General features: G+C 43.1%; 3 protein-coding genes across 3 annotated transcripts; 1 reads left to right on the top strand and 2 right to left on the bottom strand.

Moving 5' to 3' along the window:
- Positions 1–14,943: 14,943 nt before the first annotated feature.
- On the bottom strand, positions 14,944–54,063 carry sult2st3 (sulfotransferase family 2, cytosolic sulfotransferase 3). The gene is made up of 6 exons (XM_084336126.1): positions 53,833–54,063; positions 40,518–40,726; positions 23,083–23,209; positions 20,780–20,874; positions 16,459–16,639; positions 14,944–16,106 (listed from the first exon to the last, which is right to left on the bottom strand). Exons 1-6 carry the CDS (start codon positions 53,969–53,971, stop codon positions 15,991–15,993), a joined length of 867 nt encoding a protein of 288 aa, XP_084192252.1. The 5' UTR covers positions 53,972–54,063; the 3' UTR covers positions 14,944–15,990.
- Positions 54,064–72,718: 18,655 nt separating this feature from the next.
- Positions 72,719–98,891, bottom strand: tmem147 (transmembrane protein 147). Its single transcript, XM_084335668.1, has 8 exons — positions 98,821–98,891; positions 97,141–97,252; positions 95,906–95,975; positions 93,485–93,550; positions 84,303–84,439; positions 83,391–83,475; positions 75,576–75,697; positions 72,719–74,586 (listed from the first exon to the last, which is right to left on the bottom strand). Exons 2-8 carry the CDS (start codon positions 97,215–97,217, stop codon positions 74,466–74,468), a joined length of 678 nt encoding a protein of 225 aa, XP_084191794.1. The 5' UTR covers positions 97,218–97,252; positions 98,821–98,891; the 3' UTR covers positions 72,719–74,465.
- Positions 98,892–116,259: 17,368 nt separating this feature from the next.
- Positions 116,260–190,161, top strand: LOC311246438 (EF-hand domain-containing protein 1-like; the record flags this gene model as incomplete). The annotated part of the gene is made up of 11 exons (XM_084336593.1): positions 116,260–116,265; positions 136,194–136,415; positions 136,679–136,966; positions 138,827–138,979; positions 139,610–139,802; positions 148,438–148,667; positions 155,684–155,821; positions 167,963–168,176; positions 172,070–172,237; positions 189,635–189,803; positions 189,996–190,161. The coding sequence occupies 11 exons, from the start codon at positions 116,260–116,262 to the stop codon at positions 190,159–190,161; spliced, it is 1,947 nt and encodes a 648-aa protein (XP_084192719.1).
- Positions 190,162–224,214: the final 34,053 nt, after the last annotated feature.

The following is a 224,214-nucleotide window of genomic DNA, read 5'->3' as shown; positions in this document are numbered from 1 at the left end:
ATCTGACTCTGACTGTTTTAATGTAATTATAGACTCATGATTATCTGACTCAGATTGTTTTAATGTAACTACAGACTCGTGATTATCTGACTCAGACTGTTTTAATGTAACTACAGACTCGAGATTATCTGACTCATATTGGTTTGACAGACAGACAGACATACAGACAGACAGATCGACAGACAGACAGACAGACAGACAGACAGACAGACAGACAGACAGACAGACAGACAGACAGACAGACAGACAGACAGACAGACAGACAGACAGACAGACAGACAGACAGACAGACAGACAGACAGACAGACAGACAGATCAGGGTTTAATCAAAGGAAGACTCATTTGATGACAAGACTGATTGAAGCCTGAGAAAACGTCACAGCAAGAAATCTCAGTTGTTAAATGTGTGTGTGTGTGTGTGTGTGTGTGTGTGTGTGTGTGTGTGTGTGTGTGTGTGTGTGTGTGTGTGTGTGTGTGTGTGTGTGGAAAGGAGGGCATCAAAGGCGACTCGCATCCTGTGGGCATCCCAGCGAAGGGCCAGCGGGCACACGGCGGCGAAGTGGGTGTCCTAGGGTGGGCACCACACACACCCACACATGCACACACCCTCCTTCGGGCACAAAAGGTCAGCGTGTAATTGGTGTGGAGACTCAGGGGAGAGGGTTCTAGAAGGTGGGTTTTCCTGTGCTATTGAGCTTTAAAAGAACACTCACATTTTGGGAAATACACTTATCTGTCATCTCCCCCAAGAGTCAGACTAAAAGATTGATATCAGTTTCATTTATGAGCCCCAGAGAGACAGGTCCAGGTGCACACTAAAGGCCCTCCCATAGTCGAGCGGACCATACACGGAGCAGACTCCCGCGGGCTCAAAGCGGACTCAAAGGGAGTCAAAGCAGACCCACAGCAGAGTGCAAGTGCGAAGCTCCTATTTTCTGACGCGTGGACGTCCGCGGCGCCCACTTGGTGTCACACAAACTGGCGCAAGGTGTAAACTGGCGCGAGACATGTAGGAAATTGGTCCGTGGAGGTACGCTCGACTATGAAAGCTCAAAGAGTCCAGCAGACCTCCGCTGAGTCCAGTCCGCGTACAGTCCGCTCGACTATGGGAGCACCATAACATAGCTTATACAACCATAACATAACCTGTTACAACCCCTAATATCACGGGGTCAAGGTCAAAAACCCAACCCCGTGGCAAGGCCGTAGCAGCGGAGCGTGAAGGAGGACCCAGCCCCAGGAAGGGACTGGACCCCCCAGAAAAAGGGGGCCTGGTGAGGCCAACGACGCCACAGCATCGAGACCCCACCCCCCACATCGCCAGCGTATCGGACAGGGCCCATCCAAGAGCAGGCCCTTCCCCCCTACAGCACGCCGCCCTGAAGCACTCAAGAGGCTACACCCCCACAGCGGGACCAGGCAGCGCACCGGGGAGACAACCCCCACAGAGGTTGATCCCTCAATCCAGGCAACAGGTCCAAAAAGACTCGACCGAGCCTGGAGCACTGCGGACTAGACAGGCGCCAAAGGGGTCTGCTGTAAACAGCACCCCGGCGGAAGGGGCGTACGGTATGCTGTGCACCATGTCGCAGCCTCCACAAAAAAAACACCCTCTAGAGGGGCCGAGGCAGAGAAGGCTGACACGATTGGCAGACGTCATGAAAGGTGCGGGGCACACTCGCAGGCAGACGGGGTCAAGCCCGGCCTAACCCAAGAGTCGACTCCGCTACCAACACACCTGGAAACCAATCAAGACCTAACAGGAGGCGGTTGTTCCTATAACCCACCCAAGAAAAAACTCCAAAACATAACTGCGGGTATACACTGGCTATACAGCAGTACAAGTGTTTCAGTTCTCAAGAAGGGGTTAACCCAGGCCAACAGGTCGACGAGAACGAGTCCGGACCTGGGCCCGGCGGACCGGGATGTACACAGGGATGCCAGAGGGGTACAAGAACCACCTCGACAGCCCCCTCCCAGCCCCGCCAAGCAGGAGAAGAGAGGGGCAAAAGAAAAAAAGGACCAGGCTCCTTTAGCACAGCGCAAGGTACAACACAATATGGACCAAGCAATAGTGAAGGATAACACGCAGTGACATAACCACGAACACCTCCATAACATCAAACCCTGCAACGCCCGGGCCAACCCGGCATTTCCGCCCCGAAAAAGCACAAGTCCTTCAGGGTACCAGAATAGCAGATCTGGGTTAACTGACCCGGTCCGGCGAAACCAGAACCAGTCCCGTGTCCTAATCACGCCACCATCCCCAGTCCTAAGAGGGGGGTAGGTACGCGCGTCGATCCAAAACATCACAGAGGGCGCCACCAAGACGGTCAGAACATATAGCACCGCACCCGGTGGCCAACCCAAAAGCGTGAGACCCCTCCGGCAATGCTTTGATCTATTCCGTTATCTCCCCCCAGAGATGAACGAGAATTCATCGAGACTAACCTAGTACACTGGCGCTCGGAAGAGACAAAACTCCATCCTACTGTAGTTGCCCCATAAAAACGCAGTTTCAATGATGAGCAACCAAGGTGCGCAAGCCCATGCGCGGTTCCACACAGAAGCACCCAGGGCCAGCACTATGTACACGTCGAGACCCAAAACATATCAATGGTAAGAACCCAGATAACGTTCCCTCCAAGCCGCCTGGGAGAGCGGCAGGAAGCTGGCCAAGACACAGATATGGGTCCCATATGACGCGTCCGAGGGAAAACACCCCTGTCAACCCTGCCCTGTATAAAAGAGAGGAGACAGGGAACCCCCAGAGAGACTTCCCACATGAGTAATAATTGAAAAGATATATGTAACATTGAGCTACGTGACCAAGCTCAAGACATATGCAACAGAGCGCAGAGCAGAACTTCTTTTTAAGTTCTCACGCACCGCATAACTCATCTTGACAATAACAGAGGTCCACAACATGGAGCTTGAAAAGAACTCACGGAAGTCTCACAACCAATAGAAACGCGCCCAGTGACGTACTCTATGGCGGGGGGAATTCCGTGACCCACCTGCCCAAATATGGCGTGGGACCAGGGAACTCCCCCCCCCCCCCATCCTCCCTACCCTGTGACGCGCTGACCCAGCACCGTGACAGGAAGCCTGAAGGACTGGAGGTCCAACCCCCTGACCAATCAGAAAAAAAGGGGAGGGAGGGTTTATCAGTTCACCCCCTCATGACCCCTCACCCCTGATACGATGCAATGACAAAGCAGAGCCATGACACCAGTCATAGCGTGCTACATGAAGCGCATGTATACCTGTCAAGGTAACAGCTTCACATAGGCTCATGTGCGAACCTGCCACCTGAATTTTTACACCTTTACCCTAAAGGAAGAAAAAACACAGACCAAGAGAAGGGCCAAGTGCCCTGGTACAAGAACTTACACAATGTAACTTCTGTAGGCCAACACCTAACCCAGTTGTGGATCTTAAATGTGAAAACGACACACACAACCCTCCATCACAACAAAAAAGGGCAAAAGTACACTCTCACTACTGTAAGAGGAACGCCGTTTTTCATGATGAGAGAAGACACAAGTCCTTGATTAAGTACTGGTCACAGGCCTTGCTAAGTCCACATGACAGCGACCAAACAATTTTCAGAAAAAAATTGCCTCTCTAAGCAAGAGCACAACCCCAGCAGAAGCATAGTGAAACAACACACATCTTGTAAACAAAATCATGTTTGAGGGGAGGGGGGGGGGGCCCAGGGGAAAACCGGGGAAACCCACCCCTCACCACCTTACCCCTGATACGACGCCAATGTGTAGAGTAAGCTTTACATCATGCACGCCAGCACAGCCGAAGACCTTGTTTGAACAGGCACAGCCCTGCTCATGTGTGAAAAAAACTTGCCACTTGTTATTGTCATCACAAGCTGAGAGAGGGACTCATCCCTCGATCACATGCCACTATGCACAGCATTGTAGGGTAACCCAGCCAGTTGCGTGCTCAGCCACGTTGTCTAACGTTACATGAACACACATAACTTCACATCATACAAAAAACCCAGTTCATTTTTACTCACGTAAAAACAACGCTGTTTCTAGGTAGAGAGAAAAGCACAAGCTTTGGCCAACGCTACCCAAGCTATACAAGCGACCAAGACAATTCACACACAGCACATGTCGTATCTCCAAATGTAGTGAAGTAACATATGTTTTGCCTGGAAAAAAACATCGTTATTAACAAAACATTCGGGAGGGGAAGGAAGGAAGAGTGGGGCAATGTCCAATGGAACGCAGGGCGAAAGGCTGCAACACAGGCTGATCTCCACGTTGACGAAAGGCCTCTTGCTGGCGGGGCAAAAATAAGCTATGGCCGGAGCCTTGCTCCGGCGAGACGCCCCCCTCCTGCAGCCGGTCATGGTGCAGGCCCGACTACATCTTCTGTCAAAGATGATGTCGTAGTCAGAGTGCCAGGGCCTGCTATTCTCATGGCTAATGTCAATGGTTGTAGCACAAGCTAACAGCTAACTCTAGGCTAACTGATAGCATCAAGCTAACGTTCCCAGCTGAGCGAAAACAAGCAGCTAACGTCGTAGCTAAACAGCTAACTGGCTAACAGTTAGCTCAACCCGGCTAAGAAGCAAGCTAACCACTGAAAAACTGTACAACGTGAGAAAAGCAATACAGGCCAACACTTCAGACAGCTTTCTTTCCCTCTTCTCATCTGAAGAGAGAAGGGAAAAAGAAGGCAATACACGTCCCACTACAGAACGGTGTTTACCATAGCGGTGCCGGCAACAAGTCCCTCGCGGACTATAGCCGACTTGAGCATGGAGATATTCTCATAATGAAACACCAAGCTCACCTCCCTCGCACCGGGTGCTTTTCATTCTTTTGAAAAAACGGGGCCAGCGCGGCGACAGTGGGTATCCGTTTGTCCAGAGACCCTTGGAATTGAACCGCAGATTCGGAATCACGGTCCCAGGAAAACAAAGCTCTCGATGAGGAGCTCATGTTAACGTGGGCATCAAACCAGAACCCCCTCCACGCCGCTAAGTGGCAGCGAAAAAGGATACCAGCCTGGAGCCGGACCTACGTAAACCAACACACCTGGCGCCCGCATTGCAAAAACATCGCCCGCCCCAGAGAGGCCGCCAGCCCTCACACGGCAGAGCGCCGCCCAAGCAAAGTGTCCAACTGCAGAGCCGGAGGTAATGCCGGCGGGGATTGCTCAGCGATGCGAGCCCCTGATACGAAGCTCCGGTGGAGGACAGAATGATCATCATCTTATAGACACTCCGGTGACGAAGACATTATCGCTGTATTGCCTCAAAAAATTGTGAGAGAGAAAACAAAGATATAATGTCAACGCAGCTCCTTCTCTTCAACGCAGCTCCTTATGTATACAGACACTTGCCGGTGGTGAAAATAAGGAAGGAGCTGTAAGTATGGCCACACCCCTGCTTATGTAGAGGAGCGGATGGGGGTGTGGCCAGGCGGATGGGTGTGTATATGTACATGTGGAAAAAATTATTCAGTAGTTAGACTGATATAGGATGTGTTCCACTAAGCAGCGCAGAGCGTAAGCTATGACGTAATATAACTGGAAGTGGTAGGGAGCAGCTATAGCCTATCTTAGGACAAGGACTGAAAGCAGTAGGGGGCAGTTAGCCTAGCTTAGCACAATAACTGGAAGTGGTAGGGAGAAGCTAGCCTATCTTAGGACAAGGACTGAAAGCAGTAGGGGGCAGCTAGCTTAGCTTAGCACAAGGACTGGAAGCAGTAGGGAGCAGCTACATTACCCTAATATTGATTATATTTGTGCTCAATACATTGTAACCCTGTACAAAGTGACTGTTTCTGACTGAGACTTTCTATGTCAGTAATGCATATGTAGCACGGTTTTTGTGTCTGGATGAGTATCTATTCTTGAAAGTGTTTTTGCAACTTGTGAGATTATGTTTAGGTGTGGCAGAGCCTGTGTGATAACTAGTGGTTGCTAAGGGGATAATTGGTGATTACTACTGGTTGCTACATGGTTAGTTGGTGATTAACACAATTCTTAATGAACCAAAATCTCTCCTCCCCTCCCCTCCCCTCCCCTCCGACACTGTACTGTACTGTCTGTAATCTTTTATTTTTTTATATTTTATTTTTTTATTATTTTTTAAACATACACATAAGAGAGAGAATTAAGATACACATTATGTCAGACCATATATGGAAAGTTTGATTGATTGTAGCCACGCCCCCTTTTGAGGTGATTTGTGGCCCTAAGTCCCGCCCCCTTTAATGATTGGTTGAGGATTCAAGGAGGCGGGTGAGAGAAAACGGGGTTTATTCAATGTATGTGATGTATAGATTGGGGGGAGATGACCACAGCTAAAACGGTGCCGGGTCAGAGAGATCAAAATGTGCATGGTTTGCCTATGAAGAGGGTGATAGAACAGTGGTCCAGTAGCCAGCAGAATGTTTAGCAGCCAGCCGAATGTTGACATTCCTTGTAAGAACACTGATAGCGAGTGTACTGTAGGCCCAGAGCAGGAGGGAGAGAGGTTCATCTTAATGAAACGTGAAATGTGTGTAAAGGTTAAACACGGTTGTCATGACAGCGCGGCACATGACAACCAGAAAGGGGTGGGCCGTCGTTGCTACGACGAAGATCTATAAGTCGAACGGTGTTTCCGGGTGTAGGGCAGACTAGAATCTGACTGAGACTAAGAGGGGAGAAACCAGAAGAGACTCTCTCTCCTCTCACCACGGAGGGGGGGGGGGAGGAAGAATGCCACATCATCATTAGCTTCGGCTAACGCGAGGAGGGTTAGGCTAAAGACCAGGCCTGACCACCAGTGGACTGAATAGAAGCAAAAGGACAATAGACTGAACACACCGAAAGATCATTAGAATAGACTCTTCAAGGACAATACAATCTGTTAACATCTGAGCTGAGGTTTCTGTCTATCAAATAAACCAAGGTATTTCACGTTGTCGAAGTGTCGATTTCTTACGGAGGTGGAGAATTATTATGGTTTGCGGATTGTACTAACGGGGAGAGATAAGGATCTTATCAGCCAGTGTCAGAGACGTCAGGACCATTAAAATGACACAACGCAGAGGAATTGGATGGAGAGCCAAACAGACGAAGACGTGATACTGGCCAGTTTGATCAGGATCTAACAGTTGTTGCCGATGACAGCCGGATTTGCAAGAGATAAAAACAACGGGAACAGTTGATGCCGTTTGGACCCGGATTATTGCTTGCTTTGAAGTTGCTTGAAAGGAAGAGACTGTGTGCAGTGCCGAGGCGTGAAGGGGTAGCCATGGAAGCGAGCAAGGCCAGCGCCATGGACCCAGCGAGCGAGCCGAGCAAGGCCGGAGAGATAAACAGCGCCATGGACCAGAACAACTGACGGTGAAAAGATAAAGTGAGTCTCAACAACTTCACAAGCCAATAAGAAAACGAACAATAGTATATCCGTAAACGTAATTAGTTTGACACAGAGAGAATGCCAGCTCCATAGTGTGTTTTGGGACAGAGCAGAGCGGCACAGTTTTGTTTTGAAAATCGAAGGTGTTATCTGAAAGGGAACCAAAACAGTCATAGATGACGAAAGAAAGCAAAATAGGGCAGAAGGAGCCATAATGAGAGAGATGAGGAGAGGGGGGGTGCTGAACCAGACTGAAATCTGTTATGGCGGGATTGTTATGACAAGACTGTCGCCTGAGACGGCCCACCTTAAACTGGTCGCTGTGGTCTCAAGACGGCCGGAATTTGTTTTGACGGGAGGAAAGTCGGTCGGGAATTTACCTTAAACTGTGTATTATGTCCGATAAGCAAGAGTTTAGTCCGGGAGAAGCGTCCCCTGATAGGAAAGAGAGGAAAACAGCAGTGTTTTTAGGCCTTGGAAGGAAGGGCAGCGTTCGTTTGTTTGAGAGAGTAGCCATTATGAGTGAGACAAGATGGCCGCAGAGCCAACAACAGATAAGAACCAGGAAGTGACACGTCAACTAAAACACCATAGAGGAGGAGTAGGTCGCCACCTAGTGGCGGAGGGGGGGTAGTGCTGGGGAGTTTTCATTACCCATAGGGGAATATTTAGATATAGGTCTGTACTACCATCTAGTGGCGGAAGGGGGGAATGATTAAATAAGAATTGCACAGAGAGAGATGAGATGCGGTTAATTAAATAAGTTTAATTATGAAATAAGAGGGAGTTCGATCTCCAGTGGGGCCTTCTCACACCTAATAAATAGGCAGAGTCTTGAAGACATGTCACCAGAAGAACTGGCGCGCGCTGGGGGTCAACCTGGGATGAACAGATAGAGCGCGGAGTGGGTATCGTTTAGCTGCGGGTGTCACGCCGGAAGACAACAAACAGGGAACCGCCCTGTAAGATGGATAATAGGTGTGGAGAAGGTGGTAGACTAATAGCAAAACAAGGGAAGTCGAATGTACAGACAACTGCCGGTGTTGTGTTTCTGCTTTCAGCGGGGGGAGACACCGACAGCGGTGGAGACGACCAGGAGACAGACTGGAGGAGGAGGAAGCAGCAGGGGCCAGGCACCGCAGCCTGGTACACAGATCATCCACGACGAGAGAGAGGAGACGGCGGCGGTGGAGGAGCAGATGTGGAGAGGACAGCCAGAGACACTGAGCAGTAGCAGACCAGGGGAGACATTTTTGCCTAGGGTACCGCGCCCTGGGAGGGGGACCAGCTCAGGAAAGGAGCCATCACTGAAAGGGGCCCTTGCCCTAGGAGACGGGACCGGCCCAAGATGGGAGGTGTACTGTAAGAGGGAAGGGAGCGCTCTGATTTGGACGTGGGGTGTACCTAACAGGGGGGGCCGAAGGGTTCAGGTGTGTTGTCTGAAAAGTTGCAATCTGTGTTTTTCTCTGTCTCTCTCTCTCTCTCTCCTCCCTGACCGTTGTTTATCCTTTCTGGTTTGGGTGTGATGCGGGTAATGGAAAACAATAAGGCAAACAGCAGACGGCGGGGCCCTCATTGTTATGAGTCTATTTTTGGGTATAATTAATTGAAAAACCAAGTAGTCTGTTGATTCTGAAGGTTGATTAAGAATCAAAGGGGGGAATGAGAGAAAACGGGGTTTATTCAATGTATGTGATAGAGATTGGGGGAGATGACCACAGCTAAAACGGTGCCGGGTCAGAGAGATCAAAATGTGCATGGTTTGCCTATGAAGAGGGTGTTAGAACAGTGGTCCAGTAGCCAGCAGAATGTTTAGCAGCCAGCCGAATGTTGACATTCCTTGTAAGAACACTGATAGCGAGTGTACTGTAGGCCCAGAGCAGGAGGGAGAGAGGTTCATCTTAATGAAACGTGAAATGTGTGTAAAGGTTAAGCGCGGTTGTCATGACAGTGCGGCACATGACAACCAGAAAGGGGTGGGCCGCCGTTGCTACGACGAAGATCTATAAGTCGAACGGTGTTTCCGGGTGTAGGGCAGACTAGAATCTGACTGAGACTAAGAGGGGAGAAACCAGAAGAGACTCTCTCTCCTCTCACCACGGAGGGGGGGGGGGGAGGAAGAATGCCACATCATCATTAGCTTCGGCTAACGCGAGGAGGGTTAGGCTAAAGACCAGGCCTGACCACCAGTGGACTGAATAGAAGCAAAAGGACAATAGACTGAACACACCGAAAGATCATTAGAATAGACTCTTCAAGGACAATACAATCTGTTAACATCTGAGCTGAGGTTTCTGTCTATCAAATAAACCACGCTTTTCCTTGTAAGGTATTTCACGTTGTCGAAGTGTCGAATTCTTACGGAGGTGGAGAATTATTATGGTTTGCGGATTGTACTAACGGGGAGAGATAAGGATCTTATCAGCCAGTGTCAGAGACATCAGGACCATTAAAATGACACAACGCAGAGGAATTGGATGGAGAGCCAAACAGACGAAGACGTGATACTGGCCAGTTTGATCAGGATCTAACAGTGGGACTTCCGGTTTCGGAGGGGAGGGACATCCGGTTTAGGAAGGGGAGGAGTTATAGGGGGAGGGACATCCGGTTTCAGATATTTTTTCAAAATAAAAGTTTTTTATTTTTTGTAAATAAAAGTTTCAGAATAAAGTTTCAGAATAAATGTATGAGGACATAAATGTGTGTGTGTGTGTATGTGTGTGTGTGTGTGTAGGGGAATTAAGAAAAATACAATGTGTCTGTGTTCTATATTTTTGATTCTTGGAGAATGGTTTCTTCCATCCCCAAGTGGCATGCATCTCCCCTCTGAAGGCTGTCAAACTGCAGCTTCTCAGTAGACTGAATATCTCTCTGTCAAACTGACAGTCCTCCAACGCTATGACAGTCCCCTTCGCTATCACAGAACGAGGCGGGAGAAATGACGTAGCTCATCGAATTAGGCAGCTTCTGTCAGATTCTTGGTGAGTATTGATTTACGAGTTTGTATGACTTTCCCCTTTTCAGGGGTATGCAGTTTCTGTCAAGCGGGGTTATAGATTTATGACTTTAGAAGACATCCCCCTTTTCTGGGGTATACAGTTTCTGTCAAGTGACGTTATAGATTTATGACTCTGTATGACTTCCTCTTTTTTTTCAGGGATGCAGTTTCTGTCACTGGTAATAGATTTATGACCATGTCCAACTACCCCTTTCTGCAGAAAAACTCACGACCCTTAAGCTGTGTGTGTGTGTGTGTGTGTATATATGTATGTTTGTGTTTGTGTGTGTGTGTGATTACCAGCCCTGATTCCAAACTCTAACCTTAACCAACTTCGAAAGAGAGCGACTTCGAAAGAGTCGCCAAGCTTAACCAAATTAGCAATCAATCAATCAATCAATTCAATAATCTATGCTCACTTAAAACAGCGCACCTCCCAGCTACTTCTATAGAAAGTAGGTTAAAAAATTAAATAAAGAATCCCTCCTATAGGGCAAATAAAACTTAATTTTTTTTGTTTTACCTACTTCCTATAGAAGCATCTAAGAATGAAGTTCTATAGAAAGTAGGTAAAAAAAAGTTGGATGTGTTAGTTTGTTGGATGTCTTAGTTGAAAGACAGTTGGATGTGTTAGTTTGTTGGATGTCTTAGTTGAAAGACAGTTGGATATGTTAGTTTGTTGGATGTCTTAGTTGAAAGACAGTTGGATGTGTTAGTTTGTTGGATGTCTTAGTTGAGAGACAGTTGGATGTGTTAGTTTGTTGGATGTCTTACTGAGAACAGTTGGATGCACTTCTGAGCTGCTTCCACATGGAGGCAACTTCTTTTCTTTTTGGGAACAACTTTTTCTGCGGATGGTTTTTTCAATAAATCTTCAATTAATGTGTGTTTATTGTATAGCAATAAGGTTGGATGACATCGGCCATTGTACAAAAGCTGTGCCGTATAGTGTGCCGGGTAGCCATTGTTACTACACCCACCAACAACACTGTATTCATGTGTGTTATACAACGGCATGCACATTTCTCGATTCTGATTGGCTGAAACAGTCAATTTACACGTATTTATTTTTCATAATGCCACGCTCTTGGTCCCAGGACCCGCCCACAACCGAATTACTATCACTCCGCCGTGCGACTCTGTAGAAAAAAACAAGATGGCGGACAATAATCTTTACAAATGGATATGTTGATAGCATCATAACGACTAAATGGAAAACGATTCTGTCACGGCGAATGTCTTAGTTGCTTAAACAATGTTGGATGATGTAATTGATGGGTCATGAGTCATTGTGGAACAAAATGAAAATCGCGCGAATTGATTGATTAATTGCAAAAAAAAAATGTTTTACCTACTTTCAATAGAAGCAGCTGGGAGGTGCACTGTTTTAAGTGAGCATGGCCTATTGAATTGATTGATTGCTAATTTTATTACTGTCCGCCTGGTTTCCAATTGGTTAAGTTTAGGCCCTCTTTCGAAGTTGGTTAAGGTTACATTTACATTTACATTTAGTCATTTAGCTGACGCTTTTATCCAAAGCGACTTACAAGTTCTGTACGACAAGCCATCAGGAAGGGCACAACTCTATCAGCTGAGCAACAATGTTCATCAAAGTGTTGAGTGCTACAGTGTAGGTTAGTTTATTAGGACAAGTGCATGACAGTACGGTTAGTTAGGGTTAGATTTTTTTTTTTTTTTTTTTTTTTTTTTTTTTTAATTCAGATAATGGTTGAAGAAGTGCGTCTTTAGTCGACGGCGAAAGATTGGACGTGATTCGGCTGTCCTAACTGGGGTGGGTAGTTTGTCTTTAGAGCAGGGCGATAGACCACCAGCGCTGGTTCCAAACTCTAACCTTAACCAACTTCGAAAGAGGGCCTAAACTTAACCAGTTGGAAACAAGGCAGACAGTAATAAAATTAGCAATCAATCAATTCAATAACCCACGCTCACTTAAAACAGCACACCTCCCAGCTGCTTCTATAGAAAGTAGGTTTAAAAAAAATAATAATAAAAAATGGTGCGAAGAAAACTTTTTTTCCCCTATAGGGCAATCTATCTAGGTCGTCCTCGGACGGGCCCTCCATCGGTGCTTCCAGTCATCCCGATCCTCCATGCATCTGGCTAGCTCGCCGGTGTATTCTGTTCCTGCATCTCTCCTGAGTACGTCCACGTAGGTTAATGTGGGACGTCCTCGTGATCGATGCCCGTGTGTTGGTTCCCACAGCACAAGTTTGCTGGTTGGCATCTCATGGTGTCTCTGGCAGTGACCTGCCAGCCTCATTCTCCTGACTGCCACTTTCTCGCTCACCCTTAGCACCCCCCATACAAGTTTGCATTGGTGACATGCTCATCCCTGTTGATGTTGAGCACCACACGCATCATTCTGGTGTAGCACCCATCCAAGGACTTCTGCAGGGTGGGCTTCAAGGTCCAGCATTCACTGCCATACAAAAGGACAGACTCAACTGTTGCATGAAAGAAGTTGAGCTTGATTTGACGGGGGAGGTTGGATTTCCACACACTGGTCATGCCGTTCAGAGCCCTCCACGCAAGCGCCTTCCTCACTTTAAGGTCTTGCTCGGACGAGTTGACCCACGAGCCCAGGTATTTGAAATCACCGACTTCCTTTAGAGCAGAGCCTCCTGTTGTCCTTAGAGGTGGATGATCCGGGAGGATGTTGTACATTATGTATGTATAGGGCAAAGAAAACTTTTTTTAATTTGTTTTACCTACTTTCTATAGAAGCATCTAAGAATGAAGTTCTATAGAAAGTAGGTTAAAAACTAAAGAAAAGTTGGATGTGTTAGTTTGTTGGATGTCTTAGTTGAAAGACAGTTGGATGTGTTAGTTTGTTGGATGTCTTAGTTGAAAGACAGTTGGATGTGTTAGTTTGTTGGATGTCTTAGTTGAGAGACAGTTGGATGTGTTAGTTTGTTGGATGCACTTCCGAGCTGCTTCCACATGGAGGCAACTTCTCTTTTTTGGGAACTACTTTTTCTGGCGGATGGTTTTTTCAATAAATCTTCAATTAATGTGTGTTTATTGTATAGCAATAAGGTTGGGTGAATGTGCCAGTTGTATAAAAGCATTACACCACTTGTAGTCATGGATTGTGAAAATTAGACCATGCCTAGGGGGGTCTAACGACCCTCGGCTGCGCCTCGGGCCTAACAACCACCCCTAGGCATGGTCTAATTCTCATAACCCACTCCTGCTCGTGATGTAATGCTTTATTACTACACCCACCAACAACACTGTATTCATGTGTGTTACTACACCCACCAACAACACTGTATTCATGTGTTACTACACCCACCAACAACACTGTATTTAAGCATTACATCACGCGCAGGAGTGGTTTGTGAACAATAAACCATGCCTAGGGGTGGTCGTTAGACCCCCCTAGGCATGGTTTATTGTTCACAAATCACGACTGCAAGTGGTGTAAAGCTTTTATACAACTGCCACATTCATCCAACCTTATTTCTATACAATAAACACACATTAATCGAAGATTTATTGAAAAAACCATCCGCCAGAAAAAGTAGTTCCCACAACTACAAAAAAGACAATTTGCCTCCATGTGGAAGCAGATCGGAAGTGCATCCAACCAACTAACACATCCAACTGTGTATTATTGGAATGATTGATTGAAAATTGTATTACCAGATGCAGAATGGGTACAATACAGTACGGCTCAATACACACAATTGTTAAGGGAATGCAGACCTACTTTCCATAGAACTTCATTCTTAGATGCTTCTATAGAAAGTAGGTAAAACAAATTAAAAAGTTTTCTTTGCCCTATAGGAAAAAAACGTTTTCTTCGCCCTATTTTTTAATTAATTTTTTTAAACCTACTGTAGAGGGCCTAAACTTAACCAGTTGGAAACCAAGCGTACAGTAATAAAATTAGCAATCAATCAATCAATCAACTCAATAGGCCATGCTCACTTAGAACAGCGCAGCACCCAGCTCTCTCTCAGTCTGACCCGCGTTGCAGACAGGAGTGTGTGTGTGTGTGTGGCGGTGGGTGGAGACTAGAGCTAGCGCTGACAGTCAGAGAGAAGGAAAAAGAAATTAAAAAAAAAATACAAATTAATCAATCAATCAAATCACGATTTTTCTTTTGTTCTAGAATGACTCAAGACCCATCAATTACATCATCCAACATTGTTTAAAGGACTAACACATTCGCAGTGACAGAATCGCTTCATATTTAGTCGTTATGGCGCTATCAACATATCCATTTGTTGTCCGCAATCTTGTTTTCTCCCGGAGTGAGCCGGCGGAGTGATATGTGATTCGGTTGTGGGCGGGTCCTGAGCCCAGGACCGTGGATTGTTGCCAATAAAGACGTGTAAATGGACTGTTTCAGCCAATCAGAATCGAGAAATTTGCATGCCGTTGTATAATCATGTGTTACTACACCCACCAACAACACTGTATTCATGTGTTACTACACCCACCAACAACACTGTATTCATGTGTTACTACACCCACCAACAACACTGTATTCATGTGTTACTACACCCACCAACAACACTGTATTCATGTGTGTTACTACACCCACCAACAACACTGTATTCATGTGTGTTACTACACCCACCAACAACACTGTATTCATGTGTTACTACACCCACCAACAACACTGTATTCAAGGGAAGATACATTTTTATTCATTTCAAATAAGACTAGTGTCTTTGGAAACAACTGAACAAATATGTTCCACAGAGTCAAGGAAGTTTTATAAAATTGTTGAAAGAATACATAATATGTCCCCTTTATTCTTAGAACCGGCAAGCAAACAGGGTCACAACACCAACATGTTTTTATCCACAACATGCAGGCAAAAGGGTTTTACACATCTCCAACACAAAACCAGTCCTCCAGCATTTCAGATTCTGCAATCACTTGGCACTATTTTGTTTCTTGAAAAAGTCCAGTGTATTACTACGTGCTGGAGGCGGTGCACAGGAAACGTGGCCTATCCGCTGTTTCAAAATGCTGCAGGACCCTGGTTTTGTGTTGGAAATGGGAAAACTTTTGCCTGTATGTTGTGGATTAAAAGGTTTCTTCTCTCATGACTCGAACCTGTCTGTCTGAAGCTTCCCAGTTCACTCAGAACCCCTTACATACACTACACTACTGGCAAGTATTATATAAACGTAATGTCCAAAAATACAAACTATCTCTTGTCTGCATGTCACTTTTTTACTATATATAAATATAAAACTATATATATATCATAAAAACATGTTAATGTTAGATAATGTCTATAGCACTGTGTGTGTATTTTACTATAAAACTATATATATATATGTATATCATAAAGACATGTTAATGTTACATCATGTCCATATCACTGTGGTTGTAGAATATAAAAATGAATTAAAAAAATCATTTGAAATTAAACCGTTTGAATTTAATTGTCTTCATGGACTGTTAGCTGGAACCAGTGATCATTAGATTATTAGAAGAGCTTTTCATTCAACATCAACAATATAATTGACTAGTTACAGTAATTAACATTTGACATTTAACTGATGCTTTTATCCAAAGTGTCTTACAAATTGTGAACAACAAGTCAGCAGGAGGGGTACATCGCTTATTCTTCGTCCCAGGGGAATGATAGATTCTCTCCTTCCATTTCTTGCTGGATGACCTTGGAGAACCGTTCTTCCTGCTCTGCACTCAAGTGATTCCTCCAGTCGCCTGTTACCCCTGATCCACACACATATATAAACACACACACACACACACACACACACACACACACACACACACACACACACACACACACACACACATACATAAACACGCACACATATATACACACACACATATATATACACGTACACACACACACAGACAAACAATGACACAAAGTCAATGAATGCAGATAGAAAGATAGATATATACCCTGCCTCTTATAAATGATATATTATAAAATAATACAATTATATGATACACCAGGCCTGCAATAGTAATATCAAATATTAAAATGGATCAAATTCACAATAACATTATATTCTGGACAGGTGATATTATCACAGTGATGGGTGATTCCTCAGACCTTTCCTGAGGAAGGGAGACTTGTTGGCGTCCATGATGTCTGAGGGGACCAGCGAGTAGTTGGACATCATGTTTGTCTTCATGTTATTGAAGCAGCAGTGAGCTGTGATGCTCTGAATCACCTCCTCACTCAGAGACCTGCCCAGGAACACTGAGAACCGCCTCAGACAGCCTGGCAAGTCCTGAAACACAGAGAGAGAGAGCGACAGACATGCATATAGATAGATAAATAGATATGATAAATATGAAGTGATATATTTTCCTTGGCATGAAACAGGAAATAGTCATCAAACCATTAGGGACCTGCATGACACTTCTGTCTCTATTAATTCATATCTACAAGTTTTACCCAGAGGGATGATTTACAATAAAGTGCGGTGTGATTGTTGTTGTTGTTGTTGTTACTACTGGCATGATGCTCAATGAAAGTGACATTGCGTGTCTCCTATCCATCATGCAACGCATTCAGGCTCATGCGATAAGTTGAGAGGAAGACAGCCGGGGGCAGTGAGCTGTTTCACAATCTAATGTTCATTTTACATTTTAATGTATGTTTTTTTTTTATAACAAATATTTTACAAGTCGATTATTAATTTGTATATAGAATATTCGTTGACAGCCCTACTTAATTAACAGTAACTGCACACTATGTCACCCCCGAGTTGTTTACCGTCACACCCCTAATATATATATACAGGTCAATCAGGACCATGGAGAGATCCCTGCAGTCTGCCACCAGGTACGGATGTCGTCTGGTAATGTTACATAGATTTATATTGTTGTGTTGAGAGAGAGAGAGACAGAATTAGAATGTGAAATGGGCAGATTGTGCACACGGCAGACCACTTGGAACCACGTTAAGTTAAAAAACAAACAACCAGCTCATGACAGAGGATAGCTGGCTCTCAAAATGCACTTCCCTAGTGCTAATCACTTGAAAAGCATTTCTCGCATCATGGTTGGGCAAACGCGTAACTGGTTTATCTGTACTGATGCTTACTCAATATGAACCAAACTAACAGTAATTTATCTGTACTGATGCTCAGTCAATATGAACCAAACTAACAGTGACTTGTGTCTTTTCATGTCACCATCTACATACAATTAAACTGACCCCACATGGCCGGAGGCACCATGTCCAGTGCCTAGTTAATCTCAAACCTCTGAATCTTCTGTCATTGTGGGCTGCCTGACTTTGCTCGGTCATTCTTCAGGATCCATGACAAAGCATCTCAAAGTTCCAACGGCCTCAATCAAATATCATAATCCTTTTCAGCAAAGCAGCATGCTCGTACGGTGGTTGTACGGTGGTCATATGGTGGTCGTATGGCGTATGGTGGTTGTATGGTGGTCGTATGGCGGTCGTATGTTGGTCGTATGGCGGTCGTATGGTGTTCGTATGGTGTTCATATGGCGGTCGTATGGCGTTCGTATGGTGGTCCTATAGCCCAGGGGTTCCCAAACTTTTCAGGCCGCGACCCCCAAATAACGGTGTCAGAGAGCCGCGACCCCCACTATTATAGGAGATAATTTAAAATTTATTTTTTAAATATATATATATATATATATATATATATATATATATATATATATATATATATATATATATATATATATATATATATATATATATATATATATATATATATATATTTTTTTTTTTTATAAATGGAAATATATGGTTGAAACATGCAAACGTTCAAACGCACACACACTAATAAGCATTGGAGGCTTTTAACCAGGGCCGGACTGGGGAAATCATTCAGGCCAGGAAATATAGTCCCAGTCAGGCCACTTTTTAGGCAGGGGGTCTGGGGGTCCCCCACCAGGATTTTTTTTGTTACAAAGACTTCATTTCCTGCATTCTGGTGCAGGAATTTTTTTATTTGTACCCTTTAAATGCCAGTGTTTGTGATGGCATCACAAATTATTGTTAAAAAACAGGCTAGCATGTGTATGATTAGCAACAACACAGATTTTTATGGATTTTCAGTTTTTTTGTAATTGATCAAAAATACAATCTTTTATTCAACTTCAGCCCTGATCATAACACCACATATTCATTTTATAATTCTAACCCTTTAAATGCCAGTGTGTGTGATGGCATATATTTGCAATATATCAAATGCAAAGTAGATTTTTCTGGGGGGGATTATTACAGGCTAGCATGTGTCAATGATTAGCAGTTTTTTGTAAGGGTCCCGCCTCCACCAATCACATGCGGCTCCCTTTGTGTGTGTGAGAGAGCAAGAGAGAGAGAGAGAGAGAGATAGTTCTCCAACTTGTGTTGCAGTGATCTCCTGGTTGTTCCCCACCTAGGTTATCTAACTATTGCGCTGGTGCAACTAGAAACACTGGCCTAGCCTGCTTCTAAGTTCAGTGGCCTGACTGCATAAGAATTTTTATTTTATTTTTTGACATTATTTTTTTTATCATCTGGCGACCCCCCCCCCCCCCCCCCCCCCCCCGCGGCCCAGACTTTGGGAACCCCTGCTATAGCCTATCACACCAGTCTGTATGTGTAAACTAGTCTATCACACCAGTCTGCATGTGTCAACTAGTCTATCACACCAATCTGCACACACTATGTCATCTAAGGGTCTTGGCATACTTGCGTACCAGTACAAGTTCAAGTTCAAGTTCTTTAATAGTTGTCATACAGAAGTACAGAATACTTTCATACAAAATGCTTCTTACTGTTACGCTCCAGAGACTGTGCTAGACAAGATAGTATCAAATAACATAATAACATAATATAGCATGAATTTAGAAGAAGAAAATGAGGTCACAGTGTTCGGTATAGACATATGTACAATGTTCTGAGTTACCATATAATATACAATACACAATACTATGCAGTGTACTAATGTACAGTACTATCTAGTGCAAAGCAGAAATGGGATGAGGTACAATTTTAGGTACAATTTACAGTAAGGTGTACGAGTTGTAGTGCAATCCTTCATCCATAAATATAAAGTGTGGGGAGTGGGTGCTACAGTGTGTTTGTTTAAAGTGGGTGTGTGCTATAAGTGTGTGGAGTGGGTGCTACAGTGTGTTTGTTTAAAGTGAGTGTGTGCGTGTGGATGTGTGTGCTATGTGCGTTTGGTGGTTGTTGTTGTGTAGTGTTCATTCATTGTTCGTTTAGCAGCCTGATGGCCTGGGGATAGAAGCTTCTTCTGAGTCTTTCTGTGCTCGCCTTGAGACTCCTGTATCGCTTGCCTGACCGCAGCAGTTCAAAGAGGCAGTTGTTCGGGTGACTGGAGTCTTTAATGATTCTCTTAGCCTTGCCCTTGCAACGCTTGTAGTAAATGTTCTGTAGGGTGGGGAGCCCCCCTCCAATTGTGCGTTCGGCTGAACGTGTCACTCTTTGTAGTCTGCTTTGGTCTTGTGCAGTGCTATTCCCAAACCAGGAGGTGATGTTGCCGGTCAAGATGCTCTCCATTGTACATGAGTAGAAGTTCTTAAGGATCTTCTGGCTGACTTGGAACTTCCTTAGGCGCCTGAGGAAGTAGAGGCGTTGTCGTGCCTTCTTCACAACACTGTTAATGTGTGTGGTCCATGTCAAGTCCTCGGATATGTAGGCTCCGAGGTACTTAAAGCTGTTGACTCTCTCAACCGGTGCCCCGTCGATGCTGAGGGGGCTGTAGTCCTTGACCCCCGACCTCCTGAAGTCCACAAGTACACAAGTGGCTGCGTTATGAACAGCATTGTTCACATACTATGCTTGCGTATTTTGGGTATACCTGGAGGAGTGAAAGGTCTATTCACTAGGGGGCAGATCAGGGTCGAATCATCTCTGGTCGACGCATAGAATTATATAGAAGAAGAACATCTTCCCTGTGAACTACCCACTATCCAAATTTGCAACGTAACATAAAACATGGCACTCTAGAAGGTTATGTTGTGATCACGGCAGGAAAAGGTCTCAGACCTGTTTCCATGTAACTTTCCATGTCTAGTTTTAGTGTTTAGCCTGTCACATCCACACTGCCCCCACTGTTGACACGCTTCATTGCATCTTGTAGACGTGTAGTGTTAATTTCTGAGGATGTGTGAACGCATGTTTAAAAGCAAGTATACTGAGACCCTAACAGATGTTTTATTTAAACTACAAGCTCCATGTCTCAATCTCTGCTGCTCTGTTTACCTGCTGCCTCCACACTCCTGTGGGCTTTGCATCTCTGTGATCCAAGAAGAACTTGCAGAGAGTGATTTAGAAACATTAGGACTGAATTGACCTCCTTGATCTTCTTGCTGCATTTCTCCACATCATTTGAAAGGAGAGTTGAGTAAATAAATGAGTCAATAAGTTGAATGAGTACCTGGACCATCTCTTCATATGTGATAAACAGCAGTCTGTCTCCCAGGTCAGTGTGTCTCCAGCTTTTCACATGATCTGTCCATTTCCCAAACAACACTGGAATAACAGAGACAAACAACACTGGAATAACAGAGACAAACAACACTGGAATAACAGAGACAAACAACACTGGAATAACAGAGACAATGGAATAACAGAGACAAACAACACTGGAATAACAGAGACAAACAACACTGGAATAACAGAGACAATGGAATAACAGAGACAAACAACACTGGAATAACAGAGACAATGGACAAACAACACTGGAATAACAGAGACAATGGAATAACAGAGACAAACAACACTGGAATAACAGAGACAATGGAATAACAGAGACAAACAACACTGGAATAACAGAGACAAACAACACTGGAATAACAGAGACAATGGAATAACAGAGACAAACAACACTGGAATAACAGAGACAATGGAATAACAGAGACAAACAACACTGGAATAACAGAGACAAACAACACTGGAACAACAGAGACAAACAACACTGGAATAACAGAGACAATGGAATAACAGAGACAAACAACACTGGAATAACAGAGACAAACAACACTGGAATAACAGAGACAATGGAATAACAGAGACAAACAACACTGGATTAACAGAGACAAACAACACTGGAATAACAGAGACAAACAACACTGGAATAACAGAGACAAACAAACAGAGACACTGTGCCTGGAATCAGTCCTGAAAACATGAAAACAGCTGAAGGCCCTTTATACAAAAGACATATACAGTATATACACTTAGACATGTATATATACACACTTAAGACACTTATATACACATATAGACACATATATATACACTTAGACACATATATATATATATTAGTGCTGTCAATAGATTACATTTTTTTACTAATTAATCTCAAAATGTTCTGTAATTAATCTAGATTAATCTAGATTTTTCTACGACCGAAGCTTGTAACAGATATTTATTTAGTAAAATCATGGAATTAATGTAAAATTAACACAAAGAAAGTATATTTAGATTCAAAGACTAATAGTACAAATGTTCAACAAAACCATCAACATTGACTCAGCTAGACCGCTTTCTTATATTATATTGAACAATTTTCACTCCATAATTTTTTTTTAATGCTTAAAAGTATTTAAATTAATCTCCAGAGTTAAAGCATTAATTTTGACAGCCCTAATATGTATATGTAATATGTATTTTTTGTCCACCTCCTCCGCTAATCCACGGTAATCATTGGTGCGCACGAGAGGCGAGCTGGCCAGAGCCGCGCGCACCGGAGTCGGGAGTTGACGCAGGAAAAGCTGCACAAAAATAAAAGTAGCGTCACCTGAACCAAGCAGTACTAGCATGTTCTCCATCACTTGAGGGACAATAGGCGTTCTGCGCGCTCTCTATCTGACAGCTGGAACAACCGGAGTATCGAGTCTCTGAGCTTTACTTCCAAACAAATCCAACAGAACCAAGGTACAGCCACACCCTTAAGTCAACTCCTCCTTACCACCCAATCAGTGTCCATTCTGAGGTGAGACACCTCCATCTAGTGTCCACCACAATATACAATTTATACAACAGATGTGTATTCTCCAATTATAGACGTTCCCAGTGCTCAAAATGATTTATTCAAAGACTTGATACATTTCTAGTGAAACATAATTTATTTAGAGATCATCAGTCGGTCTTTAGAGCTAATGGTTCCAACTCACTGGCCTTCATGGACTTAGTGGAGGACATGTCAACCCAGCAGGACATGACTAGTGACTGTCCTCCAGCATGTTCACAAGTCAAGTCTCAAGTCTGAGCTAGAATCAAAGTCAAGTCTCAAGTCTTTGTTTACGATTCCAAGTAAAGTATCATGTCTCTTTTTGGAATAATAACTGTTTAATCCACTGTACTGAACATGGTTATTATAGGGAATGCTCTTTGTTTTGCACATTGCTTGATCTATTACCATTTCAGAAATCTGATGAATACAATTATTTTCCATTTTATATATATTTTTTTTAATGAGGGTATCAATGTGGTATAGTAATATAATACTGCACTGCAATATGGGAAAAGATAGCTTTGCTGTTAAAGGTTATTATCTCTTTCTTTACTCCAAGAAAAGAAGTACAGTAGTGACCACACACACACACACACACACACACACACACACACACACACACACACACACACACACACACACACACACACACACGTCCCGGAGGGGGGGGCAAAAGGGCCCCCTAACTTTTAAATAATCTGCGGGGTAGTGCAACCTCTGACCTTTGCCCTGCAGGAACTTGTCTATGAACTCCTGGAGGGTTCCGGGGTCATCAAGGAAACTGGCCATCTGATGAAAGTGGAAGGATGACACCAGGACATCTCTGGGGTTCCTTGTGACGTAGATGACCTGAGGTTCAGACAGACTGGTTATGATTATAACACTCTCCTGTAATCCTCATTTGATACACCCTGGAAACATCACAACTCACTGGCTCAGTCCTGGATAGAATCGTCTCTTATAAAGACCCGGGTATCTGGTTACATAATGCACTTTCTTTTTCTCAGCATGTGTTACATCTTCTATCAAAAGTAAAAGCAAGACTTGGCTCCCTTGTCCAAATGTCCATTCTCCCATTGTTTGTGACTATGGCGATGTCATTTACATGCATACAAGCAAGAGTGTCCTTGATCGCCTTCATTTTTTGCATCACTCAGCAATTGGGTTTGCTACAAATGCACCCTTTTTGTCTATACATTGGCCATTGTTACACTCTATACAAGAAATTAATGGGATTACTGTTGTGAGGACTGCACCTGAGCAGGTCCCTGCGCCTAACAGCTCCCCCCAGAGGTTGCGTGGCACTGTCACTCAGCCCCGACGCGCAGGTCTTCCTAGACGTTCTCGTCCCACAGCTGATTCGAGTCTACAATCAGAGGCTGCTGTCTCTTCCGCGGTAACAGATGGGACTATAAACGTTTGACCAGCCCAGTGGACTACGCAAGTTCGTTCTTTGTTGACCTCTCAAAAGCCTTCGACACGGTCGATCACCACCTGCTTTTAAAAAAGCTGTCCGATATCGGATATGGGTGCTTCTGCATGGTTTCGTGACTACCTATCTCTCCGACGTCAATGTATAAAATCATCACATGGCAATTCGGAATTCTTAACTGTTACAAAAGGTGTCCCACAGGGTTCGGTGTTGGGGCCTGTACTTTTTACGGTCTACATTAATGAGCTAGTCTCTTCACTAACCAGTTGCCAAGCCCATTTGTATGCAGATGACACTATTCTTTACTGTATTGCGGATAGCCCGCAGGCTGCTACCGTCAACTTGCAGCTCGCTTTTAATTCATTGCAGGACACCCTTTCTCAGCTCAGGCTTGTCCTTAACTCGATGAAAACTAAATTTATGATATTCTCAAGAGCTAGAAATGTGGACTTTACTTAACTTCTCATATCTACTATTGATGGCTCTACTATAGAGAGTTACCGATTACAAATATCTTGGGCTATGGCTTGATGAGAAGCTCTCATTCAAAACTCATATTGACAGCCTCGCCTCCAAGCTTCGGCAGAAGGTTGGCTTTCTATTCCGAAACCGGTCTAGCTTCCCTTCGCTCAGTAGGAAGAGAGTTGTAGATGCGGTATTCTTGTCAGTATTGGACTATGGTGATGTTATCTATAGGCATGCAGCTGCATCTACGTTGAAGCAATTGGACTCTGTATATCATTCCGCTATTAGATTTATCACTGGTGACAGTTATGATACTCACCACTGCATTCGTTATGAAAAGGTGGGCTGGCCCTCTCTTTCTCAGAGGCGCAATTACCACTGGTACTTGTTCATCTTCAAAGCCATTAGTGGTAAACACCCTCCATATATATCATCCTTGCTGGATTGGAGTCTTGGTGCTTATCAGACCAGATCCAACAGCTGGCTTACTCTTAGGGTTCCACAAGCGCGTTCGGATCTGGGCTAGACAGCATTTTTTATTGATGCCCCCAACACATGGAACGCTCTTCAACAAACCCTAAAGTTAGAGGTCCTCCCATCTGCTTCTGCTTTTAAACATCTGGTGTTAAATTTGTTTGTCAAATTGCAATTGTTTTTAGTTTCTTCTATTGTTTTTTATATTTTCATTGTGTTGCTCATGTGTGTGTTAACTCGTAGTCATTGTAAATTAGGGAAACCTCAATGTCCTTCGAGTTAAAATAAAGGTTACAAACAAAACCTATGGAACCCGTTCTAGTGACTGGCTGGTCCTTAAGGTCCCCTGAGTTTGCTCTGAACAGGGTACATCTGCATTTTGTTATTATGATGCCCCTCTAGCTCAGGGGTTCCCAAACTTTTCAGGCCGGGGCCCAGAAAATAAGGCGTCAGAGAGCCGCGGCCCAATGCACATCGTCTGGCTTTTTTTTTCTTTTTTTTTTGCCAGGCGACCGATTTTTTAAGCCAAATATCACTTCAATCCTATTAAGTTAGTTCAAGTTAGTTATTCATTTATATGTGCTATTTATGAGAGGGCTAACTTGTTGCAAAATAATAATGATAATAATAATAGCCTCATTAAAATACTATTGTTGCTTCGGTTGTTTTCAGCGTTTTATGTGCATAATCTGTTATTTAGTTTGAAATGTTCGTTGAAATAAGTAGATTTTTACGTTTTTGTTTATTTATTAAGTTAATATAAAACCATATAGTCACATTTTAGAATACAATAGAAAATAATTTTAGAATACAACTAGAAACACTGTCCTGGCCTGCTTCTAAGTTCAGTGGCCTGACAAAAAAAAAAAAAAAAAAAAAAAAAAATGTAAATCATCTCGCGGCCCATCCGTGGCTGCTCGCGGCCCACCTTTGGGTCGCGACCCCGACTTTGGGAACCACTGCTCTAGCTCATGGAATGAACTAAGACAGTCCTTGGAGCTGGGATTCTCCCCTATGTTGCAAAGTTTGGAGCCTTCGTCTCCAACCTTTGTCAATCAAGTTGTAGCTACGTGTTTTAATTGATTTGTTATCCTTGTTTTTTTGCCTCATCTTGTTGTCTCTTTGTTGTGATTTTATATGCTTTTTTTTTGCTCATTTCTGTATGTACACTCGACCAGTGGCGTCGCGTGGGTAAAATAACAGGGGAAGCCAAAAAAAATGATTAAAAAAAAATGATTAAATATTTTTATTAATATTATTATTATTATTATTTTTTTTTTTTTTAAGTCAAGTAGTCACCATGTACACTACAGTATGGCTCGGCGGCCAGTCAAACTTTCTTAACAGATTGCAGAATGGGTACAATACAGTACGGCTCAATACACACAATTGTATAAGGGGATGCAGACCAGAGAAAGACGTTTGTCTTGTTTACATCAGGGTCCCCCATTTTCAATTCATAGTGACATTTATGACATACAAGACATCATGACATCAAATATACAGTACTGTTACCCCTAGATCCTGACAGAGTATATACATATGATGGGGAGGGGACTGTACATTAGGAGGGGGTGGGTGGGTGGGAGAGAAATATACATACGGCCGGTGTTGTTTTCGAGGAGGGAGTAGGATTCCGCAGAACACCGGGAGAGAATATGACTATTAGACAAACGTGACAAGACAAACGTATTTCTCTGGTCTGCATCCCCTTAACAATTGTGTGTATTGAGCCGTACTGTATTGTACCCATTCTGCAATCTGTTAAATAAAGTTTTCATTCATTCATTCATTCATTCATTCACGTGTCTGTTGCGCCACGCGCCCAGCCATCAGAGCGCTCCTACTGTAAAATGCGGAAGCAGTCATTTCAGCCTCAGTTTTACTCGTTTATAAAAATGATTTAAAATGTTTATTAGCAACGCCGAGCTTTCAAACCCCGCCGCATCTGTGTGTGAAACCCTAATGGAACGCTGGGTACCTTTGACATTTATATCCGATATATTTTGGACCCACCGCTAGCTTTTAAGCAGTGCTTGATGGTGCACATTAACCTGGCTACTACGGAGGAATAAGTTACTGCGTATACCAGCCCCTGGCTTGCATTGCAGTCATGAAAGGGTATACAAGCTTGCCTGATAACGTTAGTTAGTCCTTAGTCAGGCTGCTCAGTTCTTACCTGGTCAATAATGTGGTCCTCCTCTTGCCAGATAGATTTGTTAAATCATAATATCCACAGTGGTGTGCTCTGCTGGTCCTCAGTACTACTGGGATGTCACGTTAGGTAGTCAGGTGGAAACGTGAACTTCTGAGTGCCCCGCCTCCAGGGGGAAAATATGCTGAGCGTTTTCCTCCCAGCTCCGTTTTAAACTTTTAGGGTGTGGCACAGTGGCAGTCAGCTCGAATCTGATTGGCTAGGATCGGATTTGGAGTTTGGACTCACTCTATAATGCTGGAAGCCTGGAGAAAGAGACCTACCCACTGCCTCTCTCCTATACTAGCTGCAGTAGTGAGCACAGTCTGACAGTGTGTTAGAGGGAGTGAGAAGGAGAAGAGGGAGACATTAAAAAAAAAAAAAAAAAAAAAACACAGATGCACAGATGAAAAAGAATGTAAACTATATTAAAAAAAATTATATTTTTTTTTTTTTTTTTTTTTTTTCATATTTCATCATTTGATATGAATTTATAGGGAGGCATGGCTTCCGTTGGCTTCCACAAGGATTCGCCACTGCACTCGACATGACCTCAGTTGCCTTTCGAGTTAAAATAAAGGTTTGAAAATAAATGAAAAGTTGGAACAGTAGGTGTTTTGTGTCTTAATATCCCTCTTGACTATTTTGTCTTTCCTGAGTGTTGGAATTGCATTTCAATAATCTGAGTAATTTGACCGTCGTTGTTGATGCACATGTTATCTCCTATTGTTAATCCTAACCTCGTTCTCTCCCTTCTAGCTTGGGTAGATGTTTGCTGGTTTACTAATCTTGTGTTCTTTTTCTCTTGTGTCTAGTTGTGGGAAGACGTCGCCCTCGCAGCCGCACCGCGCACAAACCTGTTCACTCGTTTCTCTCCTGTGTTTCTTTCTCCCCCACCTCGCCAATCCCTTGCGTGTTATTCCCTCGGGGTATACCCAATATCATTTTCCTGGCGTTGCTAAGGCAACCTTGATCCACAAAATTTTTCAACACGGTAAGACTCCATTCTACATATTAAATACACACACATCGTCATCTGCTACACAACACATTTGGGAGTAACCACACATTTCATTAACCCAGGCCTCCCGACCTGCTCGCACTACGCCACCACCTTGTTTTGTTTGTATTACTCTGTTTGTCTGTATGATTATTCTTCTGTGAATAAATACACGCTTATTTAGCGTTTCCCTGTTGAACCGGTTTCATTCTCTTATTTACGGGTCCTATTCCTCTGTTCCCATAACAATTAGATTAATTTACAAAACCCTCCTTAGTCTGACCCCTCGTTATTTTAATTTTTTTTATCCACTTTTTCTATTTTTCTCCAATCCCAATTTCGTATATCCAATTCTTCCCTCCCCTGTCTTGAACGTTGCTAGACTATGCCTCCCACAGGTTGGTTGTAGTGAGGACAGAAGCCTTGCATCACGTGTCCCCTCCGGTACACGAGGAGGCAGCCTGTCGCATCTTTTCAACGCATAATGAATGATATTATCTCATGTTTGAGTGGATGTCAAGTTCATATTTATGCGGATGATACTATTGTCTATTGTATTGCTGACTCTGTACAACTAGCCATTGAGAACCTGCAACTCTCAAGTAATGCTCTGCAAGACTTAGGGCTAGATCCACAAAGAATGGATTGCACGGTGCAATTCTACCCATTCTACAATCTGTTAATAAAAGTTTCAATCAATCACATTTTATTAACAGATTGCAGAATGGGTACAATACAGTAAGGCTCAATACACACAATTGTTAACTCTCTGAAGTCGACAGGGCTTTTTGAACCCGTCGGCGGAGGACAATAGGATTTAGAATGTCTCACAAATGCTCAGGAAGTCACGCTTTTCAGAAATCTGTAAAAATAGAACAATGACGATTTCGAGTGCTTTGACATGTAATCTATATGTCTCCTTACTTGCTAAACGTAATACGACTTGTAAATATGTTTAATTCTTGCAAAATTGTATAGTTCTAAATTATCCCTGTATTCCCCGAACTACAACGCGTCACGTACATGCACGCGCGCACTGTGGTATAATATGTCCTCATGTAAATATGTTCCCCTTACCTGTGCCCCCCCCCCCTCTCTGTGGAATAAGACACCCCCCTCCCCTGTGTCCCCCAAACCTGTACCCCCTCCCCCCATCTGACCTATCAAATGGGACCACACCCCCCCCCCTGTTACCTATATAGATCTCCTCTTGAGATCTATCCAGGTCTTCTTACCTGGTTAAATTCAGCTGATCACCTGGGGGGAAGCCCTCAGCCATTCTCTCTATGTATTCTATCTGTTTGGTTAATAAACCTTTGTTATTATCCAATCCTCGGTTGACTGAGAACATTCTTCTTCAGGATATCCACAAATATCCCACAATTGGCGTCTACGAACTTGTGACGGACTCTTGCGTCCTACCGGCGTGCTGTATTGTTTTCAGCTATACAGAGAAAAGTGAGTATAATAGGATGGTCGACCAAAAAATGTATGGCAAGGAATTAAAACCTTCCCGCTTTTCTCTGTGCCAGGTGAATATTACAGAATGTTGTCAAATATTGAGATCATGGCTGAGTAAGAATAATGTGCATTAATATATCTGATCTGTATTGAGAATCGTACCGGGGAAACGCGTGTACCTGGGTCCTTATCTGGACAGATGTTCTGAGAGGATGGGTTGTCTGTGCTATTCCCGGATTTGAGCTGTTGCCAAACCGAAAGTTAGGGCACAAAATAAGGTTGTTGGTTTGCTAACCCAAGTCTAGCTGATGCAGGCTAAAATATAGGCAACAAAAGGAGATACGTGAGCTTATTAGAGTGATATCATTGGAAAACGCTACTCTCTTAGAAACTATTCTATGATTCTTTTGGCAAAGAGGCGGGAAGTTAGGACCGAGAAGCTGTTATAATCTAATTAGATTTAACAGAGTAACGATATATATTCATAGATGCAACCTTAAACTAAGCTCACAATCTCTTCCATTCCTGAAAACGATGTATTTGGATTGAATTAACCAATTGATTAATACAGAAAGCGGGAAGGTGACCGGCGATGTCCCGGTAGTACGTGAATGTACAATTAACGGGACATTAGTCGCGGGTTCAAGAGACCGTGAGTATGATTAAAAGGTATATATAATCTAATATATCGCTGGTAAATTTCGAAGTCAGGTTCGGTCGTTATGACTTTAATAACGATGTATAGTTAGATCAAGGGATAAATGCCTTGTCGCAGCAGATGCTGGCCGACTAAACGTACAGCGATCCAATACAGTCAGATATACACACACGTTATCTTATATGTATTAATGTTTGTTTGTCTGTTTAAAGTCTCGTTTGTATGTGCACAGTATAGAACCCGCCGCAGTGCTGTATTGAGTAAAGAAACCGACGGATAGCGCGACGAGCATAGGGAGACGAGTTACCGTTATACAGAGAATAACATTGAAGTGCAGTTCACGCGACAAACTAGGATAGTAATTTCCGGAATCAACAAAACCGGCCCACGGGAATGACCATTTGGGGAAGTATAGTTTTATCGTTTCAGTTTGTTTACGTTTTCACATATGCACAGGCGCGTTCATTCGGTAACAAAACGCTGGTTTAGGAATTCCAGGCTATTGAGAGCTCGTGGGAAAAATACTGTATGAATTGCAAAGCGTTATTTCCGAGGCGAATGAGAACGCACGAACGTCGCATGGAGCGATGACGTCACGCTATGCGCGCCGTGAAGTTATGATTTTATATTAAACTATCCATAGGCGAACGTAAAGTTTAATGTGCCCAAGGCCGAAGGTGCGTGAAATCCACTTGTAGTATATGTTTTATTTGTATATGTATGTGCGCGCTGCTATTGGAAAATGTTGAGTTGCGGTGGCGAGATGCGGGTTGCATTATCCCAGACCACCGGAGAAACGAGCCGAACATTGCATTGACGACACGTAACGTGCTACAGCCTCTGGAACCACTATTCGACTATAATATACGACGTCAACACAACAGCCTTCCCCGGTGAGTATGAAAATCATAAATATAGATGCTTTGATTGATTGATTGAAAACTTTATTAACAGATTGCAGAATGGGTACAATACAGTACAGCTCAATACACACAAATTGCTAAGGGGATGCAGACCAGAGAAAGACCCTTGTCTTGTTTACATCAGGGTCCCCCATTTTCAATTTATCAGGACATATTATGACATACATGACATACAGATAGTCAATACTGCTACATCTATACATTTATGACATACCAGATTTGCAAATTCAGTACTGTTTGTGATACAAAAGGAGTCAAGAAAAGGGAGTCATTTGACGTAGAAACTGTACATACACAACTATCATCTCAGTTACAGCAAATTACAACTATCTCAGATCACTTGAGTGTTTATGTTGCTTTAATTTACACATTATAAGTCACATAAAGCTAATTACAATGTCTGTTTCAGAATTATAATACATCTGTGGGCATACCGGCCATACTGACCAATACGGAGAGTTAAACAAACACTCCCGGTTTCCAGTATATGGCAGTACAGGAATTGTAGTCCACATAAACAGCGTTAGATTAGGCTTTATAAGCTTTTAATGTTGAAAACTTGGGCACAAACAACATAGATCATGTTTAAAAGTAAGATGTTTAGGTTATATTCACTTGAGTTAATGTGTTTATCTAAAGAACCAATGAAAGATAACTAGCCCTTTCCATTGTAAGACATTTTTAAACATGATTAAAAAATGTGTGGTTCCACATTCATATGATGCTTGTGTACATATGCGATATGATTGATAAATGATAACACTATCATTACATCCTAGGACGGGATGGATGAGAAATAGCTGATGTTTTGTTAAGCTCACAGACAATCAACAAAGAACCCACTCAAATGGTCTTAGGAGTGGAAAATTAACATGTGTTTTTATTTTCAGTCAGGCTCTGAGGCGAGATGCAGAGACCTACACCCAAAATTGTATCACAAAAGACTGAAGCTCCAACAATTTGCATGTCAACCGAGAGACAGTGCAGAGCTGAGAGACAATCGATTGACCATTTGGAACAAATCTGCATCCAAATACCCACATGTAAATTTCTTCAGAGTGGGCACTTGGGAGACAAAGCAATGCAAATGCCTGCACTCGTGACCACAGACTTGGTGGACTCACCTGGCGGTGGATGGCAACAGAGAACCACTTAATTAACATGAATTAGACACAGGTGATGAATTTGCAGTTATGAAAGGCTACCATATTTCCCATACTAACAGAATAACTAACCAGTTGTTTTCATCTCTCTCTTTTCAAGAAGGCACACAAATTAGAGATATGATGTCTGAATAACACCAAACAAAGTAGAAGTGCCTGAGATGAAAGATCAATGATGAAAACAACTTAACATACTATCCCCTCCTTCTATTCTCTGCTTAACCACTAACTCCTTGCAATTTCAAGTACTTTCCATGACTGCAAATGATCAACCACCAAAATTGAAACACAAATTATCTAAAATGTACAAGATATCAACAACATTGATCATTTAGCTGACACTTTTATCCAAAGCGACTCACCGGTTCTGTACGACAGGACATCAGGCAGGGCACACCTCTATCAGCTGAGTAACAATGGTCATCAAAGTGTTGAGTGCTACAGTGTAGGTTAGTTTATTAGGACAAATGCATGACAGTAAGGTTAGTTAGGGTTAGATGACAAAACGAATGATTGTTTTTCATGCAAAATTAACTGGCTGCCTAGATTTTATGTTTTTTCCCCATGCTAAATTATGACGAGCCACACTGAGACATGAAGAACGCCAGAGAAGGCGTGGCGAGGTAAGTATCCTGAGGTACACCCAACGCATCCTGAGGTAAGATCAAATTAAAATTGACATCACAGACTATGAAGAAAAAGAGCTATTTTATCCGATTCAAGACTTTGGCCATTCATTTACATTTACATTTAGTCATTTAGCTGACGCTTTTATCCAAAGCAACTTACAAGTTCTGTACGACAAGCCATCAGGAAGAGCACAACTCTATCAGCTGAGTAACAATGTTCATCAAAGTGTTGAGTGCTACAGTGTAGGTTAGTTTATTAGGACAAGTGCATGACAGTATGGTTAGTTAGGGTTAGTTTTTTTTTTTTTTTTTTTTTTTTTACATTTACATTTACATTTACATTTTACATTTTTTACATTTACAATTTTATTTAAAGCCTAATGCTGTAAGATCTAGTTAGATACAAGATCTGATAAGATTGTAGTGAATGTGACCTTCTTAACATAAGGAATCACTGCTAATGCAATTGGCTTGCATTTCCTATTTTCAATTAAATGATTTTATTTGCAATGAATTGAATTAATCCCAAAATGATTTTCCACTTTAGCAGAAAGGCGTTGAATAATTTATGTGAAGAGGTTTTCTAAGGTAAATTTGATCATCCTCAGACCAGAGAGGACAGGACGAGTGAGACGACGCGTGACCTGAACCACGAACGACGGTGCGACCAGGCAAGGAGGAACACAACCCAGCGACCTGAGCGACCCACGACAGCATACTACCACCAGGGACGCCGCCAAGGAGCTGCGGACACAACCAGAACGACGACAGCAACCGTGGGAGAACCGCCATCCAACCCAGCCCACAGACATCCCCAAGAAAGTGGAGCAGGGGACCACGAAGGAGACTGACCAAGGAGACACTGACGAAGAGGAGATCAACCTTTGACGGCCTCCACTCCGGCACTGCAGACCACGGCAGACCAAACCCATCACCTGCAGATGGGAACCAAAGCCCCGACCATCAAGGTGGATTCCCATGACAAGATTGTCATCCGTGTGAGAGAGAGCGTCCTACAGACAGGCCAATACACCAGCAAACCCTCGCCCCTCTGGTACCGCGATGACGGGGAGCGGGGGACCAACCACCACACAGCACGTTCAAGACCACCCTACCGCCATGCCTCAAGGCCTGATAAAGGTCAAGCGTGAGCACAGTGGCGGATGTGTGGTGGTGATGGAGAACAACGCAGGCTCCAGGAAAAGAGTCTGCAAGACCACTATAGTTGACTGCTACAGGTGACCCTTGACAGAGAATGAACGGCGACCAGTGAATATTCCCGACTGCATCGTCAAGAAGAGACACATCAGAGACCTGTGGACCAAGAGACTTCTGAACGCCACATTGTCCACATTATTATGTATTTATTTAAATTTTACTGTGTTACTGTATTACATCACATTTGAATTACTTAGGTTACAAAATTGTATTGTCAGACAAGAAAGAATCAGTTGTTTTATTCTCTCATAGAAGAGGACATGTAACGTTGTTTTGCACCTGTATGGTGAACCATTGATAGTATATGCACTAGAATTACATACAGAAGTGATGCATAAGACGTTTTATCTCCTCATTTATAGAGAAGAAATGGAGAAAATTGCCTGATTCTAAGTAAAGACCAACAAAACTGAGGCAATCACAGATGAAAGTGACACTCAAACTCAGGTTAAATACAACTGGATCCTAAGTAATTTCATCAAGAATCATCATAAAATGTGCAAATATATATATATATATATATATTTTTGAACAGTTTCCCATAATCAATCATGTTAGTTTTATTAACCACCAGGTTAACGGTTGTTAAAATGTTTTTGTACACATTAGCCTTATGTGTAAATCCTATTCCTAATAATTATGCACACGATTTTGTGTTTTCACCCTGTGCACTCTGACCACACAGAGACAGTGCATGTATTTAATTGGTTTATTACGATGCCTGTATGCACAACCATCACATTAGCTCCCCTGAGTCACGACATGAACGACTGAAGGTATGCCAAGATATTTGCACAGCTATAGCTTCTAATGATTATGTTAATTGTTGTTTGATATCAGAGTTGAGGACCACTCATTGATATAGGTATTTTGAGCGATTAATAAAAGAAAAGGGTGATATCTATTCCCACATCTCTGATATCAAAATAACACAGACCGCAGTCCAGTCGATCATGTCATGAATCATGTATATAAATAATACTAGTTTAAACTATTAGGCCAACCAACAGAACACATTGGCCAACATTTTCATTATTCCAGTCGATCATGTCATGAATCATGTATATAAATAATACTAGTTTAAACTATTAGGCCAACCAACAGAACACATTGGCCAACATTTTCATTATTTTAATTATTTTCTATTTTATTCATTATCTGATAACCGATGGATTACATCGGTCCCCACTTTTACCTGTTCCAAACAATCCTGGTATATTATACATTAATCTCACCCACATTATAAGAAAGAAAAGTGAGTATTGTGGTATAATATGTCCTCATGTAAATATGTTCCCCTTACCTGTGCCCCCCCCCCCTCTCTGTGGAATAAGACACCCCCCTCCCCTGTGTCCCCCAAACCTGTACCCCCTCCCCCCCATCTGACCTATCAAATGGGACCACACCCCCCCCCTGTTACCTATATAGATCTCCTCTTGAGATCTATCCAGGTCTTCTTACCTGGTTAAATTCAGCTGATCACCTGGGGGGAAGCCCTCAGCCATTCTCTCTATGTATTCTATCTGTTTGGTTAATAAACCTTTGTTATTATCCAATCCTCGGTTGACTGAGAACATTCTTCTTCAGGATATCCACAAATATCCCACAGCACACACAAACAGCGCATAGGTGTTAAAGCACTGAGTGATCTAATATGCATATTCTTCAGAGCGAGAGGGGGAGGGATTGTGTTTCTCACATTGTCGCTGTCTGTCATTGATAATATAATCTGAAGAGGTCCTGCATTATTATTATCATTTTCGAGAATACTCTATAGCTATACTGAGGTACCCTCCCCCCTTAAATACTCTCATTCAAAGACTGTAGAGGGTCGCTAGATTAAAATAAGTGAGAAAATGATTGGTCTATTTGGTAGGCTAGCCTTTCTGACACAGGTGGAGAGGGAAGAAGAGGAGAGGGGAGGAGACAATAGGGGAGGATATAATATGGGAGGAGAAGAGAGTATAGGAGACGAGAGGAAAGAATAGGTGAGGAGAAGAGAGGAGAGGGGCGTTTCGGGTGAAAGGTACAGCTGAACTAGAGATTACCAGCTCACCAGATAACCTCTCTGGAATTCCAATTAATCAGAATAACTAAATAAATAAATAATCTCTCTCTCTCTCTCTCTCTCTCTCTCTCTCTCTCTCTCTCTCTCTCTCTCTCTCTCTGAAGCAGTACATGAAAGGCAAGCCAACGAAGTGGGGTTTCAAACTTTTTGTTTTGGCTGACAGTAGCAATGGCTACACTTTGGACTTTTCTGTTTACGCCGGGATGTCAAAGTTCAAATCAGGCATTGGACTGGCGTATGACTCTGTCATGTCCCTGATAAAGCCAGCACACATCAAGCAAGTACCCATGGGCAAAGGGATATCATTTGTATGTCGATAACTTTTATACAAGTCCAAAGTCTCTGTTTGCTCCACAATCCACAAGTCATTCTCTGGAAAAACTGTGCTGAGGAGAATACAAAATAAGCGCCGTGAGACCTGGTCCATTGAGAACATTGCATGCTCAACAAGTAAATGGGAGTACAACAAGTAAATGGGAGGCGTTGATCTGTCTGACCAACTCATCCAGTACTACTCTGCACACCACAAGACCATGCGCTGGTACCGGACTTTGCTCTACCACTATCTGGACATTGCCGCCACTAACTCCTACCTTCTTCACAAGGAGCTCTGCAGGGAGCAGCAGGTGCAGCCGATGACCGACCTGGTCTTCCAGCAGGAGCTGGTAGCTGAGCTGTGTGGCGTCACAGTTGTACAGGTGCCAGTGGACAATCTACCCACGGCACCAGTGGACCGTCTACCCACGGCACCAGTGGACAATCTACCCACGGCACCAGTGGACCGCCTACCAAGGAACCATTCACCTGTTGCGATCACGCAACAGGCAGATAAATCCCAGAAGGCCACGGCTGGCCGCCTGTTTTGTGTCCATTGTAAGATGAAGACCCCCTGGAAGTGCTGTGAATGTGGTGTGGCACTCTGTCTCATTCCAGACAGGAACTGCTTTTTCACATATCACTTAGTGTGATACAGAACAGGCAGATACAACCATGAGGAGACACCTATTATTTTTTTTAGACATGTGCATAATTTTATTTTTAGCTTTTTTTGTACATGTAGATTTTGCCTAAATTCATCGTGGTCGCTCTCTGCCAAATATCATATGAGGCACCTTGTATTATTATTGTATTGTATTATTCTCTATGTTTTTTTAATAAAATTGTGTGATATTCTATTCCAGTTGTGTTTTTTTCATTTTTTTTATATAGTGATACACACAATGACCGGTCTGAGAATACTTCTGTGTGTGTGTGTAACCAAATGCATACCTACATGTTAGGGATGCCCCGATCACGTTTTTTGCCACCGATATGATCACTGATCATCTTGAGCCATATCGGCCGATACCGATCCGATATCGAAAATTATTTTATATAAATATTTTATTTTTATTTTTATAAAATATATATATTATATAATTATACTTGTAGTTGTATTATCTGCGAGACATCGCCACCACGCAACAAGTCAAAATGCTCGCTATCTCCACTGTCTGTGTGTATACTCTGCTTTGATCAAATCACATTCAGCATGCCCTCAGCAGGGTATATCTGCGGCTCTGCAGATATACCCTAGGCTCTGCAGATATACCCTACTCCCTCAGCTAGCCCTGTTTGTGACTGCGATGCAAGCCGGGACTCGAATACGCATCGAATCACTGTTATAAGACATTGATATCAGGAGCTATCTGTAGCTACTGCTAGCCGACTATATAACGTTAAGACAACGCCTCAGTGAACTATTTAGTTTAATGGGACGTTTCGTTTTGAACAGTGAGCTAACGTGCGCTAACGTGAGCTAACGTGAGCTATCATGCACGTCTACTAGACTATTGCTGGAGCATTTGTTGATATCAGGAGCTATCAGTAGCTAGCCGGCTAGATACCGTTAACAATGCCTCATGTATTAAACTAAAAGTGAATAGTTGACTGGGTCATTCTGTTTAAACAGTAACGGTAGTTAACGTTAGCTCACGGAGCTCGCATGCACTAGGTTAGACTAAGCAGACTATTGCCCGAGCTTGTTTACACGGGGAAGGGAGGAGGAGGAGGAGGAGGAGGAGGAGGAGGAGGAGGAGGAGGAGGAGGAGCGTCTGAGACAGAACTCAGCGAGTGAGATCTCATTTTTCGATCGGTTTTGACGATCGGCGAAAATAAAGCATTATCACCAATCACCGATCGCATATTTATACTGATTATCGGCCGATAACGATCGGTGGCCGATCGATCGGGGCATCCCTACTACATGTATGACCTATATCTATCTAATACTTTTGGATATGAGCATTTTAACAATAATGAGAATGAGAATGTTGACCTAAAAAAAATGTATATTGTAAATATCATTACAACACACGTTTTTGCAGCATAATGAGCAGGCTAGTGCTATAGGTCTCTACACTGATACAACAGTCTCTCTCGCTCTCTCTCTCTAATACTGTTTTTGCCCGTTGCGTGAACACGTTTGGCAAAACCTCGCTCATTGTGTCAAAACTTTACACAAGAAAGAAAATCAGTACATTACAGAAGGAATTTCTTGTACAGTCTTCTTGTACAGTGGGTGACAATATTGTCACAAGGAAAGATGAAATTACATACCTAGGTTTCATCCTAGAAACAAATCTTTCCTGTGACAAAATACTGTACTTTACTGTATATACTGTACCATCCACTGTACTGAAACATCTCAATATAAGTAATCATGGTATGCTGCAAAAGGGGCATTAGCACCCTGCAATACAGTACATGGTAATGTGATATGGTACAGTAGAGAGGTGAAGACATACCTGTTTCCCAGTTGGAATGTTCTTATTATGGATGCCACTGTGAAGCAGCTTAGATTAGACTCTCTGCCCAGCATCCCTCATAGTCAGGCCATGGTTGACGACATGTTCCACCAATGTTGCTCTTATATCACACGCTAAACATCGCGCATTTCCAAGATAATCTTTTTTCATAGATCACGAGATAAAACGCATTATGTGCAATAAGCCAAAACCGTTCTGGCTGATCCCATGAAACCCCAAATCAAAAGGTATATGACATGTATATATGTACCATCACAAAATCATCAATGGGGGGGGGGGGGGAGCAGGGGGACACCTGACTCATTTACCAGGCGAGCTGCTGAGGGGAAGAAGCTTAGACTAATTGGTCAATGAGCAACTCAAAGCATTTACTTCAAATCACTCTGTATTAAGTCCACACCAATCTGGTTTCAGAGCAAATCATAGCATGATCTCAGCCACTACTTTGGAGCAAATCATAGCATGATCTCAGCCACTACTTTAGTTGTGAATGATATAGTATCAGCTCTAGTTCAAAGAAAACATTGTGCTGCTCTATTTGTAGATCTGTGAAAAGCATTTGATACAGTTGACCATTCTCTTCTTGGTCAAATATGCTTATGCAACGGAATTTCGAGGCGAGCAATGTGAATTTTTGTTCCAGCAGGAGGAGGGGGCACTAACCAAGGAGAAATGAAAGTGAGGCTGACTATCAACCCCAAGCCATTGCAGTTCAGACACGGACGATACTGCCACCTGGTGATAGTCGATCAGCATTGCAGTTCTAATGTGTGGGGATGTGCCAAAATGATGCAGATCGCTCCCGGCAAGTCTGTAGAGCGGGGATCAAAGTAAAAAGATCAAACGATCCAAAAACGTAATATCTCGTTTTTGGCACTCAACGCTTGTCGAGCAAAAACGATATACCTCTTTTTTGGCAGTCAATGTGTTAAGCCCGACGGGGTCGGTATCAGTCCCAAAATTACATCACGTCATAAATCAATCTGTCTAGACTGTAGGGCTGTCCCCGACTAAGGATTTGGATAGTCGACTATGATTGGCCAAAATTTGCCGTTAGTCGACTATTAGTCGGAGGAGGAGATTTGGCCCGATCCATAGATGTGCGAGTTGGCTATAATAAGGTCATTTATAGGCCTCATATTCTATATTCTATAATAATATTTCAAATTGCATGGGTCCGGATGGCAGAATTCAGTACTGTATCTACAAAACCTTCTGTTTAATCATCTTCCCTTTATTAATTTCCTTAGATTTGTTGTACATGTGATCGATCTCAAGAAGGTACTGAATGAGCTCAGTGGCAGTTTTTCATGTCTGGTCATATTTAGCATGGTGTTATTCACTGTCAAAGATGCAAAGAAAAATCATAATTCATATTCTCCTTTGTTTCATCACAATTTAAGCAAGCCTAGTAATATACACAATATTTCTGACACTGGGAATACATTCCATGAGATCCATAGATGTCCCTAGATACCAAGAATATGCTATTGACCAGTTATATATATTACATTTAAATATATAAAATATATTATATCCTTACAATATGGATACACTTGTAGCCACACCCACAAAGCAGATTATATATTTTCATGCAATGATTGGACACGCTCCCCCCCCCCCCCCCCACCCCCCAGGGTAATGACATAACTGACAACCACCCACCTTGGCCTTGGAGTTGTAGAAGGATGTGGGCATGAGGTCAAAGGGCAGGTGGGTGACCAGTGCCCGTGGCTCCAGCAGTTGATCCAGGACCAGCTGTACTCTGGTCTCCTCCAGCCAGGGAACCCTGTCCCAGTTAGGAATGGTCTGGACCGGTGTCAGATCTCCTCCATTCAGAACTAATGGTATGATCTCCTGCATCCATGTCGTACCTGGAGGAGAGAAGAGAAGGAGAGGAGGAGAGGAGAGGAGGAGAAGAGGAAAAGAGAGGAGGAGAAGAGGAAAAGAGAGGAGAGGAGAGAGGAGGAGACTTTTTAGATCGACGCACAGACCAAGCCAGAGAGTTTCCAAGGATGTGCAATACCGGCCGCAAAGTGGCAGGCGGCGGTATTGGACGTTTGCGATCTCAGACTCATTCCCAATGATAACACAGGCTCCCTCGATGGATTATGAATGGAAATATCGAATAAAAGAAATAACGATAGAAAACCCGACTTTTCTCGGGTTTGGCGCTCAACCGTCGGCGAGTTAACCCGACTTTATCCGTGAGTGGCGTCCAATGAATTAATGAACAGTTCTTTAGTTTCGGTGGAGAAAGTTATTGTCGCACCATGTGCTAAACTGGGACATGGTGATAAGTAGGGGTGGGAATCACCAGTTTCATCACGATACGATACAATATCGATTCTTTGGACAACGATACGATATTTGCCGATATCACAAAGTCTGCCACTATACGATATGATACGATTCGATTCAGGTGCCTGCAATCGATATGAGGCAATATTATGTGCCCATTTAACACAATCAGTCACATTTAGATCAACTAAAAAAAGGCTACGGAAATATCAATTGACGTTTTTATTTTTGAGCTCTTCCAGACATTTAAATGAAAAACAATCTATTGTTTTTAATACAAATAGACCTGTTTGATTGTAAAGTGCCAAATTTTTATATATTGAGCTGTACATTTTAAGTAAAATGTTTTGGAACTCACAACACGCAAGCTAAAACCCCTCCCTCTCCCAAACTGTTCCTACAATTGTTTTATGTTGCATGATGATCATGAATACATTTATTATGTATTCATGTTTAAATATCAACACACACACACACACACACACACACACACACACACACACACACACACACACACACACACACACACACACACACACACACACACACACACACACACACACACACACACACACACACACACACACACACACACACACACACACACACACACACACACACACACACACACACACACACACACACACACACACACACACACACAGAGAATGCCCCTCCCCCAGTCCCCACACACAGAATGCCCCCGCCCCTCCTCCTTCCCCTCTCCTCTCTCCTGTTCTCTCTCATGGTTAGTTGCTTAGCTTAGTTAGCTTAAGCAGCCAACGTAACGTTAATTTAGATCTGCCCACGCAACGTGGGCATAAAGGAATGGCGACGATGCAAAGCATGTTAGATGCATTTGACCCGTTGCGGGGGGAAAACTGCACAGACTTATATCGGGTCGCAAAATAGACACTCTGTAGCTGTAATGTCTACACGGAGTTTCACACTACTGGGCGCGGGCGGATATGACTAGCCAGATTTTCAAAATAAGAGTATCGCAATATGAATCGATCTTTTTACGTTGCATCGATCCTATTTGATTATTGATAATAGATCGATATATCGATCTGGATCGATGTATCGCCCCACCCCTAGTGATAAGCAGCGAGAGAGTCATTGTTGTTATTGAGCAGTACGAGGATGGTATCATCTGCGTATTTGAAGTAGAGGGTAGTGGTGGATATTTGAAGTAGAGGGTAGTGGTGGATATTTGAAGTAGAGGGTAGTGGTGGATATTTGAAGTAGAGGGTAGTGGTGGATATTTGAAGTAGAGGGTAGTGGTGGATATTTGAAGTAGAGGGTAGTGGTGGATATTTGAAGTAGAGGGGTAGTGGTGGATATTTGAAGTAGATGGTAGTGATGGATATTTGAAGTAGAGGGTAGTGGTAGATATTGTAGTTATTGTAGGTTACTGTAGGTTACTGTAGAGTTACTGTAGGTTACTGTAGAGTTATTGTAGGTTACTGTAGACTTACTGTAGAGTTATTGTAGGTTACTGTCGAGTTATTGTACGTTACTGTAGGTTACTGTATAGTTACTGTAGATTACTGTAGGTTACTGTATAGTTACTGCAGGTTACTATAGTTATTGTAGGTTACTGTAGGTTACTGTAGTTCCTATAGGTTACTGTAGGTTACTGTAGAGTTACTATAGGTTAGTGTAGAGTTATTGTAGGTTACTGTAGGTTACTGTAGAGTTACTATAGGTTACTGTAGGTTACTGTAGAGTTACTGTAGAGTTATTGTACGTTACTGTAGGTTACTGTAGGTTCCTTTAGAGTTACTGTAGGTTACTGTAGAGTTATTGTAGATTACTGTAGAGTTACTGTATAGTTATTGTAGATTACTGTAGAGTTACTGTAGAGTTATTGTAGGTTACTGTAGATTACTGTAGTTATTGTAGATTACTGTATGTTACTGTAGAGTTATTGTAGGTTACTGTAGATTACTGTAGAGTTACTGTAGGTTACGGTTAGTGATGCACCGATGTGAAAATTGTGGCCGATACCGATAACCGATATTAATATTGCTGTTCTTTTCTTTTCTTTTTTTTTTTTCCCTCCATTTTCCTCCGATTTTCTCCCATCCCAATGTTAGTCGTATGCCAATTCCCAGTCCCTTCCTGGTCGCTGCGCACTTACCCCCCACAGTCAGATCATCTGGGAGAGTGGAGGCTACCACGTGCTTCCTCCGACACACGTCCAGCCAATCACCGCTTCTTTTCACCTGGCAGCGCGGATTCTCATCGAGAGGGCGTAGCGTGTGGGAGGACCACACTATCCCCCTCGAGTCCTATCCACGCTTAGCAGGCGCCCCGACCGAACTGTAGGAGTCGCTGTTTACAACGACCCGGACCCACCCCGCCAGCTTCTCCCACCCTCTAATACAGCCAATTGTATTAGTGCAGACGGCCAGCCAAGCTGGTGACAACCCCGGAGCTGTGAGCTGGATTCGAACAGGCGAATCCAGCCCACAGCTCCGGGGCTGGTGACGAATGCAATCTCCGCTCGGCCACCTAACCGCATTAATATTGCTGTTCTGGCCGATACCGATATTTACCGATGTCGATATCTCTGTATAAAACACTTTTTTATGATAATCAAATAAAGAGCTATTTTCCAAAACGCAGAATTTTTTTACTTTTGTAACTTATTTTCAGAAATGACTGATATTTTGAAACTATTTAAGGCCAAAACATGTAAAAAGAAAAAAAAACGTTAATTTTTTTTTTTAATAATAATAATCGGCCCCATCTTGATACCGATGTGTAAAAAAACGGCCATATCAGCCGATATTATATCGGCGGCCGATATATCGTGCATCACGTTATTGTAGGTTACTGTAGGTTCAGGGGAGGAAATTAGGCCAATTTACTCGCCAAATGAGAGTATTTTTTTACGTTTGGCGAGTGATTCATGAAGACCACTCGCCAGTCTGGCGAGTGTAGTAAACAAAACAAACATTCTGCAATCACTGCACTGGCAAATGGTGCGCGTCTTCTGAGTGCTCACTTTAGTTGACAGTGCCACGAGAGCACTGCACAAGACCCGCGGACATATAATGTTTAATAAAAGTTCCCGCAGTACTGGCCAACCCGCGGACATATATAATGTTTAATAAAAGTTTGCGCAGTCTATTGGAACTGTATACAGTGGTTAGCTTCTAGTTAGCGTTTTAGCTATAGAGCTGCTTGTTAGCTAACGTTAGCCCCGTGTGCGCGTGTGCTCAAAGCAGCCAGCCCCATGTTATCTAGGTGTATCTGTTATGATATAATGTTTCCAAAAAAGCACCGGACTACGACGTAAGGTTAGACATTTTATTTCATGCTCAAAAGCCCCTGGCTTGCACATCGCAGTCACGAAAGCTCAACCAGTGCACAACAGCACACCAACCGAACTGACGTTACCACAACACTTGACGGAACTTGACAGCACTGTTGTAAGGCCACCGTGCTGTCTTAAAGACACAGTGAACACCGATGTGATGCCACCCAGATGCATACACAACATTGACGCGGCTTGACAACCGAGGTTCAAAGTTAACTTGATTGATTGATTGAAAACTTTATTAACAGATTGCAGAATGGGTACAATACAGTATGGCTCAATACACACAATTGTTAAGGGGATGCAGACCAGAGAAAAACTTTCGTCTTGTTTACATCAGGGTCCCCCATTTTCAATTCATCATAACATATGACATACATGACATACAGATAGACAGTAAGTGCTACATCTATACATTTCACATCTATCTATACACTTCACAACATACTTCGGTTTTTTCTTTCACTGCCCAACCCAGTCCAACCCAGCATCTTTCACTGCCCAGTTCAGCCCAACCCAGTCCAGAATAGATCCCTCTTTCATGTTAATATGTTTTATGCTAATATTGTGAAGAGTAGAGACACTGTTATTAATGTTTTATGCTAATACATATTTTAAAGAGTAGAGACACGATGTGTTTATTACTATGATTGAAAATCAATTTAGACGAAGACATACAAAGAAGTAATTATCACAATTAGCGATTTTATTTTGGCTGGTAAAAAATCTGTTTGGCTTGTAAAAGAAATCAGATACTCGCCAGTTGGCTGGTAAGCTAAAAAGTTAGTTTCCTCCCCTGTGTAGGTTACTGTAGAGTTACTGTAGAGTTACTGTAGGTTACTGTAGAGTTATTGTATAGTTACTGTAGAGTTATTGTAGATTACTGTAGAGTTACTGTAGGTTACTTTAGAGTTACTGTACAGTTATTGTAGGTTACTGTAGAGTTACTGTAGATTACTTTAGAGTTACTGTAGGTTACTGTATAGTTATTGTATAGTTACTGTCAGAGTTACTGTAGCTACACACGATATATTGCAAAAATAATGTTATTGCTGTCATATTGGCCATGTCTCCATTTTCTTCTTTATTTTTTTTTTATGGCTCAAATCACCTGTCTATATGGCTCAAACCATCTGTCTATATGGCTCAAACCATCTGTCTATTTGGCTCAAACCATGTGTCTATATGCAGGGAACAAACTTAACTTTTTGACTTACCAGCCATTTGGCTGGTAGATTTTAAAAACTACCAGCCAGGCAGAATTTTTACCAGCCAAAAATTATAAATAGCTTTTTAGTATATCGCCATGTGTTATTATTACTATAATACTCTCATATGCTATTTTCAATTAATATCATAAACAACATAAGGAATATTAGCACAATTTTGAGTGGAGTCAGTGTTAATAGTTTTAAATGCAAATAATTTATTGAAACATAGAAGTGGGGTCGGGACACATCATATTATGTTATGATGAATTGAAAATGGGGGACCCTGATGTAAACAAGACAAGTCTTTCTCTGGTCTGCATCCCCTTAACAATTGTATGTATTGAGCTGTACTGTACTGTACCCATTCTGCAATCTGTTAATAAACTTTTCAATCAATCAATCAATCAATCACTGTTTCAACTCACCACCCCCGCATCATATTGTAGTCTAGTCTGTCTTCAAACTTCCACTCCTCTCGAAACCTTTTTATATTTGAATATCAACATTATCTGTCCATCCTCAGTAATCCTCAGTTTACTATAATATACTCCTGACTGACTTCATCGTCTTTCCAAACGCACGCACCCTCCCCCCCATTTCCCTTTCCTCAGTCCACACTGTTCTCTATGGCTCTGCTCTGCTTCTGATAACGTAACGTTCATTTCGGGCGATGTGGGCATAAAGGAATGGCGACGGTGCAAAGCATGTTAGATGCACTTGACCCGTTGTGAGAAAAAAGTTGAAGTCTGTTGAAGTCCGAACATTTAAATCTCTCCGGTCATAATGTCCGGTGAAAATAATTCCCTCTAAGCACAATTTGATTATTTGAATTGTATTAAAATAGGCTAAAATTAAATAGCCTATGCGATGAACAAAACAATCATTACATTCGTTTCATCGTTGCTTCACCAAGCAGGAATGACAACGATGTTGTCAGCGGGAGTTTGGTGCTGGATTTTGCGAGAAGCATCCAGCTGCAGAGCCACAGAACCCACCAGCGGTGCCCGCACGGTGCAGTACTCCAATTCAGCCATTGGCAATTCAGCTGTTGGGTGGGGGGCGCTGCTGAGCGGTCCCCAGACCGGAGCTGAAAACACTGCTGCTCTGTGGCTCTGCAGCTGCATGCTTCTCGCAAAATCCAGCACCAAGCTCCCGCTGATGCAGTGGATTTTGTTAGCCGCCAGGTGGCGGGCAGATCTTAATTTCTAGTCGCCAAACATTAAATCTACAAGCCATTGGCGAATGGCGTGTGCTTATTTTGTTCCCTGCTATATGGCTCAAACCACCTATCTATATGGCTCAAACCATCTGTGTATATGGCTCAAACCACCTATCTATATGGCTCAAACCATCTGTGTATATGTCTTATGTAGACTATTCTGTTTTGTGTTTTTGCGTTTAAATGTGATGTAAACGCAATGTATGTGTATAGGGCTGGGCGATTCTTGCTAAAATGTGAATCACGATTTTTCTCTTGAAGAATTGAGATCACGATTCTCTCACGATTCTTATTTTTTCAATAAAATCATTTAAAAAGTAAAGTAAAAATTTTAAAAAATGTAAAAGATTTAAAAGAAATTTAATAAAAATAAGATTTAATAAAAATAAAATCATCATAAATGAGATTGCATTGGTCTATGAATCGAGATCGCAATTTTTTTTCGATTAATTGCCCAGCCCTACATGCACTTTTATTATATTCTTGTGTGATGTACCGCACATTTGATTGCTGTCTGATATATTGCAAATGTTATTGCTGTCATATTGGCCAGGTCTCCCTTGCAAAAGAGATCTTGTATCTCAATGGGACTTCCTGGTAAAATAAAGGTTAAATAATATATATATATATTTTGTAATGTGGTTCAAATCACCTGTCTATATGGCTCAAACCATCTGTGTATATGGTTCAAACCATCTGTCTATATGGCTCAAACCATCTGTCTATTTGGCTCAAACCATCTGTCTACAGTATATGGCTCAAACCATCTGCCTATATGGCCCTGGTCTGTCTATATGGCTCAAACCATCTGTCTATATTAGGGCTGTCAAAATGTATGCTTTAACTCTGGAGATTAATTTAAATTTATTAAAGTGTTGTGGCTGATGGTTGTTTAACACAGCAGGAGACGATATTTCCAATTTTAACAAGTAGGTAATTTATTTAGGAAAAGAAGTTTTTAACAGCAAAAGCTATGGCTCAGTAGACGGTCACCACAGTTGAAGGAAAAACACTCTAACTCTCAATCCCCCTGCTTGTCCCCTAAATCCCCTCTCAGTCCTGCCCCCACATGACAGATATGATGACGTGTCATATCATGTCAGATATGACATGACGTACATTAAGATGACACGTAGATTTAACATCGGAGAGAGATAAAAACATTAAGAACATCGAAGAGAGATAAAGACATTAAGAAGAACATAGATTTAGATAAAAACATTAAGAACATCGAAGAGAGATAAACAAGATATGATGTACACACACGATATGATGTAAAACATTAAGAACATCGAAGAGAGATAAAGATTTAGTGAGATGTGTGTGTGTGTGTGTGTGTTTGTGTGTGTGTGTGTGTGTATGTGTATGTGTGTATTGTGTGTGTGTGTCTGTGTGTGTGTGCGTCTGTGTACAGACGTGTGTGTATTGTATGTGTGTATTGTGACACAGGGAATGTGTGTGTGTGTGTGTGTGTCGGTGTGTATGTCTGTGCGACTGTGTGTGTCTGTGTGTGTGTGTGTGTGTGTCTGTGTGACTGTGTGTGTCTGTGTGTCTGTGTGTGTGTGCTGTGTCTGTGTGTGTGTGCTGTGTATGTGTGTGTCTGTGTGTCTGTGTGTGTGTGCTGTGTCTGTGTGTGTGTGCTGTGTATGTGTGTGTCTGTGTGTCTGTGTGTGTGTGCTGTGTATGTATGAAAGAGAGAAAAGACACAAGATTAGAGCACACGATATGATGTACTGAAATGTCCATCTGCCTATCTTGAGGTTGTTTTAAGAACATCAGCCAGACTGTCGCCCTAGTGTCTTTGAGCCCTGCTAGTTGACCTATATTAAACTAGTCAAGACTAACCCCTTTCCTACCTCCACCCCCGTATACACATTTTCCACAACAAAAGCATTAAAATTTATTAATCTAGATTAATCTATGGAGTGAAAAATCTTCAATCTTAGCGCCGCGGATATAAGAAAGAGCTCTAGCTGAGTCAATGTTGATGGTTTTGTTGAACATTTGTATTTCACAGGAGAGAAACTGTATTCAAAGAAAGCTATTAAAATAGTCTTTGAATCTAATATCAAATATACTTTCTTTGTGTTGATTTTACATTAATTCCATGATTTTACTCAAGTAAATATCTGTTGCAAGCTTCGGTCTTAACTCTTAAGTAGAAAAATGCTATTTTTAATCTAGATTAATTACAGAAAATTGTGAGATTAATTAGTTAATTTTTTTTAATCTATTGACAGCACTATTCTATATGGCTCAAACCATCTGTCTACAGTATATGGCTCAAACCATCTGCCTATATGGCTCTGGTCTGTCTATATGGCTCAAACCATCCGTCTATATGGCTCAAACTGCTGCGGTCAGGCAAGCGATACCGGAGTCTCAAGGCGAGCACAGAAAGACTCAGAAGAAGCTTCTATCCCCAGGCCATCAGGCTGCTCAACGAACAATAAACACTATGCAACAACCATCAAATGCACACAGCACACACATCCACACGCACACACTCACTTTAAACAAACAACACACTGCAGCACCCACTCTCCACACTTTAGATCACCTAAACACACTTTATATTTATTGGTAAAGGATTTGCACTACAACTCATACACCTTACTGTAAATTGTACCTAAATTGTACCTCATCCCATTTCTGCTTTGCACTATATAGTATTGTATATTAGTACATTGCATAGTATATTGTATGGTAACTCAGTTACTTCTATTCTGCATCGAACATTGTACATATGTCTATACTGAACACTGTGACCTCTATTTTTACTTCTATTTTACATGCTATACTATTTTATTTCATACTTATCTTGTCTAGCACAGTCTCTGGAGCGTAACAGTAAGAAGCATTTTGTATAAAAGTATTCTGTACTTCTGTATGACAACTATTAAAGAAACTTGAAACTTGTCTATTTAATTTCAAACCTTTATTTATACTCGTGAAAGCACTGAGGTTTCCCTCATTTACAGTGATGACGAGTTAACAAAGAACACAAATATCATAATAACAGTTATTAATTACAATGAATTACAATTACAATTATTACAATGATGGATTAAAAACAATTACATGATTCAGTACATACGTAGGTCAAGTGCAATGCCTTTAAACTCCATGACTGACGGGAATGCTCCAAGCTTTAGAGTCTGTTGCAGGTTATTCGATGTGTATGGAGCATCGTAGGAGAAGGCAGACTTTCCAAGCTCAGACCGCACTCGAGGCACCCTAAGCACAAGCCGATCATTCGAACAAGTTTCGTAGGTGACCAACAAAGATGTAATATAAGGTGGAAGTTTGCCAATAATTGCTTTGTAGATAAAAAAGATACCCATGATAACTACGTCGCAACGAGAGAGATGGCCAGCCTACCTTCTCATACAAAAGACAATGGTGAATATCATATTTGTCACCTGTAATAAATCTTAGGGCAGAGTGGTAGGCAGAATCCAAAGGCCTTAATGTAGACGCAGACACATGCCTGTAAATGACATCACTGTAGTCCAATATTGACAAAAAAACAGCCTGTACAATTATTTTCCTACAGAACATAGGGAAACTACTAGCGCGGTTACGGTACAAGAAACCAATCTTTTGCCGTAATATAGTAGCTAGGTTATCTATATGGAATTTTAAAGAAAGTTTATCATCCAACCATATACCAAGATATTTATACTCACTAACTCTTTCAATATACAAACCATTTGCCGTTGTTAGGTGTAGCATGTCATAATCTATAACCCTGGCTCTAGAGAACACCATAGACTTGGTTTTACTAGCATTAAGCACTAACTTGAGCTTAGCTAGAGCATTTTGGAGAGTGTCAAACGCAAGCTGCAGGTTCACAATAGCTTCCTGAACAGTATCCGCAATGCAGTAGACAACTGTATCATCCGCATAAAGATGAGCCTGACAACCTGCTGGGGCAGCGGACTGAGAGCAGGCTGGATAAGCTGGTCAGGAAGGCCAGTAGCGTGGTTGGGGTGGAGTTGGACTCCCTAGCGAGGGTGGCGACTGCTGCCAGACATTGACCTAGGTCTAATAGGAACCCAAGGAGGACAATAACACTACCTTAGGCATACTGCACCTTATGTGGATACTGTGATACTGTGAATAATGTATATTTCAGTTAGTTAGATAGTAAATTATAACACTACCTGATGCATACTGCACCTTATGTGACACTGTGAATACTGTGAATATATATTTCAGTTAGTTAGATAGTAAATTATATTGACCTATTTGTTTACATTGCTTGTGTTGTTTTTACTACCTGTACCCCCCCCCTTCCCCCATGCTGCTATGATGCCTCTCAGTATATTTTTACTGTATATTTTATTCCATTTTTATTCTATTTTACTCTACTCTTATCCTAGGCAACTTGATTTGATTTGTTTTCTTATTCTAATTTGTGACCTGTTCTGTCTAAATGTTTAAATGTTGAGCGATTTGCAGTGTCAAATTTCCCACGGGATAATAAAAGTATTTCTATTCTATTAATATAGATTGTAAAGAGGACCGGCCCCAATACCGAACCCTGTGGTACACCCTTAGACAATGGCAGGAAATCAGATTGAAGGTTACCTGAATTCACAGATTGACACCTTGAAGATAAATAGTCCTGAAACCAAGCACAAGCGGCTCTATCCAGGCCAAAAGCAAGTGATGGTCTACTCTGTATCAAACGCTTTTGAGAGGTCTACAAAGAGAACTGCACAATGCTTCCCATTGTCCAGGGCTGAAATAATGTCATTAGTGACCAAAGTAACAGCTGTAATAGTACTATGATTTGCTCTGAAACCTGATTGGTGAGTGCTTAGCACTGAGCAACTTGAGAAAAATGTTTTTAATTGGTTGTTTACCAAGGTCTCCAGTGCTCGAACCATCTGTCTATATGGCCCTGGTGTGTCTATATGGCCCTGGTCTGTCTATATGGCCCAAACCATTGTCTATATGGCTCTGGTCTGTCTATATGGCTCAAACCATCTCTGGTCTGTCTCTATATGGCTCGAAAAAACCATCTACCATCTGTCTATATGGCTCTGGTCTGTCTATATGGCTCAAACCATCTGTCTAGCTCAAACCGCCTGTCTATATGGCTCAAACTGTCTGTCTATATAGCTTAAACCATCTGTCTATATAGCTCAAACGTCTGTCTATATGGCTCAAACTGTCTGTCTATATGGCTCAAACCATCCATCTATATGGTTCAAACTGTCTGTCTATATGGCTCTGGTCTGTCTATATGGCCCAAACGACTGTCTATATAGCTCTGCTCTGAAGCGTCTATATGGCTCTGGTCTGTCTATATGGCTCTGATCGGTCTATATGGTTCAAACTGTCTAATTTCAATCATATTTAATTGACTAAAAGTTTAGCCCAATGAGAGAATGTGACAGAATGATCTTCTGTTCATATGTGATCTGCCCTCCTACAGTATAGAAGGAAATAACTACATCTTCTCAGACGGGGGTCGGCAGATTGATCAATTTGGTGGTCCTTGACAGCAAACAGGTTGAGAACCGCTGCTCTATATGGCTCTGGTCTGTCAACTTACAATTTAGGCCTCACATTCACACACCGATGGCAGAGGCAACCAGGCAAGGTGCCAACCTGCTCATCGGGAGAAGTTAGGGGTTAAGTGTCTTACTCAAGGACACTTCGACACGCTGCCGGGAGGAGCTGGAATCGAACCTGGGAACCTTCTGATTACCAGACAACTGCTCTACCTCCTGAGACACTGTCACCTCTGTTGTTCCCCCCACAAAGATGTTCCACACAGATGGCCTTTTCCTGCAGATAGTTAAATGTTATGGGGTTGTGGATAAAACGTCATGTGTTAATCTTCATTCCCAGACACAAGGCATTTGTCTCATCAATATTTGAGCCCTATTTTGGGAGAAAGTAGCTCATGTTCACAAATATTGATGGAACATATTATTATTATATATTTTTTTACTTGAGTGTTGTTCCCCTTTAAAGTTTAGTTGTAGCATTTTCATTATTGATTATGTACAGTAAGCCTATAGCAAACAGCACTGTGAGAGAGAAGTACTTCAGTGAATGAATACATGTTTCAAAATGACTGTTGCTGTTTGCAGCCCTGGGCGGACATAAAGGAGCCAGGGCTCTTTATCACTGATTCTACTACCTTGCAGTTGCACCCACTGTGACTATTGTGTAAATGAAACATACATTTCTCAAGTATCAACAACTACCAGACATTTAGTAAGGGGTAATGTATAGCTACGCCTACGAGGTCATTGTCGCAAAATAATTGACCGACACAGAGTTTAAAATACCGAGCAGCCTCGGCGAGGTGTTTTAAACGTCAGTGAAGGTCAATTATGGTCAACACTGGTTCTGACTCCGCTCGTCGCTCAGCCCCCTGTCATCGCCGGCAGCTTCCCCGGCAGCAGAACACCGGCAGTGTCTAATTGCACTGAAACAGTGTTTGTCAGTGGGCTTGATAGCGAACAGCTGCGCACAGCGGTCATTATTGTCCCACAGCGGTCATTATTGTCTGATAACTGACCTCTGACGCGCGCTATTGACCAATCACAAGCAAGCATTTCGGCGAATGTGAAAACGCCATGTAATAATAGTGTTTAACTGGTCCATCATCATGTTCTGACTGAGAAAACAGTCTATTCCATTTTATCAGCTAAACTATTTTGTAAAGTAGTACTAATAATACGTTTCACAACATGTACTGTCTGAGAGTATTGGTATCGATAAACAGTATCAATAGTGGTATTGATAAAATCCTCATTCTAATACTACTTTTTAACACATGTAATCATCATAAACACCGGTCATCGGGATTAAATCTGCACCAACCGCTGGTTTAAATCAAATGCACATTACTTACAGCACCGGCGATAACACAATATTGTGCAACGCTCCACTTGCCTGACTTGGGATAAGTTACAACCAACACGTCCTCGTCCTGGAATGGAAACTCCTGAGCGAATTTTAAACTCTCGGGAGAGTGCGTTTCTGTCGGCAGCTGAAGTCCGTGATACAGCAGGTACTTATCTGAGGCGGTCATTATAGAGATACCATAAAGTAGGGATCTACTGTAAGTCTTAAACGTAGTTTCCTCTCGTTACTTCCCTTAGTTACAGAAGGTATGCTGGATGGAATCTGTGCCCAGGGGGGCGGCGCTTGGAGCGCAGAGAGGTTTTAACACTTCTAGTTCCTCAGGGCGTGTAGGAAACAGAGGCTTGATAGGGAATATTACATTAAATGAATCAATCAATCAATTCAGTGATATGGGAAGTGCAGCATGCAGAATAAAGTAGAACTCGCATGAAAACACATGCAATCGTATGGGAGCTCTTCCAGTTTCTTCCCTCTCGAATGTATATATTTTCTTTTAGGATCTCTGGTCAACAGTACTGTATATCTGTCTTGTATGTCATACATGTAACAGTAGGCCTACTGTATATCTGTATGTCGTGTATGTCATAAATGTCATGATATATCTGTATGTCATTATGAATTGAAAATGGGGGACCCTGATGTAAACAAGACGAAAGTCTTTCTCCCCTTAACAATTGTGTGTATTGAGCCGTACTGTGTATTGTACCCATTCTGCAATCTGTTAATACAAATTGCAATCAATCGCGGCTGGGTGGCGTAGCGGAGATTGCGCTCGTCACCAATGCAAGAGACTCCGGTCTCGAATCCCGGTGTCAGCATTGCCTGCGACCGCAGTCGTCATACTATCTCAATTGACAGAGGTAGCGGGTGGAAGTCGATGGGTGGGGATTGGACGTTGTGGACAGCGACTCCTACAGGTCGGTTGGGTGATGCCTGTACAGCAGAGTCAGGAAGTATCGGGGGCAGCGTGAGCCTCCCACGCGTTACTCCTCGCCACTGAGCGTTCAAGCTGCTGTCTGGTGAAAAGATGCGACAGGCTGCCTCCTCGTGTACCGGAGGGGACACGTGATGCAAGGCTTCTATCCTCACTACAGCCGACCAGTGGGAGGCATAGTCTATAGCAACGTTCAAGACAGGGGAGGGGAGAATTGGCAATACGAAATTGGGATGGGCTATTTGATAAATCAATTTAAAAAAAAGTGAAGCACTGTGCTGACGGTTATCAAGCACTTAACATAATTGTTAGTGATGTAACCATGTGTCCCGTTATAAACTCTGCTGGTAGTAAACTGTTATGAGCATCGCGTCACTATGATCAGAATAAGAGAATAACAGGTCAGGCAACACCTGCCCGTCCTACCGGATTTGGGGTAAGTGACCACGAACACGTCGCTGTCCTGCACCGGGAGGTTGCGGGCGAAGCTCAGGCTGGTCTCGGTGTGCGCCACGGTGGGAAGCAGCAGGCCATGGTGCAGCAGGTACCGGGAGGAGGAGGACATGGCTGTGTGATGAATAGAAGTGTTTCTCACCTGAAGGCTGAAGCTATACTGAGGTACCCTCCCCCCTTAAATACTCTCATTCAAAGACTGTAGAGGGTCGCTAGATTAAAATAAGTGAGAAAATTATTGGTCTATTTGGTAGGCTAGCCTTTCTCACACAGGTGGAGAGGGAAGAAGAGGAGAGGGGAGGAGAGAATAGGGGAGGATAGAATATGGGAGGAGAAGAGAGTATAGGAGACGAGAGGAAAGAATAGGTGAGGAGAAGAGAGGAGAGGGGCGTTTCGGGTGAAAGGTACATCTGAACTAGAGATTACCAGCTCACCAGATAACCCCTCTGGAATTCCAATTAATCAGAATAACCCCCTCCCTAAATCTCTCTCTCTCTCTCTCTCTCTCTCTCTCTCTCTCTCTCTCTCGCTCTCTCTCTCTTGTCCTCCACTCTCTCTTGTCATCCTCTCTCTATTCAGTTTTTCAATTCAAAGAGTTTCTTCATGATAAGATTCTCATGCATGCTTCTTTCCACCAGGTGTAACCGTAGAAGCCTAGAGGGAGGATCTGTGTGTGTGTGTGTGTGTGTGTGCGTGCGTGCGTGTGTTTGTGTGCGTGCGTGCGTGCGTGCGTGCGTGTGTGTGTGTGTGTGTGTGTGTGTGTGTGTGTGTGTGTGTGTGTGTGTGTGTGTGTGTGTGTGTGTGTGTGTGTGTGTGTGTGTGTGTGTGTGTGTGTGTGTGTGTGTGTGTGTGTGTGTGTGTGTGTGTGTGTGTGTGTGTGTGTGTGTGTGGTAAGTAACAGGCTGACCAGGCCCCATTGTGTTGAGTTCATAATGAGAGCTTTGTAATCAGAGGCCCCAAAGGAAAGAGACAAAGAGAGGGAGAGAGGGAGAGAGATAGAGAGAAGGAGAGAGCGAGGGAGAAGAGTGAGAAAGAAAGAGAGGGGGAGAGAGATAGAGGGGGAGAAGAGAGAGAGGGAGAAAAGAGAGAGAGATGGAGAAGAGAGGGAAGGAGAAGAGAGATAAAGAGAGAGAGAAAGGGAGAAAGAGAGGTTCCTGTATAGAGGCATAGCTCCATTACTATTATATAGTATAGCACCATTACTATAGTAATAGCTCCCTGTCTGGTGAAAACCGCCCAACGCATCATCGGTACATCACTCCCTGCAATTGAGTTGATCCATCACAAACGGTGTCTGAGGCAGGCACGCAGAATTGTCAATCATTGTCTAATCCCAATCATGGATTGTTTGCCCTCCTCCCCTCCAGGAGACTCAGGTTCTATTACCCATACTGTATGACTTTGAACTCTGTTTATAATTTCAATTTATAATTGCCTACTGCTTTCACTGTCTACAACTGCCCTACACTGAAATCATAATACTTTTAACTACCTACCTTAACTACCTACCTCTATACTATAGTAACTCTGTATGATAGCATGTACAATAGTGCCATATATAAAATTATATTTACCGCATATATATATATATCTGTCTGAATATACCTGCATATAATCCTTCTATATGCCTGCTTCTACACCTGTATATAACCCATATAAATCGGTATGATAGCATGTACAATAATGCTGTATACCATATATGTATTCTTACTGTATATATATCTAATCTACCCATATCTGTCTGTACATACCTGCACACAATCCCTTTACAAATCTAGATATTAGATACTAGGGGAGAACGAGGATGGTTGTCATACGGGTAGGTTGTCACATTCATTATTATTTCGCTACCAAAAGGCGCTTTCTCCCATATTTTGGTATGGAAATGTCCAGAATTGGGATCAGAGCTCACCTACATAGTCTTCTTTGGAGTAAGACAGCTGCACTTTAGGTGAGAGGACTTGCTGTGTTTTTCATGTGGAATTGTAAATATTCAGCTCCTCAGTATTTTTCTTCTAGGCTTTTACACAATTGGTTTATAATGAAACAATTGTTACCCTTAAAAAGTGTGAAGGGAAAGCTATAGTTTAGATTGTTGTTGGCTAACTAACACATTTTTAGATGGTTGTTAGTCTTGATACTAGCAAGACATTCCAGTTGGGGTTGGTCGTCACATTTTCTTTGGGGTTGGTTGTCACATGTGACAAGCACATGACAGTGCTTTAATGAGCACAACATGGACCATTTCTTCACCAACTTGGAGCTGATGGATGTGCTGAGGACAGACCGAGCAGAGCCCAATGCACCCCAGCCCACCTACCAAGCCTAGTACATCCCAGCCTAGACTACCTACCAAGCCTAGTACATTGATTGATTGATTGATTGATTGATTGAAAACTTTATTAACAGATTGCAGAATGGGTACAATACAGTACAGCTCAATACACACAATTGTTAAGGGGATGCAGACCAGAGAAAGACTTTCGTCTTGTTTACATCAGGGTCCCCCATTTTCAATTCATCATAACATATATGACATACACAACATACAGATAGACAGTACTGCTACATCAATACATTTATGACATACCAGATTTACAAATACAGTACTGTTTGTGATACAAAAGAGTCTAAAAAAGAGAGTATATACATTTGACGTAGAAACTGTACATTTGAGGAGGTGGGGTGGGGGGGGGGGACTGTACATTGGAGGTGGGGGGGGGGGGGGGGGGGGGGGGGGGTTGGTAGGCAGGGTGGGGGAAACTGTACATTGGAATATCAACAAAACCTTACTTGGTCCCAAGAAGAGGGTCTTGTGTATTATTGGGTTAGGACATTTACTGTACATTTACAGCGGCCAGTTTCGAATTGCAGTCTCCCGTAGGTGCTCTTTGAGAGTGGTTTTGAAGTGGGTAGTGATTCACATTCCTTTACAGCTTTGGGTAGGGCGTTCCACATTGACATTAATTGCGAAACGTGTTTAGTCCCTTGTTTGAGCCGAATTTGGGTTTAACATGATTTGTGGAGCTCCCTCTGGTGTTGTGGTCGTGGTATTCACTGACCTTTGGGAAGTATTTTGACATGTACATGGGTACCTTAGTCGTATAGTGTACATTTAGTCATTTAGCTGACGCTTTTATCCAAAGCGACTTACAAGTTCTGTACGACAAGCCATCAGGAAGGGCACAACTCTATCAGCTGAGCAACAATGTTCATCAAAGTGTTGAGTGCTACAGTGTAGGTTAGTTTATTAGGACAAGTGCATGACAGTACGGTTAGTTAGGGTTAGATTTTTTTTTTTTTTTAATTCCGATAATGGTTGAAGAAGTGCGTCTTTAGTCGACGGCGAAAGATTGGACGTGATTCGGCTGTCCTAACTGGGGTGGGTAGTTCATTCCACCATTGTGGGGCAAGGACTGAGAATAGGCGACTTCTCTTTGATGACCCTCCCGGAGCTTGGATAGGAGTAGGTCTGAGGCGGCCAGAAGATGCAGAGCGTAGGGGTCTTGAGGGTGTGTAGTTAGAGACCATTGACCGGAGGTAGGCGGGAGCGGTTCCCTTTGCCGCACGGTATGCTAGGTCGAGGGCCTTGAAGCGGATTCGTGCAGCAATGGGGAGCCAGTGCAGGTCCCTAAGAAGTGGGGTGACATGGGCCGACTTCGGTAGGTTTGAGATCAGGCGGGCCGCTGCGTTCTGAATGAGTTGAAGAGGCTTAGTGGCAGTGGCCGGGAGGCCAGCGAGCAGTGCATTGCAGTAGTCGAGGCGGGAGATGACTGTTGATTGGACGAGGAGTTGGGTGGCTTCTTTTGTCAGGAAGGGGCGGATCCTTCTGACGTTGCTCAGGAGGAATCGGCAGGTTCTGGTCGTCGCTGCGATGTGAGCAGAGAAGTTCAACTGGTCGTTGAGGACAACACCAAGGTTCTTGGCGGTCGGGGACGCAGTCACAGCTGCATTCTCGACTGTGATTGAAAGGTCGGTTAGGGTTTAGACCAGGCCCATTGCAAGCTGCTAATCTTGTTTTTAGCGCTTTTGAGGTGCTTTGGTACCATGAGGTGCAAGCATAGTCGTAGTACCCTTGAATGAGTGCTCCTGCCAGAGTCTTCAGGGTATTCTTGTTTACCAGAGAGGAGATCCGGTACAAGAATCTAGTTAGTTGGTTGACTTTTTTTTATTACATTGGATGCCATTTTGTCACAGGAAAGATTCGCCTCTAGGATGGAACCTAGGTATGTAATTTCATCTTTCCTTGTGACAATATTGTCACCCACTGTAACTGAGAAGCCGTCGGTCTTGCTGAGTTTGTTATTTGATCCGAAGAGAATGGACTTTTACCCAGGTGTAATGATAGTTTGTTATCAGCGAGCCAGGTGCAGATTCTGCCGAGTTCTGAGCTGAGGGTTTTTTCAACCTGTAACTTGTTCTTGTCAGAGACCAGCAGGGCTGAGTCGTCCGCGAACAAGAACAAGTTGCAGTCACAAGCTGACGACATGTCATTTGCATAAATTAGGAACAGTAGCGGTCCTAGTATGCTTCCTTGTGGAACACCACAGCTCACTGTGAGGGCGGGGGGGGGGGGATAGGGTACCGTTTACCTCCACCATCTGTTCTCTCCCCTCAAGGTAGGATTGCATCCAGCTCACTGATAGACTATGGCCAGACCAGACATCCCAGCCTAGACCATCTGCCAAGCCTAGTACATCCCAGCCTAGACCACCTGGCAAGCCTAGTACATCCCAGCCTAGACCACCTGCAAAGCCTAGTACATCTGCAGTGTACTCCACCTCAGCTGGAAAAGGCAGCCATCAAGAAGAAGAAACAGAAAAGAAAGAGACAGGAGGAGTCTTCTTCACAGATATAGTCTCAGCCATGAAACCAACCACCTCCCCCCTTGACACACTTCTTCTCAAAGAAGTATTTCACACAACTGGCCCCAGCATCCTCTCTATCATTAACACCTCCCTACTCACTGACCGTTCCAACCTGCTTCAAACATGCAGTGGTCCAGCCCCTTCTGAAAAAACCCATTGAACCTGCACTTCAAGTGGGTACCTGCACTTGAACAATATCCTGGACACATTTCAGTCAGGTTTCAGAGCCAACCACAGCACAGAATCGGCCCTGCTTAAGGTCACAAATGACCTGCTCCTCACTACCGACAACCGTGACTGTGCTGTCCTTATGCTTTTAGACCTCAGTAGTGCAGCTTTCGACACAATAGACCATGTTATCCTCATTGACCGTCTCCACCAGGCAGTGGGTGTCAGTGGCACAGCCCTATCATGGTTCACCTCCTACCTCAGTGATAGAAGCTTCTCCGTTAATATCGGAAACTGCTCCTCCCCCTCTGCCTCTCTCTCTTGTGGGGTTCCACAATGCTCCATCCTTGGCCATATCCTATTCTCCCTATATATGCTGCCCCTTGGTCTGATCATCAAAAAACACAATATCTCTTTCCATTTTTATGCCAATGACACTCAGGTCTATCTCCCCATGAAACCTAACAATATAACCAATCTCGACAGTCTCCGATCCTGCCTAGACGACATCAAATGCTCGATGGCACACAATTTCCTACAGCTCAATCAGTCAAAATGTGAAATCCTCCTTTTCGGCCCCCCAAACCAAACCAGTGTCATCGCCAGCAGCCTGGGTAACCTGTCTCCCCTAGTCAAGCCCTTCGTAAAAAACCTGGGCGTGCTCTTTGACCCAGAGTTTTCTTTCAATAGGCAGGTAAACTCGGTGGTGAAGGGGTGTTTTTTCCAGCTCCGGTCCATAGCCAGGATCAAGGCCATTCTCTCCCCCTCAGACCTTGAAAGAGTAATTCACGCCTTCATATCCTCACGCTTAGACTAGTGTAACTCCCTGCACCTGGGGCTTAATAAATCATCCATAGCCCGCCTACAACTACCCCAAAACGCTGCCGCTAGACTGCTCACAGGTACCCAGAAGAGAGCTCACATCACCCCTGTACTTGCCTCCCTCCATTGGCTCCCGGTGCGCTTTAGAATAGATTTCAAGGTTCTCCTATTGGTCTACAAAGCCCTTAATGGTAAGGCCCCTGCTTACCTAGCAGACCTCCTCACCCCCTATACCAATGTCAGGGCCCTCAGATCGGCTGACAAGGGTCTCTTAACTACCCGTAGGTCCAACTTCAAGTCTAGGGGGGGGCGTGCTTTTGCTGTCGCAGCCCCTGACCTCTGGAACAGCATCCCCATGTCCATAAGATCTGCCCCCTCCATCGAGTCCTTTTAATCGAAACTCAAAACCCACCTATACTGCCTGGCCTTCCCTGACTCACTCTGACTCTTGCCTTGCTTGTTGACTTGTTCTTTTGTTTCCTTGTCTATCCGTTGGTTGTTTTTATTTTCTGTTTATTCTATACTTTAGCACTTTTCTTTGTTTTTTGCTATGTGAAGCACTTTGGTTGACAAGTGTCATGTCTAAATGTGCTATATAAATACATTTGATTGATTCAGTCTTCATCAGATGAAGATGATTGTTTTTGTTTGGTTTGTATGGAAACTAGAGGTGGGCATAGATTAATTTTTTTAATCTAGATTAATCTATCTGCAATCCTGGATTTAATCTAGATTAATCTAGATTAAAATGGCTCAAAAAACAAACAAAAAAACCTGCCGAAGGCATTCAAAATATGTGTGTTCTACCCAAATAATGACCAGAAGTAAGTCCTTACTTTTTCTTTCCTCCTTATGTTTCTCAGGCCAGGTGGCCCATTACACCATGAGCCCATCTCCCGTTTCCAAAATGCATTACAGACTGTTTGAAAAAGCTGTTTGCTATGATAATTGGTAATGAAATATCAAAATAATGTTCAATAAGATGTACTTGTGTTTAATAAGTTGTTTTATTCAGAAGTTAACACAAATACATAATATTACCACTACAGTACAGTATCTAGCACACTCTCAGGAGCAAAACAGAAAGAATCATTTCAAACTTGAACTATGTGACATGGCTTGAATCAACTGCTCCAGTGGAGTTGCTCAGTGGCCAATGGTGTCAACTGTGGTTGTACTGGGCAGCTCCCAGGTGTGAATGGAAAAGAACATCTGTGCTCAGCGAACCTACCCTGGGTAAATAAAAGTAGAAAAAAAAATGTAAAAAAAAAAAAAAAAAAAAAATCTTTTTTTATAGATTAATGCGTTAATTATATTATCGCGCGATACTAGTATAGCGTTAACGCAGCACGTTAACGCCGTTAACGGCCCAGCTCTAATGGAAACATTCTCCAACACCCGTTCAGGGGAGGTATGGGAGAAGTGTTGGATGTGCAACCAGTTGGCACACAAGCTCTGCTTAGTTGGAGTGCCCAGAGTGTCAGTGTAGCCTATTATTGTTAGGCCTATTTATTTTGTTCTTATTTTGTTATTATAGGATGGCCTAAAGATGTCTTTCCTGTGTTAGATCCTGATCAATCTGGCCAGTATCACGTCTTCGTCTGTTTGGCTCTCCATCCAATTCCTCTGCGTTGTGTCATTTTAATGGTCCTGACGTCTCCTATACTGTCTGATAAAATCCTTATCTCTCCCGTTAGATACGATCCGCAAACCATAATAATTCTCCACCTCTGTAAGAATTCGACACTTCGACACAGCGTAATACCTTATGAGGAAAAGCGTTGTTTATTGCTATAAACCTCAGCTCAGATGTTAACAGATTGTATTGTCCTTGAAAAGTCTATTCTTTTTTAAAACTTTGACCAGTCAGCTGGTTCTTTTAGCGTTTATCGCTTTTTCTGGTCAAGCATGACCGACAGAAACAGGTTAATGGGGTATAGATCGGGGGAAAGACACTCTGAGAAAATACGGCGAGTCCGGGAGTCGAACTCGTGTACCCCAGATCCGTGACGCGCACGGTTGTCCCCGACGCCGAAATAGCGTTCGAGGTACGCGGTGAGCTACTGGAGCTCCCCCGAAAAGTCTATTCTAATGATCTTTCGGTGTGTTCAGTCTATTGTCCCTCTGCTATTCAGTCCGATAGTGGTCAGGCCTGGTCGTCAGCCAAGACCATCCTCGTGGTAGCCGAAGCTAATGATGATGTGGCATCCTTCCTCCCCCCCCCGTGATGAGAGGAGAGAGAGTCTCTTCTGGTTTCTTCCCTCTTAGTCTCAGTCAGATTTTTGTCTGCCCTACCCGGAACCACTGTCAGCTTTATAGGATCTTCGTCATGGCAATGATAGCCCCCGCCCCTCTCCTGGTTGTCAGGCGACGCGCTGTCATGACAACCGCGTTTAACCTTTACACACATCAAAATGCAGTTTTCTACTGTTTTCATTAAGGATGTCACCCCCCTCCCTTGCTCTATGGGCCCACACTAGCTCTTATCAATGTGTTCTTACAAGGAATTCAAAACATTCTCTCGCTGGCAGTGTGCTGCTCCCAATCACCCTGCTTGCTCTGAACCAGGGCGCGGTCCCCTAGGCAAAAATTTCTCCCCTGGTCTGCTACTGCTCAGTGTCTCTGGCTGTCCTCTCCACATCTGCTCTCCCACCGCCGCCGTCTCCTCTCTCTTGTCGTGGATGATCTGTGTACCAGGCTGAGGTGCCTGGCCCCTGCTGCTTCCTCCTCCTCCAGTCTGTCTCCTGGTCGTCTCCACCGCTGTCGGTGTCTCCCCCCGCTGAAAGCAGAAACACAACACCAGCAGTCGTCTGTACATTCGACTTCCCTTGTTTTGCTATTAGTCTACCACCTTCTCCACACCCATATCTGTCCTACAGGGCTGTTCCCTGTTTGTTGTCTTCCGGCGTGACACCAGCAGCTAACCGATACCCACTCCGCGCAACTCTATCTCTTCGTCCCACGGGTGACCCCCAGCGCACGCCAGTTCTTTCTGGTGACGTGTCTTCTGAAGACCCTGCCTATCTATCAGGTGTGAGAAGGCCCCACTGGAGATCAAACTCCCTCTTTATTCCATAATTAACCCATTCAAATAACTGCACCTCCTCTCTGTGCAATTCTTATTTAATCCATTGTATAATTAAACTCTATTTAATTAACCTGTATATCTAATATTATTATTATAATAATCCACTCTCTGTGCTCATTAGATTCTCTAACTTGAATCACTCCCCCAATCCGCCACTAGATGGTAGTACAGACCTATATCTAAATATTCCCCTATGGGTAATGAAAACTCCCCAGCACTACCCCCCCCTCCGCCACTAGGTGGCGACCTACTCCTCCTCTATGGTGTTTTAGTTGACGTGTCACTTCCTGATTCTTATCTGTTGTTATCTCCTCGTGGCTCTGCGGCCATCTTGTCTACATCCTCCTCGTGGCCCTTTGCGGCCATCTTGTCTCGGTGCAAATGGCTACTCTCTCAAACAAACGGCCGCTGCCTTTCCTTCCAAGGCCTAACAACAAAACAACTGTCTCTTAGAGTCTCGTCTGCCAAACAGGTCATAATGATGTCTGCAGGTCACATGACAATAGATGATCTACTAAACATGCAAGTACTGAACAGGTCAAAAATAAACTGAATGCCAAATGACGGTAGGTCTGAAAAACGTAGGTAGATTCTCCCAACTCACAGTCCCACGTTCCCGCCTCCTTGCGAGGAAAACAACCCTTATATTACAGACCAACAAAAATGGAATTAACCCCTTAGAACACTGCCTTCCTTCACCGGCCCGTTTGTTTTTCATTCCCTGTAGATAAAACCCATCTTGGTTTTTTCAAAACACCATGGCTCTCTGCTCATATTATTACAGCTGGCTTCTCTGTCGCTACTTATTTACGGATGCACTATCTGTTCGTTTTTATTTGGCTTAAAAGATCAAAACAACCGTGTGTGCACAGTGAACTCACATCTTTCTCCTAATCGCTGTTTCTCCTCCAGCGCTGGTTCGCCTCATGACCGCTCGACTCGGCGCTCTCTCCCAGGGCTGGCCGGCCTTGCTCGATCATGATTCTCCCACACACGATGACTGTTGTCCACTGTCGCCCCATTATTGAAAAAGTCAGTATCCGTTGTTCTTATCTCTTGCAAATCCGGCTGTCATTGGCAACCAACTGTTCCCGTTGTTTTTATCTCTTGCAAATCCGGCTGTCATCGGCAACCAACTGTTAGATCCTGATCAATCTGGCCAGTATCACGTCTTCGTCTGTTTGGCTCTCCATCCAATTCCTCTGCGTTGTGTCATTTTAATGGTCCTGACGTCTCCTATACTGGCTGATAAAATCCTTATCTCTCCCCGTTAGATACGATCCGCAAACCATAATAATTCTCCACCTCTGTAAGAATTCGACACTTCGACACAGCGTAATACCTTATGAGGAAAAGCGTTGTTTATTGCTATAAACAGAAACCTCAGCTCAGATGTTAACAGATTGTATTGTCCTTGAAAAGTCTATTCTAATGATCTTTCGGTGTGTTCAGTCTATTGTCCCTCTGCTATTCAGTCCGATAGTGGTCAGGCCTGGTCGTCAGCCAAGACCATCCTCGTGGTAGCCGAAGCTAATGATGATGTGGCATCCTTCCCCCCCGCCCCCCCCCCCCCCCCCCCCGTGATGAGAGGAGAGAGAGTCTCTTCTGGTTTCTTCCCTCTTAGTCTCAGTCAGATTTTTGTCTGCCCTACCCGGAACCACTGTCAGCTTTATAGGATCTTCGTCATGGCAACGATAGCCCCCGCCCCTCTCCTGGTTGTCAGGCGACGCACTGTCATGACAACCTTTAACCTTTACACACATCAAAATGCAGTTTTCTACTGTTTTCATTAAGGATGTCACCCCCCTCCCTCGCTCTATGGGCCCACACTAGCTCTTATCAATGTGTTCTTACAAGGAATTCAAAACATTCTCTCGCTGGCAGTGTGCTGCTCCCAATCACCCTGCTTGCTCTGAACCACTGTTCTATCACCCTCTTCTAAGGCAAACCATGCACATTTCGATCTCTCTGACCCGGCACCGTTTTAGCTGTGGTCATCTCCCCACAATCTATACATCACATACATTGAATAAACCCCGTTTTCTCTCACCTGTTTATGTTCATGTTAAGATGCATTAAGTTATGTATTTGTCAACTTGTTAATGCAATTCAACTTTCAAATTGAGTTCTTCCTTCTTGCCTTCTTTTTAAGATTTTTCCCATTAAAACACAGTGACAACCAACCCCATAGTGTGTGCCAACCATCCCTGTGATGGGGTTGGTTGTTACAATGTGTCAGAGTGTCTTTGATAGGTAATTTCCTCTTTGTTACAATATGTTGGGAAATGAGAGGGATACACATTTCAAGCCAACATCTTAAGCTTCAATTTAATGTAGGAATGACTATTGAAAGATGTTTTGATGATGAACAATTCACACTAGAGTAAAAAGTGAGACAACCATCCCCGTTCTCCCCTACTGTATATCTATATCTGTATATATCCCTTACCTACTGTTAATAGTTACGCTGTTGGCCAGTATGACTATACTATATTGTCTTTATCCCTGTATTACTGTACATTAATATTACAACTCTGTACATACATCAGATTAGCACTACACTCAGTAGTACTAATTTATATATTTTATACCCAGTTTAATCACCTGTACATTGTATATTACTATTGCACATTACTGTTACATTTGCACTCTGGTTGGATGCCAAACTTATTTTCATTGTACTGTACTTGTATTGTATGATGACAATATATTTGAATCTAATCTAATCTACTATATACTGTAGTATAGCCTTCCGGCCAACGTTTGGACACCCGTGCAGCTAAAAACAATAGATACAAATTCTCATTTATACCTACCTCCATTCGTGCCATCAGGTGCCTTAAGTCCTGTGCCAACCAGCTTGCCCCGGTGTTCACCGCCATATTTAATCAATCCCTGGCGGAGTCAGTGGTCCCTGCCTGCTTCAAGATGTCTACCATCATCCCTGTACCGAAGAAACCCTCCCCAACATGTCAAAATGACTACAGACCGGTAGCACTCACCTCTGTGGTCATGAAATGTTTCGAGAGGCTGGTCAATGACCACATTTGTGCCTCCCTCCCCAGTGATATGGACCCTATGCAATTTGCATACAGGACAAACAGGTCCACTGACGACGCGGTCTCCCAGGTACTGCACAGCACTCTCTCCGACCTTGACCGTCAGAAGGGGGGCTATGTGAGACTGTTGTTCATTGACTACAGCTCAGCGTTCAACACCATAGTCCCCACCAGACTGGTGGACAAGCTGATCGAGCTGGGTCTGAGCTCCGCCCTGAGCGCCTGGGTACTGGACTTTCTGAGTGAAAGACCCCAGGCGGTAAGGGTGGGGGGTCAGACCTCCAACACCATCACCCTGAGCATCGGGTCCCCCCAGGGCTGTGTTCTAAGCCCCCTGCTGTACTCACTCTACACACATGATTGTGTGGCCAAGTTCAGCTCCAACTCCATAGTGAAGTTCGCAGACGACACGGTGGTGGTGGGGCTGATCTCGGACAACGACGAGAAGGCCTACCGGGAGGAGGTTGAGGTACTGGAACGCTGGTGCCAGGACAACAGCCTGCTCCTGAACATTGGTAAAACCAAGGAGCTGATCGTGGATTATAGGAGAGGACAGCAGGAGACACACACACCACTGATGATTAACGGGGCTACCGTGGACAGGGTGAGCAGCTTTAAGTACCTGGGGGTCCACATCTCAGAGGATCTGACATGGTCAACACACATAGACACAGTAGTAAAGAAAGCGAAGCAGCGCCTCTACCACCTGAGACAGTTAAGGAAGTTCAGAGTATCGGGGAAGATACTCCAGTCCTTCTACTCAGGAGCTGTAGAGAGCATCTTGACCGGAAACATCACTGCCTGGTATGGAAACAGCACGGCACAGGACAAGAAGGCCCTACAGCAGGGCTATTCAACTAAATTGTTCAGGGGGCCACATTGTCAGAAACCCAAGGGGCCAGGGGCCGGACTGCCACGGCGCCTCCCCGTGCTATGAATATATGTACACTTGACACAACACGCAACCACATTTTCACAACTTTTATTTAACTACATTGCAAAAGTAGTATACTTTTCAAAAAAAGTGCTTCATTTATGTGCCACATCTGCAACATCTCCTGCAAAAAGTGCTTCATTTATGACTGTGCAACAACTGCAACATCTCCTCTTCAACATTTCAATATAAAAATAAAATAAAAAACAAACAAGTGCATGATGTGCATCTGAACATTCTAACATCAACACTTGAACAAAAAAACACATTTATGGTGCAGCTGAGCTTATGAAAAAGTGCTTCATGTCTGTGCAACAACAGAAAATCACAGCATCTTATCAGCACTTATTGTCCACTCTTAACTCTCAAACATCAGGGGGTGGGGGGCAGACAGGCCTAGCCTACATACACACATCTAATGAGAGCGATTGCACTTCTTTGACTGGGCAATGGCAGAGAAAGAGGGTTCATAGGAAGTGAGGGCTACCCGCAAACAGTGATGCAAATGCTCATTTGTCAAGGAGGCACGGTTGCTTGTTTTAATGGCATTCATGTGAGAGAAACTGGATTCACACGTGTATGTTGAGCCAAACATTGTTAGCACAGATATTGCCAGCGTTTTTATTTTGGGGAATGTCTTGACATGAATACACTTTATCCAAAATGTTGTGGTGGATTCATTCTCAAGTGCCTGCTTCAGAGCAGATGATGCTTGCATGTCAATTATTTCAAGTTGCAGGAGACCTTCATCAATGTGAAGTGATGCAAGGAACTCTTGTCCTTTTGTGTTAATAGCAGCTACATTGGCAAATGGGTTGCTCACAAAATGCATCAATTCTCTGGACATGTCAAATTCATCAAATCGACTTGAAAAGTTTTCCCTCAATTTATCAATGAAATCTGTCATTAATTGAGTGACTTTTGGCTCAATTGTGCGTGTTAACGTTGACATGAAAATAAAAAAGTAAACAAAATAAAAAATAAAAATATAAAAAAAAATAAAAAATTTAATTTTGTATTTTTATTTTTTATTATCATGTAATCTTTGGCGGGCCGGTCAGAATCATCCCGCGGGCCGGATCTGGCCCGCGGGCCGCCAGTTGAATAGCCCTGCCCTACAGAGAGTGGTGCGCTCAGCCGAGCGTACCACGGGTATTGCGCTACCTCCCCTGCAGGCTCTATACAACAAGAGGTGCAAATCCAGAGCCTGCAGGATAATGAAAGACCCCCACCACCCCAATAACAGCCTGTTCCAGCTGCTGAGGTCAGGCAGACGCCTGCGAACCCCAGCTACTAGGACGGAGAGGCTTAGGCTCAGCTTCTTCCCCCAGGCCATCAGAGCCTTGAACAATGAACATTGAGTGCCACAGAACACTGAACTATCCACACACAAGCACACATGAGCACACACACGACACGCACGCTGTGCACGCTCACACACTAGCAGCCACTTTAACAAGAGCGGGCACACACTCATGCCGCACACACGCACACTTATGGCCAAGAGGAAAGGCCACTTTAAATTAGTATAACAACAGGAACAGTGTATTGCACTACTAAAGCTATCTAGCATGTCCTATATGCTCTGTAAATAACTATGTACAGATACCGAGATGTCACACCATGTTACCTGTTACCTGTTTATTGCACAATGTTGTTTTTTTATTGGATTCTATTATATGTTGTACCACTGTATTGCACATCGTCGCGGGCAAGACCACCCGCATTTCATTGTATACTTGTATGCCGTGACAAATAAAACTCTTGACTTGACTTGACTATCAATGGAGGAGGCAGGAGAGGGTGGCTTTGAGGTGGGTGGGTGGGGGCATGATTGTGGTTGCTTGTTTGACTGTTGTCATCATCTGATCCTGCGACCATGTACTGTACATGTCTGTCTGTGTTCTTCTTGTTATGTATGTTAGCATATTAGCTCCTCCTACACCTTAACTGTACAGTATATAGCTCCTCCTACACCTTAACTGTATAGTATATAGCTCCTCCTACATCTTAACTGTATAGTATATAGCTCCTCCTACATCTTAACTGTACAGCATATAGCTCCTCCTACATCTTAACTGTATAGTATATAGCTCCTCCTACATCTTAACTGTACAGTATATAGCTCCTCCTACATCTTAACTGTATAGTATATACAGTAGCTCCTCCTACGTCTTAAATGTACAGCATATAGCCCCTCCTACATATTAACTGTATAGTATATAGCTCCTCCAATCAGGGCCATACATATTTGGACATCAACACAATGTCCATAATTGTAGCTCTGTACACCACCACAATAGATTTGAAATGAAGCAATCAAGTTGTACTGTGCAGACTTTCAGCTCTAATCTCTTTTTTTGACAGTTGCAGTAGAGGCCTGGCAGAGCATCACCAGGGACAAAACCCAGTGTCTGGTGATGTCTATGGGTTCCAGACAGCTGTCATTGACTGCAAATGATTTGACACCAAGTATTAAAAGTGACAATTTGATTAATGATTGTTAAGTTTGTCCAATTACTTTTGGTCCCTTAAGGGGTGGGGGGGGGGGCTGTTGTAATTCCTACACTGTTCATCTGATTTGGATGTAAATACCCTCAAAATAAAGCTGAAAGTCTGCACTTAAATCACACCTTTATTGTTTAATTCAATCAAGTCCATTGTGGTGGTGTACAGAGCCAACATTGTGTCAATGTCCATATATTTATGGACCTACAGTATATAGCTCTATATCTCCTACATATAACTGTATATTCTCTGATGTGGTGCCTTGGAATAGATGATCTCGGTACTCTGTAAAGGAGACGTCTAGGTGCATGATGAGAATTTAGAGATTGTGCTCCCATATCATGATGGCCCTCCTTCAATGGATATGCAAATTTAGGAACGGTGAGTAGCAAGGTCCAAAATCACCTCCACACAGCATCGCTCAGAGCCATGGCCGAGGAAACTGTGCAGGAAGTACAACATCTGGATCCAGAGTGGTTGTCTGTCATCCAATAGCCTGGGTCCAGAGTGGCTGTCAGCCATGCCCACTTCCCAAGAAAATAGATTATACAAAATAGAAAATGCGGGTGCACCTGACAGTATACAAGGACAATTATACTGTATACCTGGTTTATTTCTTAAACTGATATAGTTCTTAAACTCTGAAGAACTCGCATGTTATGTGCCTGGTTTATTTCTTAAACTGAAACCCTTTAGAACTCACAATATGTTATATACCTGGTTTATTTCTTCTATGATGCACTCTTCCACTAATTAATCTTCCTCATCTATATTACTACCTACTATACTAATATGTCTCTACTGCTATGCACTCAACACTGCAGCTCCCAAGTTTCAACACTGTTTGATGAACATTGTTACTCAGCTGAAAGTTGTACCCTTCCTGCTGACTTGTCGTACAAAACTCGCTTTGGATAAAAAAGCGTCAGCTAAATTACTAAATGTAAATGTCAGAACTCACAACATGTTATAAACCTGGTTTATTTCTTAAACTGATAATAGTTCTTAAACTTGATTGAAACCTTTATTTATACTGAGGTGAGGACACCTCATTTACAGACCTGCTGAGTGTACAACAAGATAAAACAACAAAACAATGTGCAGTGCAATCAGTTAAAAACTGAAACCCTTTAGAACTCACATGTTATATACCTGGTTTATTTCTTAAACTCTGAATAACTCACGTTATATACCTGGTCTATTTGTATTGTACAATTGGCCATTGAGAACTTACAACTTTCCTTTATTACCCTCCAGGAAGCTCTTATTAAACTTAAATTGGTTCTTAATGCTAATAAAACTAAATGTATGCTGTTTTCTAGAGCCAGACTTGGACTCTGTATATCACTCTGCCCTCAGATTCCTCACTAATGATAGATACAACACTCATCACTGTGTCCTTTAGGAGAAGGTTGGTTAGTCATCGCTGATGGAGAGGCGCAACCAACACTGGTATTTGTTCATTTTTAAGGCCCTTATTGCCTTATTGGTCCACTTTTTCTCCCATTTTCTATATTTTCTCCCATCCCAATTTCGTATCATCCAATTCAACCCTCCCCTGTCACGGACGCTGTTTCTTGCCTCCCACAAGCCGGCTGCAATGTGGACTAAGTCATACATAGCACAAGTCCCCTCCGGTACTTGAGGTAACAGCAGTCGCATCTTTTCACCTGCGCAGCTCGATCTCTCAGTGGCGAGGAGTAACGTGTGGGAGGCTCACGCTGCCCCCGACACTTCCTGATTCTACTGCGCAGGCGCACCAACCGACCTGTAGGAGTCGCTGTCCACAACGCCCGATCCCCACCCATCAGTTTCCCACCCCCTAATACGGCCAATGTGTATTAGTACGGACGACCAGCTAAACTGAAAGCAAATGTGGAGCGCTGGGCTCGAACTGACGAGCCCAGAGTCTCCAGCATTTCGTGGCGAGCGCCTTGCCCACTACGCCACGTAGCCGCCTGGTAAGCTACCTCCTTATACTATATCATTATTGGAATGGAATTTTGGTACCTATGGAACCCCTTCTAGTGACTGGCTGGTCCCTCGAGTTTGCTCGGTGCAGGAGTAAATCTGCATTTTGCTATGATTCCCCTCGAGCTCATGGAATGAACTCCAACAGTCCTTGAGATTCTTCCCTGTTGCAGTTTAAAACCTTGATCTCCAACCATACCTCTGTCAATCAAGTTGTACATGTTTTAATTGATTGTTATCCTTACTTGTCCAATTGTTGATTGTATGCGGTGTGATTTTATATGCCTTTTTTGGCTTAACACTGTATGTACACTCGACATGTCTGAATGAGGGAAACCTCATTTGCCTTTCGAGTATAAATAAAACTTTGAAATGAAATTAAAATTACATTTCTTAAACTGAAACTCACATGTTATATACCTGGTTTATTTCTTAAACTGAAACCATTTAGAAATCACAACATGTTCTGTATCTGGTTTATTTTTTAAACTGAAACCCAATAAAGACATCTATTCTCGGTTATAAACTCAGCACTGCTAGATACAGTTTACACTACTAATAACACACACACTGGTTCATTCAAAAACACAGAAACATAGAAATATATTATAAGTTATAAAAGACAATTTATAATCACTCTGCTCCACCTGTGAGCGATACAAAATCCATCTTTACAAAAAGAACACTGATGTCATGCACTGTCAGAACAAACCAATCAGAATACAGATACCTCCTGTCAATCATACTGCAGACATATTCTCTTTGAACCAATCATATTAGAGAATTCTTCTCTTTGAACCAATCATGTTAGAGAATTCTCCTCTTTGAACCAATCATGTTAGAGAATTCTCCTGTGTAACACAACCATGTTGTGTTTTTTTGATTGACTGACTGAACCAAAGAGACATGTTTTTTGACATGGTTCATACTTGGTCCAGGTCGGACCTAGAGCTCTACCGTGGTTCTACAGACCAAATCAGACTGTTGGTAAACAGAGGCCTCTGAGATACATCAGGATTGAGAACTCCGGAATCGAACTGTGGTAACCCAGTGGCAAACAGAGAAACTTAAAGCACAGCACACTAGCTCTAAGCTAGCCAACTAAAGACACAGAAATGTCCAAAACATGTACAGTTTGGGGTTGCAATGCCTCATGTATTGAATTGGTTTCATTTCAAGAAATTACCAGTTAGGCCACATCTGTATTCATGTTATACTTGAAAAGTATGAAAATCTACTGAATGAAACTGAAATTGAACCTGTGGTCAAGATTTTTGCTTTTATGATACACTGAACCTTTGAATCACAATCAAATGGAATTGTTGTTTATTCAAATGTTAGTCAGGTTTTGGTGTGGAGTGTCACATCAGAACTGTAGCAGCAGCTCAGTCTTTACAAGGTGTTCAGTGTTCATGTATATTCCGAGACTACAGCTGCTTTGCCAGCATATAGCTGAGTTAATGTTAGCAACATAAGGTTAATATTAGCAAACTAGCTAAGTTAATGTTAGCAACCTAGCTAAGTTAATGTTAGCAACCTAGCTACGTTGATGTTAGCAACATAAGGTTAATATTAACAACCTAGCTAAGTTAATGTTAGCAACCCAGCAAAGTTAATATTAGCAACCTAGCCAAGTCAATATTAGCAGTCTCAGTATGTTGCTAGGCTACACTGTCTTGGTATGTTGCTAGGCTACAGCATTTCAGTATGTTACTAGACTACAGAATAGACTATGTTAGAACACTGAACAGCTGTTAATGATGTAGTTGGTAAAATCTTGACCACAGTGTTGTTTTGACAGTGACAGTGCCAGCTCTAGACCAGACCAGACTAGGCCCGGACAGCGTTTCAGTCTTTAGTTGCTGTGGACCAACGTGACAAAGAGAAAGAGAGAGCAGAGGGAGACGGCTCCAGTCAGGACTGCTTTCACCAGCAACGCTGTCCAACTGCCGAGGACAAACACATGGACAAACAACCTGATACAGAGACAGAGAGAGAGAGAGAGAAAGAGACAGAGAGAAAGAGAGAGAGGGGGGGGGGGGTGATGAGAGAGAAGCAGATATTCCTTACATCAATACGTCTCTCTCTAGGTTGTAAATTAGGAATCTAACATGCTGTTCTCCTGTCTGTCTTGTTTTGTATCAGTGATGGTCTTATCAGGAGAACGTATTTTCAAAAAATATGTTTTACTTTCAAACAGATGCTTTCTGAAATATAATGCAATGGTTGCCGTTTCCTTTTCATCTGTTGTGGGATAGTAAAGTAAAACTGAATGCAAACAATAAGGGTTACATAATGTATAAAGCATTTCATCTAAATATAAGCATTTACATGAATTAACACATTTATTAAAAGCACAGTAGGCTAACTTGGTAGAATAGGCCAAATGGCTGAGCAGCAGAAACACTGCAGAACAGAAATGATGTCTTCATGGTTGTTACTGAGACAGACATCTCAGCACGTGGAGACAGATTCTAATGCCAGGTGTGAACACATGTACTTGGAGTTGTCCACTTGTGATTGGATCTTAATGCCGTAACTATATCTGTGTGTGTGTGTGTGTGTATATTAGGGGTGTAAAGGTACACGTATCCGTACCGAACCGTTTCAGTGTGTACCGTACCGAACGAATACAACGGTATGTTAACCACTAACGACCGCCCACCGGGGGCTGTTTTTTTCACAATCTAATATAATTATTATATATATATATATATATTTTTTTTTACAAGTCAATTATTAATTTCAATATAGAATATTCATTGACAGCCCTACATGTACAATTAGTTACTGCACACTACATCACCCCTGAGTGGAACATGGAAAGCCAAACTTTCCCCCACTGTACCGAAAACCCGTACCGAACCTAGACTTCAAAACAGAGGTACGTACCGTACCATGGTTTTTGTGTACCGTTACACCCATAGTGTATATGTGTATGTGTGTGAGTGTGTGCGTCTCTTACTCCATCAGGAATGCCTTGTAGACACACAGGCCCAGCAGCACGGTGACAGGAAGTCTGAAGCTCTTAGGAAGATCATAACGAGTGAACATCCAGACCACCGCTGCCATGGAGATGTAATGAACCTGGAGAGAGAGTTCACAATCAAACACTAGATACTTCTGCCATAATCAGAAGGAGAAGCGCTCAATGAGGAAACACACTTCCATTGCCAAAACAAAGTCTAACATGCCAAATAAGTACTTATACTATGGAATTACACTACAAATGTATTAGGTGGCCCATAATGGTCCCCAAACAGCATGTGAGCTTCAGGTATTGACAATGCTGATGCTACATACCCTACCACATAGCCCCTAATGACACCACAACACAACATGTAGATAGATAGATGCTATCCTACCGCATGGTCCTCGAATGGTCACCACAACCCACTGTGTAGATAGATTCTATATATCCTACCACATGGCCTCTAATGGCACCACAACCCACTGTGTAGACAGACAGGCAGCGAGAGCCAACATATGATTAATATACAAAGCTTAGTGTCATGGTATCTTGTCATATACAGTTAGGTCCATAAACACTTGGATATTGATACAATTTTCACAATTTTGGCTCTTGGACTTGATAATCAAGGTGTACTTTAAGTGCAGACTTTCAGCTTTAATTTGAGGGTATTTACAGCCAAACCGGGCAGACAGTGCAGGAATTGTGCATTGTAAACAGTGCAGGAACAGTTTCTACATGTGCCCCCCCCCCCCTTTTTAAAAGGGACCAAAAGTAATTGGACAAACTAACAATCCATACATAAAATGGTCACATTTAATACTTGGTGACTGGAACCCATAGACATGACCAGACGCTGGGTTTGATCCCTGGTGATGCTCTGCGAGGCCTCTACTGCCTCCTCTTCCTGCTTGTTCTTGGGGCATTTTCCCTTCAGTTTTGTCTTCAGCAACTGAATGCATGCTCAATTGGATTCAGGTCAGGTGATTGACTTTGCCATTGCATAACATTCCATTTTGTTTGCCTTTTAACTCAATCAGCGCCACGGGCCTAGCCCATCTTTGTTCCGACGCCTGCGCCACCGCAAGAGATAAGGATGCGTGCCGGTGTTTGCAGGGCTATATCTATATTCTATATTATAGCTATGGATACAATACTATGGCTCATTTGACATCAACTACCCATCGTTCAATATGTGAAAAAGATAAAAAATGTTCATGTATATGTTCGTGTGTTATACCGTGGTGAATATATATAGTTTCAGAGTGATCCTGGCTAATTCCAGAAAACGGCGCTATGTAAACGTATGTATACGTGAATTTTACTAAAAGCGTTGGCGTTGCTTGCCTGGACACGCTATAATTTCCACATCAAATGTATATAATAGGTATTATGTTTCATCATGAATGCATGAAAGGGGGGGGGGGGGGGGGGGTCGTTTTTTGATGCTTTGATCGTAATCAATGGCATACGTTGTGGAGTATGTTACACATGGTCGTTGCGATCGATGTGAAATCATGGTTGGATCAAAGCAGGATTGATGTCATATAGTCCTTACCTTCACTAGGAGGTACCCCAAAAAGAATATTCCAATTGTCTGATCGTGATTTCCAGTATTGGTGTCCATCGTGTCGCCAACATAATCCACCACAACACATGCATTGGGCGCGTTTCAATGTGATCGAGGGAACCGCTAGACTCGCCTGACCCAGAAAACTGCGCCCGGAGTGAATTAAATGTAACACCGGGTGTGAAAAAAAAGGTTTAGAAGGGTGGGCGATACTGCCACCTAGCAGGATGCGGCCGGTATTGCAGTCTAGCAATCTCAGAGTGATTCCCTATGGTAACCCCGAGGTCCGTGTGAGAGAAATGAATAAAAATATCGAATAAAAGAAATAACGATGAAAACCCAACTATACTCGGTTGGCGAGTTAACCCGACTATCCTCGGTCCGGCGCTGATTGAGTTCAAATGTTTTTTGGCAAACTCTAATCTGGTCTTCCAGTTTTTGAAGCTCACCAATGGTTTACATCTTGTGGTGAACCCTCTGTATTCACTCTGATGAAATATCCCCTTTGACACAGATACACCTACCTGCTGGAGAGTGTTCTTGAGATGGCCAACTGTTGTGAAGGGTTTTTTCTTCACCAAGGAAAGAATACTTCTCTCATCCACCAGTTATTTTCAGTGGTCTTCCAGATCTTTTGGTGTTGCCGAGCTCACCAGTGTATTCTTTCTTTTTAAGAATGTACCAAATGCCTCTTTTCCATTGCATAGTACCTACTCGACTCTACCCTACTCTACTCGCTTTAGGTACCTGGTACTTCGTTCCTTTTCCACTGCAGGTAGTACTCCGTTTGTCTCCGTGTTGATTTGGCACTTCATATTGAGACCAATTACTTTTGCTTAAAGGGGAACTATTTTACTATTTCTTTCACTATTTGGGCACTTTTACACAATTCCTGTGAGTCTATGGAACACCTCTGTTTTTTTTTTTTTTTTTAATTCATTGTTTTGTATTTCTAATCAAGTACTCAAAAACAGCATTTTTCTACCTCAAGATCTCGAGCCGTTTTGAGGCTGGGCTCCAACCACTGTGTGGCCTGGTGCCTGAGTTGCCACATTATTATGCAGCTGAGACATCTCTGACATCACAGATCAGCACATTTTCAGATGACTCAGTTCAGTGAGGGTGAATATTGTGAGAGGAGAATTGGAAGAATGCGCCAATATGAGAATTAGAGACATAGATCCTATTAATATAAGTCCATATAACTAGGAAACAATGCTAAACACTGAAAAAGGCCATTTATAAGATAGTTCCCCTTTAAAAAGGAGGAGGCACATATAGAAATCCCTACACTGTTCATCTGATTTGGATGTAAATACCCTCAAATTAGAGCTGAAAGTCTGCACATCTTGACTATTTCATTTTTTTAATTATTATTATTATTATTATTATTATTATTATTATTATTATTATTATTATTATTATTATTATTATTATTATTATTATTATTATTATTATTATTATTATTATCATCATTTAGACGGGACAATGCAAAATTAATGAACACTGTCGAGTGTAAAAATTGCCGGATTTAGCACGAGGCTAATTTCCATCCGTTGTCCCCAAAGATAAAAACAGGACTCATAGAAACAGTAAAAATTTTACAAATACATAAAAACAGGACACATAAAAACAATAAAGAGAAGAGATATGTTTCATGTGTTCACATGACTGGCTTGTCTTCAGCCATTTAAAATCCATTGTGGTGCTGGACAGAGCCAAAAGGATGGAAATTGTGTTGAGGCAAAATATTTATGAACCTGACTATGTCTAGGGCTGACCTTCGATATTTTTTTTTGGAATTCGAAGCTTCGAGATAAAAAAAATAAAAAAATAATAATTTTTATTTTATTTTTTTATTATGTTGTGGGACCTGTACAGCACTTTGTTCAACTTTGTCAGTGCTGTAAAGTTTAAACCTTTTTAAATCTTAGACAAACAAAACACTTTGCTTTCATGAAATATTGTAAGCCGTCATTTGAGGCTTTATAAAAGCAGAACACAAATCTGTCAGTGCCGAGTCCGACCTCATCTTAAATAACAAACAGCATTGCTTGTTGTAGTTAACACATTGGACACCAAAAACGAGTATACTTGTTATTGCCCGCCATGCGTTGTGCGCCAGAAACGAGTTACCGTAATTCCTCTAATAGTAACCCCGGCTTGTATTTGTTTCAACTGTAGCGGGTACCAGGCTTGTATTAGGAGGAGGCCTGTATAAGAGGGAGGCCTATATTTCAAATTTTCAAACGGATCATAATGAATAAATCAACATTTTCTGTCAGTTTGAACCCAGTAAAATGTACTGGGTTCATTTATTGAAACCAAGTACTGTATGAAATAGTAAACAGTGCAATTACAGGTGGTCACTGGTCATTTCAACGTTTTCAAAGTGAAATCAAGTAACTAGCTCAGTATGCAGCTCAGTATATTAGTAACCCGGCTTGTATTAGGAGGCCGGCTTATAATTGCTTAGCTCAAGAGCACACCCGGCCATTAATAGAGACCCGGCTTGTATTTGAGACCCGGTTACTATTAGAGGAATTACGGTAACTCGTTTTTGGGATCAATATTTCATTTTTTCGCCATGGCATTCATAATTCATCCAGCCTCCCTCCGGGACTGCAGCTGGACCCTGTCTGATATTGCAACGCCTCAATACCGCCGCCTGGTGGATGTCGGGCGAGTTACACTCCAAGCCAAACCGGAAGTGGCGCTCGGTGCATCGAGGAAATTCCTCCAGCAGTAATATCTTGTAACGTGGGTCCAGATACACACTCGAGTGCATGGGATCGCTTTCGAAACGCAATAATCAATATGATTTCTGCGTTTATTGCGTCATACAAACGGGAAATGGATCTAGCAGATCGACGTCAAATAATTGGAATATTTTTCCTCCAGTCTCATCGGCGAACGGTAAGAGGAATATAACGTTATTTTCAGCCCGATTGTTTATTCATTTCACGGCAATCCATCTGATCAACATATCAACCCATACTAAATAAAGCCGTTACTGACGATCAAGGAATTATAAACGACCCCCCCCCCCCTTTCCTTCACGCATGATGAAGCATAATGTATACCGATCATATACATTTGAATTTTTTAATATAGCGTGTATAGGAAAGAAACGCCAATCGATAATCTATCATATGCGTCAGGGCCTATAACTCACGTTTTAGGAATTACTGCAGAAAACCTTAAAAACATACTTATATTCTCGACAGTAATAACACAACAATGTATGAATAAAAATATATAACGTTCCCACATCCGGAACGATAAGATACCCGATGTTGAATGGGCCATAGTAATGTCGATAGCTATAATATTTAAAAAGTTATAGCCCTGCAAAGAAGGTAAACATCGCCATAGGGTTACAGCACTGGCAGACTGGGCATAAGGATGGGCATACTGCCTGGCAATCAAAGTGTTAACAAAGAGAGGCAGAGTTGATTTTGCACACACAAAAAAGTTAATTTTTTTTTTTTTTTATTATAATCAAATTTTATTTTCATATTCGAATCCCATGCCCATCGAACGCAGCTTCGAAGCTTCGAAGTACTTAAGACAGCCCAATATACCTGTGCTTTCTGAATTCACTTTGTGGGAAATAAACGTTTTTAAAAATCTATGCTGAAGGGTCTCAGAAATCCAGCCTTGAGCCGAAATGACTCATCTCCTCCTGCACAGCTTGCATCAGCCTGACCCAGCATGTACCAGACACCATTCAAACATGGCTCTCTTCCAATCAAACATGCCCAAACGCCTGTAGCTGTTCCGCAACCGTTCCTACTTCCGGGGTAGGCCTGATTGGCCCCGACAGGCACGTGACCCGCGGCAGCCACGCCCCGCGGCAGCCCCAGGAGCAAGCGCGCTACTGCTGGAGTTCGCTTCGCCTTTCACATCGCTGCCGTTGGCGAAAGCAGACAAATGAATGACTAATTCGGTCAGAAATAACGTAACTAATAACGTTAGTAAGCACTGCTTATATGCTTATTATGTCTGCGGGGTACAGTAAACGTTTCTCCCGGTACATTCTGAAGAGCACACCGCTGTATGTTGGAGAACCAGCGGTACATTCTGAAGAGCACACCGCTGTATGTTGGAGAACCAGCGGTCTTCCTCACTCGAGTGAGACTAAAGCCGTGCACAGCTCAGCCCTGTGAGACGCTTATGTCTGTAGGGTACAGTAAACGTTTCTCCCGGTACATTCTGAAGAGCACACCGCTGTATGTTGGAGAACCAGCGGTCTTCCTCACTCGAGTGAGACTAAAGCCGTGCACTGCACAGTCTCTAACAGTGTAACAGTAAGAAGCATTTTATATAAAAGTATTCTGTACTTCTGTATGACAACAATGTATGCCTTTCAAATGTTAAATGATTAAATGATACACAGCGAAATCTACGCTCTCGCCTCTCATGATCCTGCTTTTGCCAACGGCAGCGATGTGAAAGGCGAAGCGAACTCCAGCAGTAGCGCGCTTGCTCCTGGGGCTGCCGCGGGGCGTGGCCGCGGCGGGTCACGTGCCTGTCGGGGCCAATCAGGCCTACCCCGGAAGTAGGAACGGTTGCGGAACAGCTACAGGCTGCCCAAACACGCCCAGACTCGCCCAGTGTGACACCGTTGTTTTCAAGACTATGATTGGTCTTCCAGGAAGGGAGGAGCCACCCTGGGTATTAGAGTGGAAGTTAGTTAGTACCGGGACTGAACTGATGTATTGGCTGTTTAACTCTGTCAAGCACAAATAAACTCTTTCACATCAGATTCTGTCCCAAGTGTCTTATTCCAAAAACATTAAGACTCACAAGTCCCAAGAGGCTAAGGCTATGTTCACACTGCAGGCAAAAGTGGCCCCAATCAGATTTCTTTGCTCATTATTAGGGATGGGTACCTTTCACATTTGAACCGATACCGGTACCGGTACCTGTGAATCGATACCGGTACCCAACGGTACCTTTTTTTCTCGGTACTTTAGTCTCAAGAAATTTAATTTACCTACCTCAGTCGTAAAATAAAAATCCAAACTTCAAATAACTACAATTTCGACAGTTTTCGGCTTGTCATTGCTCCGACTGCTTTGTTGTTGAATCAAGTCAAATCCTAGGTAAGCATATATTGTGCGTGTGAACGTTGACATGAAAAGAAAAAAGCAAAAAAAATAAAAATAAAAAGTACATCACTCGAGGGACAGTTATGTGTTTACCTTACAAGTATTTGGGGTGATACGTCTGTACAAGCAAAACATGAGGGGACGTATCATAACCGTTCTGTGTTTGAAAACATATTGAAAGAAGAAATGTCTCTTTCACCTCCTCTTTGCACTCATTATCATCTGCTCACAAATGAAATTAGCACATAAACCTATAAATTATACCATAAACTGTGACTTCAGGGTCCTCCATGTTTACTTTCATCTTCCTTATTGTTCATTTGTGCATACAGGTCAGTTCAGTAGCGTGACCAGTTCACACTGGAATCTGATATTGGACACATTAAAAATGTGAACAGCCAAACGAATACAAATCTGATCTGAGCAACAAGTCAAAATTGAGCACTAAGGCTTGCAGTGTGAACGTAGCCTAAGTGTTTTTAGAGATCCAGACTTTTTGTCACACCAAGTTTGCAAACAGTTGAAACAGTTTTTCTCACCACAGAAGCAAGTTGAAACAGAGACATAAGCAGGCAGGAAGAAAGACTAGTGCGGCCTCTGATCCCACCACGGATGTCTTCTGCATTTGACCTCTCAGGACAGGCCAGGAGGAAACATTTCTGAATGTCCAGATTGTGTGCAGGCTAGTGAACAGTCACTGCACTTCTCATCACCTTTCCTATGCTTCCTAACATCCTCTCTATGCTTCATAACATCCTTTCTATGCTTCATATCACCCTTCCTGTGCTTCCTATCACCCTTCCTATGCTTCCTAACATGCTTCCTCCCTATGGATTTTAAGACAAAAGAGAGGAGATAAGACAAGAGGAGGGGGGAGGAGAGAGGAAATGAGAGAGGAAAAGAGAGGGGAGAGGAAATGAGAAAGGAGAGGAGGGGAGAGGAAAGGATAGGAGGGTAGAGGAAAGTAGAGAGGAGAGGAGGGGAGAGGGACAGAGAGAGGAGAGGAGAGGGACAGAGAGAGGAGAGGATAGAATAAAAAAGGAGAGGAGAAGATGATGAGAGAAGAGAAGAGAATAGGGGAAAAGAGGAGAAGAGAAAATAGAAGAGAGATTTTAGTATTCTTACCAGACTGATGTTGGAGTCAAAGCTCATCTGAATGTATTTCCAGTCAAACTCAATTCCTCTGGCTCCTACCCAGAGAGGCAGACACCTACACACACACACACACGCACGCACACGCACACACACACACACACACACACACACACACACACACACACACACACACACACACACACACACACACACACACACACACACACACACGATTTGAAGGGAGATGATTTATATTTTCTTTGGAATGTAAAGACAGAGATTAAAACTATTTAAAATTCAATTAAAATGCTTCAGACAGATAGTCAGACAATTAGTCAGATCGATAGTCAGACAGACCGTAGGCGTTTGGCAATATTGAAATTCCCCTACTGACGATATTACTTTAAGAAAAACAATGATGAATTATATTATCATCAAAAATAAGCTGAGAAGACACCCGTTGCACCTTTTATTTAAAGAAATGCTGAGTGGAAGTCTTATTGTTGTCGCTAGGTTGACACAGACCTTTGCTACAAAGTTAACGTATCAATCTCAGGGAAGATTCAAGCATTTTAATTCCAGCTTCCAAACAGAATTGATAAAGTGAGTGTAGATGGACATATGGGCTGTAAATTAACACTTGACCACATGGTCTGTGATCAGTGCATAGAACTATCCTACATGTCTGTGGTCAGTGCATAGAACTATCCTACATGTCTGTGGTCAGTGCATAGAACTATCCTACATGTCTGTGGTCAGTGCATAGAACTATCCTACATGTCTGTGGTCAGTGCATAGAACTATCCTACATGTCTGTGGTCAGTGCATAGAACTATCCTACATGTCTGTGGTCAGTACATATAGAACTATCTGACTTTTTCACATCAGACAGATACATTGACATAACCAGTTCAGCAGTAGACGAGACAGACAGATATATACCTTGACATAACCAGTTCAGCAGTAGACCAACCCATCGCTGCCACCATGATCTTATATTCTCCCTTCCCAGCATTGCGTGACATCACAAGATGAAGCCCCAGCAAGTCTGCTAGGTCTACGGTCGCCTTCATGAACTCCTAACACACACACACACACACACACACACACACACACACACACACACACACACACACACACACACACACACACACACACACACACACACACACACACACACACACACACACACACACACACACACACACACACACACACACACACACACACACACACACACACACACACACACACACACACACACACACACAACATTGTTGTAAGAATATAAGTATGTTTTAAGGTTTTCTGCAATAATTCCTAAAATGCGAGTTATAGGCCCTGACGCATATGATAAATTATCGATTGGCGTTTCTTTCCTATACACACTATATTAAAAAAATTCAAATGTATATGATCGGTATACATTATGCTTCATCATGCGTGAAGGAAAGGGGGGGGGTCGTTTATAATTCCTTGATCGTCAGTAACGGCTTTATTTAGTATGGGTTGATATGTTGATGAGATGGATTGCCATGAAATGAATAAACAATCGGGCTGAAAATAACGTTATATTCCTCTTACCGTTCGCCGATGAGACTGGAGGAAAAATATTCCAATTATTTGACGTCGATCTGCTAGATCCATTTCCTGTTTGTATGACGCAATAAACGCCGAAATCATATTGATTATTGCGTTTCGAAAGCGATCCCATGCACTCGAGTGTTTGTCTGGATCCACGTAACAAGATATTACTGCCGGAGGGATTTCCTCGATGCACCGAGCGCCACTTCCGGTTTGGCTTGGAGTGTAACTCGCCGGACATCCACCAGGTGGCGGTATTGAGGCGTTGCAATATCAGACAGGGTCCAGCTGCAGTCCCGGAGGCCTGATTGCTTTTACCAACGCGTTCGTGTTTCCGCGTCTCTGATTGGCCAGGTCATGTGACATGTACGCCCAATCGTGGGACCGCATGATTCTACACTGGTTAAGCTTAGGCGCTCTTTCGAAGTTGGTTAAGGTTAGAGTTTGTCTTAGAGCATGGCGATAGAACGCCTGCCCTGATTCCAAACTCTAACCTTAACCAACTGCGAAAGAGTCGCCTAAGCTTAACCAGTGATAAACTAGGCGTTAGGTAGTTTGCAGGCTGTTCAACCCGGAAATAGGCACAGAACTTGCAGTCCCACGATTGGCGCACATGTCACATGACCTGGCCAATCAGAGCGCAAAACGGGAACCCGGAAACACGAACGCGGTGGTAAAAGCATAGACGCGTCCCGGAGGGAGGCTGGATGAATTATGAATGCCATGGCGAAAATTTTTTATATTGATCCCAAAAACGAGTTAACTCGTTTCTGGCGCAGGGTTTCCGTTAGCCGGTAATTACCGGTATTTGACCGGCAAAATCTGTTGAAGTCCGACATATTTAATCTCTCCGGTCATAATGTCCGGTGAAAAAAATTCCCTCTAAGCACAATTTGATTATTTGAATTGTATTAAAATAGGTTAAAATTAAATAGCCTATGCGATGAACGAAACAATCATTACATTTGTTTCATCGTTGCTTCACCAAGCAGGTCTAATAATGACAAAGATGTTGTCAGCGAGAGCTTAGTGCTGGGTTTGCGAGAAGCATGCAGCTGCAGAGCCACAGAACCCACCAGCCTTGCCGGCACAGTGCAGTACTCCAATTCAGCCATTGGCAATTCAGCTGTTGGGTGGGGGGCGCTGCTGAGCGGTCCCCAGACCGGACCTGAAAACACTGCTGCTCTGCGGGTCTGCAGCTGCATGCTTCTCGCAAATCTAGCAGCAAGCTCCTGCTGACAACATTATTAGACCTGCTTGGTGAAGCAACGATGAAACAAATGGAATGATTGTTTCGTTCATCGCATAGGCTATTTAATTTTAGCCTATTTTAATACAATTCAAATAATCAAATTGTGCTTAGAGGGAATTATTTTCACCGGACATTATGACCAGCACCAAGTCGTTGGGAGGTGGAGATATACATCATGCAAACCCACGATAATGTTGCCGTCTCTCTCTGCCAAATTTCTCAGTTCTTCGCTTGATATAATTAATACAAATGTCCAATATAAGGGAATTCGTTAGCTCATAAAAATGTGATTATAACAGACTGCTGTTTATTAATGTCGGGCAGACTGCCCACCGACACCTCAAGTCGGCAGCAGCACGAAGTCTCGAGGGACTTATTTTATTTGGAATATATTAATGACTGTATATACACAAAAGTAGCCTAGTTTTAAGTTAAAATATTATAAATGCCTTGAGGATGTCATTCTTTATATAGGCCTATCAATTGTTTTTAAGCTCAATAAACTCTGACCGGAATTGATCCCATTTGTCCGGTAGATTGAAATCTACCGGACACTCAGACCTGCAAAAAAAAATTCTAACGGAAACCCTGTTCTGGCGTCCAATGTGTTAACACTTTGAGTGCCAGCCACGAGAAATCTCGTTAGTTCATGCCATGCGTTGAGTGCCAAGGACGAGAAATCTCGTTATTTAATCGCTATTTCTTTTATTAGCGATTTCCATAAATTTTTCAGCAATCTAGCCTCATGTTACCATTGGGACTGGCTCTGAGCTCGAACAGGGAAAATACCGCCCCCTATCGTCTCCCGGATGGTAATGCACGCATTGGATTGGACTGAATGAAAATGCATGAAAAAAGAAATCCGGAATCCACATTTTACTTATCAGGCATGTAACCCGAGCCAATTGCAGTCATCGCCGATCCTCAGAACAGCGTGGAATATGTGTTTCGAGTACCCAGCGTTGGATCAATAAATGCAATCAATATTTGGAATGGCGATCAGGAATTGGAATAATCTTTTTACAGAAAATCTGATGTGAGGTAAGGAATCTATTTTACCAGTAATCAGAGTTTTTTCACATATATCTCAACGTGTCCCCTATCTGTGTATGTGTGTGTCTGTGCTGAGTACAGGAAATAGATAATCGATTTTTCAGCCCGCTTCTCTAGCGTGCATAAGTACACATAATACTATCAATAATCTAGCGTTCATTTGAAAACTATTCATAAATAGGTCGAAAAATGACAACGTGTTTTGTGTATTCCACTAAAGGGCGTTTATCACAGAATCTTTTTTATTTTCTGGAAATTTCCAAAAACAAGCGTTTTTCAAAATGGTATAAAACGGAAATGTAACGATGAAAAAACTATCCGTTTCGTACATGTTGACTGCAAGCAAGTCATTGATAAGCGACGGGCATATTAGACACATAGCCATAATATATAATATAGAAATAGCTCAGTGAAAATCATGAAATATCGGAAAATCTGTCTAAAAAGGCTGGCATTCAAGCGATAAATCGTGTGCCCCCTGCTGGCACTCAAAGTGTTAATGTCAGTCAAACTAAATTCATGTTGTTTTCCAAAGCCAAAAACATTGTTTATAGTGACTTGCATAGATCTACTCTGAACGTTTCTGATATCGAGTTTCAGAATACAAATACCTTGGTATTTGGATTGATGAAGGACTTATCATGTGGGCGTTCTCGCCAGTAAATTACGGAAAAAGATTGGCTTTTTGTATAGAAATAGAGCCACCTATGATTAGCAGACAGAGAGATGTGATTTATAGACATTTATAGATGTGATTTATAGACATGCAGCGGCTTCCACTCTTAAGCCCTTCTTAGGCCATGTCCACACTAAAACGATTGATCTTTTTCGTTTCAATTTAAAAAAAGGTTTCCGTAAAAACGAAAACGTCTCAAGATAATAAGTGAGTGCCACAAATTTACAAAATAAATGTATTTCCTGTTTTTCGCTCTTTTATTTTGAAAACCGACCGGCAGTGTTGTCGATCTTTGTTTGCGATAACTTGTGTCCGGTTCTGTGCTTTTGAGCCAACGCTAGTTTTCAACGGATAGGAGAGACACACACACACCACGGCACGAGTGCATCTTCACAGGCATGGATTTTAATCGGCAGGAGAGAGCTCAAAGCCGTATATAATATAATAGCCCGGTGGTGCGGTCGGAGGCAGCTCAAACTATTACTGTTGTAATAAATTAATTGATTGATGTTTAACTTGTCCGTGTGTGTGTCCAGTCATTTCGACTAGCAAACGTTGTCTGTATTTACCGTTACCTCAGGATACCACTGTCTTATTGTATTTAGTTGGTTAGCTATTAGCTAATGTTGTTAGCATTGAATAGCATCAACGCTAGCTGGCTGGCTACAGCTCACCAGCCATGGGAATACTATTTACTAAATTATGGAGGCTTTTTAAATCGTCAAGGTAAGAGAGGATTTGTCATGATCAACTGAAGGCATATGCAATGGAACAATATGTGCTTGGGTTTTCAGAAAAAGGCCAGCTATGTGACGCTAATCTCTAGTTAGTATCGTGTATAGCATCACAGTAGCCTCCCGATTAGCTCAATATAGCTTCTGTAACACGAATGCAACTACTCTGATGCCATTGTTGCTTAACACTTTCACTGCCACTCACGAGATATCTCGGAATTATTAATATCTCGTTGAAAGCCACTCACGGATTTTTTTTTTTAGCGATCTGAAATCATATTGCATCACGCGAGCCTACCCTAGTATACCCGAGTGCCGCCGGGCGCCGGCGATCAGATGTGGAAAAAAGCGCCCCCTATCGTCTCCCAGATGACATAAGGGATTTAGGAATGGACTCAATGAAAATGGACGGGGGAAAAAATCCTGTACTCCACATTTTCCAGTCCACCCATGCAGCCGGAGTACCAGGGTTCATTCAGGGGGCTCTGAGCCCCGCGGAATCATGTACTGCACTGTACACACGTTGGATCCATACACTTATCGATTTTTTCGAATGGTGATCAGGAATTGGAATATACCAGTTGGATACCATCTTATGTCAGGTAAGGAATCTATGTTATCAGTGTTAGGATAATCAGACTTATTTTGATGAAGATATAGGCTGTTTTGTGAAATGGGCTCTTTTTCGGTTTCACTGAAAAAATTCAAGAGGAAATGAACACGCCGATTATCCGTGCGGGGCTCTAATGGGCGTGCGTGTATGTATAATATTGATCATCTAGCATTTATTTGAAAACGATTCATAAATAGGCCGACAAATATCAACGTTCTGGAATATTCCAGTAAAAGACGTTTATCATAGAATGCCCCAGAATGGACTGTTTTTTACATCAAAACGGGTGCTTTTCAAAATGCTCTCAAATGGAAATGAAGCGATAAAAAACCAATCTGCCTTGACAGCACTGACTGGAAAAGGATTATTTGATAAGCGACGGGCAGATTAGACACATAGCCATAATTTAATTTAAAACATAGATTAGGCGATATTAACGATAACATTAAAGTGGATGGTGGCATTGAAGCGCTATCTCTGGCGCCACCTCGTGGCATAGGTCATATAAGACATATGTATCATGTTTCTTTTTTTTGTCTGCACCACGAACGCAACTACTCTGTAAGATGCCATTGTTGTTGTGATGTTGGCTGAGAGTTTGCACATGCGGGGTAAGGGAGAGGTGGGCCAACGCGTCATCGGTTCAGGAGAAGCCGCGTATCGTTTGTAAATATGGTGACGCAACGGGGGGCGTCTCCAGGCGTCTTCAGAATTGCACACTCTGGAGGCTGGTATCAAAAAGTACCGTCTTCAGGCTGCCAGAACGCAGTTCCGTGTGGCAGAACGATGCAAACGATCAAATACTTTGCCTAAAACGACCAAAATCGTTTTAGTGTGGACATGGCCTCTGTTTACCATTCAGCCATTAGATTTATCACCGGTGATAGTTATGGTACTCACCATTGTATCCTATATAATAAGGTCCGTGGGCCTCTCTGGCAGAGAGACATAAGTTGCATTGCAATCTTTTTATTTATAAAGCCATAATTAGAGATTGTCCAAATTATATTAGTTCTTTATTGGAATGGACCACTGGACCCTGTCGTACACGATCCAGTTTTTGGCTTACACTTAGAGTCAGGCCTGTACACTGCGATGATATGATCGCAAATTGCCCCCTAATTTGGTCCGTGCGAGTTTAAAATAATATCTGGGGGCAAGCTTGCGAGTGGTAATTTCAACCCTTCATTCGCATTTCACTCCTAAATTAATCCATACAAATTGTAGTAAAACATTAGCCTACAACCAGGGCTGTACAGTGCAATATAATGTTGCGGTTGTAATTTCATTAGGATTATGCTAAGCTAACTAGCGATCTCTGCTAACCCTGGAAAACGGTCAAAGCGGACTCCACAAGACTAGTTCCATTCGTGAGGAAAGGGGGTGGGTTATATTATATATATATATACAACGCTTGACAACAGAAGTTTAAACATAACTTCATATTTATTAGTTATTCATTTCTGTATATCATTGAATTGCCATCTCCGTGTGTCTCCATCTCTTCCTGTTTACATTCGAGAGTGACGTCATCACCTACGGCAGCTTAGACTATCAAAACGCGAAGGGTCTCTCTCTCTCTCTCTCCCTCTCTCTCTCTCCCTCTCTCTCTCTCCCTCTCTCTCCCTCTCTCTCCCTCCCTCCCTCTCCCTCCCTCTCTCCCTCTCTCTCCCTCTCTCTCTCTCTCTCTCTCTCTCTACATTCAATAATTTAAAGTAGCCAAATGTTACACACAGTATAAATACTAACTGGATAGTTGATGATATAAACATTTAATTTCATTATCTGAAATATTCTAAAATCATTAAGTCTGTGTGATTATTATTTTCTCACAGTAGTGTGTGTGTTACTGTATATATATATATGTGTGTGTGTGTGTGTTTGGCTAAAGTGGATAGAAAACACAGTACTGTGTAAAAGGCACCCAAGAGTTTTTATATAAATTGTCTTAGATGTAAATAATTATTTTTATTAGTGTGTCAGTAGACTACTCTTAGTACATTTTCATTAAATTATTTTTTAAAGCATCTTCATGGTTTAATAATGCAAACATATGTTGCAGGGACTTATTATAATCATCATATTGGCATGACTGTATGCATCAAAGGGTTAAATCAAGCATTTTTAAGTGCTTTAGAGGAAATGTCAAAATATTGCGATATCATTTAGAGGCCATATCGCCCAGCCCTACTATAATGGTAAAATAGTTATTTAAAAATTTGCCCCTAAAAAATATTGTTTGCCCCTAAATTTCTCATTTAGGGGCAAGTGTGCCCCTAGTGAAAAAGCTTAGCGTACAGCCCTGAGAGTGCCTAGAGTTTGTACTGAACTTGGTAGATCTGCTTTTGTCTTTTTTGCCCCAACATCATGGAATACCCTGCAGGAAAACACTGAAACTAGACACTCTAGTGTCTATGGGTCGGTTTAGAACCTTAAGACCAATCAGGTCACCACAATATGTAATTGTTTTTAAATTATTACCTCCGTTTACATTTTTTGCTATTTTATTCTTTAACATTTTTCTTTTTCTTTTTTAAATGTATTTAAAAATGTGCTCTTAATTATTCTGATTGTCTGATGTCTTATATTTATGAACACTAAACGGTTCACAAAATGGACGGTTCGGTTCGTATCACGGTTTTGGGGTCACGGTTTTCGGTTCGGTATACGTTGTTTTTTATTAAAAAGAAATGTAACACTCAAATCTAAACATGCTTCTCATTTATAAAAAATTAAAAAAAAATTACAGTGTTACAGTGTTTACAGCCTTAAATAATGTTTGGCACACAGACCGAACCGACTGAAAAATATAGGCTACATTTGTCAAAGTATTAACTTAGTGCAAACAAACAATATGCTCAGCCAGCACTAGACTTTCCTTTCTTTAATAAACACAAAAAAACAATGTCAACAATGTTTAAATTCCCTGATTGTCAGTTCTTAATGGAAAGATTAGTTTTCTGCTTGAAATTAAAGTGCAGTATTTGAAATACAATGAAAGGAATATGGCTGGATTTCTTATCAAAGGGAAAAGTGTCACTGTTATTTAAAATAAATAAATTAACAAATTAGAAGGCCATCAATATAAATTGCAGCATACATCAAACTAACACACACACACTGTACTGTTTCAAAACAACACTGCTCTGTTCATTCTATTTTTAAAATACGTACATTATCTGTCTACATTTATTTAGACTAACTAATGTGATTCTGATCATAATTTCATATTTTCGCCATGGTATTCATATTTCACTCACTGAGCCTTGTCAGATGCTGCGGGACTCAGAACAACTCTGCAACGCTTCAATACTGCCACCTGGTGGCTGATCGGCGAGTTGCCAAACCGGAAATGCCCGTTGCAGCTCGGTCCGTCCCCTAATTCCGTCCGGCCACTCGTTTATCGTCGCAGGACTCAATACACACACCATGGATATGGATCTTTGCCATAACTCAATAATCTACATGATTTGGGCGTGTATTAGTAATATACAAACCGGAAATGGATCGCCTAGATCCACACCACATAACTGGGATCTGTTTGCTCCACTCTCATCGCCCAACGGTACGAGGAGACTGACGTGAGTTTCAGCGTTTGTTTATCATTTTCGATACAAACTGCTCTGATCAATATATCACCCATACTACATGAAGCATCTAACGACTATCACGGAATTATAAACGACCCCCCCCCCCCCTCCGTTCACCCGCGCATGATCAGTCATAACCCTTAGGACCATGTACAGTTGACATATAGCGTAGATCGGTATCAAACTGCATTTGATGATCTAATATATGCATTTGTGCCTATATCTCACGTTCTGGGAAATACTGCAGAAAACGATAAAAACATATTTATACTCTAGACGGTATTTTCGTATGAATGTGTGAATGAAAAAGTAAAACGTTCCTACATCCTGAACAATAGGTAATCGATGTTGAATGGGCCATAGTAATGTCAATTTAGCAATACAATTTAAAAAGTTATAGTCCTGCAAAGAAGGTGAACATCTCCATAGACTTACAGTACTGGCAGAGATCAAACAGCGATGGATATAAGCGTGGCAGAGAATGGGTTAATGTTGACTTGAATACCTGAGTTATAATGGAAGCTGTGTAATACCACCTTCATTATTTCTGTACTATCCCACACCCTCTTCCTCTCCATCCATCCATCCATCCCTCCATCTATCTATCCATCCATCCTCTCACCCCTACAAAGTCGTAGACTCCGGCCCCTCCCTCCCAGGTAGGGAAGAATGTGGCGAGAAACAGCATCTGGAGAAGAGCATAAGAAGGAGAAGAAGAAGTTGGAGGAGAAGAATAAGTAGGAGAAGAATAATAAGTAGGAGACAAAGAAGTAGAAGAAGGAGGGGGAGAAGAAGTAGGAGAAGAAGAAGTAGATGGAGGAGCAGAAGTAGGAGAAGAAGAAAAATAATGAGAAGAATAAGCAGGAAAAGGAGAAGTAGGAGAAGAAGAAGAATAAGAATAGGTAGAAGAATAAAGAATAAGTTTACTATGCAGATATAGTTGTATCTACAGTATGTATGGATATGAAATAAGTCCATCAGGTTGTGTCAGGTTACTTTAGTAACTTTAGAATCAGGCGGTTCCTGGTACATTTACATCCATCCAGGGTCCATGCATCATGTAGTCACATCTCTAGTGTTACAACCAGGTCCATGTATCATGTAGTCACATCTCTAATGTTACAACCAGGGTCCATGTATCATGTAGTCACATCTCTAATGTTACAACCAGGGTCCATGTATCATGTAGTCACATCTCTAATGTTACAACCAGGGTCCATGTATCATGTAGTCACATCTCTAATGTTACAACCAGGGTCCATGTATCATGTAGTCACATCTCTAATGTTACAACCAGGGTCCATGTATCATGTAGTCACATCTCTAATGTTACAACCAGGGTCCATGTATCATGTAGTCACATCTCTAATGTTACAACCAGGGTCCATGTATCATGTAGTCACATCTCTAATGTTACACCCAGGTCCATGTATCATGTAGTCACATCTCTAATGTTACAACCAGGGTCCATGTATCATGTAGTTTTGGGATGGAATTCTCCGTGCAGACGAGGCTGTAACGACTCCAGACGACTGAGCCCCGCTGTCACACGATTGCCGCATGTCACATGACATGCTGTGAAGACCCGCCCTACTCTGCCTCTGATTCGCAGACTGTGGGTGGGGAATGTGATTGGACCAAAGCAGAGTCACTCACAGACAGTGGGTCCAGTCACGCCGCGGGACAGATTCTTGTGTATTTAAAAGTACTGCCAATGTAGCCTTCAGGTGATCGCCATGGATAGAATCAGACATGCTTTGTTTACGCTTCTTGGCTACAGGCGCATGCCTGTGATGTAAGCAGTACACGCGATGAGAGCCTTGGCCCTTGACAACCCTTTCGTCATCGTTTTATGCGGTTTGACAGTTTAGATGAGAGCGCAAAGGTTTATCGTTTCTAGGAATTCCACCCTGGAAGGTAGTCTCACTTTTTTGCGGTTTCACCCCGTAAAAACGCCGCTTCCGTATAAACGAAAGGCACATCCGAAAAAATATTTTTGCGGATTCACCTGCTAGCGTTTCTGTCTAAACGGGGCCTTATTGCACTTTTTGATAAGTGGAGCCAGGCCAAGGTTGCAAATTATGATATACTCTGAGCTGATTCTGCTGGAGGAAATTCACAATTTGCCTGTCAGAGAGGGCTGTCTTTTATCTAAATTAGCAGAAAGTTGCGACTCTAAAATTAGCGACTGCAGTACTGGCCGATGAGTACGCCCTAACGCACACAAGTGTTTTTGGACCTCCGGTTTGGAGAGATTGGATTCCTAGTGAGCAAAGGGTTAACCCCCCAAAAGTTTCCGTCGTAGCTCCACTGTTGTGCCATTAGATCGAGAATGCTATTGTCATGAACAAGGCCACCTCATAGCTGCTTGCCCCACTCTTAAAGAAAGCATAAAGAGCCATAGAGACATAGAGAGCATGTCAAAAATGCCAAGAGTCCAGCTTCGATAAGTCTAATACAAACTGGATCCGACATTGCTCAATCTGTGAATTTGGCGGAGATGGGGAGAGACAAAATAAAAATTGTGGCAGTTTATTTTTCTATTGGGTGGGGAGAAAAAAATCCTGATCAATCCTGCCCTTCTCAAATGATTCATACTGTGGCTCAGATATCCTGGTGTGGGGATTAACAGAGTATAGTGCGTGCGCCTTTGCATTATGTTCAGTTGTCAAATTCCATGACACAGACTAGTCGGTTCCCCACACGTGCCGTGAACTCCGCCATTTTCTCAGGATGGCTGGTTATTATTGTGCGTTTTGTAAAAACGTTGCCTCCATCACAGCTCGATTAAGGAGCTTAATAACATCTCAAATAATGTTACATCCAGGGTCCATGCATCATGTAGTCACATCTCTAATGTTACAACCAGGGTCCATGTATCATGTAGTCACATCTCTAATGTTACAACCAGTTGACAGTTTGTATCAGTGAATCTTTCCACCCTAACGAGCAGATATCTATGTTGGTGGGACATGGTTCATGTTAGGAATGGTGGTATTAGTAACATGGTGGTATAGTAAAATGGTGGACTGAAGCTACATACTTTACATAACTGCACAAACAAATAGGTGGCTCCAGCCTGGACACATCTCCAGAACGCATTATACTCTGACCTGAGAGAGAGAGAAAGAGAGACAGATATACAGAGAGCAAGAGAGAGACATACAGTGAGAGAGAGACAGACAGAGAAAGAGAACAATGGTCATCAGGGTGTATAGATTGGTTGGTTTGGTCTTAAAGGGATGAAGTATTGTAATTGATGCAGAGCCATTAGCCGACTCTTGTATTCTCTTATAAATGGTTAAATACATGAGGACTGTTGTATTCTGTTATAAATGGTTAAATACATGAGGACTGTTGTATTCTGTTATAAATGGTTAAATACATGAGGAGTCGGACTGTTGTATTCTGTTATGGATTGTTTCTGGACCCTGTGTGCTGCCTGTCTGAAGCTGACCAGTTCACTCAGAACTTTGACAACGGGACTCGTAAGTCAGCTAATGATGTTTCCTGGACGGACAGACGGACGGACACACACTTAACTAAGAGGATTATCTCCTTCCAGGCTGCTGATAATCATTAAGTAGATTAGGAAGGACCATGCTGCAGTCGAGAACTGTTTTACATGTATATGTACGTTTACATATGTAGACCTGTACAAAGTCAGAGCTAAATAAATAATGAAATAAACAAGCAAATCATAATCCGTTGTCGCGTATTACTGTTAACTAATAAATGGTGATTGTAGAACTGTACAAAAGAAATATCACAGTAGAGGTCATGGAGCATCTCTACACCTTTGTCCTCATTGAAAATGCCAGGATGTATGAACGCCCCCTGATCGTCGTCGTGCCCACCATCTTGTTACACCCAAACACTTCACCAGAAATTTGTTTCAACTAAGAAATCGACAGCAAACTATTGTTTTCAATTTCATGCATAAATCACTAGATGCATCAACTTATAATACACGTTTCACGTTTGCATTTCCTGGATGACAGTGTGGCCAGCTGGGTCATAGCGACCATGATAGGTTTGCAGGCTCAGTTGCGTCACACAGGTGGCTCCGACTTTTATTTGGAACCGTTCAAAATATTTATAAAAAAAAAAAAATATATGGGATGGTGAGAACAGTTCGTTTGGAGCTCTGCTTCCTACTGATGTTGAACTGCGTCAAAGAGAAGCAGGCTCTTCTTGTTGTACAGAACTTGTAAGTCGCTTTGGATAAAAGAATCAGCTAAATGACTAAATGTATGTCATGTTTAGTAGAAGACTTACAGTCCGCTGCACTTGTATGTGATGAAGTAGGGGAAGTAGGCCAAGGCCAAGCAGTTCCCAAAGTGAAACAAGGTCATGGTGTCTGGTAACCAATGGCAAAACCTCTCTCACCCTGATGAAGATAAGACACAGTTACACACTGAAGAAAAACATGACCGACAGGGATGTGGATCCCTCATATATCCCATCTTCCAGACTGTAATTAGGAATGCATCTTTTGGCATCTCCCTCTGAGAGATACATAGGACTACACGTTACACGTAGACAATAATATATCTCTGAGACATAGGCCTACATACATGTAGACATATCCCTCTCTAAGACACACATACAGACATTAATATCTCCCTCTGAGACACACATACAGTAGGCTACATGTAGACATTAATATCTCTCTCTGAGACACATACATGTAGACATTAATATATCTCTCTGAGACGCACATACATGTAGACATTACTATCAAATCAAAATCAAATCAAATTTAATTTATTTGTAAGGCCCGACAACACATGTTAATGTCCCCATGGGCCGGACACGTCTTCTTTAAACAAGTCAAGAAGAAACATCACAATAAATCAAGAACAAAACAAAAACACCATAAAGTCCAATTTTTTTTTAATAAATGCAACACTCCCAGACATACCCCACGCGAAGGTAAGGAAAAACTCACTAAAACCTAGCAATAGCAATCTCTCTCTAAGACACACATATGTAGACATTAATATCTCATTGAGACACACATACATGTAGACATTAATATCTCTCTCTGAGACACACATACATGTATACATTAATATCTCTCTGAGACACACATACATGTAGACATTAATATCTCTCTCTGAGACACATACATGTACTACATTAATATCCCTCTCTGAGACACACATACATGTACTACATTAATATCCCTCTCTGAGACACACATACATGTAGACATTAATATCTCTCTGAGACACACATACATGTAGACATTAATATCTCTCTGAGACACACATAGATGTAGACATTAATATCTCTCTGAGACACACATACATGTAGACATTCATATCTCTCTCTGAGACACACACATACATGTAGACATTAATATATATCTCTGAGACACACACATGTAGACATTAATATCTCTCTCTGAGACACACATATGTAGACATTAATATCTCTCTCTGAGACACACATACGTGACAGGGTTGAGGGTCTGAATTAGGGGTTCAGTCCTTGCTTTGCTCAAGGGCTAGCTGCTCTTGAAGTCACCTTCACCTTCTCTCATAAATCATTATCTATGGAACATCTTTACTCTTTAGGAAACATCAGTGTCAAGTCTCAGTTACTCTGTCTTTGGAAGTGAAGTAATGGACTGGACTATCCATCCATCTTTATCAGTATGACAGCGACCAGGTGGTAACACAACCTCTACTCGAATAAAAGAATAATACGTACCAGAAAACAATGTAATTTAATGTAAAAATATAAATATTTTGTCTTTTCATGACATCTTGTCGCGCCGATGGTCGGAAGTTTCACTATTCGCTGGATCGTTTGTAAAGTGCAGTGTTTATAATCCCAGCATTGTTTATATAATATGTCCTTTCCTCAAAACGAGCAAAGCAATCCGACGTTATGATACAGCAGAATACAGATAATAGAGCAGAAGAGTATCCATAGAGTATCCATACTTACAGAAAGAGGAACCACCGAAGAGGTTAAAAGCTAAAATGCTGCCGTTGAATGAGAAACGGAAGTGGATTCCGTGCCACCTTGAACTTGCTCCGACTATCGACGTTAGTGCTAGGAACAATTTAGACTGGATGACTTCGTTCCAGTTTTCAGCCGCTCGGATAATCTGTTTGTCAGATAAACAAACATACCTCCACGATATAAACAAACACATAACATCCTACTCACACATCTCAAAAACACAAGAGTTACGTACAAAGATCAAATAATTTGATCTTTGTACGTAACTCTTGTGTTTTTGACTTTTGAGATGTGTGAGTTCCAAGTCAGTCATGCCTTGACACAAAAATCAAGTCGCCCTTTTTCATATTTTTACTGTAAAACATTTGGTAGTTAATTTCTCCACTGTTATATTGAATGAATGAATTAATGAAAACTTTATTTAACAGATTGCAGAATGGGTATAATACAGTACGGCTCGGAAGTCAGAGGTAAGCGACAGCTGTGATTGGAGGATCAAGAAAAGGGGCAGGGTTTGAGACAGGTCCATTGTTAAGGGGATGCAGACCAGAGAAAGACGTTTGTCTTGTTTACATCAGGGTCCCCCATTTTCATTTCATATTGACATTTATGACATAGCCTACTCAACATACATCATTTATGGCATAGGGACATATAGGTATTTAGTACATACATTTGTGAGGAAGTCAGAGGTAAGCGACAGCTGTGATTGGAGGATCAAGAAAAGAGGGCAGGGTTTTGAGACAGGTCCATTGTTAAGGGGATGCAGACCAGAGAAAGACGTTTGTCTTGTTTACATCAGGGTCCCCCATTTTCATTTCATATTGACATTTATGACATAGCCTACTCAACATACATCATTTATGGCATAGGGACATATAGGTATTTAGTACATACATTTGTGACATATAGGTATTCAAATATACAGTACTGTTACTCATAGATCCTGACAGAGTATATATATATGATGGGGAGGGGACTGTACATTAGGAGGGGGCGGGTGGGTGCGAGAGAAATATACATATACGGCGGGGAGAGAATATACATGCGGTGGGGAGGAGACTGTCTATTAGGAGGGGGTGGGGGGTTTGGACATTTACGGTGGCCAGTTTCGAATTGCAGCCTCCTGTAGCCGGTGCTCTTTAAAAGAGTGGTTTTGAATGTGGGTAGGGATTCACATTCCTTTACAGCTTTGGGTAGGGCGTTCCACATTGATGTGGCATAATTGTGAAACGTGTTTAGTCCCTTGTTTGAGCCGAATCTGGGTTTAACATGATTTGTTGAGCTTCCTCTGGTGTTGTGGTTGTGGTATTCACTGACCTTTGGGAAGTATTTTGACATGTACATGGGTACCTTAGTCGTATAGTGTATCTTGTAGACCAGGCCCATTGCAAGTTGCTGTACTCTGTCATCTACTCGTCTCTAAGCCATCCTAGGTTGTCAAAGTGTGCAGGGGTGAGGTGGGTTCTAGGGGTAAGGTCAAGTAGTAGTCTAAGTCTGACTAGTTTGTTTTGTGATGTTTGTAATCTTGTTTATAGCGCCTTTGAGGTGCTTTGGTACCATGAGGTGCAAGCATAGTCGTAGTACCCTTGAATGAGTGCTCCTGCCAGAGTCTTCAGGGTATTCTTGTTTACCAGAGAGGAGATCCGGTACAAGAATCTAGTTCGTTGGTTGACTTTTTTTTATTACATTGGATGCCATTTTGTCACAGGAATGATTTGCCTCTAGGATGGAACCCACGTAATTTCATCTTTCCTTGTGACAACATTGTCACCCACTGTAACTGAGAAGCCGTCGGTCTTGCTGAGTTTGTTATTTGAACCGAAGAGAATGGACTCTGTTTTGCCCATAGTTTGTTATCAGCGAGCCATATGCAGATTTTGCCTAGTTCCGAGCTGAGGGTTTTTTCAACCTGCAACTTGTTCTTGTCAGAGACCAGCAGGGCTGAGTCGTCCGCAAACAGGAATAAGTTGCAGTCACAAGCTGACGACATGACATTTCCATAAATTAGGAACAGTAGCGGTCCTAGTATGCTTCCTTGTGGAACACCACAGCTCACTGTGATGGGGGGGGATAGAGTACCGTTTACCTCCACCATCTGTTCTCTCCCCTCCAGGTAGGATTGCATCCAGCTCACTGATAAACTATCAAAACCAATTGCTTTTAGCTTGTCAATCAGAATGGAGTGATTGACAGTGTCGAAGGCCTTTTATAGGTATTTGTCCGCGTCCACTTCTTGTTTGATGTGGTCGTTCAAATAGAGAAGGCATGTGTCAGTGGAGTGGGATGTTCTGAAGCCAGATTGGAATTCGTAGATTAGATTTTTTCCGCCAGGTACTTTTCGACCTGTTCGTAGACTATTTTCTCCATGACCTTCGAGATGGAGGTTGTTGAAGTCAGAGGTTCTGTGTAGGATTGTTAGTAACTGTCTAACTGCATATATAACTGTTTCCTCTAGTAACTGTCTAACTGCATATATAACTGTTTCCACAGGCGGAGCCACTCAGGAACACCACCAGGTGGTGAGTATAAATAGAGATGTCTCCTCCCATTCTTTCTCTTTCCCCCAGCCTCTCAGTGAGAGGAGAACTGTAGAACTGCTGCTCTGCCATGTGAATAAATAAACCACACCAGTTAAGGCTCAAGATAGAAACCATGCATCTTGACCACATTATTGTCGCCCTATAGCCGGATTCTGTCAACAGAGGTAAGAATAGAAACAGGGCAGTAGTTGCCTGGGTCTAATTTGCTGCCCTTTTTGTGCAGAGGGGTCACTCTTGCAATTTTGTAATATACAGTTTCTTCCCCCTCAAATGTATATACTCTCTTTTAGAAACTCTGTCTCTTAAACAGTACTGTATATCTGTATGTCATGTATGTCATAAATGTTACGATGAATTGAAAATGGGGGACCCTGATGTAAACAAGACAAAAGGCTTTATCTGGTCTGCATGCCCTTAACAATTGTGTGTATTGAGCCGTACTTTAGTGTACCCATTCTGCAACATTTTCAATCAATCAATGAATCAAGTTCCCTAAACACATTCAATAAAACTAGCCCCCATTTGGCAAAACCCTAAACACATATTTCATGGTAGCTGTCTTACTTTGCCCATAGTTTCAAGTTCAAGTTCAAGTTTCTTTATTAGTTGTCATACAAAAATACAGAATACTTTTATATGAAATGCTTTTTTCTGTTATGCTCCTGAGAGTGTGCTAGATAAAAATAGATAAAGTATAAAATAGAAAGTCAAAAGTACATAAACAAAGTGTAAACAAAAATGTTCAGTCAATATACATATATACAATACAGAGTAGAACAAATTTGTAACTGAGTTAGAATACAATACAGTATACAGTACAATTCAGAAATGGGATGAGGTACAACTTAGGGTAAGGTGCAATGAGGTATGAATTGTAGTGCAAATCTCTTTACCAATAAATATAAAGTGTGTTAAAGTGTCTAAAGTGAGTAAAGTGGGTGCTACAGTGAGTTGTTTATTTAAAGTGAGTGTGTACGTATGGATGTGTGTGCTGTGACAGGCTCGGCTCACTCGTCTTATTTCATAATACAACGTTTCCGAATGGACGTTTGGATTAAACGAAGTGTATGCAGTGATGCTGATGCTTTCCCAGTGGAACACAAGTTACTTAACGTTACACAGGTATGTTATGCACTAGGGCTGCACAATTAATCGGAAACAAATCACAATCTCGATTCATGCGATCTCATTTGTAAATTATGACGATTTTTTACTTTTTTACTTAACTTTTTTAAATGATGACGAAAAATAAGAATCGTGTGAGAGAATCGTGATCTCAATTTGTGGAGAGAAAAGTAGTCTTACCCCAAAAATGCGATCGTTACTAAAAGCTTGGTTTAGGTCCGGTAAGATACAACACTGTGATCGTTACAGAAACATGTTTTATGTTCGGTAAAATAGACATAGAATATACCTTACCTTAGCCAGAAGGTACTCCAAAAATAATAATTCCAATGATCCCATCCGCGATCGCGATTACTTGTTTATATGTAATTACTCGTATATGGGAAACTATAGGTTTTGAGGCGAGGAGATCTGCAAGAGCTCCTCCCCCTCAGAGCGAGTCAGGAAAGAAAGGGAGCAGGACAGAGACAGTTTAGTTCAGACAATCAGAGTTCAAAAGGTAGGCGATACTGCCACCTGGTGAAATTTGATCATCATTGCAATTCCAACGTAGGCAGATGAATCAAAGACGCCTAGAGGGCTCCGGCTCACCATGTAGAACGGGGATCAAAGGAAAAGAAGTGTATTGTATTGTATTTTTTTATTTTTATTTTTTATCTTTTTCCCCCTCCATTTTCCTCCGATTTTCTCCCATCCCAATGTTAGTCGTTATGCCAATTCCCAATCCCCTTCCTGGTCGCTGCGCACTTACCCCCCACAGTCGGTCTGGGAGAGTGGATGCTATCACGTGCTTCCTCCGACACACGTCCAGCCAATCAACCGCTTCTTTTCACCTGGCAGCGCGGATTCTCATTGAGAGGGCGTAGCGTGTGGAAGGATCACACTATCCCACTCAAGTCCTATCCACGCTTAGCAGGCGCCCCGACCGAACTGTAGGAGTCGCTGTTTACAACGACCCGGACCCACCCCGCCAGCTTCTCCCACCCTCTAATACTGCCAATTGTATTAGTGTGAACGGCCAGCCAAGCTGGTGACAACCCCCGGAGCTGTGAGCTGGATTCGAACAGGCGAATCTAGCCGCTCCGGGGTTTGGTGACGAACGCAATCTCCGTTATGCCACCTGACCGCCCTATAAGTGTATTGTATTGAATTAACCCTCACTTTTCCTCGGCTCCTACAGGTCACAGTGACATGGTGATATTCAGTGAATGGCAGCTTTGGAGCAGAAGAGGGACGGGGAGCTATCGATGACTGGCCAACACACTGGTTGTCGTCATGAAAAAAACCTTTGTTGACGAACATCTTTCGTCATCATTTTAGTTGTCAAAATTAACACTGGTACACAGAGAACATGAAAATATACAATACATTCACCAAACACTACACAAGACAACCAATGATGCAGACTGATATTTGCTGAGCTTACAGTGTTATGCACACTGTAGTAGCATGAACAGACATGTTTTGTTGTGATTCTCCATGTTGAAATGTTGACTGATTTGGTTATATGGAGAGAAAATCTTTATTTTCATCAGTCTGCATCATTGATTTGGGTATATGGAGAGAAAATGTTTTTTTTTCATCAGTCTGCATCATTGATTTGGGTATATGGAGATTAATAAATTACATTTTTTATCAGTCTACACAGCATTGGTCTTAGTGTTTGGTGAATTTATTGTATATTTGCACATTCTCTGTGTACTTCACTTACAGTACTCTAATCACTGAGAAGTAGAATTGCTAAATGTGTTTTAGGTTAAGCACAGCAGTGTGTAACTGGTTCAAACCAGTAGCGGCTGGTGCCGCTGGTGCCTTGTGGGTCGCAGTTCACGTTTGGAGGTCGAGTTGAAAATGTAATGCTCTGAGATGCTCTGGAGCAATCTCTCTCTCTGTCTCTCGGATCAATCAAATCAAATAATTAACACATGTATGTTGTCATTTTAAACAACTCACCATTCATTCATTATGCATCAGCAGCAGCTAAATTAATGTTATAGTTCACAACACAGCAGCGCGTTTTGAATCGCTAGCCTATTATCGTCTCAGCAAGCACAGTCAATACTTTTTTCCGTAGCCGCATTTCGCGGAGACAGCTGTGTATAGCGAGAGAGAGAGAGCGAGAGAGAGAGAGAGAGAGAGAGAGAGAGACTCACTGTTTAGTTGAAACGTCCAGGGCAGGAGGGCTTGATAAAGTGTATAATCCACTGTTGATGTATTCCAGACCACTGTCCACTGTGTCCAGACTGCATCCGCCATATAGCTTGTTAGCCAAGTGTTAGCTTGTTAGCAGTTAGCACCACACAACACAAGTACATTTCTTTGTCCATTTCCGCGTCGAACAGACTGCAAACTACCTGGCGTTCTATCGCCATGCTCTAAGACAAACTCTAACCATAACCAACTTTGAAAGAGTGCCTAAGCTTAACCGTCTAAAGAACTTGCAGTCACGCTCTAAGACAAACAGCTGCATCTCACAACAACACAACTATCTCTCTACCACCAACCTAGGAATAAGCTAGAATTGGAACATTAGAAATTGGATTCGGCCAATCAGAGATCGTCTCCGCGAAATTCTGCTACGGAAAAAAAATACTGGCGTCGGCCAATCAGAGAGTGTCTCCGCGAAATGCGGCTACAGAAATTCTTGACGCTGCTGCCTAGACCGCTTCAAATCGCGCCCGGATTCCAACATAATAGTCATATTTCAACGCACAACACGTTACGCACTGATTGGCTGCGACGGATACAGCGATCAAACCGTGACGCGCACTCAGAGCGATATCGCGTCTAGCCCGGGCCGAGAAATACAAAAAAAAAAAAAAAAAGTGAGTCACTTCCTGTTCAAGAAAACGAGTATTTTTTATTTTATATAATAACGTTATATTGTGCATTGGAAACACAAACATACTTAAAATGAGTAAATATTATTAATTTTAAACATGTTTATATTATTTATAGGGCTATAAAACAAAAAACTAAAAAATAATTTTTCTTGTTCTCTCATATAACCAGGGCAGGGCCTGAGGGGGGGGGGGGGGGGGGGGCGCCCAGTGGCGAGCCGCCACTGGTTCAAACAGAATTAAGTCATATGAAACGTGTTTCATATGGTAACAAAATGTAGTTTTTATAAATTAGTCTATCATTTGTGTTTAATTTAGCAAAGGATCTGAGGTGTTCTGATAATTGAGTGCAGTGGCGGACTGGCCATCGGGACGTTCGGGACGAATCCCGATGGGCCGGAACCAAAGTGGGCTGGTCCAAAAAAAAAAAAAAAAAAAAAAACTTTTTTTTTTTACTTTTTTTTTTTTACTTTTTTTTTTTTTTTTTTTTACTTTTTTTTTTGCCAGTGTGTGGGCCAGTGTGTGGGCCACTAATGTGGGCCGGTGTGTGGGCCAGTGTGTGGGCCAGTGTGTGGGCCAGTGTGTGAGTCGGTGTGTGGGCCACTAATGTGGGCCAGTGTGTGAGTCGGTGTGTGGGCCGGTGTGTGGGCCAGTATGTGGGCCGGTGTGTGTGCCGGTGTGTGGGCCGGTGTGTGGGCCAGTATGTGGGCCGGTGTGTGTGCCGGTGTGTGGGCCAGTGTGTGAGTCGGTGTGTGGGCCGGTGTGTGGGCCAGTATGTGGGCCAGTCTGTGGGCCGGTGTGTGGGCCACTAATGTGGGCCAGTGTGTGTGCCGGTGTGTGGGCCAGTGTGTGGGCCAGTATGTGGGCCGGTGTGTGGGCCAGTATGTGGGCCGGTGTGTGGGCCAGTATGTGGGCCAGTCTGTGGGCCGGTGTGTGGGCCAGTATGTGGGCCGGTGTGTGGGCCAGTATGTGGGCCAGTCTGTGGGCCAGTGTGTGGGCCGGTGTGTGAGTCGGTGTGTGGGCCACTAATGTGGGCCAGTGTGTGTGCCGGTGTGTGGGCCAGTGTGTGGGCCAGTATGTGGGCCGGTGTGTGAGCCGGTGTGTGGGCCAGTGTGTGGGCCGGTGTGTGGGCCAGTGTGTGGGCCGGTGTGTGGGCCAGTGTGTGGGCCAGTGTGTGGGCCGGTGTAGTGTGTGGGCCGGTGTAGTGTGTGGGCCAGTGTGTGGGCCGGTGTGTGGGCCATTATGTGGGCCGGTGTGTGGGCCAGTGTGTGGGCCGGCAATAAAACAATAAACAAGTTGCATAAACTAAATCAGATTAAAAATGATCACAGTTCTGGTTTGCCTTAAGATGCAGTTTAAGATGGGTCTTGAACATGGAGTATGTAGGGCACTCTCTAATCACAACTGGTAGGCTATTCCAGTAGTTACCACTTTTAACAGAGAACACAGTTTTTGCAATGGTAGTATACCGAAAAGGCACCTTACAGTCCCCTCTACTGATGGCCCTGGTGGTAATGCCAGTGTCTCCTTTCTGTTGGATGAACTCATTCAATGGGGGAGGGGCAAGTCCATGCAGAACCTTGTACATGAAGCAAGTATATTTGAAAACTTGGAAATTCTCGAAACTTAGCATGTTATGTTTTTCTAAAACATTACAGTGATGAAATGAAATTGGTTTCCTATCAAATACTTTTATGGCTTTTTTGTAGAGTAATTCTATTGGTGTAAGAGTAGTGACATATGAAAGAGACCAGTTGATAAAACAGTACTCGATGTGTGATAAAATCATTGAATGCAGAAACATCCTTGCAGCATTAACTGGCAGGCAGGGCCTGATCTGCCTGAAGTTTTCGATGTTAAACTTGACTGTGTTTGTCACTTTCTTCACATTACTTTTTGAAGGTCAATGTAGAGTCCAATGTGACCCCAAGATACTTGAATTAATGTACAATGTCCAGCTCCGCCTCTCCCAGAAACACATTAGAGTGAGTGACCTCTACTGGTGACTTTGTGAACATCATACACACTGTTTTATTGGTGTTAAGTGAAAGACATGCTTTTGTTAGCCAGTCTTGAATGAGACATGAGACATCAGTGAATGAGATTTACGTTTCCTCCCAACCGCGAGTAGGCCTAGAAGCGCAGAAATGGAGAATGCAAAAAAAGAAAGGGTGGAGCTGAAAAAGCTAGAATTGCTAGTAAAAGACGCAGAACAATGTTCTAAAATTACAGACATGTTTAGTAGAGGAAGGGCTGGCGTTAGAGTAGCTGCTGCTGCTAATGATGATGAAGTTCAAGTGGAAGGAACCAACAGTAACATGACAGGTGCGTGCAGTAGCCTAGTGCATATTCTACTGTTGGTGTGTGCCGGTTCATGAGGGCTAGCTAGCCTATACTAGTTCTTGCAGTGATTTCAGTCATTCTATTACAAGACAATGTGCTTTCCGTATTCCTGATTCCTTACAGCACGTGGACGTAAATAGTCGTGACTCGTGAAGTTTTTTCTCTGACTAAAAGTTTAGTTAGCAATGTTAGGACTAGTGCCCACCACAGCATCAGAAGCTAAAGTGCGAACCTAGAGAGCCAATCAGAACCTAGGACGGGCTGCAAATTAATTGGCTACTAATATTATAATAGTAAATACTCAAATAAAATACTATTATGTTCCCTTTCAAATTTTCATGTTGATATAATATTGGTAATCTAATTGATTGAATTGATTAGTTGCCATTTTACATGCTTAAATAAGATGTACCTTAGAATTCCCAACAGTTAGCCATGTTCTCGATTAGTCTCATCTACATGTTTGTAGATAACCACAGCTAACTAGCTTAAGCTAACAACTAGGTCAACTACTACCCCGTAGTTAAACAAATGTGATTGCATATAACAGCTAACTGCTACAGCTAAGTTGGTAGTTAGCCTATTCCATTAATGTTGAATGTATTTATGAAGGTTGTTGATGGTGGTTGGCGCTGAATAGCAGACATGATTCCGTCAGTCTGCCACAGGGAAGCTGTGTTTGCTGATGCTGCTCACGACCACCAGTAGCGTATGACTGTGTGAGTGTGAATGCTTGATGGTTTCTGTGAAGCGCTTTGTGGAACAATGCTGATATACAGTTAAGAATGAGTCATTCGCTTTTGGTTTTTAAGAAAATGGTTTGTAAAGCTATTTTTGAAAACTACAAGGGTGAATAATACTGTTTTTTTTTGCTATTTTCTTTTATAATACTGTTTTGGAGTCTTAATTTTTTTTTAATTTTTGTTTAGAATATAGGACAGGCATAGGCTATATAAGCATTGCTTCAGTCTGTACCTTCTCAGTCACTGTAAAATCAAATATTGTTAAATGATGGTGTATATTGTATTGTGTGAGATGATGACTGAATAAACTACTACTACTACTACTATTACTACTACTACTACTACTACTACTACTACTACTACTACTACTACTACTACTACTACTACTACTACTTGGGTGTTTTCAAAAGGCTGAAAAACGCTGTATGAATTCAAGCCATTATTATTAATTGCTGATGTTCTTCTTATGCAGTTGACTCTGAGGAAAGAGAGAGCGCCCAGTCCAGCACAGCTGACCCTGAGGGGAGAGAGAGCGCCCAGTCCAGCACAGCTGACCCTGAGGGGAGAGAGAGAGCCCAGTCCAGCACAGCTGACCCTGAGGGGAGAGAGAGAGCCCAGTCCAGCACAGCTGACCCTGAGGGGAGAGAGAGAGCCCAGTCCAGCACAGCTGACCCTGAGGGGAGAGAGAGCGCCCAGTCCAGCACAGCTGACCCTGAGGGGAGAGAGAGAGCCCAGTCCAGCACAGCTGACCCTGAGGGAAGAGAGAGAGCCCAGTCCAGCACAGCTGACCCTGAGGGGAGAGAGAGTGCCCAGTCCAGCACAGCTGACCCTGAGGGGAGAGAGAGAGCCCAGTCCAGACAGACAGACAGACACACAGAGAGAGAAAGAGAGAGAGAGAGACACAGAGAGAGACACAGAGAGAGACACACAGAGAGAGGGAGAGACACAGAGAGAGACACACACACACACACACACACACACAGAGAGACACAGAGTGAGAGAGAGAGAGAGAGAGAGAGAGAGAGAGAGAGAGAGAGAGAGAGAGAGAGAGAGAGAGAGAGAGAGAGAGAGAGAGAGAGAGAGAGAGAGAGAGAGAGAGAGAGAGAGAGAGAGAGAGAGAGAGAGAGAGAGAGAAACAAGCTCTTGGAATGGGTGTCTGGGAGGAAGTGGGGGGTCTTTCGATGTTGATTAAACGGCAAGCAACTAATGACATGAGTGCCAAATTAAAGGACAATAAATCCAATCTAACTGAAATTGTGTAGCACAGACCTTTTCTATGGATCAAAACCTCAATATTATTATGGTGTAGTTAATACTTCATGTATCCTTAATCCCTAGGCTAATGAGGCACTAAGATGTTAGTAAAAAAAAAACATATGCCAATGACAGGAAGTAACGGTATATGTATGTGTGTGTCTCTGTGTGTGTGTGTGTGTGTGTGTGCACTGTGCATGAGTGCACATCTAGGGGCGGTGTGTAGATTTGGTCTCCCTGATGTTGACTCCTTAGCCACAGCCTTGGGTTGTTTAATACTGGACAAGTGTTTCATAACGGCCGTTGTGTGGGCCGGTTTCGGGGCCGGTGCGTGGGCCGGTGTGTGGGCTGGTGCGTCTGAATGTCCCGGGCTGAATTTGTGTCCCAGTCCGCCACTGATTGAGTGTGTGGTTGTGCTAATTGTGTGTAGTGTTTTGAAACACCGGGCCCTGTTTTCAAAATCGTGCTTAACGGTCCTGATTCTGTCTTTCTTGATTTTTTTTGTGTGTGAGCACAGCGGTGTCTGTGTTGATTATTATTTCATGAAATTAGGACCATATCTTCATTTTACATATATTTTCATTATGTCAAAAGATTATGATTTGAAACCCTCGGAAAAAAAATGTTATTAATATAGAGTACTTACAGAGGTCCTGGTGTCCAGTTTCATCCCACCCACTTCCATGTTAAAACGCATTTTTTAATCTGCACTCATTCATTCAATTCTAGATAGAATTATCAAATGCATTCTTTTTTCACAATGTGATGGATCAAGCTTTAGTGCTCTGATGCTGTTAACGAATTTCAACACACGGTGGCGCAATTGTTCTATGGCTCACTTTGCCGGCTAGTAAGCCAGCAGGAGGCGGATATTATGCTGGTATGTGGCTGCAGAGCTCACCAGACTGCTCCGGTGGGGGGGGGGGGGGGTGAGATAGAGCGATCACCACGCAGCAACCACTCCTCCTCCGCTCCTCTCCTCTCTATCGCGTGTCACACAGCTGAATCACGAGCCCTCTGATGGGTGGTGCAGCCCCCCCCCCCCCCCGGCTCTACGCTGAGTCTCTGTAATGCGGAAGAGCGCTGGTGGTCAGCTGACAGCGCGCTGTCTTCAGAATCTACCGGGAGATCGAGTAGTGGTCGCACGCGGAGATAATAATCAATAATCAGTGCTTACTAACGTTAGCGTCTCAGCTATTTCTGACCGAATTAGTCAACTTTTTTTTTTATAAGGGCAGTTTCTTATTCACAGGGACTTTGTGCAGATTTCACACGCTGGAATATGGGGTCTAAAACATATAGAGATATGATAAATATGCCCCTTTCAGCTTTTTTCCCCCATAAAAACCGACTTACTATCAAACAAACACGAATATAAGTGGTTAAAATTCGGAACTATTTGTAATCTGTCATCGATATAGTGAGGTTAGGCTCTTAATGTTAATCATGGGAAAAAAACTTTTTTTAAATATTAAAAATTATATGATTTTGAACTTGATCCATACTTTCATCCTCTAAGCCTAATGAGCTCCACCAGCGCCAGGGATGCACAAGGGTTGTTAAGCAATCGAAAAAATAACTGTATTGTGTGTTTCATTATATACAAAATATTAGATTTTGGGGTATTTTCCCTTTGGTTCGCTTTGCATTCACATCTCAAATGAACCGCAGCAGGGTTCACTTGCAAGAGTGAATGAGCTTTCACACCACCCCAAACCAACCGGACTATCAGAGGAAATGAACCAGGGTTCGATTAAAGCTTATTATAGTTTTTTAAGCTTTTTTAGTATGTCTTTGTCAGTGGACACTGGACATGGGTATGGATGGCTCCAGGTGCTGCTGCGTTAAAGTGCACATCTTCAATACCTATCTGTACTATTTAAAAGCACAGTGCAGAACACACTCAAAGGTTATCGCACCTCAGAGATGGCAGTGGACATGTATGACAGGACAAAGGCCATATGTAATGGCCTTGGGATTGAGGAACATACTACCAGCCAAAGGAGGAAGCAGAAAAGGATGGACGAGTATGTAGTTGAGTCATCTTGTGGCACAAGCTCAGACCTCAGCTCAGGAGATTAGCTGAGACAGAGACTGTTCTATCCAGTCCTCGGCAGAATGCTGCAAGAGCAGGTTCTCATGAGTTGGAGAACATGTTATGAGAGGCATACAGGCATGTTATGCAGCCTCAGACCAGTTTCTCACAGTGGAATTGCTGCAACCCCTCGCCACACATTACAATATCCAACTACTGCCAGAGGAGATCACAGTTGCAAAGTGTTTCCTGGCCAGGACAGGCAGAGATGCAGTCCCTACTATCCAAAGTGTGTTTTCCCTCCTGGATGATAATAATAATGCATTTTATTTATAATGCGCCTTTCAGGACACTAAAAAAAAAGTCCACAAATCGGTGAATGAAAAAAGTATAGGATCAAATGAAAACTACTACTTACTAAAAATGGATGTTTAAAAGTACTAAAAACCAAAAAAAAATACCAAACACTAACAAACATCCAGCACAGACAATGGGGATGTTGCCATCTAAAAAAAAAGAAAAAAAAGAATAAACAATATATATATATATTTTTTTAAGATCCGGGGCTAGGAGAAAAACCTCCAGGGCTAAAGCCCCGGAAGCCCAGGGCTAACAACGCCACTGCTGGGGCTTCTCCCTGGGCTGGGTCTGGGGCTGGAAAGTTGATTTAATAAAAGAAAAAATACTCATTTAATCAGATTAATCACTTTATTCAAATTGAGGATTTAGTTTGAGGATTAAAAAACGAAGGTTCGAACGTCCGTTCGAAAAACCCTGACGAAGTTCGAATCCCAAAAACAGGCTTTGGGGACAGCCTTACCAAACATATTATTTATATTATTCAAATGGCCTCAAACATGTTCCGTTGTGATGTCACAGTATGATGTCATAATAGAACATTCTAGAACATTTGTGTATCTATTCAACAATTCTCTCAGAAGATACCACTAGCCTAACTCTTGGTCAAAAACGCCACTCCCTGAGTTTTAAGCTTCCATTGAATTGCAGCCGGATATCTATCTATCTTGACTGACTGCAGAAGATGGTAAATGCATTTCCCATAATGTTGGTGTGTTCCTTGTACACCTACAGTTCTCTGTTGTTAAACACACAATATCTGTTTCTCCCAACCTCCCAAGTTTTGGCTAATCTCAATAGTGACTGTTCAAGTCAAATCAAATTTGTAAAGCCCGCAATCACACGTAATGTCCCGAGCTGGACAAGTCTTCTTTAAACAAGTCAAGAAGAAACATCACAATAAATCAAGAACAAAAAAAAACATCATAAAATCCAAAACAACACTCCCAGACATAGCCCAGCGAAGGTAAGGAAAAACTCACTAAACACCTAGCAATAGGAAAAAAGCACCACAGGCAATGTGGAGGAGAGAAACCTTAGAAGGGCCGTTGAAGTGAACTGTCACACTCTTATCCCTCCATGCCTCAACCAGTCCTGGTAGGTCCAAGGAGTACGAGTCGCATTCAACATCACTTCCCATGTTCTAACGTGAATTGGCCTATTCTTTTTAATGGGGCTGTTCACAAAAATTTAATTTTTATAAAATAATTTTATTTTATAATTTTATTTCAGATAATGGTTGAAGAAGTGCGTCTTTAGTCGACGGCGAAAGATTGGACGGGATTCGGCTGTCTTAACTGGGGTGGGTAGTTCATTCCACCATTGTGGGGCAAGGACTGAGAATAGGCGGCTTCTCTTTGATGACCCTCCCAGAGCTTGGATAGGAGTAGGTCTAAGGTGGCCAGAAGATGCAGAGCGTAGCGGTCTTGAGGGTGTGTAGTTAGAGACCATTGACCGGAGGTAGGCGGGAGCGGTTCCCTTTGCCGCACGGTATGCTAGGTCGAGGGCCTTGAAGCGGATACGTGCAGCAAGGGGGAGCCAGTGCAGGTCCCTAAGAAGTGGGGTGACATGGGCCGACTTCGGTAGGTTTGAGATCAGGCGGGCCGCTGCGTTCTGAATGAGTTGAAGAGGCTTGGTGGCAGTGGCCGGGAGGCCAGCTAGCAGTGCGTTGCAGTAGTCGACTAAAGACGCACTTCTTCAACCATTATCTGAATAAAAAAAAAAAAAAAAATTATCTAACCCTAACTAACCATACTGTCATGCACTTGTCCTAATAAACTAACCTACACTGTAGCACTCAACACTTTGACGAACATTGTTACTCAGCTGATAGAGTTGTGCCCTTCCTGATGGCTTGTCGTACAGAACTTGTAAGTCGCTTTGGATAAAAGCGTCAGCTAAATGACTAAATGTAAATGTAGTCGAGGCGGGAGATGACTGTTGATTGGACGAGGAGTTGGGTGGCTTCTTTTGTCAGGAAGGGGCGGATCCTTCTGACGTTGCTCACGAGGAATCGGCAGGTTCTGGTTGTCGCTGCGATGTGAGCAGAGAAGTTCAACTGGTCGTCGAGGACAACACCAAGGTTCTTGGCGGTCGGAGACGCGGTCACAGCTGCATTCTCGACTGTGATGGAGAGGTCGGTCAGGGGGGAGGATTTGGCCGGCAGGTGGAGCAATTCTGTTTTGCTTAGGTTCAGTTTGAGGTGGTTGGTTGTCATCCAGGCGGAGATGTCGGACAGACAGGCCGAGATCCGCTCAGAGACGTGGATATCTGAGGGAGGGAAGGAGAGGAAGAGTTGAGTATCATCGGCATAACAATGATATGAGAAGCCATGAGACGTGATAATGTTACCCAGTGATTTAGTGTAGAGGGAGGAGAGAAGGGGTCCTAGGACCGAGCCCTGGGGGACACCCGTCCGCAGTTGGGCTGGGGCTTCTCCCTGGGCTGGGTCTGGGGCTGGAAAGTTGATTTAATAAAAGAAAAAAAACTAATTTAATCAGATTAATCACTTTATTCAAATTGAGGATTTAGTTTGAGGATAAAACAATTATATTATTAAAAAAAAGATTTTCATTTATTTTTTTTATTAAAAACGAAGGTTCGAACGCTGACGAAGTTCGAATCCCCAAAACAGGCTTCGGGGACAGCCTTACCAAACATATTATTTATATTATTCAAATGGACTCAAACATGTTCCGTTGTGACGTCACAGTATGATGTCATAATCAAACATTCTAGAACATTTGTGATGTCACAGTATGATGTCATAATAGACCATTATAGACCATTTGTGTATCTATTCAACATTTCTCTTACCACTAGCCTAGCTCTTGGTCAAAAACGCCACTCCCTGAGTTTTAAGCTTCCATTTAATTGCTTCTAAGCTATAGGCTAGCTTGCAGCCGGATATCTATCCATCTTGACTGACTGCAGAAGATGGTAAGTGCATTTCCCATAATGTTGGTGTGTTCCTTGTACACCTACAGTTCTCTGTTAAACACAATATCTGTTTCTCCCAACCTCCCAAGTTTTGGCTAATCTCAATAGTGACTGTTCAAGTCAAATCAAGTTTATTTGTAAAGCCCGCAATCACACGTAATGTCCCCAGCTGGACAAGTCTTGTTTAAACAAGTCAAGAAGAAACATCACAATAAATCAAGCACAAAAAAAACCATCATAAAATCAAGAACAACACTCCCAGACATAGCCCAGCGAAGGTAAGGAAAAACTCACTAAAAACCTAGCAATAGGAAAAAAGCACCACATGCAATATGGAGGCTAGAAACCTTAGAAGTGCCGTTGAAGTGAACTGTCACACTCTTATCCCTCCATGCCTCAACCAGTCCTGGTAGGTCCAAGGAGTACGCGACTGCATTCAACATCACTTCCCATGTTCTAACGTGAATTGGCCTATTCTTTTTAATGGGGCTGTTCACAAAAAAAAACAATGCTGATTTATTTTGCACATAATCTCACACACATCCAAAAACTCTAAATAGTTTTGCACACATTAATTTAGTTTGACAGTTATTGAATTTTTTATGAAATATTTTTTTTATTTTATTTTTATTTTTAAATATTTTTTTCTATTCATTCTGTTTAAACCAATGGGTTTTTTCTTCACAGTTGCAGATAAAGATTAGGCTACACTAATATTATAGTATTAAAATAAACTGATGAGTTATATTCATTAGAAAGTTGATTTAAGTTGTGGTGGAATTCTCTGTTCAAAACTGTCCAATTATTATGGAAATCTGCTATGTTAAAGTGTTGGGCAGATTCACCATTAGGATAATCTCTGGTCAGGGCCGATACTGGGGGGGTCTGTCTTTCTGGGGAACCACAGGTGGGCAAACAGGAAACCTTTTAGATTTAAATATAGGCTTAAAATGACCAAACTTCCCCCTTGCCGGTAAACATTCGAACAAAAGGCTTTTTGGAGCCCCCAGCCAGATGGTTGGAAGTAGCTGGGGGAGGATGAGGCAAGCATCCGAGATTCTATTTCAACCATTGATAAAATCTCCCTTGAATAGATTTACATACAGTTGTCACAATACAGTGGGGGCAATAGGCTGTTTGGTCATTCAAGACATCTAGCAAAAGCTCATTCTCTAAACAGACTTCCCGGCCTGGTGCCAACACCCAGTTTTTGTCTATATTCAAAAACCGGTTTTCCCAACATGGAGGTGACTAGCCGGCCCTATAATCCCAGAGAAAACTCCTCTGGTTCACAAAGAACATGGAGGAAAATACATTTGGACAAAAACAGAGTTAAAGTAATATTAGACATTTATACTGTACCAGACAATAACATAATAATATAGATCGGTTTAAACCTGTCAGTTTAAGATTAAGTAGAAAGTTTATGGCCAGTTGGACACTGAATTAGATAACAAGGTGGGTTAGAATAAGGGCAGACTAACTTCAAAAATATGCAGTAACTAACTATAGGATCAGTAATAACTGTAAAACCATAACATAGAATATAGATTCTCTGGTAGTTGGTTAAAGAGGAAATATGTTTGTGCTTCAGAATGAGATGAAACAATGTGGTCTCTAGGTTAAAGAGTCTTGGTAAATCATGGGGGAACATATTATTAATGAAAGCTAAATATAAACTGTTTGTAGCTATTTAATGTAAGCCAGAAAGACTGTTTTGAAGACTTAAATCCCCAGTATATTAAGACTATTTTTACCTAGTTTTAAAACATTCAAACAAGAACTGTTGGGCTTAAAGGGCCACCTCCTTTTCAAATGCTCTGTGAATGCTCGCGATTGGGTGGAAATCCTATGCGTGAGGTCACTTGGTGACGTCACGCCCAGGGTTTCTGGCTCAGGGATAAAATGGGGTGTTGTGACTGTGGGGACAGACTGAAAACGGAACAACACAGGACCACACTCACCTTCACACAGCGGAGCGGCAGCAGGAACAAAGGAACACACGGAGGAGAAGCTTTTGGAACTGAGAACACGGTCTTTGTTATCAACAGAGAACAAAGACAATTCATACTTATACAACTTCTCCTTCATTTCTCCTGCTTAGCTGCCGTCGAACAAGACCAGAGTTATGGTCTTTTGAAAGTACCAGGGTTTTTAGGATGGACAATTCACAACGCAGAGTATTGGTTCTGATCACATCAGAACCAGAACATAGACCCTAGGTGACTTCAAAGTGTTTATGTTTTTGCATCCCCTAGACTATTTGATAGCTTTGACGTTGAATTGGGGCCCATTGCATTGTCAGACCACAAGTATTTACTTCTAAAGGGCTCACTCAGTAGAATGACATCCCGAGCCCCAAGATGGCGCTTTAACTCGACACTGTTGAAGAACAATGAATTCAACCTGCAATTTAAAGATAAACTCATTGAATACCTGCAGTTTAATTCGGGATCGGTACAAGACCCCAGAATTTTATGGAACTCGGTTAAAGGTTTTATCAGGAGTAACACTACTATCTTTGCCTCCAACCTCCGCAAGAAACGTCTCTCCAAATTGGTAGAACTGGAAGGGCTTCACTCTTCGTTGTTCTCCTCTTTACAACGCAACTACTCGTGTCGACTGGAGTTTCAAATTAAAATGTTGAAAAAGGAGATTAACTCCATCTTAAGACAACAATCTGAATTTCAAATACACAGAACAAGACAACATTATTACTTTCATGGCTCTAAACCTAGTCACCTACTAGCTATGAAGATACGGACCAGTAAACAATTTGCGGATATCCCTGCCATCAAGGACCAACAGGGGATGGTTACCACCGATCCCAAAAAAAAACAAGACTTTTCGTACGTTTTATTCTAACCTCTACGAGTCAGAAGTGATCTTCGATCATAATAAACTGGAGGAATTCCTTGATCAAATTAACTTACCACAACTCTCAGAGGAAGACGCTAAACGGTTAAATGCACCTATTACACTAGAGGAACTTAGGGAGGCTATTTCTGACTTGCAAAGTGGTAAGGCCCCTGGCTGGGACGGCATTCCGCCCGAACTGTACCTCTCATGCTGGGATGTAATTGGACCCCTATTACTTGATATGATTTTACACTCAGTCAAAGAGGGACACTTTTCCAGGGATGTCAATATGGCACTCATATCTGTCCTACTTAAGAAAGATAAGAACCCCACCGAATGTGGCAGTTATAGACCCTTAAGCCTCCTTGGAACCGATCTCAAGCTGTACGCTAAGGTACTAGCCATCCGACTTCAAAAGCATATGACATCTCTAGTTCACCCTGATCAGACAGGCTTCATAAGAGGCCGCCTGATCATGGATAATATTAGACGGTTACTGCATGTGATAGATGCCAGCAAGGATGCCGCGTCTCCTACGGCTGTATTATCCTTAGACGCAATGAAAGCCTTTGACAGGTTGGAATGGTCTTATTTATGGGCAGTACTTAGAAGGATGGGGTTAGGTGATGGGTTCATTCATATGATCAAAGTACTATATACAGGTCCATCGGCCATGATTTTAACAGGTAAACTCTGCTCTCCACTCTTCCCTGTGTCACGCTCGTCTAGACAGGGTTGTCCTCTTAGTCCCGGACTATTTGCTCTTTCCCTTGAACCTTTAGCACAGTACATAAGACAATCCCAGTCCATAGCACCGATCTCAATTAAGGCCACACAGCATCACATCAGCGTATATGCAGATGATGTAATCTTGTTCATGCAAAACCCCGCCACCTCCCTACATCTTCTCAAAGTAATAGATGATTTTGGCAATCTATCGGGATTTAAGATAAACTGGCCAAAATCGGCCTTCCTTCCACTCAATGTGACTGCGAAGGCTACCATCCTCCCAGCAAATATACCCATGGTAGAACACTTTAAATGTCTTGGAGTTGATATATTCCCCACTATAAGCCAAACGGTGAAGTATAATTATTCCGGATTGCGAGACAGGATCACAAATGACTTCAGCAGGTGGTCAAAATAAAAAAAACTCATTACAGGCCCGAGCGTCAATAGTTAAGATGAATGTTTTGCCCAGAATTAACTTCATCAGCTCGATGTTGCCGTTACCCTCCTGCTGGTTACTGGCAAAAACTACACTCCGCTGCATATAAATTTATTTGGAACAGCAAACGTCCACGATTAAAAAGATCCACTGCACAGAGAAATAAAACCAACAGGGGTTTAGCCTTTCCAGACTTCAATTATTACTTTAAAGCGTTCTCTTTAAGACCACTGATCACCTGGTTTGATTATCAAGCAGCGGCATCCTGGAGACCATTAGAGGAGAACATAGTGGCACCACATAGACTGCAGGATATAGTGTACACCAACATATCAATTAAGCAATGCAACTTAAGATTTGTCCCTCTTATTACACATGTGATCCGGATATGGCGTGACACACAGAAAACGTGTACTAACCACCATAAATGGCATAGGCATTCTCCCCTATTTAATAACAATTTACTCCTTATTGTACAACAACCTATCAGATACCCTGGTTGGGAAAAGAAAGGCATACACACATTGGGGGATATCTTCGATGACAATGGTCTCCGCAATTATCGAGATATATCCAACAAATTTGACCTCACCAGTTCCACTTTTCTCTTCTATTTACAAATAAGAGCAGCTTTGAAGGCTCACGGAGTCCCATTAGATGTTCCACTTGAGCACCACAGATTTCACAAATTCTTTTATGACAAGGAGACGTCGAGAGGCTTCGTCTCTGACTTTTATCGCCACTTACTTACGTCCTCATATAAGGTCCTTCCCCTAGACTCGGTTTGGAGGAAGGATATCCCAAACCTGGAAGTAGATTTTGATTGGGATGCAGTCTGGGAAAATGTTCGGCTATCATCACGCAACCCAAATCACCAACAGATTAATCGTAACTTTGTTCATAGGACTTACCTGACCCCTAGACGATTGTACCTAATGGGTCTCAGACCGGACTCTCGATGCTCCTTGTGTTCAAACGATGCTATTGGTACATATATGCATATGTATTGGGAATGCCCTCCTGTTAAGACTTTCTGGGAAAATGTCACCACTCAATTATCAGAATTTTTATCTCTGACCATACCGACACTGCCTTCTGTACTGTTGTTGAATGATGTTTCTCAGTTATCGACCTCTGTACATGTAAAGAGACTCATTTTGGCGGGTCTTACGGCTGCCAAAAAGTTGATAGCGTCACGCTGGATTCAACCGGATAAAATGTGCCGGAAGGTATGGATTCTCACCTATCTCTATGTGATTTATCTAGAGATATCTACTGCACGCATTTTAGGTGTTAATGAAGCCAGCATAGCAGTCTGGGTAGCTGTGGAAGGAACGCATATACATTTGGAATTTTTTTATGTTGAATGAATAGTCTTCAATAGTATTCAAATTGAGGATTTAGTTTGAGGATAAAAAAAATATATATATTATAAAAAAAAAACATTTTCAGGGCGGCTAGGTGGCGCAGTGGGCAAGGCGCTCGCCACCAACGCAGGAGATGCTGGGTTCGAGCCCAGCTCTCTGCGTTGCTACCAGCTTGGATGGTCGTTCATACTAATACAATTGGCAGTATTAGGGGGCGGGAACAGGGTGCGATCCACGGGGGAGCTGGGGCAGCCATGGCTCCCTTAGATCAGACATCAGCTCCCCTGAAAACATGATTTGTGATTTTTTGGGGGGTCTCTAAATTACTGAAAATAAATGCTACTTTTGCCATGCATTTCAAATTTTTCTGTAATTTTCTGTATCATCGTGAATAATAATAAACGTATGCTATTTTGGATGTATGATTAACACTTCCGTTTTACCGGCTGAATGCCACCATCGGCGCCAATGTTAACGTTAATATCGCCTAATCTATGTTTTAAATTATGGCTATGTGTCTAATCTGCCCATCGCATTATCAAAGACTATTTTCCAGTCAGTGCTGTCAAGGCAGAATTTTTTTTTATCGCGTCGTTTCCGTTTTAGAGCATTTAGAAAAGCCCCCGTTTTGATATAAAAAACAGCTCATTCTGGAGCATTCTATGAAAATCGTCTTTTAGTGGAATATTCCACAACGTTGATATTCGTCGGCCTTTTTATGAATCGTTTTCAAATAAACGCTAGATGATCAATATTATACGTGCACGCAAGCACATTACGGCCGCGCGCGGATAATCGCTCCGTTGATTTCCTCACGGACTTTTACAGTGAAACCGAAAGAAGACATTTCACAAAACAGCTTATAACTTCATCAAACTTACTCTGATTATCCTAACACTGATAACATAGAGTCCTTACCTGACATCAGATGGTATCCAACTGGTATATTCCAATTCCTGATCACCATTCGAAAAAATCGATACGTGTATGGATCCAACGCGATACTGTAGATCTCCATGATCCGCGGGGATCTGAGGTTCCAGAATGAACTGTGGTAACCCCGGCTGGATCAGTGAACTGGAAAATGTGGAGTACCGGATTTTTTTCCCCATTCATTTTCATTGAGTCCATTCCAAAATCACTTATGTCATCTGGGAGACGACAGGGGGCGCTTTTTTCCACAGTGATCGCCGGCGCCCCTCGGCTATACTCGGGTAGGCTCGGGTGATGCAATAATTTTTCAGATCGCTAAAAAAAAAAAAAAAAAAAAAAAAAATCAGAGAAATCTCGTGAGTGGCTAGCAACCACCTATAAAAAAACCAGAGAAATCTCGTGAGTGGCACGGAAAGTGTTAATGATTTGCGCACTAATTCACACACGTATTATGGCAACATGCATGCTATTCTTGCAATTACCATTCGGAGCGCGGCGGCGCTGCAGCCTGCACGCACGGCACAAATCAAACTTGACCCGCACGTTGTAACCTACTAACCTGTGACTTGTTGAACTTGACAGTGATAGTTTTGACAGGTAAATAAGGTCACTCAGGAATGGATAATGTCTAAACGAAAAATGCAACAAGTAAGCCTAACCAATTTTGGTTTCACGATGAAAGTGAAGCAGTCAATGGACTTGACAGAGCAGCAGGAGGCGGGATCATCTACAGGCGACACCGTTACACCTGCTGCTGCTGCGGTGGGGACTTCTGACACCGCCCGGTGACCGTGCCGGCGCCTGCTGCGGTCGTATCAGAACAGGAGTCTGAGAGATATCACAAGATACTGTAGACAGTGTTGGATCTATCATCTATCTAACTAAATGGATACTTTTTTTTATCATGGAATGTGCTGTGCAGACGGCCGGACCACAACTACATCAACAAGTGAGTTGTTGTCTATTATGTGTTCTGTAGTTATTGAAACTGATTGAATATATGACAGGATTCAAGAGGTTTATTTGTCACATACATACATACACAACACAAGGCCTATAGTAACGTCTGCGATCACAGTCCGACTCCTCCGAGCGCGGCGCAAAGATGCGACGGCTGCTTCCTCGAGTACTGGAGGGGACACGTGATGCAAGGCTTCGTCCACATTGCAGCCGGCTTGGAGGCATGGCCTAACAGCGTTCGAGACAGGGGAGGGTAGAATTGGACAATACGAAATTGGGGAAGGGAGAAAAATAGAAAAATGGGGAGAAACAGTAGATACAAAAAAAAATAAATAAATAAATATATATATATATATATATATATATATATATATATATATATATATATATATATATATTTTCATTTATTTTTAAAATTAAAAACGAAGGTTCGAACGTCCGTTCGAAAAACCCTGACGAAGTTCGAATCCCAAAAACAGGCTTCGGGGACAGCCTTACCAAACATATTATTTATATTATTCAAATGGACTCAAACATGTTCCGTTGTGATGTCACAGTATGATGTCATAATCAAACATTCTAGAACATTTGTGATGTCACAGTATGATGTCATAATAGACCATTATAGACCATTTGTGTATCTATTCAACATTTCTCTTACCACTAGCCTAGCTCTTGGTCAAAAACGCCACTCCCTGAGTTTTAAGCTTCCATTTAATTGCTTCTAAGCTATAGGCTAGCTTGCAGCCAGATATCTATCCATCTTGACTGACTGCAGAAGATGGTAAGTGCATTTCCCATAATGTTGGTGTGTTCCTTGTACACCTACAGTTCTCTATTGTTAAACACACAATATCTGTTTCACCCAACCTCCCAAGTTTTGGCTAATCTCAATAGTGACTTCAAGTCAAATCAAATGTATTTGTAAAGCCCGCAATCACACGTAATGTCCCCAGCTGGACAAGTCTTCTTTAAACAAGTCAAGAAGAAACATCACAATAAATCAAGAAAAAAAATCATAGAATCCAAAACAACACTCCCAGACATAGCCCAGCGAAGGTAAGGAAAAACTCACTAAAAACCTAGCAATAGGAAAAAAGCACCACAGGCAATGTGGAGGAGAGAAACCTTAGAAGGGCTGTTGAAGTGAACTGTCACACTCTTATCCCTCCATGCCTCAACCAGTCCTGGTAGGTCCAAGGAGTACGAGTCGCATTCAACATCACTTCCCATCTTCTAACGTGAATTGGCCTATTCTTGGGTCTGTTCACCAAAAAAAACAATGCTGATTTATTTTGCACATAATCTCACACACATCCAAAAACTCTAAATAGTTTTGCACACATTAATTTTGTTTGACAGTTATTGTGTTATGGGAACAGAGGAACGGGACCCAAATAAGAGAGTGAAACAGTCCAACAGTTTAAACGCTAAAACAAGCGTGTATTTATTTTTACAAACAGACAAATTCAACAATACAAAAAAATGTACAAGGCATACAAACAATGAACGGTGGAAATGGGTTATGAGGTGTGTGTTAAAACCCGAAGTATGTGTGATGTAGCAGACTATGTGTGTGTACTTAATATGTAAATAAAGTCTTACTGTGTTGAAAAATATGTAGTGGAACATGTGGCCTCGGCCACGCTGGGGCGAAACAATAACTGATTCCCGAGAGGGAAAATAACACGAGGGACTTGGTGAGGCATGGGGGAGAAAATAACAAGGGAATTAACGGGCGGATGAACGCGACGAGTATCCGAGACGGCGTCTTCCAAACTAGATGGAAGAGAGAAAAAGAGACACGATATTAGTTGACCAGTAAACATCTACCCACACTGGAGGGGGAGAAGAAAACGAGGTCAGGGTTACAAGCATTTGAACATAGCAGACAAATAAATGACAACAATCAACGAGAACTACACGTGAATGAGTTTGAATATGGCCACCAGTGATGCCATCAGGGACATTGAATCCTTGTGTTGTGTTAATTACACCACCATGAAATGATGTAGAACAAATGGCAATACCTTATGTCTTATAGGGACTGCTATCTTATAATTTCATGGAGCTATAATCAATACAACACAAGGTTGTGTGGCCATATTTAAACTAACTTACTTTCAATAACTGTCAAACTAAATGTATGTGTGTAAAACTATTTGAGTCTTTGGATGTGCAAAATAAATCTGCATAGTTTTTCCGGTGAAGTGCCCTGTTTTAAAGGTGATTGATTGAAAACTTTAACAGATTGCAGAATGGGTACAGAACAGCTCAATACACACAATTGTTAAGGGGATGCAGACCAGAGAAAGACTTTTTTCTTGTTTACATCAGGGTCTCCCATTTTCAATTCATAATGACATTTACAGGGCTCGAAATTGCAACCGAATTGGTCGCATATGCGACCGAAATTGTATCTGTGCGACATCAAAATATAATTGGGAGCATTCGTGCGAGTGCAAATAATTGTTCTGGTGCGACCATATTGCGATGCTCTTATTTTGAAAATCCCGTGGAGAGTCGTATCCGCTCGGCTCACAGCACAGCAGTAGTGTCTGGAACGTGGACATTGCAACAGAGCAAGGCTAGTGTGCCTATTTTGTGACCCAAAACAAGTCCCTGCGGTTTTATTCCGCAACGGGTCAAATGCATCTAACATGCTTTGCAATCCTCTCCGTTCCTTTATGCCCACGTCACGTTAAAGACCGAAATTAACGTTACGTTAGTGTAAGCTACAGTGTTGCGTTCCTCATATCAACACTGGTTGCACGCACGCTAATGACGCCACGAGCACGCGTATTAAAAACAATAGATTGTTTTTCATTTAAATGTCTGGAAGAGCTCAAAAATAAAAATGTCAAATGATATTTCCGTTGCCTTTTTTGAGTTGATCTAAATGTTACTGATTGTGTTAAATGGTCATATAATATCGTCTCATATCGATCGCAGGCACCTGAATCGAATCGTATCGTGGCAGACTTTGTGATATCGGCAAATATCGTATCGTTGTCCAAAGAATCGATATTGTATCGTATCGTGATGAAACTGGTGATTCCCACCCCTAACTAGGTCTACACTATACTATAGTTTAAGGCTACTTTCACTGTTTTACTGCATTACAGTACTGTTATATAGTTGTTTTTTATCAATAAAAAAAAATATTACATACATATATATTGTTGGTGCTCCTTACATTTTGGTGGGTCCTCTTACATTTTTGCTGGTGCTCCCAACTTTTTGAAGTTGGGAGCACCAGTGCTACCAAGTAAAAATGTTAATTTCAAGCCCTGATTTATGACATACACAACATACAGATATAATAATCTAATCTAATCATCTAATCTAATCATGACATTTATGACATACATGACATACAGATATACAGTACTGTTACATTTGTGACATACAAGATGCAAATATACAGTACTGTTAAACAGATCCTAACAGTAAATATATACATACTAGGGGGAGGGAACACATTAGGAGGGGGTGGGAGGGGGGTTCAGACATTTACGGGGGCCAGTTTAGAATTGCAGCCTCCCGTAGGTGCTCTTTGAGAGCGGTTTTGAAGGTGGGCAGTGATTCAAATATTTTTTTACGGCTGTGGTACGTGTTGTCAAAAATATCGATTTTTCGATAAATATCGATTCTGAATATTTAAAACAGTTTCAATACTCATTTCCCGCAATATCCCAGAAAATTATAAATCTTAAAATGTACAAAAAAGAATAATAATAAAAACAAAATGTATATATATATATTTTCTTTTATTATTATTTTTTATTTAACTAAATTTAGCTTTAGTTGCTGGTCGATTCTCCTCAGTTTCTCTCTTGTACTATAAGAGAAGATAAATATAACACTTTTAAAACCCTTTGTTTATTTTTAGATCAGACATTTAAAAATAACTAAATTATCTAATCTTAATTAATAGTACTGTGTGTTAAGCATAACAGATTGATTGATTGATTGATTGAAAATTGTATTAACAGATTGCAGAATGGGTACAATACAGTACGGCTCAATACACACAATTGTTAAGAGGATGCAGACCAGAGAAAGAATTTCGTCTTGTTTACATCAGGGTCCCCCATTTTCAATTCATCATAACATATATGACATACAGATACACAGTACTGTTACATCCAGACATTTATGACATACCAGATATACAGTGCTGTTTAAGAAAGAGTTTCTAAAAGAGAGTATACAGTTAATTTACTTCATTATAGTCAAAGTATTTTCCTATGAACTGAAACTCATAAGACCACATAAGGCTAGCATCATTGGCGTTCAGTTACAGCTATATTGGCCAACATTAGCCAGCTATCTAGCCACTGTAGCCAGCTACTGCACCACAAACTGCCAGCCAGCTGGCAACCCCCAATCCAGCCAACCGTACAAAATACTGTCTCAGCCAATCACATCGATTTGTACAGTTAGTTAGCTAGCCATTCCATTGCGAATTAATAGGTAGCGCTAGCCAGAATTAGCTAGCTAGTAGCTAGGTAGCTAACGTTAGCCAACTAAGAACGATAGCTAGCTAGCCAACAGCTAGCCAACAGCTGCAAGCCTGCAACATATCAGCTGTTGATATAATGAGCTATCCGTAGATAGCCAGCTAGATAACATTAGACAACGCCTCATGTATTAAACTAAATTCAATCGTTTACTGGGCCATTTTTGTTTAATGATTCAGTGATGTTGAAAGGAGAGCTGTCGAGGCTCTGCACTTGGGAGCGAGTGAGAGGATTTTGTGTTGACAAGACGGGGAGGGGAGGGGGAGTGGAGGGGGGGGGGCAATGCCCCAGCAGCATTTGTGCGCATTTGTCAACAAGGAGAGAAGCTGTAGGAGAGAAGACCGTGATGTACGTGCATCCAAGCTGACTGCTGTTTCTTAAGAAACGTCTTTTATTTTTTTACACAAACGTTTCTGTGGGCGGCTAGGTGGTGCAGTGGGCAAGGCGCTCACCACCAATGCAGGAGACGCTGGGTTCGAGCCCAGCTCTCCGCATTGCTATCAGCTTGGCTGGTCGTTCATACTAATACATTTGGCAGTATTAGGGGGTGGGAAGCTGATGGGTGGGGATCGGACGTTGTGGACAGCGACTCCTACAGGTCGGTTGGTGCGCCTGCTCAGTAGAATCAGGAAGCGACGGGGGCGGCGTGCCCTCCAAACGCAAACCACCGACGCTGAAAGATCGCGCTGTGCAGGTGAAAAGATGCGACGGCTGCTACCTCGAGTACCGGAGGGGACACGTGCAATGTATGGCGTCGTCCACATTACAGCCGGCTTGTGGGAGGCATGGCCTAACAGCGTTCGAGACAGGGAAGGGTAGAATTGGACGATACGAAATTGGGATGGGAGAAAAATAGAAAATGGGAGAAAAAGTAGATAAAAAAAAAAAAACGTTTCTGTGTGCGACAGATTTCAGATGTGCGCGGGAGCATTTGGACATGTGCACGCGCGCACAGGCGCACCTTAGAGGGAACATTGGCTGTGAGTGTATTTGATGGTTTGTTACATAGTGTTATTGTCATTGAGCATCCTGATGGCCTGGGGATATAAGCTCCTTCTGAGTCTCTGTACTGGCCATGAGACTCCGGTATCGCTTGCCTGACCGCAGCAGTTCAAAGAGGCAGTTGTTTGGGTGACTAGAGTCTTTGATTATTCTCTTAGCCTTACCCATGCAACGCTTGTTGTAAATGTTTTGGAGAGTGGGAAGCCCACCTTCAATTGTGCGTTCGGCTGGACGGGCCACTCTGTAGTCTGCTACGGTCTCAAACCAGGAGGTGATGTTACCAGTCAGGATGCTCTCTATTGTGCAAGTTTTAAGGATCTTCTGACTCACTTTGAAATTCGTTAGATGCCTAAGGAAGTAGAGGCATTGCCGTGCCTTCTTGACTACACTGTCAATGTGTGTGTTCCATGTCAAGTCCTCGGATATGTGGACTCCGAGGTACTTAAAACTGTTCACTCTCTCGACCGGTGTCCATAGGACTAAAGGATGAAGTGAGCGTGTAGCCTTGATCAATGTACCCAAAGTTGACTGAGTGAGAGAATAACATGCGCTCCACCTTATTTTTGCTGCAAGAATCAAACTATTGATTATGTAAAATGTTGGAAAACACAACTATAACCCTAGACTGCATCCTACAGGCCACATGAAGAGGTGTTTAGGGCTTTCCAACACAGAAGCACAGGCGAAGATGTTAGGAACACCAACAGTTTATTTAAAGATGGTACAGTACAAGCCAGAGCAGATGTTAATTGTTGTAGACAAAGGCTCTTCCCCCATGTGTCTGAGGATGGCAGATTTATCCTGTCCACATTGATTACCTCAATGTTAAAAGTAAAAAAAAAAGTAAAAGTGTGCAGCCACTCCTGCTCCCAGTAGGGCTGAGCCTACTTTTTTTTATATATATATATTTTTTTAATTAAAAACGAAGGTTCGAACGTCCATTCGAAAAACCCTGACGAAGTTCGAAGCCCAAAAACAGGCTTCGGGGACAGCCCTAGCTCCCAGTGCTATTAGCTTGACCCAGGGCAGGTGTGGCTGCTTAAACCAGCCATCCCCATAACACAACAACCTCTCCAAGTTAACTTGAAAGGCTAATGTTCATATTTAGCTTTTTATTATAAAAGTTCATAATTTGACATTTATCCACTCTTATGCAGGTATTTTCTATATTTTATAATTATGCCACTAACCTACTAATTTTAAACTTTACTTTGCTAAAACTAAACTTTAGTAATGTACTGTATATATTCTTTTTGTATTTGAAACACAACATTTGACAAACAACATAAAGACATACAAAACACAAATACAATTCCACCCCAAAAACAACACATGCTGCACTATGTAAAATGTATGTAAATAAATATTATTTCAAGTATTGAAAACATAAAAGTTGTGTTGCATTTTCAACTCAATGGGTAGCCAATTCCATAGTTTCTCATTTAACCCCTTAACCCATTTAATCCCAACATTTTTCTTGCAATGTAAGTGCTTGCATTTTGTTCCTTAGACCTACAGATGATCTGTATTTATTTTATGATGGTTAAGTTGGTGAAAATGTTAGTTTTATGCTTGGTCACAATAGTGACCATTGGGATCTAACATAGTCAAAATTTTAATAAATAAACGAAATAATGGCAGTAAAGTAAAGTGGCAGTCCAGAGTCTGTGGGGGGGGGGGGGCAGAGTAAGAGAGGAGTCCAGACTCTGTGGAGGCAGGTAAGAGGGGGGGGGGAGCTGGGTGTGTGTGTGTGGGGGGGGTTAGTCCATGCTCTGTGGTGGCAGGTAAGAGAGGGGGGGGGGGGGGGGGGGGCTGGGTGTGTGTGTCAGTGGAGGGGGGGGGGGGGGGTTTAGTCCAGGCTCTGTGGAGGCAGGTAAGAGAGGGGGGGGGGCTGGGTGTGTGTGTGTGTGTGTGTGGGGGGGGGTTAGTCCAGGTTATGTGGAGGCAGGTAAGAGAGGGGGGGAGCTGTGTGTGTGTGGGGGGGGTTTAGTCCAGGTTCTGTGGAGGCAGGTAAGAGAGGGGGGGCTGGGTATGTGTGTGTGTGTGTGGGGGGGGGGGGGGGGGGGGTAGTCCAGGCTATGTGGAGGCAGGTAAGAGAGGGGGGGAGCTGGGTGTGTGTGTCAGTGGGGGGGGGGGGGTTTAGTCCAGGCTCTGTGGAGGCAGGTAAGAGAGGGGGGGGCTGGGTGTGTGTGTGTGTGTGTGGGGGGGGGGGGGGGTTAGTCCAGGCTATGTGGAGGCAGGTGTCATGTACGAAGGTCTAACGACCGCACTAAATGGTGTCTGGAGCAGGCTGTACATGAACAGAAACAGCCTCTCTCAGTAAATGTTTCCAAAATAGTCCCGGGCAGGTAGGTAATAACAAACACAAGACGTTGTTCCAAAAATAGTAAATTATGTTTATTATGCCGGGTAGGAATTTAAACCTCCACTGATGGTTAGATCGGCCACAAAGGGAAAAAACAACCCACAAACAATTAACAAACAGGGAGAGGTATAAGGGGAGAACAAACAAGGGAAGTATAATAATAGACAAGTCTGGACAAACAAAGAAACACCACTCTAACCATGCCGCTCCAGTTTAGGATGAACACCAATCTACCTCCTATCTCTGGAGTGTAGGATGAACCACCACTCTAACCGTACAGCTCACGGTTTAGGATGAATCTAGGAAGGCCAACAAGATCTACATATATATACTTAAACGTACAAGCTCACCTTCTTAAACAGAGAAACACCACTCTACCCATGCCGCTCACAGTGTAGGATGAATCCAAGGTGGCCAACAATATATATATCTCCCACAAACATGTAAAGCACAGTGGCAACCTCACTCTACTCAAAGACTGAGCAATTGACTGAGAATGAGGCGCCCAGACGTGTGTGTGCTGTCAGGTATTTGGCTACCCATCCCTCTCGAGGTGATTGCCAATCAGCTGTCATTCATTAGGCAATCAGCACTCTTCAGTAGGAATGGGCAGCACCTGACAGGGAGAGAAAAGACAGCATTAGCTCTCATGTGCACACACACACATCATATACAAAACATAACACATTAAATATACTAACCTGATGTTCAGAAGGTGTCATAAATACAGTAATAATGGTAATGACCAACCCACGTACCCAGGTACGTCACAGCAGGTAAGAGAGGGGGGGAGCTGTGTGTGTGTGTGTGTGTGGGGGGGGGGTTAGTCCAGGTTCTGTGGAGGCAGGTAAGAGAGGGGGGGGGGGGGCTGGGTGTGTGTGTGCGTGTGTGTGTGTGTGGGGGGGGGGTTAGTCCAGCTCGGAGGCTCCTCATTCTCCTCCCGGAGGGCAACAGAGTGAAGAAGCGTTGTGAGGGTGGTCATTATGTAGTCTGGGTGGTCATTATGTAGTCTGGGTGGTCATCATGTAGTCTGGGTGGTCATTATGTAGTCTGGGTGGTCATCATGTAGTCTGGGTGGTCATCATGTAGTCTGGGTGGTCATTATGTGTAGTCTGGGTGGTCATTATGTAGTCTGGGTGGTCATCATGTAGTCTGGGTGGTCATCATGTAGTCTGGGTGGTCATTATGTGTAGTCTGGGTGGTCATTATGTAGTCTGGGTGGTCATTATGTAGTCTGGGTGGTCATTATGTGTAGTCTGGGTGGTCATTATGTAGTCTGGGTGGTCATTATGTAGTCTGGGTGGTCATTATGTAGTCTGGGTGGTCATTATGTGTAGTCTGGGTGGTCATTATGTGTAGTCTGGGTGGTCATTATGTAGTCTGGGTGATCATTATGTGTAGTCTGGGTGGTCATTATGTAGTCTGGGTGGTCATTATGTAGTCTGGGTGGTCATTATGTGTAGTCTGGGTGGTCATTATGTAGTCTGGGTGGTCATCATGTAGTCTGGGTGGTCATTATGTAGTCTGGGTGGTCATCATGTGTAGTCTGGGTGGTCATTATGTGTAGTCTGGGTGGTCATTATGTAGTCTGGGTGGTCATGTGTAGTCTGGGTGGTCATTATGTGTAGTCTGGGTGGTCATTATGTGTAGTCTGGGTGGTCATTATGTGTAGTCTGGGTGGTCATCATGTAGTCTGGGTGGTCATCATGTGTAGTCTGGGTGGTCATCAAAAAACGTGGATGAATAATAGAAATCGTCAAAATCGCCCATTTCTGACTGTTTTATCCCAATGGTCACTTTTGTGACCATGGTTACATTTACACCTCTTGAGGTTAAAATATGCATGCAAGCATATCATTGTCATTACATATCAGTAGAAGACCCTTTAATCTGTAAAGTAAGATGTTGTACTTACTTCTTTTTGTGGGGTGTTCTGGCAGCCATTTTGTGCTGCATGGACAAACAATAAGTAGACTGGCCTGGTCATGTGATGATTCAAGCTAGTCACATGACCTTTATACAATTTGAAAGTAGACAACATGTTGTTTCTTGTGAAAGTAATTTTTTTTATCCAGAGCAAACTACCATGCTTCTAGAGCTTCTAGAAGTAAAAAAAAGAAAAGTATCACAAATGTGACCATTAGGATTAAATGGGTTAAGCCAGACGGGCCGAAATTAATATCACAACATAAATAGATCAATACAGTCCGTATTAATTAATGTTGTGTTTCTTTCCTCAAATGTAGCCAAGAGTAAAGACCCTAACCCTATCAAAACAGCAGTCAAAGTGTATATTTTCAGCACTACGTTGGTTTACCAATGATTTTAAGTGTTATTAGCGAAATATGAGTTTATAAATATCTCTGCGCATCCCGGCGGAAACCGGATGAATTAGACACGAGAAAATAACGTGTCATAAAACCGCTGTAGTCCTAAAACGAAGGAGACCCAGGGCTTTCGATGGACGAAATCTCATAAAACTACACTACCCAGCTCACACCAGCCTCTGTGAAAGCTGCTGAAAATATTATTTGCCAAAAATTGATGTTATTTGATATGATTATATCTCACAGGTCGAACAAACCTGAACGTTATTGCCATAAAATACAATGTAGTTCTTTACCTTTCTGTGAACGTTTAGGAAAAAAAACATGTCTCAATCTGATGAAAAATGGTGGAGCTATTTACATTATAAAAAAGTAACACTTACAGTAGATTTAATTCATGGTCTTTGCTGCCCTGTAACAGGCGCCTGGTGGTACTAAATCCAGATTGAAGTCTGACATTGGAAAGAGGAGATTTGGCCATAATAAGGTCATTTATAGGCCTGATATTCTATATTAATATTTCAAATGGCATGTGTCCGGATGGCACAATTCTGTACTCTATCTACAAAACCCCCTGTAGATCATCTGCCCTTTATTCATTAAAGGTGCTGAATGAGCTCAGTGGCCATTTGTCATGTCTGGTCAATGTTAGCATGGTGTTATTCATCGTCAAAGATGGAAAAAAGAATAATAATTTATATTCTCCTTTGGTTCATTACAATTTACTCAAGCATAGTAACAGACACAACATATCTGACACTACATACATACATACATTCCCTGAGGTCAATAGATGTCCCTAGATACCAAGAACATGCAAATACCTTGTAGAAGTGGAGCAATCTTTCATTTACTTGTGTATGTACTTTTAAGCGAATCTTCTGAAAATATGGCTAGGGCTTAAGAGGTTAATAAAAGTCATCAGTGAAAGTATGGCTTGTAGTCAACATCATCCCAGACATCAAGGGTTATTTAAATGTTTTTAGATTTTTCTTTAACTCATTGACCGCCAAACCCGAGATAAATCGGGTTTCGCCGCCAGCAGTTGAGCGCCATACCCGAGATTTATCTGTTTTTGATCCGATGATGATTTTGTGAAGACACATATGTACATGGTATATACCTTTTATTTGGAAGTATTTGGGGTTTCAGGCAAGCAACCTGAACGATTTGGGCATATTGCATATAACGCGTCATATCTTGCAATCTATGAAAAAATACTGGATTATTTTGGAAAGGGGTGATGTTTAGCGTGTAATAGTGCACAAACTACAGTATGTAGAAATTAACTGGTTAGTCAGTGATGGACTATGAACAATGCCTGTCAAATGAGCCATAATATTGTCTCCATAGGTATAATACAGAACACACGATGGGTCTGCAAACATCGCTAAAGTGGTCAGTCCTCTCTCCTTAGTGTTTTCTATTGAGAAGACTGAGACAACATAGCGCAGAGAACATTCTGGTGGGATTCGATCCCACGGCAGTAGGCGAAGTCTATGTAGTCCCAGGCTAGAATTATAGGAGGATGGGTGTGTCATCATAGAAATATCTTCCCACGGTACCACCCTTTGAATGGAGACAGATCACAGTATAAGACGTATATAGTTGTCTCCCAGTGCTGAATGACTTCCATGAGAAATTTGGGGCTGTGACCCATTCTTATAGGGTCCCAGGTAGAGGCAGCTGGGGTCTTGATCAAAATCAGAATCACTTTATTCACCAGGTGCAAAGAATGGAGCTTACAACTATTGGTGACACTGCTACACCACCTCTTACCACATGGTGGTACTCTTTCCAACTAAACATTTTGATAGTGGTTTGGGGTCAGTGGGTCACATGACTCATTGCATTGAAGTTATTGATTGGAGGGGGGGTTGGTAACTGTACATTGGATTATCGACGAAACCTTACTTGGTCCCAAGAAGAGGGTCTCGTGTATTATTGGGTTTATTAGGACATTTATTGTACATTGGAGGGGGTTGCGTTAGGATATTTACAGGGGCCAGTTTCGAATTGCAGTCTCTCGTAGGTGCTCTTTGAGAGTGGTTTTGAAAGTGGGTAGTGATTCACATTCCTTTACAGCTGTGGGTAGGGCGTTCCACATTGATGTGGCATAATTTTGAAATGTGTTTAGTCCCTTGTTTGAGCCGAATCTGGGTTTAACATGATTTGTGGAGCTCTCTCTGGTGTTGTGGTCGTGGTATTCACTGACCTTTGGGAAGTATTTTGACATGTACATGAGTACCTTAGTCGTGTAGTGTATCTTGTAGACCAGGCCCATTACAAGTTGCTGTACTCTGTCGTCTACTCTAAGCCATCCTAGGTTGTCAAAGTGAGCAGGGGTGAGGTGGGTTCTAGGAGTAAGGTCAAGCAGTAGCCTGACCAGTTTGTTTTGAGATGTTTGTAATTTTGTTTTTAGCGCCTTTGAGGTGCTTTGGTACCATGAGGTGCAAGCATAGTCGTAGTACCCTTGAATGAGTGCTCCTGCCAGAGTCTTCAGGGTATTCGTGTTTACCAGAGAGGAGATCCGGTACAAGAATCGAGTTCGTTGGTTGACTTTCTTTTTATTACATTGGATGCCATTTTGTCACAGGAAAGATTTGCCTCTAGGATGGAACCTAGGTATGTAATTTCATCTTTCCTTGTGACAATATTGTCACCCACTGTAACTGAGAAGCCGTCGGTCTTGCTGAGTTTGTTATTTGAACCGAAGAGAATGGACTCTGTTTTACCCAGGTGTAATGATAGTTTGTTATCAGCGAGCCAGATGCAGATTTTGCCTAGTTCAGAGCTGAGGGTTTTTTCAACCTGTAACTTGTTCGTGTCAGAGACCAGCAGGGCTGAGTCGTCCGCCAACAGGAACAAGTACAGTCACAAGCTGACGACATGACAAATTAGGAACAGTAGCGGTCTTAGTATGCTTCCTTGTGGAACACCACAGCTCACTGGGAGGGGGGGGGGGGATAGGGTACCGTTTACCTCCACCATCGATCCCCCCGCCTTCCAGTTAGGATTGCATCCAGCTCACTGATAGACTATCAAAACCAATTGCCTTTAGCTTGTCAATCAGAAAGGAGTGATTAAAAAACGTTTAACTGAATTATTATTATTATTATTATTATTATTATTATTATTATTATTATTATTATTATTATTATTATTATTATTATTATTATTATTATTATTATTATTATTATTATTATTATTATTATTATTATTATTATTATTATTATTATTATTATTATTATTATTATTATTATTATTATTATTATTAAGCATTACAGCAGTTCAGGTGGGAAAAGCCTGTGTGCACAGGTAGGTTTTGAGGGCCGTTTTCAATGTTGGCAGTGTGTGGGCATTTTTCGTGTGGATTGGAAGTGTGCTCCACAGAGAGGGGGCAGTACCCTGTCACCCCATGTTCGGTGATTGGTCTGGGGGCTGGTTGACAGGAAGTTGGCGTCGGGAGGGGGTGTGTTGTTGGAGGAGGTCAGAAAGGTAGGGGGGAGCCAGGTTGTTGAGTAGAATTTTGAAGTCTATTCTGTATTTAACTCGGAGCCAGTGGAGATCGTGAAGAGCAAAGATGTTTAGGGTCCATTCGGATTGGTTGATTAGTAGCCCACATAGATTAATTTCAACCAAGTATGCATTTTATTATTCCTTCTGTCTAGAACTCAGCCTTCCATCGGCCCCAGACGTTGACCTATAGTAATGGCTATGGCCTGCCCCTTCGGCCCATTGTGGGCATCGGACAGGCTCCTCTGCTCTCGGAGCAGCTGACCCAGAATGAGCTCAACAAACTGTCCAATGAGACGCCGGCCCGGACCTACGGCTCCTCCAGCCATGCCCAATCCGTAGACTTCATCCCCGCCTGTGTGGCGTATGACAAGAAGGTATTCACACACACTCACACTCCCAACATGTGTATGAGCAGAATAATACTATCCGCACACTCCCTGAGCAAGGCATTCAACCCTCAGTGGTAAACAGTAAAGGACTGTGTCTAGTAGAGGACTATGTTTTTGAGGAAAAAACTATTTAAGCTGTATCTGTATAGTGTAAATTACTTTGTACGTCACTGAATTATATTATAATTATATATATTGTACATTATACACTATAATTTGATCAACAAAAATGTATCTTTTCTCCCCAGGTGCTGCGTTACCATGGCTACTTCCACCAGGATGTGCTCCATTCTCCTAAGGAGCGGCTCTGCGTGCGCCACGTGGTCCTCTACTATTACCTGGAGGATGACAGCATGTTAGTGATCGAGCCCATGGTGGAGAACTCTGGGACTCCCCAGGGCAAGCTGATTAAACGCCAGCGTCTGCCCAAGAATGACAAAGGAGACCACTACCACTGGAAGGACCTTAACATCGGCATGGACCTGGTGGTATACGGGGTCATCTACCACATCACACACTGTGATTCCTACACCAAGGTAACTACACAAACCACACACACAAGCTCTCTCTGCTCCTCTATGTCTCGCCCACTCTCTCTCAAAAGATACAAACACACAATGTATGGATAGGAGCTTATGGGAAATAGGTAAACTACTAAAAGGATATTTCACTTTAGTAGAACCTGTAAAAAATCATCTTACCGTTATTTAAAGCCATCTACAAGTAGCCTAAGCTGGTGACCACTGCTGTCATCCACTGTCACCACCACCATTCCTCCCAGGTGTCAGGCTCCTCATTTATTTCCATAAATTTTGAGGAGCAAGTCTATATACTTCTGAATTATAAACAAACAATATAGCAATGTGATTCTGCATAATATATTTTTCTGAGCCAAAGGTAATTTTCTTTTCTTTTTTAAATTATGAGTATAATAGGAACTATTTCTCACTTGAGGTATAGTTTGACTAGCTGTCAACTTCTCACAGAATGTTTAGAATCTTTCCTCCAGCAAGGCAGCAGGTAACCATGGTAATCACTCCCCAACATTCCATGCAGGGCAAAGATACACAGCACAGGTCGGATCTGCTTTTATTTTTCAAAGGTCATAAATCTGTAAAGACGCATTAAATGCTAAAACAAACATACCTTTGATTCAGAATTGTCTATTTGATTGAAATCTACACAGCAGTAGTTTGTATATACTTCAGAAGTATGATATTTAGACTAGGTCCCCAAAGTTAATGGCAGTGAATGAGGAGACTCACACCTGGGAGGAATGGTGGTGTTGACAGCCAGCCCAATCTCGCTTAAAATATGTAAATAAAGTACTTATCAACCACAAGAAAAAGGTACATAATGTATGTTATGTTATAGCCATACGTAATATATTTATGTTTTGTATAGGTGAAAGTAACAAATAACAGTGCAGGAGTTTAACTAATGTGCCCCTAACATCTTGTCCGGTTCCAGTGGCATATACTCATTGCCGTAGCTCCCTTATACTATTTGAGTTATTTTATCCACGATCAGATCAACTACAAAATGACGAATATATACTTTCTAAGGCTTTATACATAATTCTGGAGGAAAAGAAAGCACAGACAATGCCTTTCTTGCTTGTATAAGCGGACTTGTCTTCGACCAAGAATGTCAATTTGCCACCTGTAGACAATGACTACACTTGGAAAGACAAACAACGCCAAATTGGCTACTTTGATTAGGGATATTGTCCGCGAGTAGGTCTCCACAGCACTCTACAATAAGTTGTCACCTATTAAACTGACATCGGAGCATGAAGAGAAAATTATCAGTCTCGAGGAGTTTGTTATTAATGCAGAGACTCGATTTGAACACCTGGAGACTACTCAGGATATACTGAAAAAATAGTACAACTATCTGAAACAAAAGTAAATTAGGAAATGAGTTTGAATATGGCCACCAGTGATTGAATCTTTGTCTTGTGTTAATTACAGCTCCATGAAATGATGTAGATGAAAAAATATCAATACCTTGTCTTATAAGGACTGCTAACTTATAATTCTCTGGTGCTGTAAGTAATTCCCTGGGGGTATGGATTGGGTTGTTATCAGCAGTGGAACACAAGTACCAATTACTTTTGGGGTATTTTTTAACCATGTTTTATTACACATGGTTATATGACTGTTATATGACACACAGTTGTATGCCTGTGTGTCATACAACAGTCATATAACCATGTGTAATAGAACATGGTTAAGAAATACCCCCAAAATAATTTAAACATCCCAATTGTGCCTGTTTGTCTACAGGTATTAACAGAACTATGTGCATTGAAAAAAAGAGCAGATGTGCAGCATACAACTATTCATATATTAAGAATATTATGCAAAAAAAACTCACTCTGCATTACCGAACAGGCATTCATGGAGAGCGAAGGCCTGATTGTAAATGACTCGGAGCTGACACCACTTGACCCGTACATCACACGGCGTCAAGTCCAGCTCCAGCAGTCCTATGTCACGCCCTCTGACTTCGATTGCCTGGAGCAGTTCCTCACCCTGGACCGTAAGGTAACACCACAGTCCTCTCATTCCAAATGTTTCTCAAACGATCTTGTCTTGAAGCTTTTACACCTGTAAATATGGGGTACTTCTGACCCAGGTCCTGTAAATATGGGGTACTGCTGACCCAGGTCCTGTAAATATGGGGTACTGCTGACCCAGGTCCTGTAAATATGGGGTACTGCTGACCCAGGTCCTGTAAATACGGTGTACTGCTGACCCAGGTCCTGTAAATATGGGGTACTGCTGACCCAGGTCCTGTAAATACGGTGTACTGCTGACCCAGGTCCTGTAAATATGGATTACTGCTGACCCAGGTCCTGTAAATATGGATTACTGCTGACCCAGGTCCTGTAAATATGGATTACTGCTGACCCAGGTCCTGTAAATATGGATTACTGCTGACCCAGGTCCTGTAAATATGGGGTAGGCCTACTGCGGACCCAGGTCTTGTAAATATGGATTTGTCTGACTCTGGAGAAGAGGGTACGTGCATTTCTCATAATGTTGGCATGTTCCTTTAACATTCTAGGAATAAAAGAGGTATAAGAAACACATACCTGTACTTTCATTGTATTATGTAATAAATGTGTTTCTGATTGTGATTACTTACTGTATATTGACCCCCTTCCTCTGAAGGTGTTGCGTTTCTTTGCGTTGTGGGATAACACTGACACTCTGTACGGGGAGACTCGGTCCGTGACCATCCAGTACTACCTGGCGGACAACACCTTGGAGGTCCGAGACGTCCATGAACCTAACAGTGGCCGAGACACCTGCCCCGTCCTGATGCACAGACAGAGGCTGCCCAAGACGATGGTGCCGGCCTGCAGTGAGTCACAGAGCCGGTTTTCACATTCAGTCAGAGTTTGGTTTGGTGGAATCCCCAAAATCTTACAAGATTTATACATAGGTCTAAATCCACTTGTAGGTGTTAAGGTTTGACTGTAAGACTCAGAGAGACGAGCAGAAAACTGAACGGGTTCCAAGTGTGTAAAATTCACAGAGTAATCAGACAAGCAAGGGGTCATAGACGAGGCCAGGTACTCAGACAGTTCAAGGGGCAATCCAGGAGAAGCGTAGTCAGACAAGCGGGATCATACACAGGAGCGCAGGGAGGGGAGCCAGGTAGAGGACTGAAGACAAAAGAGGACAAGGCTGAAAATACAATCTGGCGTTGTCTTGTAGTATGAGCTGGGTATTATCAAATCAAATTTATTTGTAAGGCCCGACAACACAGGGGTTAAATAAAGTGTTCCCATGTTTGTAGTGGGCGGAGATGGAGCAATAAATACATGGTGACAGTAGAATCAAAGTATATAAGAAAATTGTGAAATTGAGTAATAGATAGAACTACTGCAAGCGTATGTATACAGGATGAGATACAAGATAATAGCTCAGGGCATTATGCCCCGGGGGGCAGGAAAAACCACTCAGAATTGGTCAGGGCAGAGCAGGTAAGGCTCAGCACTGCAGGCCAGAGAGAAGGCGGTATGAAGCTGTTCCATGGGACCGGTTGGGACAGACAAGTTAAAAAGGTTCTCCCATGTCTGCAGAAAAGCAGACATGGGAGCAAATAGACATCCTAACTAAACTAGACAGATTAATCTAAGGCCATGTCCACACGTATCTGGATCTTTTGCAAAACGGATATTTTCAGGCTCAGTTTAAAAAAATATCCTCGTCCACACGGCAGCGTTAAAAAAATAAAACTCCATCCAGACGCAAACACATAAACGCATATAAATTGCTCCAACAAGCATGCCGGGCCAGTAAGTGGCGATAAGCGATATCTCAAATACCATAGCGGTACCGAGCAGACAGGACGATTGAGAAACGATGTGTTTCTCTATAGGTCATTCAAACTGTATCCTTTTATATATGACTGACGGCATCACATGTGAACAGTAACAATGCAATTGTTGTAATTATTATACCTAATGTAGTGAGTCTTCTTGAAGCGGATTCAGCTTTTCTTGCTCCGATTTGACATCAGTTTAAAACCCATTGTGCGCTGTAGAATTGTCAAAGAGTAAGTGCTTTTGCCCCTTTTCATTTGTAACTTCATCCTTCATCTTTCAATATCTTATTTAACATTACTGTATGATATAAGTGTGTATTAAAAGTAGAGCTGGGCCGTTAACGGCGTTAACGTGCTGCGTTAACGCGATACTAGTATCGCGCGATAATTTAATTAACGCATTAATCTAAAAAAAAAAAGTAAAAAAAAAATTGTTTTACCTTTTTTTCTTTTTTTTTTTACCTTTATTTACCCAGGGTAGGTTCGCTGAGCACAGATGCTCTTTTTCAGGAACGCCCTGCTTCACATTCACACAGTTCCATTCACACCTGGGAGCTGCCCAGTACAACCACAGTTGACACCATTGGCCACTGAGCAACTCCATAGTTCAAGTTTGAAATGCTTCTTTCTGTTTTGCTCCTGAGAGTTTGCTAGATACTGTACTGCACTGGTAATATTATTTATTTGTGTTAACTTCTGAATAAAACAACTTATTAAACACAAGTACATCTTATTGAACATTATTTTGATATTTCATTACCAATTATCATAGCAAAACAGCTTTTTCAAACAGTCTGTAATGCATTTTGGAAACGGGAGATGGGCTCATGGTGTAATGGGCCACCTGGCCTGAGAAACATAAGGAGGAAAGAAAAAGTAAGGACTTACTTCTGGTCATTATTTGGGTAGAACACACATATTTTGAATGCCTTCGGCAGGTTTTTTTTTTTTTTTTTTTAGACATTTTAATCCAGGATTGCAGATAGATTAATCTAGATTAAAAAAATGTATCTATGCCCACCTCTAATTAAAAGACAGAGCTGTTAATGCGTATGAATGTCTGTGTCCACGGGCTATATTCATGTAACTCACATATTCAAATGATTCCTGTAGTACAGTAACTATTCAACTAATAATGTTAAGTTATTAGGTCATCCTGGGACCACTCACGCGTGATACCAACATCCTCCACTATCCACAACATCAGACCACATCAGGTGCAGACCTCATGTCTGGCGTCTATTAACTAAATTTAGAATGCAATTTGGCTTTTAACTGAAGCCGGGCGCAACACTAGACATGTTTAGCAAAACATTAAATATCTTGCGAACAGTTTGTGATAAGGACTCGCCTTATTTTGTTTCGGAATCGGGATATTGTGATCTCAACATTGACATTGTATCCGGCGAGAAATAAGTGGACAACGAAAAAAAGTCACTTGCCACTTAAAGAAATCAAAAGCGTGTATTTAACAACCTCAAAAACGTTTGAAACACGGTTTATATTAACTTAATAAATAAACAAAAACAAAAATTCTACTTATGTCAACAAAAATGTCCAGTAGGCCTAAATATAAATAAATAACAGATACATCTCCGTTACACGCAAGCAGCGTCTGATGGCCGAATATGTCAGACGGCACTGGAGTAGATATACAGTACTGTTACATCCAGACATTTATGATACAAGATATACAGATATACAATACTGCTTAACACAATGGACGCCAGACCCGAGATAAGTCGGGTTTAACTCACCATTGCTTGAGCGCCAAACCCGAGAAAAGTCGGGTTTTAATCGTTATTTCTTCTATTCGCTATATCCATTCATAATTCATCCATCCAGCCTGATGTTATCATTGGGAATGGCTCTGAGATCGCAAACGGCCAATACCGCCGCCTAACGACTTGTGGCCGCTATTGCACTCCATTTGAAACTATGTGGTTTGTTTTATCGGCCGAGCTGCGGCGTGGGGGTGGGGTCTAAACACTCCGGCAAAACAAGCGCTTATAGGGATGGCATCGACGAGGGTCCCCGCCCGCCCGTTCATGTGCAATGCTGGATAACGTTGGACACACGATCGCGATCAGTATTTGGAATGGCGATCAGATAATTGGATTATTCTTTTTGCAGTACATAGACAAGGTAAGGACTATATGTTATCAATCTTGCGTTGATCCGATAATTGTTTCCCCGCGATCGCAGCATACTCACTATGAATTGAAAATGGGGGACCCTGATGTAAACAAGACAAACGTCTTTCTCTGGTCTGCATCCCCTTAACAATTGTGTGTATTGAGCCGTACTGTATTGTACCCATTCTGCAATCTGTATAACGTTTTCATTCATTCATTCATTCATTCATTCATTCATTCATTCATTCATTCATTCATTCATTCATTCATTCATTCATTCAAAACGTACACGGACCATGTTGCTTTCCCAGCAGGCGCCATGCTTGTAATATGACAGCTGGGCACATGCGCAGCACATGCTTCCGCGTTCGCGTTTTGCGATCTGATTGGCCACTGCTGTTTCTGGTCGCACCAATCGTGTGACGGCAAGTTCTTTCGCCGGTTAAGCTTAGGCACTCTTTCGAAGTTGGTTAAGGTTAGAGTTTGTCTTAGAGCATGGCGATAGAACGCCAGCCCTGATTCCAAACTCTAACCTTAACCAACTTCGACAGAGTCGCCTAAGCTTAACCAGTGATAAACTAGGCGTTAGGTAGTTTGCTGCTGGTCGAGGCGGAAATGGGCGCGTCACACGATTGGGCGCACATGTCACATGACCAGAAACGTCCGTGGCCAATCAGATCGCACCAGAAACGGCAGTGGCCAATCAGATTCGCAAAACGCGAACGCGGAAGCATGAACCGGTTGGTATTCGAATAGACGCAGTATGGTCAGGCCTTAAAGGGTCAGTCAGTAGTAGCCAGGTGATTGGTGATCGCCAGCAGCTGTGGATGTTTTGGGACCTGCCTCCACACCAGGTTCCAATCCTGCAATTAGCCCCACATACCCACACAGAGACAACGAGACTAGGAGACAGGGGACATGACAGTAGGATTCTTAAAAGGAATTTGGAGATTCTGCCTTATGTGGCTGGGAAACCACTGATCTAACAATGATAAGACAAGTAAGAGTTTACCTGGCACGCACTAGAAGATATTCCACCTAGAATTTTACAAGCAGGGCTTAATATTAACACGCCTACCCGCCAAGTGCAAGTAGAATTTGGGTAGAAAAGTGGCATCAGTGTCGAAAAACGGCACTCCCCATGCTGTCAAAAACGCCTACTACTACAAAAACAACCAAAGAAAAACTCAGTAACTCAAGTGAACCGGATCGCTTTAGTGAGTGACTCAGACTAACCCGAGTCCATAAAATGAACCAGATTTACCACCACTAACGGGTAAAATGTGAGGAACAAATTGTAAAGCGCTATATAAATGCACCATTTACCATTATGTGTTATCTCTCCACTCAACGCTATGTTGGTGCTTGTGACTTAATGATTTTGGAATATTTCAGCTAATGAAGTAAGTTAAATATTTATCATCATCAACTATCCAGTTCGGTTTTTATGGTGTAACGTTTGGCTACTACTGTTTCGTTTTTTCATACCTGTATGATAGCTAGGGCTGTCATTAACGATTATTTTGTTATGGATTTATCTGTTGTTTAATTTACCCGAAAAATCAACAATTCATTCTATTTGCAATTTAATATTTCTAAATGTTTTACTAGTATCAGGTCACATGGGTAGTTGCCTCTTTGACACCACCATACTGAATACCCACAGTAGGAGATGAGCCATGAAGTTTATTTATGTCTATAAATGCTGTGTAGTGTGGATGCTTACTGTACAGGTGCAGCTCGATAAATTAGAATATCGTGGAAAAGTTTTTTTATTTCAGTAATTCAATTCAAAAAGCAAAACTCATAGATTATAGATTCATTACACACAAAGTGAATTATTTCAAGCCTTTATTTGTTTTAATTTGGATGATTATGTCTTACAGCTCATGAAAGCCCAAACTTCTGTATTACCAATAAAAAAATAAAAATAGATGTATTTTTCTTTTGTATATAGAAATGTCGGCCTTCTGAAAAGTATGTTCATGTTCACTCAGTACTTGGTTGGGGCTCCTTTTGCACAAATGACTGCATCAATACAGCGAAATATGTTGACTTTTCCAAGATATTCTAATTTATTGAGCTGCACCTGTACATGAGTAGGGTGAGTAACCTACATGCCATTACTGCTTTTTATTTATTGACTCATTATTTCTCACTACTTTATTATCTTGAAATAATACCCGCCTCTTACTATGAATTTTTTTTATCATTACATACAATGTAATGTAGGGCTGTGTTCTGAGCCCCCTGCTGTATTCACTATACACATGTGACCGGTGTGATCTTACTTGCATTGTGTTTTTGTCGATTCGACCCCTGTTAAGGGATCGCCCTTAGTGGGAGTTGAACCCCGATCTCCCGCGTCACGGGCGGCATCACAGACCACTATACCAAGAAGTGAATTCACTTCTTGCTTCCGGGTCTGGATGCCTCTGGGGAGTGAGTTTACTTGCAGTACCGCTTACCATCCACAACCACTGAACTACTTGTACCATCGTGACTGTGGATATACTGCGGTACCTCTGTTACACTCACCCCCTAAACACTCCACCCAGGGCATCCGGGTCACGGCACCACATGTGACCGGTGTGATCTTACTTACGTTGTGTTTTTGTTGATTCGACCCCTGTTAAGGGATCGCCCTGAGTGGGAGTTGAACCCCGATCTCCCACGCCGCGGGCGGTATCACAGACCACTATACCAAGAAGTGAATTCACTTCTTGCTTCCGGGTCTGGATGCCTCTGGGGAGTGAGTTTACTTGCAGTACCGCTTACCATCCACAGCCACTGAACTACTTGTACCATCGTGACTGTGGATATACTGCGGTACCTCCGTTACACACACATGACTGTGTGGCCAAGTTCAGCTCCAACTCCATAGTGAAGTTTGCGGACAACACAGTGGTGGTGGGGCTGATCTCGGACAACGACGAAAAGGTTGAGGTACTGAAACGCTGGTGCCAGGACAACAGCCTGCTCCTGAACATTGGTAAAACCAAGGAGCTGATCGTGGATTTTAGGAGAAAACAGCAGGGGACACACACACCACTGAGGATAAACGGGGCTACCATGGACAGGGTGAGCAGCTTCAAGTACCTGGGGGTCCACATCTCAGAGGATCTGACATGGACAACACAGACTCAGTCGTAAAAAAGGCGAAGCAGCGCCTCTACCACCTGAGACAGTTAAGGAAGTTCAGAGTATCGGGGAAGATACTCCAGTCCTTCTACTCCGGAGCTGTAGAGAGCATCTTGACTGGAAACATCACTGCCTGGTATGGAAACAGCACGGCACAGGACAAGAAGGCCCTACAGAGAGTGGTACGCTCAGCCGAGCGTACTACGGGTATTGCACTACCACCCCGGCTGCAGGTCCTATATAACAAGAGGTGCAAATCCAAGCCTGCAGAATAATGAAAGACCCTCACCACCCCAACAGCCTGTTCAAGCTGCTGCGGTCAGGCAAACGCCTGCGAACACCAGTAACGAGGACAGAGAGACTTAGGCTCAGCTTCTTCCCCCAGGTCATCAGAGCCTTGAACACTGAACTCTCCACACACAAGCACACATGAGCACACACACAACACACTGTACACGCTCACACACTAGCAGCCATGCACTTTAACATGAGCACACACACACTCATGCTGCACACGCTCACACTTATGGTCACTTTACAAAAGGAAAGGTCACTTTAAAAATAGTATAACTTGAGATTGTATAATATATAAGGCTGTCAAAGTTAACGCGGTATTAACGCGTTATCGCCCGATTCTATTAATGCCACTATTTTTTTTAACTCACGATTAACTTTTAAGAAAACTTCTTTTTTAACTTTTTTCTTTTTTTCTTTTTTTACTAGACTTCACTCAGGTGTATTATTGATGCTCATTGATACTACAGTATGTTTGTTTCTGAAGTGTGTGTGTGTGTGTGTGTGTGTGCGTGTGTGTGTGTGTGTGTGTGTGTGTGTGTGTGTGTGTGTGTGTGTGTGTGTGTGTGTGTGTGTGTGTGTGTGTGTGTGTGTGTGTGTGAGATATAGAGAGAGAGGGGGGTGAGAGAGATGAGGAAGGGGCAAGAGACAAAGAGAGCTGGGAGATTGTGTGTGTGAGAGAGAGAGAGAGGGGGGGGGCTGTGTGATTACTCAGCCCTTGTGTGGGTGAATGTAACAAGTTCCTAACGTTTTCTTCCCCTATTATTTCATGCACACTTTATTCATTGTTTTAAATTATAATTTTCTTTTAAGTTATTTTGTGCATCACTGTTTTGAATTTGATGCAAATTTGCAATGCATGAGGGTCATCCTTTTGTGTTAAATGGCTGCATAAAGCAAGCATTTGTTGACTCATGTTGATAAGAGTATTAAAACTTGTAACTTGAAAAAGATCCGTTTAAGGTAGATAATTTTTTTTTAAATGCGATTAATTTGCGATTAATCACGAGTTAACTATGGACAATCATGCAATTAATCGCGATTAAATATTTTAATCGATTGACAGCACGCATTGTATAGCAGTGTACATAAAGACCCAGTGCCTCATCCTTAGCTAACAGTGTATTGCACTATCACAGGACCTAGCATGTCTTACCATGCTCTGTAAAAATGTACATATACCGATATGCCCTACTTTGATTACTTGTATTATTGCACAATGTCGTTCTATTGGATTCTTATTATATTATTATTATTGTATTATGCACAATCGTTGTGGGCAAGACCCCCCGCATTTCACTGTATACTTGTATGCCGTGACAAATAAAACTCTTGACTTGACTTGAATGTATCCATGCCTGTAGGCAGCTATGCTGAAAAAACGACCAGCCAGAGATTTTTTACCAGCCAAAGATTATAAATAGCTTTTTAGTATATCCATGAATTATTATATTGTGTGTTATCTCTCCACTCCACACTATGGTAGTGCTTGTGCCAGCACAGGAGATGCGATTACAATGTTTTTATATATGTATATATATATATATAAAGGCTATATAGGCTTCCTTTTGAATAAAATAGGCTCAGGAATCAGGATTGTTAAATATTTTTGTTAATGAAGTGAATTATATATATATAAACGCTATATAGGCTTCCTTTTGAATAAAATAGGCTCAGGAATCAGGATTGTTAAATATTTTTGCTAATGAAGTGAAATATTTATTATCATCAAATATCCAGTTCGTTTTTATAGTGTAACGCTACTTCAAATCATTGAACATACAGAGAGAGAGGGAGAGAGAGATGGGCTGTAGTGCTTACTACCATAGTAGAGTATATATATTAGTACACTGTACATAACTACTGTACATATATCAGTTTAGCATATATTACCAGTAGCTTGTTTTATATATCACATTTAATCACTTGTACATTGTATATTGTTAATGCACTTTACTGTTACATTTGCACTCTTACTTGTACTGTACTTTTGCTGTGCAATGACAATACATTTGAATCTAATGTAATCTAATCATCCCCCTCTCTTCTCTCTCCTCTCCTCTCTCCTCTCTCCTCTCCATCTCTCCTCTCTCCAGAGTCCTTCCCGAGCTGTGTGTTGGAGGTCTCCCAGCAGGAAGTGCAGGAGTATTACTCCCCCAAGGACTTCCAGGTCGGGGAGACTATAAAACTGCTGGGCCGGTGCTTATTTCTGTACGACTGTGACGCCTTCACCAAGACCTACTACAAGAAGAACCACCCGGCTGTGGAGATGAAGCCTGTGGTGGAGCCCAAGAAGACCAGCGTGCTGCTGCAGGACAGGAAGAGGGTGAGAAAAACACACGCATAGTCTGGCAAGGTTTTCACCCGATAGACTATATCAGAATGTTAACAACTTTTGGAGACTTATGTGGTCGCTGGAGACATATTGCTAGCTTGTGGGTCGCTTTGAAAAGAAACAAGGCATGGGTGACCACGTTTCAAACCCCCAAACAAGGACCCTTAACACTTTCCGTGCCAGCCTCTGTGTCCTATTTACCCCGTTGAATGCCACTGCTCTATTCAATGACAGAGCACTCGCATTTGTGAACGCATAAACTATATCTTAAATTATGGCTATGTGTCTAATACGACCGTCGCTTATCAATGACTTGTTTGCAGTCAACATTGTCGAAACGGATTGTTTTTTAATCAGTTCATTTCCGTTTATACCGTTTTTTGAAACTTTCAGAAAAAAAAATTATTCTGCAGGAATCGCACTTTACTGTAATACACAAACACGTTGTCATTTTTCGGCCTATTTATGAATCGTTTTAAAATAAACGCTAGATTATCCGATAGTATATGTTTACTTATGCACGCTATAGAAGCGGGCTGAAAAATCGATTCTCTTATTTCCTGATCACACACTCACAGCCATAGGCGGAGTTTGAACTTGACGCCAGGGGGTGCGACTGCTTGGCGAACTATACCCGCGCGCACGCGCAGCGAGCGCGCGCGATTTTTTTTGACCTTTATTTTATTATTTTAGCGTTTTTACAATGCCCTAACCCCTAATTTTTTATTTTATTTAGGTAGTACAGCAGCACACACACACACACTCACACACACAGCACTACGGGGGATCATTTTTAACTGACTTAGGCTCTAATTATTATTATTCATAGAGACTCTCGAGCAATAATAATTATTACAGCCTCCATTTTTCGTGGACGAAAAATATACCAGGCTATAGATATCAATTTTCCCGAAATAACGCTACCTGCCTCGACAAAATTCGTGCATTGGTTATCCAGATACATTAATTATCATCTCAGAATAAGTGGCTTTGTATCGCGCTGCTGCTGCTGGCCGCGCGTTGCCGTTAACGCTTTCACTGCCACACTACAGAAGGTTCGCCTTATAATGTGACATGATTACTACTATAAAATGAATGTATTGTAAAACAAAACATAATAGAATTCAGATTTGTTTCTCACAATTATTATAATTTTATTAAAATAAAAATAATCTTGATTTAAAAAAAAAAAAAAAAAAAAAAAAAAAAAAGGCAATTTCACCCCCGGCCACCAGGGGGTGCAATGCACCCCCTGAACCCCCATAAACTCCGCCCATGCTCACAGCCACACATATGGGACACGTTGATATATAGGTGAAAACAGCTCTGATTATCCCAATACTGGTAAAATAGATTCCTTACCTCAGATCAGATGTTCTCCAAAAAGATTATTCCAATTCCTGATCGCCATTCCAAATATCGATCGCGTTTATTGATCCAACGCTGGGTACTGGAAACATATATTCCACGCTGATGGTGGGCAATGACTCGGATCATCTCCGGTTACTTGCCTGACAAGTAAAATGTGGAATCCGGACAATTTTTTTCCCATGCGTTTCATTCAGTCTAATCCAATGGGGTGCAGTACCATCCGGAGAGACGATAGGGGGCGGTATTTTCCCAATTCGAGCTCAGAGAGAGTGCCAGTGGTAACGTGAGGCTAGATTGATGAAATATGAAATCGCTAATAAAAAAAATAACGATAAAAAAAAACGGCATATCTTGTTTCTGGCACTCAACGGTTGGCATGAAATAACGAATTATGCCGTGGCTGGCACTCAAAGTATTAAGTGTACCGCACATTCATGCACATGTATATGCACTTATATATCAACTGGCCTCGCGTCTCGCTCTGCCTTCTGAGATAACCCATTATCTCCAGCACCTAGTGTGCTCCGGGGAACAAAATAAATGCACCCACTTGCACGTGACCACGCCACTCCCATGCGTCCCCTATATCACGCCGGAAGTGGTCACGCTTCACCCTTCCTTATTCGTTTCCAACGCGGAAGCAGCTCAGATGCACTTCTGAACTGGAGATTGTTTGGTGGAGAAAAATTACGCAATGTTGGGCTTCGCCAGAAGTGCGCCAGCCCCCGGATCCTTCTCGGCACGTCCACAGCACGGCGGTCCTATCCTGTGTTTTTTCCTCGTCGCTTGACAGTGGACCGATGGACTTTGCGTGATGTTTAGCAGTCGAGCTATGTCGCGCCCAGGTAGGGCCTGCGCTAGCAGGCATTGGTACTGGCATGGGGAATACTGCTTGTTGTCTCGTGAGACGCCCGAGTGATGTATTGGCGCAGGGGGCGGGATATTTGGATAAACGTGGTCATCATGACTCACTTTTGAGATGTTTTTCCAAGTATCCTAGTGCGCAGTTAATGCTAATGCTACAATGTTGGGGCGCCGTTCCCATGTACCCCGCCGGGGCTGTCTTTACTCTTCCCTCCTCTTAATAGAGTTTTTCGTTCATTCATTCATTTGTCCCGTCACAGGTGCACACTGCAGGGGAGGTTGTTGCATGCCTACTAGTGGAGCAGTGCTTCACTAGTAATAGACTTTGGTCAGCAGCCGCCACTGGTGTTCCGTGCTTAGTGGTGCAGGTGGCATCGGTCCTTTGCCCTGACATGGTGGAACGGTATCCCGCCCGGCCGAGGCCAAGAGGCGAGTCGGCCCGGCAGGTGGCTGGTGGGCTGTTGAAGCTTATACTGCCGCGGTACAGAATTTAGCAGCAACTAACAACATTGCTCAATTGGCTGCTTTTCTGTCAAACATTTTGTCGGTGGTGGGGCCTTAGGGCTAGCCGACGTCAACCATCGCGCAAGTTTTTGAGGTTATTCAGTTTTTGACCCAGCTGCAAGCTATAACCGCAGTGAGGGCTAAGATGCTGTCAACGGTTGTTCACAGGCATCTTGGTTGGAGCAATCTCCCCTTGAGGAGGGGAGGGGTCTCCTCAGGGCTCCCCTCTCCGTGGGTGGACCTTGGTCTGTCCACGGAGGCGTGGGTGGTATTTGACCTGGGCTCCACGCCTCCCCACACCCCACACCGCGCAGCTGCCCGGTCTGCACTACATTCCAATGTGTTGGAATTGAAGGCAGTCCATCTGGTCCTCAAACGGCTAGGCCACCTTGTGGTGGGCAAGCATGTTTTGATCATGACGGACAGCACGCGGAACTCTTTTCTGCCTCCTGTTCTGGGGCAGCCTCTAGGCTTGGCTGCTGAAAGGGTGAATCTGGTGGGGATGCGTCTTGACTCTTCTGTGGTTAACGCCATCCGGAACGCGTGCGCCCCGTCCACTACCGCGGCTTACGCTGGGAAGTGGCGTATGGTCGAGAGTGGGGGGCAGAACATTGTTCAGCCACCCTCTCGTGGGACGTTCTTGCTTGGCGCACGGCATCTCAAGCCTGTGGAACGTTCTCTATCTCCGAGTCGGGACCTCCAACTGTTCTGGAAAGGCTGTTGGGGGCCCCGTTTGAGCCTCTTGAACAGGCGCCGTTGGATCGTCTGTCTTACGACCACGTTCCTTTTTTGGGCCAGCACCTCCGCTAAATGCGTGGGTGAGCCATGTGCTCTCTCGGTGCGGCCTGAGTGCCTGTCTGTTTGGGCCGATAGTGGGGCGACTATGAGGCCTAATCCGGTCTTCGTGCCAGAGAATATCCGGAGCTCTTTTCGCTCCAGGGATATTGTGATTCAGGCGTTTCATCCTCCTCACGCTAGTGGGTTGGAGTCGAGCCTTCACCTGTCGTGTCCTGTCCGTACACTGGGGGTTTACCTTAGTCGCACCCAGGGTCTCAGGCCTTCCGATCAACCGTTGTTTGTTACGGTGGCCCTCGCGCGGGTGGGGCGCTGTCCAAGCAGTGCCTGTCCCATTGGTTGTGCGAGGGCATTGCCCTTTGCTACACGTTGGCTGGACAGGTTCCCCCCGGGGGCGTCAGGGCGCACTTCACTCGTGGTGTGGCAGCCTCTGCTGCCCTGTTAGGGGGGGGCCTCTGTGGAGGACATCTGTGCTGCGGCCTCCTGGTCCTCCCGAGTCCTTTCGTTAGGTTTTACCTCATGGATATGACTGGGGGTTCTGTCTCCCAGGCGGTCCTGAGGTCCGGGACCTCTCCTGCATCCCGCCATCAGGTGTGCTAGCAGGGGTGTGTGGGTGTGGACCGCGGGGTGCTGTGTCACACGTGGTCCCGCGTGCGCTGTGCGTTCAGGGGTGCCTGGTTGCCCCTTCGTTAGGACGGGCGGGTGGACGGGACTCCCCTCCTCCCTGGCTGGGGCTTACGGGCCCTCAGGGGGTGCATTTGTCGGGCCACGCGTCCGCTCTGCCCTCTATCTCAGAAGGCAGAGCGAGATGCAAGGCCAGTTGATATATAACGTAAGGTTATCCTATAACCCTAGTTATATGATACTGGCTGAGTGTCTCGCTCTTAGCGCCCTGAGGTCCCTTGGATGTTTTCCGCTTATGGAAATTGAACTGGGAAGGGTGAGGCGGTGAGGCGGTGAGGCGGTGAGTGGGTGCATTTGTTTTGTTCCCCGGATCACACTAGGTGCTGGAGATAATGGGTTATCTCAGAAGGCAGAGCGAGACGCTCAGCCAGTATCATATAACTAGGGTTATAGGATAACCTTACATTATGCACTTACCATCTGCATTTTCATCAGGATGGGGGACAATTATTTCAATGCTTAACACACGAGCACACCTTTCAACACCATGGACAGTGCCTCAGCAGACAGAAAAAGGACATTTTGTCTCCCAAAACCCAACAAACATAGTTTATGGCATGACAGCTAACGTTAGCAGACTGTCTGTTGAAAACCGGGACATTTTAATGTTTTACAGATATTTGTCGGGATTTGACAGAAAGCTTGAAACCAGGACAGTCCCGGACAAACCGGGATGTCAGGTCACCCTAAACAAGACCGATAGTCTTAACAATGGGGGCAGGCAATCAATGTAACAATGAAGCAGCTAACATTAGATAAGCTGCCATATCCCTTTGACATCCAAACAGAAATAGATTTTTTTAGCAAAGCGCTAATCACGACTAGCATAGCTAACATCAGTTAATGTTTGCTACTCAGTATTTCGGTTAGCTGTCATGATGTAATCTGAGTGCCGTCCTGATGATTCCCTGTATTCTATGGTTTGTGAAAGCCTTTCTAGACATGTAGCATAAATATTAGTAGTAAACATTCACTGATGTTAGCAACGCTAACCTCAATTAGCGCAAGGTTAATGTTTATCTACTTCTATTTTCAAAGAGGTTATGTGTGTTAGATAAGATAAGAAAAGAAAGATCTTTATTTATCCCCATGGGGAAATGTGGGTGTCAAAGCAGCAACAGGGGAGAGAGAGGGGGCCTACAAGCAGGATAATATAAATAGAAATATAGTAAGAAAAATAAAAAAAATTATAAAAATAAAGGTCTAAACTGAACTTAATCTCTGGATAGGGTGACATGTATACTCTATCAATATTATCACTATGTATGTATGCATAGCCCACCTTGATATAATATAGAGTTACAGACTATCAATAATATCACTATGTATTAATATGTACAGTGTACCCTGATATACAGACTCTATCAATAATATAACTATGCGCGTATGTACAGCCCACCCTGATATAATATACAGACTCTATCCTAAGTCAACCCCACGTACCAATATATATAACCTTGTATTCATTGTTGTTTCTTAATTGTGCACTGTTGAGTCTGAGCTTGAAACACAAGAATGTTATGGCCTGCAATGCCCCTGTATTGTTGTGTATTTGACAATAAAGAACTTGAACCTACCCTGTACAAATATACAATACTCCATACTAAGTCTACCATTACTACCATACTACCGTTCACTAATGGTCCATAATAAGAACCATTAGTGAATGGTAGCTAGTATGTTTCTTACATACAAAACCATTGTCGAGCACATCTCTATCCCATTTGTGTTTATGAATGGAACGAATTCTTGTCATGGTTTGATAGGCAGCTCAGAGCTGGCTAGCTGGCTGTCTGGCTGGGCTATAGCTGTTTCAGCACGTGCCATCAGCTCTAATTGGTCTAATTTTCAGCATGTGATGTCAGTGAAATCATAAATTATGATTGGTCTACTCAGGGGCGGACCTTCCTACAGGCGATATAGGCGGTCGCCTAGAGCGCCACCCAGAGGGGGGCGCCAAAAAAAAAAAAAACTAAAAAAAATATTTTATTTTTTATTTTATTTTTAAAAAAATGTATTTAATTATTTTTTTCTCTTTGCAGTTTTGGCGCCCCCCTCTATATCTGCAACCATTATTTTTACATAAAAAAAATTCTAACATAAGGGGAAATGAGCCAAAAATCTAAAACAGTCGGTCGGTCTGAGCCTCAGCTTTAGGTGTTCACAGTCAGAACATGCTAGAGCGCTGTGCATTGATGGGTATCGGTCAAGTGTTTATAGAATTGAGCGTTGAGGAAAGAAAGACTAACGTTAGAGAACTACGAAGAGGCAAAAGCCATAAAAAAAATGGTGGTGAATCTCGCCTAGGGTGCCAAATGTGCTAGGTCCGCCCCTGGGTCTACTTCTGTGGGGACAGACAGAAATACCGATGGACAGACAAACACTGTTCTAGACAGCTTCAGGGCCTTTCTGGGCTGTGCCGTGAAAAATCTGCTACAGCTAGCTGATGGCTTCAATGGTAGCACTGGACCATGTTGGCTAAACCTAAAGCAGCGTTATCACTTGACCAACATTAGCTGTAAGTTGTAACATTGTTATGTATCAAAGTAATCAAGACATCAACAGCTAAGCAATAGCAAACAATTGGATTTCTCTGGCGATTACAAATGTTAATATCTATTTTGACCGTTTTGAATTTGATAAATTGTTATGCTTTTTGATACAATAAAAAAATTGTAATTGGGATGTGACTTGCACCAATGTACTAATAAAATAAAAATGTGCAGTGCTTGTCACTTACCCTCCTCTCCTCTCCTTTCCGCTCCTCTCTGTGTGACCCAACCTGACAGGTGGTTCCTCCCTACAATGGCTTTGGTTCACTGGAGGACTCTCTGCAGAACTGTCTGTGCCTTGTGCCTAAGCCCTGCAAGAAGGAAAAGATGAAGCTGAAGAATGATGGCCAAGTACTGCGCTACACCGCCAGGCTGGTGAGACACTTTGGGAGAGCGCAGATACCAATTCTGAGTCATAAACCTTTAAAGGGAAATTCCACCACAAAGCAATATTAAACTAATTTAACAGATTGGGGCATATTAGGGTGTAACGGTACACAAAAACCACGGTTCGGTACGTGCCTCGGTTTTGAACTCACGGTTCAGTACGGGTTTTCGGTACAGTGGGGGAAAGTTTGGCTTTCCATGTTCCACTCAGGGGTGATGTAGTGTGCATTAACTAATTGTACTTGTAGGGCTCTCAACGAATATTCTATATTGAAATGAAATAATCGAGTTTTGAATTAAATTCTGCACGCAAAAAAAAGTTCTGCATGTGCATTTGTTAGTGGTTAACGTACCGTTGTATTCGAATAGAATAGAAATAGAATAGAAATACTTTTATTATCCCATGGGAAATTTGACACTGCAAATCGCTCAACATTTAAACATTTAGACAGGACAGGTCACGAATTAGAATAATAACACAAATCAAATCAAGTTGCCTAGGATAAGAGTAGAGTAAAATAGAATAAAATGGAATAAAATATACAGTAAATAAATACAGTACAAATATACTGAGCATGGGGGAAGGGGGGGGGTACAGGTAGTAAAAACAACACAAGCAGTGTAAACAAATTGGTCAATATAATTAACTATCTAACTAACTGAAATATATATTCACAGTATTCACAGTGTCACATAAGGTGCAGTATGCATCAGGTAGTGTATTGTCCTCCTTGGGTTCCTATTAGTCCTAGGTCAATGTCTGGCAGCAGTCGCTGCCCCCTGTTGTGGAGCCTGGAGGCCGCTAGTCGCCACTATGGAGCTGCCTCTCTGTGCTCAGTGATGCAGTGAGGCACAGTGATGCATTGTATAGTCTGATGGCTGTTGGAATGAAGGACTTCCTGTGCCGTTCAGTGCTGCATTTGGGTAGTGTGAGCCTAGCACTGAACATGCTCCTCCTGTCAGCCAAGTCTGTGTATAGTGGGTGGGAGGGGTTTTCCCTGATGGCCTGGAGCTTAGCAAGGCTCCTCCTCTCCGCCACCCTCGCTAGAGAGTCCAGCTCCACCCCAACCACGCTACTGGCCTTCCTGACCAGCTTATCCAGCCTGGTTGTGTCCCCTGCTCTCAGTCCGCTGCCCCAGCAGGTCACAGCGTACAAGAAGGCGCCCGCCACCACCGACTCATAGAACATCCTCAACATCCGTGTACAGACATTGAAGGATCTCAGCCTTCTGAGGAAGTAGAGTCGGCTCTGGCCCTTCTTGTACAGTGCCTCTGTGTGTTTAGACCCGTTCAGTTTGTTGTCGATGTGCACACCAAGATATTTGTACACCTCAACCATGTCCACATCAACTCCCCTGATGGAAACGGGGGTCACAGGTGCACTCCTCCTCCTCCCCAGCTCCACAACCAGTTCCTTGGTCTTCGCCACATTTAGCTGCAGGTGGTTTTTATCGCACCATGTGACGAAGTCCACTACCAGTTCCCGGTATTCCCTCTCGTCACCGTCCTTTATACATTCCACTATCGCAGAGTCATCAGAAAACTTCTGAAGGTGGCAGGACTCTGACCGATAGTGGAAGTCGTTGTGTAGACCAGTGTTTCTCAAAGTGTGTTTCTCAATCAGGTTTGTCTTCTGGGGGGCGGTCCGCCCCCTGTCTTCCTCCTCGTGTGGGCTCCTACAGCAACCGAGGGGGGCCATGGCCCCCTCCTTTGGGCTGTGGTCTTCTCAGTCCAGGGGATCTGTGGCTTCTTGATGAGTAACACTAAAACCTTTTCTAAATTTGTACCTTTAATGTAATGAGTTACATATATATTCAGCATTAACCCAAAGTGGAGTTGTCTATATTTTACTACCAAATTGCATAATCAGGTGACATTCTAAATGACATTTAAATCCTTTTATCTAATAAGTCAGTTTAATTAATATGATCTTGTTTGTGCTGGTCTGCCCTCATTCAGACCAGCTGTCCTCTTGGCCCCCAGTGGGGTGTAATCACCTACATTTACATACAGTCCTCAGTCACACAGTTAACCAGTTGTCCAAGTGGGGGTTGCAATGACTGTTCCTCATTTAGCACTGACAACTGAAACTCAGTTTGTTCCAAACGGCACACCAGGCTTGTTGCATATATTTCTATTTACAGACATATGGATTATGAAATACACAGTCAATGTTACCACACAGACAACATTGAGACAAAGCTTCCTGACACATCTCCATCCAAACTCTTGGAAGAACTCATTGAAATCTCATCTGATACCACCTGGAGAGCTAGTTTCAGAGTGTGGTGCTGAGTACCAAGTATCTCATGATGCAGCAGTTAAGGTGTTGATACCATTCAGCACCACATATCTGTGTGAAGCTGGCTTTTCATCCATGACAGCTCTGAAAACAAAATATAGGGCCAAGTTGAGCCTTGAGGATATGCGTGTTGCCTTGTCAAAGACTGACAGCAATAAAGACTGTTTGCTTATTTCCTATGTTCGCTTTGTAAATTCCCAGTCACTGAGTGAAGATCTGCTGTTTTGCAAATATGTCAAAAACAGAGCGACAGCTGATGAGCTCTTCAAAATTATTGACAGTTACCTGACAGAACATGGACTGAAATGGGAGAACTGTGTGGGCTTTTGCTCTGACGGTGCGCAGGCCATGGCAGGGAAAAGTAGGGGGCTACAGGCGCTCATCAAGGGGGTCTCGCCAAACGCGCAATGGATGCACTGTAAATTCACAGAGAGGCGCCAGCGTCAAGACAGCTTAGCCCTTAGCTGAATGAGGTTTTGACAGAAGTTATAAACGTGGTAAATTTCATCAAAACCCGACCCCTGAAAGCGTGCCTGTTCTCTGCGCTGTGTGAGGAGATGGGAGCTGACCATTCTGCAGTGCTGTTTCACAGCGAGGCAAGGTGGCTCTCGCGAGGGAAGGTGTTGTCAATTTGAAAGGTCACGATATTGGTGTTATTTCAATACATTTAAACATGGCCCATTTCATGACTATTTTGTTGGGGCGAGGGGGGGGGGGGGGGGGCCCAAAATATTTTGGTCCGCCGAAGGGGGGCCTGACAGAAAAAGTTTGAGAAGCACTGGTGTAGACAGTGAAGAGGAAGGGAGAGAGGACTGTCCCCTGCGGGGCCCCGGTGTTGCTGACCAGTCTGTCTGACACACAGCTCCGTAGGCGCACGTACTGTGGTCTGCCCGTCAGATAGTCCACAACCCAGGACACCAGGAGGGCCTCTACCTGCATCGCCTCCAACTTCTCACCCAGCAGCCCAGGCCTTATGGTATCAAAAGCACTGGAGAAGTCAAAGAACATGACTCTCACAGTGCTCCCCGGCTTGTCTAGGTGAGTGTAGGCTCGGTTCAGCAGGTAGATGACAGCATCCTCTACCCCCAGTCGGGGCTAGGTGGGGTTTGGTCACCAGGCGGAGTTGCTCCAGGACTAACCTCTCCATGGTCTTCATTATGTGAGAGGTTAGAGCCACCGGCCTGTAGTCCTTGGACGTGCTGGGACACGGGCACTTAGGGACAGGGACCACACAGGAGGTTTTCCACAGTGTCGGGACTCTCTGCAGCCTCAGGCTCATATTGAATATGAGCTGGAGCACATCACACAGCTGAGAAGCACAGGTTTTGAGTACCTTTGGGCTCACCTCATCAGGACCTGCAGCCTTGCCTGCGTGTAACTTGCTCAGCTGTGTACTCACCTGGTCTGCAGAGAGCCATACTGTGGGGGTCTCAGGTGTTGGGGGGAGGAGCGGGTCTTCAAGCTGCGGGGGGCAGACAGGCTGCACCAGAGATGAGGGGGCGTGGGCAGTTGGGGGGTACACACGTTTGGTACACAGCCGTACTGAACCTTAGGTCCAGTACTGAAACGGTTCGGTACGGATACGTGTACCTTTACACCCCTAGGCATAATAACTGATTAATTATGTGCCTGTGCAGAAATATTGGCAGAGTTTTGTAGAGCTACAGTATGTGTTGTAGCTCTACCCTCATTCAAATTCGAATAACTACAATGGGAGGGTAATATGAATTTCCTGATACATCGATCTTCTCTCTCGATCAGCTTCCTACCCTCTCTCACCAGGTTACTTGAGTAACCAGAAGTAAATTCTCACCCCCTCCTCTGTTTATAGAAGTGGCAACCTTTGATTGGTGTTGTCTGACGCTCACCCCTTTTTCTCATCAGTGTAGCACTTTGTAAAGCAGGAAGCTGGAGCTTGTGCAGTAGTTTATAGGCTATATCTCTGGCCTGACAATATGCACAGAGCTGGCTTGTGGGCTAATTTTACTCTGTAGTAAAGCAACCTTTCTATAAATACAAGAGAGACAAAGTTTGAATTCCCCTTTTAAGTATCTTTGATACAAGGTATCGATCTGATCCATTAGTTTTACTGATATAGACATAGCCCATTAGTTAGGGTGGCAGGGTGGCCTAGGGTGGCCTAGAGGTAGAGAGGCCACCTAGTAAACGAAAGTTCAGTGTTTCGATCCCCGGTACCAATAGGAGGATATGTTTCAGTTGCTAGCATGATGCCAGGTATTACATCTACAGTGACCACCATCTCCGCCATTGAGCAATGCACTGAACCCAAAAACTGCTCCAGAGGCCCTGCACTGCAGGCAACGCTGACCCCTGACCTCTGAAGAAATGCTAATGTGTAGGGGACTTTGGGATATATAAGGGATATACAGCAGGGTTTCAGTTATCCAGTAATCCAGTTTTTTTTTTTAAATAAATCTGTTCGAAATATTTAAATCTCTCCGGTCATAATTTCCTGTGAAAATAGTTCCCTCTTATATTTATTTGGTTACCAAGTAATGTACGTCCACTAAAAGTGGTAGTTCTTGCCACTGAAACAGAAATATAGCGTAAACAGAAGCCATCTTCGGAAATCCCTTGAGGCATGTGTGTGTGTTTACCTTGCATGCAGCTGGATGCGTGTGTGTGAACCAGGAAAACAAACGAGGACTGAGTAAGTGTTGGAATACAGCTAACAGTTACCATAGCGTTATCTAAAAGATAAAAACAGTAGTTTGTACATTTCCAAATTGTGTCAACAACATGTTGCCTACTTTGTGTAATGTTCATAAACTATTGATACGGACTGACACACTTAAGTTGTGGCTAGCTGTTGTGCTACATGGACCCAAATACTCAAGTCATCCTGGCTGCACCAAAACACCTTTTTCCCAAGAAATCTGCCGTTGATTGGAAAGAGAGAGAGCTGTTGCAGTGCAAACAGAGTGGAGGTAATGTGACATTAATTATTACAAATGGTAACTGACTTTTTTGATTGACTATAAGTTCTAAACATCGGGTATAAAGGAGGGGCAGGGCCGTTGTCATGTAGAGGTCACACATTCGAACTGCTCCCCTAACTTTTACAAACTAACATTTTTAATGCCCTCACTAGTCTTTTTTTTCTCTTTTAATTGATGATTTCGACAGTATAATATTTTTGTGACAAACATGGCAAGCAAACAGACAGATAAGCGTGGTGCTGCGTCCGCGGTGGCCGACAAGGTACACCCTCGGCCGCCAAACAAGCCAGAGACCACTCTGAGTGGTCCTAGCCTATAGCTGCTATCAAGTTATTCCTCACAGAGCTCTTCGAGAAGCACTTTGGGACTTACCGCCTAGCAGTAACAGCTGAGATAGGAGCGGCCATTCAACCCTTGGATGGGAAGGTGGAGGTGCTCCACACGGAAACCATGGGCAACGCCGGAGAGATTGTCTCACTCACGGGAGAGGCTAGCCAGCAGGACCAAATTTTACAACACGTCCAGCAGAACCTAGCTACCAAGCTAGCCGAGCTAGCCAAGATTCAAGCTAGGCTCGCCGGGGTTTGGTCTTGCGAAAGACGGAATAACATGGGAATTGCCGGTATACCAGAGGACACTGAAGGAACCCATCCATCAAGAACTGTTGGCTGGCCCTCCGGAACATGACAAGCCCACTGCACTATATGACTAAACCACCACAAAAAGGACAGAAGCCGAGAGCTATAAGGTGCGGGGGGACCCAGAGGCTACCGAGGATGTTTTAACAACATGGTTGTCGAACATGTCTGGGACTTTCATTGTGGCAATGCTAAGCTATGTAACAAGCTCATGTTGAGTGGTCCCAAGACAACTATATTTCAATTACGAAGGCTCATAGTTGATGGATAACAGACACTTCATTGAGGTTAAGCTAAGTCAACTGAGTTCCTTCATGTTATGACCATCAGACTCTTCAATTAAACTAGGTGAGCCACGTGCGTGTGCTAGTAAACTATTGCATTAAGCTAGTCTTCATGTTATGACCATCAAACTGTTCAATCAAGCTAGGTGAACCACGTGCGTGTGCTAGCAAACTGTATTGCATTAAGCTAGCCTGGCTATGTTAGTCCCAGGTTCATCTTTTAAGCTAGCGGGTTATAGCCTGGCGATTTTGATATGCAGGCTACAAGCCAACTATATTTAAATTACAATGGTTCATAGTTGAAGGATAACAGACACTATATTGAAGCCAAACTAAGTCAACTGAGTTCCTCCATTTGTGACCACTTGGACTGTTAAATTGAGCTAGGACTAGGTCAGGGGTCAGCAACCTTTACTATCAAAAGATAAAAAGTAGTCCACTTTGGAAAAAAACGACCATGTGTAGACCTACTTTGAAATAAAACACAGAAGAGGAGAAAAAACACTGGCATCTGTATCCTACTTTGAAATAAAACCCTGAACTATGCAGCTCTATTTGAGTCTTTCCCTTATTTGTGGAACATTTATAAAATAAAAAGTAGTCTACTTTGAAAAAAGACTACCAGTGTAGACCTACTTTTAAATAAAACCCTGAACTATGCAGCTCTATTTGAGTCCTTCCCTTATTTGTGGAAAATCTATCAAATAAATGTTTTATCTTTTGTTGTTCGCAAATTTCTCACCACATATCAGGCATATACTGTAAGCCTGCATCGTTCGTCGTGAAAGCAAATTAATCTGTCCACGCTGAATTAAACCCTCTATTTTCCTCAGACTTTCCTTTTTTTGGATTTATCCATGGTTAGCTTACTGAGGGGTCGGAAACTCAAGATTAGCCACTTGCAGACGGCAGGGAGAGGCGCGGGGTGTGACTTACTGTATATTTTAGTTGATGAAATATTTTTGTTGACTAAATATTTTAGTTGATGAAATATTTTTTCATTTCAGTGTCACAGTATGACATCGATCTCCAAAATAAGAGATAAAAAAAAATATATATATATATCTTTTAATTTTTTTTTACCAGGGAGCCGCAGCTGATTGGCTAAAGAGCCGCATGCGGCTCCGGAGCCGCAGGTTGCCGACCCCTGGACTAGGTGAACCATCTGCATGTGGCCAGGAAACTGTATTAAGCTAGCTGGGCTATGTTTGTCCCAAGCTCGTATTTTAAGCTAGTGGGTTATGTTGGGCTAAACTACAAAGGCTAACATGTTTCAGGTTGGTTAATAGTGGACGGCCCTCGGGTGGATAACAATTAACAATTATTGCTTTGCCAGGCAGTGTCTCGACAGCGCTCCGCTGCAGACATGCAACACGTGACGAACTACCAGGCACGTTGGAACTTTAAATCGGCAGGGGGTGCTGCCTTTCTGAGATTTCCTTTTTTTTCAGAACGCCGTGAGAGGAACATTTTTTGTTAAGAATGGCTTTGAAATAAATTATTTCTATTGACCCTTTAACTGAAAATGACGTGAGACGTGAGGCAAACGAGAACAACGTAATAATTGTTTTATTTTAACTTTTCAAGCCTGGCGAAATAAAAACAAACAAACCTCACTTGAACTTCTGAATACTGTACCTTGAGGGTCCCTGGTCAAGAAAAGGTTGAAAACCCCTGCTTTAGCCTATTGCAGAACAGCATTGGGCTATATACTAAAACCAAAAATCTACTCTGTTTGGGTTATTTTAAGGTGAGACACCACAGGTGAATAGGCAAAAAAAATATTTGAATAGATATCACTATGAAACTTTCCCAGTTTGTTATGTACATAACAACTTAGAAAAGATGTATTGCAAGTTTTCTGAGATCTTATGTTTATATATGCAAAATAGGCATTACCTCATTAAATATGCACTAATTTGCATATCGTTTGGGTATAAATACCAACATTGGATGATGCCAGATTAAAAAAAAACATTTTCATTATGTTGACACATAACACAGTGCACTTTTTACAGAAGGGATTGTGGATATGTCTTTTTATCATCCCATGAATCAGGAAATGCTGACTACAGTCATAAAAAAAATCTATTTTCGCCATGTATTTTGGTCTAAATGTACTATAAATCAGGCTATGAATGATATATCAACAAACCCCTCTGTAAAAAGATGCAAGGTATATATAGGAAGAAATGTGGAAAGTATGGTGTGTGTAGGTGCTATGGAATGGTACATGTCTACCCTTGCGTGTAAGAAAAACGCATAAAAACTCATTTTTGGGAAAACGCCTTCAAAGTTCTGTATTGTAAAATGCCATAAATTTTTTTTAAACACCTATTTACAAACACAATACCTAATCAAACCATTAGTAATTGACAACCTAAACACATGCCTGATAACTGAATAATAATAATGATGTTATTGAACTGAACAGAACTATACACAGTTACAATGAATTGAAAATGGGGGAGCCTGATGTAAACAAGACGAAAGTATTTGAATTGTATGTTTATATATGCAAATGAGGCACTTCCCCATTAAATATGTGCACATTTATGGATGCAATAAGGCAAAATGAAGTAAAATAAACAACTAAATGTGTGTTATTGACGTTTTATTGTCACTAGTTTCATAGAAGACATGTTTAGGAAGCAAAATATAACAAAATCTCAAAATCAACAAAAAAAAGTATTTGCCTATTCACCTGGGGTCAAAAAGCGGATTTTGATTTCTCAAACATTGCTCAGATAAAATCGAACATCAAACTTTAAAAGTTATTTTATTTGAAGAAAGGCTATTGCCATTTGACATGCAGCTATCTGGCTTGCTTGTGCGTATACGCTTATTTGGCAAGAAAAATACTAAGAATCATCTTACCTCGAGGCATTTAATGTGGATCAATCTTAATGCAGACCGAACTTTCATAGCTATTTAACACAGGTGTCCTCTTTTTTAGTCCCAATAGTTGCTCGCTTTGCAGTGTGAATGACGTCCTTGTTTGAACTGACAGCTGTGAAATATTGGCGCTGAATACCTCATAACAATGAATTCACATTCATTCAACGGTGAACCATCAGTCTCATGAACGACCGAAAGTGGACCTTCGCTCAGTCGTACGTGAAATTAATTATTTTGTGGACTCATCGATGTCATCCAAAATGTCATGGTGAACATTCATTACTGCTATGTGGTTGAGTCTCTCTTGTTTTATTGAGTTGCGCAGCCAGGTTTTCAGTCTGCGCAGGGCAGAGAAAGAGCGCTCCGATGGCGCGACAGAGATGGGGAGCGAAAGACACATCTTTATTAGCCTTTCCACTTCCGATAGCATGGATCGTGTTTGTTTCACCTGTCACTCGAAAATCTACTCTGCTGCAATCTTGTCGGTTTTACACGTATGATTGTGTACAGTGTCAGTCAGTGTAATGAATGAATGAAAACTTTATTTAACAGATTGCAGAATGGCTACAATACAATACGGCTCAATACACACAATATTAAAATGTGTTTTGAGCAGGATAAACTTATAATATACAGTATTACAGTTACAGTTATACAGTTACAGTATATAATATACAAATATATAAATACTGTCATATAAAATTAGAAAAATATTTTATAAAAATATTAAAAAAATAATTATATATATATTTTTTTTACTTCTTTGCAATAACTGAAGCTGCCACTAGGGGGGTGCGTGCTGCCGCACCCCCGCACCCCCCCCCCCCCTTCCAACGTGCCTGCGAACTACCATATTAATACATGAGTAGTTTGATTATAGCTTATGGTGTATATGTGGCGCACTCCTGTGCTCTATATGTAGCCTACAGTATTTATTTTTTTTGTACACCTGGGGGTCATGTCTACTTCATGTGCTGTAGAAACGTTCGGTTCACTTTACTGTTTTTTGTTATTTTAAGACAAGTGGGGGTGTTTAATTCATTTACTTCATTACGTTGTGGGATGAGGGGCGTCTACATGAATCTATGATCCCAATAGAAATGTATGTGAGTTTGACTAACTTTAGCAGGTTAGTCAATGGGGTTAAGGGGATATGAACTAGGTTAAGGTCATTGGGGTTAAGGGGATAGGAACTAGGTTAGGACTAAGTAATATACAGATGTAGAGTGAGGGAGGGGAGGGTGGGTTTTGATGTTATTCATGTGTTGACATTACAGTAAATTTGCAGGTCTATATTCATGTGTTTACATTACAGTAAATCTGCAGGTCTATATTCATGTGTTGACATTACAGTAAATATGCAGTTCTATATTCATGTGTTGACATTACAGTAAATCTGCAGGTCTATATTCATGTGTTGACATTACAGTAAATATGCATGTCTATATTAATGTGTTGACATTATAGTAAATCTGCAGGTCTATATTCATGTATTGACATTACAGTAAATATGCAGGTCTATATTCATGTGTTGACATTACAGTAAATATGTGAGAACTGGAGTCTGGAGCACAGCCCAATTGCTGAATACACGAGAAGAGAAAGGAGCGGTTTCAAGGGTGTTTAATGGAAATTGAGCAACACAGGAATTGGGGGGAAATAGAACAGGGTTAATGTTCTGTCCTGTGGCTGCCACGGCAGTGAGCGAGCAAGCGGTCCTGGTGCTTGTCGGGGGAGCTGCTGGGTGGCAGCGGGTGAATAGGTGTTCCTCTTCGGGAACGGTGACGTCCAGACAGGGATGCTGGAGCTGCTGGGTGGCAGCGGGAGAATAGGTGTTCCTCTTCGGGAACAGGTGACGTCCAGACAGGGACGCTGGAGCTGCTGGGTGGCAGCGGGAGAATAGGTGTTCCTCTTCGGGAACAGGTGACGTCCAGACAGGGACGCTGGAGCTGCTGGGTGGCAGCGGGAGAATAGGTGTTCCTCTTCGGGAACAGGTGACGTCCAGACAGGGATGGCGGTCCTTTGGGGCACAGGAGAGAAACGGGTTAGAGTAAGCCAATACACGGAGGGTATCTAGCAGTAGAGCTTGTGGCAGAGACGTCGTACCTGGGCAGTGGTAATTAATACCACGACAGCTTCTGGTCAGCGTCGAGGTGCAGATATAGTCCCCTCATCAGGGGAGGATAGGGTGCAGCTGGGGAGAGTGGGGTGCTTGCCCGTGTGTGAATTAGGGGGATGGAATACAGCCGGGTGAATGAGGGTGAAGGAAGGGGTGACTGAAGAAAGAGAGGATGATGAGGAGTGCGCAGTGGATAGAGAGGGGGATGAAGAGGAGCGTGTGGAGGACGTGAGGGGAAAAGGAGGGGGAGTGAAGTAGGGCGGCCCGTGCTGTGATTATGACAAAATATGCAGTTCTATATTCATGGGTTTACATTACAGTAAATCTGCAGATCTATATTCATGTGTTGACATTACAGTAAATCTGCAGGTTTATATTCATGTGTTTACATTGCAGTATATATATGCATGTGTATGTGAAAAAAAAATGTTATCACACAAAAAAGCATCGGGTATAATATTATTGCAATAAACACCGATAATATTTTACCAGAATTTATCTCATTTGTCTGGAACACTGGAATCTTCACGGACACATGGACTGGCACTAATCGTTTCTAGTGGAAACCCTGATATACAGACTAATTTAAATTGGTTTATGTACATTTACAATAAAATAAATCATCATCTTCTAATAGTGGATTTTCCACCATTTAGAATTGTTTGAAAATCACGTTTTTCTCTTGATTCTCATTAAACCGCATGGTTGGCATCTAGTGACCACCATGTTTAAAAGTTTCAAAAACAGTCGGTAGCCCAAACCATGTGACCAGATTAAGGGCGTCGTCAAAAGGTGTAATTGAAAATTTGGGATCTACCCTGCTGTCAGCCTGAAATCTAGTTTTTGCAAAAGGTCAATCGCCAAAATCGTGTGTCCTCTGCATCTTAAACTTCCCAATGTCCTTCCCGTCCATCTCTTGACGTCTCAGGACTCCCAGAATCCCCAGGACGAGGGACGTCATTTCATCCTCTCCTACCACCTGGCCAACGACACGATCAGCATTTTCGAAAGGCCCACCCTCAACTCTGGGAGAATCAGCGGCAAGTTCCTGCAGATGACAAGCGTCCCTAAGCCAGGCTGCAGATTGGACAACCCTGTGTTCTACTCCCCTGCGGACCTTGCTATCGGAGCCACTGTGGAAGGTATGGTGTCTTTCAGTTCCTGCGTTCCTACTGCTTTGCGTAGTGGGCATGTCAACAGTGTCAGCTGAACTTGCACCAAACAAGGCATAGGGAAATAGTCAGACATCCCAGAATTATTTCATAATACAACGTTTCTGAATGGATATTTGGATTATATGCAGTGATGACCGGTCTTTCCCCGCGGAACACAAGTTACTTAACGTTACACGGGTCGCGGTATGCAAGTTTCAAGTTTCTTTCAAGCATGCTTAGCTTGCTAACGATAGCAGTGTAACTTAATGTTACACACGTCGCGCTATGCATGCTTAGCTTGCTAACGTTAAGATAGGAGATAGCAGTGTAACTTAATGTTACACAGGTCGCGCTATGCATGCTTTTTTCGAACGTTTCGTTCTCTCCGCTATGATGAGCTCTGCTCTGCTTCAGGACGGACAGCACCTCTCAAGTACCCGTATGTGCATGTGTGAGTGTCAGTCGCGCGAGTGTGTAAGTACCAGCCCCGCTCCTCGGGCAGACGAAGAGAGACAGAGGGAGGAGAGATATAGAAAACGGCCAACAAGATTAGTTCGCAATGTTTAAATTCCTGGAAAAAAAGGAGTGAAATACGAATGAAAGGTTTGAAATCAGTACTAGCAAGGGTGCCCCCAAATATTTTTTTCTACTAGCACAGGCTATTTTTAGGGGCAATATGCTACGCCCTCGTAGCACTGTACAGCCCTGACAGAATGTGTTAACACTTTCAGCGGCAGCCGTTTTAGTTATCCTTGTACTCAATGGGCCACCGCTATAAGAGATAGGGATTTTCACTGTGCGTTGCGGTGAAATTTTTTATTTTTTTTCATGTATACGTTCGCATATTATACCGTGGTGAATATTGTATAGTTTCAGAGTGATCCTGGCTCATTCCTGGTAACTGTTATGGAGCGATATGTGAATTTTGCTAAAAGCATTCGCGTTGCTCGCCTGGACACGCTACTATTTCCAAATCAAAGGTATTTGCTTTGATACTTTGATCGTCAGTAATGGCATTCGTTTTTAATACTACATACGTTGATCGCCTGGATCGATATGAAATCATTGTAGGATCAAGGTGGAATTGACGTCGGATAGTCCTTACCTTTGATCTGGGTTATTCCAAAAAGAATATTCCAATTGTCTGATCGCGATTTCCAGTATTGATGTCGATCGGGTCCCTGACATGAAGTGGCACAAGATATGCCTCAAGTGTGCTGAACGCGTTTCGAAGTGGTCGGATGAAGCGATTTACTTTGCTTGGTCTAAATTCTCCACCCGGATGAAATTAGATGTGACACAGTGTGAAATAAGGTTTCAAAGGGTGGGCGATACTGCCACCTAGCAGGATGCGGCCGGTATTGCACTCTCGGGATTTCAGAATGATTTCCTATGGTAACACCGAGGTCCATGACACTGCATAGAATAAAAAAATTGAATAAAAGAAAAAAATATCTAAAAACGAGTTAACTCGTCTTTGGCACTCAACGCATTGCGGCCAAAAACGAGTAAACTTGTCTTTGGCGCTGAAAGTGTTAAGTAGGGCTGTCAATGAATATTCTATATTGAAATTAATAATCGACTTGAAAAAAAAAAATATATATATATTAGTGCTGTCAGGCGATTAAAAAAAGTTATCTAATTAATTACAGGATTTGTAATTAATTCATCTAATTAATCGCATTTTAATCGCATAACCACCGCCGGTCTTGTTTACTGTCCCATCTTTATTCTTTTTTAAATTGAACTTGCCGTTCAAAGGTCCCAGCAGTTTGAGGGTGACGCCATCATGTTCCAGCAAATTCCTTTGTTTGTTTGTTTGATAGACAACGCATGTGGAAGGAAGTGGCGCAGCCAAAAGTGAGTGTAGTCTTTTGAAGGAAGAGACCCAGGGCTTTCGATGGGCGTTTGAATTTCGAAAGACTACACTACCCAGCTCACACCAGCCCCTGTCAATCATCTGACTTCTGGATTCACTTTTTAATTTCTCTTATTTTTCAGTATTAGCTCCCATAAACCTGAATGTTATTGCCATAAAACAGAACACAGTTAGTCTCTCTACCTTTCTGTGAACGTCTAGCAAAAAATGGCGTTGCAATCTGATCTGGATGGCAGAATTCAGTACTGTATCTACAAAACCTTCTGTTTAATCATCTTCCCTTTATTAATTTGCTTCGATTTTTCAGGTCTGGTCAATTTTAGCATGGTGTTATTCACAGTCAAAGATAAAAAAATATATAAATAAAATTGAATTGATATTCTCATTTGGTTCATTACAATTTACTCAAGCCTAGTAACAGACAGTATTTCTAACACTGGGAATACATTCCCTGAAATCCATAGATGTCCCTATCCAAGAACATGCAAATGGACCATTTAAAAAAAAAGTCTGTAGGGGAGCTCCAGTAGCTCACCACGTACCGCAAGTGCTATTTCAGCGCCGTGGACAACCGCGCTCGCGCGGATCTGGGGCTGAGCGCGTTCGAATCCCGGACGGAAGCCGTGCCTTTCCCAGAGTGTCTTTCCCCCCCATCTGAACCCTTTCAGCCTGCATCTGTCGGTCGAACTTGACCAAGTATGAATGCGAAGAAAAAGCGATAAACGCTAAAAGAACCAGGTGACTGGTCAAAGTAAAAAAAAAAAAAAAGAAAAAAGTCTGTAAATGTTTATTCTACGTTCTTATCGAATGAATCCGATTTTTTGTAATCAATTTTTTTTAATTATTATTATTTTGCGTACATTTTCATAACGCGATAATTTGCTGTGTAATTAATTAATCTAATTAACGCGATAAACTGACAGCCCTAATATATATAGAGAGAGAGTGTGTGTGTGTGCGTGTGTGTGTGTGTGCATTCGCCACACTGAGGCTATGCTAAATTACAGGTAATCTCTCAGTGTTGTGCGTGGGCTGAACGAAAATTCATCCCTTTGCGCAAGTTATATTTGGGAAGGGGCCCGGGGTGAACTTGGAGTTTTGAATAAAATTCTGCATGCAAAAAAAAGTTCTGCACGTGCGTTCCGTTGGTGGTTAACGTACCGTTGCATTTGTTCGGTACACAGCGGGATGTAGGCAGTGACTGTCTCTGTATATTCATGGTTGTTGGTGTGATGGTTATAGGTGGCTGTCTGCTTAAACATATCCCAGTCTGTGGTGTCAAAGCAGTCTTGTGTAAACAAGGTCCAGTGTGTTTTTTCCCCATGTAGGAAAATCAACATGTTGTTGAAGTTGTGGGCATACAGACTTAAGGTTTGCATGGTTGAAATCGCCAGCCACGACAAGAAATCCATCTGGATGGCCTGTCTGTTGCTCACTGATGGCGTTGTTCAGTTCCCATAGTGATGGGAAATAAACTTGGGCCCAAGCAACACAATTCCATTGAAAAAGGTCTATAGTGTCAGCCAAATGTTGATGAGTTCTGCAAAATGGTCTATTCAAGAAAACAAGATAATTAACGCTACTCTGATTTGTTTTTTTTGCTTGTTTGTTAGTTTATATCAGTGTTGTTTTTTCTCCCCACCAACAGGAAATTGTTGTTTCGTTTCGTTTCGTTTTACTCATTCTCTGTCTTCCTTTAGTCTTCCACTACCGCTTTGTGCTGACTGACCCATTCTCTCGTCCTTTAGTTTTCCACTACCGCTTAATCCGCTTTGTGCTGATTGACCAGTTATCTGTCTTTTAGTTTTCCAATACCGCTTTGTGCTGACTGACCCATTCTCTCTTTCTTTAGTCTTCCACTACCGCTTTGTGCTGACTGAACCATTCTCTGTCTTCCTTTTTAGTTTTCCACTACCACTTTGTGCTGATTGACCAGTTATCTGTCTTCCTTTAGTTTTTCACTACCGCTTTGTACTGACTTACCCATTCTGTCTTTCTTTAGTTTTCTACCACCGGTTTGTGCTGACTGACGCTGACCACTATGTATTAAAATACCTGGAATCCATCTCAGACCAGATCCCCGGGCGCACCCTGGACTCCCTGCGTCACAGGCTGAGTGTGGAGCCAGACCAGGGGCCTACAGATGCCCTGTCAGGAATGGGCCAAATGGGTAAAAACCAGCTAAGTTAACATGGTGCTTATGGTGCTTTCACACCAGCCTTGTTTAGTGGTTCATTTTGGGTTGGTGTGAATGCCAGAATCAAACACATGTCTGCAACAAACAAAAGCACCCTGGTCTACAAATTTGAACTGGTCTCAAACCCTGGAGTGGTTCGTTTGAGGTGCGAAAGCAATTGGATCAAAAGCAGGAGAAGATCAGAAAAATCATGCATTTAATCATGCTGATTTGGCAGTTTTTTGTTGACATTGCCATACTGTATATTTAGAAATGTGTGATTTTTCATCATTACAATGTTGTTATTTTCGCTGCTGTAATTTCAAAATATCCAACAATGTTGTGATACTAAGCTAATACCATGCATGCATAATTCAGTTCACAATAGCCTAGAGTAGTGCATAAATGTATCACAGACAGTGAATTGGAAAATGTATCAGTAACCATTTGTACAAACCAAAGTGGAGATCACAAGATTATACTTTAGTTCACATATTCATTAGGATTCAAGATTATGTCCAATAAAACTCTGCATGATCACAACATGGTTTTGTTGAGAAAGTTTGGTTAAATGTGTCAACTGGCAACGTGAAACATAACCAAACTAATAAAAACGAAAGGTTATCCTATAACCTAGTTATATCAATACTGGCAGAGCGTCTCGCTCCTGCCATTATGAGATAACTCTTATCTCCTAGCACCTACTGTGCTCATGAACAAACAATTTGCACCCATGTACCTGACCAGGCCACGCCCCAGCGTCCTCCTATAAGACGCCGGACATGGTCACACTCTACCTTCCTCGGAAAAAAAAGTTTCTAACATTGAAAACCCAACCAAGGGACCTCAGGGGCAGGCGCTGAGAGCGAGACGCTCTGCCAGTATTCATATAACTAGCTTATAGGATAACCTTTCATTATATAGCATACTGGTCATCGCGTCTCGCGCCATTATGAGATATGGGGCAGAGCAGACGTGTGACCTGACAAGTGTACCCCATGAGGGCCCGTAAGCCCCACTACCAGGGAGGAGGGGAGTCCCGTCCACCCGCCGGTCCTAACGAAGGGGGGGAGGCAGTCAACTCCACCAAAGTGCGAAAAAGAGGGAACCAGGGACTAGGGGTGGACGGTATAAACGGTATACGGTATAAACGGTATGAATTTGCTCTACGGTATGGATTTTGACTATACCGTGTAACCGGTAGAGCAGCTCTAAAATAGCAATGACGTCATGTAACCACAGCGCGACTATTTCAATCGCATTTGCCCCTAAAAATAGATAGAATTAGTCATAGATAATAGATATGTGCAAACTGGAAAAAGTTATTTAGGAGGCTTCGCGCAGTGGGTGTGTCAACACACAATTGTCATTTCATAATAAACACATATCACCGTGGCGCACAGCAAGTTTCAATTTCAGTTCCTGGCATTTTTAACCAGTGGAGAAAGGTAAGAGATTTCTCTATCGTTTTTCTTATATGAATTATTCTACGTTAATAAAACATACCTGGTGATCAACTACAGTTTGCTGTAAACATTATGATATGTGTGTAGTGTTATGATAACGACGGCTGCAGCGGGAGGACGGCTGCAGCAGTGGATTTGCGAATAGCATGCAGCTGCAGAGCCAGGGGCGCTTTCAGGTCTGGTCACAGGCCCGCTCAACAGCGCCCCCCCACCCAACGGCTGAATTGCCAATGGCTGAATTGGAGTATTGCACAGTGCCGGCCAAGGACCAGAACGTTGTCCAGGGCAGAATACAATTCGTAACCCCCGACGACGCAGAGGCTCCAGCGTGGTCTCCACGCACTTGGTGAAGATGCGGGGAGCCAGAGAGTAGCCGAACGGCAGCCTCTGGTACTCGTACGCTAAGCCCTGCAAAGGAAGCGTAGGTAAGCCCTAGGATGGAAGATCGGGATGCGAATACGCATCCTACAGCAGCGTTTCCGTCAGCCGGTAATTACCGGTATTTGACCGGCAAAATCTGTTGAAGTCCGACATATTTAATCTCTCCGGTCTTAATGTCCGGTGAAAATAATTCCCTGAGTCTAAGCACAATTTGATTATTTGAATTGTATTAAAATAGGCTAAAATTAAATAGCCTATGCGATGAACGAAACAATCATTACATTTGTTTCATCGTTGCTTCTAATAATGACAACGACGTTGTCAGCGAGAGCTTGGTGCTGGGTGTGCGAACTTTTGTGAAGCTGCAGAGCCGGAGCAGCAGCAGCACAATGCAGTACTCCAGCAGTACTCCAATTCAGCCATTTTCAATTCAATGTTGGGTGGGGGGCGCTGCTGTGCGGTCCCCAGAAAAGAGCCAATAACAGCTGAATCTGCTGCTCTGCATCGACATACTCTCGCAAATAAGTCATTGGGAGGTGGAGAGAGAGAGAGTCGTCACGCAAACCCACGATAATGTTGCCGTCTCTCTCTGCCAAATTTCTCAGTTCTTCGCTTGATATAATTAATACAAATGTCCAATATAACGGAATTCGTTAGCTCATAAAAATGTGATTATAACAGACTGTTGTTTATTAATGTCGGGCGACTGCCCACAGACACCTATTTGATTTAAAGTCGGCAGCAGCACGAGTCTCGGGACTTATTTTATTTGGAATATAATGACTTTATACGCAAAAGTAGCCTAGTTTTAAGTAAAAATATTATAAATCTACATGCCTTGATGATGTCATTCTTTTGTTTTGTTGTCATTCTTTTGCCTATCAATTGTTTTTAAGCTCAATAAACTCTGACCGGAATTTCTCTCATTTGACCGGTAGATTGAAATCTACCGGACACTGAGGCCGGCAACAATTTTTTCTAACGGAAACCCTGTCCTACAGATCTATGGAGGAGAACCAGGCCCCCACCTGACAGCGTCTAACAGGTGGGAGACGGTCAACATTCTGAACCTTCCATGGGACAGGTCCAGTATGGTTCTGATACCCCCCCCCCCCCGAAACGCCACGCATCGCGTCCTCTGGGACCACGACGATGGCTTGCTTCACCCACATAGATTGGATCTCGTCGGCCAGAGCGGTCACTGCTGTTGACCCCGACAATGGGGTCTGTACCAAACCTGAAAACGGGTGGGGTTGTGTAAACACAAGTCCCCACCTCAGCGTTCTCTCCATCCACCTCGACGTATGGCACTGCTGTAGCCATATGTGATGATAATCCCAAGCGCACCCGCCGCCACTTGGCGCTGGTCTGCCAGAAACCGTAGATAGGCGGCCCGAACCCACCCGCTGTGCGTTGCCAACCCTGGACTCGCCAACCGCGCGAGCAGGGCATCTCGTGGAGCTGGGATACCGCACCCTGACACTACCAACGAGGCAATCGCACCCAAGGGGGGACCGCGACAGAAAGGGCCGGTTTGATACGGGGGACGCTGACATCACACTGGGTGACAAAAGCTCCCCCACTGAACACCTCCCCGGCATGGATTGCTGAGGAACTGTTCTACAGCTGGACATGCAAGACGTGAGGTCCCCACACTGCCCGATAGGGTGGGTTCCTACACACCGTAGCCCTGCAGTGATTTTACTACCACCCAAATCATGCGTGTCTGCCAGACCACCGCCGGTCTTCTGGCCGTGGGAGGCACTAATGTGATACCCGGCCTGGCGAGGGCGGGGCTGGGGGAACTCGCGCTGCGACCCCAAGGGCCTCGAGCTCCCCCGCTGACGACCTTTGTTATTGACAGACACAACACCAGGCTCACCAAACACAGACGCAGAACGTGTGGCGTGGGAGCCGCTTGACGGCACAACATTCTCACGGACAGACCCAGGCCTAGCCAGCAACTGGGTGTCAGCCCCTGTCCCCATGAGAAGCGAAACGTGGGGCCGCTTGCGCTTCATTGAAGGCACGCGGCCCGCAGCCAAAGCAAACAAATCAGAGCCCTTATCCCGCTGGTGTTGGGGGGGGGGGGGGGGGGGGGAGTGACCGGAGAGCGAGCTAGACACAGCTAGACGGCGACGTTTTTTTAGGGCGTGCTCATCTAATGTAGCCGATCCCTCGGCCGCCAAGGCTGTCGGCCTTGCGATCACCTGTTTTCTTTGTGTCCAGGGTACCTCAGGCGGGGGAAACATGGCCGCTGGTTGAGGGCCTCGCCACAGCCGCTGGCGAGGCCACGCCCTCACCTCTGGCTGCGCGGTGTGAGGCGGTGTGGGGCCTAGGTCAAATACCGCCCGCGCTCCTGCGGAAAGACCAAAGTCCCTCTGCGGAGAGGGGAGCCCTGAGGAGGGAAAAAACGTCTCCTCCTCAAGGGGAGACTGATCCAACCAAGATGTCTGTAAACAAGCGTTGACAGCATCCTAGCCCTCCCTGCGGTTATAGCTTGCGGCTAGGTCAAACGCTAATAACCTCAAAACCTTGCCCACCAGCCACCTGCCGGGCCGACTCGCCTCATGGTGTCGGCCGGGCGGGACACCGTTCCACCATGTCAGAGGCAAAGGACTGATGCCACCTGCTTCACAAGCACGGAGCACCAGTGGTGGCTGCAACAAAAGACTACTACTATGAAGCACTGCCTCACCAGTAGGAATGCAGCAACCTCCACTGTGGTGTGCACCCATGAAGGGGTAAATGAATAAATGAACGAAAACTCCACTAACACTGTAGAATGGGCTAGCCCATACACACAAATGTTAAGGGGATGCAGACCAGAGAAAAACACCAGTCCTGCACACAATTCATTGATTCACAAAAAGCACACCAGCCCTAGGCCTCAGCCCATCCACCCATGAAATTGTAAACAAGCCCCCATCAAAACTACCAACATTAGACACCGATTGACCATCAGCATGAATGGTTAAAAAAGAGGAGGGAAGACTTTTTAGTAAAGACAGCCCTCGGCGGGGAACAAGAACGGAGACCCAGCATTGTAGCATTAGCCGCGCGCACTAGGATAGCTGGGAAAACACCCAAAACAGAGTCATGACGACCATGTTTTCCCAAATATTCTGCCCCTCGCGCCAATACACAACTCGGCTGTCTCACGGGACAACGAGCAGTATCACAAATGCTAGCATTAATGCCTGGCAGCGCAGGCCCTACCTGTGCGCGACCTAGCCCGACAACTAGCCGTCGCGCGACATCCCTCGATCCGCTGTCACGAGACGAGGAAACCCCAGGACAGGCCCGAGGCGCTGTTAGGATGCGCCGAGAAGATTCCAGGGGCTGGTGAATCTCCGGCGAAAACCCAACATTGTGTAATTTCTCTCAGCATTTCATAACAACTAGTTCATGGAGTGCACTGCAGCGTCCATGTTGGAAACAAAAGAAGAGGAAGGTAGAGTGTGACCATGTCTGGCGTCTTATAGGAGGACGCTGGGGCGTGGCCTGATCAGGTGCATGGGTGCAAATTGTTTGTTCATGAGCACAGTAGGTGCTAGGAGAGTTATCTCATAATGGCAGGAGCGAGACGCGATGACCAGTATGCTATATAACTGCAATTTCACTTTTGATTCTGGCCATTTCCAACACATTCTGGTGTGAAACTGCCCTCACTCTCTGTCCAACTCAATACTACCGGTAGATTTCTTTGGGGGGACAATATTCTTTTATTTATACATGGTACAATGTATAATATAATGTACAATATAAGATTGCTGCCACAAATGTTTGATTTAGATAATGTCATTGGGGATGGGCATTTAAAGTCATTTATTAGTCGAGCACTAGTCTCTAATGCATTCAAACGAGTAATTGTGAAATAAAAGTAGACTGTCTAAATCAGAATTAGTTTGGATAATGTAGAGATGTAGGCTAGTACATCACCTTATACAACGGCATGCAAATTTCTCGATTCTGATTGGCCATTCACACGTCTTTATTGGCAACAATCCACGGTCCTGGGCTCAGGACCCGCCCACAACCAAATCACATAACCCTCCCCGGCTCACTCCGGGAGAAAACAGGATCGCGGACAACAAATGGTTATGTTGAAAGCACCATAACGACTAAATATGAAGCGATTCTGTCAAGGGGAATGTGTTAGTATTTTAAACAATGTTGGATGATGTAATTGATGGGTCTTGACTCAATCTAGAACAAAAGAAAAATCGCGGATTGATTGATAGATTAATTGATTGATTTAAATTTCTTCCTTCCTACTTTCTACTGCGTTCTCTCTCACACTGTCCGACGCTGGCGTACCCACAAACACACACACACACATACACACACACACACACACACACACACACACACACACACACACACACGCACACACACACTGTGACACACACACACACACACACACGCACACACACACACACACACTCCTGTCTGCAACAGCGGGGGAGTCAGACTGAGAGAGAAGCAGCGCTGTTTTAAGTGAGCATGGTCTATTGAATTGATTGATTGGTTGATTGCTAATTTTATTACTGTACCCCTGGTTTCCAACTGGTTAAGTTTAGGCTAAAAGAAATAAATAAAAAAATAGGGCGAAGAAAACGTTTTTTTCCTATAGGGAAAAGAAAACGTTTTAATAAATTTTCAATCAATCATTCCAATAATACACAGTTGGATGTGTTAGTTGGTTGGATGCACTTCAAGCTGCTTCCACATGAGGCAACTTCTCTCAATCATTCCAATAATACACAGTTGGATGTGTTAGTTTGGTTGGATGCACTTCAAGCTGCTTCCACATGGAGTTGTGGGAACTACTTTTTCTGGCGGATGGTTTTTTCAATAAATCTTCGATTAATGTGTGTTTATTGTATAGAAATAAGGTTGGATGAATCTGGCAGTTGTATAAAAGCTTTACACCACGTGCAGTCGTGATTTGTGACCAATAAACCATGCCTAGGGGGGTCTAACGACCCTCGGCTGCGCCTCGGGCCTAACAACCACCCCTAGGCATGGTTTATTGGTCACAAACCACTCCTGCGTGTGATGTAATGCTTAAATAATGCAGCCTATAGGTTTGATTCTCTGCCTGGGTCTGAACCGGGTCGGGATCCATGGGTTGGGCTGGGCCAGTCTGGGCCATATATAACACAATAAACATAAGAAAATGTTGAAAATTTGATTTAGATTGACAAAATTATAATATAATTGTAAATATAATGGATAATAATGGAAAAACAGTGTCACATAGGGGCCTTAATTTTTTTATGATGCATCAAAACCAACACTGATTTCGGTGACAACATTAACAACGGCAGCCATTTTACAGTGTACCAGCCAAATGACCATCATGGATGTTGATTTGAATACAGTAGGTAATGATCATTCTATCAGTTCCAAGTTCTGTGGAATTATAAATAGGGATTATGTCAGACCGGCATCACGTTATCAGCACTGATGTTTGTGTCCATTCCTCCTCTCTTCCTCAGGTGACAGTGATGTAGCAGTGCTCTCCTCTTGATGGAAAGGTGGCTTCTCCAGTATTACTACCTCTGCATCTCATCCAATGTTCCCTAAAAAAAATTTCCGGTCTGAGCAAACACTCAAACCTCCTGAGCAGACATCAGCAACTACTGAGCAACATAAGTCACCTGCCGATTAACCGGTTAGTTGATAAGCGGCAGTTTGTAAAAGATCTGATCATCTTAATTTCCCTCAATGTCTAACATAAAAATCTATAAATTTTGCTGATACACCGAAATAATACAAAAAGACATATTATATTCCTTAATCAAATATTTATTTGACCACGATACAGAGCAAAGTCCTCCCTCCCTCTCTCTTCTCTCTCCCCCTCTCTTCTTCTCCCTCCCTTTCTCCCTCTATCCTCTCTTTCTAAACCTCTCATCTTCCCCTCTGCTTCATTCCTCCTTTCTCTGTTAGTCAGATACACATCAGAAAAAAGTAACTTGTTTCCAGACTAGTGTTGTCACAATACTGGAATTTCTAACTTAGATACGATACCTTGAAAAGTATCGATATTCGATACCACGGGGGAAAATGTGAAATCTTAAAATGTAAAAAAAAATATATATATATATATATATTTAGTGCTGTCAGGCGATTAAAAAAAATAATTGAATTAATTACAGGATTTGTAATTAATTAATCTAATTAATCGCATTTTAAACGCATAACCATTTTATGCCTGATATTCTATATTCTATAATAATATTTCAAATTGCATGTGTCCGAATGGCAGAATTCAGTACTGTATCTACAAAACCTTCTGTTTAATCATCTTCCATCTATTAATTTGCTTAGATTTTTCAGGTCTGGTTAATTTGAGCATAGTGTTATTCACAGTCAAAAATAAAAATAAAAATGTAATTGATATTCTCATTTGGTTCATTACAATTTAAGCAAGCCTAGTAACAGACACAGTATTTCCGACACTGCATGGGAATACATTCCCTGAGATCTATAGATGTCCCTAGAATCAGATACCAAGAACATGCAAATGAACCATATTAAAAAGAAAATCTGTAAATGTGTATTCTACGTTCTTATGGAATGAATGAGATAAAAAAAAATTATTTAAAAAAAAAAAAATTATATTTGTAATTAATTTTGAGTTAATTTTCATAACGCGATAATTTGCTGTGTAATTAATTAATCTAATTAACGCGATAAACTGACAGCCCTAATATATATATTTCTTTTTTATTTAACTAAATTTTGCTTTTGTTGCTGGTCGATTCTCCTCAGCTTCTCTCTTGTACTATAAGAGAAGATAAATATAACACTTTTAAAACCCTTTGTTTATCTTTAGATCAGACATTTAAAAATAACTAAATGATCTAATCTTAGAAATTAAGTAAAGTTAAAGGGGAACTATTTTACTATTTCTTTCACTATTTGGGCACTTTTACACAATTCCTGTGAGTCTATGGAACACCTCTGTAATATATATATTTTTTTTATTCATTGTTTTGTATTTCTAATCAAGTCCTCAAAACCAGCATTTTTCTACCTCAAGATTTCGAGCTGTTTTGAGCCTGGGCTCCTAAACCACTGTGCACCGTCGTGTTCGCCTGAACATTAACATGCAGCAGTGACTATATGACATCACATATAGGCACATTTTCAAACGACTCAGTTCAGTGAGGGTGAATATTGTGAGAGGAGAATTGGAAGAATGCGCCAATATGAGAATTTTGAGACATAGATCATATTAATATAAGTTCACATAGCTAGGAAACAATGCTAAACACTCAAAAAGGCCATTTATAAGATAGTTCCCCTTTAATAGTACTGCGTATTAAGCATAACACCATCTGATCAAATGTCCCCAAAAGCACTAGAGTACAGTACAGTATAGTACAAATACCATGCCATCTCTCAAAACATACCGGTAATCATAACCAGCCAATGGCATGGTAAAATCTATACGCCATCAATGCGTTTACCTGCTATTAACCTCAGGGCCATCAAGGTCAAGCCAAAGCAGGCCTCCTCTAAAGAAGTCCAACAAATAAAATTAGCCCTCCTAAATGTCAGATCACTGAATAATAAAACATTTTTAGTAAATGATCTGATTAAAGAAAATAACTTAGATTGCATCTGCCTAGTAGAGACATGGCTAAATAATGACACAGCTACATCAATAATGATAGAAGCTTGTCCACCAGACTATAATTTTCTTCAAATACCCAGAAAAAATAGAAGGGGGGGGGAGTTGCAGCAATTTTCTCCTCAAAACGCTTGTTTAGAATCACAGAACTAGGCGAGTTCATGTCGATGGAATATCTTGCCATTGAGCTCAAAACAGAATCAACCATTATCGTCACAATATACCGCCCACCTAGACACTCACCAATATTTATACAGGAGCTCTCTGAACTGATCTCACTATGTGTTACCGGATATGATAAGGTGATCCTAAATGGAGACTTGAACATCCATTTTAATAAGAAAACAGACTCCAAATCTATAGAACAAAAAAATTACTGGATAGCTTTGACCTAACAGCATATAACAAATGCAACTCACAGGCTTGGGAATACATTAGACTTAGTTATAACAACAACTGGGCTAAGCATAAAAAATATCTCAATAACTGAATTACCTCTCTCCGACCATCACTGTATATTTTTTGATACTCAAATAACCCTTACTAAAACAAAAAAAGAAATCATAGTTCAAAAGAGGCTCCTAAACGACAAGGCTGAATCAAAGTTCATTGATCTTATCAGACTACATGAACCACACAATCATGACAGCTCTCTAAATGAAATGGTAGAAAATCTCAATGATGCACTGTCATCTATATTAAATTCTGTCGCCCCACTAAAAACGAAAAAGAAGAAAACCAGAGCCTCGCCCTGGTTGAACTATAATACGGTCAACAAAGAAAAAAGGAAATGTCGTGCAGCGGAGCGAAAATGGAGAAAAACAAAAACCACCATATGCTGTGATATATACAAAGATGCTTTAACTGCTTATAATAAAACCATCCGCTTAGCAAGGAAAGACTACTTCTCTAAAATCATTACAGAAAATGCTGGAAACTCCAGAATCCTTTTTTCCACTATTAATGTACTACTCAACACTGCCCCTACACCTCCTCAGTCATCAACGGTTAAGTGTGAAGAACTTGCACTATTCTTTAACAACAAAATAACCTTGATCAGGGCCAGCATTACTCATGATGGAAATAAAGCTGATTGCAGCAAACCGCGCAATGTAACCATGAGAAGATTCACATGCATCACATTAGATTAGATTAGAGTTACACATGTAACTCCTCCACCTCAGACATTGACCCTATACCTACAGCTTTCTTTAAACGGGTGTTTAATAGTGTTTCAAGCCCTGTGCTAGATATCATAAACACTTCCCTTAGAACTGGTATTTTCCCAGATGCCTTTAAAACAGCAGTTGTAAAGCCATTACTAAAAAAACCTAACTTGGATAGTAATGAAATGGCAAATTATCGTCCAATATCCAACCTACCATTCATTAGTAAAGTACTTGAAAAGATAGTTTCAGTTCAAATAAATTCCTTTCTTGAAGAAAACAACATCTTAGAAGAATTTCAGTCGGGATTCAGAAAATATCATAGCACTGAAACTGCCCTCACCAAAATAATCAGTGACCTCAGGCTAAACTCTGACGAGAATAAGATCTCCATCCTTATCCTGCTAGATCTCAGTGCAGCATTTGATACAATCGATCACGATATTCTAATCGATCGTCTTGAAAACCATGTCGGTTTCTCAGAACATGTGCTAGGCTGGTTTAAAACATACATCAGAGGGAGGAAATTCTAAAACTAAAAAAGAAACATTAATAAAGAACCTGGGAGGACTAACCCCTTGGATCAAATCTGAGGTCACTAGTCTCTGGGTTATCATAGATTCAGAACTGAACTTCAATTCTCATATTAGCAAAGTGACGAAAACATCGTTCTTCCATCTCAGAAATATAGCAAAAGTACGACCATTTATTAATCAGAACGATGCTGAGAAGCTAATTCATGCATTCATATCTAGCCGGTTAGACTACTGTAATGCACTTTTCACAGGTCTCCCTAAGAAAACCACAGAGAGGCTTCAGCTAATCCAAAACTCTGCAGCCCGACTGCTAACTAGAACCAAAAGGAGAGCACATTAGTCCAGTCTTAGCTGCTTTACACTGGCTTCCTGTAATATTTAGAATTGACTTTAAGGTCCTTCTCCTTACATACAAAGCTCTAAATGGACAGGGACCTAGCTACATTGCCAATGCCAACACTACTAGAGGCTCCCAGAAACAGTCAAAAGAGGATCGGTAATGCAGCCTTTATCAACTATGCCCCAAAACTGTGGAACAAACTACCCCAAAACATCAGAGAAGCCAACTCGCTAGACATCTTTAAAAGACATCTCTTTGCTCAGGCATTTCACTGTGGGGTGATGCACGCAAATATTTGAAGATGGATATCTGCTACCACCTAGTGGCAAGGGGAAATATTATTATAGAAACATCAGGGATATCCTGACACAAATTACCTGCACTATTCTTACCCTGCCTACTTTTATAAACTGCCTATCAAAAATCATGTGTCGGTTATCACACTTTTTACTTCTTACAGATGACTATTTTTAAACTGAATAATTTTAAACTATTTGTATTATTTGTATTACTGAATCAAACTGTAAATAGAGAGCCTATTGGGATGCTAGATCCTAATGTGAAACACTGTGCTGTTGTATGTTAAATACCCTGTTGTATGTCCATTCTATTTTGTATTTAATTTTTTTATTATTTTTTAAACAAACATATAAACAAACATGACAACACACGATAAGATATACAAGCATTAGTTGTCAGGGCACATCCAATGAGATCACATTTTAGTTAGTTGTCTTATATAAGATATACCCCTAATACCTGTTATCTAAAAAACCTACACACATATGCTCCAGCTCGAACCCCCCCCCTCCCGGACCCCACCTTGAGAAGTACCTCCACTATCCCTCGCACCTAACCAGACACTACCATTATAAGCTAGCTTTTATTCTCTCCACCACTTCTAACCACATTGACATTTTGGATTCATTGAGACCCAGAATTCTTGCTGTAGATATTTCATGGTAAATTACATCGAGATATGTAAGAAACCAAACTTTACGGCACATTTTTTCCGGTTGAAACCAGCGTGATGCGATGTCCATTCTATTTTATAATTCTTAGACTATTTTTTATTACTGAATCAAACTGTAAACGGAGAGCATATTGGGATGCTAGATCCTAATGTGAAACACTGTGATTTACCATACCTTGCTATATTCTTACCCTACCTACTTTCATACACTTCCAATGAAATTCATATGTCGGCTCTATGATGTTAGAGTGATGCCCTGTTGTGAGGAGAAGATGACTTTTGACCTAAATCTTTTCCTATGCTAGCAAAGTTGTTTAACATTCCAGTTAGGTACATCGTGAACATCACCGCCTAGCCAAGGTTGATTCTCCTAACTCTGCCCTTTTTCATCTGATTGAACAATCTTATCACACTTTTTACTTTAACCTTGCTACCTCTCTATCTCTTTGTATTTAAATTTTTTATTTTATGCTCGCTTATGCCTGTATTTTTTACTGTTGTATGTCCGTTCTATTTTATAATTTTTAGACTATTTTTAAACTTAATCATTTTAAACTTTTATTATGCCTGTATTTTCTACTGTTGTGAAGCACTTTGAACTGCAACCTCTGTATGAAAAGTGCTATACAAATAAAGTTATTATTATTATTATTAACAGATTGCAGAATGGGTACAATACAGTACGGCTCAATACACACAATTGTTAACACATTGGTCGCCAAAAACGGCTTATGCCGCGTTTGCCCGCCATGCGTTGAACGCCAAGAACGGCAAAAGCCGTTTTTTAAATCAATATTTCATTTTTTCGCCATGGCATTCATAATTCATCCAGCCAACCTCCGGGACTGCAGCGGGACCCTGAATGAGATTGCAACGCCTCAATACCGCCGCCTGGTGGATGGTCGGGCGAGTTACACTCTCAAAACCGGAAGTTGTGATCGGTGCGTCGAGGAAATCCCTCCGGCAGTAATATCTTGCTACGGGACTACAGACAAACACTGGCGTGCATTTGGATCGCTTCCATAACGCAATAATCTATATGAATTCGGTGTTTATTGCGCCATACAAACCGGAAATGGATCTTGGGATCTAATTGGGATCTTTTTCTTCCAGTCTCATCGGCGAACGGTAAGAGGACAGTAACATTATTTTCAGCCCGATTGTGCGTTTCTTTGTTTGCAAACAGTCTGATCAATATATCAACTAGGGGTGGACGGTATGGTCTAAAATTTATAAAGTCATTATATTCCAAATAAAATAAGTCCCGAGTCGAGACTCCGTCCTGCTCCCATTGCAAACAGCGGGGCTGGATTTTGCTAGAAGCATATGTAGCTGCAGAGCCGCAGAGCCATGGGCGCTTTCAGGTCTGGTCACAATTCAGCCGTTGGGTGGGGGGGCGCTGTTGAGCGGGCCTGTGACCAGACCTAAAAGCGCCCCTGGTTCTGCGGCTCTGCAGCTGCATATGCTTCTAGCAAAATCCAGCCCCGCTGTTTGCAATGGGAGAAGGACGTCCTCCCGCTGCAGCCGTCGTTATCATAACACTACACACATATCATAATGTTTACAGCAAACTGTAGTTGATCACCAGGTATGTTTTATTAACGTAGAATAATTCATATAAGAAAAACGATAGGGAAATCCCTTACCTTTCTCCACTGGTTAAAAATGCCAGGAACTGAAATTGAAACTTGCTGTGCGCCGCGGTGATATGTGTTTATTATGAAATGACAATTGCGTGTTGACACGCCCACTGCGCGAAGCCTCCTAAATAACTTTTTCCAGTTTGCACATATCTATTATCTATGACTAATTCTATCTATTTTTAGGGGCAAATGCGATTGAAATAGTCGCGCTGTGGTTACATAACGTCATTGCTATTTTAGAGCTGCCCTACCGGTTACACGGTATAGTCAAAATCCATACCGTAGAGCAAATTCATACCGTTTATACCGTATACCGTTTATACCGTCCACCCCTATTATCAACCCATACTACATAAAGCCGTTACTGACGATAAAGGAATTATAGACAACCCCCGCCCCCCCTTTCCTCCACGCATGATGAAGCATAATGTATACCGATCATATACATTTGAATTTTTTAATATAGCGTGTATAGGAAAGAAACGGCAATCAATAATCTATCATATGCGTTTGGGCCTATAACTAGCGTTTTTGGAATTACATCAGAAAAGCTTATAAACATACTTATATTCAAGACGGTATTAACACAACAATGTATGAATGAAAAAATATAACGTTCCCACATCCGGAACGATAGATAATCAATGTTGAATGGGCCATAGTAATGGCAATATAGCAATCAAATTTAAAAAGTTATAGCCCTGCAAAGAAGGTAAACATCTCCATAGGCTTTCAACGGTGGCAGACTGGGTACTTTGATGGGTACAATGGCTGGCAGTCAATGTGTTAAGAGGATGCAGACCAGAGAAAGACTTTCATCTTGTTTACATCAGGGTCCCCCATTTTCAATTCATCATAACATATATGACATACAGATAAACAGTACTGTTACATCCAGACATTTATGACATACCAGATATACAGTGCTGTTTAAGAAAGTTTCTAAAAGAGAGTATATACAGTTAATTTACTTCATTATAGTCAAAGTATTTTCCTATGAACTGAAACTCATAAGACCAAGGCTAGCATCATTGGCGTTCAGTTACAGCTATAGGCTATTGGCCAACATTAGCCAGCTATCTAGCCACTGTAGCCAGCTACTGCACCACAAACTGCCAGCCAGCTGGCCACCCCCAATCCAGCCAACCGTACAAAATACGGTCTCAGCCAATCACATCGATTTGTACAGTTAGTTAGCTAGCCATTCCATTGCGAATTAATAGGTAGCGCTAGCCAGAATTAGCTAGCTACGCGTCGTAGCTAACGTTAGCCAACTAAGAACGATAGCTAGCTAGCCAACAGCTGCAAGCCTGCAACATATCAGCTGTTGATATAATGAGCTATCCGTAGATAGCCAGCTAGATAACATTAGACAACGCCTCATGTATTAAACTAAATTCAATCGTTTACTGGGCCATTTTTGTTTAATGATTCAGTGATGTTGAAAGGAGAGCTGTCGAGGCTCTGCACTTGGAAGCGAGTGAGAGGATTTTGTGTTGACAAGACGGAGAGGGGAGGGGGAGTGGAGGGGGTGGGGGCAATGCCCCAGCAGCATTTGTGCGCATTTGTCAACAAGGAGAGAAGCTGTAGGAGAGAAGACTGCGATGTACGTGCATCCAAGCTGACTGCTGTTTCATAAGAAACATCTTTTATTTTTTTACACAAACGTTTCGGGCGCACCTTAGAGGGAACATTGATCTCATCTGACCCCTGGCTTAATGACCTTAAGGACTGTGCAATAAGGCCCATTCATATCTATCAATCAGAATTATCTGTTAAACCCAGATTCGGCTCAAACGAGGGACTAAACACGTTTCGCAATTATGCCACATCAATGTGGAACGCTCTACCCAAAGCTGTAAAGGAATGTGAATCACTACCCACCTTCAAAACCACTCTCAAATAACACCTACGGGAGACTGCAATTCGAAAGTGGCCCCTGTAAATGTCCTAACCCAACCCCCTCCAATGTACAGTAAATGACCAAGTATGGTTTCGTCAATATTCCAATGTACAGTTTTGCTTGTACAGTTGTACAGTGTCCCCCACCCACCCCTCCTACCCAACCCCCCACCCCACCCACCCAACCACCTCCAATGTACAGCCCCCCCCCCACCCAACCACCCCACCCCACCTACCCAACCTCCAATGTACAGTTTCTACGTCAAATGTATATACTCTCTTTTCTGGACTCTTTTTGTATCACAAACAGTACTGTATTTGCAAATCTGGTATGTCATAAAGATGTCGTATAGATGTAGCAGTACTGTATCTGTATCGTGTATGATTATGCTGAATTGAAAATGGGGGACCCTGATGTAAACAAGACGAAAGTCTCTCTCTGGTCTGCATCCCCTTAACAATTGTATGTATTGAGCTGTACTGTATACTGTAACCATTCTGCAATCTGTTAATAAAGTTTTCAATCAATCAATCAATCAATCAATCAATAAAAAAGCACTATCATACCACTGGTCCTGTTGCTTCTGATCTGTGTGTTTGTTGTCTGCCAACCAATGGACAATTTATATAATGCAATACAACAATTTCCTTTTCATTGTCGGTGACCCCCAAGGAGTTTTATTCAAAAGTTATAATTGAAAGGTAGATGATGTGAGTGTGTATCACAATTTAAAGATTTGTACAGAACTTACATATACTGTACAAATCCTTCAATACATATGCAAATCATGAATTTACATAAGTGAATTTAAATGTAAAGGGCCACATTTTTTAAGTGGTGAGTCCTTTCAGTCTACCCAAGAAGCACTCAGGTCTGTGTTTTGGTTGTTGAGATATTGGAAGCTGATATTGTTAGCATTATTTCCATTATATGTGGGAGGAAACAGCAGCCTGAAACCCTGTCAGTCTACCAGGTAATACACATATCCACATGTAAACAACAGTCTCTAACATTTACATTTAACACCACATGCGTTTTTGCACGCTAGACACACGCACCCATACACATACTGTAATTGAAACACACATCTCATTCACATGGCACACACACTTCCCCCACTTAGTTTAGTATGTTTGATTATTCCTTTTGTCTATTTTTATTAAAGTATCATTATTGTATTACGTCTGTCTCCTGTGTCTCTGTCCTGGGTTTCTGCCGCACTTGACTCTTTAGTATTAGCGTAACACATTGTAAGAGCCAGTGAAGAAACATTTCAACAAGCGCTTCCACCGCGGTCCTCTCCTGGCTGTTAGCGACCCTCTCCTGGCTGTCCAGCATCGCCTGGACCATGTTGCCACAGCCCACAGGCACGCGTGGCACCGCTGGTGGACGGTCGAGGGGTGCCCCCCGTCCACCAGCACTGCCCCCTGTCCAACATTCCACTGCTCATCTTGCCCGGACAACAGACTGCTGTCCAAGTCCGACAGCGATTAATTGCATGGATGTAGGATGAATAAAGCCTTTAAACATGAATTTGATTTACTTGATGTTGTCACTATTATTAGATACAGTTTACAATTTCTCAACAACTAATCACATCACTTCAGTAATATGTCAGGGAATACACGTGGCAGCGCTGGTGGATTAAAATGTAATGTCATCATACACAAGTACACCACTGCCCCCCACCCACCAGTGGTGCCACGCGTTCCCATGGCAACGCGGTCCAGGCGATGCTGGACAGCCAGGACAGGGTCGCCAACAACCTGGAGAGGTTCACTAACAGCCAGGAGAGGACCGCGGTGGTGATGGAAGAGTTTGCGGCCACCCTGCCCCAAATAAAATGCACAATTACTCAGTAGTATTTATATATTTTATACCCAGTTTAATCACCTGTGCATTGTATGTTTCTATTGCACTTTACTGTTACATTTGCTCTCAGGATGTTGTTGTTGGATGTTGTATTGTACTTATTGTTACATGCTGTATAATGACAATAGTGTTTTCACGGCACGTCATCAAACCAGAAGTCGTCATTTTGGAGATACTGAACCTAAACAACGCAACCAAACTCGCAACTGTTCCTGGTAATTTTTGCTCAAAATGGTCAATTATTGCCGTGTTTTTGGCTGTACTAATCGGTCGGACCAGGAAAAGCATTTGGAGTACTTCAGATTGCCAAAAGCTATTACAAATCAGGGAGAAGAGTGCAAAAAAGGAGGCAAACACCCCCTCTCCTCTCCTCTCTGTCATCGATGAGCTGATACTGACTGTGCATCGCTCACCCATCCACACACCATCTGGTTGTAGGCATCCAAACCTTTGTAAGATACCTCTTAACCTGCGCCCCCAAAAGTGGCCATTTTAGTTTTCATTTTTGAGGACCATACTTTTTTTTGCAAACCAAAACAACATACTTTATGTTTATACTTATGACATTCTGAAGTTTCTGAAGTTCCAAAAAGAAAATTCACTTTTAGTGCTTATGAAATAGAGTAACGAAAGGTTATCCTATAACCTAGTTATATGAATACTGGCTGAGCGTCTCGCTCTTCGCCATAATGAGATATCTCTTATCTCCAGCACCTACTGTGCTCATGAACAAAACAAATGCACCCAGTATTACTAGGTTATAGGATAACCTTTCGTTATATAGCATTACTGGCAATCGCGTCTCGCTCTTCGCCATAATGAGATATGGGGCAGAGCAGACGCGTGGCCCGACAAGTGTACCCCCTGAGGACCCGCAAGCCCTACTACCAGGGGGGAGGGGAGTCCCGTTCACCCGCCCGTCCTAGTGAAGGGGGTGCGACAGTCAACTCCACCAAAGTGCAAAAAAGAGGGAACCAGAGACCCCTGAAAACGCACAGTACAGGCGGGACCACGTGTGACACAACACCCCGTGGCACACACCCGTGCTAACCCACCGAGAGGCGGGACGCAGGGGAGGTCCCAGACCTCAGAACCGCCTGGGAGACAGAACCCCCAGTCATGTCCACGAGGTAAAACTTGACGAAAGTACCCGGGGAGGACCTCCACCGAGGCCCCCCCTAACAAGGCAGCAGGGGGGGCCTGTCCAGCCAACGTGTAGCAAAGGGCAATGCCCTCGCACAACCAATGTGACAGGCGTTGCTTGGACAGTGCCTTACCAGCGCGAGGGCCACCGTAACAAACAAAAAGTTGATCGGCAGCCCTGAGATCCCGTGTCTGACTGAGGTAAACCCCCAAAGCACGGACAGGACACGACAGATGAAGGCTCGCCTCTAACCTACTAGCGTGAGGAGGCGGATGAAACGCCTGAATCACAATATCCCCGGAGCCAAAAGAGCTCCGGATATTCTTTGGCACGAAGACTGGATTAGGCCTCAGAGTCGCACTGCTATTGGCACGAATAGACAGGCACTTAGGCCGCACCAAGAGAGCACACAGCGCTTAGCGGAGGTGACGGCCAGCAGGAACGCAGTCTTGAAGACAGCTGCTCCAACGGCGCCTGCTCAAGAGGCTCAACGGGGCCTCAGACAACCGGCCGAGGACCAGTTGGAGGTCCCAACTCGGTGACAGAGAACGTTCCACCGGCTTGAGACGCCGAACGCCAAGCAGGAACGTCCCACGAGAGGGTGGCTGAACAACGTTCCGCCCCCACACTCGACCATACGCCACTCCCCAGCGTAAGCCGTGGTAGAGGACGGAGCGCGCGCGTACTGGATAGCTGTAACCACAGAATAGTCAAGACGCATCCCCACCAGATTCACACCGTCAGCAGCCAAGCCTAGAGGCTGCCCCAGAACAGGAAGGCAGAACAGAGTTCCGCGTGCCTGAGAGAGGGCCTGCGGTGACCACGGAACAGGCCACGGCGGGGCCACACAGAGCTGAATCAGGGCCGGGGACCACACAGCTGAGCCCCGGCCCGGCACGACCAGGACCAAGTCCCGTGCTCCCGACGTACCCGCCCTCCCGAGCGCACTCCACCCTGTCTGACAATATACGACGCTGATGTGATATTACTACAACCCAAATCACGCGCGCCTGCCAGACCACCGCCGGTCTTCCGGCCGTGGGAGGCACTAACGTGATACCCGGCCTGGCGAGGGCGGGGCAGGGGGAACTCGCGCTGTGACCCCAAGGGCCTCGAGCTCCCCCGCTGACAACCTTTATTGTTGACAGACACAACACCAGGCTCACCAAACACAGATGCAGAACGTGTGGCGTGGGAGCTGCTTGACAGCACAACATTCTCACGGACAGACCCAGGCCTAGCCAGTAACTGGGTGTCAGCCCCTGTCCCCATGAGAAGCGAAACGTGGGGCCGCTTGCACTTCATAGAAGGCACGCGGCCCGCAGCCAAAGGAAACAAATCAGAGCCCTTATCCCGCCGGTGTTGGGGGGGGAGTGACCGGAGAGTGAGCTAGACACAGCCAGACGGCGACGGTTTTTTAGGGCGTGCTCATCTAATGTAGCCGATCCCTTGGCCACCAAGGCTGCCGGCCTTGCGATCACCTGTTGTTTTTGTGTCCAGGGTACCTCAGGCGGGGGAAACATGGTTGAGGGCCTCACCACAGCCGCTGGCGAGGCCGCGCCCTCACCTCTGGCTGCGCGGTGTGAGGCGGTGTGGGGCCTAGGTCAAATACCGCCCACGCTCCTGCGGAAAGACCAAAGTCCCTCTGCTGGTTGGATCAGTCTCCTCCTCAAGGGGAGACTGATCCAACCAAGATGTCTGTAAACAACCGTTGACAGCATCCTAGCCCTCCCTGCGGTTAAGGCTTGCGGCTAGGTCAAAGCTAATAACCTCAAAACCTTGCGCGATGTTTCGACGTCGGCTGGCCCTAAGGCCCCGCCACCCGCCACCATTTTTGACAGAAAAACAGCAATTCGAACAATGTTACTAGTCGCTGCTAATTCTATACCGTGGCGGTATAAGCTTAACAGCCCACCAGCCACCTGCCGGGCCGACTCGCCTCATGGCGTCGGCTGGGCGGGACACCGTTCCACCATGTCAGAGACAAAGGACTGATGCCACCTGCTTCACAAGCACGGAGCACCAGTGGTGGCTGCAACAAAAAACTACTACTAGAGAAGCACTGCCTCACTAGTAGGAATGCAGCAACCTCCACTGTGGTGTGCACCCATGAAGGGGTAAATGAATTAATGAACGAAAACTCCACTAACACACTGCAGAATGGGCTAGCCCATACACACAAATGTTAAGGGGATGCAGACCCGGGAAACACCAGTCCCGCACACAATTCATAGATTCACAAAAAGCACACCAGCCCTAGGCCTCAGCCCATCCACCCATGAAATGGTAAACAAGCCCCCATCAAAACTCCCAACAGTAGACACCGATTGACCGTCAGCATGAATGGTTAAGAGGAGGGAAGACCTTTTAGAAAAGACAGCCCTCGGCGGGGAACAAGAATGGAGACCCAGCATAGCATTAGCATTAGCCGCGCGCACTAGGATAGCTGGGAAAACACCCAAAACAGAGTCATGACGACCATGTTTTCCCAAATACCCTGCCCCTCGCGCCAATACACAACTCGGCTGTCTCACGGGCAGGGCTTGACGTTGACACCCGCCCACCCGCCCAATGCGGGTAGAATTCGTCATTCGCGGGTAGATGCGTCATTCTACCCGCCATTTCGGCGGGTGCCTTTTTTTTCTATGAAAAAAAAACATTGTAGTCTACAAAGGGCATTTGGAATAATCACGTCAATCCAGGTGATACTATTATAGTACTACAAATCCCACAAGGACTGGGTGCGCACAGTGTGCTAATTCCATTGGCCCATCAACTTCGTCCTATCGCGCGCGTCGTGTTGCTTCCGTGTGTGACAGCTGACGCTGTTAACGTTAATAGCTCGACAACTAGTTAGTGCGACCGACTCATCCATAGTTTACTTTACAGACAGTTAGCTAACGTTACAATGTGGTGGAATATTGTGAAAAGACCGGGTGAACTGAACCATCGACAAACAGAAAAGAGAATGAGACCGAGACCGACTATTTGTAAGTAAGTAAACAAACTAACATGTATTATGTAACGTGTATTATTAAACTAATATTACGGTGTTTGTTAGCTGCTAGCCACATTCATGTAAGCATAAGGGCTCAAGACTAACACCGTCCTGGCCGCGTGTATCACTTCCGCAACGGATTTAGTCGGATTATGGTTTCTGGGTTCGCCTGATTGGCCGCGACGGCCACGTGACACGCGTGGCACGCCCAGGGTGCGATCCACGAGGGGAGCCCGGACCGCTAAAGCTAACCCCTAGATCAGACATCAGCTCCCCTGCAAACTTGATTTGCGATTTTTTGGGGGGTCTCTAAATTACTATTATATATTATTCACTGACAGTGAAGCTGACAGAGCAGCAGGAGGCGGGAATCGGATCATCTACAGGCGCAATTACACCTGCGGCTGGTGCTGCTCCGGTGGCCGTGGGGACTATTATTAGTTAAATATAAATCATTGTTTTGAGATTCACGTCACTCACAGTGGTGACTGTGGTGGGCGTCAGCGTCACTGCAGGCAGCCAATGTATCGATTCGTCGCAGCCAATGTAAATGCAGCAAGCAAATAAATGTAGCCTATTAGGGTCTTCAAATATGATATGAAATATGGGCGCGTTTCCTAGTGGTCGAAGCAAGCTCAGTGACTCGTCAGTCGAGAAAATAATGCTTGGGACCAGGAGTATTTCATATTGTTAGTAAGTCAGGAGTCTGAGAGATAATCATCTCTATCTAACTAAATAGATACTTTTTTTTATCATGGAATGTGCTGTGGAAGCCCCGTCCAGACGGCCGGACGGTAAGTGAGTTGTCTACTCTAACTCTACTCTACCTACTACAGGCTACAGACTAGTAATGTCTGCGATTACACAGTCCGACTCCTGAGCACTCCTCACTCCCCCCCCCCCCCCGACGCGGCTCACCCAAAGATCATGCTATGGGTCGCACACTGAGCACGCCCACGCGGTAGCGGCAGCATTGCAATATTGAATCAGAGCAATATTGTCGCGCCATCTTCTGAGTGCAGACGTGCTGCTGTTTAATCACTTTTCCCACTTCAATGACAGAGCTGCTGTTTAATGCTCACTTTTCCCACTTCAATGACAGAGCTGCTGTTTAATGCTCACTTTTCCCACTTCAATGACAGAGCTGCTGTTTAATAATATTGTCGCGTTGTGGAAAGCAGGATGAGAGAGCGTAGATTTCAGTGTGTATCATTTAATCATTTATCATTTAACATTTGACAGGCATACATTGTTGTCATACAGAAGTACAGAATACTTTTATCCAAAATGCTTCTTACTGTTACTGTTAGAGACTGTGCTAGACAAGATAAGTATGAAATAAAATAGTATAGCATGTAAAATAGAAGTAAAAATAGAGGTCACGCTGTTCAGTATAGACATATGTACAATGTTCGATGCAGAATAGAAGTAACTGAGTTACCATACAATATACAATATACTATGCAATGTACTAATATACAATACGCTATAGTGCAAAGCAGAAATGGGATGAGGTACAATTTACAGTAAGGTGTACGAGTTGCAGTGCAAATGCTTCTTACTGTTGCGCTCCAGAGACTGTTACTGTACCATACAATATACAATATACTATGCAATGTACTAATATACAATACGCTATAGTGCAAAGCAGAAATGTAAGGTGTACGAGTTGCAGTGCAAATGCTTCTTACTGGCGCGCTCCAGAGACTGTTAAGCATTTTGGATAAAAGTATTCTGTACTTCTGTATGACAACAATGTATGCCTTTCAAATGTTAAATGATAAATGATTAAATGATACACACTGAAATCTACGCTCTCTCCTGCTTTCCACAACGCGACAATATTATTAAACAGCAGCTCTGTCTTTCAAATGTTAAATGATAAATGATTAAATGATACACACTGAAATCTACGATGAATGAATGAATGAATGAAAACTTTATTTAACAGATTGCAGAATGGGTACAATACAGTACGGCTCAATACATACAATTGTTAAGGGGATGCAGACCTGAGAAAGACGTTTGTCTTGTTTCCATCAGGGTCCCCCATTTTCAATTCATATAGACATTTATGACATACACAACATACATGACATTTATGGCATAGGGACATATAGGTATTTAGTACTGATACATTTGTGACATAGGCGGTATTCAAATATACAGTACTGTTACCCCTAGATCCTGACAGAGTATATACATATGATGGGGAGGGGACTGTACATTAGGAGGGGGTGGGTGGGTGGGAGGGAAATATACATACGGCGGGGAGGGAATATATACATGCGGTGGGGAGGAGACTGTCTATTAGGAGGTGGTGGGGGTTTTGGGCATTTACGGTGGCCAGTTTCGAATTGCAGCCTCCCGTAGGTGCCCTTTAAGGGCGGTTTTGAATGTGGGCAGGGATTCACATTCCTTTACAGCTTTGGGTAGGGCTTTCACATTGTTGTGGCATAATTGCGAAACGTGTTTAGTCCCTTGTTTGAGCCGAATCTGGGTTTAACATGATTTGTTGAGCTTCCTCTGGTGTAGTGGTTGTGGTATTCACTGACCTTTGGGAAGTATTTTGACATGTACATGGGCACCCCGGTCGTATAGTGTATCTTGTAGACCAGGCCCATTGCAAGTTGCTGTACTCTGTCGTCTACTCTAAGCCATCCTAGGTTGGCAAAGTGGGCAGGGGTGAGGTGGGTTCTGGGGTTCAGGTCAAGTAGTAGTCTGACCAGTTTGTTTTGTGATGTTTGTAATTTTGTTTTAAGCGCCTTTGAGGTGCTTTGGTACCATGAGGTGCACGCATAGTCATAGTACCCTTGAATGAGTGCTCCTGCTAGAGTCTTCAGGGTATTCTTGTTTACCAGAGAGGAGATCCGGTACAAGAATCGCGTTCGTTGGTTGACTTTTTTTATTACATTGGATGCCATTTTGTCACAGGAAAGATTAGCCTCTAGGATGGAACCCAGGTAGGTAATTTCATCTTTCCTTGTGATAATATTGTCACCCACTGTAACCGAGAAGCCGTCGGTCTTGCTGAGTTTGTTATTTGAACCGAAGAGAATGGACTCTGTTTTGCCCATGTGTAATGATAGTTTGTTGTCGGCGAGCCATATGCAGATTTTGCCTAGTTCCGAGCTGAGGGCTTTTTTTTTTTTTTCAACCTGTAACTTGTTCTTGTCAGAGACCAGCAGGGCTGAGTCGTCCGCAAACAGGAACAAGTTGCAGTCACAAGCTGACGACATGCCAATCAGGCGAACCCGGAAACCTAAATCCGTTGCGGAAGTGATACACGCGTCCTGGCCACCCTCTCAGTCAAGATAGCACTCGCAAATAATATGGTGCACATTATTACTGCGCTGTCTCTGAGTTAGCTCTCAGCACCATGGACAGCTGCCCCAGATGCCTCTTTCTTGGTTAAAAGCTGCTATATAATTGCAGTCTATTTACCATTCAGATCAAACATGGCTTGTTTCCTAGCCATTCTATTCTACGTGTTCTATTCTTCTGTGTTCTGTTCTTCCATTGACTTCCATATTCTCTCTCTCTCTCTCTCTCTCTCTCTCTCTCTCTCTCTCTCTCTCTCTCTCTCTCTCTCTCTCTCTCTCTCTCTCTCTCTCTCTCTCTCTCTGTATATGTCTCTGATGTTTTGGTATAGTGGGCAGGTTGAAGTATATGTCTCTGATGTCTTGGTAGTTGGTATAGCGGGCAGGTTGAAGTATATGTCTCTGATGTCTTGGTATAGTGGGCAGGTTGTTAAGAAGTGTAGCATGGTTTCCACCTCATCTTGTGTGCAGTGGGTGCACAGTCTGTCTTCTCTTGGGAGCCAGGTCTGCCTATGGCGACCTTTCTCAATGGCTAGGCTGTGCTCGCTGAGTCTGTACATAGTCAAGGATCTTCTTAGTTTCTTCTTAGTCTCTCTCTCTCTCTCTCTCTCTCTCTCTCTCTCTCTCTCTCTCTCTCTCTCTCTCTCTCTCTCTCATTCATCACGGTGGTGAAAAAAGGAGTCTGGAGCCCATTTTCACATGATCATTTTAATAATCACAATGTTGGGTTATGATCGGCGTGTGTGGGGATTTTTGGCTGGTGAAAATGCTGAGTGGCTAGTGACTTTGGAAAACCACTAGCCACAGTGGCTAGTGAGCCAAAAAGTTAATGTCAAGCCCTGCTCACGGGACAACGAGCAGTATCACAAATGCTAGCATTAATGCCTGGTAGCGCAGGCCCTACCTGTGCGCGACCTAGCCCGACAGCTAGCCGCCATGCGACGTCCCTCTGTCCGCTGTCATGAGACGAGGAAACCCAGGACAGGCCCGATGCGCTGTTAGGATGTGCCGAGAAGATTCCAGGGGCTGGTGAATCTCCGGCGAAAACCCAACATTGTGTAATTTCTCTCTGCATTTCATAACTAGTTCATGGAGTGCACTGCAGCGTCCATGTTGGAAACAAAAAAAGAGGAAAGGGGAGTGTGACCATGTCCGGCGTCTTATAGGAGGACGCCGGGGCGTGGCCTGGTCAGGTGCATGGGTGCATTTGTTTTGTTCATGAGCACAGTAGGTGCTGGAGATAAGAGATATCTCATTATGGCGAAGAGCGAGACGCGATTGCCAGTAATGCTATATAACATATAGGTCTGAACTTGAGTTGTACTAGTAGTTAGTAGTCCAGAGGTAGTATTTCCCCATAAAGTTGTATGGCTTAGAAAATCTCCCGAGATCCATAGCCTGAAGCCTTATGTAGTACATGTCCAAATTTCATAAAGATCCATCCAGAAATGAGTGATTAGGAGTGATTTTGGTCAACTGTGTACAAAAGAAAAACTCAGTTTTCTCAGACTTCAATTCATTCGACTGTTTTTCTCTTCCTGTTTTCGCTCGTCTGTTTTTCACCTAGATCCCTGATTCATACATCCCCAGGTGGGGTATCATTGGAAAGCCTTCAATTCGATATATATATATATATATTGTATTACAAAATATGCACACCCGAGCCAGTAGGGGTCGCCAAAGTGCCGGTGGGCAAATCGTCCTTGCATGTTAAGAGGTGTCTTCATCTGTGTATGGGCTTGGTGAAAAAACTAGGTTGTTCACAATGTCGGGATAGGCAATAGAAGGCAAAATTGTCAGGTTGTAACTCCAAGATGAAGGAGCCAGCTTGTACGGATCTTCACCACCTATTAGTCTAAGTTTATCAGAATATTGCACCCTTTCTGTAAGGTTTGGTTCTTTCCCCACCACGGGCTTCTTGAAGTACTGTGATGATTGGTCCGCTGCTCACCCACTCGCTCTGTTCCTTTAAGCCGACTCGCTCTGTTTCCAATTGTTTTCTGTTAATCATTTCATTCCCCTATTCACACGCTCCTTCCCAGAGACGTCGTTGATTGGTTCTCCCCCGTCCACACGCTTATCAATCACATCCCTCAGCTGTCACTGCTTGTCAATTAAGCATTCCCGTATTATTTATACCCCGTTTCCCCATTCAAGTTTTGTTGGATCGTTTTGATATTTCAGTTGCATTCGCCGTTCCTGCTGCCTGCTGTTGTTTCCCTGTGCTTTGCCTCCAGGATATTCAAGAAGCATTCCTCTTGGACACCCTTTCCCCGAGGCGACGCGCTCGCTCCATTCTGTTCCAACGCTCTTTACGCACAACGCCTGGGTGAGTTTTTATGACTGTCTTTGATCCAATTCCGTTTTTCGTGTGTTATATAACACTGAAGATTTCCAGCTTTTTATCAGACAGTCACTCACCCAGCGTTTAGCCTTTTTTGGATTGTTTCATTGGGATAATATTTTGGCCTAACATCTCCCACTGTGTGTTTACACACCGAAGATATTATCACATTGGATTTGTATTTTTGGGACTTCGCTCACAGTGTTTATTTTGCACCGAAGATATCTATCACTTGGGATTGTGTTTTGAACGTTACTCACAGTGTGTATTTACACCGAAGATTCAGTCACTTGGATAACTCTGTTTTCGGGTACAAGTCACCTCTCCTGTTCACCTGCTCTGTTCCACCTGCACTCTGAGTTAACTCGCTCCCTCTCTCTCTCTCGGTCCCGCAACCACCTCGGAGATTCTGCCAAGAGAAGTCTGCAGAGCGGCTCTGACGTCAGCGTCTGCTTCCCCTGACTACCATCCCGGGAGAAGCTGCAGAGCAGCAACATTCATCCTTGCTTGTATTCCAGTCTTTGTTTGAACTTTTCCAAGTCTGTGCTGTTTATTTAGTCTTAATAAACAAGCCCTTGTTTTTGGCAACTCTGAATCCTACTCTCTTGTGTCGTTGCGTTTGGGGTCGGTGTCAAACCATAACATTACGATCCAACCAATGACGACCCCAGCCGACACAGAGAGAGTCGTCACCTTGGGCATCGAGGGGGTGGTAAGGCGTGCCCTACGCTTCCATCGCGCTCCAGGCAATGTACCGGTTAATCGTCTCTTTGTCCCCAACTCAGTCCGGTCCCGGGTCCTCCAGTGGGGCCATACCAGCCGGTTCGCCTGCCACCCGGGCGTTCATCGCACGTTCTCCTCTCCTGGCTCGTCGATTCTGGTGGCCCACCATGAGGAACGACGTCAAGGGGTTCGTACTGGCCTGCGCGGTCTGCGCCCGCAAGAGAGTCAGCACAGCAGCGGCAGTCCAGTTAGAGTCAGCCAAGGAACACAGCCTACAGCTGGATGCGGCTGCAGCTGCTGTACAGGGACTCCGAGAGCAGGTCCTGCTTATTCAAGGGTCCCTGGCCGCTCTGGCAGGACAACAGTCAGGTATTCTCGTTCAGCTTCACACGCTGAGCGACACCGTTAACGCTTTAATTCCCTCACTTCCTTCAGGAGCATTCCCCGCAGTCCCAGCAGTTCCCACGCTTCCCGATCCCGCACCTCGGGAACCCCGTCTCTCCGTCCCACGGCTGTTCGACGGCAATCCCGAGGATTGTGCCACATTCATCATGCAATGTGAGTTGGTTTTCCGTCATCAACCTAGTCGATTCACTTCTAGAGGGGCCCAAGTGGCCTATATGACGAACTTGCTCTCAGGCCGGGCAGCCCAGTGGGTCACTTCCTCCTGGGCAATGGATGCAGATTTTTGTTTCTCCTATCCAGACTTCGTGGCTGAGCTCCGCAGGGTGTTCCACCATCCAGCCCGTGGTCTGGACCCTGGAGCCCGATTGGGTACCTTCCGACAGGGGAGCGGCGGGGTAACAGACTACGTCCTGGAGTTTCGACTGGCGGCGGTGGAGAGTGGTTGGAACGACCCAGCACTTCGCCTAACCTTCATGAGTGGGCTCAGTGACGCAGTCAGGGACCAGCTCGCGACCCGGGAGGAACCTGATTCCCTCGAGGACCTGTTCAGCCTCGCCATCCGCATCGACGGACGCCTCCAGGAGAGAAGACGTGAGAGAACCCGACGGGGACCCCCAGACGCACCCCCCGAGGACCACGACCTCGAGGAGGATTTCAGTACCCCAGACGTACCCCCCGAGGACCACGACCTCGAGGAGGTTTTCTGTACCCCAGACGTACCCCCCAAGTACCACAACCCCGAGGGGGTTTTCAGGGAGTCCAGGGCTCAGGTCTTTCCGCCTCGCCGGCCTTACGACTGTGCCATCTACCTCCGCTCAGGGGCTCCTTTTCCCGGCGGCCGCCTCTACAGTGCTGACCGCCCTGCCCCCTCCGTGACTGGTGGGTTTGTTCCCTCCCGAGCCGTGACCGAGGAGGAACCCATGCAGCTGGGACGCAACCGCCTTAGCCCGGCCGAACGGGAGTCCAGGCTCTTCTCCGGCCGTTGCCTCTACTGTGGCCGGGGTGGACACCGTGTCTCCAATTGCCGTGCCCGGCCAAGAGGACCAGGCTCGCCGGGACCCCGGGAGATCCTGGTGAGCCGTCTTTCCTGTTCCCCCACCCGTGCACCACCCAACCGTCTGGCGGACGTCACCCTAGCCTGGGCGGACCAGCGGGCGACGGTGGGTGCACTCATGGACTCTGGTGCTGATGGGAGTTTCATGGACGTTGGGTTTGCCACCCGGGCCAACATTCCACTTGAGGACCTCGAGAGGCCCTTGGAGGTCTTCGCAATGGATCATCGCCGCCTGGCTGACGTCACTCAACGCACCTGTCCAGTCCTTCTCACCGTTGCTGGTGACCACGTTGAGAGGCTCCAGTTTTTCGTCACCAGCTCTCCTCTTGTCCCTGTGGTCCTGGGCAGGCCCTGGCTCGCGCTGCACGAGCCCCACATCGCCTGCTCCTCCGGTGCCATCAAGGGGTGGAGCTCCTCCTGTCGTGCCCGGTGTCTTCAGGTGCCGTCCGGCCCCCTCACCGGGTCCCAGTCCCCGTCTCCGACCTCCCTCGCCGGTTCTCTGTCCCTGTGCCCGGCCTCCGCTGTCGGGCCCCGGTCCCCGTGCCCGGCCTCCGCTGTCGGGTCCCAGTCCCCGTCTCTGGCCTCCCTCGCCGGTCCTCTGTCCACGTCTCCGGTCCCCCTCTCCGGGCCTCTGTCTCTGTCCCCCTCTCCGGTGCCCCTGATCGCCGGCTTCCTTGGGTCCCGTCCGGGCAGGCCGGGGCCGAGTGGGTCGCCGGGTGGCTCCTGTGGAGGGGGGGGTACTGTAAGGTTTGGTTCTTTCCCCACCACGGGCTTCTTGAAGTACTGTGATGATTGGTCCGCTGCTCACCCACTCGCTCTGTTCCTTTAAGCCGACTCGCTCTGTTTCCAATTGTTTTCTGTTAATCATTTCATTCCCCTATTCACACGCTCCTTCCCAGAGACGTCGTTGATTGGTTCTCCCCCGTCCACACGCTTATCAATCACATCCCTCAGCTGTCACTGCTTGTCAATTAAGCATTCCCGTATTATTTATACCCCGTTTCCCCATTCAAGTTTTGTTGGATCGTTTTGATATTTCAGTTGCATTCGCCGTTCCTGCTGCCTGCTGTTGTTTCCCTGTGCTTTGCCTCCAGGATATTCAAGAAGCATTCCTCTTGGACACCCTTTCCCCGAGGCGACGCGCTCGCTCCATTCTGTTCCAACGCTCTTTACGCACAACGCCTGGGTGAGTTTTTATGACTGTCTTTGATCCAATTCCGTTTTTCGTGTGTTATATAACACTGAAGATTTCCAGCTTTTTATCAGACAGTCACTCACCCAGCGTTTAGCCTTTTTTGGATTGTTTCATTGGGATAATATTTTGGCCTAACATCTCCCACTGTGTGTTTACACACCGAAGATATTATCACATTGGATTTGTATTTTTGGGACTTCGCTCACAGTGTTTATTTTGCACCGAAGATATCTATCACTTGGGATTGTGTTTTGAACGTTACTCACAGTGTGTATTTACACCGAAGATTCAGTCACTTGGATAACTCTGTTTTCGGGTACAAGTCACCTCTCCTGTTCACCTGCTCTGTTCCACCTGCACTCTGAGTTAACTCGCTCCCTCTCTCTCTCTCGGTCCCGCAACCACCTCGGAGATTCTGCCGAGAGAAGTCTGCAGAGCGGCTCTGACGTCAGCGTCTGCTTCCCCTGACTACCATCCCGGGAGAAGCTGCAGAGCAGCAACATTCATCCTTGCTTGTATTCCAGTCTTTGTTTGAACTTTTCCAAGTCTGTGCTGTTTATTTAGTCTTAATAAACAAGCCCTTGTTTTTGGCAACTCTGAATCCTACTCTCTTGTGTCCTTGCGTTTGGGGTCGGTGTCAAACCATAACACTTTCCTGCCGACTAAGTTCTTCTCTGTAGGTTCTAGCAGCTTCCACACGCTTTCTTGAACTTTTCTGTGGTTTAGACATCCTAAAAATCTACTTAAATCAAACATTCAGCGTGCAATCCATTCTGATGTTTAAATCCCAGTATCTCCACAATGTCCGTGCATCCGGGTTACTGACCAAATAGTGACGTTGGTGCAAACACTATACATTTGAATCTAATCTAATTTTGAGATCAGTCGCAATTTCAATTAACTTCCATGTTACCTGTTGAATGGGTCAGCACGGTGCAGATGCAATGCTGACCCTCTCGCTGTTTTGCACACGCCTTCTAAGGAGCTGGCGGGCGTGTATGCAAATTCAGGTGTTACGAGGATGTGCTTCTAGTAAGAATGAGTGACGTTCTTCATTCATGGGAACCCAGCTGCGATGATTTTGGCCACTTACAGAAACAGGATTTTTGTACATTTGTTACTACAAACTTTTTACCAAGATAATTACAAAGGTACTTGTACATGTTCGAGAATGAGGACCAATGTGACACTTTGAACTGCTGCGGTCAGGCAAGCGATACCGGAGTCTCATGGCAAGCACAGAAAGACTCAGAAGAAGCTTCTATCCCCAGGCCATCAGGTTGCTCAACGAACAATAACACTATACAACAACCATCAAATGCACTCACAGCACACACATCCACACGCACACACTCACTTTAAACAAACAACTCACTGCAGAACCCACTTACACACTTTAGAACACCTAAACACACTTTATATTTATTGGCAAAGAATTTGCACTACAACCCATACCTCAGTACACCTTACTGTAAATTGTACCTAAATTGTACCTAATCCCATTTCTGCTTTGCACTATATAGTATATTGTATATTAGTATATTGTATAGTATATTGTATGGTAACTCAGTTACTTCTACTCTGCATTGAACATTGTACATTTAAGCATTACATCACGCGCAGGAGTGGTTTGTGACCAATAAACCATGCCTAGGGGTGGTTGTTAGGCCCGAGGCGCAGCCGAGGGTCGTTAGACCCCCCTAGGCATGGTTTATTGGTCACAAATCACGACTGCAAGTGATGTAAAGCTTTTATACAACTGCCAGATTCATCCAACCTTATTTCTATACAATAAACACACATTAATCGAAGATTTATTGAAAAAACCATCCGCCAGAAAAAGTAGTTCCCACAACTACAAAAAAGACAAGTTGCCTCCATGTGGAAGCAGCTTGAAGTGCATCCAACCAAACTAACACATCCAACTGTGTATTATTGGAATGATTGAGAGAAGTTGCCTCATGTGGAAGCAGCTTGAAGTGCATCCAACCAACTAACACATCCAACTGTGTATTATTGGAATGATTGATTGAAAATTTTATTACCAGATGCAGAATGGGTACAATACAGTACGGCTCAATACACACAATTGTTAAGGGAATGCAGACCTACTTTCCATAGAACTTCATTCTTAGATGCTTCTATATAAAGTAGGTAAAACAAATTAAAAAGTCTTCTTTGCCCTATAGGAAAAAAACGTTTTCTTCGCCCTATTCTTTTATTTATTTTTTTAAACCTACTGTAGAGGGCCTAAACTTAACCAGTTGGAAACCAAGCGTACAGTAATAAAATTAGCAATCAATCAATCAATCAACTCAATAGGCCATGCTCACTTAGAACAGCGCAGCACCCAGCTCTCTGACTATCCCCCGCGTTGCAGGCAGAGTGTGTGTGTGTGTGTGCGTGCGTGTGCGTGCGTGTGTGTGTGTGCGTGTGTGTGTGTGTGTGTGTGTATGTGTGTGGGGGGGGGGGGGTGGTGGTGGGTGGAGACTAGAGCGAGCGCTGACAGTCGAAAGGAAAAATAAATTGAAAAAAAAATCGCAAATTAATCCATCAATCAATCCGCGATTTTTCTTTTGTTACAGAATGATTCAAGACCCATCAATTACATCATCCAACATTGTTTAAACGACTAAGACATTCGCTGTGACAGAATCGCTTGATATTTAGTCGTTTAGTCGCCATTAACATATCCATTTGTAAAGATTATTGGCCACCTTCTTGTGATCCGGCGGAGTGATGTGATGTGGGTCGGTTGTGGGCGGGTCCTGGGCCAGCAGCGTGGATTGTTGCCAATAAAGACGTGTTAATGGCCAATCAGAATCGAGAAATTTGCATGCCGTTGTATAAATGTACATATTGAACACTTGTGTCTACGTACGTGACTTCTATTTTATACTGCTATACTCATTTTATTTTATACTTATCTTTTTTGTCTAGCACAGTCTCTGGAGCGTAACAGAAAGAAGCATTTTGTATAAAAGTATTCTGTACTTCTGTATGACAACTAATAAAGAAACTTGAACTTGAACTTGTTAGGAAGATGAGTATGACTGGTCATAACAGGTGTTATTTTTAAACATACAGTATATTAGATTAATAAACACAGAAAAGACACATCATTAAATGGAGCCCATCTTGAAATAATACTGGTGATGAAAATAAAAGTTTGTGAACTGAAAAAAGTTGGCAATATAACTAAATGTTTGTGTATTTGGAGGCATGATATTACAGAATTAACTGAATATAACAGTTATGTGGCTATATGTGAGTTTTGATGAATTTGATGTTGATGTTTTTCCAGTACAAATCACAATGTGATATGATTTGTATCTTGTATCTTTTTATCTTGTCTTTATTTTGAAAATGGTCATGGAACTATTTAATTCAAAATGTATGTATTTTATCTGACTTTTATTACAACTGCAATGATTCTTTTGATTAATTTAGGATTCTTAATAGGACTAGTTGTTAAAGATCCCTGTAACGCCCCCCAGGTTACTGTGCCATCCTGTGGACTAATTCAGGTGGCGCAGCTCTTGTGTTTATTTATTAATGTCTTTCATGTGGTCCTTATCAATCTGTTGTCTGTACATTTGATGTCTGTCTTATCTGTGATGTTACACTCCCTGGTCTAAATGTCTTCCCCATCTGTGTTGGTTTTGTGATCTGGTCAGTGTTGTGTTTGTGTGTATTTATATTTCAACTTGGTAATGTTATGTGTCACTCTGTTTCCCCAGCTGAGTCTAATCACCTAATTACCCTCCTGTGTCAATCAGTGTCTGTATATATGCCTGTTACTTCTTGTCTTCCCTGTCGCGTCATTACTCTGTGTTCCCTGGTTCCTGTCATGTTGTGCTCGTTTGTTTGTCAGCCGTTCGCTGAACACTGTTTGTAAGTAGCATAACTGTTCTTGTCGAAGTATCTATCGCTCCTTGTCACGGAGGATTGTATTATTTATAAGTGTTTATGTTTTGTAGGGCAAGTAGCACGTTTGGGAGACTTGCCCTCTCTCTTTGTTTTTTGAGCTACTCGTACCAACATTAAAGGAGCAGTGCTCATATTTCAAGACTCAACACCTGCCTCCTGTCTATCCTCTGCTGGTCTGCGCTTGGGTTCTCCTCTGTCCACCACTGTCATGCCTAATCGTAACAGATCCCTAAATATTCAGCACAACAATTGAATGAGGTTGGAGTGGGGTGGAATTTGGCAATGATCACGTGGTGCCACCAGTACGACACATCTTCAGTTGTGTTCCCCAACCTCATTGGGTGTTTCGGCCATTTATCACAATACACCCTCTGCCGAAGTTGGCCCACCACATGCTGATCAGTCCTGGGTGTGTGTCGCACGGTGGCACCACATGTTCATTTAGCAGCCCATGATGCGTCTCTACGTTTCAGCCACAACCAGTGACTGGTCCGTTCTGCTGCAGTGGCAAGTTCTTTGATTGCCTTCCGTTGGGCCTGTCCTCTGATCCCTACTTCCTTCAGGAGCCTTGTGGTGGAACTGGCTACAAAGCCTCTGCAGCCCACCTCCACTGGCCACACCTTCACGTTCCAGCCCCGCCCCTCTGCTTCAGCTGCTAAGTTGGCATATCGCAGCCTCTTCCGTTCAAATGCCTCTGTCGTATAATTATCTGTGTTAATTATACTTGTTCTTAGTAATCAGTGTTAACTTCCATTTTGGAACCCAAGATAAATTCTTTAGATTAAAATCCTTGGGTGATTTAGCTAGAAAGTCATATAGGGACGAGTTGTCTAAACACTGCAAGCAGGATGTTTCAACAGAGAGACCAAATTTAAATACAGACACCTAGATCAGCTTCAAAGGAACATGCACAAAGAAAACCAGTGATCACATTAGAGTGTGATTTATCAGGTCCTTTTGCAAAGAACAGAGACAGAGAAGGGAACCACCCAAGAAGTAGCCAGTAAAATAGATATTAAAGAAAGCCTTTTTACTTTGGAAAAGTGAATTGCTATATTAGAAACAAAATACAACTTAATTTGCAATACCAGTTATAATAAAGTATATATCTTTGAATAATAACTCATTCTGTAACTAAGTAATTCAATGATCAGTCTATGATGTGACTGAAACTTGCAGGGACAGCTGACAAAGAGCATTTGCATACAAGCAGGCCAGCAAGCTGAGTAATCAGGGTGTGAGAATCTAACTTTTTCTGTAACAGAGAATACCAAGTTAGAATTTTATATGGATTAATAATAATAATAATTTAGGACCTGCTCCGAGGTCATCAATTGGCACACATGCGATGCATGCATGCAATTCGTATCTGCGATTAACCCATCCCGTCGCCCTTCCCCCCCAAGGGCAGCCGGGAGCAGACAGGCGTCAACGTGAGCCGCGCCAGGGGACCAATCCAAGTGCTCCTGTCCGTCTTCGTCAATGACGCCACAGCGTTAGCGATCTTGTTGTTTTTCCATTGGGTTTATCTTATCGGGGGGGAAACCCTTGCGAGCACGGGGAGAACATGCAAACTCCACACAGAAAGGCCTGGGACATACCCCACCTGGGTACCTGGCATCATGGAAACCTGGTCCCCAAGCGGGAATCGAACCCTGGACCTTCTTGCGCGGCGGCACCCTGGAGTAGTTGGCCTTAACGTCCATTCACTCGCTCCTAACATCGATCCATTCCCTTAACGACCATCCACTCCCTGTTTACAAAACCATGTATTATTTTGGCCATATGTGGCGCTGTTGCGAGTTTGTGGATGCTGCGCTGCTGTATCCACATTTAGGAGGAGAAGAACAGAAGAAGAGATCCGTTTTGCAGAGCTGGAGAAAGTAGCGTTGAAGGTGAGTTTAAACTACTAAATAAGATCCGATTCCTAAACACTGTTGTGGTAGATTCTGGAACATAGATCTCATGATCAAACTAATGTGTAGAAACACTTGGCCCTCAAACAATAGTTCATAGATTGTGTGTGTGTTTACAGAGACTGATTGACATTGTGGCCACACAGAGGTCGATTTACATATAAAGTGAGTGGTCAAATAATTCTATTTACGACAGGAATCCGAGGGCCATCTGCTAGGCCAAGGAAGAGTTTAAGACAATGGGCTCTGTAGATCGGAACAAAGGACCAAAAGGTCACGTAAACATGTTATCTCGCTGGAGTCTCCTGTGACACACACACACACACACAGACACACACAGACACACACACACAGACACACACACACACACACATAGACACACACACACACACACATTCACACAATCTGATCACACATACACACACACATACACACACAACTTAGTTTTTGATATGAAAATATAATTAGAAGTGTTTACATTGTGGTAATAATTTTGAAGTCATACTAAAACTGTATAAAATATTGATGTAAGCTAACAGAATGATTAGACTTGGTAGCAATTTATTGAAAGTCAGCCGACTTTGTGGTAAAGAAGATTAGTTTCACTTAAGGTGAAACTAGTCCTAAAAATAACAGAATGTGTACAAGTAATGTGTTTAAGTATGATATATCTGTGTTTATGTAATCAATATATCTTGAGGTTCATCAATCAAAGTATTAAAAATACAGGGAAACTATTCTCTGGGTTTAAACTAAGAAGAGGGTTGGCCTATTAAGCCAAACCCCTATTTTCAAATTCAAGCTTAGCAGGCCTGGGATTGGAGGAAAGAATTTGATGATGTCATTTCTGATGACATCACAAGAGACTGCAGGTCTTGGCTATAAGATCTGGATGTGGTGAGGGGGAGAGGACTCTGGAAAACCCAACGGACACGACAACACCTCGAACCAATCATCTCATCCACAGTCAAGGCAGCAGGTCGGCAGAAGAACAAAGGAACTTTTTGGAGGGAAAACGGACTGCTTTGTTATCAGCAGAGAACAAAGACCATCAACCACTTATCAACTATCATTCTCTTTACTGTTATATTAGTCTGGTTGTGTTCAATTACGGCATAGTGTTTTTGATCACAACTATAGCATTCTTTATTGTAATTTGTATACAACTCTTAACTTTGATTAAACAGCTGTTGTTAACTACCTTTTCCTCCTAATTCCTTCTGCCTGCACCGCTGAGAAGATAGAAGTAATTCCCAAAGCTTCAGAGATATAGACACAACGCAGAGTACTAAGCACCCGGTTCTGAACAGAGCAGAACCGTAACAGCTTGGGAATCCACTTCACTGTCACAACAGCAGTCATATTGTATATTTTCAACAATACGTTTGTTTACCAATAGGTTATTGGGTTTGTGTTGCCGCTGTTTAAAGAGACTCCAATTGAATTGATTTACCGAGTGACTGAGTTCGTTTTTTCTCAAATGTAAACTACAGTATAAGATCCCAACAATGTCACAACAGCAGTCCTATTGTATATTTTCAACAATACGTTTGTTTACCAATAGGTTCTGTTTTTGAGTTTGTGTTGGCAGTTTCAACAGTTGGATGTACTCTGTGAAGCTGACTGAGTCGTGTCCTATCTATCTATCTCACTGTCTATCTGCAATGCTTTTATTTTTTACTCCGTTTATTTGATCAGGGACAGTGCATATCAATCAACAGTTATACATTTATAAATGAATACAAATTAAAAACTGTAAATATGCCAACATTAGCAGGGTTGCTAGTTTTCAGTTTATTTTTTTGTCCGTAGTGTACATTTAGAATGAATAAAGAAAGACACGGTATCTGCTACAGCAGATCTATCATATAACGTTACCATGTAAGATGGGAGTTTGCAAAGTTAAATTGTATTATATTATTAGCTGTTACATGATCAATACATTGTGTCCTCATATCTATCTATCTCACTATATCTGCTATGCTTTTATTTTTTTACTCAGTTTATTTGATCAGGGACAGTGCATATCAATCAACATTTATAAATGAATACAAATAAAAAGAACTGTAAATATGCCAACATTAGCAGGGTTGCTAGTTTTCAGTTGTAGTACCTGGGCTAGATGTTTAAGCCAGAAAGAAACAGAAAAATAGAAGGACATTAAAGCTAATCTAAAAACAATTTAAAACATATTCTGTACATTCACTTCACTAGGCATTCATGCATCTATATAATATAAAAAATAAAAACAGTGTACAGGGACAAATAAAAGCCCATACATGTATATACGCACTGTATAGGCAGGCACACACATCATAATCATATCAGGACAGTCAGACTAGTGGGCAAGTGTACAGGGGCTGGACTGAGACGTGACGTGATTTTAATTATAATATGCATGATGTTTTGCTTTGTACAGGCAATAATGAAGAAGTTCCCTGGAAGGAAGGATGTCTTTTTCAGGAAGGGTCCATCTGGACATCTACGGCAGGACCCCGCTGAGGAAGCAAGGAGGATCAAAGATCTTCTCCTCTTCTCTTCCTCCTCTGCACCAGCCCAGCCTGCCTCCGCTGCACCGCTACCTGCAGCCTCCTCTGAACAAGCCCTCATGAAGCTACAATGTGAGAGCAGAGTATTTAGCTTCATTATGATAAACGGCAACCTAATTATCTGCACCTCTACCTGCAGCACGTCTACCTGCAGCCTCCTCTGAACAAGCCCCCAGGAAGCTACAATGTGAGAGCAGAGTATTTAGCTTCATATGTTTATTTTATTTTATTTATTTAGCACATTATTTTAAAAAACAGTGCTAGGAGGGAACGAAGCCCAAAGGGCATGTACAAAGTTCCACTCCCATCTCATTGTCCATAAACAATATGAACGAAATACATGTGTAGCAAGGTCTACACACTATAGCGAAAACATGGAAGATTGACACAAGTCAGTAACAAGAACAATTATTATTATTTTCTTTTATTATTATTTTTTTTTTTTGATAAACAGCAACCTAATTATATACTTCAGGCTAAGTTTTGCCAATAATATTACTCACAATTCTTTACTAACTACTGTTTCTGAAATGTGCCTGCAGCCTCCTCTGCACCTGCCCAGCCTGCCTCTGCCCCCAGTTCTGACCAGGATGTCAGCCAATGGAACTGCTCTCTCCAACAGCGCATCTGGACAAAGACTGAGCTGGAAGCCTTGGGTCTATGGCCAGGGTCCCGACCGGTCCGGCATCTTATGAATATGGTGTCCTTGTGAGCCTGAATATGGTGAGCCTGAACTCATTGATTCCACTTCTGAGCTGCCATCACCCAAATACTTCCAGCTCCATCCCTTCTTCATCTGGAGGCCTGAGCATGCCATAATGGAGCAACTCAGGAACAACTACATCCTGCCTTGTCTCTATGGCTGTCTTTCTCCTCAGGTTCTCTCTGCAGGTGTAGGAAGGCCTCGGGTGTAGCACTCAACACTTTGGTCAACATTGTTACTCAGCTGATAGAGTTGAGCCCTTCCTGATGACTTGTCGAACAGAACTTGTAAGTCGCTTTGGATAAAAGTGTCAGCTATTTTCTTTTCTATTTTTTTTTTTATATCCTTTATTTATCCAGGAATGTCCCATTGAGATACAATATATCTTCTTCCAGGGAGTCCTGACCAACACGGCACACAACAAGTTTCAACATAAAAACAAGGGCATTAAACAAAAAACATACAAATCAAATACAAATACAGAAGGCCATTTGTGCAGTGGCAAGAAGCATAATCACATCAGCAATAATGCGTGATCCACAGAGTCAAACGCTTTAGACGGATCAACAAACAATGCTGCACAGTTTTTTCTTGTCTAGTGCTTCACTTATGTCATTTGAGACTAGCATAGTCACTGAAGTACTATGGATCTGAAGCCTGACTGAAACTCGTTAAGAATATTATGGTCAGCTAGAAACTTTTTCAGTTTGTTTACAAGAGATTCAAAGACTTTGGCCATTACAGACAATCTGGAAATAGGGCGATAACATTCTGCACTCGCACATACACAAACGCACTTTAAGAAAATAACTTGTTGTGATTGTCCTTGTTTTCCGTCCGTATAATATGTAATGGGATCCTATTCCAGTATGTTATGGCTCTATACATTGCTATATAAATGAAGATTATTATTATTATTTACAAATATAGAGTAAAGGAGGGGTTCCTTTACAACTTCCTTGGGGAATAGCACACTGGAGTGTTACCATATTTGACATGGAACCATTAAATACAACACATTGTGGCTCTATACATTGCTATATAAATGAAGATTATTATTATTATTTACAAATATAGAGTAAAGGAGGGGTTCCTTTACAACTTCCTTGGGGAATAGCACACTGGAGTGTTACCATATTTGACATGGAACCATTAAATACAACACATTGTTGTCTATTAGACAAGTAGCTTCTCATCCATTCCATGGCAGTGTCTTCAAGCCCATATGTGTGTAATTTCAATAATAATAGGTCATGATCTATGATGTCGAAAGCCGCACTGAAATTCAAGAGCACTGTACCCACAACTAACTTCCTATCGATCAGTTGTGGCCAGCTATCTGTAAGAGATGTTAAAGCAGTTCCTGTAGAGTATCCTACTTTGTATGCATGCTGGAAATCAGAATTAATGTTGTTTTCGTTGAAATACTTTTGAATCTGCTTGAACACAATTCCTTCCAATAACTTACCTATTACTGGTAAAATACTAATGGGCCTACTGTTTGAACCTGTAAATGTCTCTTTACAGTTCTTTGGTAGTGGAGTTACTTTGGCTATTTTCCAAGGCTGAGGAAAGAAAATTAAATATATGTGATAGTGGCTTAGCCACACATTTTGCAGAGATTTGTAGCAGTATTCCATTCAGATTATCAACACCGCAAGGTTTATCTGGTTTAAGTACTAGGAGGAGCTTTTCAATATCATTTGGACTTGTGCTCCTGAATTTAAATCTGCATTTCTTGTCATACATTATATGTTTTTTTAATTACAGAGTCTGACAGCTAACCACTCATTGGCAACATTTGATTTATAATTGTGTTTAACTTGGAAACAAAGTAGTTGTTAAAATGGGTTGCAATGTCAAATGGTTTAGTGATGAATATACCATCTGACTCAATAAATGATATCGTTTTGCCCATTTTATTTCTACCCATAGCTGCATTCAATGTTTTCCATAGTCTCTTACTATCCCCTTTACACTCCTCCAATCTGGTTTGATAATAATGTTTTTTCTTCTGTAATTTGTATTAATTTATAAATGTATAAACTGTTGATTGATATGCACTGTCCCTGATCAAATAAACGGAGTAAACTCAAACGAAACTATTGTTTTATTGCACAATCGTAGCGGGCATTGTAATGTTTGGGGTTTTGCGAGAGAACCAGTGTTGGAGTCAAAGATTAAACAAGTGAGAGAGACAGATGGACAGAATGAATGAATGAAAACTTTATTTAACTGATTGCAGAATGGGTACAATACAGTACGGCTCAATACACACAAAATGTTTAAGGGGATGCAGAGAAAGACGTTTGTCTTGTTTACATCAGGGTCCCCCATTTTCAATTCATAGTGACATTTATGACATACGTGACATACAGGTATATAGTACTGTTACATTTGTGACATACGATATGCAAATATACAGTAAGGAACCTGACACGAACTTTGCCATCACAACCATTGAACTATTATAATAGCTTTACTATTATAATCTAAATCTGTGCAATATTCATGTTTATTTAGTGATATTCATGTTTATTGATTCAACATAGTTGTTTATCTTTGATAATGTATGACAGGCTTTTGCCCCGACCGGGATTCGAACACGGCTGCACGAGAGCAGTTCAGCTCCTTGGACAGCGTGACAAATGCACCCATTTCATTGGCTGTCAGTCTGTTACACCTATACACGGCTGGCCTCTTGCTGTGAGGCGACAGTGTTAACCACTACACCACCGTGCCGCTATAGGTGAAAATTTAAAAGGCAATTGTCTATATGAAATATAGCTTTGATCAAACTACAATTATCACTGAAATTATGTGTTCAATAAGGGGAACAGAATGATATTAAACTTGAAGTGGTTTATAGCCAAATTCACAGGATTAATGGAAGAATTAATGGAAGAAAACTTGCAAATAGTTTATATTAGTATTAAATAATTTAATTATTTAGAAAGGCATGGTTTAAAACTTCAAGGAATCTAGGTGAATAATTTGATAGGGTCAAATGATGAAATGCAATCTTTATACAATGAAATGGAAATAACTAATGTGAATATAAGCTTTATGGTTTACTCTGGCACAAACTAGTAGTAATTTATGTTGACATGTGCGTCTTTGAGAGAATTAAGAATTAATATCTATGTATTATGTTTGGCAAATATAATAGTAATAATAATAATAATAATAATAATAATAATAATAATAATAATAATAATAATAATAATAATAATAATAATAATAATAATAATAATAATAATAATAATAATAATAATAATAATAATAATAATAATAATAATAATAATAATAATAATAATAATAATAATAATAATAATAATAATAATAATAATAATAATAATAATAATAATAATAATAATAATAATAATAATAATAATAATAATAATAATAATAATAATAATAATAATAATAATAATAATAATAATAAATTCAATTTGTACTGCACTTTTCATTTGTAAAAATCTCAAAGTGCTACAGGAGATAAAGACAAAAAGTTAAATGAATAAAAAAATTAAAATGAATAAAACAACCAATGAAATGGAAGAACATAAAAATAAAATAAATTAAAATAATGAAGAAAAATGAATAGAAGTTAAAAGAAAAATTCAGGCAAAAGCCTTGTTAAAAAGAAATGTTTTTAGGCCCCTTTTAAAAGCCTCGACGGATTGTGGTGCTCTCAGGTGGATGGGGAGAGCATTCCACAGTCTGGGTGCGGCAGAGCAGAAGGCTTGATCGCCCATCGTGTGCAGCTTAGTCCTGGGGGCTTTGAGGAGGTAGGCTGTGCCGGAGCGGAGGGAGCGTGAGGAGGACTGGGTGGTGAGGAGTTCCTTGAGGTAGGCAGGGGCACCACCGTGTACGCACTGTGAGTGAGGAGGGAGACCTTGTACTCGATCCTGTGTTCCACGGGGAGCCAGTGAAGGGATCTGAGGGTGGGGGTGATGTGATCATATTTGCGCACCCTTATCAGGATCCTAGCAGTGCTATTCTGGATGTCATATGACAATGATTTAGGCCTTAAAATCATTTGTGTTACGACGGAGGCAGGTAGGTTCCATGCTCAAACAACCCTGTGCTATTTTTGTTATTCCATCATTTATTTTCTTTGTTGACAAAACCCAGCCCATGCTTTATCTCTGCCTATACAGTAAATTTCGCAGAGTAAATTTTACTCAAACTGAGTACATTTTACTCAAACTGAGTACAATTTGAGTACAGTTGAGTACATTTTTACAAAAAATGTACTCAGTTTGAGTAAAATGTACTCAGTTTGAGTTAAATGTACTCTGCGAAATTTACTGTGTATTTTTATAAACCTTAACCTATGCATTTAAAAAGTAATCTCATGTGAATCTCTTAATTACATCAATATTGTGCTGTCAGAACAGTATGTTGGTGAAGTATATTTACCTACCTTTTTTAACAACCACGAAATGCCCAAGAGAAGTTGCATGTATTGTAGTTGAAATCTTGCAATCACATTTTTTTTTCTTTAGCAAATTACAATAAGGCTTTCATTTTGGGAAATATGTGTTTGTTTGTTGCCCTCTAGTGGTCAGAAATCTGTTACTGCAGCTTTATAGTTATTAATTACACCTGTCTTACACTGCAATTACATGTCAAAATGGCTTCTAAGGGCCTATATCAACGAGCTTAGAGTATAGGAAGAGGGGAATCAGCTGGGGAAATGAATGGCAGGCGGTGTCCTCACTGAAAACATAACACCAAGTCATTCACGTCATTGATGAAACTGTCATGTGCAACAATCAACTGCAAATATCAGGCATGTCAATTTAAATTTAGTAAATACAATATATTTTGATGTAAAAATTTGCCAAATAGCAGGCCTAGCTTACCCTCGTAAAAACATGTTAAATATGCCATCAATATGCACCCAAAATACAACAAAATAACTAGATCTAAAAAAGATCTGCTGAATTAAAATGTCAATAAGACCTATATACATTGCAAATATGTTGCTCAATCAAGTAAACCTCTTCTACGTTTACTGGTTTGAGCAAATTTTACATCACAGTTCATTCATTTCTGAGCTCTCATATCTGCATATAGAATATAATATAATAGAATATAATAGAATAGAATAGAAATACTTTTATTATCCAGAGGGAAATTTGACACTGCAAATCGCTCAACATTAAACATTTAGACAGAACAGGTCACGAATAAGAATAACAAATCAAATTGCCTAAGATAAGAATAGAATAAAATAGAATAGAAATGGAATCAAATATACAGTAAATATATAACAAAATTTTAGAGTAATTAGAGATGAATACTGAAGAACTAAATCATTAGAGGTTCTCAATGTGAGGTCCATGTCCATGATAGGGATCTGGGCAGTCCCCATAGAAAATTCAAAGTTAACAGGACCAAATCATCAGTTTCTTATTTATTTATTTAAAACCTTTATTTAGCCAGATAAAACATTGATCTGGTCCAAGAGGCCCCAATAGGAGTACAAATATACAAATATACATATATACACATATACACATATATATATATATATATATATATATATATATATATATATATATATATATATATATATATATATATATACTGTACATACATACACACATATACACCAATAACAAAATAAAAACAGTTAAGAATCATACACATAAGCAAATAAACAAACAAACAAACAAACATATGCACAGCCTATGTACAAAAGAAATAAACAGTTCATCTCTAGTCTTTACAGTTTTCTTCAATTGCATAAACACTCAAATCAAAAGTATTACACAATTATCAAAACCTTACACTCAAGGAGCAAAACATCTGCCCAGATTTGCACCCCTATAAGCACAATGTCAGCCTCACACTTTTTGCAAAACAATAGTTTTTATAAATTAGTGTATGGTTTTGACAAGTGTTTAATTTAGCAAAGGATCTGAGGTGTTCTGATAATTGTGTGTGTGGTTGTGCTAATTGTGTGTTTTGAAACACCGGGCCCCGTTTTCAAAATCATGCTTAAGCAATCGAAAAAAAACTGTATTGTGTGTTTCATTATTGTACATATGTTTCAGTCTTCTCATAAAACAAAGATTAGATTTTTGGGTGTTTTCCTGCCTTTGGTCCGCTTTGCATTCACATCTCAAATGAACCGCAGCAGGGTTTACTTGCAAGAGTGAATGAGCTTTCACACCACCCCAAACCAACCGGACTATCCGAGGAAATGAACCAGGGTTCGATTAAAGCTTATTATAGTTTATCACAGTATCATGATGTCTTTGTCAGTGGACACTGGACATGGGTATGGATGGCTCCAGGTGCTGCTGCGTTAAAGTGCACATCTTCAATACCTATCTGTACTATTTAAAAGCACAGTGCAGGACACACTCAAAGGTTATCGCAAATCAGAGACGGCAGTGGACATGTATGACAGGACAAAGGCCATATGTAATGGCCTTGGGATTGAGGAACATACTACCAGCCAAAGGAGGAAGCAGAAAAGGATGGACGAGTATGTAGTTGAGTCATCTTGTGGCACAAGCTCAGACCTCAGCTCAGGAGATCAGCTGAGACAGAGACTGTTCTATCCAGTCGTCGACAGAATGCTGCAAGAGCTTGAGAGCAGGTTCTCATGAGTTGGATAACAACTTATGAGAGGCATACAGGCATGTTATCCAGCCTCAGACCAGTTTCTCTCAGTGGAATTGCTGCAACCTCTCGCCACACATTACAATATCCAACTATTGCCAGAGGAGATCACAGTTGCAAAGTGTTTCCTGGTCAGGACAGGCAGAGATGCAGTCCCTACTATCCAAAGTGTCTTTTCCCTCCTGGATGATAATAATAATAATAATAATAATAATAATAATAATAATAATAATGCATTTTGTAACTGAGGGGTACAATTCCCTGACTGTATTAATCAAGTATTGATATCATTAAATCACTACCGTCTTGTACATTACTGGCCAATACCGTACAAAGGTATATTAGATGACAACACTTCCACAATAACAGGTTTCCACTCAAATACTCATTTAGAATATTTATTACATCAAAATAGTATTACATTATATACTTTGTTCACTTTAGATGCAAATAATGTGCAGGCAAATCAATAATGAATATTAAGTAATTAGATCTAGGGATATTCTGGGAAGGGGGGGTGTACTACCGGTTGTAAGCCAGCAGGGGGGGGCAAAGCTCTATGCAAGTCAATGGTTCACGGAGGCGATATCACCCCTGGAGCAGCGGGGAAAGCAGCCTGGTCCCAGGGTGCGCGTCGTGCAGGTGAAAGCCGTGGTGCCTCTGGTACGACAGAGACGGGCTTGAGTGATGTCCCCACGGGCACGTAGATCCCACAGCAGTGGGTGTAGACGGTTCTCTGCTTCCAGCAGCTTGGTGAAGAATGAAGAATAATAATCCTTGCCGGAAAGTGGCACTGCTGGCGGGGTGTAAATCCTCCAGTTGGTCCGTGGTTCACAGTTGAACTTGACGTTACTCTATCCTATCTGCACGCGGCTATAAGTGCTCTATGTAGACGCACAATTACCCACTTCACGTGGTCTTTGACTCGTAATGAAGGTTTACTAATAAATAGCGAACGATACGTTAAACGAACGTATTAGGATAACACGAGACTCTATCTTGGGGCGATGCGAGCCCTACTCTGCCCACGTTGCGTAGTGGGTGAGACGTTGCTTGGATAACTGGAACTGAACGAGACAAGGGACTAAGAGACTAAGAGGAAGTTCTACTTTACTTGCGCCATATATATATGCGCTGTGAACAAATAGTACCATTCGTATTTCAGTAGCCGTATTCATGGGCAGAAGCTGGGCATGTACAGACATATCTTGTCGGTACCTTTGAAGTCAGCTCTAGGGGGTAAGGCACTGGCGCCAGGGGATCGCTTCCAATAGGAGAACGAATATTATGGTCTGTCCTGTAGACTAAAGGGATATTCAGTGCATATTGTACAAGGAATATACAGGGGATATCAAACGATATGCAAATATTATACATGGGATCTCAGGCAATAAATATATATATTCGGTTTAATCTGACCCTTTGTAACAGCCGCCCCCTAATTAGTCCCACCTAATTAGCTAAGCAGAGACAGATTAACCGCACTGTCCACTACTCAATGTCTGTGAGGGGTCGGGCAGTTCACAAAGTCAGGGGTCATGGTCGTCATTAGGCGAGTCGGGGAGCCTTGGCGACTCTATCAGCCTCGCCACGGGTCGGTTGTAGATCCGCCCTTGGCCGAGCACTTCTGCCACTCTGACCTTTCCGTCGGCACCAGTGGTCACTTTGCTTACGCGGCCGGCCGGCCACGCAGCTCGGGGTGGTGACTGGTCTATGGTCATGACGACTGGACGGGATGAAGGGGGGCTTAGGAGGAAGCGGGCCTGAGACTGCTTTGATCTGTGCTTGGCTGTGCTTTCTCCTCCTCCGTCTGTTTCTCTTGTTCGCTCTGTACCCCGGGTGAGGAGGGGCCGGTCCCGGCCGCCCCGTCAAGGAGTCGCTTGGGGTGCTGGGTTTGAGGTCAGCTACGTCTGGAGCGCAGCTGAGGGGGGTGGAGTTCCGAACTCCCTCTGGTACCCACGGTTCTCTCACGGGCCTCTCGCTTAATGTCAATAGCCTCTGCTGTACGGGGGAGAGGCCGGTGTCGCTCGCCTCTGTGTGTAGGCAGCTAGTGGCTGCTGTTCGGTTGAGAGATTTAGCGAGGGGGCCTTGTAGTGTCCACCCTAGGCGGGTCTCGACTGCTGCAGGACAGCCTCGGGTTCCGGTATGGACCCGGTCTATCGGGACGATGAGGTCTGCATGGTCGGAGCCTATCAGCAGGGTCGGGGTGGCGCCGTCTATGAGCGGGATAGGTAGTTGACTCAGGTGCACATATTTATCCATCAGCTGTGGGATGGGGTAGGTGTACTGTGATAGTCCTATTTCTTGGCTGGTGAAAGCATTTGTAATCCTATACCGTCGCTCTGGCTGCCCGCTTGCTGCGATAGTGAAGGAGACATTCTCGCCCTTTATCGTCTTTAAATCTCTTCTTATTGTCCGAATCGTCATTTGGTTCTCGCTCCCCCGCAGTCCCAGCTGGGCCGCAGCGGACGCGAGCAGAAGGGTCTTCTCTGACCCGTCATCAAGGACGGCGTAAGTGTCCATGACTTTGTCCTCGTGGCTCAGGAGCACCCTGACCACTTTGAGGAGCACACGGGGGGTCCCGCTATGCTGGGGGTCTATGTGGAGCACTCCTGTCTCGGGTGGTGACGTAGACTCTATATGGTGCGAGTCGCACCTTGACTCCCAGTGTCTGCCGTAGCAGTCGGGACACCAGGGAGCGGTCTGGTGGAACTTTGGTTCTGGTGCCACCGCCTCGGCATGGTACATCACCGCGACGGGCCCACTCTGTTGTCCTGGGTGATGCCTGTTGATGTCATGCAGGACCTCCAGGTGGGTGCCACCGCACCTGCTGCACTTTTTCTTCAGGCGGCACTCAGCTGCTAGGTGGCTGCGCGCGCAGCGGAAGCAGCGGCGGTGGTCCTTGACCCACTGGCTCACATCATCCGTGGTCAGCTTCTTGAAATCTTCGCACTGATAGAGCCGATGTTCTCCCTCACAGTACTGGCACTCAATCTTCCACTGGTCCTCTTTCGTCGAGGGGGTACTGTGGCTCTTACTGCTCGGTACTGACTCTGATTGGTGCATGACAGTCACCGATCTTCTTCCATCATTTATTCTCCTGGGTCCCTCTCTGGAGTTTGGCGTGCTCCGCCCGAACGTATCCAGTCGTAAGCTGCTGACTTCTCTCGCCAGGAAGTCGGCTAGATCAAGGAGGGATGGTTCGGGGCCGTTGGGATCCCGGTGGTCTCTCTGCCGCCTAAAACGCTCTTGTCTTGCGGGTGGCAGCTTCTCCAAAATCCTCTCGACGTTAGAGTTGGCGTATAGCTCATGCATGCCCTTTTCCCGTTGCGCTCCCAGCATCCCTACCAGGGACTGCACTTTGATTGACAGGTCGTCTAATGAGCGATTGTCTGTTGCTGGGGGTAGGCGATCAATATGCCTTATCTCTTGGATTACGTAATCCCATATACGTCCATATCTCTGGTCCAGCGCTGCAAGGGCCGCTGTGTATGGGGTCGTAGAGGTGGCATAGGCCAGCGCTATATTGTGCGCCCGGGGCACTTTCAGGTGCTGCAGTAATATTGCATACTTGTGGCGTTCATCAGCGACATCCACCATCATTGTCTCTAAGCACATCCGGAGCTCCGTATACTGTGCTCGACTCTCATAGGCGAAGTCTGGAAACGACGGCGTGGCAATGTATGATGTCATGGATGACTGGCACATCGGCGATCGTTGGGGGAGAGACCTCCTAGGCGAGTCCCCTCTTGCGTGTCGTCTTGGGCTGGTACTTGGTGGGTACCGAAGGTCGGGTACCCAGGTGCTGTTCCTCGGGGCTGACGGTGCGTCAAACTCACCCGTGAGTTGAGTCGGGGGTTTGTAGCGCAGGGCCTCGGGGCTGACTTCTGGGCTGTACTGGACCTCCTGGTCCTGAGTACGTTGCTGCTGGTCGGGGCTGTACTGGGCCTCCTGGGCCAGAGCACGTTGCTGCTGGTCGGCTTGACACTCCTCCTCCTCCTCCTCCTCCTCTCCCTCTGCTAGGACCTGGAGTCTTCTGTTCAGTCTCTCGGCGTGGTCCGGTTCTTCCCGGTTGCTAGGTCTCGTATGGACCGGCCGGGGAGGGGGTTCGGAGACGTGGACAGGATCCTCCTGTAGGCGGGGTCCCGGGTCGCTTCGTCGGGTAGGGGAATGTGTCCTAGACCCATGTCTTGACGATCTCTGGGAGCTCCGTGCGGAGTGAGGGGGTGTCGCCATGGCAACCAGTTTGTCCATCAGCTCCGCCTGCAGCCGGTCGCGCTCTGCCTCGCGCCGGGCATGGGCTGCGTCGCGCGCTGCTTCGCGCTGGGCATTGGCGATGTCGCGCTGCGCATTGGCGCTGGCCTGGGCAGCGTCGCGCTGTGCGTTGGCGACGTCGCGCTGGGCATTGGCGCTGGCATGGGCGGCGTGGAGCTGTGCATTTGCGACGTCGGCGCGGCTTCTCTCGATGTTCTCTTCTGTCTGGAGGCGTCTGGTCTCCAGTCTTATTCGGTCGTCTTCGCTCCTTTGTTGTGCCTGGAAGCGCTCTCGCTCACCTGCGAAATGTTCGCACTCGCACGTCTGTTGCGCTTGAAGTCGATCGCGTTCGGTGGAGGCTGCCAGGGTGGCGATGAGTGCCTGCGCCAGCATCTTGTCCGCCTCGCTGGGGGAAGACGCCGTTCGGGGCGATCGGCTCCCGGCAGTACTTGTTGGAGATCCGTTCTCCTGTTGCGTACCGAGGAGATCCGTCTCCTGGGTGCACGTCTCTTTAGGGTTGTCTTCCTCCCGGAGCTGATCGGGGGCTATTTCTTCGGTATTGTCTGGGGGTAAAGTCGTGTCAGTTCCCTCCTGGTCCCCACCGTGAGCTTGGTCAGTTACATTAGCACCCACTAGGGCCTCTGTGGTCGGGGTAACCTGGTTGTTAAGGTCAGACATAATTTTACTTTCTACTTTTTCCGCGTTTAACTTCCCTTTAAAGCTAGGTATTGGACTGACAGAGTATGCCTCTAGATAGGGAGGTGGCTGCCGTCTGCGCTGCGGGCGATCTAGCTTAGGAGAACCGTTTGTGGAGTGTTCGTCATCGGCGCACGTACTGTGGTCTGCCCGTCAGATAGTCAACAACC

Source organism: Notolepis coatsorum (assembly GCF_963971535.1).
Source record: "Notolepis coatsorum genome assembly, chromosome: 19".
NCBI classification, from domain to species: domain Eukaryota; kingdom Metazoa; phylum Chordata; class Actinopteri; order Aulopiformes; family Paralepididae; genus Notolepis; species Notolepis coatsorum.
Note: the sequence above shows the minus strand (reverse complement) of the source record. Positions and strands in the feature narration are given on the sequence as shown.

Bases quoted from the DNA above. Each gene is read 5' to 3' on its own strand.
- sult2st3 (XM_084336126.1), bottom strand. From the start codon at position 53,971: ATGACCGCCTCAGATAAGTACCTGCTGTATCACGGACTTCAGCTGCCG. The intron at 23,210-40,517 runs GTGGGTGGTTGT...TCTGAACCTCAG, and splicing joins TCTACAACTCCAAGGCCAAG to GTCATCTACGTCACAAGGAA. The intron at 16,640-20,779 runs GTACTCATTCAA...TCTGTGTTTCAG, and splicing joins CATATGAAGAGATGGTCCAG to GACTTGCCAGGCTGTCTGAG.
- tmem147 (XM_084335668.1), bottom strand. From the start codon at position 97,217: ATGACCTTGTTTCACTTTGGGAACTGCTTGGCCTTGGCCTACTTCCCC. The intron at 93,551-95,905 runs GTATGTAGCTTC...GCTCTTCTCCAG, and splicing joins TGTTTGTGCAGTTATGTAAA to ATGCTGTTTCTCGCCACATT. The intron at 83,476-84,302 runs GTATATATCTGT...GTGTGTGTGTAG, and splicing joins GCTGAACTGGTTATGTCAAG to GTGTCTGCCTCTCTGGGTAG.